Source organism: Triturus cristatus, chromosome 11 (genome assembly GCF_964204655.1).
Source record: "Triturus cristatus chromosome 11, aTriCri1.1, whole genome shotgun sequence".
Taxonomy (NCBI): Eukaryota; Metazoa; Chordata; class Amphibia; order Caudata; family Salamandridae; genus Triturus; species Triturus cristatus.
In genome coordinates, this window is record NC_140594.1 from 489284106 (window position 1) to 489572463 (window position 288358).

Genomic DNA, 288358 nt, shown 5'->3' on the forward strand with positions numbered 1-288358 from the left:
GTTCTGGGGGCTCCCACGTTGGATCTGTCGGGATGCTATCTTGTGGGGACCTCTTGAAGAGTAGGTGAGATGGGGCGCATTTGGTCGCGCTATGGGGCGTCTGTCGGTAGGCACCAAGGAATTGGTCAAGTGCTGCTTCTGCATCTTCCCCTTGGTCCACAGCAATGCGCAGCGCTCGGTTTAGTGTTCGCATCAGACGCTCCACCTCCCCATTGGCTTGAGGCCACAAAGGGGTGATTTTCCGGTGATGAATCGCTTTACTCTCCAGGTATTCCTGGAATTCCTGGCCCTGGAATGGGGGGCCATTGTCCGATCTGATCTCCTCGGGCAGTGCGAATGTCTTGTCCTAGACTCTCTTTACGTGTGTGAATGCCGTCGACACCACCACCTCCACGATAGGGAACTTCGAGAAGGAGTCGACCATTACCAGCATGTTACGTCCATCGGGAAAACTTCTGAAATCAAGGCTGATCTTGGCCCAAGGGGTGTTGCTGGGTTCTTCGGTGATCACCGGTGCCCGCGCCGGGTCTACTCCTATGATGGTGCAGGCCTGTCACCATTTCCTCCACCTTGTTCCTCAGCCTGGCTTTTGCCTTTGCCATCCCCTGGTGTTCAACGTGCGCCAGCAGGATGATCCGTCTCTGCAGCCTTTTCGGAATCACAAGCACATGTCCTCTCAGGATGACTCCCTGCTCACCCACACTAAGCTTGTGGAGCAGCAGCCAGATTTGTTGCCGGGCGTTGATGTCTTCTGCTCTGAGATCTTGGGTCCCATCCATGAAATGCGCCCAGCTATTGTTCAACAGCGTGGTCTTCACCCGGGACAGTGTCTCGTCTTCATCCGTGGCACAGCCAATTTCCTCGAGCGTCATGGCTGTGGGACACGCCTCTTGCGAGACCATCTTTACAAATGCCTCTGAGTATGATGCATCTGCTGATGAACTTTGAGGTGGCATGGACTCTGGGTGGCGTGAGAGACAGTCCACCGGGTTGTGAGCCCCAGGGTGAAAAATGACCTTGAAATTGTATGATTGCAGCTGCACCGCCCATCGCTCTATCCTCGGGGGCGCCAGCCTGGATGATCCTGCAAAGAGAGGGAATAAGGGTTTGTGGTCGGTTACAACTTGGAACTCTTGGCTGCACAGGTATAAGTGAAAATGTTGACACGGCCATTTTATCGCTAAGGCCTCCCTCTCGATTTGGGCATACCTTGTCTCAGTGTCTGTGAGTCCACCGGGTTGTGAGCCCCAGGGTGAAAAATGACCTTGAAATTGTATGATTGCAGCTGCACCACCCATCGCTCTATCCTCGGGGGCGCCAGCCTGGACGATCTTGCAAAGAACGGGAATAAGGGTTTGTGGTCGGGTACAACTTGGAACTCTTGGCTGCACAGGTATAAGTGAAAATGTTGACATGGCCATTTTATCACTAGGGCCTCCCTCTCGATTTGGGCATACCTTGTCTCAGTGTCTGTGAGGGAGCTACTGGCGTATGCTACAGGTCTCCAGGCTTCTGGGCTGTTTTCCTGAAGAAGGACTGCTCAAAGGTCAGCTGGGCTGGCATCAACGATTAGTTCAGTTTGCCGCCCTGGATGAAAGTAAGCCATTACCATCTAGTCCAGCAGTGCTGTCTTGATGCTATTGCACGCTGTATTAGTCTATTCCCACTTGTGGTCATTGCGTGTGAGAGTACGGAGTGGTTCTGACAGGGCAGCGAGGTTTGGAAGGAATCTTCCACAGTATGTGGCCATGCCAAGAAAACTTCGCACCTCTGTGGGATTCTTCGGGGTGCTGGCTGCTCGGATGGCTGTGACTTTCTTGGGGTCCCCCTGTAATCCTTCTCTGATGAAGGTGTACCTGAAGAAATCAACGGATTCCTGGTAAAATGAACACTTGCACTTGTGAAGAGTAAGCCCGCAGTCTCCGAGTCTCTGAAGGGTGGCCCAGAGGTGAGTGTGGTGATCTTCTAGGGTGTTCGAGAACACCAGGATGTCACCACTAAGGTTCATCACGCCCTGCAGACCCGACAGTGCTTCCCTGATGGCATTTTGGAAGACCTCGGCTGCCGACGACACCCCAAAGCTGAGTCTCTTGTACCTCCGGAGGCCAACGTGCGTCGAGAATGTAGTGATGTATCTACTTTCGGGTTCGAGCTCTAACTGATGGTATCCTGCATTCAAGTCCAGTTTTGAGAACCACTTGGCTCCATTCAGGTCTGCTACTATGTCGTCCATAGTGGGCGTAATATGGTGTTCTCTCGGAGGAGCCTTCATGGACCGACCGCTATGGCTCACCTTGGCGAAGTGATTGATTTCGCCGCAGCGGGAGCATGTCTTCCCTCTCGCCCTGCACACAGCCGTCACTGAGTAATCATCACCACAGTAGCCACAGGGCCCACCGGTCCGCGTTCTCTGCACTTGGTGAGCTGTGTTGGGGTGCCGTTGGATTGCTTCGATCTTCTCTTCCTTGATGGGTACATGCCTGGATGCATTTTGCGTTGCGATGGGTGTGTGTAGAGCAGCTTCCATTTCTTCAGCCCGAACATCCAACAGCTCGTGCGACCGGGCCAAGATGAGGATCTCATCCAGAGAATTACCGGGTTGATGAAGGATCAGCTTCAGCAGGAGTTTGGAGCGGCATCCCTGGATGATTTGGCTGCGTATCTCTTCCCTATGATCCGGGAAGGCGCACGTGCTTGCCAGCTGGCGCAGCCGTGCATAAAACATGTCGACGTACTCCGTGTCCGACTGCGACGCCCGTCTGAACTTGAACCTCTTGAAGTCGGAGTTAAGTTGGGGGTCAAAATGCCTGTTGAGCACGGCAACTGCCGCCTCATAGTCGTCATCATTACCCGTGTTGGGGAGCGTTTCGAAGAGGTCGTAGATTTCTGAGCCTCCGTAGTAGATGAGTAGCAACCTTTTCACGGTACCATCGGTCTCCCTGGTGCCTTTGAAGTAATGATTGAGCTGTCTGACCCACGCCTTCCATCGTGGGACCACTGTGGCAGGGTCTAAAGTTACGCTGAAAGGTGGCAGCAGGGCAACAGCCGTGTGACTGTGCCCTGGGGGTGGTGCATTGACACCCCTGTCTTGATTGTCTCCTCCGGCCTGCTGGCCGGCAGCACTGTTCGGAGCTGGGTCACTCATGATGATTGCACACCAGTGCGCGGGTGCAGTGGCGCCGCCTTGGTGTCAGGAGTCTGTGAACAGGCTTGCGCACCAGCACATGGCCACGTGCGGCTGACTGGTCTTTGGGCCTTGTTGGCGCAAGCAAGGTGGCTTCGCTCCCTTGCGTAGAGTGTCGCAGATGGTGTCCTCCTGGTGCGCTGGTGAAGGAACCCAGGTGACGAGAGACCCCTGTGAGAGCTTGTGGGCAGTGCTGTGGTCCCTGTAAGACTATTGCCTCTTTTTGTTTCTTTATGTGGCACAATATTCCCTCTTCAATTAGGTCCCGTTTGTCTGTGCAGGTGCAGGCAACATACGGGGCAGCTGTGGGGACTTGTGGCCTGACTCCAGATGAGGTGCAGGGCCTGGGCAGGGGCTGCAGGGATTTCAGAGGGCCTGGGCACTTGCGTGCGTGTGGATGGTGGCAGAAACCCCCAGAGAGACGTCCTGTACCGATGCTTCAGGTGCTATAAGCAGGGGGGGCTGCAGTACCGCAACGTTCCACCACGGGAAGGACTCTGTCGAGTCAGGCCACCCACCGCAGAGGCATCTTGCTACAACACGCACAACCAGCTGAACACGCTCCCGTGGTTCGGGGAGACACGTGGGCGGGTGCAAGGGGTAGTGGCAGGGTGTGCGAACCGATCCACGTGGGCTTCAGTAGCGGCTGCCGCAGATGGCGATGCCTGGAGGTGCAGGGCAGGATCTCCTCCACACGCAGGAGTGGAGCGTCGCGGGTGGGCTCCGCAAGCTCCCAGCTGACCAGTTACCTGGAGGCGGTGCACATGTGCAGTGTGACTGGCCTCGTCATCAATGTAGCGCTGCGGAGCCACATGAGGTGAAGGCTGCAACAGCGCTGAAATAAGGTACGCCACACAGTTATTGGGTTACTGGCCGGAAGACCCCGAGCGGTCTCCTGACGTTTATTTATTCCCTCTGGTCGAGCCCACCCCGAGGGGTGTTTGGATGCGTGTTGAGTGACACATTGTTGAGGAGAGCCCGGGTGGCTCTCAACAAGTATGTATCTCTGCCGACAGTGGGGTTGGGTGACGGATGTCAATTTGGACATCTGAACCACTTGACTGGGTTGAGAGGGTTCTTCAGCCATTGGCGCAAGCAGGCAGTGCTACCTCACTTCCTGCCAAACCACCCCACCCCTGTTGGCCGTGCATGCACCGCACGGAGAGTGAACAACCAGCAGAGAGTACGAGCGCCAGCTCATTACCCGACACATTGCTGAGAGCACAAGAGAGGAGCGTCCTTTAAAAAAATGGTCATGTTGTGCTCATGTAACAGAGTACAGTAATTGAAATAAGTAATAATTGAACCCATTTAAACAAATTTGTACAAAATAGGCTTCAGCCTGGAAAGAGGTCGAAAAATACAGTAAAGGAAGTACCATGCTGAAACAAGGGAAAGTGAGCTCAAAGACATCCACGGAAGACTAGAAGCATGCACCTCAACTGCGTGCTTTTTTTGGGGGGGCGTCACAAGCTGCAGCCTCCATCACGAGTGAGAGGAGGGGCTCCCTCTTTGCAGGACTGTGGAAGGAGGAAACGGCCCCCGCCCATCAGGCCAGTCATGTCAAAGTAGTAAATTTGCACTGTCCCCTCTCACAAGAGTTCAAACCATAACAAGCAGCGTGCATGTCCCTGCTCGCTCCCTGGGCAATACTCCATGGGAGTGAACTCACAATAAAAGGTGAATCATGCATCCACCATTAGCCATTTGCAGAATAGAATTTTTAATTAACATACACAGAAGCCAATCCAAAGCATTGGAGGAGTCAAATCCCACGAAGTACAGACAACAGATCGCCTAACAGCGCAAGAGCTTTTCGGATCGACCTAATGAAAAAGCAAACATTGACAGAGTGGCACAATAACACAGAAATGCTCACAGTGAGATCAGATATCAAGGTACAGACAGACCAACCATCATAGAGAGCCTCATGTAAGCAGATTAATACAGATACAGGATGCCTTGACACATACAGATTATTAGCTAAACAGGCACTGATGCACTCATTCACCTCATTCACAGGCACCTACAATCCCAACAACACAAAGAGCACACCTTCATTAAGGAAAAGCAAGGCCATCTCCATTATTACCCTATTTGGGTTAGGGATGAATTTAACATAGCTACGTAATCCCTCAGAGGGATGGGATCAGGTTCTCTGCCAGTCATTTGTGATATGCAACCAAAACACTGTGCCCTGTAGACCACCACTGGCATGCACAGCCATTCCATATGCAGGAAGTCTGAATGCACTTCGCAGTATCGAAGGCACTTATGTGATCTGATCGAGTCTATATTAGCTTGTTTTTCTGGAGTAGAATATGCCTGACATAAATATTTACAGTGTAATAGTTTATGTTGTTGTTTAGAAGAGGCACGTTTAGTCTGCATGCAGCAGTATTCCCAAATCTTATTTGTGAGTTTGACAATTGACACAGAGAGCCATCTCCCATGCAAATCAGTACTGCATTGTGCCCTCAGTTTTTAGTTCAGAGAGTGTAGCTAGAAACCCACCTAAGGGCATTCTGGGATTTTACAATTTAGGTTTATAGTGTAAGCTCCTTTGGCTTGGCTGGGAACCCAGGCATCCTTTCACAGGCAGTGTGCCTCAGACCGTAGTATATGAAAATTGATAACTTGACATCTTACCTACCTTTTGAAACAGTTCTAACAGTGAACTCGCCCTAAATATGTAGGTGTACCAAGTCAATCAACCCCACCTTAGCTAGCAAATTTAACAAACAGTACACTCACTCATCAAGGGGGGTGAGGGGTTGTTAGCTAGTGGTAATGCAATGACTATAAGAAGGGGACTCCTACTCTTCTCCCTATACAGTCCCGTACCCAACAGTTCACAGTGACTGTGGGGATTTCCCTCCCAAGTTGGTGCAAACTCGTGGGCATTTGGGAGTTCAGTGGAGTGCCATTGGTCTGCTCCCTTACCGGGACAAGGTACAGGATTCAGTGATTGGAATAATGCCGTCAATGGAGAGAATGTCCCTGTGCTGCAACATAATACATTTTCAAATCTGGTACTTGGAAGGCCCCCTTCTTATATGGTTGGTCCAGGACCTCCCACCTGACTCTGGGCTGCTTCTCTACCCATACTATTCAGATGAGGTGTGATTTCAATGTGTGAAAAAAGCCTCTATTTAATGGAATTGAGATGTTCATGAACCAGTAGCATAACCTGGCGAGTATGACCATCTTGATAAGTGCTATTTAGCTGGCCAGGGACAAAGGCAGAGTTTATCAGCTGTGTCAATCCCACATTGGCAGGGCATAGTTTAATCAGAGAACTTCTCCTGCATCTTAGTGCAGCTCCACCTTCAGGTATCTCACAGGGTCTGCAGTCCTGTTAACCAGGAACTCCCATACAGGATCTTTTGTTTTTGGGGTGAATGGAAACAGTTTAGTCTGATCCCAGATGTTTTTATTTAGGAGAACCTCCCAAACGTTATCACCTCCTTGATCAAAGGCAACAGGTTTTCCCCAGGATCTCTAAGAAACAGCAGAACGGTGTCAATGTACATGGTGAGGAATATCCACCCCATATCAACTGCCAGGCTCCTGTGTATGTGATATCCCTGCAGATGTCTTGCAGGTGGGTCGATCACCAGTATAAATACACAAAGGGGAAAGTGGACAACCCTGCCTCGTTCCTCTGGCTACATCAAAGGTTTGTGACTTCCATCCATTTGCATGAACCTTTGCCACAGGCTGCATGTAAGGCATCATCAGGAGTTTAAGGAAGGACCTTGTTATACAATATCTTGCTAATGCGATCGATATAAACAACCATTCTAGGTAATCAAATGCTTTTTGCGCATCCAAAAGGACCGCAGCTGCCACCCTTTTAGGGACAGTGTATAAGTTTCTAGCAGTGCTTCCTCTGCACGGGAAGGAATGCATGACATGGAGCTTTTCTTTCTGTGCAGGAACATGCACTGGCAGCCATGCAGCGGCTCACACTGAGCATTCAAACAGCGCCACTGTGATATCGCCACACCACCCGCCCACCAGACCACAAAACTACTTGTAATCTGGTGGGCAGATGGCAGCGAGTCCTAGCAGTGTGGGGGTGCAGTGGTGGAGTGCCACCCGCTCCTGCACTGCCAAAAGTTGTAATCAGGCCTTAGCCAATTTGGTGCCCCCAGCCTTTCTCTGATCAGTTGACAGGGTGTATTTGGCAGTTGGGCATTGTGTATTTTGCCTAGATAGCTACACACAATGGGAGCTTCGGTGTGACTAAATGGGCCATCACTGGCAGGATGGGCGGGAGCTGGGCACAGTCTCACTTACACTTGAATAGTCTCTTCCCTGCCTCCACACAAAGGGCTGCATACCCTCATGTAGTTAGCCTGGAGCCAGAGCAGGAAGGTCAGGCCATCTGTGCTGTTCAAAGGCATGGCTCTAAAAGCTACTCCCCTTTTCGAAGGCACAACTGTGAATAACAGAAGGACCTCAGAAACCACGACATCAGTACACTTCTGGGCCTATGGATACTCTGCCAGGAAGAAGGACTGCTGTGCCACTGAATGACTGCCACTCTGCTGGACTGTGCTCTGTTGGACCCCTGCTTTGCGGTGTTGATCTGCTGCCTGTTGCCCTCTTGCCTTGGTGAGCACTGGACCTGCATCTCTTGAACCCAGAACCCAGAGTGACTCCAATGGCTAGTTGGCTGGCTTCCTGATCTGAAGCGTCAGGGACATAACAGGCTTCCAACCATATTGCACTTGCACCTGCACCTGGGCTCTGCCATCTGTTACTCTGCTCGGCCAAGTGGTGCCTCCCCATTGCTGGACCCTTGGAAGTGGGCCTTAAGGTACTTACCAGCGGAACTGAGGTATCTTTTCTGCTGAGTGGCGCTTACACGTCAGAACCAATGTATTGTCACTGCTGTGTGGATTAGGCCCATTGCAAAGACTGACATCTGCGACTACAGTTCTTGGAACCGATGCCTCACCCTGGAGGCGCGGTGCATTCACAGCCCAGTTTCTTGCACTTCTCGTTGACGGCAGCCTCGGCAATGATGTCACACTCTGCAATACAGCCTCGCAGCTCCTCAAAACAAACACATCACTATCTGCTCACCACATCCCTGACACCGGACTTCGCATCACAAGCACCGTCAGCAGGATTCTCGATGATGATGCAACAGGACCTCACACCACAACCTCTCTGCATCCCAGGACTGACGCAATGCTTTGGCTGTGCAGGACATCTTGGACCCTCATCAATACAACGCTCTGCAACCAGGATTTGAGGTGCTCTGTTCAAAGGGTCTAACTGGGTGCCTGTAGACAGACCACGCTCCATCATGGTAGGCCTGAACTTGTGATTTTGTCCTGGTCGGGGGCTACTGATAATATTTTTGTCATTCTGGTCTTTCTTTATTTTTTCAAAATTGCTCTGTTTTTCTTAATCTTTTGTGGGCTCCTTTTGTGTTGTGTTTTCACAGTTTTACTGTTTGAAGTTTACACAAATTCTTTATGCATTGCCTGTAAGTTAATCCTGGCACCTCTATGCCAAGCTACCAAGGTGGTAAGCACAGGTTCATTTGCGGTTTGCTTGTACCTCACTCTGATAAGGATTGTGGTTGCTGTTGGTTGATCAGATCTTACAACCCAGTCAACCCACAACACAATTCCTTGATACAAGCATACCATATACTAAGGACTTACAGGTATGTTCGCCATTTCCAATTGGGTACAGCCCATTTGAAGTGCATTTTAGGGTCAGGACATCGGCACTGAGGTCTGGTTGGCAGGCCTCAGTGCACTCTTAGAGTCAGAAAACCCGCACCATCAGTCCAAAAACCTGGGCGTGACCATACAGAAAGAGGCAATTCCTTAGAGAGACCTTGCAGCTATGAATTTTATTGGTGTGTGGAAAGTCTTGTGTCATTTTTTCACCACTGTCACAAGTGTATAGTTAATAGTAACATCACTCTTTTCATAGTTCCTGTCATTGACGCTGTGCATTGGATGTTTAAAGCCTATGGTCTTTGGCAGGTGACCTGCTATCAATACTGACTTTTCAGAACAGGAACTGATATAATAAAGGCTGTCACCCATGCAGTTTATTTTATAAATATGATAGTAAATATTGGCTAAGATTTGTATGAGCTAGCTATTTCACTAATCACTTGAAATATTCAAACACGAGGCAAGATGGCGTCTGAGTAAAAGCCACTGCTTACCTCTCTCCCCTTCAGTGATCAAAAGAGTCTGTCTGGTGGTCGCGAGTATGCACTGGGGGCAGAGCAGTGCCAGTGGCGGGCATGGTGTCCTTCGTGGACCCCCGGTGACATTTCTCCAAGTCAGGCACATACGTGGGGCGAAGAGGAACTTCTTTGGAGGACGCTGGGAGGCTCTAACGTGGCTTCTGCTGATGGCCATGGCTGGGCACGCCTTATTACAGATGTGGTTGCTTGGAAATGGCAACACACTCCCAAACGAATCTCTGCCAGAGACAGAGTCAGTTTAATGGCTACCCGAGGGAAGAGAAAACAGTGATCTACTGAAGTGGGTAATGCGCAACCCTATATTTCAAATATCTTTTCACCCGTATGTACGGGGTGGGGAGAAAACCCCAGGGCCAAAGAGCCAAAATGATCCTGGTAACAGCGAAATGAATGGGGCAAGAAGCAGTTCAATACAGAACCCAGATGTGGAGACAACACCCCCGGAACAAAGTGAAAATGTGGTAATCCCGTGAGGGGGAAATACAACTCCTTGGCAGGAGAATTGCGATAACACCATCATAGAGGCATCGGCACATGGATCATTTGTAAGCCCGGGTGAAATAACGCTAATGGAGAATAGTAGACACCCGGCGGTGGATTTGGGCATGTCAAGCGCAACCAATAGTGTACAAGGCTGTAGTTCAACAGCTCTGGCAAACACGAATGAGCATCATTCTCCTACTGAGGCAGGCGGCTTATCCCAGATGGGCCGGGGGGAAAATTATTTTTTCTGATGGGAGAGCCAGAGGTTTCAGATGCCAGCCTATGTATTAGTAGCGATGATGATGGTAGGGGCTCATCTTCAGGGAGTAGCAGCCCTACAGAGAAAATCATGACTACTAAGAAAAAATCAAAACAGGCATCTGGGAAAAAGGCTTGTATGAAGAACCCAAGGGAGCAAGTGATAGTAGAGGAACTTGTTTGGGACTATTCTGCAACACAAATGCTTTCCCCGGAGGTTACAAACGAAGAAAAGAGGCAGTCTATGGCTAATGCTGGTAGGCACAAATATCATACCATGGGAGGGAATCCAGCTTAACACTCATTAGCGTTGATCTTGCAGTCCTTACAAACCTCTCAGGATGATGTTAAATCCAACAATCAACAGGCATGGCTAGCCACAAAGAAACTTTAAGGCTTAGTATGGAAAGTGGGAAAGATGTGCGCTGACATCGCTGAATGATTGAATATGGTAGAGTCGCGTACGGAAATACTCGAAAACACAGTCAAAACTTTGAAGGCACAGACCTCATCACAGGGCAGTACCCTGACGGATGTTATGTGCAAGCTTGAGGACTATGAGAATCGGCAATGCTGGAACAATATGAGGCTGTCAGGGGTCCCGGAGAACTGTAAGGGCAACGATTTGAGAAAGTTCGTAATAAACATGTTACGGGACTCCTTACCAGAGCTTTCAACATGGGATTGGGACAAAGAAGTCCAAGGGGCTCACAGATTACCTTTTTCACCATTGAGGCATTCCTCTGGAGAAAAGAAGCTACCCTGTGCCATAGTGATCTATTTTGGCAACTTTTTGCTTCAACAGGCAGTGTATGATCTGGCAAGACCCAACGCTAAAAGGAGCTTTGAAAAAGTCTCCTTCTTTGCCTAACCAGATTTTGCACATGTCACGGTGGAAAGGAGATGGCAGCTCAGGCAAAATAATAACCCCATTTCAAGCTGCAGGTATTAGGGGGGAAACACTGTGGTACTCCCTGAATCATAACAAACAGGCCAAACAATCTTTGCAAGCTCTGCAGGATAATTTGGGGGTGGCAGAAGAGGATTTGATTTGGGCAGTCCCAGAAGGTCAGGCTGTAGAGACCGCACAGCGACAGGTAGCAATTGCCAAGGCAGCTATTACCAACATATTTATGGACAAATCTGTGAGTAAGGCTGTATCTCAGAAAGAAATGATATATGAGCTCAACGAGCAGATTGGTCACCATCTGGCTGTTTGCACTAGACAACAAGCTACATCCAATATAATTAGAGAAATCATCGACCCGGGGATCAGCCAGACCACCAACCCAGAGTTGATAAGGGATGCATTCGGGAGGTTTTATCGCTCCCTACATACAGCAAACAAATATGAGTGATCAGGGAGCTATCGAAGGGTACCTAGACCCCCTAGTATTTACAAAATTTGAGAAAGAGGACCGGGAAAGCCTGGATAGCCCACCATGCTGGGCGGAAATATGGTTGACCTTGAACATTCTGGCACAGGGGAAAGCGGCAGGAACCGATGGCATCCCAACTGAGTTTTACACCACCTTTGCAAAACAAATGAGAAATATACTTAATGAACTGATTATTTATATATTCAATGGCTGGCGACCCCCTGATTCATCGTCACGAGCAAAAATCATAGTTTTCTTAAACAAAAATAAGCCCCATGCACAATTAGGATCTTTGTGCCCTATTAACTTAATAAATGGTGATTCAAAGATCTATTCGAAACTGCTAGCAAGTAGATTAGCACCTATAATACACAAAATTATTTTGGGGAGGCAGTATGGGTTTATCTCTGGGTAGTCCACAATAGACCATATTTAGAAAGTCATTACATTATTTGACATCACTACTGTTGCACTAGACCCAATGGCTCTGGTTCTATTGGACGCAGAAAAGGCTTTCGATAGGGTCTCCTGGCAGTATTTATGGACTGTCCTGTCAAAGGTTGGGATTGGGGATGGCTTCATCAAGGCGAATAAAAAATTATATGTCAAACCTACAGCAGTGGTAATGGTAAATGCATACTTTCAAAACAGTTTCCAATCTCCTGTGGCACAAGGCAGGGCTGCCCCTGTTCCCCTCTTTTATTTGTGATCTGTATTGATCCATTTATTCATAGATTAGAAAATAATGGATCACTAGCACAATATGGTCTCAGAAATGGGCTACCAAGTCCTTCACCTATGCAGACGATATTGCTGTCGTGACGGCAGACCCAAACTCAGCCATAATGGCAATTGAAGAAGAAGCAGAACGGTTCGGACAGGTTTTAGGATATGCACCTAATCAGGATAAGACCCAGGTGTTCCTCAATTATAAAATTAAGATGACGGATAAACAAGTGGTAGAAAAAGCCACATGCTTAGGTATATGTATATCCTCTAGGTTAGATGAAGTGGTTAAGGAGAATTTGGAACCCTTAATGGGTAGTATCAAAAAGGATCTCCAACGACTAAACAATCAACATTTATCTATTGGAGGAAGGTGTAATGTCATACAAATGTTCTTCTTTTCAAAACATTTATATCTTTTCAGAGCTATCTGCCTGGAATTCACTCTGCGGTGTTTTAAAACAATAGAGCAGATATTCTCCTGATTTATCTGGGCCTACTCACGACCACGTCGGGCGATTAGATTTCTTACCCTACCTAGGGATAGGGGGGCTGGGTAGATTATTGGGCTACTACACTAATATATAGCTGAGAGCTACTGCAGACCGAAACAGATAACATACGGACTGATAAAATCCCCTCTCCCTTTGAACTTATGTTGGGAAAGAGACTAGCGGTTGTTTTTGGCATCAGTTACATGACAGTTATTACAAAAAAGTTCGGTTTAAAACCCCCTTTAATCCTTTTAAGGTATGGAGCACCATACGGAGAGAATTGAGAGTTGGAAAATTGTTATTTTATACACCCTTAGATAATAATCTTACACTCCTGGAGGTCTTTAGAGACGCCTGTATGGAAGTGGAAGAGAGCCAGAATCAATCGGATTTACTGCTTTTTTTCCCCTGCTGGTATTCGATCTTTCGAAAAACTAAAAGAAAGCTTTACTTTGGATTGGCAATTTTTTTTTATGTTTCTCCAGATTAGAGATTTCCTTGTACGGAAAAGAGGGGGTCGGGCTAAATTTGAGAAAGTGGAAATCATTGAAAGTATAAACCAAGACAAAGTAAGCTCTAACGGGGAGATAGTTGGGGTGTCAGATGGGACCTTCTTGTATGCGTATAAGTTATCACAGTCTGTTCTAATGTCTACTATGCTTCAGGCACAGTTTTATAAAACTTGTTTTTTTTGTATTATACTCCTGACAAAATTGCCAAATGGGGAGGGTGAAAGGAATCGTTTTGTCCCTGCTGTACACTTTATAATGCAGATAGTGTTCATATTTTTGCATCATATAATGTTTTGCAAAAATTAATCAAAGATATAGCGAAGTTTTTATCGGAAGTTTTAATAATGGAAATAAGTTTGACTGACAATATATCTTTGCTAGGGACTTCGGAGTCTAATCTTTTAGGAATCGGGCATGAATTAATTTTTAGCTCTATGGCAGTTTTAAGAATGTGCATTGTGGCCGCCTGGCTGGATCCCAAATCACCAGTTTTCCAACAGTGGTTTGCCAGATTGTTAGCAATTTATAATTTAGAAATAGCCATATATAAGCGAAAAGGGAGTAATCAGCACAGAAAAGACATGAAAATTTGTGATCCCTTACGTGCTTGGATTCAAACCCAAAGTGAGGAAGGAAGTTAGCATAAGCAGACCTACTCTGTATTATTCGCACATGTCACTTTATGATTGGTTTATCGGTGTTATTGTAGTTATTTTTCACCAATTGGATTACTCGTACTGTAGTAATTGATGAGATCAATTTTCTGTATATTTTATGAAATTATGTAATGAATTTTGAGACGTATTTCATTGTTGTATTAAAATCTTACCTGTCTGAGTGGGAGGTGGTTGGGGGGGATCGATGAGGTTTAAAATTAAAAATGAATGAAAATTGTTTTAAAAAATTGAAATAATCAAACACTGCCAAAAACAGATATGATTTTAATATTTCCAGATTGTCTACAGTGCATATATTAGATCAGACCTAAAACATGCTTCAAAGCCCTGTATCTTTAATCCAAGCACACAAAACTGAAGGAAACAAAAGAAAGAAGAAACAATATTTTAGTAATATCTCTAACAAAAAAACTCAAGCAGAATAATCTTAGACTAGTCTTTCATTCTGCTACCTTGTAGAATGTTAGCTTGTTTTAGCCCCATCGGAAAGACATAACAAGCTTTGGCATAGCAAATAGGTCTCGCCTTTGGGACCTTATAAGTGTTTAGCCAGAGATATTGGCAATGTTTTTAAGGTATGTTGTAGAGCAATGTAGCTGCTGTGTTCAATACTGTAAATTTTGTGTGCAAGTTGTGCTTAGTGTAGTGACATTAGTGCAGTGGTATGGTGTGGAATGTAGTGGTGAGTTGTGATATGATGTGTGTTGGTGGTATGAATGTGTGTAGTGTTTTTTGCTTGTGTGTATGTTGGTGGTATATGTAAGTTTACACCCCTCCAAAAGACAATTGTAATGATATTAATGATGTGTGTAGTGTGATGCAGTTAATGTCTTTTGTAAGCTTTTTAAAATCAAATACATTGTTTTGTTAGTTGTGTGTAATTTTTCTATATGGCTATGTAAAGGCTTTGGAGCTGGGAAATGAAGGTTCAAGCCTCGGAGTCGCGTCCACATCATGTGTTTCTTGGCAAATCACTTAATCTCCCTGTGCCTACCAAAACAAAATGAATGTGTCCTTGTGAAACGTAACCAGTGTTCATATAAAGCGCATGAATACCTTAAGAAAGTATCCCTAACCACTAGATTTCGGAATATCAAGTTTAATATTTTGCACAGGGTGTACCTTATACCCTTCAAGATCGGGCGGATACCATCGGCCAGCCCTAAGAGCAGAAGACAAACCGCCAGCTTGCAACATATGCAACATATGCTCAGGAGCTGCCCTGTGCTGCACATTGTTGAGAACACGGGGAGCAATAAACTACATCATATCACAGGGAGGATGGCACGGGAGCATCGAGAGGTGCCTGCTGGGTATACACGCACCAGCCAAGACATATAAGGTGGCTACGTAGTTCGCTGAAATGAGTGAACGTTTAGTGGCTGAAGAATAAGTAATACTGTCTCCACGAGAGAAAATGTAAACTGTACAAAAACGAAAATTCCAATAAACGTATTTATAAAAAAATCACCAACCGCCCTAAACGTGTCTCTTTTGACTCGATATTCTGCCAGGGAAGGGAGGTAGTTCAAAGGCCTGCCGAAGGGAAGATATGAAGCTCATCCAGGGAGGCAGGCTTCCACTTACCAGAAGAACGCTACACAAACACCTTAGATCGACTGCTGTCCCCGAGAAGAAGAATATTGGAACGGATGCTGCTAACCCCGTGCATTAGGTGCCCTTCGAGGATCATGGGCATAAAACTAAATGTTAGAAAGATAAGGCTGTTTGCACAAATCTACACCTGCGGTGGATGTGGCACAGCAGTGTATTTCTCTTGAGGGTGCTAGTACAGATTTCCAACACGCTTGTCCCGATTAACAAACAAGTGCGAGGTGAAAATTGAAATGCACCCATTGTGTGTGTTCCTTCCCGCATGCAAGGCCGGTTTATATTTTGCTGCATTTACCTGGCGAAGAGTTGTGTGTTCAGCCCAATGTCAACAGCAGTCCCCGAATGGTACTTATCATTGTTTCTAAACTAGGAAGCTAGGGCCAGTCTGATACGGTTTTGAAGGAAGCCTGACGCCTGACGCTCGCAAGTGAACAACCCCGCACCAAAGGAACACAGAGAGACGTTCAGAGCAATCAGTGTGTCCCTGGCAGAAAAACGTACTCCGCTCAGATTGTTCATGAATGTTCTAAAATGTATTTGCACTTCATAAACAACTGGGGGCAGAGATGGTGTCTTGCTGCTGTTTGTCTCTGAGTGCCTTGTGGGAGCAGATGATGAAAGCCTGCAAGTGCATGGGACATGTTCTGTCGGTGAGTCACGCTCCGACTGCAGACCCTGCTGCTGACAGCACAAGGTAGCTGAGCACCATGGATATAACTCAGCTTGAAGAGGAGTACCTCTGCATAAAACAACAAGCGAGACTCGCACAGCATTTCCCTTACGGTAGCGAGCAGGGGCACCATCTGATTTCAAGATAATTACAAACAGATGGTGCCAAAGCTCGCTCCCGCAAGAAAATGCCGGGATTGGTGCGTGCATGCGCGCACAGTCTTCACCTTTCAAGCAGTGCACTCATGCTTGTGGTGTGCCGCTGCTCGCTCCCGCAATGTGGATGCCGCCACAAGCACGAGTGAAGTCCTTGAAAAGTGAAGACCGATGGCTAAAGGCCCTCCTAGTCAGCGTATGCGCGCAGCCTAGGCGAGACCTAAAAATGACTAATTTTCTCTCACTTTCCTTTCTTTGAATGGTATTTTAGTTTGTTGTTGTGCAGGTCAAGAACTTCCCGGCCCATCTCCCTGCTCCCGTTCCCGGCGAAGGTCATCGAGAAAATCGTCAACATGCAACTGACCCGCCACCTCGAAGACAACAACATCCTGGACCCGTCCCAATCCGGATTCAGACGAAACCACAGCACCGAGACTGCCCTCATCACCGCCACAGACGACATCAGGCACCAATTAGACAACGGCGAAACACCAGCCCTCCTCTTCCTTTACCTCTCGGCCACCTTCGACACGGTCTGCCATCGCACTCTAAAAACACGCCTCCAAGAAGCCGGTATCCAAGAGAAGGCCCTCGACTGGTCCACATCCTTCCTCTCCGGCAGATCCCAGAGCGTCCGCCTCCCACCCTTTCGATCCGAAGCCACCAACATCATCTGCGGCGTCCCCCAGTGCTCCTCCCTCAGCCCAACGCTGTTCAACATCTACATGGCCCCCCTTGCACAAGTGGCCCGCCACCACAACCTCAACATCATCTCCTCCACCGAAGACACTCAGCTCATCCTCTCCCTCACCAAGGACCCACGCACCTCCAAAACCAACATCCACGACGGAATGAAGGCCATCGCCGACTGGATGAGGAGCAGCTGGCTGACACTGAACTCGGACAAGACGGAGGTCCTCATCCTCGGACCCAACCCCTAGGCCTCGGACAACTCCTGGTGGCCGACCACTCTGGGGACAGCACCGACACCCACCGACCACGCACGCAATCTAGGATTCATCCTCGACTCCTCCCTCTCCATGTCCAAACAGATCAACGCCGTCTCCTCCTCCTGCTACAACACCCTCCGCATGCTTCGCAGCATCTATAAGTGGATCCCGACTGAAACAAGAAGAACGGTGACACAGGCCCTCGTCAGCAGCAGGCTGGACTACGGCAACGCACTCTACACCGGAATCCCAGCCAAACACCTACAAAGACTACAGCACATCCAAAATGCCTCCGCCCGACTGATCGTCAACGTCCCCCGCCGCAGCCACATCACCCCCCACCTGACAAACCTATACTCGCTCTCCGTCGACAAGAGGATCACCTTCAAACTCCTCACCCACGCACACAAAGCACTCCACGACTCCGGACCAGCCTACCTGAACAGCAGTCTCAGCTTCCTCACCCCCACCCACCAGCTCCGCTCCGCCAGCCTCGCCCTCGCCGCCGTCCCCCGCATCCAACGAACAACCTCCGGCGGCAGATCCTTCTCCTACCTCGCCACCAAGACCTGGAACACCCTACCTACCCACCTATGGCAGACCGAAGATCCACTCGCCTTCAGAAGACTCCTCAAGACCTGGCTCTTCGAGCAGTAGCGAAACTCCCCCCCCCCCCCTCTCAGCGCCTTGAAACCCTCACGGGTGAGTAGCGCGCTTTACAAATACTATGATTGATTGATTGATTACACAGATGAGGGCTGTTTACCTTATGGTGGGGTTTACCTGTTATTATAAGTTTAAACCTGAAACAGGACAGCCTAGTTATATTCTGTGTGAGAAAGTCATCACTGGCAATTTTCGTTCCATGTTTTGTCATGAAACTCCCCCCTATATACTGATGTTCACAAAACGTATCAAACCTCTGGTGGCTGTTCAACAAGAGGAAATTTTAATGCCCTTTCCCTTACTTGGTAGACCCACTGGTTCACTCACCATCCCAGTTGGGAGTGGTGGTTTGGGATTTTGGTGGAGTTGTTTTTTGTCTGAAGGGTGGCTTTTTTCTTGGGAGTGCTGGTTTGGGTAATGGAGGGGATGGATTGGGGCGTGGGAGTTTGTCCCTTGGTTTTACAAGGTAGGGTTTTGTGGCTCAAAGGCATGAGGCCAAGTGAAAAGAAGTATGTAAAGGCGAACAGCTGTGTAGTGTTGATGGACTATCCTATTCAATTAATAAAAAGTTGGTTATAAAAAAAAGAAGTATGTAAGACGGGTACTGGATTTGGGATAGTCGTAAGTGTATTGGCCTTGGGAGGTAGAGGGAGTGGAATTGTCATGTGTGGGTGGTACTGTTGTTGGTGCAGGTGTATGTTGTGTGGGTGAGGGTATGGGTGTGTGTTCTTGTCTGGAGTATGAGGGGATGGGCAGGGTATGGTGGATGTTGTGGATAGCTCTGTGTGTGCAGGTGTGCTGTCTGGGGCAATGCTGGGTATGGTGGATAGCTGTGTGTGTATGGGTGGGCTGCCTGGGGCAATGCTGTCTGTGGTGGATGGCTCTGTTTGTGTGGTCTGGAGCAATGCTGGGTGTGGCTCTTTGTGTGCAAGTGTGCTGTCTGGGACAATTCTGGGTGTGTTGGATGGATCTGTTTGTGTAGGTATGCTGCCAGGGACAATGCTGGGTGTGGTGGATGGCTCTGTATCTGTAGTTGTGCTGTCTGGGACAATGTTGGGTGTGGTAGATGGCTCTGTGTGAGCGGGTGTGCTCTCTGGGGCAATGCTGGGTATGTTGGATAGCTCTGTGTGTGCTGTCTGGGGCAACTTTGGGTATGGTGGATGGCTCTGTGTGTGCGGGTGTGATATCTGGGGCAATGCTTGGTATGGTGGATGGCTCTGTGCATGCAAGTGTGCGGTCTGGGGCAATGCTGGATGTTGTTGATGGCTCTGTGTGTGTAGGTCTGCTGTCTGGAGCAGTGCTGGTAGTAGTGGATGGCGCTGTGTGTGCAGGTGGGCTGTCAGCGGCAATGCTGGATGTGGTGGATGAGGCTGTTGGTGTGGGTGTGCTGTCAATGGGAATGCTGGGGGGTTTGGTGAGGGTGGTGAGTGAGTGATGGGTGGATGCGTGCCTGTGGGTGGATGCGTGCCTGTGACAACTGTGGCATTTATTTTTGTGTCCGGTGCTTGTGTCTTTTGGTGTGGATGCATGCAAATGTGTGAATGTGCTTGGGATAGTATATAGAATGGGGAATGTGAATGGAGCAGAGGAAAGAGGGGTTGCAGAAGACTGGGGTGTTTTTTTTATGCTAATGTGCTGTGCCTATTGTCTTTATGACAAGGAACTTAACAGAGTCCAGCCCACTAGCAACTTATAGTTTTATGCAGAAACATGACTGAATATAGTGATAAATCATGACTTATGTAGTAGTGGATGACAATTGTTTGAACAAGGACAGTAGTGTCCATTTTGTCAGGGATGATGTACATGTGAAATAGCATATAGTGCACTTTTTATGCAGTACGTCACCTTGGTAACTGGGGAATATAAAGTGAACCAGCATAACAGACAACACTGGTGCCATAGGTATTAGAATGTACATGTTGTCATGTGTACTTTTCCTGTTGTATAGTCATGTGCACTACAGTTGCAAACATGATTTACATGTTGCATACATGATTTACATGTCTCAATTTGTTCATGGTTGATTCCATCTCAAATGGGTGTTTAGACCAATCTGTATTGCAACTATGCTACTGCACATATTACATGCTTATGACAGTATGACTTGTCTATCATTCCATTTACATGTCTTATTAGGTATATAATCATTTGTTTGTTGCAGAGGCTTATGTGGAATCTGTGTTACTAATTATAACTTAGGACCTATTTGAATCAAGCAGGTTACTAAGACCCAAATATACAAGCTGTTAAGGTATTCTACTAGTTAAAGATGGAGGGCCCGATTCACAGAACTAACTTAAGACAAAATCCTAAACTTAGTACCATTTTCGTATTCACAGAAGGCACTTACTCATTTTCGTATTCACAGAAGACACTTACTCATTTCGGTATTCACAGAAGTTAGGAGTCCTAACTTTAGAACTCCTAAATGCCTTCTGTGAATACCGAAAGTCTTAAAGTTAGGATTTTTCTCAGTTTAGGAGTAGTAAAGTTAGGACTCCTAACTTTAGGACTCCTAAATGCCTTCTGTGAGTACCTAAAGTCTTAAAATTAGCAGTTTTCTCAGTTTAGTAGTAGTAAAGTTAGGACTCCTAACTTTAGGACTCCTAAATGCCTTCTTTGAATACCAAAAGTCTTAAAAATTAGGATTTTTCTCAGTTTAGTAGTCCTAAAGTTCGGACTCCTAACTTTAGGACTCCTAAATGCCTTCTGTGAATACCGAAAGTCTTAAAATTAGGATTTTTCTCCGTTTAAGAGTCCTAACTCTAGGACTCCTAGCTTTACTACTACTAAACTGAGAAAAATCCTAATTTTAAGACTTTCAGTATTCACAGAAGGCATTTAGGAGTCCTAAAGTTAGGACTCCTAACTTTACTATTACTAAACTGAGAAAAATCCTAATTTTAAGACTTTCGGTATTCACAGAAGGCATTTAGGAGTCCTAAAGTTAGGACTCCTAACTTCTGTGAATACCGAAATGAGTAAGTGCCTTCTGTGAATACCAAAATGAGTAAGTGCCTTCTGTGAATACCAAAATGGTAGTAAGTTTAGGATTTTGTCTTAAGTTAGTTCTGTGAATCGGGCCCATGGATCCTACAACTTCAGTCATGCAATTGGAGATGTTTGTGGGTATGACTTCACTATGAGAATGTGTTGAGATTTGGACTTGGATTCATGCATGTGCTCATGCTCATTAGTCCGCAAACATACAGGAACTTGTAGGTTAAGTCTTCTGAATGCTTGATAAAGGTTATGTGATCAAAGCTGTTAGTCAGCTGTGTCCTGGCATATGCTATAAACCTATTTTGTTTTGCATTTCAGCATCATCCCAGGCAGGCTGAATAGACACAACATCAGTGGAGTAGCGGCTGACCACAGTTCTTTTGGTCAAGATACATCAGAGACCAATGGAGTCAGTGGCCCAGAGGATGAGGAGGGTGACTCGGAGGACGCAAGTTCAACTTGCGGTGGCTGACCCAGCAGGAAAAGTGCCACCATCTTCATTGTCCACCACCCCAAGGTCACTTTCCACCCCTCTGCTGCTCCCCACCCAGTTGTCTGGTCCTGCTCCCATCATAGGATAGTGCTCGCCTTCATGCCAGGCACCTCTGACCCTATCCCAGCTCCCCCATGCTGCACCTGAGTGAGGAGGCTATTGACCTCATGAGGGCCATCTCTGTAGGTGAGATGGCACTACTGAGTGCCATCCAGGGGCTAGGCAGCCATCTCTGACACATGGTGGCCTACCTAGAATACATCCATTTTGCCCAGTCTGCCATACAGAGATCCTTTCAAGCTCTGGTCCCCTCCCTCATGGCAGCCTTTCACCCACTGACAGCTCTTGCTCTGAAAATGTAGAATTTATTTAGTGACACACTGAAATGGTGAAGGGACTAACACAACAACGTTAAAAGATACACAGGAGACAGCATAAAATGAATGGAGCAAGTAAAGTATGTGAAATGTGACCAGTGAGGGGAAGAAATAGTCTGCCTTCTCTCTGTCACAAACAACCTTACAGACTGATGTCTTGATGTGGAGTGGATCATGTTTTGGAGTAGGGAGTGTTTATATTGTGCTATTGAAGTGTCTCCAGTTAGCCAAAGATCACCAGGTGTTAAATAACAAACGTCTCCTACTATAGGAGCCTAAAACAAAGAATAAACAAATAATATCAGCTCTATGTCAGCACATAAGATTAATAGAATTTATTATAGGTCCACAAGATAATGACAATACGTGCATCACAGAGACAGTCAAGATAGCCACTGAGTTTCCAAAGAGGTGACGTTTCGGACAGCTTTTATTGGTACAAACCACAAAAGGAAAGAGCGTCATAATGCATGTAACACAAATTAAGCATTGGATACTTATCCAATGAGAGGAGGCCTAAGCTGCGTTATACTTTTTATAGTCCGAGCTAAACTGTTGCTGACCACGTGTCCTGAGTATGTGACAACTGGGGCTTTCCATTCTAATGAAATGTATTAGCCTTAGTACTTTTCCATAGAAATAATTGCAATATCTAGCACATAGCCAGGTTATTTCTAAATATGATGTCTTGAAACACTTGCAGCTCGGCTAGCATTCTGCGCTGTTTTGATGTAGTTTGTGTGCAAACCATGCGTTACCAGAACAGCTTTACTTCTGAGCCATGGAAAGGTACAAGTATTTGTCTGATAATTCTATACCAACTTCGCGAGGGCCTGAAAAATCTGACATCTGGTACCAACTAAGAAAATATGGTTTCCACATTACTATATAGAACTTGTAAGGCAACAGTACCTTAGTAGAACTAAGGAAAAAGAGCACAAGATTGCCCTATTAAGAAGAAGGAGAGCTAGACTTAGAATAAAATTAAAAAGAGAAAAAGAAGACTCTCTCTGGATTAGGTTAAGAGAGGCATCGGCCTTTAATAATTCTAGAGAATTTTGGTCCCTAATAGGGAAAGGATGTGGGGTAAGAACTTCCCCTATCCCTATCTCTATTGCTGAAGATGTCTGGACATCATTTATACTTAGTTTGTACGCCCCTAACAGTGTAGAGGGTGACAGCTGGGGTCCAGCCCTGAATAGTCAGCCTAATATAGAGCTTCCGACTGAGAAAACCATTGCTTCAGTGATAAAGAGTATGAGTGCTTCTGGAGCTATGGGTCCGGATGAGCTGCCCATGTCTATAATAAAACAAGACGTTACTTCCTGGAGTAGGATTCTCCTTCCAGTATTTCATGCCTGCTTTCTCTCGAGATCAGTCCCTAATTCTTGGAGGGGAAGTATATTAATCCCGATATTTAAAAAGGGAGAGAGGGATAATCCGGGGAATTATCGTCTAATAGCTCTATTGGACTCTATAGGGAAAATTTTTGCTAAATGTCTTTTGATTTTAATTTCTGAATGGATGGAACTAAATGATATTTTACCCTTGGAACAAACTGGTTTCCGTAAAGAGCATGGTACACTTGATAATCTAACAGCATTACAGGTGATTGTAGATAAATACGTACGTGTTCGTGGTGGTGGAATATATCAATATATGCGGCATTCATTGATTTCTCCACAGCGTTCGATAAGGTGGACCGTCCAACGCTGTGGAGAAAGCTCGCTACTTTAGGCATGCCGTTACAGTTACTTGAACTTGTAAAATCCCTTCACTCGAACACGTGGTGTAAGGTACTACAAGGCGGAGAAAGAGGTTTGTCTCAACCTATTCCTTCCCCTAATGGGCTGAAACAAGGGTGCATACTGGCCCCTATATTGTTTTCCCTTTATACAGCAGACCTTCCTTCTACCATCTCAGGTTGCGACGGGATAGCCCCGATAATTGGAGGATCATCAGTATCAATGCTAATGTACGCAGATGATATCCTCATATTAGACTTAACCCCGAAGGGCTTATCTAACCGCTTACATGCATTAAATCAATTCGCAGTAGCAAACTACATGAAGATTAACGCTTCGAAAAGTAAAATTATGTGCATTTTTGGAAAGAAAAAATGTAGGTCTGAAAATTATAGATGGGCCATAGGTGGTCACAGTTTAGAGGTGGTTAAAACCTATACCTTCTTAGGTAAAATAATCTCTGCAAACCTCAGTGAGAAACTCCATACAGACCATAATGCGCGTAAAGCATTGGCTCATGGTATGGGGCTTTGCTCCTTGTATAAGGCTACAGGGAAGAGATATTTTACATTATTTTTGGATGTATTTAGAGCAAAGATTCCAGCAACCCTACTGTATGGCTTAGAATTAGTGGAGTTAAAACATTGGGGATTTTTACATAGAATGGAAGGAAAGATATTAAGAAGAATTACTTCTATTAGCACAGCTTGTTCTATATCCTCATGTAGACTGGAATTCGGACTCCGAAGTTGTTGGGTACAGGGGTTGATGGCCCTTGTAAGGTGGGTAGCTTGCTTAGCTAGAGGTAAAAAGAATTCCTTACGGGAAGCCATTAAAAATGAGCTTCTGGGCAATTTTAACGAGTTTTCCCTGTTAGTAAAAAACTTTAGAAAAGCAGTAACTCTGTTAGAGCTGGATGTAAGCACTTTATTTTTACTTACTCCCTCTGAACTAAAGTTTAAATTAAAAAGTGCATCTTGGGAACTCAGTTATAAATTGGATATGAGTACCCAACAAGGAAAAACGGAAAGGCAACTTCTTTTAAACTCATACTTACCAAAGCTGGCACAACAATACCTCACATGGAATATCCCCCACAGAGTCCGTAGGTTATGGTACCTTTTAAGACATGATTTGCTCCCACTAAATACCCTCTTAGCTAAATGGTACGGTGTATCATCGATGTGTAATCTTTGTCATAATGCGGTACAGGATTGTAATCACGTATTGTTTATTTGTCCCGCTTTACGCTCATTGCGTTACAAATGGTTGAAACCTATCTGTTTACAATTAGGAATTTTAAATGTAAATACCTTCTTCCATGCACTTTATCGTCCGCCAAATGAAATGTTCTGTTTTAAAGTTTTTAACTTTCTTAAAGGCTTTTTAGATATTTATTGAATGATATATAGAGAAATATTAGACAATTGTTTGACCAGTGAATACGATGTATTACTTTCTCATCTGTCCTCTTGTGATTTTATTGTAAGTATTGTTGTATAATTGTGTGTTTATTTTATGTGGCCCTCTTCAGAGAGCCAAAACATAATAAACTTAAACTGCAGTGTTTACTATATAGAAATACATTTTTACAAAGGGATTTAACACTAAAAGGGATCACTTAAGTATTCCCACTCCAACATAGACATTTTGAGAAAGGTGTTGGACACTAAAAGGGTTACACTTACTAATCCCACTCCAACGTAAACCTATTTGAAGGTGGTGTTGGAAACTGAAGAGGTCAGATTTATTATACCAACTCCAATCTAAACCTATTTCGGTAAGCTGTTGGACACTGAATTGGTGACATTTACTACTCCTACTCCAATCTAAACATTTTTGGGGAAGGTGTTTGGCACTGAAGTGGAAAGAGTTACCATTCTCACTTCAACATAAACTTATTTGGGGCAGGTGTTGGATGCTGAAGGGGTCAGATTTACTATCCTCAATTCAATCTAAAGCAGTTTGAGAAAGATGTTGGACACTAAAAAGATAATACACACAATCAATACTCTATAGCAGCGCATACACTTTCTGTATAACATAAAATAAAATAAAAATAGTTAGAAAACACCATAACCAAAACTAAAATTCTATAGATTTAAAATAAAATAGTATTATTTAGAGTGCTATGTTGTAATTTAAAATAATAATATATTACTGTTATTTTATTAAAATTCATAAATCAGTGGAACTCATATTTGATCTTCACTCCTTCTCTCAAGGATCTAATTTTCCTCATAATTTTCTGCTGGTGTCCCCACATCTGTAATCATCATTACCATCTGATGTAAAGATAGGAAGCCATAATAGACCTGCTGCTAATTCTAGGACTTTTTCTCCTCTGACGGCTTCAGAAGGGTGTGAAATTTTCATTCCCCTACAGCTGTTATCTTGGAATTTCGCAGGTATTTGTGACAAAATCATCGATCCTTTCGGAGGCAATTTTATTGAATAATTTGCTGCAGGAATCCTAGTCCTTAGAACCAATATTTAGATCAGATTATTCCAATTATAGTAGTGAGGCAATTCCGTCCAAAGCTGGATCCGCTTTTCATGGTATTTTAGTTTGGGTCAAAAACGCTTTAAATTTAACCATCAAGCAACTTACAGTAGGTAGCCTTGAAATTATTTACCTAATTTTACAGGGGATTAATGGCCTAGTGGTGAATTTGTGTAATATGTATAATCGATCTTTGCCAGAGAGTAAAAAGTCCTCAACACCAGTTATCCAACAGACCAGTTAATTCTCCACTTTTGATAGCTGGTGACTTCAACGTAACATATAAACTGCTTGACTGTATGGAAACTATTGCAGATTTGGAAGATGAGGCAATAGGTGTATAAAAACTTGACGCCGACCCAATAAAAAAACACTGGTCGACTGCTGCTATCTAGCTGGTGTCTATAACTCTCTCATATGGCTCAGACACTGACAGAGCTTGTACTTTCTCTAGAGAGGGAGTAACTGAAGAATTGATTATATCATATTGGACACAAAACTAGGGCCTATAATGGTTGACATTGATGTGATTCAAAGAGTAGATAGTGACCACAATAAGTTAAAATTATCACTGAAGGGCAATATGTTTTCTGACTTTGTTACAAACCCCGAGCTTTCTGGGTCATTTCCATCCCTTAGGAATAACAGAAGATCTGTTAAATGGGCCAAACTGTCATCGCCAATGTATTATCCCAAATGTATAATCTATTCATTACCTTGTTGGGCCCTTTTGCTGCTTCCCCCTCTAATAAGATTGCTATCCCCAAACTCCACTCCACTTTGTTTAGTGCTTTGAAGCATTTTTTCACTAATGTGGTTCAAGACTCCAAACCTCTTCCAACTAAGACTAATCCCTGGTTTTCGAGGGATCACCGCAATGCAAAATCTTCTTTAGCCCACTCTATAAACGACAAGAATGTCTGCATCCAGTTATAAGAAAATTCTATCTTACTTTTAAGCAGTATTGGACCGATGCAAATAGGCTCAATCTTGAGGTTGCATCAAAATGTAGAGACATTGCGTTTTGGAAAATCATAGCCCATGGCAGTTTATTGAACAATAGCAGTCAAGATCATTTTATTCAACCTCAATTAAGCATAAAACTTTTAGTTGACCTTTATTCCACATACAATCAGAGTTCTGTGCCATCTCTAAGCATAGCCCCAGCTCTCATTGAGGGTAACTTCTTGCAAAATAATAGTTAGCCCCTGGACCCAAATTCAGAGACCATGTCTTTCTCACTGGAAGAAATGAACAGAGCTGGAAGAGCGCTTGGACCCAATCACGTACCGGGGGAGGGTCTGTACCATTCAGAGTCATATAGTAGGGGTCCTTACAACAACCTCCTGTTTAAATAGATCTTGGCTTGCAACAGGTTACTTGACTCCTGGGGTCATATTAAAATAAGTGCTCCAGGGGCGCAACGGGCATTTGTGCCCCCTTTGCGCGCCCCAGGGGCACTTTGGTATTATAGAAGGCGGTGCAGACTTTTGTTTGTCCCCTTCTATAATAATGATAGCCCTGGCGCACTGAAAGCACCAGCCCTACCTTCACAGGGTGTTCCCTCATTTGCATAGGGGCGTGCCCTATGCAAATGAGGAAATTCCTTTGACTCCGCGCCTGTGCCATATTACAGACGTGGGCGCAGAATTAAAATAGCCCTCAGGAAGCGCACTGACAGTGCGCTATTTAAAGGCTGACGAACTGTCATTGCACCCCCTGACAGCAGCCCTCTGCAGTGGGTAAAGGGGGTCCCATGGACATCTCCTTGCAGGTGGGCGCAGTCACTGACTGCACCTACCTTCAAGGGGATTTCTAATCCTCTTTGAAAGTACAGGTGGGGGCCGCCTGCACTATGAAGACACAGAGCGGCTTCTCCGTGTTTTCACATGAAAGCGCGTGTTCACAGCTGCCCTGGTGGCAGCGCATGCAACATAATAGGGTGTATTGTGATTGTTTGCACCCAACGCACCTTTAAAAAGGTGTGCCGGGCCCAAACAATCACAATGCATAATATGACCCCTGGTGTGAATAAAAGGTCACACAAAAATAGACTGGTCAAGGTTGTTTTGTTGATTCCAGGCCAGAGATCCCCCTCTGTCTGGTCTCATTGCCTCAGAGACCAACAGCAATTTAGGAAGTGGAGGGATAAGTGGGTTTCACTAGCACAGGAGGAAACTTAATCTGACAAAGGGAATATGCTGGTAGCTTCCTTCCTCCATCAACTACAACTGGTTTCAGGGAGGTGGGCTTAGATAGCAATCTGTGTAAGGCAATTATAAGCATCAGTAAACCACACATACAGTGCTTCCATAAATGATGAAAGCTAGAGACCACTCTTTGGGGATCTGGACAGCCAATGGCCAATCTTCCCACAGCGATGCAGGTTAAAGGTCTTGTGCTTATGCACTATTATTCTGCTGCAGCTAGGACCAGTCACAGTATGGTCTGGGTTGGTCAGCCAGTAGCAAATCTCACTCAGAATGGATACAATTTAGATATTCCCTGGTCATTAAAATCCCACCAATCAGAGAAGCCAAAGAATGGAGAATTTGTAATGAATACACATTACTGTTTAGTTTAGGCAAATAATCACACTCATTTACTCCCTCAACCGCAACATCTCATGATGATTATTCAGAGAAAGCTAACAATGTTTGTATATTACAATCTTTTTTAAAACCACCAGTGCCACAACAGCTGTGTAGAGTTGGAACAATCATGTCATTGTGTTATACCCTGAGTTTTACATTAATTGTAATTAGCCTAGGTCTTCCTAGCTGCTCAGCCAGAGTGAGAGATGGTAACGGAATGTTGGTGTGACTGTGATGAATGGAATGTCTGTGTGTTGTGTGTAAGTTAATTTTGGCGACGAGCGGACCTGGACCCAAGCGCACACAAGGACTGAACAGAAACCCAGAGACTACAAAGAAACCATTGTAACCAGCGCAACTACAAAAATAAAAAAGAAAGAAAAATACATGGAACAGAATGGAGTAAAAGGCAAGCCGGCCCCACCAGTGTCCTGTCAACGGACAGCCCAACTGATGCTACAGCCTGGAATTACTCCTCTGCACAAAGATTCAGTGAGTTGGAGGTGAAGTTAAACTTCGACCAGATGTAGGTGATCCAGCCACAGTGCTTTAAACAGAAGTGAGTTGGAGGAGTAGTTACACTACAGCCTCATCTGGTGTTCCAGCCACATCATTTCACATGGACCACAGTATCTTCAAAGAAAACACACGTTAAGTGAAGAAACCTTTTGAAATTCTTGGTATGTGCTTTCTTCATGAAGTCACAAATGATTGCGTGAAGTGTCTGCACAGAAGGAAAGCTTGGAACAGCCTGTCATTTGTGGCATGATTTAAGCTCAATCTATGTGAGTATTGCATGGACCACACATCATTGCCACTGTGTGTACGTCCAGGTGGCCACACAGGAGCGGTGTGGTTGTGATCCTTTATGACACTTCGAGCCTGCGTGATCGGACTGTTTGTGCTGAGGGCCGTTTTACATGCTTGTGTAGCGCATTGTTTTTTAAAGCGTGTGTGAAGATTTCTAGTCACATGTTGTTCTGGTGATTTTGTCTTTTGAAATATATACGGCGCACTCATAACCCTCTAATAATTGCTGCAAGCCGTTTTCTTAAATTTCAAATTCAAAAAGCATGGCGCGTGCAACTCACCTTTGTCGCGGTGTTGCGCGTGTCTCCAGTGTGATCTTCTGTGACGTCCTAGGGACTTCGGAGCTGCATGCTGCTTCTGGATGCTTCATTGCAGCAACGTGCAGTGAGCCATCCGGCATGACGCCGATAACGTGCCGCCATCTTGTGGGTGGTGGATGCATCCCATTTCCTTAGTCTTCGAAGTCACAACGTGATGTCACTTATATGCATTTTGCCAACAATGCTGTTTCACGCTAGTTTAAATAAAGTTTCTACTTCGTGACAGAGTTCGGCCAAATGAAGGGAACGCATTTTTTTTTCCTGCCTGCTAGTACTGCATGAACGATCATCGAGGAGGCATTCCTTGGGTAAGGCTTTCCATTTCATGTATGTCGGAAAGTAGTTTCATTTGAAGTGTTTGAAGGTGTTGGTTAAAAAAGGAAAAAAAAATGAGACGTTTTCAAGAGACTAGTCTTCGACGCTGTGACTTTGGTGGACAATCTATATTACTTCTGGCTGTCATATTTGTGCTTATTCCTGTTGCACCTGTTGGGATGTTTTACATTCTCAAAACAAGATGTGACTATTTCGAGGGATTTGTCAACGATTCTGTGTAATTGGGAAAAAAGCCTGGATTAGTGTAACGTCAAACGTCATTATAGCAAGGTCTAGTGCAGCATGGGAGTGTTCTTGTTTTTCTTTCCACTTCACTCCACACTCACTGCTGCCCGACATCAATTGGGTGTTCACATGTTAAGCACTCATTTTGGAGTTAATTGTTCTTTTTGTCGGCCATACATTTACTGGGTTTTATTGCTCGGGTTAGGTATCACCTACCGGTGTGTCGCATAAGGGCACATGAGTTTTTATGAGGGGCATGTTCTTATATTTTGATGTTGTATTTAAAAGATATTGTGTATTACACTTGCTTTGGGTTTGGTGATATGCAGAATTACAGCTCGGGTGAGAGATCGCTCACCGGCGTGGGGCACAGGTCACTAGTGTTCTACAGTATATGTAACATTTACAGCAATTTTATGTCGTGATTCCACAGTTTTAAGCTGTTTATGGTTGGGACATCGTAGTCTCCGGGTGGGTGGACATCACAGTTTCTCCCTTACATGAGGGTGGTTCTGGTCATGGTGGGTGGTTCCCATCTTCTTGTGTTGTGTGTGTATATCGTTTTACATTGCACGTTGGTCTGATGTGTTGGTAAGTCGTCTTGCGCTGCACGTCTTGTTTGTGTGTATGTGTGTAAGTCGCCCTGCGCCTCACATGTTGTCCTGTGTAAGTCGCCCTGCACTTCAGATGTTGTATGTGTGTAAGTCGCCCTGCGCCTCACATGTTGTCCTGTGTAAGTCGCCTTGCGCTTCAGTTGTTGTGTGTAAGTCGCCCTGCGCATCACATGTTGTCCTGTGTAAGTCGCCCTGCGCTTCAGATGTTGTTGTGTGTAAGTCACCTTGTGCATCACGTGTTGTCCTGTGTAAGTCGCCCTGCGCTTCAGATGTGGTCGTGTGTAAGTCGCCCTGCGCCTCACTGTGTGTACCCTCTATGTGGTCCATATTGTGGTACACGTGTATTTGTAGTGTCGGTTCACCCTTGTTGTCTGTTTCTGGTCTTGGGTGTTTGTCGTGGGGTGTGTTCACCTTTCACTACATGGATTTCAAATGTTCAGGGGGAAGGATGGGGTTATTGCTAGTTTAAGTTGCTCGACATTTTAAAGTCTTTCCCAAAGTATGCAGTGTTATTCTGCCTTGTAACAATGGTGTGTGATTTAGTATCTATAGGATTTAATAATCTTCATGAGGGAGGATGGGGAATTTTGATGCATGTATTTTTATATGTCGTATTTTGCCCATCTTTTCTTTATTTGCATTGTTCTCACTGTAGTGATGTTTTACTTTTAAGTGCATTCTTTAGGTATGAACATTACTGCTTATTTTGTGCATAGTTTTCTGTTCTGGTATTGTAATCTTTGTTTTCACCCTGAGTTTTACATTAATTGTAATTAGCCTAGGTCTTCCTAGCTGCTCAGCCACAGTGAGAGATTGTAACGGAATGTTGGTGTGACTGTGATTAATGGAATGCCTGGGTGCCTGTGTGGATGAGTGATGACAGTTGGAGATGGGCTGAGCAGCTAGGCAGGCTGCTCCAGGTGGGGCTGTACTAGGGGCTGTAATAAGAGCCTACGTAGGGACTGGTGTAGGAGCTGGTACATGGCTGAACCTAGTCTGATGTTACCTGGAACTGGAACCAATAAAGAAGACTTAAAAACCTACAACATGGCTACCAGTGTCTTCATGTAAGAGCACATTGTCAGTCTATGAGACACAGAAACGTGCCTGTTAAAAGACTGCATGCATCTTATGCATAAATTAAAGAGGGGCTCAACTTCAGCGCACCAATTTGGCTCTGTAGTCAGGCAGTATGAAGCCAGTTCTACACAGTTTGTTGAGAAACTAGAAAGCATTTAACAAGAAGATAAATCAACCGCGTTAGCAGGTCTATAAAGGCCGTGTATAAATGATGTCTATTAAGAATGACATATTTAAAAATGGATTATACAGACTAGATCTTTGATCCGCCCCTCCTGACACATGTTTTTAAAGGAATTATATTTGAATGATGATGTCATTTATCAACCACGCTGTCATTTAGTCACATTTTGTTTTTCTTGCTGAACATATCTGTTAAGGCATCTGATAAAAACATTGTCTGACATTTGGCTATGGTTAGACCTGACACCCTTGGGTGGAAGTCCCTTGAAAGATTTGCCTTCACCCCTCATGTTTTCTGAACCCGGGTTTGTTGGCTTCTAGGAATTTGAAATAGTGCTAAAGTGCATGTGCTCTCTCCTTTAAATATCCGATGCGGCAGGATTGCCGCTGTACTGCTAACTGCTAATTTGTTTCAATTTGTGATTTAAAAATAAGGCTAATTTGTATTAATTCGTAATTTTAAAATAAGGCTGCAACTATTTCTTTTACTTACTGTACTTTGCACTTTACAATTGGATCTTCACTGTCTACTGCCCGCACCCCGGTCTGTCACAGCAAGTGCCGATTGTACGGAGGGTGATTCTGGGCCTTCACGTTCTTCTCACACTTCCGGGGACATTGGTACTTCCGTGTGGTGAACGGGCTAGTTGTTCCCGCTGCACACCCTACTTAAACTAGGGCCAGAACGGACACGGAAAACGATGCGGTAGGATTGCCGCTGTGCTGCTAACTGCTAATTTGTTTCAATTCGTGATTTTAAAATAAGGCTCATTTGTTTTAAATCGTGATTTTAAAATAAGGCTGCAACTATTTTTTTACTTACTGCACTTTGCACTTTACAATTGGGTCTTCACTGTCTCCTGCCCGCACCCCGGTCCGTCACGGCAAGTGCAGATTGTACGGAGGGTGATTCTTGGCCTTCAAGTTCTTCTCACAATTCCGGCGACATTGGTACTTCCGGGTGGTGAGCGGGCTAGTTGGTCTCGCTGCACACCCTACTTAAACTAGGGCCAGAATGGACGCGGAGTTTGATGCGGTAGGATTGCCGCTGTGCTGCTAACTGCTAATTTGTTTCAATTTGTGATTTTAAAATAAGGCTAATTTGTTTTAATTTGTGATTTTAAAATAAGGCTGCAACTATTTCTTTTACTTACTGCACTTTGCATTTTACAATCGGGTCTTCACTGTCTCCTGCCCGCACCCCGGTCCGTCACGGCAAGTGCCGATTGTACGGAGGGTGATTCTGGGCCTTCATGTTCTTCTCACACTTCCAGGGAGGGGAACAACCTTTACAACGCAACTTTTACAACGCACTACCTTTACAACTCATTTTTTACAACGCATAATCCATTACAACGCATGACATTACAACGCATGACACTACAACGCATTTTTAAAAACTACCTTTACAACGCATTCCATTACAACGCATACTACCATTACAACGCATACCATTACAACGCATAATATTACACTACACTATCCAACACTTACCCTACTGTTGCACCCCCTGGAGTTAGAATAGTAATTTTTACCCCTATACTATCCAACACTTACCCTACTGTTGCACCCCCTGGAGTTAGAATAGTAATTTTTACCCCTATACTATCCAACACTTACCCTACTGTTGCACCCACTGGAGTTAGAATAGTAATTTTTACCCCTATACTATCCAACACTTACCCCACTGTTGCACCCCCTGGAGTTAGAATAGTAATTTTTACCCCTATACTATCCAACACTTACCCTACTGTTGCACCCCCTGGAGTTAGAATAGCAATTTTTACCCCTATACTATCCAACACTTACCCTACTGTTGCACCCCCTGGAGTTAGAATAGTAATTTTTACCCCTATACTATCCAACACTTACCCTACTGTTGCACCCCCTGGAGTTAGAAAAGTAACTTTTACCCCTATACTATCTAATACTTACCTTAAATGCAATTTAATATTATGCGTTGTAATGGTATGCGTTGTAAAGGTATTATGCGTTGTAATGGAAATGCGTTGTAAAGGTAGTTTTTAAAAATGCGTTGTAGTGTCATGCGTTGTAATGTCATGCGTTGTAATGGATTATGCGTTGTAAAAAATGCGTTGTAAGTGCATGCGTTGTAAAAGTGTGCGTTGTAACGTCATACATCCTTCCAGGGACATTGGTACTTCCGGGTGGTGAGAGGGCTAGTTGTTCCCGCTGCACACCCCATTTAAACCAGTGCCAGAACGGACGCACAGCGCACACGTGCAGCGGGCGCACCAAAGGCATGCCCGTCTGCGCCTGTCCGCGCCTGGCCTGGGCCTACGGCCAGAACTCCTGCACTCCTTCCGGGCTAATCAACAGACATAACATATACTCGCAATGAGCTATATAGGCTCATGGTTAATAGAGGGTGTCCGCTCTTGGACATGCAGACAGAGACTAAGCAGTGTGGAAATTGCAAGTTGACGGTCTGCCATACGAAAATTAATGCGCTAAAACCTAAGTGTAGCCCCCTAGGTAAGAAGGCCACTGAAGTCATTAAGGCGATGCTCCTCAATGCACGATCATTAGTGAAATATTACACGGAGGTGGCTGAATTGATTGAGTCACACAAAATTGACCTGGCATTCATAACCGAGACCTGGGCAGATGGGGCCTCAGAAGTGGACATCGCATTAGCACTCCCAGTAGGCTTTTCTGTCATTCGAGCAGAGAGAACATGGAAGAGGGGAGGGGGGCTGGTGATTATTTTTAGAGAAGAGCTGCAAGTAAGGGGGTCTGCTGCAGGAAGTTCCCATGATTGTGAATTACTATCCTTTCAGGTCTCACTGGACAATAATTATACGCTAATAGGTCAACTGCTTTACAGACCACCAAGGGCACAGATTCCTCTGCTGGATATACTTAGTCCTATTTTAGAATCCAGTCTGGATCGCCCGGACTTCACGATTCTTGGAGACTTCAATTATTACCTAGAAAAACCTGCAGACAACAACACTGCCTCACTGGTCAATGCAATGACCAGTCTCGCTCTAGATCATATTGTCAAACAGGATGCACATGTGGCCGGGCACACGTTGGATGGGATTTTCTACTCCAATACCAACATTAAAATCGTCAAAATAATACCCGTCCCTTGGTCAGACCACAAAGCCATCCTGTTCACTGTTCAGGGGCAGCTAACTCATACAAATGAGCATAGGCTAGTCACCTATCATGATAGGGCCAATATTGATGCCCCTAGGCTTCAGGAATTACTAGCTAGGAATAAACCGGAATTAGTGCCAAACAGCAATGTGGACATGGATAGGCTCAGCTCTTGGATCAAGTCAGCGGTCAATATCCAGCCCCTACGAAAAGCTTTATATCCAGGAGGAAATATTCGTCAGAACCATGGTTCACGGAAAAACTTAGGGCACAAAAACAAACGTGTAGAAGGGCCGAAAGGGAGTCGATAACCAACTATGACCAAGATATAAAAAGGGAATGTGCACAGACACTGCGGAATACAAAAAACTGCTTATAGGGGAAAAAAGCAATTACAATACAAAAAAATAAGCAAGGCCAAGAACTCTTGCAGGGAGCTTTTGGCTACAGTTAAAAATCTTTTGAATCTCCCCGGCGTAACACAGATAGAAAGTAGCACAGAACTCAGTAATACACTTGGTCAATTCTTTGTAGACAAAGTTACTTTAGTGTATGAATCTTTTAAGAGTAATAATAACATCAATGACTCAGCGAAATACTCCAAGCAAGGTAGGGATATTTCAACTCTCAAAACTGGGTTTTGCTTCCTACCTCCCTCAATAGAACAAATCAACCTGGCGTTAAAGAATATTAGGTCCGGTGACCCAACGGACCCTTGTCCACCTAAGGTAATGCACATATTCTCAGAAATACTAAGTGAACAACTAAATCTTGTGTTCACAGAAATAATTCAGTCCAGCTACTTTCCAGATACGTGGAAAACAGCATCAGTTCTCCCACTTAAAAAAAAAGCTAGCTTGGATCCAAAATAACCCAGCAGCTATTGTCCAATTTCAAGAATTCCATTCCCAGCTAAAGTTTTTGAAAAACTGTTCAATAATCAATTGACAGAATTTATCACTTCTAAAAAAAATTTGGACCAATCACAATATGGATTCAGGGAGGAGCATGGAACAGAAACTGCATTGGTTATGGCAGCAGAGGGACTCAGGAGTATATTAGATGCGGGAGGGAAGGCCGCCCTGATTCTATTTGATCTCTTGGTGGCTTTCGACACTGTGAACCACGAGATACTTTACGCTCGTCTAGCAGAATTGGGGCTCCAAGATTCTGCACTCACGTTGATGGCACCCTTCTTAGGGGACAGGTCCTTCCCCGTCAAACTGGGAGAATTTACATCCAAACCCTTTAAATCACCTTGTGGAGTGCCTCAGGGCTTCTCCCTGAGCCCCACGCTCTTTAATGTTAATGTTGCTCCCTTGGCAGAGATTATCAGGCAGTATGGGTTTCTACCGGTATCATATGCTGATGATACCCAAATAGTGGTGTCAGTCGCAGGTAATGTGGAGGAAACAGCTGAGCGATTTAATGAATGTATGACGCAGGTTGATCAATGGATGCAGCTAAACTGCTTGAAGTTGAATGGTGATAAAACCGAGGTTATGTTGCTGGGATCAGAGGCAGACTTTTGGTCTTCCAAATGGTGGCCGACCAGTCTGGGCGACTGCCCAAAACCAGTCGGCAAGGTTAAAAATCTGGGAGTCATATTTGACAATAAACTGACTTTTAACGCCCAGATAAACAACCTCTCCTCAACCATCTGGTATATTTTAAAAATGATTAGAAGAGTATGCCCATTTATTCCCCTCGACTCACACAAAACGTTGGTTATGGCACTGGTCCTGTGCAGGTTGGATTACAGCAACGCCGTGTATGCAGGGTTCCAAGTCCAACATTTATCATAACTCCAGCATCTGCAGAATGCTGCAGCAAGGTCGGTGCTTGACATTCCCAGATCTGAGGCAGTTGGACACAGATTGAGAGCCCTCCACTGGTTACCCATGGAAAAAAGAATCATGTTTAAATCACTGTGCTTGGCCAACAAATCCCTGCATGGGTCAGGACCACAGTTCTTGAGAACACACTTGAAATGGTATGTGCCGGCTAGAAGTCTGAGATCTTCCAACACAAAACCTCTGCAAGTTCCTAAGTTTTATCACGTGAGGGAGAAGCTTTCTGTTGTGGCCTGCCAAAAACTGGAACCTCCTCCCTATCGCGATAAAAAGCAGGCCTTCGCTTCTGCATTTCAGAAAAGCCAGAAAAACCTGGCTTTTCACCTATTAAGGCAGCACACTAACCTGTTGGTAATCCTCCGTGTATCAGACTTAGCGCCAAGACACATCCGGGCAATCACGCACTTTATACTATATTTCTAAATCAAATCAAATCAAATCTGGCAAAATTTGGCTTACACCCAATTAGCACATTTTATGTACTTATAAGTCCCTAGTAATGTGGTACTACAGGTATTCAGAGCCTGTACATTAAATGCTGCTAATGGGCCTTCAGCACTTATTGTGCCAACTACTAAGTAGCCCTTTATACATATATCAGGCCTGCTAGTGCAACCAGTGTGTGCAGTTTTAAACTGCCAATTTGCGTTGGCAGAATAGACATTTTGCCAAGCCTAAAACTCCCTTTTTAATACTTATAAGTGCACCATGGGGTAGACCTAAACAGCCCATAGAGCAGGGTGAAGTGCATTTAAAACGTTGGACATGTGCTTTTCAATTTAGCACCCCTGGAAGTGAAAAACTCACAATTTGTTATTCACTACTGTGAATTCTACCTCTTCCATAGGACAACATTGAGTTACCTTATTATATTTAATAAGGGATAACTTTTGTTTGAGAGCAGGTACGAGTATCGTGTTTGGTGTCAGCAGTGTTTGTAATGGCATGAATAGCGGCAGAATGGACTCTGAGACACTGAATCACACATTTAAAAAATGAGAAAGAAGGCATTCATAATTGAAAGAATAGACATTGTACAATGCCAACAACTGCTTTAACACTCTGAAGAAAATCTGTGCCAAGCTAATAATTTCAGATACATCTAGCGTTCTTCATCTTTTCAAAAAGCTCATATGCAATACATAACGGGATTGAAGGCACCCATCATTGAAAAAATAGATGCACTGAAGTGCCTACAACTGCATTGGAAAGATCTAAGAGTAGACTCACACAACTCACACTGTATTTGGCGACCAGCGATTCCACAATGCCCTGTGTTTTGATCCAAATAGAACAGGTAAAAACAAAGAAAGATATGGGCATAAAGGACTTTGTTACAGAACGATATTTAAATAATTTGCCAACAGTTCTGAGTCCAGAAGTGAACCTCTAATGAACATTCAGTTAAAAAAGCATCAGCTGCTTGATATCTAGGGAGTGTGCCTATGTGAAAGAGAATTAAAGGCTGACAGGGAATGATTGGTGAAAAATAAATTGAATGGTCAGATCCCTGTGCTAGACCTCAAACTAAAAGAAAGGTCAAGTTAACACTCCTAGGTTATAAGCTAAATCAGAAGGGGCTGAGTAAGTACCCTAGTCAACATATATGTTAATTAATCAGGGCCCACGGTTTATCTTTGGTATCATATGCCGATGACACACAGATTGTTATTTCCTTTTCCTCAAGTGTAGATACCGCGGCGGTGAGATTCCACCGATGTCTTGAGCATATCATGGAATGGATGCAAAGGAATTACCTCAAATTAAACACTCACAAAACGGAGGTCTTGGAGTTTGGAAATTGACCTCATATTTGGAATTAGTCCTGGTGGCCGGCGGTTGCAAGGGCTTGCCTGGACCTAGTGGTTAAAGTAAGGAATTCACTATTTCTGTGTTATGCCCAGCTAAACTTATCAGGGTAGAATAACCTGGTGACATCATTTGCTTCTTTCTACTAAAAATACTGTGTAAAATCCTACCTTTTTGTCCTTGAGACTTAAGAAAAATGGTTGTAGTTGCTCTAATCCTCTTTCTATTTGACTAATGTTACACACTTTACTTAGGCGCTGACAAACGTCAACTGACAAAACTGAAATCACAGCAAATTGCTGCGGCGGGAATTCTGCTCAACATTTCTAAATACCACCACATTTCTAGCAGCATCAGGAAGCTTCATTGGCTTCCAGTCAGGCAACGCATTGTGTTTAAGGTGCTATGCATGGTGCATAAAGCACTCTATGGTGGAGGGCCATTGGACTTTCAGAAACTCTTTCAGTGGTACTCCCCCCGTCTGAATCTTAGATCGGCCAATAAAGCATTGGTTCGGGTTCCTAAAATCAATAGGGCAAGATGGGAGGCAGATGCCTTACATATCGAGCCTCAAAGCTATGGAATGAGCTACTGACTCATATTAGAGCAACAGTGGTCTCATTCAGTTAGGATAGGTATAATATCACAATTAATACAATCAGAAATTGGAATTATCCATGTAGTCACTGCAGAAGATAAATTCAATTTATTAAATATAATTTAGAAGCACGTAATAAGCAAGAGGATGAGTGAGCAAACCGTGACAAGGTAAAATGGAAATCAGCCGATTTCCTTACCACAGGCAGGTGACTTTAAAAGGTGACTTTTTAGTGTGTAAAGAAATGCAAATACAAAAAAGACAAATTAACATCTCATACTCAACAATAAAATACAAAATATAGTATAGAGTTAGAGACGTGAGTCGATGACGTTTCGATCCCCATGAGAGTAGTGGGATCTCTTCAGGACAAAACGGTGACAAGAATGCCTGGGAAGTTAGCCTGGGTAGGTGTAGGTGAAGAGGTAAGAAAGGGTAGGGGAAAGAAAAGGGTGGGAGGGAAGAGGAAGAGTAGGGTAACATTAGTTGGGTTCAAGAGCAGTTAAGTACAAATAGGCACACAAAAGAAAATATTCACAAAAGTAAAAACAGGTTTGGGAGAATTAAAGGTAGAAATCTCCAGAAGCTTCTTCCATTTCAAAACTAGCAACAGACATAAATATGATAAGCTCAGTTTCACACTTAAGATCATTTCTGGACCAGTGGATGACTCAAAGAATAACTACTCTGCTGTCTTGCTGCTGGAAAGACTACCCTGCTGCCCGTTGGCAATAAGGGCTGTCTGTGCTGAAGTGAGTCCTGAACCCCAAGAGGTCCCTCTCAGGCCCTAGATCATTGACTGCCGTCAGAATGTACTCCTCCTAGCCTAACTGTGTGTTTCCCCAGAACTGAGGAAGCATGATGTAAATCAACGCAGCGCAATGGAGGACCTCGCAGCCCCTGACCGATGTTCTCATCTGAACCAAAGCAATACTTTTAGCTGTTTTTACAGCAGCTGGGTTAATAATTATGTTTCAGTGCTATTTGCATGGCTACTGGACAAATTGTGCATACTGTCGACCTATGATGGCACAACTGTTACAATTTGTGGCAGGCTGCTCCTTAATGAAAATGGTCTTTTGTACACCAATTATGTTTTTATTGTTTTGGATTTACCACTGAAAGGGTGTCCACCATCTTGGAATAGCAATTTTATTTTTAAAAGGCTGCCCCACCATAACACATGCATGCATTATGTGTCATCATCCGGCAGCCAGCATTCAGCCATGAGGCATCTTTGCACTTGTTTGCTGCCAATGTTATTCAGTATTGGCAGTAAACGTTTATTTCTCTCTTTTTGCAGATGATAAGCAGCATCAGAAAAATTAATTGACAAAGTCAGTATGTCTGCATTGGCAAATCCAAAAGGCTAGACTGATTGGTTTAGCCAAAGCTTGTTCTTTTTTTATTTCAGTGAGATTGTTTGTTGATTTTGTACTGAATGGAAACAGAAGTTTATAATCAAGTAATGGAGGACACATTGGAATTCTAGCCGTGGCACATCTAGGATCTGATGCTTACGAGGCAGATATGAACAAGACTAATTGCAAAGGCAATTCACCACACACTACTTCCCAAATATTCAGCAAGCAAATGAAGTTGATGTAAATTAGGATAAGGTTGTGGGCACAGTAGTCTGAACAAGGTCGAAGCTGACTCCCAAACAGGCACATGCATCAAGCACAAAACCGGTCGCAAACGGGCAGATTCTCAGAATCTGCCCCTTTGCGACCGGTATTTTTGCATTTGGGATGCATCATCCCAAATGCACAAATCGCTATTTCAGGAATCTCAAAATAGCGATTCCTTAAATAGCGATAGCATTTAAGGAATCCCTAATTGAGATTCCTTAAATGCAATGCATTACAGTTTTAAAAATAGCGATTTCGCTATTAGCGTGAGCACATTACCATGAAGCTGGACTTCATGGTAATTTGCGAAAACTTAGAAAAATTCACTTATTTGCATTTTTCTAAGTTTCATGTTGCGCACACACATGCCCTTAGAGCATGTGTGTATGCTACATATGTGCAGAGTTAACATACATGGGGGCAATAGGGTGTCATTTTGACACCCTTGCACCATCGAAATTGCGGGAGCAATTTGCGAGTACCTACTGGTACTCGCAAATTGCTCCCGCAATCTCTAATTCATTCCTATGGGCCTGGAGGCCCATAGGATTAAATGGGAAGACATTCCTTAATTGCGACTCGCATTAAGGAATTTGTGGGAATCGCTATTTCTTTAGCGATTCCTACATGCATAGGGTTTTGCTATTCCTTAATTGCGATTCCTTAATAATCGCAATTAAGGAATCGCAAAACCCTATGATGATGCATGTGCCTGATAGTCTTTTTCTTCAAGTTTCCTGCACACATAGCCTTGTTACTGAATCTTTACTGTGAAAATAAATCTCACAATGTGCATTAACACATATAAAATAATCCACTTATAATACATTTATTCTTATTATCAAAGCTGCAAGATACACTCCTGTATAAAAGATGAAAACTCGAAACATGCTTTACATAAGCTCTCTTATAGTGATAATTGTCATGTTGGGAAAATGTAAAATGATCATAAATTGTATTGTTGCAGAGGAGGGTAAAATGCACGTTTTTCCCTTTGAAAATATAACAGCAGTTTGAAAGAACAATTCATATCCATGACCTTAGCTAGAGGCGCTGGCTCTATTGATGGAAAAAGCATTTTGATGGTATCTACCATAAGATGTATTATGTCTTTTCGCCCTGTTCTTCTCGGTTTTCATTTCTGATTAGAGAGTGAGTAGTGCGCCTCTTACATAGGAAACAAACCTGCGGAAATGATTTAATAGGCTCCAAATGTGGCCATGAACTTCATTGTTACTATTACATGGTTACGCATGTTAATACATTCAATAAGTATTTACATATTATATGTCTTTAATATTGAAAACGCCATCAATCACATTTCAAAGATTTCTTAATGAATGAGGGCCACAGAAAATGTAAAAGGCAGAAAACACATTGGTGGGCGGAATTTGCGAAAGTGCCTTTCTCAAAATATCGCGAAACGGTAAAAAAAAAAACTCCGCGATCACGTCAAATTTCGCGTGATCGCGGAGATTTTGTGCTGATTAATGCGTTACTGAATTTGACCTTCAACTCGGACACCTGCTTTATTTATATCTGTAAGACTTACAGATATAAATAAAGCAGGTGCCCGAGTTGAAGGTCAAATGCTATAAGTGCTTCCTGTTGGGGTCTAATTTTTGTGACAGGAGCATGGTGCCAGAATGAATCCTGCCCTGCATATTTATTCGAGAAGATGCCACCGTTTTGTGCAATACCTCTATTCAACTGTGCGGGGTGGGCGATAATTTTCGTTCCCTCGCGGATCGCGGAAGTTTCGACATTGTCGCGTTCCACGCGGAATGCGAAAATGTCGATTTTTCGCAATTTCCGCAAGCAGAACGGAAATTGTCGCTCACCCTTAAAACACCCCCAGAAGTGCAAGCTGCCGGCAGAATGTTGACTGCCACTATATTGTCATGATAAGCATATACAGGTATGTATAGATATACACAATTTAACTCCAAGTCTATTCACCTTCACAACATCTAAGCATATTTAGAGAAAATGTGTTAAACGTAACATTTTGAGAGAAGGTTGACCGAGGAAGGACCTCCTCCTCACACGCACTGTGGTGATGCACCCACAAAACTCTAAATCATCAACCTAGTGTTTTCTTTTCTGAGGGATAAGGCTTTACTGTTAAATAAAGGGGTGAGGGGCTACTTATATTGGAGGAATTTATAGGGTGGGATTTGTCAAACATAATGCTCCTGTTTCTAAGCTACCACACAGATGATTGACAAGCGAATGAAAACTGAAAAGTTGTTGTGATATGCAATCATTATGTACGACAACAATAGAGTTGTAGCTTAGGTTTTCCGATCAGGTGTAATTTATTCTAAATGGAGCAAAACACAAATTTGGAGACAGAAGTGAAAAGACAAGTAGGCCATTGACATAAGCAAGTTTGTGGTAAAAGGGGATAAAGCGATGTTATTGATGGAGTGAAGATGACTAATGATAGTATAAGTGCTACGTTTTTAAAGAATTATGAAGAACAGTACTCTTCCGAGAGCAAAGTGACTGTAGCTGCTATAGACAGCCTTCTTAATAGACCAAATTTGCCCATGCTGTACGAGAATAATAGTAGGATGGTAAGTGCGGGTACCTTTCCAGCACTTCTATCAAAATGTTCCCAATGCACAGATAGCTTTCTCCCAGTGCATTAGTGATATTTTCACATTTTGTCTGTTTGAGAGCACCATGGTTTCATGGTAGTCTTCCTCAGGAAGGAGACTGGTGACTAGGCCATTAGACAGCTAAGCAAAATTGGGTGGGCAGTCCAATGTCATTCCTGTTGGTCTCTTAAATGCCAAATGAGTGCTCCAGGTAATAGAACTAGTTGGAGCTCTATCATTACAAATTCCACCCATTTCTACACGACAGATGTCACATAGCCATTTCCAAAATGAAATGAGGCCAGCAGTGATAAACACACTGGAAAAGTGCCTATTAAACTGGCCTTGTAGTAATACACTAAGGTGTTCTTTTTACAGATAGATATTGAGAAATTATGTATCATATGTTTCTCTTTTTGACTATGTATTTCTTCTCTTTTCACTGTATGAGCTATAACCTTTCCATTCTATGCAAGTAATCACATCATTTCAGCATTGTTAGACTTGGGGGTTTCTAGTTGGCGCTGGTATGCACTTGTGACAAATAGGGACCTCCTCCTCTAGTCAGGGTAAAGGGGTACACTCCTAAAATAACCCTTGCTCACCCCCTTGGTAGCTTGGCACGTGCAGACAGGCTTATCTCAGAGGCAGAGTGTAAAGCATTCGTGAAAATATACAGTAACCAAGTGACAACACTGCAAATGGACACCACACAGGTTTTATATCAAAAATAAGTATTCTTTATATAGTTTTACCACAAGACCGTTAAACGACAACAACACACAATACTGTTTCTTTAGATGGTAGAATTTTGCTTAGTTCTCTTAAGTTCTTAAATGCGACACTTTAAGTCAATGTACCTTTTAGATGCGACACGCAGGGCAACGAAAGTGTTGCAACGATGTTGATGCGATGAAGTTTTTGGTACAAAGAAAAAAAACGTGAAGATCTTCAAGATGCGTTACGCTTCTCCGATGTTGCGAGAAGACTCGACTCAATGAAACACTTTACGTGCTGCGACGACAGCGGCCTTGGCAGCGACACTCTTCTCCGACGTTGCGAGACGCTTCCGCTCGACACCCCTTTACGCGATGCGACGACAGCAGCTCCAATGGCGGCACACTTCTCCGTAATGCGAGGCGCTTTTCTTGATGCGGTGCAATGCGGCAGCTACGATGGCTGTGATGGCGACACGCTTCTTCGGCGTTGCGAGACACTTCTTGGAGGATGCGAGACGCTTCCGCTCAATGCGATGCTGCAGCAGCGACACACTTTACAAGATGCAACGACAACAGCTCCTTCTTGAGTCGCGCTTCTAGCTCCTTGCGACACGCAGTCCCTCAGAAGGCCCAACTACAGCAGCAGGCACTTCCGGAGAACTCTGGGGAGCTGGGGGGTGAAGTCTGTTGTTCCTGAGACTTTAGCAGGAGGCAAGCGCTTTTCCAAGCCCTTGGAGATCCTTCACAAGTTGAGCAAAAGTACACACAAAGTTCCTTTCTCCTCTCTTTGGCAGTAAGGCAACCACTGCAGGCCAATCCCCCAGGTTCAGGGATAGTTTCCTCCTCAGCTTCTTCTGGTTCCTCCCTCAGCAGAGGTTCTTCTTGTTTTCCCAAAGTGATCTAAATTCTTGGGATGAGGGTCCCAATACTTATACCCCAAAATCCTATGTCATCTGAGGGCAGAGGGGCCTTTGCCCAGTCCAAACCAGTTCTGGAGCACTCTGTTTACATGACTCCTTCTTTCCTTTCACAGTACAGGGCAGAAACATCAGACGCCCCACAGGAGGTGGAGCCAGCATTGTGGAGGGAAAGCACAGCCCTGGAGCACTTTGTTGACATGATTCCTTCTCTCCTTTCACAGTGCAGGGCAGAGACATCAGACGCACCACAGGGGGTGGAGCCAGCACTGTGGGGGGCAGGCACTGTCCTATTCAGGTCCCAGGTGCAACTCCTCCCTCTCATTTATATGCAGATCTCTCTATTCACCACTGGGTGGACTCACCCTGTCTCCTGGAATCCCCCAGCCCTGTCACTCAAACTCCAGACAGGGAATACACAACCTAGCAGAGGCAGGTTTGAATGGTTAGACAAGAAAATACCTACTTTCTAAAAGTGGTATTTTCAAACACAGAAGGTTAAAACCAACTTCACAAAAAGATGTATTTTATCATTCTGAGTTCAGGCATACTAAATTCGAATTTCTATTGTGTTCCCTGAGACAGTTAGGATTATAAGATGTAATAATCAAACTGCCCATTCTGGTCTATGGAGAACAGGTAGCCTTGCAATAGTGAAAAACGAAAATGGCTGTAATTCACTATTAGGACATGCCACACACACCAGGGCATCTCCTACCTTATACTTACAATGCACCCTGCCCATGGGCCTACCATAGGGGTGTCTGATATGAAGAAAAGGGAAGGATTAGGGACTGGCAAGTGGGTGCACTTGCCCAGTCAGCATGACAGTACCAGACTGCACGCAACCTCTGCATTGGCAGGCCTTAGACACACTTTTACAGGCTGCTTCTGTGGGTGGCACAACCAGTGCTGCAAGCCCACCAGCACCATCTGGATTTACAAGCCCTGGGCACTCCTGGTGCACTGTACTAGGGTCTGACAGGTAAACCAAACCAACCAATCATGGAATCACTAATTTGTACAATAATTTACAATAGGGAGAGCATATGCACTTTAGCACTGATCAGCAGTGGTAAAGTGCCCAGAGTCATAAAACAGCCAACAACAGGTCAGAAAAAATATAGGAGGAAGGCAAAATGTTCAGGGATGACCCTGCAAAAAGGGCCAAGTCCAACAAGCATGTAAATGGGCTATCAATTCACATATGTCCTAACATTATACAAGCACAATATCCATCATAGTCTTTATATATTCATCTTTTTGCAAATCCGATACCAGGCACTAGAAACACCATAAGAAAAAACGGTCAGGAAACTTCATGGTGTATTAAAGACCAGAACAAGACAAGAGTGTCAGAATACACATGAAATTATTTGAGACAACTGAACTGGCCTACCAACCAGTGCAGTCCGGTAAAGGGAAGCTACCAGGCACAATTATCACACAGAACTCTAAACCCCAGGCATTTACAGTTAAGCCCACTGAATGTATTTACCTTTTCTCCACTACGTTCCTACTAACTGATCTTTCAAAATATATTACAGTGATAGAGAGAATTCAACCTTATGCATAATAATGGTTCAACAATCCATTTTAAAATAAATCTACATTTGTTTATTCGTGTCTAGTCTAGGCATTTATGCATCTTGTGTAGTATCCTATATTTTGCATTATGATTGTTTATGTGAAGTGTCTGAACATACGTCATTATGTCATGTCATGTAATTGAGACTTTGCTTGCGTATCCTAAGCAGTAGCGAGCCGTTGCCTGCCAAAGTGGGGGGCCAGAGGGGGCCAGAGGAGGGAGGGGAAAGGAGGTTGTTGGGTACAATAAATAAATAAACGTAGCTGATCGCCGCGGTTGTCTCCTGCTGCATCGCGCTCCTCCGTCTTTGGGAACACTCTCCCAGAATGCAATGCGGCCAACCCTGATGCTGCATGAAAGCAATGTGGGGATTGGCCTAAGCACTAGCAACTTGTGATCCCAGGCAGGCTCGGAGCCTGTGCCTGCTCTCTCCAGCCCCAGCAACATAGCTGGGGCTGGAGAGAGCTTCATTGTGCATGAGGCTTTGGCCATCCAGAGACAGCCGGCCAAACCCTTAAGGGCAGTGAAAGGATTGCCCACCACTCCCCCACCAGCAGTCTCATCCCCTTTGACTCACCCCAAAGACTTGTCAGAGTCTGGTCCAGGGGATTAAAATAAAACGATAATAAAACCGGTATAAAACCTGTTTTATTATCGTTTTATTTGCTGGTGGTGGCGACCCTCCGCTCTAATGGAGCAGGCGCCGCTGATCCTAACTCGTATAGCGGGAGCACATGAAGAACGCAAACAAAGTGTTTGATAGCAGCTGTTGTTCTCATCAAGCTCGATTTAGAATTTGATTTTGTGTAAAGTGCACCCTTACACCAAAAATGGATGCAAGGATGCACTTCATGCTAAAACAAGTGCAGACTTGCAGAGCAGACATTTTGGACCTGATCACAAGTATAGGCACTATTTTTCACACCTGGTAAATAACAATACGCCAGGGTTTGGTATTTATTTGGTACATAAATAACACGTATTATGTGGGTTTTGTTGTTTAACACACCAACATCTGCGTGATATAGTATTTACCATGTGGTTTTCCCCTCGTAAATATCAGCAGGTTTGAACTGTCAAAATTTAACCAAGGTTCGGGTATTTAATTATTGGATACATTAAATGGCACTCAACTTGCAATTCCAACCCATGCATAAACAGGGGTTTACATTTGAGTCGATAAAAAAAGACTGATTTGTAATCAGGACCACCAATTAATTATATACGTCATGAATGTTATGTATTTTAGAGACAATGGGCTTTAATCAGCTCTTTACATGTTCTCCTAGAATTTACCATCTGTGTATGGTGATGACTGACAATCATTTAAAAAAACTAACTCCTGCATTAGACTTCATACAATGAAAGAAGTCCTAGCCATTCCCTCCTGCTGTGTTGACATAGCGTGATGTTGAGCATTGTATAGTTTTGCCAAAAGTGCTCCTTCTTGCTAGCAGAAGCATGTTTGGTGAATATTGCCTACTGCAAAGAGGCTAAACTCTGAATTGGGAAAACTGAATGTTGTTGGGCCAGCGAGTCTGCCTTTGTCATCCAATTTGCTTGCCCGCAGGCCCACCCAAATTAAAATTAGGCTCTTCATCTCCCGACTATTTTTGCTTACTGGACTGTCATTGTATTTTCTTTTTTCCATAGTTATTATTTATCATTGTCAAAATATGTTTCTCACTTATTGCCTCATTTATGCATCCCACTCCCTTTCAAATGCCCCTTCTTCACACAACATACAGCACCATCCCTGCATATGGGAATCAATCTTGTCACATTTGGTATCCAACTGCTTTTAGACAATCTGCATCAACTCTAGTGCCTTTTTTAATGTTTGGAAATCTTAGAAACATAAGAGTACCGAATACATAATTAGAAAACCTGATTATATAATTAGTATAATTTATGTGGTATTGTACATGATTAGTGTGGTTTCAAACTCCATCAGATGTAACCAATATATTACCCCCCTTGAGTTTTCTTAGTATAAGTGTTCATGAGTCTTCAATTCAAGACACTGTCTCATTATTCCAGATTGTTTTCACTTTTGGTGGTGCCTGTGATACAGCGCAAAAACTCTAGTAACGGGGAAACAACCTGCACCGATACCCTCCCTGCGTCACAGACCCAACATCACACTAACTCATTCACACATGCACTCATTGGTGGGGCCCATAACACCAACACTCACACGTTACTTCCACACCGGTCTGCACACATACAGGAGGGATGAATGATTCAAGCACCGGACATGTGGGGAAATACCTTATAAATAGGGAAGGAAAAGTCATTTACAAAATATACATTAACGCCGTTTCGCCTACAGATCCTTATTCCTAAAACATCAAGGCACTCCTCCAACTTCGGTCTAATGGACCAAATTAGTTGGATTGGTTGATGGTGATTTAGAACCAGCTAAAACACATATTTTTCAAACCACAGAATCTATCTCTTGAATGAAACTCACAACACCTGAATTCTTGTTAATCAATAATTGTTTATCTAAATTTTCTTAATGTTATTAATTTGCATTTGTCTCGTAAAAGTTTTAGAAAGTTGATATCAAAGTTTTAGTAAGTCGCAGAACATCATATTTACCTAATCTGGCTTTTAGGAGTCCTCTAATTCATTGGCTCTGCATTAAATTTGTCATGAATCGTCCGAAAGCAAGCCAAAGCTCAAAGTTCTCTGCTCAGCACGCTACAGTCCCAAATATCGGCAAAGGACCGGAGACGTGCAAGCATCTATCATTGCCCGTAGATTTCGGAAAAGTTTGCAGTCATCAGATGATCGGGCAGCAAGGATTCAGGAAAACGCGGAAAATAGGAAGCAAAAGGCGATGCGACAAACGTCGTGTTGTGCTAACGATGTAACGTGGTAACGATGAAACACGTGTTTTTTTCTCTATTCTGCCACTACTTTTATAACACAATGAAGCTAAGATGATACAATTTAATAATTTAGGACAGTTGTGATTGGCTGGTTGAGATCGTCCAATGTCAGTTTAAGTTTTTAGTTCAGTTCGAGGGGTGATGTCATGAGATAGTCCCAAAGTCAGCTTGTTCCGGTTTATTGTAAGGTCGATTGTTCTCTAGTCTTTGGCTGTTGTCCCACTCTGTCCTTGTTCGGGTACATGGTGTATAGAGGTCGTGATGAGGTTTAGGAGATTTCTCACGCATGTGCAGCTCACTCCGTGCCTCGTGGGACAGTGGCCACTTCGTCGTGTGGTGTCAGCGGCCATTTTGGATTTAGGCCCAAATGCTAATTTAAGCGAAACAAACACAAAAATGTAATTAATACATAGAAATAATGAATCTAATGTTAACCCCTTACTAATCCCTCTATGTGCTTGTATTTATCTAGCGTATAGCAACATTTAAAGCCATTATATTCACCCTTTCGGTCCTCCTCTTGGGCAACATTACAAAAGCAACATATATCATGCAGTATTCTATTTACCACATATACTACTGTTAATAGGCGTACAGATTTTAGTTATATAGGTTATTTTGGCCATGCAAATGCAAATCTCACGTGTAATTTCGATAATAATAATGTTGGTTAATAAACATGTAAACTCATTTAATAATATTATAGTTAATAGATTATTTAATTCGTATTTTCTTGCAGAATAGAGGAGGTATACAAAATTTTGCACTACCCGCTCCATTACCTGCAAGAAGGTATGCACACCACATGACTTTAACCCCTTCGATGCGGCGCCGATTCCCGCTCAGCGCTGACCGTTTCTTGCGCGGGCGTGGTCATGATGGAACGGTTCCGTCATGAGCACAGCTCAACCGACGCTCATGACGGAACCGTTCCGTCATGAGCACCGAAGGGGTTAACAGATTGATTAGGTGTTGTATTCTTCACTTTCAATTCACGTTTGCATGGCAGAATGGAATCTAAGTAACATGTGGTGACTGGATGTTTGGAAGATTTCATTTTACTTTTAGTTCTGTGAAAAGGAAATCTGTGAGCCCATTCAATTTCTTTTGGCAAGTTCCACTAAGGGAAAATCTGAGAGAATAAATCAGAAATACATTTCTCAACAGTGTATTCTGCCATCGCCTCTTTAATTCCCCGAATTAATTCCCAAGTTATGTGACCAATTAGGATTCTCTATGTCCTCTAGTTTTATAAGGATATCTGACAAATGTGCAGACTACTTTTGAAGCTTCTGATGGATTGCCATAATTAAATCTTTATTCTTTACTACGCCAATTTCCGTCAGAGCAACCCTTTAAAAAGAATCATTTTCTTTTCACTATTTTAAGCAATATAACTTGTATGTTTCCCTGGCAGTTACAAGACTGTCTGCAAAGTTCTCTTACTGGAGCTTTTTCACCAAGTTATTTATGACAGCCATGCTTTGTTCTTCTATCAATGCCTGGTTTCTCCTCGGTGTCACAATCATTTCAGCAAGCAAGCCACATTGTTCATATTTGTTCTGAAAAGAAGAGCTTGTACATCAGTGCCCAGTATGCTATGTCACATGCAATAGTTCTATCATTACATTATTCATAATAGTGAAGGAGCATCACAGCTAACACAATAAATACTGTTGGCCTGTTTGGTAGAAGTGTTCCTCATGACATCAAACAAAATGATGTATATCTGGAGTTATGGCTGCCATGTGTCTGCTCAGAACAAATATGTGACGTTGCAACCCATACGTTTACAATCCATGCCTTTATAACGCAGTCGTTACAATGACCGCGTTGTTACCACACGTGCTATTACATCACAAGTAATATCAACGACTTGCTGTAAGGGCTTAGGAGTAGTATTAATCACTATTCCTGCTCCAGTTTGTGCTCCAGTTTGTGCAACAGCAGGGAAGGTGTTGGATTTAAAATCCAACACATTCCCTGGTGTTGCACAGCCCCTACAGCAAGTCATTGATACGACTTGCGATGTAATGGCACACGTGGTAACAACGTTGAAACGACCGCGTTGTAAAGTTACTGCGTTGTGGAGACAGCGTTGTTAATGCTGTTTCCCGCTCAGAACAGTCCATTGGTTGTGAGCAGGAATAAGGTAAGATCCTTTCCAACAAAGCACATCTTCATACACATTATACAAAATTTACACTTTGAAGAAGTCTTCTTGTGTGTTGGACATGGGTCACCCATAATGTTGATGGAAAAAATCATTTCTGTAAGAAAACATTTGTCATGTAACATGTGAAAAATCTGATAAGAACTTACCCCCTTGTTGCTGCTGTTGGGCCCTCAACTGCGCATCAAGCTCCAGATAAGCCACTGCAAGAATGTGGACCACTTGGAGGGTCAGGATGCAGCACACATGACTCCCATGTTGGAAGGACTACCCAAGCTGACTTTCAGGTCCAGAGTCATAGGTCCTCCCACCTTCCGGGAGATGGCCTTCCATATGTCCTGCTTCTGATGGGTGTTTGCCTGTATGGATATAAGAAATTTAAAAAAAAACAATGGTTTTATGACTTTTTGTTTGTCTTTATTGATGTAACAAATTGTTTCTACATCAATCACTAGCATTACTCATAAGTTACCATAAAACATGTGTATTGTCACATGCTGGCCAAAATCAGTATCCTAATACACATGTTTGTAGTGACCCTCATTCCATGTCATGGTCTGAACTCACCAATCCAGGCCTACAACATTATCTAGCCCAGTGGGCTCCTACATATTCTGTGATGTGACCTTCTACTGATCAGAGCAAAAGATTGCTAATTACTGAAGTCTAAACACATATAATTATGGCACAGTGAATAGTGGCCTCTGTGAGTAAGGGCCCTGCAGTTTGAACATGACACACTTTTAAATGGGAGTAAAATGAAATTAAGTGTTAGCTCAAGTAGTTAGGGAACTCTCCCTTTCAACTGTCATCCATAAACATTTATTCCGGGGCATATTGTTAAGCATACCTCAAAAGCTGACCTGGCAAGGGTATATTTTTGTGACAGCTGTAACTCAGTGCTTCAGTTGTTTGCCCCTGTGACTCAGCCCCAGCCTAGCCCATTATACTGTTTGAGCATTGCTCATTGTCAGGCCTTGTTATCTACAGCCTAATGATCATGATGACACATGAACCCAGCCTTCCCTTAACTTTTACATGAAAGAATGACCTTGCGCCCATCTAATAAATGACATCAAGGCTGCGTGCTACTATGAAGAGGGTCTGGGAGCTATTGCTACCACCCATTTAATTGTTTGGAGAGCCCTGACATAGGCTGAGTGATTTGTGGGACCGAAAATAATGCTAACATTTTTATTTTGTTTGCACAGGAATTTTTTTACATACATTTGTAAAGAACATATACTATGTTTTCTGATTTACATGATTTGAGTTTTCAACCTAGCATATGTAACTCAAACATATGCATAGATACATCTCTCCATATATACCAAATAGAAGCTAGGGCTTTAAACACACAACAAATATTAATGTTGCCATTTTTAGGTCGAGCATTTGAGAGCTCTTGTATATATTTTAGTATATACTCATATGTGTATGAACTTTGTGGGCTCTGGAGATCAGCCCTAGGACTTGTCTGCTTCTGCTTAGGGACTTTTTTTTCTGTTCAACTGCCTCTATTTCACTGTCTTAACAGAAAACTACCAGCAGAGGTCAGTAAAATACCAGAATTGCTTTCTGCTTGTTCAACTGCCTCTATTTAACTGTCGTGATAGAAAACGAGAAAAAGAGGTCAGTAAAATACCAGAATTGCTTTCTGCTGAGGGACTTTATTTTTTTATTTAACTCTCTTGATAGAAAATGACCAGCAGAGGTCAGTTAAAATACAAGAATCACTTTTGCATTCTCTAGATTCCAGTCCATAGAAATTGTCTTCCACAAGCACCCGTAGACAATAATATTCTTCTCTTGTATTTTCAGTGATATGACCACTGAAGGCTGTGATTTTATACAAAAAATAGAGCTTTGGACTAAACTATTTCCCGCTGAAAGGCAATATTTCTCTCCATGTGTTCCCACTGTGTGTGTCACGCAGTTTGGTGCATAGTTTCCCTCCATGTTAAAGAACAGTAGATGTTTCAGCACCCAGGCTAATTTGCTGCATAGCTAAATACATATAAGGTCCCAAAGGCGAGACCGATTGCATTGCAAATGCTTGTTTAATATTGTTAAGTGCTCATAAATCCCCAACATCATTTTGTTCTGTAACCAACAAAATATATGACAATTCACATCACTAACTACACTTCACTCAGGAACTCAAAGGGACATTATAGCCTGGTTTAAAAGAAAAAAAGCAGTTAGACAGATTCCTATAAACATTTCAGACATGTGCCTGTTCCTCTGATGAGCCATAGAGCTGGCCATACAGGGAGAGGGTTTCTGTGCCAGCAAATCTAGATCCACAGGTGAGAGGGCAGTGGCCCTCTCACCTGCTTGGCCTGGCGATGTTGCTCCCAGAGGCAACAAACAGCAGCAAACTTGGAGGATGTCTTAATGGCAGCAGTGTTAGAAGGCAAGTGAGCTTTGTTTACATCCGGTGCATACATGTATGTGGTCATTAGCATAGACAGACAAAGCCATTGGCCTTTGTATGTTACTTTCACTAGTGCTAGCCTATGGCTGTGTCAGTTATGGAATTTACCACCCACTATGCGGTGAACTTCCACGCACTTGTCTGATTCCAACTGTCCTATCAGAGAGGTCAAGAACCCATCATTTTAGAAGATCAAAATAGTGTGTTTGTGACTGTTAAGTGAGTCACCACCACTCAAAATGGGAGAACGTTTGTGTAGATATCCAAACTTTGATGGACACTCATTCTTTTACAAATAAACTTTTATATGCAGTGTGTTACTGTGCTGGAAAGCATGTTCTTTACACCTCCGTTAATGGTATTTTTGGAGGAAAATTGAAAAAAACTATAAATGAGTAAATAATACATTTGAAATGTATTATTTTCAATTTCTTGGGCAGATATGCATACATAGATAAGTGTTCAAGGGTTGACTGGTAACATGTGGTTCTCATTTCAACTTTGTTGTTACCCCCCCCGGACGAAGGGCAAATGCACCCCGAAATGTATTGGGGCGGTAATCTTCCACATTGAATTATTATGAGGAATTTTGAACCTCACAGTGTCTATGAGCACAGCTAATTTGGCACTCGATGAACCTTTATAAAAATGATAAGCATGAAATGTCTGGTTGGAAAGATATGGATTACTACTGATTACATATGGAATCAATTGGAAAATAAAAGGTTGATAATGACTCCATGTTATTGAATTGTTTGAATACATTTGCACCGTATTGCATCCTGTGTTGGGGAACCTCACAAGACTCCTGCTGTTTATTATTTATTCATGCGCAAGGACGGAGAACGTTCTACAGTTGCACACACCAAACATGGCTTTGAGCAGCAAGAAAGTTTTAAGGAGATGTGTTGTTGGTGTGCATTCTACCTATTTTGAATGGAACAGTATTTGGTGGAATGTCACAACCAACTTTCAGTAGTGTGCTGCAAGAAGTTCTATCTTCCTTAATGAGACACATTAACAGCTTCAACCAGTTTTCTCAGTATGCGTTGTAAAGGTAGTATGCGATGTAATGGAATGCGTTGTAAAGGTAGTTTTTAAAAATGCGTTGTAGTGTCATGCGATGCAATGCAATGCGTTGTAAAAATTGCGTTGTAAGTGTAGCGCGTTGTAATAGTTGCGTTGTAAAGGTTGTTCACCCTATGGGGCATATGTACAAGGAGTTAACGCCGCCGTAGCATCACATTTTCGATGTTACAGCGGCTTTTCTTTTATCGCCGTATTTACAAGTTGCTGCTAACCGCAGTTAGTGGCAGTTTTCCGGTGTAAATGTGCATTTTTCGGATTGCCAGTTCTGTTAGCGGGACTTAACGAAAATGAGATGCAAGGTAGGCGTTCCCGTTCAAAAACAGTTGCTCAACCCACTTTGCGATATTTACCAGGAATTCCTTCTACGGTGCAGATGCAAAAAACTACCTCTAACTCCAGTTAAAGGCAGTTTTTTAAGACCAGAAAATAGCTGGTCTTAAAAATGGTGCAAACATTTGGGGCCTCATTTCAGAGGGTTGTGGTGCTGGACAGCGCTGCAATGAATGTTGCTGTGCTGCCCTGCAACAAAACTACAGGGCAGGAATGCCCACCATCAACACGTTAGGGTGCATTCCTGGGTCTCATTCATGAAAAGTGTTGCATTGCTGCGACAAAACAGCATTGCAACACTTTTCCTTACGCCCTGTCTTGCGACACCATGGATGTGCTGTATTTACTGTACAGTGCTCCATGTCACAATTAATTACTGAAGTCCTGACATGTCTGTCAGCACAAAAGTCATGCATTGCTGAGGTTGTGTCACAAGCATGACGCAACTCCAGCAATGCATGGGGCCAGCCTTTCACTGTGGCACTGCGTCACCCATACACCTGCCATGAGGCAGGTATAAGGTACTGACACAGTGGTGTCCCACAATTATTGTAGTGAAATCTGATGGATTTCACTGCACTACTCCTATGAGGCTTTGTTGCATGGAAACATCCACTCTGCATACATTATACCTGATGCAGGTATAATGTGGCACAAGGCTTCCCAAGGTCACGCATATGCCTAGATGCGTCACTTTGCAAACATGGCGCAACGTGGTGCAAGAATCATGCTGCAAGTACGTCAAGAAAATGATGCACCAAAGGGGCTCATGAATAATCTCCCCTGTCTTTTTACCCTCAGCTGCCGCACAATGGCTGCCATGCGCCAACGAAGGCATCCTTGCACCAGGGTGGCCAGCACAAATCTGAAATCTAAAGAGGCTCGGCAGGAACCACTGAACCCGTGGCCCTGACGGCGACAAAGCACAATAAGCTGGCATCGGAGGCCGCCACTTTGGCATCGGTGTGGTGTGACCACACCAGAAAACACTCCGTCAATGCAGATGGCAAGCCAGCCTGCATGCATCTAAATACTGCGGGCAAAAGACCATCAACTTGGCGGAGTATCTGGGACCTCCATTCCGGTGGGATGGTGGTAAGACCGTGAAAATTTAAAATAGGCCCTTTTTCTCTTTTGTAGACTGGCTGAGATAAAAAGCATTAGCCTTGTCCTGTGCTTAAAAAATCTGCTAGAAAAATATAATTTTATGTTCAGCAGATTTATAGTAGCGATGCTTTAGTAGAGTACAGCATTGACACTCCGTTGATTCTCCATATAAAAGAGGTGCTCTTTTTCTGAAAAAACAATCTCAACAGAAACTATGACATACAGTATAGAACTTGTTTATTTTGTTTATTTCTCAACAGAAGCTTAGTTCCATCATATTAATTCAAGGTGGTGCCTTCAATGCACACATTAGGGCAAAGATAATTTACTGAGTAAAAGCGTAAATAAACTAAGACTTAGAGAATTAACAAATTCAGCAAATTAATTTAAGAAAGGATCTAGTTTTTCCCTTATCCGTCAAGCTAGGGAACTGCATTTTTAAAAATAAAATTGGATAAAGGTTTAATCTAATACTAAATCTAAACATTATTGATAAATAAAAATAGAAATAATGTAAATATGTTGGATATCTGGTAGAAAAATGTAGAATTTAGGTAAAAAAATTAGAGGGCTCAATATTTATTACTAGGTTGTAAAACATGGATTACAATAAAATGTTAATGGAATCAAATAATAGAATTTGTTTTTTCCTACTTTCAATCAATGGTTGCATCAAGATGACCTGGAAACATGAAAGGAAAATTGAAGAATTTCAGAAAAGCTTTGAGATGCTTATAATCACAAATAGTTCTAATGGTGTATTTATAAAATGACAAGGCTGTATAAGCATATGTGTTGTAAACACTCATCACAGTAATTGATACATCTAAGAAATTGAAAAAAGATTGCATAAACCACAGGTCTATTTGATTTTGAATGTTGATGTGAAAATTCGACCAGACTTTTAACAATAGGATCCGACATGTTTGATGTTTGATTTAGTAGGAACTAAAACTTATTTATTAAATTTTGATACAGAAGTTCTTATATTTGCAGTATCTTACATATATTTGCCACTCAAAGAAAAGCTAAAGACTATGGTTTAAGTCTCTATTTAAATGGTAGAAAATAATTTGACTTGTGAATTTGAAAATCTTACTTAGCATTGGTGGAATAGGAGCCCTGGATATATCACATGACATGCTCAGTAGTACACTTGGAAACGTACGCCATGCATGGCCTTCCAGGAATTCTAATGGAATATTTGTGAATAGAAAAGTAAGCATAAATATATGTTTAGGTGAAGATGTAAATCTTTCTCATACTTTTATGTTTTTTCAATAAAAGGCCTCTTTATATTTAGAGATTAGATATTGGATAAGTTAGAAGGAAAAATACAGTCTCTATAGACAATCTCAAGAAAAAAACTTCAGTTTTAAAACTTTTACAGACCTATATCAAAAACGTTTTCAAGTAAAATGGTTTAAATTAAGAAAATGCTGAGAATAATTGAGAAAAGGAATATATATAGAATTTCAGAAAAATCAAAATGTTATCCTTGCGTTTGTATCGACAAATGTTGTACAAAATAAATGCTAAACTTCAGTAAGAAGTGTTGGGATTTATTAACAGTTCTTAATGCACATGTTTTTGGAAAACACCACTGTTCACATTTTTGGGAATTATATTTTCAGAGAATAAAATGAGTTATGCTGCAAAACGTTCCGCAGTTAAAAAGACTCATAATCCTTTAATAACTCCTCTTGGACTTCTTTCAGGTTCATGAAAGAAGCTTTGAGATTTGGGCGCTAACGGAGGGTAAAAGAAGATCTCACAAAGCATTGGAAATCAATCCAAAAACCCACTGAAGATGAATGGATGGTTGATATGTACAAACTAATTAACCATGAAAAGTGGTGCTAAGATAAAAATGGTAACAGTAGCTTTCTGGGATGCCACAAACTTAGGGGGTAACTAAAAAGGAAGCAGAGAGGACACCCTGACACCTCAGCCCAGTCTTTGAAAAACTAAATATTTTGGCAATTTAAATACCAGATCCTTGTGGGTTTTGAGAGTCAGCTGAACTGGTGTCTGTGGACTAGAATAGGTATCTAAATGCTGAATGGTACTGTCTGACGTACTGCTGGTTGTGTTTGGAGGGGAGCTTTGATAACCAACTAAGGGTTTCATGTAGTGACTTAATGGTCTTTTGATGACCTCCTGAGAATTTCTAAGGGTATTCTTAGGGTGTCCAAGGGCTGCCCAGTGTTCTATGATGGCCGATTAGGAGGTCTGTCATGAATTCTAAAGGCATGCTGGAGGAGTCTGAGGGTGCACCAAAGGTCGCCGGGAGCACACCTGGGTAGCAGTCGTTTGTGTTTGATTACAGGCTGGAGGAGTGCTGGGAGTGTATGAAGGCAAAATAGAGGTGTCTAAGGAGGCAGAATGACAGCCTGTTAGAAGTCTCTGAGTGTATGTGAGGGCTTTATGAGGGTGCGCTGGATGTTTTAACGAAGAGTTGAATGCAATAGCTGAATGAGGTTCTTCAAAGGTCTTATCAGAATGTCTAAAGGCAGGCTGTTGGTATCTGAATGATCTTTGGTGGGCTCTAATGACCAGCTGGTGGTGTCTGAAGAAGGGCAATGGTGTCTGAATGCTACATCGATCCTACAGTATTTGATTTTATGCTGAGGATCACTCATGACCAGTTCATGCACTTTGAAGGTATGCCAGAGGTGTTTGAGATTGGGCCGGTGGTTTGAATGCAGAGTAATGAACTAGCTAAGAGCCTCTGATGGGGTTTCTGGTGATATCTGAGGGCTTGCAAAGTGTATCTATGGGATATTTTTAGGTGGTATTACCTAAGAAACAATCAGGTAGGGGTTGGCTGAAAGTCCACTGAGAGTCTGTATGCTGAATCAGGTTGCCAGAATGTCATTTAAAGATCTCCAAGAGCCATATGGTGGTGTCTAAATACTAGTTGTGGTTGTGTGAATGTGGATAGCGGAGTGGCTGGGGTGCAGGGCTTAATTTGTGCCGGTGCTTGCCGGTGCTTAGCACCGGCACTTAATTGACAGGGCCGGGTCTACGCATCTCGCCAGCCCGTGCGTCATTGATGTTTTTTAAAATATACTAGTACTCTGTGTACTCAGTCTCAGCGTGTTCAGAACTTCAATCATGCAGCCTGCAGGTCACAGGAGCACTGGTAATGGTTTCGGCTGTGTGTGAGATCGACTAACACACACTTCTCTTAATTTAGGTGCTGCCTGCCGCGCACGGTGCCGTCAGAGAGAGAGAGAATAAATTATTGGTGGCGGCGTGGCGTGTGCTTGTGATTATGGCGGCAGTGGCCGTAGCCTGGTTACTTACTTGTTATTCACACAGTGGGCCGTGCGTGCACTGCACACAGTTGACTGTGCGTACGCCGTGCGTGTCACACACACTAATTTATTGGGGCGCCACGGGTGGGCTGGATTTTTGGGTCGGTTCTGAACTTGTTCTGATAGGGGGGTAGGGGCCGCTGTACGCGCAGCGCATGGCAGCTTTTTGTCACATGACCACGCGCTCCACCACCGCCACGCCCCAGCATAACCACCACAGCCCACTGCTAACAGGTCCAGGACACTGCTGTCTGGAGGTTCCGCATATTGCTGGGTAACAAAGCAGCAGCAGTGCACCAGGCCGCCTAATCTAAAATCAGTTATTCACTGACTGAGCCGGACGGTCCGTACCGCCCACCACGAGTAACGGTAAGATTGAAGGAAGTTATTAAAACAGTGAGTGAGAGAGTTAGTTATATATGTGAACTACTGTACTGACTGAGTGAGCTAAGCTAAGCGGTGGGCTAATGCTAAGCCAACTGAAGTATTAACTACTTAGCAAATACCGTCAGACAGTCAGTACTACTGAATACTGTGAGTGCAAAAACCAACGCACGTATTTTTATTTGGTAGTGACGGTGTGTGACTTGAGTGAGGGTCCGGTTGTAAGATCACCGGCGTGGGGGGAGAGGCAGCTCCAATAATACTGATTATACTAGGAATATGCAAAATTGTGCAATTCACTGAAGGGCAGGCCCACCGGCCATAGTGATAGTCGTGTTGGCGCCGCAGTACTGTACTGGCCTGTGCACAGTGCACAGGCTGCAGGTTAAGAAGAAGATAAACTAACTAGGCCCAGGTTGCTCCCCTAGCCTACCCACCCAGCGGCTTCGCTGACTATTTGTCTTGTCCAAACATGGCGGCCGGTGCACGCAGCCGATCCCGATGCTGGTAATGGTTTCACTTTCTTTTTCGGGTGTGGTGTGTGGAGTTGTTGTTGCAAGACGCAACGGGTGTGATATTGCAAATTACAATCTATTACTTTTTAAATTGATTCCCGCGGGTTCAGGGCTCATTCATTGTTCCTGTTGATGATGGTATGAAGTTAATGCTCTGTAAGCCTGGGCCATCGCAGTTGCCTGCCCTCATTTGCACAAGGTTTGCATTATTATTACAGACCGGATTCTGAGTCATATGGTGTAGTCAGGGGTGGGGAGATATTAGGGTGTTATGGAGTCCATCTTTAGCTGGGGTAAAAATAAATGTCTAATTCAATGTACTGAGTGGCGGCATGTATAATTTTAGACAGTATGTTTTGAATTGTTTTACAATTGCTCGCATGACGCCCACTTTTTGGATGTGTTTACCTTTGCCCAGTGAAAGATATAGTAACGGACGGGCCCCGCTCTCTGAGTAACGGTAACCCCGGCCCGGGCTACACTCTGTCAGCTGTCACTTGACTCAGCAGCACACACAGAGAGGGGCAGGAGGCGGCGGAGATTGAGAGGGTCTGGAGGAGCCCGGCTCATGAGGGGTGAGGGAACAGCTGAACCGTCCCCAGGTTCGCAGGGTCATAGGTTGTCGGGCGGGGCTCCTGCCTGAAGCCGGCTCTCCTTACTGTCCTTTCCACCCCTATAGTAGGTATCCATGCGGAGGCCTCACTCTTCACGTAAAACTAATTTTTCACTCAGTGTCTCAGACCTTTGTTCTGCTGTCACCTCACAACAACATTCCTCCGTCACAGTGCAGTTCAAGGGGATGGAATGAAACCAGACACCACCCACCCACCTCAACAGCCCCAGCTCACTCCAGGCCCAAACATAGCTCACAGGGGCGGCTGCGAGAGCATTGGTGGCCCGGGGTCAACAGACCTGTGTTCGTGTGGAGGGCGAGGGATGTCTTTTATGGTCCATGCTATGCTTTTGGGCGCTGGGTTCAAATACGGTAAGGAGGAAGTGGGTGGAGCCAGAGAAAAGTAGGTGTGGCCTCCGACAAAGATTTGAGCACCTGCACTTCATATTTTACAAAGTAAGCACTGCTGGGGTGTCTACTCTAATCCCAAACAGTGGCATTTGGAAATTGGCTGACCATTATGGCCATACTGCAGATCTCTAAGAGTTGGTCTGGAGTGTCCGTGGGTGGTCAGAGATATTTGAGAATTGTTAGACAGGAAATTGAGTGGACACAAAAAGGACCAGCGATCTTATATGTCATCTGCCATGTGTATAATGGTCCAGAATTGATAATTATGCAGTGATTGCTGCATTGTTTGTGGCACTAAGTGAGAAAGACTAAGGTTTATGTATTACATTTTTCCTGTCTCTGGTTTTTTGTCCATACCTGCTCTTTGTAACTCTGTCTCATTTCTTTCCACTGATCAAATTGTTAATGTTACAGACTGACCCCTCATTTGAATGTATATTCCTTTAGTCTCAAAATCAGATTCCACCCCTTGAAAAAGTGTAATATATTCCCTAAAATTCCAGCTGCGATCATGATAAAACGAAGAAATGCAAAGTAATACTTTTGAATGGCTGGCGGTTTAAGGAGCAAACCCTGGACCGGAATCAAGCATCCTAGGACCGGTTTCTGGCTATCAGCCGTCATCAGCCAGGATAGTTTGACTCCAGTGATGTAGTGAGCACGGGTCCCACGTCTGGGAATACCCATCCCACTTAGGGCGAAAAGCGTTACAACAAACAAATGATGGACGGAATGCTGACAATGCAGACATTCTCCCCCAGTCAAGAGATCTGGGTTAAATCCATCGTTCTTTTGCCCACTACACCACCCCAGTTTAGACATGGCCATATGCAAATCAGTCTTGACCCTGTGCCTCATGAGAACAGTCCAGCCCGAACTGCCAAGCCATGTCTTCCCTGGACCGGAATCAAGCATCCTAGGACCGGTTTCGGGCTATCAGCCGTCATCAGCCAGGATAGCTTGACTCTAGTGATGTTGTGAGCAAGGGTCCCACGGAGATGATAGGCAGGTGTCAACTCTTTCTTTTATCGATTCTTAGCATACTATTTTAAGATAAAAAACAATATGCAAAGGTATACATTTGAATATTTTAAAAGGGCTCTCGTGTTTTAATGGCACTGTGTATATTATTCGATAGCATTTACTATAGCTGGAATTGGAAAGCAGCTGCTTATTGGAAAATCTGGGTCAGATTTATGTTTCCTGGCGCATCCCTGCAAATCAGCAGGGATGCGCCAGGAAAGATGCGTCACGCAAGTTTACCCTTGCGCCACCACAGATACGCCGCATTTACAAACAGATGCATGACGCATCTGATGGCGTAAGGCCGGCGCATTGCTGGAGTCGTGTCGCAAGCACGACGCAACTCCTGCAATGTTTAGGGGCTGCCCATACCTAACATGCTGCGTCATGCCTTACGCCAGCTTCAAGCAGGCGCAGGGTTTTGACGCAGCAGCCTTCTCCGAGGCTTTTTCCGATGGAACGCCCACCCTGCATACATTAAACCTGATGCAGGTTTAATGTGGCGCAGGGCTTTACACCGTGACGCATCTCCATAGATGCGTCTCGATGTAAATAGGGCGCAACGTGGCGCAGGGTTTACGCCGCCGCTGCGTCACAAAAGTGACGCAACGGCGGCGTAAAAGTGGCGCAAGTCGAACATAAATCTGCCCCTCTGTATTTAAGTATTGTAATGAAAGGGTCAGGAGAAGCAGATTAGTGAAATACACTGCAACAATTACACTGGGAAAAATGTTAAAAAGCAGGTTTTAGGGAAGATAAAATAGAGCAGGACAACAGACCATATCCTGAAGAGACTTTAGAAAATGTGGATCAAAAAATGTGTTTTTCAAAATGAGCATGCCAGTGAACATATACAAATGTGCTCCGTGTAATTTAAGAGTCCAGTCACAGCAACAGTACAAAAAAAGTGTATTTAGATAAACCAAACAAGCCATGAGACAAAATGCATCCAAATCGATTACGCTGAAACTAAACTACAGAATCTGTCTGTTTGCTGCTCCATAACAATTACTGTTTGCACACATTTACTCAAATGAATTATTTATTTGAAAGATTCCAAGAGGGACAATCAATAACAATCAATTTGAGACAGCTCTCTTTCTTTAGAAAAGCAGATGCCCAGATTTATTATCATTTTACACCCTATGTAAATTAGCCATTTTATCCTACCATGTCCTGCCCAATGTAAGTGTGCACATATATGCTGCTTGTCACCACATTGGAAACAAATTCTGATGATTATGTCTGCCATCCATGTGAACCACTCATGCAGAAGCGGCTGCTACCGGACCCGGGTGGTGCGGCGGGGGACAAAAAAAAATAAACAAAAAACCCCACTTACCTGAAACAGCGGCCACTTCTCTTTTGTCCTCCATCAAGCCTACATCTTCCTGCACTCCTGGCTAGCAGCAGGAAGCACCCGCCCTCCCAGCTTCCTCATAGCCAATGTTGCAATGCAGCGTTGTGATTGGTCTGAACGCCTTGGATCGGCGCTCAGATGAGGACTGGGAGGGTTTGCATGTTCTTTACCAAGCTGTGTAAACCACTCCTTTCCCTACTCTGCCAGCCCCACCTCGTCCGAGAACCACTGAAGTATATAGGAAAAATAAAATGGTAATAACAATAGGTATTACCATTTTATTATTCCTTGTGTTCAGTGGGGTGACGCTGCACTCATGTCCACAACAGCATCAGGCCATTTTATATAATTCATCCCAGTATCTGGTAACTCCAGAATCAACCCTACCAAAAAACTGCTTTAGAATGTTTCTAGTGATGTGTTTGTTCACTGAAAATATGTTTAATAAATGCATTACAGAATATTATTCTGCTCCAAATTAGTAGGGGTCTCGTCTATTATACTGGCATGTCTCTGTTTTCGCTGCAGTTTTCTAATGTGTCTATTAGTATATATTAAGAATATTACACATTCATTACCATTTCTGAAGATATCTAGTGATACATGATGTGGTATGTTTACTTCCTGACTACATGATTTCTTGCACAATATAACATGTGTGTTGGGAAAACCATGTAAGAGTACCCTCTATAATACTTGCACATTACTTAGATAAGGGATTTAAATACGTTGCCCATTTCATTGTTTTTCTTGTACATAGTTAGACGTTTAAAACACTGATTGATATTCATACAGATTATGGTATCAATATAAATGTGATGTAGCGGAAACTACATTTTATTTGTAGGGGTGCATTATGATCACACATGTACAGCGCACCCGCATATAATCCTTTGTCGTGTTGACATGGAGTGTTTGGATCTTGAAATGTAATAACGTGAAACATGATGTATTTAAGCCATTGAATAGTAACCTGAAGAATTAACGTAGAAAGTAAATGTAAGTAGCAGAAACCATTAACGTGAAGAACTTGTGTTGTGCAACTGATAATCATTAAATTAATATATGTGTTTATTAATGTATCATTTTCCATGTAGGTAGGAAAAACATGTCTTAATTTCTTCTGCAATTCGTTAAGCTCATATGCGATTTTCTTGTGTTAGCTGAATTTGTAGGCCTGAAATACAATTTTCCTAGAAGCTCTGACTTTAGAATTGGCAGTTTGAATTTCATGTGTGCGCTGGATTTCATTCTGTCTCATGTTTTGTGATGCAGGTGGAAGAAGTTCCCTGGTTAGCTGGAATAATGTCTTTGTTTTATTAGTCAGGCAAGGAGAAAAGGGATAAATCATAAACTCAAGCCGATAAAAATTACCAGTGAGATCATGTTCAGAGCGAATGGCGTGACCTGCAAGGACTTTTGGGAAAAATACCTGTAATAATGCAATGTTATAATACTTCTTCTTTGCCTTCCGAGAGAGAGCATCTTAGAACAGGCTCTGTCTCTATCTTTATGCTATTGGACCCATTGATGTTGGAGATACTCCTTAGGAAGTCTCCATATGCTGACGCTTTTTATTACTTTCCCTAAAGATGCTTAAGTTGGGATGTCTTGTTACTGTTAGTGTAGGGATATATTGATGTTTTATTTTCATAAACCCTTGATGCAGGGAAATTCTGACTCAAGCTATCAGACCCTCTGCATCTTATTCCTTGAATTAATTGTTTTGTGCATGTTGTAGCACCCAAAATGTGTTCGCAGATTTTGCGTTATGCTGATTCCCATGTAATTTTACACTCTCATTTTGAGCTGTCTCTATGTCCAGTTATTTTTGTCTAACCAACCTAAAGTAGTTGTCTGTGGTTATTATTTGTCCAGAGAAACTCCTGTTGATTCAAGTGGCATTAATAATTAGTTTGTACCCTGTACACTTACATGCTGCTAAAAAGAACCATCAGATTGTGATTCTAGAGTAGGTCCAGAACGTATTGGCCCGGCCCATTTAAAAGGAAGGAGCCATACTTCTGCCATCTGGCTTAGAAACACATTTAAAAGGTAAACTCATGCTCTTTTAGGAGTAGATATACATTATGAGGGAAAGGCTAATTCTATTATAGCAATTTGAAATCTGCACCCACAGATTGACTAACTCACACAGTTAAAAATGTACCATAGTTTACAAGTTGCAAAATGTATGATTGTATTGCTGCTAAGCCTTGTCAGTTCTAGCTTTCTAGGAATTACCCTGAGAAAGTTTTGTGAAATCGCAATGCACAAAATAAATACACAAAATACACATATGCAAATTTTTGCAGGAAGTTAAAAACAATGAAGTACCCATTCCACTGCTAACATTTCTCTTTTTCATTTCAGCACTGGAAAAATATTTTCCCCCATGTGGAAATTCTTTCCTTATACCTCCACCAATTGTGGAGGTAATTTCCTTCTACTTCCCAATCTAGAAAGGCACTACTCCTTCCCTTGATAGTACTAAGTCTCCAACCAAAGAGACATTACATTATCCCTCCTACCCATTGTGCAAGATTTACTTATATGAAAAACCTCCATGTGAGTAAATCGCTTAGGGGTGAAAAATGTATTTTTGGTCATTTTGACAATATATGCAAAATTAGACTTACATATTGAAATAGATTTGCGGTTCAGGTCTGTGTCTTTCATCAGGTAGAGGTCTTTATGCAAACTCTGACAAATCTGTCTTAAATCTCCATAAAAAAGTAGCATTAGGTTGGCTTTCATTCCAATAACCCCTTCTTTAGGGTGAAGTAATTCTGCATCATCAGATTCTCTGCTAACTGCTATACAACTTATCCCTGTTAGCTCTTGCATTTATGTGGATTACTGTGTTTTATTGATTTACCGTGATATGGATGATTGAGTCTTCTTGATAATTACCTTCTGTATGGGTTTCAGGTTTTCTGAATAGTTTGCCAAGGCATTTATATTTCATATTCAAGCTTAAACGGTGCTGAGCTTGAGTTTTTCTTTAACAATTGAGTGCAGAAATCCATGGTACTAATTGGTCATGAGATTTAGGAACCAATACTGAAATACTTAATGTATAACAAAGAGTTTAATGAAATTGGATATGATCTCCCTTCATGGTATGTGCCAGTTTGGAAATTGAAACTAATGAAGAAAGTACTGCACAAAAACCAAAACAGTCCTCACTGCTTCATTTTGTGGTAATAGTTTCTAAAATGTTTAATATGGAAAGACTGACATTTTTGTGATAGACTGAGATTTCTACGGGCAGTTGGAAGTAAGCAACACTGCAGGTTACTATACATCACATGTACCATTTATAACAAAATAGCCATTGTGCTGATTTTTTCTCTCTTTATGAATAATTACATGTAAAAAAATTCCATAGTATATGAGAAAAATATTACGCAGTGGATTAGTAATGTGATGTTAGAAGTGTCATCCCTAGTGTGGTCTTTCCCCCTAACGTTTTGCCTTTACTCTCCTATTTTTCTGAATTCGTTTTTGTTGGCTTTAGAAGTCCTTGCACTTTCCCACAGCTAACAAGTGCTAAAGTGGTTGTGCTCACTCCCTAAAACATGGTAAAAGTTGTTTACACCTGCTTGGCATATTACATTTACTTACACATCTCTATACCATATACCCAGGGCCTGTAAACTAAATGCTTCTAGTGGGCCTGCAATACTTTACTGCCACCCACTTAGGTAGCCCTATAAAATTTGTCTCAGGCCTGTCATAGCAGCCTGCCTGCAGTTTAAACTTCCAATTCCACTTGCCAATATAACCTAATTGCCAAGTCTAAAACTCCCTCTTTATTACGTATAAGCCACCCCTAAGGTAGGCTCTAAATAGCCCACAGTGCAGGGTGCATTGTAATAATACATTTGGACATACACTTTTAAGTTTCACATGTCCTGGTAGTGGAAGACTCCCATAGTATGACATTGGGTTATAAAATTACATGCACTTTTGATTAGAAGCTGGTAGGTAATTCATGTTTTGTATCTGAGGAACTGTAATTTTAAATCCTGTTAAATGGTAAAGCCACATTTTAAGTCACAATTCCAAAAATGCCACTTCCAGAAAGTTATCATTTTCTTCACCAACCATTTGGTGTTGCATCCTGTTCCTGGGTCTCATAACTAGCTGTGAGTGGAAGATGGCCTTTCTATATTCCACTCAGACAGCCACACAATAAAGGGAATAAGTACATCTGAATGGACCATCACTTTCAGGATGGGGGGGACGAAGCTGTGCACAGCCCTACTTACACATCAATAGGTTGGGATCTGCTCACATGTAAATAACTTCACACGAGCCTTTGTGTCTGTAGCCAGGATGCAGCCAGGAGAAGGAAGAAGGAAATTCCAAACACTTCTGTGGGGGGAAGCCTTCGTAATTTTCTCCCACTTCAAAGAAGGCACAAGGGATAAAAAGGAGATTCTCAGACCCATCTTCAGTACACTACAGGACCTGTGGATACTACAGAAGAAGGACAGCCTGCTACCCTGTTGCCTGAGGCCTGTTCTGCTGGATGAGAAGGAAGACTGAACCTGAACCTTCATTCCTGGCTGAAGTGGCTCAAAGGGTCAGCTGAATGACCTCCTGTTAGAGCTACATGGACATAACAAGCTCCAGATACCTTCTTGCATCTGTTCCCATGAGGCACAGGGTCAAGACTGATTTGCTTGTGGCTGGGTCTGAAATGGGGTGGCGAAGTGAGCTAAAGAATGATGATTGATTCATCCCAGATCTTTGACTGGGGACGAGTGCCTGAAAAGTTTCAGCACTCTGTCCGTTATCTGCTTGTATTTGCTATGTTGGCCCTAAGTTGGCAAGGTATGTCCAGACATGAGTCATGTGCTCAATCTGCCACTGGATTCAAGCTAGCCTGGCTGATGAGGGGTGTTATCCCGAAACCCATCCTATTATGCTTGTTCCTGGTCCAGGGAAGACCTGGCTTGGCAGTTCGGGTTGGACTGTTCCCATGAGGCACAGGGTTAAGACTGATTTGTATATGGCTGGGTCTGAACTGGGGTGACAAAGTGAGCTAAAGAAGGATGATGGATTCAACCGAGATCTGTGACTGGGGGTGAGTGCCAGAAAAGTTTCAATACTCCGTCCATCATCTTCTTGTGTTCTCTTTGTTCTCCCTAAGTTGGCAGGTTGTTCCCAGACGTGGGTCCCTTGCTCACTTTGCCACTGGATTTAAGCTAGCTTGGCTGATGATGGGTGTTGTCCCAAAACCGGTCCCAGGATGCTTGTTTACGGTCCAGTGAAGACCTGGCTTGGCAGTTCGAGCTGGACTGTTCCCATGAGGCACAGGTTCAAGACTGATTTGCATATGGCTGGGTCTGAACAGAGGTGGCGAAGTGAGATAAAGAACAATGATGGATTCAACCCAGATCTGTGACTTAGGGTGAGTGCCTGAAAGGTTTCAGTGTTCTGTCCATCATTTCCTTGTGTTCGCTTTGTTCACCCTAAGTTGGCAGTGTATGCCCAGACGTGTGTCCCTTGCTCAGTTTGCCACTGGATTCAAGCTAGCTTGGCTGATAAGGGGTGTTACCACAAAACCGTCCCAGGATGCTTGTTTCTGGTCCAGGGAATGGCTGGCTTGGCAGTTTGGGCTGGACTGTTTTCATGAGGCACAGGGTCAAAACTGATTTGCATAGGCCTGGGTCTGAACTGGGGTGGCGAAGTGAGCTAAAAACGACAATGAATTCAACCCAAATCTGTGACTGGAGGTGAGTGCCTGAAAAGTTTCAGCACTCCGTCCATCATCTACTTGTGTGAACTTTACACATTAACACCCTCTGGAAGACACTTACAGCCTTTTTTAACAGGTTTTGTATGAGAGCTCTTGCACATCACAACATAAAAGATGACATCAACTTATGCACCCTTTTAAAGTACCACATAGGCAACACTAAACTGCCTTGGTGTGATTACTTATGTAAACTTTAGTGAATGAGGCCCTAAGAATTGTAAAGGTTATGGGGCCTTTTTACAAACTGCATTATTTAGTATGTTTTGTAGTACTAAACTTTTACTTCTCTGCCTCTCCTATTATTACTTTGCAGAGATCTCTGGCTCGAGTGCAGAGTAGCTGCACATGTAAGTATACGTTTTAGTAGTAAATGTGGAAGGGACAGAGAGGGGTAGCTGGAAAATGGGGTATACTTATAATTTTAGTGAGAACGAAATAGGGAGAAGTAAGGAGGGGTTAAGAAATGATAAGTGAAGGGTCAAAGAAGGAACGGGAACCCACCCACGAAACAGTAAGCCCATTCCTAGTCACAAACTGCACTTCCAAAGTCACTACAGCCAAAAAGGGACCAAAAAAGTGTAGTATATTACTTCAGCTCCGATCTGAACGAAACATGGCCAACCACCGGTACTGCAACACCCTTACATAAAAACAAATGTAAGTTATGGACTTGAGAAAACAAAACCAGAATAATAATGTTACATTAGATTAAATTAATTCAAGTATTTAAAATATAAATAAATATAATTTAGTGGCATAAAAATACTTCACAGTTTTAATGCAATTATAAAATAGTATTTTTACTTTAGATGGGAATAAACGTTTTTATTTAAACTTGAGAAAAATAATTCTAATATAATTGAATGTATTCTTAAATAAGCAATTTTTAAATAAAAATGTACTAAATAGTACTGTAACATTTTTTCCCTAATGCTAGATTTTAAATAAATATATACATAAAATTACTTTTCAAATATATGCAACTTAAAAAAATGTAACAGACTTTTTCCAAGTTGAATAAACTTTTTTACTTTTCCCTTTACGATAGGGAGACTCCACAGTTAGGGTGTTTTTCCGCTACAGCAATTTAACACTGATTTTGATATCTCCAGTAGGGGCTATCGTTTCTGACATTTTATACAATGTACACACAAATATTAGAAAAAAATGACACATTTTTAAATGTTTGGCAGCATAATTTATTGCAGATTATGATCTGTGATTGTAGATGATTTGGCCTTGTAGAGTAAGAAGGTAAAATAGAAAAGTATATATTTTTGGCAACATGATTTACATGTGCTTATTTTAATGAAAGTAAAAAGCATGTGCAGTAAGAAAATTGTGAATTCTTCTGAAAAATCCATTACTTTGCGGTAACTGAACATTTTGTAAAAATTCAACTGAAAATAACGGTAGTAATTTCTGCACAATTGTGTAGCAAATATGCTCCTCAATTATATCACTCGTTATTCAGCAATTTTCACGTTAACCATTTATACTTGCATTTTGTACCCATACAGACTCATAAGGTGAAAATGTACCATAATTCATATTCATATTAGTTATTCCATTGAACATTCTTGACACTGCCTTCTACGTGCTGAAGGATGGTACACTGTGTATGGAAGTTCGGATTGCAAAGTACCTTAAACCATTCACTAACTCACAAATGTGCGCTCTTTTATCACTTTCACTAACCACCTACACACACATTCACTTACTCAGTCACACACTCTCATTCAGCCACTCGCACACTCATTTACTCACAAGCGTCCTCACTTGCTCACTCACATTCTTATTCACACATTAACTCATCCACTCACCCATCCACAGTCTCACTCCAACTCTCATTTCAAACTCATGTTCACTAATTCATCTATTCACTCACTCACTCACATAGTCACTCCCTCATTCACCCTTTTTGCTTACTCAATTGAACACCCTCTAGCTCACACTTGTTCAAGCTTTCACTCATTCACCTACCTACCCACTCGGCCACTCACTCTCTCTCACTCATTTGCTCTCTTGCTCACTCACTCGCTAGCTCAATAACCAATATTGCTTATAAAGTTTAAACTTAAACTAGTGTACTCTTAAAGGGAAAATACAGCAAAAGAGGAGACACAATGAAGTAATTTAATACATGCATTGGTGCTTCCTTAAATACTGAGGCATAAACATCATTAGATTTAAAGACAGTAGAAGTGTAGCTGAGCTTGTTGTCTGCAAACTGAATTTCTTACAACTTCTGGAAAAGATTCTCGCTTAATAAAATGTGTTCTCAAAATAAGGATAATTTTGAAACAAACTTTTTTTCTTATTAGTATTACATTATAGGGTAAAGTGGTAAAAGTATACTTTAAAGCTGGGCATTGACATAAGTATTCTAACGGAACAGCCAGTCTGTCTCTCTTTTACTGGGAAAAATGATGTTGAAAATAGCTCGTGGGTACTAGATCAGTTAAGCTGGGGCCAAGTCTTGTGTCTTGCCAAGATTAAATTGTTAAAGACAGGTCTGCATTTTTCAGTTCCTGGTTGAATGAAAGCTGCTTTATTTCAAAATGATGAAGCGTGTGTTGGCATTTTTTATTTTATAACTAACTTATGGAAAGGAATGTTTCATTTAAAAAGATTTGTGTCTTCAGAGAGTTGAAAATGGTTTTATGAGTTTGGGTTTAAAAATGCTTTTACCTATCATTCATAGTTTAACTATCATTGTGCGAGCATTACCCTGTCGACCTCTGTAACAGCAAGGGGGAAAATGTTCCATGCAGTGGTTTAAATGGAAATATAAATGTGCAGGTACTAAGGCCCTAATTACAATGACGATGGGATGTGGCCATCCTTGACAGTCCAACCGCCCAATTACGATCTGTGTGGTGAGACCACCACAAGACCACCACCACTGCTGACGTTTCTGCTACTGTGGTGAAAGAGAGGCAGAGGCAGCCCATGGAGGAGGTCCCTCCAAGCTTCGCACTGGCCCAATCAGAGTCTGCCTTTATGCTGACCTTTTCCTTGTTGGGACAGTGCCATGCGAGAGTCGGTGGAAAGTCAGGTAATGAGGTGAATAACTGGCTTGACGGAGAATGTGCCTTTGTGAAACATGACGGGTGCTCATGTTTTGCCCTCCAATGTCTTCGAATCGGGTGCACACACTGTTTCTCTCGCACAGTGTAATGGATGGATGCAGTGCACCTGACTGACTAGAGGCAATGTAGTTCTTCAGACGTTAAAACAGTTGATGTGCAGTTGTTTGTATCCCATCTCATGTTAATGTTTTCTGAAAGTGAAATCCTCCAAAAACATGAAGGATATGGGCCTGATTATGACTTTGGCAGTGTGGGAGGGAGCTGCCGTGCAACCACCTCAGTCCTACACCACCAAAGTTGTCTGCTCACCATCCGCCAAATTTGGAGTTTCCTCCTGGTTTAGAGGGCCGTGCTTTGGCGGTTCCGCAGCTGTGCCTTGCTTAGGCTCAATGTGAGCCTTAGCAAGGCAGCGCAGTATAAGCACCAAAGCCCGTTCCTGCACAACATGGACTGGTGCATTCCATGCCATACTGGAACTGGGCTGCATGCACAAAGGGTGGCACAACATGCCCCTAAGCATGCACCCCATGGCCCTGAGGCAACAGGAGACCCAGCAGGGCCCCCTTAGTTTACTCACCGCCGCAGTTTTCATGGTGGGATCACCACTATGAAAACTGTGGCTTAAGAGGAAACTCGGAATATGCTTAGTGGTGCCACAGCAGCTCCACCAGCATATTGCTGAGCCAGACTGTCAAGCCACTGCTGACGGATTACAGATCTCTTGCGTTTGTGGCAGTGGGACCACTGCTCTTGTACTGCGGTGGTCAGGCCACCAATCAGGCAGTTCCTGCCAAGCTGCCACAAACTCATAATCAGCCCCTATGTCATTGAGAAATATAATCATCCACACTCTCTGGGCTTTCAATATGACAGGCAGTAGTCGCTTGATTAAACACTGTGGGGCAGAAAAATGACGACACCAGAAACAGATAAACTTCCAACCTGATCATCCTACTTGAGGTTCAGGAATCAATGATGAAGTCCAAGGATAGAAACTATCAAAGATATGTCACTGAAATCTAGACTTGCCAAATCATCTAAATTCTTAAGGACACCTTGGAGCAGGTGAAACCTCTCTATATTTAAGTTTTGATAGTCAAGCCATCCATTGAAACCTTTTGGGCTGAAAACAAGGTGAAGACATTTGCCTTTCTACTATATCAAAAAGAAGTTGCTTACAAAGCCTTAGATTTAGAACAATGATCTGAGCAAATATCTTTTTCTCACCAGGTCCTTCTTCTCTTGAGAGATAAGGGGCCTGCTTATGAGTTTGGTGGTGTGAGAGCAGGCTACCATACCACATCACTTCTCCCACACTGCCAAACAGGACCGCTGCCCACCCGCCTGCCAGATTATGAGTATTTTTGTGGGCAGGCAGGCAGTGTTGCAGTCCTACAGTGGTCCAGTACAAAGGCTCATACCTGAGTCTTAGAACTGCACAGCCACGGGACTGCCAATGCGTGTTTCTGCACAGCATGGATTGTGCACTCCATGCCGTGCAGTAACAGGGGTACATGCACATAGGGACACAGGGAGGGACAACATGTGCCCCCACCTGAATCCACCCTCAATGCACAGGGGCAAAGGGGGCCCCCTTTGTTTCCTCACCAACAGCAGTTTCATGGCGTGAAAACAGCCATAAAACTGCTGGCAGTGAAGAAACTCATAATATAGTTGACGGTGCCTCAGAAGTACCACCAGATGTATTGCGCCCTCAAGACTGCTGTGCCACCACCTGGGATTGCAGATCCCTGTCAGTTGCAGCAGTTCTCTGGAGGTCCTACCGCAGTACTCACAATACAGTGGTCAGACCGCTGGTGAGGTGGTCCCCGACTGCTTCTGCTCCTCCACCACAAGTTTAGCGGTCCCATGGACCGTCAAACTAGTAATTAGGCCTCATAATGTCTCAAAACTTATCTAGTTCTTTTGTATTACAGCACAGTTGTGTGAAGGTCAGTCAGAAACCTTTCAAGATTTCCCTGTAATTGTCTGCTTGTTCAGCCAAAATCCTGTATTTCTGTTCCCCACATCTACATGGAAAGGGGAAGATTCACCTTACGCATCTGAAAATTATACACATTATCCCAGTCAGGCTTTGGGGGTCTCACTGAAATATAGGCATCTAGTTTTTCCACTAGCCCCACTGGTTGACGTTTTCCCTTTTGTGTCAACATTTCTGGAAGCCCTGCAATTGACTATGACTGGATGAGTAACCCCTACCGTGGCTAGCCTTTCCAAAGACCCTTTCTATGAAGACTATTCTCATCAAGGTTTGAGGCTTATCAAGGGCCTTGAAGGTAATGACAAACATTCCCTTTTCTTTATAAAGGCTTCCCAAGGAAGCACCACTGGACAACTGGGAAAGCTTCGGTCTCAGCCAACATACCCAATTGTGGGGTCAGCCGTCATTAAAAGACCCCAATCTGGATTCCTATAATGACACACGTTTGTCCTGCCCGAAACTCAGAAATTGTTTAACTTTTTTTAGCATCCTTGTGCAAAAATAACCATTTTAAGATCAACATCTGAGGTATGTATCTCCTGGCCCACATTCATTTGGTCTTAGAGATTATTCTCTGAGACATGTGTGCTCTTCTCAGACTAAAGGCCTTCACAGTCTATTCTGAACATAATTGGGCACCCTTGAAGAGGAAATCCATTGGGATATCGGAGATGTCTTATTCAATCTAGGTCTAAATGACTGCTGAGACAGCGAGCTTCTTTTGAATATTGGTGGGAGGAACTCGTTGAGTTTTACTTCGCAGATTTCCATGGAGTTACTCAAAAACTCAGCTAGATTCAACGAAGCTCTGCGAGCCGCTGAATACCAGTCTGTCGCACTGCTCGTGCTAATTTTTAGTACCCATAGCTTGTCCAACACTGTAAAATCAGCTTCAACATCACCACACAGCTCACCAAAGGGACTACTTCTTAATACTGCTTGAGTAGATTTTCTATTCGAACAACAGATTTCGCAACATGAGCAGCTACTTTCACAAAGGGACCTGCCGCAACGGCCCATATTGCGAATTCTCTCAGATAGGTGGTCTAGCACTCATTTCTTTTCAATTGGACTTGCTAACTTAATGTTGGTGAGCTGCATATGAGAAAAACTCTGCCACGTGGTGGTTTGCAGAGTAGTGGCCAAAGTCCGTACTCCAAGTGTAGCGTGGACTGAGAAAAACTTTGCAAATTCCACCAGCAGAGCAGAGTTTACTGCCCACGCCTAACTTTGAGGTTGGATGATTCAGGATTGCTTGCCATCTTGTTTAGACTTCTCTTTTTGGGTCTGATAGATGGATACCAATGGAAGGAATGTTCATAGCATAAGCTTTGGCCACCAAATAAGTCACCATCCTACATATTATCCCTTTCCCACATTCTAGGATATCCATATACTCAAAGTCTAACCCCTGACTTGACACCTTGATAGCAGTGTGTTCTGAGAAACCTGCATCTGGGTTTTGGGCCAGAGGAGGTCTTCACAAACCTTTGCCAAGAAGGCCTTGTGCAAATTGTCAAAGGTATCTGATTTAATTGAAGCTACTTCTAGACTGGCTGTTGTGTCTGGAGTCCAATATTTGCTTGGTGAGAGAATGGATATCATTCAAAGATGGTGGTCCTGGCTGTTGTTATACTCAATATAGGTACCCTATATAGGCGCAGGCAACATTGCAACCTTTCACCTATATCCTTCTCTACATTACATACATAACGGTTCATAGGGACTGACCTTTTACCTAGATAAGACACTGCATTCAGAACACAGGGTTTTCCCTAGTTTGAATCTCATACATTATGCACGAGGCTTCTTGGAAGCACAGAGGGACTAAGAGCAGGACTGACATCTCCTGTATAATATCTCTGTATAAAGTTCAGGCCCGACATCATCCTTTAGGCCAACACAGTAACACAGCAAGGTAGGACTCCTGAGGAGACCTTTGGGTATATATACATCATGTCTTTCTTAGGAGGATAGAGGAGACCAAGACTTCCCAGCTGACACACTGACCAGAGACGCTGAGATTCCGGCATGAAGATACTCCAGCACAGAGTGGTCTAACATCTCTTGCGGGGTGTCCAACTGGAGACCAGGACTGGGCCTCATATTCTCTCATTCTCAGGTAATGGGGTGGACTAGACCCTAGAGGGATTCTTGGCATAACACATACATAGATGCTAGGTACATTTAGGTACATCTAGTTAGGGAGACATCGTAGGAGTACGCACTTTTTATAATGTGTTTTATATAAGGCTGGGCGTAGTGGGCGTAGTGAGGCTACGCGGAGCATCACGGAGTGGGAGCAAATCCACGCCCACCCACACACTCTGCATAGCCCCACTACACGCCACCCGCCTCCCTCCCGCCCGCCCGCTTTTAAAATACATTAAGAATAATGTTAAACTTTTAAAAAACAAGGTTTAAGTAAATTAAATAACTTACCTGAGCTGAGCTGCGGCGTCCCGGGGCTCCCTCTTCCTTCTCTCGCCGAAGATTTCCTCACAAATGCGGGTGGCAGGGAGGCGGGTGGCGGGCAACTCGCTCTGCCGTGGGTGTGCGTAGCTTGCATGCCCTACGCCTACTTTGCGGATCGCGAAGTAGGCAAAGCTACGCACACTCCGCGGCAAGAGCGTAGCACTGCGCCCAGGGTTAGTTTGATATACTTGTATGTATTTATGATTGTTGCAAGATGGTAGAGCTATACCATCCATTTACTTTCTTAGTGCTTCTAATCATATATCTCTGCTACTGTCTAATGGTTGTTGCAGCGCATCTATTCTACACTAGAATAACAACTATTCAATAAATCCTTATTGACAAACGCCCAGTATGTTTATGCTATGTATCTCTGAGACAAACTAAGTGAGCACGAGTGACTGAGCGAAAAGTAGTATATTGTTTCCACGATTCTGAGGGATCAGGGTTGTCAAGTTCTGAGGTTGCCAAGAACTATTCTCTCCCCTGCTAGGAGGAGATTCTAGTGGCACTGTGAGCTAGATGATACAGACAGGCTAAATTATCCGGTGGGGGTGCACAGAATCAGTCTGCCACCAGTCCCAGAGTTTATGTTAACCAAACACGCAGATCCTGTATAGGTTATCAAGGAACTACATGACATGGCACCGCCATCGCTGGTTGGGTACTTATTTAACAGTAGAATCAGAGTAGTTCAGTCATGCTATTCTCAGAGACCCCTACTCACAAAACACCAGAGACGTCTGGAGTGGGTGGGCACAAACTCCACCACAGCTGAGTAGGTAAAAATCCTATTATTATTCAAGCTTAAAGGACACATTGTTCCTAAAATTATGCAAGAACACCTTATATTGGTTCCCTTGAAAGGTTATTTAGTGTTCTAAAAGCAATGACTAACCAGGAGTTAGACCCAATGCAACAAGCACTGCCCCTCTCTAAGGAGGTAGACGCAGATGCAATACCTATTGCACCGAATTTTAGGAATACAGTCACCCTGAGACTGCTAGAGCAAGGTTTATCAGCTGGGGGGGCTTAGTAGTTTTCGTGATTGAGGCGTACAAATGAAACAGAACAGAGGTATTTTATTCATGGGTTACATTTCCAGCATCAAATGCAAGAACAAAAACATTTCACTCGTACACAGAAGGAGATGCACCCGCGAAATATTGTCCGTTTGAGGACATTGAGGTTCCACTCATGTACCAGGAACACTTATACTGGTTTAAAGGCGCCCTACCCCACATAAGAAGAAGAGTAAGACTCGGCCCGCTCGGAACAGAAGGGGCAACATGGCCATTATTAGCGGCCTACACACCACATCCTGACATTGAAACTATGCCACCAGGAGACTTACTCATACAACACAATGATTTAATTAAAATCTATAGAAACTTGACGCAATTCATCATGAGGACACTTACAGTCCAACCAGCAATAGTTGCAACAAATAGAGCTCAAGCTCAGGGTACAGCAACTAAAATCACACCACAAACATTACACGCGGTAATCGGCAAATTGCCCATGAAACGTGAACAAATGCCATTCTGGGTAGCGCAGAAAATAACTCAGCTAGAGGCAGTATTCCCGAATACTACCCAGTATGAAAAACACAGAATGCTAACAATCTGCTTGACAATGGGGATAACACCACAAGTAGAAGACTGTGCCACTTGGGAACTGTCTTTGCTGCCATTTATACCAGAACACATGATATGCCGTCATTGCCAGTAGTACCAGACGTAATGAGACAAATACAAAACGAGTACAGAGCAGAGCCTGCCCTGAACTTAGGGATGAAGTTACTAGGTAACTATGCCCAAGTATCAGCCATAATACTACTAATATCAAAGGGGTAGCAGCTTCAGTGGCAATCTGCCAACACCTAGGGGAGTTCAGTCCTTTAGAACAGGAACACAACCTACCCAAAATAATTGATACTGCATATGCAGAATTAGGCAAAAACAGTTTGGGTTGGAAAGCTTTGAAACCACAATTGATGGGCAGTCCTGAAAAGGACACTTCCAAGCAGATACCTGGGACAATAAAAAACAACAACATTTTAAAGGAAATAGATCTCAATACAGAGGTAGTTCTCCTCCGCAGGAGCCCTCGGAAAAGAGCTACAACCTTAGGAATAGGGATAATATTAGGGAACCTTCCAGGTATCAGGATACTGATACACGTTCCTCTTGTTCCTTTCAGGTTTCATCGAAAAACTCAGAGAGGGAAGGACGGTCAGACAGACAAGAAGAACGTACAAAGTCCAGAGATGAGCAGCACGCTCAAGATTACACTTCTAAAAAAGAAGAAAAACCAAAGCAAAAGCCACAGTTCAAAAAGAAGAAAGTTGCAGGTCTAAAGATCAGACATGCCCAGAATTCTGAGGACTCGACTACTGAACAGGAAATGGGCTCTGACAATGCTAGACAGTGCGGCAGAAGTAACAATAGCTCTCCAGAACCTGATGGAATTTCTGGTGACAGCGGACTTGAATGATACTAGGGTAAGTGTCCCACATAAGTTGTATGAAATAACACTCCAAATAGAAGGGTCGGATAGTTAGAGGTCTCTTTTGGGAGAACCTGACGTTTGGCTATGACATTTGGTTAGCTGAACGAGATTGGCCGCAAGCATTCATCATGGATTGCCCTAAAGGAGAAACGGTAATTCTCCTGGCATTCTCAGACCATATTCCCAGGCACATACAACACACTTATGCGCGGGAGTGGGAGGTAGCCCAGGCTCCGGCATTATATATAAAAACCACATAATTCCTTTAAAAAATACTCCCAACTGCACAGAGGCAGTATCCAATAAAGCAAGAAGCTAAAAAACAGGTCACCGAGAGCCTAGATCAACTTGAATACCAAGAAGTGATCGAAAATTGCACCTCATCAATGAATAATCCTTTATTTCCTGCATCAAAAGCTGACAATTCATATGGTTTAGTTTTAGATTATAGACATTTAAACATTTGCAATACAAAATGCACAGTGCTGCATTAATGAATAAAATTGTGCAGAAAAAATATAAAACAACACTAAATATCTTGAATGGATTTTTCTGCCAAAATATAGCACCTGAAAGCAAGTATCTAACAGCATTTTCAGTGCTAGGGTCCCAGACGCAATTTTATTGACTCCCCCAGGGGTATAAGAACAGCCCGGGGTTGTTTTTGGCCAGGGTAACCGAGTTACTTCAAAATTTGGATGAAGAGGCATTGTCCTATGTGGATGATATTTAGCTAATGGACGATGACCTAGAGGAGCACTTGAACAGAGTAAATACCATAATATTGGGTTTTGCATCTAAGAGCTACAAATTCAACTTTAAAAAGTCAAAAATTGCCCACCTCAGTGTCCTGTTTTTAGGATATGAGCTTTCAAGTGAAGGGAAAAGCCTGGCAGCCAAATCTTTTGAGAAGTGTTCACTGCTCCAAACTCCAAAATCATAAAAAAATTTACAGTCAATCCTGGGATTCCTAACTTTTGGTAGAACATACACTTTGGATTACGCAGAAAGAGTGAAACCTTTCTACGACTTAATAAAACCTGATTTTTCAGTAAGACAATGGACACAGAAACACACAGATACACTTTGTTCCTTAGTCCACAAAAGCAGGAAGGTGCACTCTATCACGAGTAATGCAAGAACCACCACCTGTAGTAGAAAAAGTTTCTTCTTTATTCGTAATCTTGTTTAAAAGACAGGCACACAGCCAACGCGTTTCGTTTCCCTGTGCCTTGGGAACTTCGTCAGGGCTGAAATAATTACAGAAACACCCACATAAATATACACATATAAAATACATATATAAGATACATATATAAATCACAATCTACAACGTATAAACATCACTAACAATTATGTATAAAATATAAAACGACATTCTTAAAAGACAATGGCAGACTCAGAAGTTGTATAGAAGACACAAACAGCAAACAACAAATCCCAAAAATAAATCAAAACCACAAACAAAGTTTTTGCCATTTCAATGAGATACATGTCTGTTCGCAGTGGCACCACAAGAAAAAAATATATGACATAACCAGTATACGATCATAAATATTATAGACTACTTGCAATAATGCACAGTGATTATACACAGATCACATTGTCGAAAACGGAAAACAGAATAAATGCAAGATAATTCAGAATAATAAATGAACAAACGTAACAGAAGAATGAGAAAAGTGGATAAACAGGAGAAAGCGGAAAAAAAGGGGGGAGGGGGAGGAGAAGGGAAAAGGGGGAAAGGGAGAGAAATAACCACAATTGGACCACAAAGAACTGGAAACACAAAGAGCTTGTTGTGACCAGCCTCTCCAATGAGACACGTGAATCCACAAAGTCCTCAAAGACAAAACCAGGGAGGGGGCCACAGTGTCGTGCAATAAAAAAGTTAAACGTCACGAGCAATGGAAGCACCAAACGCGATTAAACCATCCGATGAAGCTGACATGATAGCTTCAAAACACTTACAGACACGTGTAAACGTACGCAACCTGGTGATCCATATAGTTGCGGGTCAATCTGGGTACACCTATCTGACATGTAATGAAGTTGAAACAATACCAATTGCATACAAATCACATTTGTACACAAACACTGATATGCGCTTTGCAGCTACAGAAAAAACTTCTAACAGCAGTACAGATGCTGTAGTGAGCGAAAGAGCACTGGCTCAGGGGAAACGGATAATAGTAGTGACTCAAGTTCCAGCCTTAGAGGATGCGACAAACGCGAGCTTTCCTAACACTAAAGCCTTATTTCCGAGATGGACACAATGGGCTAATTCTCTCACTGCACAGATGTAGAATATAGGTACAACCCAAATCTAAAGACACACGCATTTCTGCAATACGAACAAGAATATCCTCTACTGAAAGAAATTATGAGCCCGATTCACAGAACTAACTTAAGACAAAATCCTAAACTTACTACTTTTGGTATTCACAGATGGCATTTAGTAGTAGTAAAGTTAGGATTTTGTCTTAAGTTTGACTTAAGACAAACTTAAGTCAGACTTAAGACAGACTTAAGACAAACTTAAGACAGAATTAAGACAGACTTAAGTTAGGATTTTGTCTTAAGTCTGTCTTAAGTCTGTCTTAAGTCTGTCTTAAATCTGTCTTAAGTTTGTCTTAAGTCTGTCTTAAGTCTGTCTTAAGTTTGTCTTAAGTTTGTCTTAAGTCAAACTTAAGACAAATTCCTAACTTTACTACTACTAAATGCCTTCTGTGAATACCAAAAGTAAAGTAGTAAGTTTAGGAACTTGTCTTAAGTTAGTTCTGTGAATCGGCTCCTATGCCTCTAGATCAGTATGAATATAAAATTTACACTGACAGATCTGCTCAACCGGCCATAGGAAGTAAGCAACAATATAGCACGGCAGGTCGCATGCAGGATGAAAAGTTCTACCCAAGTTGCACAAAAACGCAATAGCTAGGAGACTGCACTGCCCAGCTGGCAGAATTAAAAGCCTTGATACTGGCACTGGTAAATATGGTTGAAGAATTCCCCACACTAATGTGCAATTCATTCTACTGTGTAGAGTCATACAATGAATATTTTCAGCACTGAGTTCAAAATGGGTTCAAAGACTCAAAAGGTGGCACAATTAAGAATAACATGCTGTGGGAACAAGTAGTGGAGTTGAAAACCGAACTACAGAGAGCTCACGTGATACATACACTGCGTCATCAGTGTGATGGCATTCAAGTTGAAGGGAATTCAGTGGCTGATGAAGCCGCAAAGGGGGCTATACGCATGGCTTCCATAGCTGCAATCACTCATTCTAAAATGAGAAGAGACAGTGAGATTATGGTGGCTATCATTGCTTCACGCAAAAACAGCAGAGCATTAACAAAAACATTTCCACTCAAGTACTCCTACAAGTTAGATGCCAATAACATTCCATTTGCTCAAATTTCTGGAGTGGGAGACAAAGTAATTCCAAACATGGATCGTAGGTTAGGTTTAATACTACCGGCACACAAAGGAATAGGATCTGCACATACAGGAGTTACGGCGACTGTTTCTTTGTTGAAACAACACTATTGGTGGCCTGGTTTAGGAAAGCATACTAAAGACTATGTCTTGAAATGCGACATCTGCCAGCAGATGAAAGGTTCCACCATAACACGTCCAGGGCAGACACCTTTGTTAATAACTGACAAACCACTAGCGTGTGTTTATCTGGACCACTGCAGCCCCTTACAAAGAGATGGGGCTTACAGGTATACCATGTTTGCAGTGGATTCCTGCTCAAGATTCCTATGGGTGTGGCCCCAATGCTCAGCTGATGCTCGAAATGTTATTAAAGGTTTGCGAGTCTTTATAGGGACATACGCAATTGGCACATTATATTCTGACCAGGACCATGAGTTTAGCTCTTGGGCTTACAAGGAGGCCATGCGAGGATTGGGTGTAGCATTGCGGTACTCCTCTCCATACCATCCCGAGTGAAATGCAGTCATGGAGAGGAAAAACCGAGACTTCAAGCAGTCTTTAACAGCTGGAGTATTAGGCATGGGTGAGAGCTGGGTAAAAAATCTGTATGGAGTACACGAGCTTTGAAAAATATGTCAAGAAGTTCTCTAGGGGGGGGCTCACTCCATATGAGGTCTTATTTGGGACAAGAATGTGGGTACCTGATCTTGATTGTGAAGGTGCAGTGGCGGATGAAAAACCTTTTGACATCCATGATTGTTTGGCTGTTTTACAGGATCTAAATGAATCCAGGACACAACAAAGTAATGTCCACATGAAGCAGACCGCCACTGGGGAAGTCAAATCAGTCACGGCAAGACCTGTCTGATCCCGAAAGTCAGGGATCTGGTCAGAGAGGAAATAGCGGACAAGAAAAAATTTGGACCATCATATAGAAAGTCTGTACCGGTCCTAGCCATTGAAGGAACAAGAACTGTACTTCTACCACCTTTTGCCGGAAACAAGGAGAACAGATTTGTCTCGATTGACCTAATCAAACCACACTATGTGGCCGATACTGAGTAGTAGGCCATGTGGGCTCCAAAGAAACAAACGCCCTCCTCTCGCTACAATTCAAGAAGTTCAAATGGAAAGAATCATCACGTTTGAAGAGTCCCCTGTACGGAATGATGGACTATGCAATAATGCTATGGAACCTGAAGTTCAACTTCAAAATCAAACTCAAAATGAAAGACAAATTGCTATAAGACCAAATACAGACGTCTACATCAACACACCTCGACAAGAACAAACTACGATTTCAACAAATCCTGATGCAATTCCAACAATTGATCGAACTGCTTCTGTCTACTTCATAAACTTTGATACGTTTTCTTTGTATCCAAGTGAACCTGAAATGATGCCAGCCCAAAAATCACGCAAGCAGCAAGTTAAAGACTTTCTGAACTTTCTTAAAAAGCTTTACCTGGGGTAATCATCAGGATACTTTTCTTTCTTTTCTGGTTAGGCTTAGTAATAGGTTATAGCATGCTTATTAATGGAAAATACCTTTGACAAAGCTCTGCAGCCCAAAAGGTGAATTTACTTTTAAAATCACACCAATCATCTCATCGAAAACAAAGAGACTTGTCATCAGTGAACATTACAGCAGATCCTATACCTGATGGTATAGTTTGGGACAAGGTTGATTTTGATATATTTGGTCAAACAGAACTTTTAAAAATTCCACATTTATTTAAAATCTCATTAAGTGATATCATTACCTCAAGTACATTTTCTTATGGTTGGGATTTTGAGACTGTAAATAACATGTTGTCTGATTTAGAAAAATCTGCTGCATTTTCTAATAGTGAAACATTGGAAAGCCCATCAGATTTCAAAACCATGTATTGTTATCAACATTATGGTCATCATTTTTTGCATAAATCTGCTAATCCTAGAAATGTGTTCACTTACCACCAGATGGAACATTGTCCAACATTACCGAAAGGCAGTTCAAAAGCATTTACACAAAAGTTCCCATATTTTTCAGGGTTTAATATATCTGATCCAGCCTCATATTATTATTAGGTTGCACCAACATCAGCACAGAAAAATATGTTAACAAACACCAAACAGATATACTCTGCATCCTTTATTGCCCAGTTGTCAGAATAAGGTTACGACTCATGGAAAAACATCAGTCTGGGGTATCAGAGAATGGCAAGTTCAGGTAATGGAAGCTTTATTTAGTGCATGCCTCATCCCTCAACAGGTCATGTTTTTGAACGAGACAGTGCAACAGACGTCTTGCCTTGGACTAGCCAAGAACAAAGACTTGAACACACCTCGGTTGCCATCTCCATCACACACAGAGGGTAACAAAGCGGATTACATTAGATGACATCATACAATACAATAGATGAGACCCGGATTGGAAGAAATGGTTGATTTGGCCCACAGACACCAATAGTTGTAAGGCAAGTTTCATGGGTAAAACCGAAGGGTTTAGTATCCATAGGCCAGATCCACATTATGTACAGAGAGAACACTCAGGGGTAGTGACATCCTATAGTGTTGAGAAGTTGTGCCTTGATTGGCTAAAATCCTCAACACCCACAGAGGTGAAAAAACACTTATCCTTTCTGTCACAAGATGTGGATCTTAGGGATTTTTTACTAGGTCCCAGGAAACCACGTCAGAAACGTTTCTTATATGCTGGCATTTATGCTGCCTACAATGAAATATGAAAAATATCCCAACAAGAGGCTGCAGAGAGATTACGTGAAATAGACCGTACAAATCTAGAAAAATCTCTAGCAGTGGTAGACAATGGGTTAACTACATTGACCGCCAGGATATATTCCTTAGGCAACATTGTATCTTCTGTGATAGACATACTAGAACAAGATTTGGCCATATTACAACACGGGCAATCTCAATTCTATTCTATTATGTTGTTAAGCTGGACGCTACAATCTTTGCGTGCAGGCTAAGTGCCTTGGCTTTTTATCAACAGCACGTCTCTGTTTTCTGAATAAAATCCAACAGATAAACAGGTAGAAATGGCACAAAGGGGAGTGAAATATACAATGCTGGGTATCGAAAAACTGGATAGGTTACCATTTACAATAGCAGAATCACCGTCCACAGAATTGCTAATCCATGACCACATAACTCTACCGGTCACTACCTTTCAGTTTCAGTATTGCCTTGAACAAAAGCAGGCAGGCAGATATGAAAAAATGGGTAAGGAATACATTAAGGAATCATGGGAATTACCATACAGATTTCGATGCCGGAGTGGGAATAGAGAAGTGTTTCTAAGCGGTACAAACTGTGAGAACGCTTTTAGTGGATCACTCATATGTCAGGATATAATGCTGCACAGGCTTGTAATGGTTCTGTAGCGAACTTGTCCTGTCATATTAGGGGTGCCCCAGCTGCAGTGATTACTACAGCATTCTGGCTACTTTCAAATGGGAGTTACTTGATGCTGAACAGTCAAGGCTGCTGTGGAATGCTCCCGGGCATCGTACATCTAGTCACCGTGAGCTCCAGGGTTACTTGTTGTATGCAAGTATTGCTTCCACCGACACATTTAGTCAGGGAAGCGCTGTTATGGCCTTCACTGAATGTTTCTTTAATACGGTTTGATACTCTAAGCAGAATGAAAGCAATGCTTTTACAGAAGTCTGTGCCCTTAACCTCCGCTCCTGAGACTTTTGATCTCCAGATTGGCAAAGTCTTCAGCGGAGATACAGGCGCTTATTCATATGAACTGCCCTTATCATTTCTCAGAAATGGCAAATCGTATCTTCAATGTGTCTGATATGAGTGGCATTGTTCACCTATTTAAGACCATAGGTTCTGGACTTAAAAGCACCTTTCAGATGGTACTTGGAGTTATACCAAACTTCATTCACTCCGTATTCGGAAGCATCTTTGGAGGACTTCCGCTGATCCAGTTTTGAATAGCAGGTGTCCTGATTGTCTTCTATCTGCTACGCAATGGACGTCCCACTCACCAAGGAGATGGAAAAAGCACTCCTGGAGCATAAATACCGTGACCGCATGGTACAACATCCAGGAATGCCTCGCCTAAGAGAACTAAGTGCCTCTTTGTTCTTGTCATTTCGACCAGTCTAGATGGACTGCAACTTACCTGTCCTCCGATGCCTGTTTTGCGGAGAAGTATGCGTGTTAGACCTTTGTTTGACACTCCCATCATGTGCGTAACGGACGTGAATGCATTACTGGACCCGATAACGGCCCATGTTCTGCAGTGTCCCCAGCGTATTCCTATGTTGATGGTGGCATTCCTTGAGCCACTGCAGGTAGTAAATGCACCTGTTGATATGGACACCGGCTCCTCCTCTGACACCCAGGCTTTGAACGGTGCATTGGCTGCCCCAGCCCCAGCTGCAGACAGCGTGGAACATCATCTGTGCTCAATTGACATACTTTATGAGGTGCTACAGGGGCCGTCTACTGCAGAAGAAAGCAAAAAAAATGTTGCAACCACCAGCCAGGACACATAAACATTTGACTCATTTTGGCTCCTATGGACACTTTAGAGCTATGACAAACATTTTTAAGATTTTAGAAATGTTTAGACGTTTTAAACATTTTTAGCAAAATAAATGTTTTTAAACTTTGTGCGTACCAATATCTAGTTAGGATGGTAGTACAGTAATAGGTTACATATGTCATCTAGTGGGAAGAGGAGTGGGTGTTATATTCCATATTGGGACCCTACATTACATACATAACGGTTCATAGGGACTGACCTTTTACCTAGATACAATACTGCATTCAGAACGCGTTTTTTCCCTGGTTAAAACTCATACATTATGCATGAGGCTTCTTGGAAGCACAGAAGGTCTAACAGCAGGACTGACATCTCCTGTATAATATCACTGTATAAGGTTCAGGCCTGGTGTCATCCGACATAGTAACACAGCAAGGTAGGACCCCTGGGGAGACCTATGGGTATATATATATCATGTCTTGCTTAGGAAGATAGAGGAGACGGAGACTTTCCGGCTGACACACTGATCAGAGACACTGAGGTTCCGGCATGCAGATACTCCAGCTCGCAGTGGTCTAACATCCTTCGCAGAGTGTCCAACTGGAGACCAGGACGGGGTCCCCATATTCTCTCATTCTCAGGTAATGGGGTGGACTAGCTCCTAGAGGGATTCTTGGCATAACACCTACATCGATGCTAGGTACATTTAGGTACATCTAGTTATGGAGACATCGTAGGAGTATGCACTTTTTATCATTTGTTTTATATACTTGTATGTATTCATGATTGGTGCAAGATGGTAGAGCTATACCATCCATTTACTTTCTTAGTGCTTCTAATCATATATCTCTGCTACTGTCTAATGGTTGTTGCAGCTCATCTATTCTACACTAGAATAACAACTGTTCAATAAATCCTTATTGACAAACACCCAGTATGTTTATTCTGTGTATCTCTGAGACAAACTAAGTGAGCACGAGTGACTGAGTGAAAAGTAGTATATTGTTTCCATAATTCTGAGGGCTCAGGGTTGTCATGTTCTGAGGTTGCCAAGAACTATTCTCTCCCCACTAAGAGGAGATTCTAGTGGCACTGTGAGCTAGCTGATACAGACAGACTAACATTTTGGGTGGGGGTGCACAGAATCCGCCTGCCACCTGTCTCACAGGATATTTTATCCAAACGCGCAGATCCTGTATAGGTTATTTAGGAACTACAAAACACGGTTTTAGTTGCCAGTATGGAATAAACTTTATCCCATTGTAGCATTTGGTACTTGGTGACATGAGATGTGACTACAAAACTACATGGGATATTTGGACAGAAAATCAAATAAAAGTTTCATGAATATTGTGCTGCCAAAAGTATTGTGTACATGAATGTTGAAGGTAAGTATATAATTTGAGTGTTGTTTTTTTAATATGATTGTAAAATATATTATTTACTAAAATATCATTGTATACAATGTTGTTTTTACAATATTTTTTTATTAGTTGTTTGATAGTTTTGGTAGCTTAATTTATATTTTTATTTTAATGTTAAAATATTTGATGTAAGTTACACTTATAAAAAAGCATTGTAATGTTTATTCAATTTAATTTTAAGATGTATGTATTATTACATTTTTAAATAAAAATTTAATAAAATTATGTTTGCTTAAATAATGTTTTTCTTTTGCATATTACTTACATTTTGTATTTATTAATTTAAAAATTGTGAAATGTTAAATAAAAATATATAGGGAGAGAATTTTTTTTTTTATATTTGAACATTAATTTAAGCTCAGTTATTATTTATTTATAATTATGGTTCGGTTTTGTTATTTTACACATGTGTTTTGTTTATGATATGTAAAATGGTAATATTTGAATAAAAACATTATTGTATTAGTTTAATATTCAGTTAATTGTTTTCAATAGTAACTTTACTTTTTAAATGACAAATTCTTAAATGAAAATGTTAGTTTATTATTTGTTTTCATAACAAGTTATTGTATTAATTGGGTGTTAAGTTCATATGGCAATATGCTGGGAATTGATTTTGCTATATTTGTTATTAGATTTAGTTTTTATTTAATTAGTTACTTTAAGTCATTTTTCATTATATTTTGAAAAGGAAGGTTTAACACATAATTTTCACAAACATTTGTAGAATAATTATGTATTTTTCTTAAAAATAAATAATTTGTAATATTTGATTTTATTATGTTTTATAGATGTACTTAAAATATATATAATTTGTCTGCTTATGTTTGTATATATTTTTTATTTTTTAATTGAAATATGCTATTTCAACTTTGTTGCTAAGATGTATTGTTTTTTAATTTCAATTTAAAAATTAAAATTTAATGAAAAAGATAAAAAAAATGTAGGTCTTGTGATGATTATATTGTTAGTAAAGTTGTAGAAATGTAAAATCTTGTATCTTACACTTATTTCATTTGTTCAATTTATATAACTATGTATGATTTTTATTTTTATTTTTTATTGTCATTGTATATTTTTGTAATTTTTGCCTTTTATTCTGTTGTTAAATATTGTTTATATTTTATAAATGTTGTATTTTATAATGTTTGCATTTTTCAGTATTTATGTAAATAGTAAATATGTATTGTAAGATATATGTATTTTGGTTTGCTATTTATGATTTTTACAAACAATGTATTGTCTTGTACAAATAGTAAATGCTAGCCCTATAGTGTTCAAAATCTTTCAAAAATTGGTGCATACAGGTGTGGAAATAGTAAGCTGAACCCCTTTAATATCCTACAGTATTATAGTAAATTGAACTCCTTTACTGTCCTAAACCTTCACAAAATGTAATCCCTATACTGTCCCACTTGTTGTCTTAGATGGTTTAGATTGAACAAGGAGGAGGAGATCACACCTCTTTAGTGTCAACACCTTCCCTTAATCTTCCCCAAATTCTTTAGATTGAAGTGGGAATAGTTCATCTGAACCCTTTCGTGTCCAATATCTTCTCCAAAATGGTATAAATTGAAGTGAAAATTGTTGATTTAACTTCTTTAGTGTCAAACATGGTCTCCAACCTCATACAGATAGGAGTGAAAGTAATGCATTTAAACCCTTTATTGTCCAACATCATTTAGAAAATGGTATTGATTGGAGTGGTAAAAATAAATGTAACCTCTTTTGTGTCAAATACTTCCTCCAAAATAATATAGATTGGAATGGGATTAATAAATCTAACCCCTTTAATGTTTAAACACCTTCCCCAAAATGTTTTTGTTCAGAGTGGAAATACTAAATAATACCTTTTTAGTATTAAGAATCCTTCTCAAAATGGTGTGTAATTTATATTTTTGTCTAGCGGCTAGTTTTTTAAAATAGCCAACACCTGTCAAGGTTTTTATACATTTTTTATTTTCGTATTTTATTTGTTATATTTAGGTGCCGATTCCGATCCGTTAAAAATAATTTGCGTACGACCCGTATCCGTATTTTTTTACGTACGAGTCATAGAAGTACCGTACAAACGGGCAAGTACGATTCGTCCGTGAAAAATAACTACGAATAGCATCGGGAAAAGTCTACGAGAGTGCGTCGGAAACTTTTTACATCCGAATATCGTCGGGAAAAGTGTACAAGAGTGAGCCGGACATTTTTACGTGCAAATCGTAAAACCCAAGTCCGAGCGTGCAAGTACGAACCCGACCGTCTGTCCGAATACACAATCGCACGTAAAAAGGCCCGTACGGAGCCAACGCAGTAGCACACATGTACACGGGTAAACTCATGCCCGTGTACGAGCCGTACAGCCCCCCCACCCCCAAATATGTCAGGACCGTACACCACCCTGTCCGCACTGTACTCCAGCCCCGCAACTGTATGCGCCGCACCTCCCATATACGCGCCGTACCCCCCATGTACGCGCCTTAACCCCCTGTCCGCACTGTACCCCAGCCCCGCACCTGTACGCACCGTACCCCCCATGTACACGCCGTATCCCCCCCATGTAGGCGCATCACTACCGCATGTACAAGCCGTACCTCCGCATGTACGCGCCGCGCCCCAGGGCTGCTCGTGTACGCACCGTACCCCCACCGCTTGTACGCGCCTTACCCCCCATGTACGCGCCGTACCTCCGCATGTACGCGCCGTACCCCAGGGCTGCACCTGTACGCACCGTACCCCCACCGCATGTATGCGCCCTCCCCCCATGTACGCATCCCCCCCATGTACGTGCCTTCCCCCATGTACACACCGTACCTCTGCATGTACGCGCCGTACCCCAGGGCCACACATGTATGCACCGAACCCCCACCGCATGTACGCGCCGCACTCCAACACCGTACCCCAGCACCCTCACCCAGCATTGCATATGTACGGATCGTACCTACGGGAAAAAGACTCTTACAGAACCAGGACACTGTAAAACAGCACAAGGAGGGTCAATTTGACTCGCACAACACCATAAAACACGTCTACATGACAAAATACATCTCAATGACTGACCTTGCACATCCAAACAGGCAAACAGAGGCCCCAAATCACAACCACCTCTTATAACACACCCACCAAAATTTAAACACAGCCACACCCAAAAATGGACCAATAAAAAGGGCCACACACACAACCCATGAGCCTTTGCAACAGACCCACTGCTGCCAGACCCCACTGAGAAACAACTCCACTGAGAAACAACCCCACATCATTCATACCTCCACTACACCTTCACTCACACACCTTCACACAACCTCCTCCACAAACATCTCCCTCTTCACATTCACACACACACCGTCACATTCACACCCACACACCCACAACCATCCACACCCACACCCCACACCATGCCCACAGACAAGAATCCAAAGTTCACAATGGCGGAGCTGGACCTCCTTGTCAATGAAGTCATCAGAGTCGAGCCACAGCTGTTTGGAACATTGGTCAGACAGACCAGCATAGCTGAAAAATCTGCCATGTGGCAGAGGATTGTCGATAAGGTGAATGCTGTTGCGCCCATTCGAAGGACCAGGCATGAATGCCAAGCCAGGTGGTACGATCTGCGCAGGGCGGTCAAGAGGAAAATGAATGACGAATATACCCAGACTAACATCACTGGAGGTGGGCCGCCCCGCAGACCCGTACACTACCATCCCTGGGAGGAGAAGGTGATGGCCCTGCTACCGCCGGTGGGAGTACACGGAGTCGAAGGAGTCGCAGAGCCTGGTGAGTACACAAACAACTTACGTAACATGGGGGCAATGGGGTCCACACCACATATACACCAAATGCACGCAACTTCCCCCAAGCACTCACCGCAAACAACCACACTCAAAAACCATGCTCATGGCACTAACGTCTCCATGCACCCTTCACAAATCAAGGCAAGGCCATGTCCAAGGCTACAACAACCACAAACACAAGACTGGATGTCCGGGAGGCTGGGTGGGTGGGCCCCACACAACACATTGTGAAAATGAGACACAGACACCAATGCCCTCAGCCCATATGGCATAGGTACATACCCATGCACAATGCACAGGGACTGGCAAAGTACTGACAAGGTAGATGACACTTGGCCCTGCTGTATGCAGTACAAGGCCCTCCTGGGACCACTGTACACTCAAACACCAACTCCACAAACACAGGTATCTAGCACAGGAACTCACACTCACTGTCATGCCAGCATGCACCATGAGGGGACAGACACATCACCTGGGAGACCAAATGACAACTCACACTACACACAACAGCAGGCCCGGTCACAACCCCCCCTAACACAAGCACACACCCCTCGGCCAGGCAACGGATTTACACACTCCCACAATGGACATGTGACACAACAAGACCGATCCAGAGCCAAATAAGCATCAGAGCCAACAATCTACAGGTCAAACACTCAGGAGAACATCCTAATCTGTCCCCCGCAACGTACCCATCCCCAAGTGGACATTGAGAGGAATGCTAGGCACATCCAACTACCTGGAGGAACTATGTCAACTTGAATATGTATGAAACATAGATGTCACATGAAACACCATTAACATTGTCTCTCTCTCTTGGGTAGGGCTAGATAGTATAAAAATAGTAGAAGGACTCCGTTCTCGAGATACCATGCCACTTGATGCCTGAGGCTTGAGCCGGGCAGATGCTTTTACTTGATTCTTAAATATTCTTGTGTGATATTACTCCCTCTGTGTCCTACCCCCCCCTGCACAGCGCGCGGATTTATCGCAGCGCGTGTCTCCACCAATTGAGGGTGGAGGCATAGATTTGTTTAATATTTTAAAAATTACCTCCTGCACCCCCCCGATTTCCGCGCTGCACGGACAGCACCTCAGCCTCCCCCCAGAGCAACCGGCCAGTTCAGGGCGGTCTTGCCGGGACACGGAAGGAATACGGCGGCGGCCATTTTGGGTAGGGCTAGATAGTATAAAAATAGTAGAAGGACTCCGTTCTCGAGATACCATGCCACTTGATGCCTGAGGCTTGAGCCGGGCAGATGCTTTTACTTGATTCTTAAATATTCTTGTGTGATATTACTCCCTCTGTGTCCTACCCCCCCCCTGCACAGCGCGCGGATTTATCGCAGCGCGTGTCTCCACCAATTGAGGGTGGAGGCATAGATTCGTTTAATATTTTAAAAATTACCTCCTGCACCCCCCCGAATTCTGCGCTGCACGGACAGCACCTCAGCCTCCCCCCAGAGCAACCGGCCAGTTCAGGGCGGTCTTGCCGGGACACGGAAGGAATACGGCGGCGGCCATTTTGGGTAGGGCTAGATAGTATAAAAATAGTAGAAGGACTCCGTTCTCGAGATACCATGCCACTTGATGCCTGAGGCTTGAGCCGGGCAGATGCTTTTACTTGATTCTTAAATATTCTAGTGTGATATTACTCCCTCTGTGTCCTACCCCCCCCTGCACAGCGCGCGGATTTATCGCAGCGCGTGTCTCCACCAATTGAGGGTGGAGGCATAGATTCGTTTAATATTTTAAAAATTACCTCCTGCACCCCCCCCCCGAATTCCGCGCTGCACGGACAGCACCTCAGCCTCCCCCCAGAGCAACTGGCCAGTTCAGGGCGGTCTTGCCGGGACACGGAAGGAATACGGCGGCGGCCATTTTGGGTAGGGCTAGATAGTATAAAAATAGTAGAAGGACTCCGTTCTCGAGATACCATGCCACTTGATGCCTGAGGCTTGAGCCGGGCAGATGCTTTTACTTGATTCTTAAATATTCTTGTGTGATATTACTCCCTCTGTGTCCTACCCCCCCTGCACAGCGCGCGGATTTATCGCAGCGCGTGTCTCCACCAATTGAGGGTGGAGGCATAGATTCGTTTAATATTTTAAAAATTACCTCCTGCACCCCCCCGAATTCCGCGCTGCACGGACAGCACCTCAGCCTCCCCCCAGAGCAACCGGCCAGTTCAGGGCGGTCTTGCCGGGACACGGAAGGAATACGGCGGCGGCCATTTTGGGTAGGGCTAGATAGTATATAAATAGACGGCTATGACTCCGCGCAGCGGACGCGCTCAGCGGGCACGCCGCATTCACGCCGGAGTCAAGCCAGAGTCCAGCCTGTCTGCGCCCGTCCGCGCACAGGCCGGGCACAGGGCCAGGGACCCTGTGAAAAATGTCATACCCAGGTGCTATGATAGACAAGATCTGCTTGCCTTACAAACAAAGCCCTGCTGTGGCTTAAATAAACTCGACAGGCCCAGTGAGCTGCCAGGCCTGTCGCCACACTTTTCTGTGGTCCCAAGTTTCGGCCTTCTCAACACCCCAGGATAGCTTTAAAGCAGCCCTAATAAATGCCAGATCTGTACCGAAGCATGCCCAGCATATCCAGGACTTATTGATAGAAGACAATTTAGATTGTCTCTTCATTACGGAGACATGGCTTAAACCCTGGTGCACCCCTGATGTGGTTCACACCCTGCCTCCTGGATATGAAATACAAAGAGTAGATAGAGAGAATGAACAATGCGGGGGAGGAGTGGCCATTATATATAGGGACTCCCTCAGCTGCTCGACGATACCACTGCAAGAGCTAACAGATGCAGAAGGGATGGGTTTCATAATTAAAATTAATGATAACTTCTCCTTCTCGGGGGCTTTGATCTATCGCCCACCAGGACCCTGTGCTGGCTTCCTGGGTAACATCGGAGAGGTGCTCAGCCCATTGATACTTAGATATTCTAATTTCACTCTGATGGGTGACATAAACATCCACCTAGAGTCCACAACCGATGCACCTGCTGCCTCCTATCGGGAAACCATGGAGGTTTTGGGCCTCACTATTCGAGACACCCTAGCCACCCATGAGGCAGGGCATACAATAGACTGCATTGCCACTAACCTAGACACTTTGACAACTAACCCCCTTAGACCCCAAATTTGGACTGACCATATGCTGATTCCTTTTATGCGTCCCCTTATGTCCTACCGAGAAAACGATCATAAAAAGTAACACAGCAAGGTCACAAGGGATGAATGGAAAACGATACTGTCCCACCCAGAACTTATAACTATAGCCAGGAACTGTAGACCCCAGCTGGTAGTACCTGTAAATCCCATCAGTTTCAGAACATGGATGAATGATCTGAAAGGTACAGTTGGGCAGGGAAAAAACAGAACGAGGCAGGGTAGAAAGAAAACATCTGCACCCTGGTTCGATCGAGATCTCAAAGATAAACAAGGGGAGCTTAGAAGAGCTGAACGAAGCTGGCGGAAATACTACTCTAGCCTAGAACGTAGCAAATACAAAAGGATAAAAAATGCCTATCAAGCGCTAATTAAACAGGCTAAAAAAAGGTACTTCTCGTTGGCAATAGAAACAGCCAGCAGCAAACAAAAGGAAATATTTAAAATTGTAAACGGCTTTAATAAGCCTAAATGTTTAGCGCAGGATATCCCGCCCTCGCAGGCACTCTGTGACAAGATCGCAGATTTCTTTGAGGGAAAAGTACAGGGGCTGACGAAGGACTTCGATGTCCCTATATTAGAGCCAAGAACAGAGGATGATATAGTGAGGCAAGGAGCCACGCAGTTGACAACTTTCCTTCCAGTTAGCCTGGAGGATACCAAAAGAGGAATTCTGGCAACAAAATCCGGATCCCCCTTCGATCCATGCCCAGTTAGACTTTTACACCTCATTGTGGACATTGCCAATCCAATAATAAATGCCATTGTCAACACCTCACTGTCCACAGCCAAAGTCCCCCCAGAGTGGAAACTGGCAGCGGTGAAACCACTGCAAAAAAAACAACTCCCTGACCCCACCACATTGTCGAACCTACGACCCATCTCACTACTTCCGGCTCTGTGCAAAGTCACAGAGTCAATTGTAAATAAACAACTTACTCGTTTCTTGGAAGATAGTGATGTATGGCACCCCAACCAGGCAGGTTTCAGGGCCCAACATTCCACCGAATCGGCCCTCCTGTTCGCTACAGAAACTATCCGCTCAGCCCTAGACCAAGGCAAGAAGGCCGTCCTGACTTTATTAGACCTATCGGCGGCCTTCGACACGGTCTCACATGCCATCCTATTAGACCGGTTAATAACATCTGGTGTCACAGGGACAGTGCTTGAGTGGATAAGAAACTTTTTAAGTGACAGGAGGCAAGTGGTGACCCTGGGGGAATTCTGCTCCAGTGAAAAAGCGCTGTTGACGGGAGTTCCGCAGGGTTCGAGCCTGAGCCCGACCCTGTTTAATGTTTATACTGCACCCCTGATAAAACTGATATCGTCATTTGGCATAGACGCTATAGCCTATGCCGATGACACACAACTTATCCTGGTAATGGATAAGGATAACCAAGCCTGGGAGGATAAGCTCAAAGGTTGCCTAACGGCCACCTTTGAATGGATGCGCCTAAATCACCTGAAATGCAACACAGGTAAAACAGAGATCATGCCTATAGGCCCAAAAAATGAGTTCACCCCACGATTATGGTGGCCAGAAAAAGCTGAAATACCACCTCATACAACCAACTCGGCCCGTAATCTGGGGGTGCATTTTGACTCTGACCTGTCTTTTAGACAACAAGCAGCTAGAGTGGCAGGCATGTGCTTTGGGGTAATAAAGGGACTGAGAAAGTTCTTTGATCTTTTGCCCCTTGAAGCAAGGAAAACAGTTACGGTTGCACTTGTAACATCGCGCATCGATTACTGCAACAGCCTCTATGCTGGTACAAATAAAGTTGTCACACACAAACTTCAGATGGTGCAACATGCAGCAGCGAGGCTGGTTCTAAAATGGCCGAAAAGATCATCTGCAACCAAAGCCCTCAAGGCATTACATTGGCTGCCCATTACAAAAAGGGTTTTGTTTAAAGTACTGTTAATTACTTTTAGAGCTGTTCACAACCTAGGCCCGTCCTATCTGAAAAAAAAATTCAGCAGATACTGTCCAACCAGAGCACTGCGTTCTTCAACGGCCAACCTGCTTACCGTCCCGAGTTTCAGACTCAAAACTCGAGGGGGCAAATCCCTGGCGGTACTGGGAGCAAAAGCATGGAATACTCTTCCCCCCCAGTTGAGATTACTGGATAAAGAAATAGACTTCCGTAAACATCTAAAAACCTGGATCTTTAATCTCCAAGATATAACTGCCAGAAGCCTAGTGTAATTCGGGTTGTCGGTCAAGTAAGCATAGGGACTACCTAACAGCTGGTGGTCCTTTCTGGGCGCCTAGATGCTCCTTGGAGCGATTGCCGCGCGATACAAATTGGCACTTACATTACATTACAGGGCAACGTCGTCGATCTCCCCCCAACACTGGGGGGGAAGAATCACAGTCCCAGGCTCCGCGTGAAGACGATCACACCGGCAGCGACGACTCTCACCACTCTGTGGATAACCCCTACCAACCTGGACCCTCTGGTGCCCAAGCCCCTGCAGCACCTGCGTCAGGTACATCTGTGCCAACCACCACCCCCATTCCTGCCACATCCCAGGACACACCCAGGAGCCCTGCTCACACTGAACAACAGAGCCAGTCTGACCAGGAGGGACAAGGTTCTCCGGGCACCCAGGAGGAGGCGGGCAACCCTGCAAATGCCATCCCTCAGGGGTCCCGTAGACCTGATGTGCCCACAAGGGCAGGCCAGGCTCAAGTGGGCAGGGGTGGTGGGAGTGGAGGCAGGCGGAGGCGCGAACCTGACCAGCCAGCTCAGGACACTGGTATGTCACACATACGCAACATCCTGGACTCACACCGGCGTGACACCAGAGGCATCAACCAGGTCGTGTCAAGACTCTCCGAGATGCAGGGGACCCTCGATGAGATTAAGAACCTGCAGGTCGAGCATCATGCCAGTCATCAACAACACCAAGGACGGATGGAGGCAAGACTGGCTGAGCTCCTGGCGGTGCACAGGGACGTGAGCCAATCACTCCGTCAGATCGCCCAAAGCATGGCCAACCCTCCCTGTGCCACCAGGCGTAGACCAGCACCAGACACAGGGAGGGAGGAGGAGGAGGAGGATTCATCTGACGGAGTGTCCCTAGCATCGTCAAGGCCTGCATCTGAGGGTCCCCGGAGGAAGGTGGGTCGTCCACGGAAAAGACCATGAGAGTCAGCGGACCATCCCCATCTCCCAGGTCACCTGGCCTGGCACCTGGCCCTCTGGCGCAACAGCAGCACCTCATCCAATGACATTCTCTGCCACATGGACTTGCTGGTCACAGTCTGACCAATGATGACCAACACTGTGGTGTGGACTCTGATGACTTCCAATGCCAAGGATACCATCTCCCCCTGTGAACTTTGGATTCTATTCCCCCGGTACAGCACCTAATTGCATCTACCAAACCACTTACCCCACCGCAAATAAAAATTTCACTTTGGACAAGAGACGTTCCTGTCATTTTGCATTATTCAACGACATATGTGTGTGGAAATGTCAAACTATGCCTGAGTGTTGAACCAACTCAAGCCATCCATATCCTGGGATCAGAGTCTGGTACAGGACACACATGGGTCACAAGGAATCATTCAATGTAGGCATGGAGCACAACACTCACCTGTGATGGCCTCTGGCTGCTGAGGGGGGGCTTGCTAAACTGTGAGGAGAGGCCTATTTGGGAGATCCTCATCAAGGCATAGAGGTCATGGCTCATGTGGAGGTTCCCGGGGAGGGAGTCCCAGGTATGTGTGGCCAGGTGGGAGAACAATGTCCTGTATGCTGGAGTATGGTGGATGTGAAGAACGGTGGCCAGGGCAAGGTTGGATGCACGGAGATGGCCCGACTGGATCTAGGATGACAGACGTACAAGGTTGGTTGGGGTCGGGGTTGTGGACTGCCTCCTTAGTGTGGGTGGGGAGTGTGGAGGTCACCCTGCAGCAGACAGTGATCCATTGCAGCTATCCATGGTAGACGGTGAGGTGGCTGGGGCGCATGGTGTTGAATCTGAGGTGTGCAGATGCCCCCTGGAAGTGGACCAGTTTCCTGGGAGTTTGGATGTACTTGCTCCGTAGAGGGCAGGGCAGTATTTGACATGGATGTTGTCATGGACCTGGGGGATGGTCTGTCTTTTCTTGGAGTGGATCTATCTGTGGATCATGTGAATAATGCAGAGGGTGTTGCAGCATGAGGTACAGATGCTGTGGACTAGCATGGCATATGTGAGCTAGCCAAACATGATGCACACCATCTTGTGTGTGTGGCCACTGGGTGCTTGTGCAGGGCTCTTGCGGGTGGGACACAGGCACTTGACCCAGCTGGAAGGAGACAATCCTCAGATGTTCACCTCAGTCCTGTACAAGTCCAGCCTCAGGTGGCCCGTGTGCAGCCATTCATCAATAGATCTCATGCATACTTGAATGATGGAACTGCCAATGTCTGTGTCTTTGTTGAGGGTGAGGAGCACCTGGCTGTCAATGGCATACGAGCTGATGATGAGGTGCTGTGTGCATGTGATGGTGGAGAGGGGGGTCCTGGACACTCTGTAGATTGACATGCTGAGAGATGATACCTGTGCCATGTCCCAGACGATGACACCATACTACATGCTGAAGCCTTGAGTCCCACTCCCATGCCCTTGCTGGGCTACAGAGCCTGTGGGGAGTATTAGGGAGATGACCTAGTTGGTGTGACAGGGCCTGGAAGGTGGGGCAGCGCAGTGTAGGCATTTGGAGTTGCACACTCAGCATGCAAAGGTGTCGTGTGTGTGCCCAGGGTATGTCTGACAGCAGGCGTTAGATGTGCGGATGGACATAGCTCGGAGTGTGGCTGATACATCAGACTGTAGTGTGATGTGGGTTATGCAAGGACAGGATAGTGGTGCAATGTGCACCTTGCATGTGCTGATGGTCCAGCCTTTGGCACCGCGTGGCAGCAACAGTGGCATAGACAAGCTGAGGACAGCAAAATGAATGGGTGGAGGGAGGAACCGAGGAGCATCCTGGAGGCGTGTGTGTTGCCAAATCTGGATACTCAGTTGGCCCTTGCTGCAGGGGCCGCAGCAGCAGGCGGCATCTCCTTGCAAAATGACAGAATTTGCACACATAGACTAGGATGTCAGAAGGACAACTGCAACAGGCGCATGTGTAAAGTAGGGAGTGTCTAGTGTCACATGGCACACCCAGAGACAATGCATGCACAATCACCAAAAAAGCATGACACCGGATCAGGAAACTGAAGGCCGACCTGCGCACAGGAGACACACCCTCAGCAGCTGTTGATGGCTGCTGAGGGTGTGGACCAACATGCCAAAAAACATACACGACCATGTACTTCATGCCCAATAGGGAGCCTAACCCATGAGCAACTGAATGCATGTTGCTAAACTACACATGGACTCCTATGCATAATCTTCCACAACTATGCCAGATATGCCGCATGCAAAGGGCCAAGAGACCTGCATTGACAGAGATGAGGCACCTTTGAGTGTGACGAACACCTTTATTACTCAGCCTCACACTAAGGGAAATGCATCAATTGGAACAGACTCACAGGTCATTTGGCTGACCATGTGTGACCTACACTGGACACCCCCTTCAACACACAGATGTGTAAATCCTACTGAGCTGGCACACAAGTGAAGGGGTTGAGCCTAACACCCCTTGCTGCACACGGAGAGTCTACAATTCCCCATTGAGCCTCATATGGGGATGTCCCACACTATGTCCACCATTAGCATCCCGTATGTTCCTGAGGGACGTTATACACACATTGATGCCTTCATCAGAATCCACAAACCATTACAGATGACTGTCAGGAAGGGTGACCATCAATTCATGGGAGCCATGAAACATGTCATGTGGCCCATGGTGAGTCGACATGTATGCATGGTAACACAACATGCACAGGAGCAGTCCCCACATATCAGAAACACGTACCACCCACAAAATGCCTTGCTGCACTCCTTACCCCAAATGACTTTTCACCATGTCTGTGCATGTAACTCTGATCCAGCACACGTTGCAATACTCATGAGGAATAGCAGGAGGGCAATGATGACATGAGCAGACGACAGCCGCAAGACCCTGGGGAGGACAGACACACAACAAGTCAGCGAAGAGCTAGTAATCCTCAGACATGTACATGTACTCTACATGAATGATGTTGTCACCATGCCCTTAATAAATTTAGTGTCCCAGCTAATATGTGTGGAATGACATCATCACTTGAATGACACATCAGAACACACCTCCAAGTCACTTAGCACACAGTCAGCTCGACACACACATTGCAACACATGCCACACAAGGCTCAAAGCGTGCACACTCAGACACAGGGACTCACCATCATGAGAAGAAGTTGCGGATAAGCTGACTCCGGATGTCCTCATCCTCATCCTCACTTGCCCCGTGCCCGAGCCCTTCATCCTCCACGGGTGGATGATCCTGCTCATCCGGATCAAGGATGAGTGGCACGGCCTTCTCCACTGCCATGTTGTGCAGCATGCAGCACACAATGAAGATTTTGCAGACCTTCACCGGGGCATTTGGGAGGGTGCCGCCGGTCTTGTGGAGGCACCGGAATCTGCTTTTCAGGAGTCCAATCGTCCTCTCAATCACGCGCCTCGTCTGCCCATGGGTGTCGTTGTACCGGTGTTCTGCGGCTGTTCTGGGGTTGCGGAGAGGCGTCATCAGCCATGGCATGTTGGGATAGCCAGAGTCCCCTACATGGAAACATCATGTGAAGAGGTGGGTCAGGAGATGCCGTAAGATACAAAGATAGTGCTGAACACAGGACTAACAGAGTATACCCACCAACAAGACATGCTCGTTCCACGTGCAGCTGCAGCATCATTTCTGGCACCCTGCTACGCCTCATGATGTATGCATCGTGTGCGGACCCTAGAAAACGTGCACAGACATGGGAAATCAGCATGTTAGCAAGACACACCACAAGGGCATTAATGGAGTGGTAATGTTTTCTGTTTCTATAGGCTACCTCCTGTGCCTGTGGTGGTACCAAAGCCACATGTGTCCCATCAATGGACCCAATTACATGAGGCATCCCTCCCAGGGCATAGAATTCACCCTTGACACCTGTCAACTGCTCACAAGTGGGAAAATGGATGAATTCATCCAGGTGCACCAACATGGCTTCTATAACATCATGAAGGACACGGCTGAACATTGTCTGGGACATGCAACCGACATCAGCTATGGTCAATTGAAACGTGCCGGTGGCAAAAATATTTAGGGCTGCCATCACCTTCATCTTGGGGGTCAGAGCTGTAGGATACCTGTGTTGTGGTTGGCGGTATGGTGCAAGCCGGCGGGTCAAGTCCTCTATCAACTCTTGCAAGAAGCGGTATCTGCGTATGCAGTCATGTTCACTCATGGCATCCAGGTCTGGAATTCGTCTGGGGAGTAGCGGTGCCCTGCAGAGATTTGGAAGGAATAACGAAGAGTGAGTACATTACCACACCAATGTCACTGAGGTGAGCACATGTTCAACAGCTAATACACATCTGCTTAATACAGAGTCTGTGCTGTGCAATACATCCAGGCCACGTGGGCCAGCCAGGTGAAACTCCTACAAAGAGCCAGCCACAATAGTTGCATGGCAATGTTGACGTGACATGCCATGAAAATAGCTGTTGGCCAGTGTAAGTGACAAGCCAGACACATTACATGAGTGACAGACATCCACATATCAGCATTTGAAGGATGTCATCTCATACAGACAGCTGGCGGGAGTCTAGGCGCACAGGTCACATGTTATCTGGAAATGGACAGATGATACACATTTCCATTAAGGGGTCCATGTCAAAAACTGATGACACAGACATTGAGAGAACGCAGATATTGCCTCATGTCAGGAAGTCATCTTCGAACCATCATGACACATGTAACGTGTGAGTCCACATGTGGCATGGTGTGCGTATATGTGTGTCATGCACATATGCACACAGACACATGTTCGATGATGCAGCAGCAGATGGAGTTGACGGAACACCAACGGAAAGCTCATGGGAACACATGACACACACATGACATAGTCACATCGTGGCACACTGGGAGTCACATGTGAGGTGTAATTATCCGTATACCTGGCATCAGGGAACAGTTGCAGGTGTTGCTGACTGTGCCATACCAGTGATGCAGTGCTTGACACGTGTGTCGTATATGCACACATGTGCAAAGTGTGAAGGGGAAGTGTGCCACGTAGTGCCCCATCACACATGACATGTGTAAACAGCTCATCACACATCCATTGTGCCACAACATGAGGAGACATGTGCCTGACACACCTAGGCCCTGCACATGAAGGACTGCACTGACAATGACTTGATGTACAGCCTTGTGCGAGTCTGACACCTCCATTCCTTTTGTGTGCGCCTCCTATCACCAGTGTAAGCAGTGAAACGCAGTACACACGCTCTGAGGGCGTGTGTAGGGCCCGTACTCACGCTTGAGTACCTGCCGTACACGCGTGAGTACGTGCCGTATCACTAGGCCCTACGGTACCCCCAACTATAGTGATAGGCACGTACTCACGCGTGTACGGCCCGTACACGCGTGAGTACGTGCCATATCACTAGGCCCTACGGTACCCCAAACTATAGTGATAGGCACGTACCCACGCGTTTACGGGCCGTACACGCGTGAGTACGTGCCTATCACTAGGCCCTACGGTAACACGACTATAGTGATAGGCACGTACTCACGCGTGTATGGCCCGTACACGCGTGAGTATGTGACGTATCAGTAGGCCCTATGGTACCCCCAACTATAGTGATAGGAACGTACTCACGCGTGTACGGGCCGTAAACTCGTGAGTACGTGCTTATCACTAGGACCTACGGTAACACGACTATAGTGATAGGCACGTACTCACGCGTGTACGGCCCGTACACGCGTGAGTACGTGCCGTATCACTAGGCCCTACGGTACCCCCAACTATAGTGATAGGCACGTACTCATGCGTGTACGGGCCGTACACGCGTGAGTACATCCCGTATCACTGTAGTGATGGTGCCCTAGGGGTACATGTGAAAAGCGCCGTCCCTGTGTGGGGATTTAAGAATTACAATCGGGACACATGAGGGACAAGTATTAGGGCCTAAATGCATGCTGGTTGTCATGGATACCGAGTTTCAAGTTCAAAATTTTACATCATGTGCTCTGGAAAAATCAGTTGGCCACATTTAACATTGTTGCAAAGTGGTTGTAAACTTGACATGATGCTGCAAAATCGAAAGATGCAAAGGCTGTCACTGGTGTATGTTTAAAGGGATTGGAGGAAACGTAGGATGCAAATGAGTCAGACCAATCACTCTGTACTCCTGTAAATGAAATAGGCCAGCAAGGCAGATATAAGGCAGGCAGAACCCATGAGAGGGCACTTGCCTGCACAACATGTCAGTCGATACCACTGCTGCTGTACTGTCTTCCTCTGGCACCATGTCAAGGACTGTGGAGAGGGCCCAGCCTTTCACCCAGGAGGAGAACGAGGCCCTGCTGGATGTGATCCTCCCACAGTACCCCATGCTGTATGGTCGACCAGGGGAGCAGGTGAGTGCTGACTCCAGTACCTTTGCCTGTGCACCTTTATTGTGTCTGTCACTTCTGGCATTGTGGCCAGGTGTGACAGACATGCAATGTTGGGTGGAGTGGGTCCCGGGGGGGGGGTGGGGGGGGGATGGCTTATGTCTCTCATGCAGGGCTTGATGTAGTTCATGTGTGCACTCCTCACTTGCATTGTGCTTACTGTGACATTCACTGCATAGTGCATGGCACATTCCGCCAGTCAAATCCTCTTGGGCATTCTTGTTCTATTGTCCTGCGGTGATTCAGTGGTCACCCCGGTGTGACAGGTAACTGCACCCACAGATGTGTGTGAGAGTTGAGTGGAGCTGTGGTGAGAGTGGTGAGAGTGTCCAAATGATGTGTACGCCCCCGGACATTGATGTGTGTGAATGTTTCTTGTCATGTGGATGAGTGTCTATGTGGAGTGTTGCACCACAGCTGCATGGAGGAGGCAACTGCTCAATCCATCTGATGTGTGAAGTAAGCCATGCTGTGTGTCTAACTTGCTGAGCTAGCCCCACACCTGTGACTACCCCCTGGCAAGTGGCACATGTGCAGAGTGAGGTTTGCATCCGCGGTTGCCAATGGCAGGTGATTGATGTGTGCCTGTGTGTGTCTGTGTACTCTGCTGAGGTTTCGTCAGTGGCCTGGGGCACGTGACTGCTTTGCGGTGCTGTCCATCAGCCTTGTGTTACTTGGGATGCAAAGTGTGTGCCATGATCATGGATTGGTTCGCACCCCTCATGCCACCTGTGTACTTACTATGCCATGTAGTGCATCACTACAGTGGAAAAAGTCCCTATGACTAAGGTGCTATTACTTGCCAGCATACTATGCCCTGTTCAACAAATCTAAGATGTTCAAATGTGTGTCTCTGTGACATGGTGCAGGTGTAGTGATGTTGTCCCACTTTGTCATCCACACAGGTATCCCCCTACCACAAGGGGAAGATCTGGAAGGATGCCGTCAAGGCCGTGCAATCGGCGGAGGGTCGCAGTCGGCGCCTGCCACAAGTGAGGAAGAGATGGCAGGACATCCGGTGCTGGACCCGGAGGATCGCCCGGGTCATGCTGAAGGAGGAGGCTCCTCGCAAGCATGGCGGGCGCCGGCGCCTGACCCACCAGATGCGGCGTGTCCTGGCGGTGGACTTCCCTGACCTGGATAGGCGGATACAGGAGTTACAGCAGCAGGAAGGGGGTAGGTACATGTGTGTTTGTTGTGTCTCGCCAGCTTTTGGAGCTGCTCAGTCGCCTGGATACACTGCCAGGCTATATATGTGCAGTGCATATCCTGTACCCCAAAGTCAACCTGTGCTGTTCTTCCTCCCTTCCCCTCCTTGACATGTGTTACCTGGTCTGTGTGTTATCACTATTGCACATGGTCATCTAGGCTGCCAGTTTATCAAGGTGCACACTGCTTTCAGCATCATGTGTGGGGGTGGTCTGCCTGTGGCCTGTCCTGTACAGTCATTTGGGGGTGCACATTTGTTGCCACTGATGCTGAGTCCCAACATAGGAGTGTGAGGGTTCAAATGAACAGACTTGCTGCATGCATTACCAATGTTGTGGCCTCAGAGATGATGTGCATGAGTGGGATATATGCATAGTGCCGGGACGGTTGCTCCTGTAACAGTCAGCTCATTCCAGGACCATGGAGCAGTGTGCACACTACAGTCCCTTGACACAGCCTGCCCTCCTACTCATGTGTGTCATCCAACACTGTGCACATTCACTGTGGGTTCATCATGGCTCTGCCTCTGTGGCATTGCTCCCTGGCCTAGGTAGTAGTTTTCACATGTGTGATACATTTTCCGACTTGACAGGGATACACCAGTTTGCTTGTGCATACTCACACTGGGCAGTGCCTGTGTGGCTATTCACAACAATCTGTTGATGTTTGTTTGTGACCAATATGTTTTGCCAGCCCTACAAGGTGATGTCGTGTTAATGAAGCTAGTTTTCAAGCACAGTTATTGTAACCCTGAATAAGAGGTTTCACTTCTTTATCAGTATCAGTCACATTGACTCAGGTATGGGTGGCTGTGTGCGGGAGGGGCGTACATGTGCAACCCTGATGTTTCATTGCCAGTTCCGACTCGTGTGTGATGATTCGCAGTACAGAAAGTCATCGTGCAGTGCCCCCGTGATGTTGGCCAGTGCTTGATGTTGGTGCTTCATTGCCTGTGTCAGTTCTTGACAATCATGTATCCTGCTTGGACATTTTTGGCACCTGTGTGTGGTTCAGATGCTACACAGTTGTGACTTTGTGTGCTGACATCTGTGGGTACATTCTGCCTTGCCATGAGGGGGAACCCACAGTACAGCTAGGCTTTTTTGCTAAACAATTGAAGGCCCATTAGCTTATGCATTGTCCTGGGTGTGGACATGTGTGCCACTCCAGATGACAGCCAGTAGGTCATATGTGTAGCCAACTGTGTGATCAGGTGACGGATAGCCATGTGACAAATGACTTTATTCAAGTTGTTACTCAGAGAAAATGTCCATTGGCACTCACTACACCTGTCAACATGTCTCAATGTTTCATATGCTTGACCTTGTTGTTTGGTTGTGAAGGACAATGATGTGCCTGCATGACAGATGTCTCCCAAGGAAGTGCACAAGACACCACCTTTACACTTTCCAGGGACACGCTGGCACATTTTAAAGTAAGGCACAGTTTGAACCACACTTGTTTGGAGTTCATACATATACATGTTCCCACAGTGTGCTAGCATTTGGGTTAGTACTTGGTTGTTGCTGATACCAACTTACGAGTGTCAAGTCATCCAGACCACCCTGGTGCCATGTATATGTACTTACTGCTACACCATTTCTGCCTAACAGTGGCTGATTTGAATGAGTCTGGCAGCTCAGACAATGACTGTGTACATGTAGTTTGGTGTGCACCTCCTTGTGTGACTTCTGCTATACAGACACATGTGTGTTGTGTTCACAGAGTGCCACATTCACACATGCTAGACTTGTCCATTTTGTAAAGGGTTGTGATTCTCCAGGAGTCACAATGTATTTCTTTGGGGTGTCAAAAGTACTCACAGGTCTCTGAGTGTGGGGACACCTTCTGCATTGGCATGTGGTATTTGGCCTTGGGTGCTACAATACTGTTTGTTTCACAGTGAACAAGAGGTGGCATGCATTCATAGTCTTGCTGTGCTCAACTGATCCCAGACACTAGCTTCTCATGATCTTGTGATTTCAAGTTATTTGCTGTTGTGTCCTAATTTTCATTGTTTGCAAGTGGCATGGCGCGTCAACCAACTGGGGAGTGCAGGGCTTACATATGTGGGGAGTATCCTAGATGTTACTCATGATGCCTTTCCTGATATGCACTGTTGCCTATTTTGTTTGGACTCATGTGTCAGATGTATACAGGTGACTGATTTTTTCCTGTCTCTTCACCTTGCCCACAGCATCATCGGAGGACACCGAGGGAGACACCGGCACGGACGTGGAGGAGCGATCGAGCAGTGGTGCCACCACTGCTGTGGAGTCGGTGGAATCTAGTGGCACGGAGGGCGAGGGGAGTGAGGCGGAGGACCTGCCCAGTACCAACACAGACTACGAGGCAGACGGGTCAGAGGATGAGGTCACAGAGGGGGCGGAGGCTGCTCCCACAGCTGAAAGCAGCAGTACATCTCTCGCCGCCCCCTCCATTCCCATCACCGCCCTCCCACTTGCTCGGGTCCCTTCTGTCTGTGCTAGGCCACACCGTGTCTCCTTCGTGCCAGGCACCGCACCCCCGCCCCTGTCCCCCCTGCTGCCCTCACTGCCGAGTCTGTGGACATTCAGCGGCAGTTGCAAGTTGGGCAGACATTGATCCTGACTGTCCTCCATGGCCACACCAGACTGCTGACCCAGATGGTGTCGTACATGGAGGGCATGTCATCAGCGATGTCTGACCAACGGATGTTGCTGAGGTCCCTGGACTCGTCACTGACGGCAGTAGTGAGTCACCTGCAGCGCTACCCCCCCTACCCCCGGCCCATCCACAAGTCCAACACCCATGCCTGTCCCAAGCACACCAAGACATCCACACACACACACCCCACCAGACAGAAGCAGCACACCACCACGTAAGGGCAAGCGCACACCTCCTGACACGCACACTCAGGGGGTAGCAGGCACACCCACTGGGTCTGGGGCACACAGGCAGGCACGCAGCCACAGTCCTCGTCCACATGACTCACTCCCCAGTCCCTCCGATGTCACTCCCCTTGGCTCCCCTGCCCCAGATTCGGAGAAGGAGGCCTACTTTGCTGGGCTGGGCCTCAGCCCCACTAGTTCACCTGGATGCAAACGGTCACGGCACTCCACCGGTAGGGGAGTTAAGTCCCCCAGCCCATCCACCACCTCCCCCAGTAGCGCTGCAACCCATCCCTCCGACCCCCTGCCCTCCTTGGGGCCTGTTGTTTCTCCGGGTGCAGGGGAGACGCTTGAAGAACTGGCAGAAGTGTGCAGCGCCGAGCTCGCCTCCACCTTTGGCGCTGCCCCACCCTCTGTGGTGGAGTCGTCCGTCCCTGCACCCACCACACCTACCCTTCCCCCTCCTGTCCCTGCGGTGCCTGGTCCTTCCCCACATGATGCCCCCCCCCAGTCGACGACACAGTCTTGTGATGTGCAGGCAAGCTAGGGGAGACGCATGGCCATGTGTCCCCCCCAAGGACTGATGATATGGACTGGCCATTGGCCTTTGTGAATAGTCTCGTTTACACATTATTATTTTCAAGCTGAATAAAGCATTTTCTTTTTTGTTTGAAAAGTCTTGCATTTCAGGTATTGATGTTGATGCTGATGCTACAGGAGTTGGGGTTGTGGGCATGTGTTATGTTTCAGGGAAATGTTGTAGTCTGCTGCTCATGGGGTGGAACCTGGTATCTGCGTGCCATCACAAGATCTCTGCAAAGATTCTTTGTCATGTATGCTCTTTGTGTTTGGAGACATTGTCCCAAGGGGTGTTCCTTCCTCTGTGGCACCTGACATCTCCCCTGCAGAGAGTTGCACAATTGTTGTGTTGCCCTGTGTCTACATGTCCTTTGTTGGTGATGGATCCCTTCAACTCTGGCCATGCCTGCTCAGCAATGTGTCCGGCTGCATCGTCTGTGCCATCCTTGGTACTCACTGTACCTTTGTATAGAGTATTTTGCCATGCCTTCATGGATAAATGGTCCCTTTTCCGCACAATGCATGTGTGTAATCCCAGCCTAGTACACATATGGTACTTGTTCTGCTGGGTATTTGAAAACCTGACTCACAATTGTGGCCATTGTATCTGTGGGAACTCCACCCTATTCCTTCCATGACAGACAACATCTTGGTGGCTAGCCCAGCACCTGAACATTCCTATCAGTCCTGGGATGTGCGTGACAGTGTGTGTTCTCTTTGGCTCTCTTAGTTTGTTAGGCAGTGACATGACTATACAGTCTTGTGGCATGATCTCAGTGTGTGTATTGTGCTGCATCTGCCAGGGGTGGGTATGCATGTGTTATTTGTCCTCACACCCACATGGGGTGTGTCATGCAGTGGGGGAAAGACCTCCTTCCTCCTGGGAGTGGGACACTGCTGTCAGTGATGTGTTGTTATGGCACTACCATCATTGTCCTAAGTTAGGGATACGTACATTCACCCATGGAGCTGTGGTCATCTGATATTGATGTACACCCCCCCCCTGTCTCTGTCCATATGTCTGGGCACTGCTGGGAGTGATAGGTACCCACCCCTCATATGTCTGGGCACTGCTGGGAGTGATAGGCACCCACCCCTCATATGTCTGGGCACTGCTGGGAGTCCTCTGCACCCACCCCTCATATGTCTGTCCACTGCTGGGAGTCATAGGCACCCACCCCTCATACGTCTGGGCACTGCTGGGAGTCCTCTGCACCCACCCCTTATATGTCTGGGCACTGCTGGGAGTGATAGGCAACCACCCCTCATATGTCTGGGCACTGCTGGGAGTCCTCTGCACCCACCCCTCATATGTCTGTCCACTGCTGGGAGTGATAAGCACCCACCCCTCATATGTCTGGGCACTAATGGGAGTCCTCTGCACCCACCCCTCATATGTCTGGGCCTGCTGGGAGTGATAGGCACCCACCCTTCATATGTCTGGGCACTGCTGGGAGTCCTCTGCACCCACCCCTCATATGTCTGTCCACTGCTGGGAGTGATAGGCACCCACCCCTCATATGTCTGGGCACTGCTGGGAGTGCTAGGCACCCACCCCTCATATGTCTGGGCACTGCTGGGAGTCCTCTGCACCCACCCCTCATATGTCTGGGCACTGCTGGGAGTCCTTTGCACCCACCCACCCACTTGCGCCCTTGCTGTGGTACACTGCTGTCCTGGGCATACACCACCCACAATTTACAGCTGATGTGCTGAACCAAGCCGTACACCTACATCCGTGGCGTGTGTACGCCTTGTATCCATCATGTAATGGGGCTGTAGGGGTACGCGTGGTACGGCCCGTACCCACGCCCTCAGAGCGTGGGTACGGTCCGTACCACCATAGTTGTGGTGATGTAGGGGTATGGACCGTACCCACGCTTTGGGGGCGTGGGTACGGTCTGTACCACCATTGTAGTGGTGATGTAGGGGTACGCGTGTACAGACTGTACCCACGCTCTGGGGGCATGGGTATGGTCCGTACACGTGTACCCCTACATCACCACTACAATGGTGGTACGGCCCGTACCCACGCTCTGGAGAGCGTGGGTATGGGCCGTACCACCATTGTGGTGGTGACGTAGGGGTACGCGTGGTACGGCCCATACCCACGCTCTGGGGAGCGTGGGTACGGCCCGTACCACCATTGTAGTGGTGATGTAGGGGTACGCGTGTACGGACCGTACCTATGCTCTGGGGCATGGGTACGGTCCGTACACGCGTACCCCTACATCACCACTACAATGGTGGTACGGGCCGTACCCACGCTCTGGGGGGCGTGGGTACGGGTAGTACCCCCATAGTGGCGGTGACGTAGGGGTACGCATGTATGGGCCGTACCCACGCTCTGGGGGGCGTGGGTACGGTCCATACCACCATTGTAGTGGTGATGTAGGGGTACGCGTGTACAGACCGTACCCACGCTCTGGGGGCGTGGGTACGGTCCGTACACGTGTACCCCTACATCACCACTACAATGGTGGTACGGCCCGTACCCACGCTCTGGAGAGCATGGGTACAGGCCGTACCACCATTGTGGCGGTGACGTAGGGGTACGCATGGTACGGCCCGTACCCACGCTATGGGGAGCGTGTGTATGGCCCGTACCACCATTGTAGTGGGGATGTAGGGGCACGCGTGTACAGACTGCACCCACACTCTGGGGGCGTGGGTACGGTCCGTACACGCGTACCCCTACATCAGCACTACAATGGTGGTACGGGCCGTACCCACGCTCTGGGGGGCGTGGGTACGGGCCGCACCACCATAGTGGCGGTGACGTAGGGGTATGTGTGTACGGGCCGTACCCACGCTCTGGGGGGCGTGGGTACGGTCCGTACCACCATTGTAGTGGTGATGTGGGGGTACGCGTGTACGGACCGTACCCACGCTCTGGGGGCATGGGTACGGTCTGTACACGGGTACCCCTACATCACCACTACAATGGTGGTACGGGCCGTACCCACGCTCTGGGGGGCATGGGTATGGGCCGTACCACCATTGTGGTGGTGACGTAGGGGTACGCGTGTACGGGCCGTACCCACGCTCTGGGGGGCGTGGGTACGGTCCGTACCACCATTGTAGTGGTGATGTAGGGGTACGCGTGTACGGACCGTACCCATGCTCTGGGGGTGTGGGTACAGTCCGTACACGCGTACCCTTACATCACCACTACAATGGTGGTATGGGCCGTACCCACGCTCTGGGGGGCATGGGTACGGTCCGTACCCACGCTCTGAGGGGCGTGGGTACATCCCTTACCACCATTGTGGTGGTGACGGGTACGTGTCCACATCCACTTCCGTTGTGGTGGGACGTGGGATTGGTGGACACGCCCCCCGAAGTGACCAGACCATGGAGGTAATTAATGTGCAGGATGTATTAGTATTTTGTGGGATGTGGGTTATGTTTCCTGACCCTTGCACCCCCCCCCTTAGCCCCTGAGGGTTGTTCTGACCTTCTGCGGCGTCTGTGTCGGTTTCTGAACACGAGGTCGTAGGCTATGAGGGCCGGGATGACGCGTAGGTTGGGGTCCATCGCTGTCCGTCGCGTACCGGTGCTCCTTGTTCGCGTCGTCCTCAATTTCCCGGCAGTTTTTGGCTCCTGTAAAAAATGCTACGTGCGGAGTGACGTCGGCACGAATCGTACTTGCTGGTAGCGTAAAACGCTGCCTGACTCCGTCCGGACGTCGCATATGCGCCGTCCAGATTCAGATTTGTATGTATTTTTTTGCCGGTCGCTGTTTTTTACGACTCGTATGGAAATGGTATTTCTGTGCGAATTGTACTTGCGAGTTTGTAAGGTGTTTTTCCCGGGTACGAGTCAGACGGAAAAAACGCTCCGTACGACCATTTGTACACGAGTTTTACCGGATCGGACTCGGCACCTTAATGTACATGTTTAGTGTTTATTTTTCATACAGTTTTTTTACACAGTTTGAACACAAGACAGTACATATTTATTTCAAACACATATTTTTAAAGACTACTTTGTATTTGTTCTTTTTTATAATACTCTTTTGTATATTTAAATATATATATTAATTAGCACTATTTATTATACATTTATATCATTATTGTACCAATTAATTTATCCTTTGCGTATATATTATGTATATTTGTTTTGAAAACAGTTTTATATAATTTTTATATACTTTTATTACTCACATAAACAGCCATTTTTACCATTGCCTCTATTTTGCATAGTCATTTTGAGGTGGATTTTGTTCCTGTCGGTTGCTGTAGAGTGGTTCTGTTTGATGGACATGGGGAGATCTTTTTTAAGTTTCTCTTTAGAGTTTTAGGGGCATAGGGTATGTGGGTAGATGTAGTTAGTGTGAGGTACTCTGTTTTTGGTATGGTTCTTTAGTGCTAGTTTTTGTTGTGCTGTTATGGAGTGTAATGCAAAAGTCGTATGTGCACTTTTCTAGTAGAATTAGTAGTATGTTATAGTACATAAAGTTAGAGGTTGTACTTTATTTTTGGCGTCGTAATGTTATGCTTCTGTTGTATTTGGCCTGTATGTATTGTGTGGGTGGGTATGTTATTTTTTTTTACAGGTCTGGTGGTCGGAGTGCATCGTTTGAGCACATTTTTTTAATGTTTTGTTTTTAAAGGAAATTATTTTGGTTCTATTTGAACCAACATTATTTTTTTAATTTCTTTTTGTCTTTCCTTATGCGGTTTTTACTTTCAATGGAGATTTCATTTTTGCATTTTTTGGGTTAGTATTTAGTTTTTTACTTTTTTGTGGATAGAATTTGTGGGAGATGGAGGTGGATCAAAACTTCAGCCACACAAATTTGAGTACAATATTGTTTGTTAATGAGTGGGAGATGCTGTATTTTAATATGCTTATGTATTTTGATTTTACTGCAACTTAAAAGTTTTATTTTGTATGTTTGTGTTTTAATTACGGACCTGCTTTGTTTACTTTTAATACTGTTTCTTTTTGGGTTTCATATGAATATTTTTAATTAAATGTTATGATAATTTATTTTATTTACCGGTCTTGTTTTGCAGTTTATTAATATATATTTCTCTGCCTAATTTATAAAACTATTTTTGTGATATCTATTTCAAAATGTGTTTATGTAATATTGGTTTTAGTTTTTGTTGTACTTTAAGCCAGGACTGACTTAAATAATATTTGGCAAAGCTGGTAAAACTGAGGAATTACATTTTTGCTGAGTTAAGCATCAGTTAGTTTGTTAACAACCAGGATTGGATGTTTTAATGTCAGGCTTTGAGTGACTGTATGTCAATGGTTGAGGAGATTTTGAGGTAGGTTTGGTGTTGACAGCAGACTGGTGGATTTTTATTTTACTGTTTGCAAATGTGACTTTCAAGTCTTCGATATAAAGGTTTAAGTGAATGGGTGACAGGTTGGAACCCTGGGGGACATTACACGCAAGGGATCTGGTAGTTCTTACCTTACCAAGTTGATGTTGATTATTGAGGTAGGATGTATTCCATTGAAGGATTGTGCCAGTGTTTCCCAGGTTAGATTTCAAGGTTTTGATCAATGCTGGATTTCTGCTAACTGTTCTGAAAGCAGTAGAGAAGTTCAGCAGGAATAGGGGGCAATGGTTGTCATTGAGCAAGACGGTATATTCTACTGCTTGTAGTAGTCTTAAAGTAGGTTATTCTTGTTGAGGTGCTCCAGTAGCTGGGTGGCAAATGCTTTCTCTATGATATTTTTAATAAATGGCAGGTAGACTATAGAATGGAAGTTGCCAAGGTCAGCTGGATCAAATGTAGGCTTTTTAAGCAGGGGGCAGATCTGTCTTGTATTGAAGTTGTTCGGGAAGGCAGCCTGGATTAAGGAGACATTAACCATGTGGAGAAGGGGTATGAGTGCTTCTCCTTGAAGACACTTGATGATAGAGTAGGGAAGCTCATCACTTTTGTAGGAGGTGGTTTTTAGTGAGTTCAGAGAGGTCTCTGTGGGAGTTTGTATTGAAGGATGACTAGATAGTGGACTGACAGCTGGGTACAAGTGATGGTGTGGATGTTGATAATCAACTAGTGATATTAGATCTGATTTTGCTATTTAAACATGAAGAAGATGTTGACAGCATTGTATCTATTTGCTGAAGAGTTCTGAGATGTATTGGCACCCTGTTTGACAGTCTCTAAAAGGAGATTGATTCTTTTGATTGAATCATTGATGGGGGACTTTGAGTAGGTGACTGTAGCTATAATAATAATGGAATGATAGTTAGCTCAGAGTGCTTTCTTAAGCATAAAGTTCTCCTGTAATTTCTTTTCCTATGTTCATATGGTGTACTTGTTCTTTGATGTTCCTGGGTGTACCATTGTGTTGAAGACTTAGGCTTGAAGGAGGGAGTTTTCAGAGAAGGATAGCATGTATCATGATACTTCAGAATGGTGTTGTAGATATTGAGAAGGCTGTTGAGATCATTTGAAGGTTGAAGTGCTTTGATAGGTTGATTAGTTATTTTTGGAGGTCTTCTATATGGATGTGATTGAAGGAGTGGAAAGTCATTTTCTCCTTGTTATGCTGACTTTCATATGGGTAAATGTAATGTGTGAGGGCAAAGGTGATGGCAAGATGATCAGTCCAGTCCAGACATATGGGGGCTGACAGTGGATATTGAGGGACATAGAGTAGATTAAGTCTATTGTGCTGCCTTTGGAGTAAGTTGGCTAGTGATGTGTTGTTTTGTTTCTAGGGTGTTGGGTAGAGAGTCAAGGGCTTCCATGATGGTTCTCGTATTGGAAATACTAGGCAGACTTAAGTCTCCGAAGAAGGTGGACTGGGAGTGTTGGCTGGAGAGAGAAGTGATGTGGTACAAAATGTGAGATGAGAGAAGGCTATTTTGTAGGCTCACAGAAAAAACTTGCAAGAGAGGAGTTCAAAAGACTTAGGTGTGGTCATACTGAAAATGGTTTAAGGCTACGTTGACTTGTATATGACTGAGAATCGCTCTCTATCTAGTCATGTGTGTCTATGTGAACCAGGCTTTTGTGATGAAAAAAGCATGCAGGCTGTGGTGTGAGATGAGGTCAGCAATGTCAGGAGCATGACTTATTGCTGAGTGAGTGTTAATGAGCTTGAGTTGAAGATGGTGTGAAGTGAGTGGTTAGTATACTCTAGTAAGTGGTATGTAGGTAAGGGTATTTGTGTTAGATGTACGAGTATGTAAGTGTATTTGCTTGGTCTTGGTGTGAGAGTGGGAATGGCATGTCCAGTGCCCGCCTTAGGCCAGTGCAATAGGTGCAGCCTCACCTTGTGCTGAGCTGGGGGGCTGTGTTTAGAAATGACTTATGTATTTAGAAGAGCCTCCTGCAGAGATCCTTGGGTGTCCAGTAGTTTCAGGCACCAATAAAATGTCAAGATAACTTCATTTTAATTAATGTTCCTGCTGGAGGGAGATGAGTTTTGTTTAGTGGCGGTTTCATCATATAGTAGCGCAGAGGATTAATATGCCTGCTGCAAACAACATGTACCATGCAGATTACAGAACTGCAAGTTATGAGGATAGCTCAGTGGGTTACTCCTTCTGTCAAAGAGATTTTTTATTTATTTAGTATTTTATAGAGCGCAAACGTGACCTGTTAGGGTATCAGAGTGTTTCACAGAGATATAGAGCTTTGAATAGAATGAGAGCAAACAATCATATCTAACACCTGAGAGAGATGATACAAACCAAAGCAGGAGTAGAGCAAATGTGCATACACCAACCTCTGCCCTCTAAGGTTACAATGAAGGTCAAATTTTGCAATAGCCTAAACACCATACACGATACAGGCCGCATAATACAATTACAATTGGGCAACAGCCAAGGAAGATCAAAGATACTTTTGTTACTTGCAATTCACCAAGTTACAATCCTAATGCAGCACAGTGACCTATAACTGTCATCAAAGAGCTGCATGCAAACTGCATGGTATAGGTTAGAATAATATGTTTTCCCCTGAGTCTTTCATTAGCCTAATGTTACCTGGGGGCAAAACTAAATTGCTTTTAGTACAGCCAACCCCAACCTCTGTGGTACGTGTTAAATCATGATATTTGGCTACTCTAGACCAAATTCTCTTAAAATATACTATGGGTTACGTGATTCCTACACCTTGTAATCCACATTGTCCTATGCAACATTTGCTATACACTGATTAGCTCATGTATGACTCATTATCAAGGTCTATGTTTATTTTAGTGGGGAAAACTGTTCAACCATCCAATAATATTGGTGTCAGTTTGGTGCCATTATGGTAAGGTCAGTATCACGGCTGCATAGATTCTAGAAAGCATTACAAACCCAAACACCAGTCCCCTTCAAACCGATCTTTAATTTAGCAGAATGTTTGACCCAAGCAGCAACTATGTTCAAACAAATGACACCTCTTTAAACATAACTGATCCCTCAAAACCCTCAAAACTTGAAATTTTATCCTCAGAGAGGTGAACCTAGATTTCAACTCATGCCTCTAAGAAAAACTGTTACAGGGAAAAAAACCAACTAAAAGCAAATCTTATCTTATAATCATCATTAAAAGATTCAAAACAAATTGAAAACGAGTATTTTTCTAGTATGCTTCCATATCCAGCAGTCTCTTGGTTGAGGATATCTGAATGTTTTCCAACCTTTTCGATTATATTTTTAGACACCCAAATGTTGCTATTTTGCCATGAATCAATAACTGTTCTTTATTAATATGTCATCAATGTTTAGTTCTTAATGTATTGCATTCCAATTTCCCAGGTACATGCAATGGAAATAGAGTAATAAAGTGTTAATACATAAGTAAAATGAAAAATAAGCATATTAAACATACTAAGTTTAATAGTCAAATGGTATTGTAGATATTTTATGGTAGCTCTCCTTGTGCAAGAGTACCTAAAAGGGTTGTTATAATCAAATTAATTTGTAGAGCACATTTGGCCTTGTACAAAATAGTATTTAGTGTCAAAATTCTTTAGTCGATTGGCTTGGATGATGTTATAACATTGTGATATATTATTCCTGTCTTTAGATTTTCTAAACAGATCAATAATATTATAACCCTCTTCATGCATGACAATAATGGCAAATGAACAGAAGTGAGGCAGCGGACCTCCGACAACCCCACCTAACCTGTGTCCAAAAAAAAGTAAGTAATAAAGTATTTTTTCTATGCGTGTACACAGTTTCAACACCTGTTGATAAGGTGCAGCCCAAAAAACAAGGACATTAAAAATAGAAAAACACAGTGAAGGTACACCACCCTTTGGTAACAATATGTATAAAAAGTCCAAAGGAATTCTCAATTGAGTGCATTTTGTTTTTTTATTCTTGTTTTGCTCGTATATTCTTACAAGAGGTATATATGTCACCAATTATGCAACAGAAACAGCCAACTTGTTTCGTCCATACAATGGACTTCTTCAGGGCAAAATGGTGTTTTGAGGTAAAGTCATTAACCAATACAGTAGTATAAAACCATAGGAATAGAGCTTCAACAATCAAATTCAATAGAATTGTTAGATATGAACAAATGGGGTCAGTCCACCCCAAATGAATGAATTGATGCTGCAATTTCTTCAGTAAAATATGGAGTAGCAGATTCTTACATGGTTATAGTGTCTTCCAAAAAGGATATTGTCTACAAAAAAAGGTGCCTCCGTGGGGTGGATTGATCCTATTGGTTGAGCGGAAGCCCTTTTGTTCAGGCACAGCACGCCCAGATGGCAGTGTTTCGAACCGGCCATCTGGTCGCACCAAACCTCAGCAATGCTTTACCAGATCGCCGTGCTGCCCTGGATGTCCCATTGAGGATATTATAAGAAGGTGAGGGGATTTGTAGTTGGGGTTTTGAAAGGAAATTAACTAAGGTGCAAGCTTTGCTTTATTGTTTTTCAATTATGGTACTTAAAAGTATGAATTGTCAAATTACACCTAGTGACGTGAATTATGAGCATGACATGTTTACTGGACCATGGGCTTTCAATAGACTCAAATTTGACTACTCATCCAAATATAAATTGGTCCTTCAAAATGTATCAATAATTCAGTACATCTAAAGATGAGCCACACTCATCAATCCACTTTTCATATGCCAATCAAGACAGTTATATGACATCTCATGTAATGTTGGTATCAAACAATTAACCAAAGGTATATAGCAACTGGGGTACAGGTGACAGACCTAAGTCAACGTGCCAAATCTTGCATCTACCAATTCCACGCAGCCTCTCTTCTTGCCAAGAGCCTTAAATATTGCCCTCATAGAAAGTTAAGCATAGAGAGTCATTCCAAAATAGACCATATCAGTTTTCAAATACAAGTATTGTTTTTTATTTAATGTATTTTCTGCTTTCTGATTTTACTGATAGAGTTACATAAATATGTGTCCTTATTTTAATCTAAAGACAGCAAATATCTATTCATAAATGACTATCAAGTGTCTACTTCATGAACAAGAGCTCCTCACCTTGTTGGCAATTGTTGAATAGTGAATGATGTAACGAGATTGTGTGACTTTTTTGTAAATTGATATCGTCCTCTAGTTCATAGATTTAGGCTTCTAAGAGATCTCAACATTCATCTCAACCAAAAATCCGTACCTCACTTCGGTGCTCATTCAAAGAGGTGTGAAAATGTCAATGTCATATTACCGTGGCTGGAACTCTATTCTATTGCATTTATTCTATTTTTGCCGTGATTTTGTGCCTCTCTGATGTTCACAGACATTCTGTACAATGCGCCCTATTGCCTCTACATTTTATAACACTTAGCACATTTCTCTATTCTGCTATATACTGTGTACAATGCAGTGTCATCATTGTGACTCCCACTGACACTCACAATGCTTACCTACCTGTTGGGTTTGTTATGCAATATTAAACTAATTTAAATAAAAAAAAATTAACCTAAACAGTTAGATCTTACCACAGAAAATGACACATTCACAAATAGAACAAGGAACATCAATTACAAGTCTGAATGAAAAGAAGGAAATGCTGTGAATGTTGTAAAGATGGGGAAATTACCAATTTTATTTTGGAAACCCCTGAAAGAACTGAACAACAACATATCTCCTGCTTTTTGGAAGCAAAAGGAAGGAAATAAGCAAGAGCACGCCATGGCATTATTTAAATGAAAAAAATACTGCTTTGATACAAACACAGAGATAAAATCTCTTAATTGGTTCCAAGCACAGATGTATTAAAATGCTTTTATCCTGCCAGAATCTTGGAAGCCACGGTGGAAAATGAACTATGAACAACCAGTCTAGGTGGATTCTGGCATTATTGAGAGAAATAAGCGTTGTAATTAACTATTCATCCTAATTCAGTTGTTGACATAGGAGTGGGAGTCCAGACGTTGTGAAAGCTGCAGGAAAGTACCAATGCACATAAATTAAATTCTGATCCGAGAAACACGTGTTATTATACTCGTGGTTACAGAAATTATAATAAATGTTGGGACTATACTGTAGTGAGGAGCAAACTCATAAAATTCAATAAATGCAGGACAGGACAACCTTGTTCATTAAGCTGGTCTGCAAATCAGGAGAGGACGAAGCATCGAACTTTCAGAAGGAACAGCAGTAGAGGCCGGTGGCATGCACCATGCGGCGTTTGAGCATCATCCGAACAGCCCTGAGGGCACGTAAAAAAGCTGCTCAATGCAAGGCATGGCAGGATGTGACCCCGTAAGTGAGCCAGATGCAAAGTCAACCGAGTAAAGCAGCTGACCATCTCATGGCGCTGAAGTGGCTGGCTTGGAAGCCTGTGTGGCTTGTGTCTGTAACGTTCCCCCACCCCATATTTTTGTTCACCCTACCCTGCCCCGCCCAGTTTGCTGCAGAAGAGCCGGGTACCATCCCTGGGGCAGTTAGGAGAAATAAGGTGGTGCATTTTCGGCTACACTTCATAGCCCTCATAGCCGCCTAATTCCATTGCCCCCCAATTAGCATCTCATGCCCCACGCCTCATTATGAGCCTGACTCTTTGCTGTCTCTCAGAACCAGACAATGAGCCTGAGAGCAACACTTGCGGTTGGTGCGGTAAGTGCGGGGGCATACGTTGGAAGGCAGGGGGTTGGTTCTAGAGTCAGAGCTTGGGAGAGGCTTAAAGAGGTTGGTAGCAGCAGAGGCTGGTGTTAGTGCGTGGAATAGTCAGCACTGACAATTGAGGGCCTATTGTGATTTAGTTGAGGCACAGCTGAGGCCTTAGTACAAGTGTCCTGTTAGGGATAGTTCTAGTCCTATCCCTAAAAGGACACTTAAGGTAATCTAGTCAGGCATAGAAATAAAACAACAAAGATGCAAGCAGCCAGGAACTTCTGTGTGCTAAGCAGAAGTGACATAACAGAGCCTATGACATACACGCTATAAAAGACATGCCATACCCTAAATCAGGCTAGGTGTGTCAACCAGAACACAAATCAAAATCAAAAGCAAAGCCAAAAGGTGCAAACAAGGGTGTGGGGAAGGCAAAGGGGGGCCTTTTGAAAGAGGGACCCAAAGGACCACAAGAGGTTTCTTCATGACATCAAGGAGAATAAGGTCTGCCCCAGCTGGGGCACTGAGAATAAGACAAAAAAACTTCAAGCCAGGGTCAGCCACGATTCAAACTTCAGAAAATCAATGTAATTGTGCCATGAAGCGTTCCTCCAGCCCCTACTATAGCAAGCCCAGATGCACTGCTTCCAATTTCTATAGTTACAGGTGATAGTCTAGCTAGGGACCCTCAGACCCAATGGAAGCAACAGAAACTGCAGGTTCAGAGGGGACAACCATACCAGTGGGATGAACAAGAGTAACTTGGAATAGGTAATCAGCAGCATCACCCAAATGTTGTACATCACTCAAGATATGCTCAGCAACTCATAAAGAATACAGTGAGCATCGTAACATGATTAGCACGAGTCTATCTCTACCATGACCACTGTGTGACGCACAATCAATCCAGTTCAGGTAATGAACAGTTAAGCCCATCAAAACCATGAGGTCCACCAAGACTACACTACTCTCGCAAGCCTGACTGTACACCTGTTAGTGTTGAGCACTTCACTCTAGGAATTCAATGCCTGCATGAAAGCAAATGGTGCAATAAGGTCTCTAACACCTCTAATAAACCTTCTGCAAGCAAGCAGAAAACCGTTTCCAACTCTGTAAACCACTGTGCCTATACTGAAAATGTGGAGGCTACTTGAGATTTTAGATTTAATGGCCACAGGTCTGCACCTGACATGGTATCAAGCGGGTAGCAAGCACTCATAAAGGCCCTAAAACTCAAGTGAAAGAGAACAGAAACAATTCCAAGTGCTGGGCTACTGTTCTGGATGCACTACATGCAACTGTTGATGTTATGAACTGTCACTCATCCAAACACCATTGCAGCATTTATCTCGGGAATCCACACCAAGTTTAAAGCTCTGAACAGCTTTATATCTAAGGTGCATAAAGTTCCTGATGTAAATAATATTGCCTGTCTCTACACCCAAATCTTGGAACATTGAGAACACTGCCTTACTTCCTAAACAGTTTAGTTGAGGAGATGAAGAAACATTTCAGACAACCGGAAGTGTCACACACCATCAAGGAATACACTAGTATAATAGAAGACTTAGCACCCCAGTACAGTAACAAGGAGCATGTAACTCCAGAAAACAATCCACACATGCGAAATAACTACCTAGGTGGAAGTAACTTTGCGCTGTGTGAGTGTATCACCCGCTTAAACCAAGCCTCATAGAGTCAAGACTGACCCGTTTAGGTCTAGAGACATCACAGAAACCTACTTGAATTCAGTGATTCCCCCATCCATCGGAAGCACAAGAGTATGTTCAGAAAGGAACATCTCACCAGTCTCCACTAATGGCCCCCTGCCAAGAGAACCATGCATGAGGATAGTGGTATTCAAACATATCAACAAGGGGCCTTACCACAAAGTGAAACATGTGCAATTGCTCCACTTAACATCCAAGCCTAGGTCCCCCAACGATCAGGGACAATAATGGAAGGAGGTACACAACACTACCGAAAAGCCTATGAGGCCATTAGGGCAGATGACTAATAGAGAATGTAAAAGGTTTCACAAAAGAAGGAAAGCTGACCCAGAATAGTTGCTCAAGCAGACAAGTCAAATAAAAGGCAACAATTCCCAAAATTTACCAAAACCCAGGCTTGGCGGAATGAGCCAGGCAAGCCAGGAATAGCCTCTCTCCCAAATAATTAGGAAGAAGGTTAGGCAGCAGGGAGTGATCAAGTCTCAATAAACCATTTGGTGGACCAAGGCAGCCCTCCAAAATGTCAAAACATCTGACCACCCCACCGACTGCAAACTCGGTTCCAAAGGCACAGTTACAAAGCAAACATACATCAAATGAAATCACAAACACATGCACAGATCCCCCAATGTGCATACCACTATGGGACACAGTGAAACCAGCCTCACAACACCCAAACCAAAGAACTTATCAGCTTACAATGAAGTAAACACTGATCTTACACAGGCCCAATGGACTACACTCAAAAGACCACTGAGCATGTCAGCAGTCAACAAACTACTGTTCATCCCTCAAGACATATCTAGGGGTCCATATGATGTCCTAAATTGTGGAAATTTGATTAAACTATTTAAGAAAAATAAGAATTTAGAAAATCTGGAATTCTCAGATATTTTATCCATATCCTTCTTAAAACTAATTTGAGCTCAAGTCACAGAACAATCTTTGATATCCTTCCTAACCTCTGAATTAGCACAAAAGGTGTTTGGCAAGAAAGAAACATTCTGGGACTGGGAAATTAAAATCTCACCCTACCAAGTACTGTCCAAATAAATTCAGGGAGACCTCCTCAGCAGCCAACATCACACACACGATATACTTCTGGCAATGAATGAATAAGGAGAACAATAACGCAAGACGAACAGGCTGAGAAGAAGACCCTAACCTATCTTCCATCCTCAATTTTGAGGCCTCCCATTGGCACAACAAGCAAATGTCACAAGAAACATGAAGGGCCTCCTAGCATGATCATCTGCTGCACGGCAGACTGGTTTTTGCTTCCCTCGACGCTGGCAGGAAATAAGGTGTTATGACTAGAGAACTCAATTCCATCACTTTGAGTAACCACTCAGGCAACAAGTGTCTTCAACATAACTGGCCTTCCCCCAGCTCCAATTTATATCTGCTCATCCAGATGCAGTTAGGAACCTTAGCAACTTCCACATCATTCATCGACAAGAGACCTGGGCAGAACACTCAGTGCCCCTGATGGGGGATCTGGAATATAAAAGGACAGCATTAAGAACAAGCCCTATGTTAGACCACAAGATGGCCTCACAATATACATCTCAGAGCAATTTAATATAAAGGTAGAGCAGATTTCCACTCTGAGAATTGGCTTCAGGCTGTTAAAATCGAAAATTGGATATGTGGGACAATTCAACCACTGATTTTACTGTACTCATATATCAATCCCACATTCAAGGAAAAACTCGGCAGCTACAATAAAAATGGAAACAGTGCTCAACAACCTGATGAAGGACCATGATACACATTATATGTTAATGTCAAGGGATTTGAACTCAAACTTGTTTCCCCCATATAAGACAGAAAAAAACATAACATCTCAAAACAATCATTCCAATTCCTGGTCAGAATTTTTTGTGTGCTGCTTGAATCGGAATCAAATGTCATGATGATCCTGGTGTTGTTGGTATCATCATGCGCGCATGCTAGACCGCTTCAGAGCCAGGGGCTATCCCAACTGGGTTTTGCGTAGAGCTAAAGGAAGAGCAGATGGGGTTAGCAGAGATTCAACTATTATAGCCAAATCTCCTGTAACGAATGATGATTACACCAACAACACCAGGATCATCATGACATTCAATTCCAATTCGAGCAGCATACAAAAAATTCTGACAAGGAATTGGGAGATCCTTAATAATGATACCATCATTGGCGATACTATTCCCAATAGACCGAGTAGTACCTATAGGAAGGTAGAAACATCAGAGACCAATTAATACACAGTGATGTTACTTTTTATCCCAAGAAACAAGAACATGGTCTCCAGGGATTTTTCCCTTGTGGCCATTGTAAGGCAAGCAGAAATAGCACTTTCTGCAAGAGGGCCAACTGTAATGGGATATTTAAAGAGATTAACCAATTCCTTACTTGTAGTTCCACCTTTGTCATTTATGTGATTGAATGCCCGTGCAAGTTATGGCACATTGGCAGCACCACTCTTATGGCCAAGAAGTGTATACTAGAACATTGCCGGGCAATCACACACATTGATGAAAAATACCCAGTAGCCCGCCATTTCAGGGACAAGCATTTTTCACACCCTGGACTCCTTAGATTCTTCATTCTTGAACAAATTCTCAACAGCCCCAGGGATGGCAATCGAGTTCTTAAACTCAGACAAAGGGAGTCGAAATACATTGTGGATTTTCAGACAAAAATTCCTGGTGGGCTGAACCAAGACGAAGAATTAGAGATTCATCTTAAGGAATCACTGTAAATGGGTATAATCTGTACAATTATTAATTTTGTCTCTGTGCATATATGTTTTGATATGCTGTGTATAGAATTTGTATTCTAATCTCAGTCTCTCTATCATTCTATTTTATCCATAATCCATCTGTGCATTGGAAAGGGGAATGTTGCACTATTTTAATGATGCAAGATACTATGTGATAGTTATTTTTGTTTTCTTTCTTTTATTCACTCACAGGAGGAAAGGAAGGGACCCAGACACCGGCACTCACTAAATCACGGGCAACCTACCCTTTTCCCCTTCCATCACTAAGTTTGGTCGTCTGATGGGTACAGTATGAGAATGTATAGGACTTAACTGCGGTCTTATTTTGGCTGTCTTTTGTCTGTCTGTTTTTCCCTCATTGAGTCTAAGGGCACTTGCCCCAACAACAACTACATGTCATTGTTGTACTATTACTCTGCGTTGGCATGATATTTAGTTTAACAACCCATTTTTCCGCGCACTTGCGTTTGATCTATGACAGTTGGAACTTTGGGAACCTGCAATTAGGCTCCATGACGCAGGGCGGGTGTACAGGCGTTGGCAGTTGAGATGTATGATATTGAGCATCATTGACTGTCATGCGAGGGTCATACAGTTCCCAATGCACTATCAACGACTCGTTACAGTATGTGATGTGAGAATATAGTATACACTGACAATGCTGTATCGAATAACATATTACATGTGGATATGATGTATTGTTCATACGATTAAGTATATTTTACATTGAATCTGATACCATACTCACTGACAACATACCCTTCCAAGATGTCCGCCATGTATTTGACAATGTAGTCTGTCATTTTTATTTTGTCCTTTGTCGCTTTTCAATATTGCAAAATTTATCAGTCACCCTCTTATGTGCACTAATGTTATGTAAACAAGGCTTTGCAACGAGCTGAAACGCGTTGTAAGATTAAACACCTCTTTTGAAGTGATTTGAATTGGAGTCCTTTGGTTACTGAGAGCGCATTGATTTGGAAACTTTTGGTGTTATTCACCGGCCGGCGTATTCTGCCAGCATATGCGCCACCTCTCTCAGGTCCCCTGCGTCCGGAAGGAGCGCTGTTTTGGAAAGATGTATATATATATATACATATATATATAGTCGATAGTTATAGTTAGGACCGTGTTTCCATAGGAAATCTGAAAATTCTATTTTGAATAACTTTGGCGCCGGTTGACGAATCCTCGCGAATTTTTCAAAATAGGTGGGGCGCTCCGCTCCGCTCCTACCCTGAAAGTCTTGGCGTGATTAGTCAAGAAAAAAAAGGGGGGTTCCAAAACGCGTTTTCCCCATGCATTTTTCCATAGGGACCTTTAGTCCAAGGTACAGCCCGAACGGCTCAACAGAATTATTTGAAATTTGGCAAAGAGAAAGTTCTCAGGTCAGGGATGTGCCTTTTGAAAATCTGTTCTGTAGTTCCTGAGAATATTTCAGTTGAAAGTACATATATATCTATAAGCGTGCACCATGCGCGTACGGTAAGCATACCGTACGCGCATGCTGCCGTGCGCGAGCGTAATTCTGATTGGTGGTTACATGACAGTAAACATTCCAGTCAGTGGAAATCAGGAAGTGTCGGCCGCCATTTTGTGTGTCTCACACTAAAAAACAAAGATGGAGAACGTGAAAAGGGGGCAAGGTAGAGAGTTGCAGACCCCGTAGCTTTTGTCAGGGGGTCCAAAAAGGACCCAGAAGTGTGAAAAAGACATTTTTAATTTTTTTTTTTTTTAAATCGCGGGGTACGCGTACCGTGCGCGTACGGTAAGCGTACGGCGGAAAAAAAAATAAAAAAAATAGAAATAAAAATCAAAATGAAAAGTTTGGATGTTGGTTGGCTCTAAAAAGAGCCGTTGTGTTCATTGAGTGTTTTTTTGTACCTACAAGTAAGTACCGATGCAGAGTCTAAAGTTCAAGAGGAAGACTCTGTTCCCTTCATCATTGAAATGTACACCGTCTCCTCTATAAATGTCTTGCATGTTATAACGCAAGTTGTTGTGGTCTATAGAACCCATACCATAGTCTCTGAGGAAAGCAGACACAGACTTATTGACGTGCTTTCTTGCTTTGTCAATCTGCGGACAAAATTGGTTGGACCAGTTCCACTTTTGCCTTAGGCATATATTAGAATATACAAAGGCAGTTTGTGGAAAGAGTGACATCAATTGCACAAAGGTGTCTTTAATAAGCATTTCCAGACCTACCCCAGTTAACCCCTTCAGCGCGGCGCGGATTTCCGCGCCACGCTGAAGGTTCCGTGCGCGGGCGGGGCCATGACGGAACGGTTCCGTCATGCGCACAGCCCAACCGACGTGCATGACAGAACCGTTCCGTCATGCGCGTCGAAGGGGTTAAAGTGCCTAGGTCATTTCCACCACAGTGCACAATAATAAGGTTAGGCTGTGGGAGATGTAGAAAGGTTTTCACCAAAGGCATTCATTGGTGCCACTTTAACCCTCTCTGACCAATCCATTTAATGTCTACATTTGGCAAAGCAAGGTCTTTCACAATACCTCTTTTTTCTGCAAACTTTTCACTCCAGAAGACATAGCTGTGACCTACAATCCACACTGTGAACATCTTTCAAGGAGATCTGGATGCACTCAGAAGGTGTCTTTCAGTAGAATGGCAATATGAAAAGAAAGATAGATGTAAAATGGAGGCTAACATACTTTAAAAAAAAAAAAAGAACTGATTGGCTGATTCAAACCATTTTACAGTTAAAACTAGGCTGTATGTTTAGATTTTTACAAGCATGTTTTGTATTGGTTCAGAAAAATGTGTTCACACAGAACATTACTTTGGATTTGCTGTTAGGTTTGAAAAGTCAAGCACTCTTGCTCTTTGGATTAGAAACATTGTGTGCTGAACTTCTGACCTCTCTGCTCACACCAGTGTTCCATGATCTGTTGCTATGGTAGCAGTCAGAAGTCATGTTGGGGGAAGGGATCATTTGGAAAGGGATGAAATTTGCAACCAATAGAAATGTGTGTTTCCATTTGAAAAAATTGTGGGAAGGACTGTGATTTGGAGTTAACATGTATATGTGTGGAAAAAGAGAGGGAAACATTGCCATTAACTGGTTCTGGTGAGAGGAGAGAGGTGTACAGCTCAGAGATTCTGGCTCTGATAATCTGCTGTTTGAGTGCCACATTTATTTCTGAACTAACTACTTTTAAAGGTGAGTTATGAATTTGAGAGGGAATATATGTGGAGCATTTTGATATTATTAATAGAAATGTGATTCTTCTTTTAAAGTTGTTTTTCACATTTTGTGTTTTGGGAGATATTTAACTGTCTTGGAGTTGTGAGATATTATTGAGTATGTCTTCACCATAAGTTAAGGTGTACTGGTATCACCCAGGAATACTGTTTTCTGCCTAGAATCACACCATGAGACAGTGTGCACACAGGAATTGTTATCAGAGATTTAATTTGTGTTGCTCTTGCTCTGTTAGCCTTGCACTCGCAGGAAAGGAGCAGCTTGATTTTTGGAACTGTGATGGTTTGTATTCAGCATACAAAAGCTGTTTGGGCATGTGCTATTTTCTGAAAAATAAAATGAAAATGTGTGAGACTGTTACAGTAATTATCACTTGCTCTACCTCAGTAGTAAGTGTGCTTTCAAATTGCAAATCAAATTTCGTTTTCTGCCTAGAATCACACATGAGTCTGTGCGCACACAGGAATTGCTGTCAGAGATTCAATTCATGTTACTCTGGTTCTTTCAGAATTGCATTCGTAGGAAAGGAGCAGCATGTTTTATTGAACTGTGATGGCTAGCATTGAGCCCAAATTAATATGTCACAAATGAGAGGGCAATGCAAACACATTTGACATCAACATGGTAGATTTTCCTTACACTCCTGCAATGGGTCAAGTAGTTTGTACATGTTCAGAAGTCAAATTAACCCTTACCACACATGTAGTGTTACATACATGTCTCCAATGTTTATGCAGTTGCGCAAGGATCAATGCAGATCTCTTTTGCACTTGACAGTAGACAGTCTCCAGAAGCACACTCTTAGCAGAGAGCAAGCTGTTTCTCATGTACAGTGAAGCTTACTATTCAGTGCTGTGTGGTGTTTCAGATAGCAGTGAGTAACGCTAATACATTGAACCTCACCAAGGCTCATTTCCTTTGCTAGAGTGTAGTACGTCATTCAGGTTGCACATGTTCATGGTCAAAAAGCAGTTTGGGCATGTGCTCTTTTTTGTTTCTGAAAAAAATAATGAAAATGTGTCAGACTGTTAGAGTAATTATCACTTGCTCTACCACAGTAGTAAGTGTGCTTTCAAATTGCAAATCAAATTTTGTTTTCTGCCTAGAATCACACCATAAGTCTGTGCGCACACAGGAATTGTTGTCAGAGATCAAATTCGTGGTACTCTGGTTCTTTTAGAATTGCATTCGTAAGGAAAGGGGCAGCTTTAATTCGTGTTGGTTTTATTGTGTTTTTCACTTGTAGGAAAGGGGGAGATAGTATTATAAGATTTGAAAAGCACAAAAAAAATATAGTAATAAATTTAAATTACATAAATGCATTTTTTTTAAGTTTCTTTAAGGTATTGCTGAACAACAGTGAAATAAGTTAAAGATGCCTATAAAATCAAGGAAGAGAAAAGAACAGTAAAAACATTTATATTTGAAGACAACTGGAGGACCCAAATTAGTTGAAGATCCTCATGTTGGAAAAAAGAAAAAGTCTTCTGGTAAGCAAACCAAGGATTTTTAAAAAAATATCTTCAAAAAAAGAACAAATTTGAAAAATGTCCACACTGCAAATAGAGTTTCAAGTAGAAAAGAACAGGACAAAAGTGAGAAATTAGAAAATGCTAATGTACAATTAGAAGCAATAAAGATTGACTTAAAAAGAAAAACAGCATTTAAAGACATTCGTAGAAAAATGTTTCAGAGAAGAGTGATGTCCAATTTGCTAAAGGATGTGAAGAAATATAAGAAGAAAGCGAAATTTTATAAGCGAAAAAAAGTTATTGAATCAATTGTAGCTAAGGCTTTAGAGTTAAAAAGAAAACTATTCATTTTAATTTTGAACAGGATCCGTACATTAGATAAAATGGTCAATGTAATGAAGTCACAAAGCAAAACGAAAAGAGTAGTGAAAAGAAATAACTTTTGTAAAGTGTTTTTAGGAGAATGGATGCATGGTTCAAGTATGAACCATTTTTTAATGAAGAGAGTTATCTTCAAAGTAATAGTTTGCTGCATGCAGTTGACACAAGTGGCCGAGCTTATGAAGTGAAAGATGGTTGTGTAATGGAAAAGGAGAAAATGGTTCCAAGAAATGAGGAAGAAGTGATAGCTGATGAGGTTATGGGGAGACTTCCTAAAGCCCCAGTGTACACTTGGAATTGTAGTAGTATTTGTGCTGTACGACAGGAATCTATTGATAAATTACGTGAATTTCTAAGAGAATATAGTAAAAAAAGTGTTAAACAGAAGATTAAGGTGCTTCAAAGACTAGATCCATGTAGAGTGAGAGAGAATACTGGTTTGCAAGGACATTCTCTGGCTTGTCTTTCTAGGAAAGTTTGCCAAAGTGTTTTTCACCATTTTAGGATGCTGGCGGTTCATCATACTGAAATGAGAAAGTTTGTGAGAAGATTGTATTTTGCTAAAAGTCCAGCACTAAAGTTAAATGAGTTGAATAGGGCTCTGTTCCGTGGATCTGTATCAGATGTAGAGAAGGTTACTGATGAAATTCAGTTTTGTTACTTTGGTCCGGAACAAGAAAGTGCAGATAATGACACAGTAATTGAAGAAAATGTGGAAGAAATGTAGAACCTACTATTAGTAAAAATTTTGAAGATCAAATGACAAAATTTACTATCATCTCTAATGAAAGACCAAATATTACTTGTATATGTTGCCGGAGAAGCCATTATAAAAAACAAACAAGGTATGTTGATCTCTATAAAAAAAGTGAAAAAGAAAATAATACTAAGTGGTTGGATTTTGCTACATATTTATTTCTGGAAAATTGTTTTGATTTGGGTGAATATCACCGTATTTGTAAATACTGTTATAACAAGTTAGAAGAAAATAAAATGCCAGCAAGAGCTATACATAATAATTTAGAATTGGTTGAAATTCCTGCAGAACTTAGTGATTTAAATACGTATGAGTCTATACTCATTCAATGTGTCCATCCGTTCCAGACTATATTTCGTATGGAGCCCAAAACAGGCAAATTCCTCCTTCGGATTTACAAAGAGGTTTAAAAGGAAGAGCTGTCTATTTGCCATTGGATTTGAAAAAAAATATGGAAACTATTGATGCAGATACATTGGAAACTGAACCATTAATTATTTTGGTTAATGGAGTACCAACAAAGAACAAGAAAATTTGGCAGGAGCTGGTAGATGTACGAAAAGTACAAAGAGCAAATTTATATTTGAAAAGAAATAACAAATGGTATGAAACAATTTATATGGATGAAGATGAAGAAGTATTACTACCAGACTCAGGAATACCAGCTGGGCAAATTGAAAAAGTGGATAAGTCAAAAGAAGAAGAAATTTATGAACATTTCAGCATACATCCTCTTCATTCAAAAGAAGTTATGGCAAACACTATTGATCTGTTTCAGATGAAGAAAGCACAAGGAACTCCAGTGAGTGTATGGGAGGACAGCTTGGAAGCTCGTTGTTTTCCCCAGCTGTTTCCTACAGGAAAAGGTGGACGATATGATGAACGTCCAGTACAGATTCCTGCTTCTGAGTATCGGACTACAAGATTATATGCAGAAGATCCCAGATTTCGTCAAAATATTCCTTATTTGTTCCATCTTTTATTTGAAAGTGACTTGTCAGCACTATCTTATGCAGTAAATCACATTTTGAAAACTGGATTACATCTACGTAATGTGTCTGCAAAGGATTTTATGAACAAAGTGCAACAGCGAGATGATCATTTGGAATCTCAATTGATTAATCTAATGGCTTGTCAGCATGGGACAAATGAATATTGGTACTGACGCCATGGAGAATTGAAGTGTATGTCACGGAATTTAGGAACTCCTACATGGTTTCTCACCCTAAGCTGTGCTGAGTACGCTTGGGATGATCTTCTGGATTTTGTTCGAGAGGCAAATTCAAATATTGAAAACATCCAATACAAGACAGCAGGAGAATTGTGCTCATTAGATCCGGTTAATATTTGCAGATATTTCAATCATAGATTTGAGGCTATGATGTCCTTCATTTGCAATGAAAAAAACCCACCTCTTGGAGAAGTTGTGGATTTCTTTTGGAGAAAAGAGTACCAAGCAAGAGGTGCTCCTCATATTCATATGCTGTTGTGGATCAAGGATGCCCCAAAATTTGGAACAGATTCTGATGATGCAGTTTTAAGTTTCATTGAAGGATATGCAACATGTGCTATACCTAAAAGCACAGAAGAGAAACACTTAAAAGAGCAAGTTTTACGTTTCCAAAGTCATCGGTGTGGAAAATACTGTCGACGAAAGAGTAAAGAAAAATTCTACACAAAATGTCGATTTGGATTTCCACGACCTGTTCTTTCAAAAGGAAGAGTCAACAGTTTTATGTCAGCTGTGCGACATACTATTACAAGAAAATCGCCTAAAAATACCTACAACCTAAGAAGAAAAGAAGAGTCAAAATATATAAATGACTACAACCCAGTCATTTTATCCATGTGGAATGCTAACATGGATATTCAGTATGTAGCTGACAATTCTATTGCTGTTGCTCGGTATGTCACATCTTACATCACTAAATCTGAGAAAACGGAATTGAAAGAAATGTGGAAAGAGATTTCTCACGAGAAGACTGTCAGTAAGATGCTATACAGTTTCAGTTTAAAGATGTTATCGCATCGAGAAATTGGATCCTACGAATGCTCAGATAAGTTATCATCTGCAAGTCTGTACTCCAAATCCAGAAGAATAATTTGGGTAAGTTTAGGCCTTGCAGGAATGCGAAATCGGGTACTGAAATCTGTTGGAGAATTGAATATTTGGCAGATAACGACCCGGAAAGTACAGATATTTTGAAATCAAATATGTTGGACACATATTACCCAAAAAGAAGTCGTCATCTTGAGAACATGTGTCTCTATGAAGTGCTGCAGAACTACATTTTTACACGGAAAGCCACAGAAGACATCAACAATGGAAAATATAAAGTCATTGGTGAGGAAGGATGTTTGGTGAAGCAAACAAAAGGAAGCTTGATTAATCACAGGAAGCTGAGTTGCGACACTCCTGACAAAAAGGAATTTTACTACTTAGCACTTTTACAGCTGTTTAAACCATGGCGTTCAGAGGATGAATTACTTGGATCATTTTCACAGCTATGAAGATTCCTTTAATGCATGTAAAGATACGATTGAATGCAGTACTTTCACAAATTATGTGCAAATGTTAAATGAAGAAATTGAACAGGAAGCTACAATTGCAGCTGAAGTAGCTAGAGACAGTTCTCAAGACAGCCAAAGTTCTGGAACACTCTGTCAAGATCCCATAGGACAACCAATCGTAGAAAATGAAGCTGCAATAGCCATGACTGAAGTGGAAACAGCTATGAATCAAGCTCAGGAAGATTTAGTAGACTTACCAAATTTGGAACAGCAACTGAATGAAGAACAAAAACAAATTTATGAAGAAGTCACAAAAAAAATTGATCATGGATTACTACATGAAAAGAAAGAGTGCTCATGCGCATCATTTGAACCAATCAGGATGTATGTGAGTGGACAAGCTGGAACTGGAAAAAGTTTCTTAATTAAAGTCATCCGAAGCTACCTACAGCAAAAAACAGATTCAACTTTGTCTTGTGTTGTTACTGCTCCAACTGGGTTAGCAGCATATAACATAAAAGGAATTACCTTAAATCGCTTGCTAATGTTACCAGTGGAGCATGAGAACAAAATAGAATATCACAAGTTAACAGGAGAAGCATGCTTCGAAGTTTCAAGAGTGTTGAAGAAGATGCAAGTTCTCATTATTGATGAGGTAAGCATGGTATCAAACTTAATGCTTGCCTTTGTGCATTTAAGAATGCAGCAAATTCTAAAGAGAGACTATGACGTGTTATTTGGAGGAAAACATGTTATAGTTTTTGGGGATCTTCTGCAGCTCACTCCAGTTAAAGGACAACCAGTGTTTAATACTGTGACACATGAAGACACAAAGAAGTCATTAGGAAGTATTGGTAATGCGAATATTTGGTCATTCTTTGAGTACAAAGAACTCACTACCAATATGAGGCAAGCAAACGATGAAGATTATGCAAGTATTCTGAAAGATATCAGAATTGGACTACTCACAGAAGTTGGCAGAGAAGCATTACAGAGTCGGTTGCTACATAATTTATTTCCAAATGAAGAAATAGTTGCAGAGAAAATATACCAGAACATTGCTGAAAAAAATACTGTAATCTGCTTAATGCCAACACTACGTGAATGCTCGATATTGAAATGAGGAACTTTTGAAATTAGAAAAGGAAGAGATTAAGAAAATGGAAGCAGTGGACAAAATTCAGCATGAAGGAATTACTATTACATTAACAGGCAAACTGAAAAATAAATTGGATTCTCTAGAGAAGAATATTTCGAAAACAGCTGGATTAGAAAAAAATCTTTATGTTTGTATGAACTGTCGAGTATTTTTAAGAAGAAATTTGGATGTAGAAAAAGGTTTAGTGAATGGAGCTATGGGTAAAGTTGTGGGTTTTGTGAAATACCAGAAAAAAGATGGAATAGAATTTTTAAAAATAAAATTTGATCAGATTGAAGAGGTTAAAGACATTTGTCGTTGTTCAGTTCGTTTCTTGCTTGTGAAAGACTTATATGTACGTAGGAAGCAGTTTCCATTTTCTCTAGCATATGCTGTAACTATTCACAAATCTCAAGGATTAACTGTAGATAGTGCTTTTGTAAACATTGGTTCAACTGTGTTCAAAGAAGGTATGGCATATGTTGCTTTGTCACGAGTGAAAACATTATCTGGTCTATTCATGATAGACTTTGATGACTCAAAAGTTAGTGCTGATGCAAACTGTGTAAAGGAATATAATAGATTAAGAAGAAGCTATGCTCCTCATTTAGGTCAGTATCCTGTGTTTGAAAAACGTGTTGTTTGTCGGAAAAGGAGAATTGAGAATATCTGTAATGAGGATGTACAGAAGAGAAAACAAAAGGAGAGTGATGTGACTGCAAGCAAAAAGAAAAAGGACAGTGTTGAAGAGGTTGTTGGTTGTCATTTTGAAAATAGCTCTGGTGTCAACTGCTACGCTAATGTAGTGCTGAATGTTGTATTTTATCTTGAAAGTTTGCAAGAGCAGATAATACTAAATCATGAAAAAAGATTCTGTTCTCTGCTGAGTTTTCTTTTTGAGAAGCTGAGTAACAATAAAACTAAAATAGAAAGTGCTTTTGATGTTAGAAAACTTTTAGATGTATGTTCAAGAAGTACACAGTTTACTCAAAATGTCCAGCAAGATGCACAGGAATTCTTGATGTATATTCTTATGGTACTGGAAGAAGAAGGGGTAGAAATTGAAAATATGTTTGGTCTGTCTTATAAATGGGAACATAGTTGTGAAAACTGTTTCAACACATGCAGCTCTAATGTTGATTCTGAAAGGTTCATATATTTAACATTACCAGAGAGTCAATCAGTCACTTTTAGTAAATTAGTTAAAGATGCCAATCACAGCATGGAATGTTCTAAATGTAAATCAGACATGTTTTCAACGTTATGTTTAAAGAAATATGGACAGTATGTAATTTTAATGATGCAACTTTGTAGAGCTGATGGAACAAAATTGGACACTTCTATAAAGAAGTTTGTAGGAAAACAATTATCAATATCAGGAAAAACTTTTGTTGCAGTTGCAATAATTTTCCATGATGGACCTACGATAACTTCTGGTCATTACACAGTTTATCTTAAATGTGAAAAAGGCTGGACACTATGGAATGATTCTCAATTGATTTTCAAGCAATGTTTGCCTGCAGAATTACAAAATTCGTATTTATTTTTTCTAAAACCAAAATATTAGATACAAATTGCAACATCTGAACAAATCATTTTTTGCGATTTTATTGGATTACCATTGGATATTTCATCAAAAAAGAATTTAAAAATTACCATTTGGCCTCATGGAAAGGTAAATATTTCTCTTGTGGACTTCTTTGATAGATATTATTTGGGTGTATGAGCTTAAGCAACAAGATTTACAGACGTTACTTATTACAAATAGTAATTGTTGCTAGATGATATTTTTATTATATATATTATATTTCTATCAAGGTATGTTTTACTGAGAAGAGATTCAGGGCTTTTTTTAAACAATCTTTCAGATTGTTAATTTTTTTGCCCGCTGTTAAGTGATGAATGCAATTGGTTTCACAATTTGCAGTGAAATTCAATATATTCTGAAAACAGCAAAAAAAGGGCAAAACATGTCTTTGTTAAATATGAAAATATGTGTAATGTATTGTAAAATGTATTGTTAAATATTAATACTTTTTTTCTTTTGTTACAGATTGAGAAAGACATTTTATGAAAATTAATCCTTTTTTCTAGCAATTTAAAAAAAACATTTAATGAAAATTAAGTTGGGTAAGTTTGAAATATCTGTATTTATCACACATTTACTTTCGTAGTTCCTTGTTTTCAGTTCTCCTCACTCTGCTTTTGTCATTTCTCTTGTGGTCCCTCAAGTACATTGAAGGGTGTAATGCATATATATTTTTTTTTTTGTAAAAAAAAGGTGCGCGTACCGTACGCGCACGGTAAATTTTTAAAAAAGAAAAACAGATGAAATAAATAAAAAAAAAAATTGTGAGGTAGGGTGGCTCTTAAAAGAGCCCTTGTGTTAATACAGGGACAGAGGAAAGAAAGAATGGGAATATTAGAAGGAACCGCACTTGTGCTGCTCAATCTTATTATCTATTACAGGAATACTAGATTCCCCCACAGCAATAAGAGAGTAACAAGTGATGCACCTTATTTGTACCCTCTGAAACCGAGGGTAGATGTCCAGAGGAGCAGAAGAGGGTGATGCTCCCACCGCAGAGGAAGTGCTCAGCTGAGCTGCCGAAGATGTACTCGGCTGAGCTTCTGCGGATGTGCTCGGGTGACTTACTGGAGGGTTTGCTTCAGTATGTCGAGCAAAAGTCCTGGGATGTACATCCCTAATGTGTCTCAACATAGTGTGATTACCAAAGGAATACTTCTTCCTTGGATTACCTCTAGATAACATACGCTCACAAAGTGAGCAGGTGACTAATGGAGCATTTACCTTTTTCTGCCCCTCAGGAAATGTGAAATACTCCCAAACAAAAGAATTCTTCTGTTTCCTCCTTCTCTGTCTAATGATGCTGCTGCCCTGCTCACTCTCAGAAGAGGATTGCTGCTCTGCCATTGTATCCCAAAGACAATTCAGCTCCTTCTCCTAAGGAATCACAAGCAGTAATGAGGGGAATGGGTGTGGTGTTGGAAGTTTCTGGAAATGAAACAAGTTTAAACCAATGAAAAGTGTTGTTTCTGGATCACATGACCTACCGTGCACGCTCCATACGCTTACCGTATGCGTACGGTAAAAGTACGCATGCGCGTACGTAAGACACGCGCACACGCGCATGCGCATTAGAGGCACGCGCGCATGCGCGCGCACACGTACGGCGGTTCCGCGTAACGTGTGCGCTCGCGTGCGCGTAGGGAGCAAGCGCTTACGCATCGCACGCGAATTACGGACACCTACGTAAATCGCGTATGCATGCGCACACGGAGCATAAACATTACGTACGCGCACCGTACATAAAACGTACCGTGCGCATACGGTAAGCTTACCGTACGCGCACGGTAAAAAATCCTAAAAAAAAAGGTTTGTAGAAGATATTAACTATTTTATTCAACTATATCTAAGCATTTTTTTAAAAAAAGGTGAACCTTTCTATATTGCAGGATACAGTAAATCAATGATTATAAACATAGGTAGCAAATTGTTTTAAAAAAAAAAAGAAAAAGAAAAAAAAAGGATTTAAAAAACCTTACAAATTCACTTAAAAAACCATAGGTTTCACACACGTTATAGTTAGGAATTAGCATTTTAAAAACCTTTGAAATTCACTGAAAAAACCATAGGTTTCACACACGTTATAGTTAGGAATTAGCATTTTAAAAACCTTGCAAATTCAATGAAAAAACCATAGGTTTCACACATGTTATAGTTAGCTGGACATTTCACTTGTACAAAACCATTGAAATTCCCCCGTTATAGTTAGTTCAGCTAACTATAACTCGCGCGCCCGCAATCCACTGCTGATGACGTCACATATTACATCACTCATGACATGGTCAGTGACATCACTCATGACATCACTGATGACATCTCAAATGACATCACTGATGACATCACTGATGACATCATCCATTGAGTATGTGTTTCTGAAAAATTTTAATATGTTTAATATATAGAGGGAAAGGCCTGTAGAAGAATGAGTGGGTGTACAAGTGTGTAAATCGATGATTTTCTGTGGTGCGTAACATGATTCTATAAGTGAGCCATTAAATCTATCTTACTGCAGACTAGTGACTAAACTGTGTAAATGTTTGCATGTGTCTGTATGTTGGTGTATAAATGGCTGCATGGTTTTGTGAATAGCTATATGAGTGTCTATATGAGTTATTGAATGCTTGTCTGAGTATCTGTATCGGTTCCTGAGTGTTTGTGTGGGTAGGGTGTGTGTGAGTCTATGCATAGATGTGTGAGTGGGTGATTCTATGGGAACGGCTGAACAGAATTACTTGAAATTTGGCAAAGAGGTAGTCCTCAGGTCAGGCGTGTGCCTTTTGCTTAAATGGTGTAAATCCATTCAGTAGTTCCTGAGAAAATCAAAAGTAAAATCACATATATATCTGGGCGGAGCCTAACCACACATCTCATCGTGAGATCTGATTGGCTGTCAGCACTTCATCCAAGAAGTGTTGGCAGCCATCTTGGGACCAATATGCAGTTAATAGAAGTCATGTGAGAATGAAGTCTGACATTCTCAGTAAAACATGTACATCAAACAAGGGCAGAGACTGTCAGTTGATTCCTTTGTTTTCTACTGCAGCTTCCCAGAGTGTTCTAAAGAACAACTAGAGCGCTAACGGTCCTACTTATGACAAACGTATGGCACACCTGAAGCCATCTTGGTTGGAATAAAGTGGTAATTCTTAAAACATTTAATTTAAAAAGGAACAAAATGAGGGGGTTCATTTTGCCATAGAAAGTATTATTAGTGCTGCAGAAAGAAAAATTAGGGCACATTTTGAGTGACTTCTCAAATTCTCTTCTATTTCATTAAAAAGTTCTGACATGCAGACTGAAACATGCACTTTCAATACCAGCAGCAGACTTCCCTGGTGAGCAGTAGCTTTACTACAGTGATCTAATAAGCAACTAGAGTGCTTACATTCTGAATTTATGGCAAATTTGTGACACATCTGAATGCCTGGGTAGCCGCCCACCTGGGCTGCACAGCAGAGATAATGTCTACGCACTCTGCAGACCTCCTGTGTATACTTCTCAAATGGCCAAATGCTTTTAAATTGGCCATTGTGAATGTGTATTCTCGCCCAGTTGGTTTGAATATGGAATCGCCCACTATAAATGAACTGTCAAATTTTATCAGCTCACTGTCTGGTAACTGTCGCCTTCTTGTGGCGGGAGACGTTAATTGCCAGTTTGAGCCGCTTTTATGAATGAGAGAGGGTGCCCTTATGGGCGAGGATGATTACTGGGAGATTACACCATGTCAATCGCCATGCCCAAAATTGTGGTCTCCTCTGGCGGTTCAGAATATGTCCTCTACATTAAATAATTCTCTGAGGGCCTGTAATGGGCGTACCCAGTCCGTTAGCCCTTCACTGTGCACTTTTAACAGGAAGGGCCAGGAATCGCGTATAGACTACATATTAGTGGAGATGAGCATGTGGTCTAAGGTTCTTGATTTTAGAGTGACTTCAAGGGCCGATAGTGACCACAATGCTCTTTGTCTGGATATGGTGTTCCTGGGCCCCAACACAATTCCCATTTCAGGAATAGATAATTTGGGGGAAGGGATGTTAGTACTATCTAATAACAGGCGAAGGGTAAAATGGGGTAAAATAGTAGATTCAGCAGAGAAAATAGAAAAAATGTATGACTTGGTCCACTCACGATTTATAGAGGTAGATAGCCTAATCAGCCAACCCAAGTCCATAGAATTCAATGAGAAATTAGGTTCTATTCATGCAAACTTAGTTACCGGGCTAGGAGACGTCTTCAACCCCTTGGTAGCCACAAGGAAGAATAGGTCTCCTGTATCAGCTTGGTATAACTCTGCATGTAGAAAAGCCAAGACCGAGTTGATCCTTGCAGTTAAATCTGATAATGAGAAAAATAAAATAGACTTTCTCAGACGACATTATAAAGAAGTTATGGTACATGCAAAGAGAGAATGGGACTGGTATAGGTGGCATAACTTAACACGGGCTCTGGATTCAAGAGACGCACGCAGCTTTTGGTCTCTAATTAATACAGGGTCAGGGGAACCAAAGGCTGCGGTAGAATCAAATATTGATGCCTTAATTTGGGATTCCCATTTTAAGGCTCTTTACTGTGGAGAACCCTGTGTACAAACTGCTACTGGTTCAATAGATTTAAATGTTCAACACGACCCCTTGGAGTTTACTTTGGGTGAAGTGCACAAGGAGATAGGGAGACTCGCGATGGGTAAGGCTCCAGGTTTAGATAGACTTCCTGGGGACCTATTTAAGCACGAACCCGAGATTTGGGCTCCCTACCTACTCATCCTTTTTGATGCAATTGTAAAGGGTATGGAGGTTCCCTGCACTTGGCTGGGGGCGGAGATAGTCCCAATTTTTAAAAAGGGTTCTCCTCTGCTCCCAGCCAACTACAGGCCAATAAGCCTGATCGATGTCCCCCAAAAACTCTTTGCACGCCTTGTATTGGATCATCTTTTGGACTGGATGGAGGAACATAAGGTTCTAAGTCCTCTCCAAGCAGGGTTCAGGAGGAACACATCTACCATGGACCAGGTCTTTAGCCTTATTCTCCTCTATTGGAAAACGGCAAAGATCGAGGGTGGCAGCCTCTACATGGTGTTTGTGGACCTCAGGGCCGCGTTGATTTAGTACCAAGGAGGAAATTGTGGGGGGTTCTCCAGGAGTTGGGTGTTCCACCAAAAATTCTGCATATATTGATAAGGCTCCATGACGGGAATTTTGCTCAGGTCAGATGCGGAAGGAACGGGGCATTGTCATCTAGGTTCCCAGTTGACAGGGGGGTGAGACAGGGTTGTGTCTTAGCACCAACCCTGTTCTGCCTCTATGTCAACGGTGTAATTTCGCATCTTGACAGTCTCCCCAATAATGACACACCAAGGTTGGCGGGCAGGAGGGTACCAGCAATTATGTTTGCTGATGACACCCTCCTGCTCTCCAAATCCCCTATGGGGATACAACGGATATTGGACGGGTTTGGGGACTTTTGCAGATCCAGGGGCCTCGAGATAAATGCCGATAAGACAAAGTATATGATATTTAATCCTTCGGCATCTACACGTTCAAATCCGACCTTGGGGTCTGTAAGGTTGGAAAGGGTCACTACGTTCCAGTATCTCGGGGTAACATTGCATGAAAACCTGTTTTGGGGTCCACAACAAGCAAAATCCCGTTTAAAGCTGTCTCAACTGGTGGGTGACATTTTGAAGGTTTCAAATTCATCTACATTTAAGCCAGTAAGTCCAGCCCTCGAGATTTACAAAACTCAAGCCAGGGCTGCAGCACTCTATGGTGAAGAGCTGTGGGGTCATTCTGCTAGCCCTGAAATCTCTAAGTTGGAATCCAATTTTGTTAGACGGCTGCTGTCACTCCCACAAAGTACCCCACTTTTCCCTCTAAGATTAGATCTGGGACTCCTACCTATAGAAGATGAATTAGCACTGAAACCACTTAGGTTCTGGCATAGGCTATGGACCACTGCGGAATTGTCACACTATAGACAGGAGCTGAAGCAGGTATTGAGTCTCTGCAATGCAGATAAAATACCTTGGTTGGCTTTTGTCAAACGCGAATTTCAATGCCTGGGCTTGTTTGACATGTGGAGTGACCCGGAGAGGGGATGCCCCAAGTTAGTTATCGCGTAGGACCCTGGCAGGGCTCTTCAAAGAGAAGAGCTTGAATTCGGCACTATGTGCCTCTAATATTGGCACCCTTACTGAATCATTCCTGGCTTCCAATAGTTCTTATAAATTTGAGGATTTCATGGATATTGTTTTTCCAATTTTAGCAAGAAAGCTTTTTATTCAATGGAGATATGGTACTCTCCCTTTTAAAGTGTTTACAAGTAAATGGACAGCTTTAGCAGACAAGACCTGTCCAGGATGCAGTTGTAGTACGGAAGATGAAATGCATGTGCTCTTCTTCTGTCCCGCCTACAGTAAACATAGGAAGTACTGGCTGGTTCCGTTATGTAGACATTTAGGTTTTAAAAACTGTTTACAATCGTTTAGAATTTTAAAGACTAGTACTACAAATTCTATTGTGTTTGCAGTAAGCAAGTTCTTGATAGCCATGTGGATGAAAAGGCGTAAATTAATGCTCAGTGAATGCAAACTTGGAAAAATTTTGTGATCATTATTCTTTTAATTGTAAATATGGGTATTATTATTTTTTTTTCTTTTTGTGTAGTTCTAAATTTGCAACTCAATGGTTTTCAGGCGTGTTTATATACTTACTTGTATGCAATGTCAACGGTCTTACTTTTGTATCTTTTATGGCCTATATGGCCGAAATAAAGAACTTTGGATTGGAATGCCTTCTTGATGGAATCAAAGTAAAAAACTGAAAGTATTTCCTACTGAGGAGACTGTAGTAAATGAGGAAATTAGGAAACATCATAACAAATAAGTCTCCCAAAATGGCCACCAGAGACAAAAGAGCCCAAATGTAGCCCAAATATCACCCAGATGTAGCCCAAGTATAGCCCAATGACAGAATGTCCCAGAGTGTTCTAACGAACAACTAGAGCGCCAACAGTCTTACTTATGACAAAAGTATGGCACACCTGAAGCCATCTTGAATGGAATAAAGTGGTAACACTTAAAACATTTAATTTACAAAGGAACACAATGAGGGGATTTATTTTGCCATAGAAATTATGATTAGTGCTGCAGAAAGAAAAATTAGGGCACATTTTGACTTCTCAAATCCTCTTCAATGTCATAAAAAAATTCTGACATGCAGACTGAAACATGCACTTTGGATACCAGCAGCAGTCTTCCCTGGTGAGCAGTAGCTTTACTACAGTGATCTAATGAGCAACTAGAGTGCTAACATTCAGAATTTATGGCAAATGTGTGACACATCTGAATGCCTTCTTGATGGAACCAAAATAAAAAACTGAAAGTATTCCCACTGAGGAGACTGCAGAAAATGAGGAAATTAGGAAACATCATAACAAATAAATCTCCCAAGATGGCCACCAGAGACAAAAGAGCCCAAATGTAGCCCAAATATCACCCAGATGTAGCCCAAGTATAGCCTAATGACAGAATGTCCCAGAGTGTTCTTAAGAACAACTAGAGCGCTTACTGTCTTACTTATGACAAAAGTATGGCACACCTGAAGCCATCTTGATTGGAATAAACTGGTAACACTTAAAACATTTAATTTAAAAAGGAACACAATGAGGGGGTTCATTTTGCCATAGAAATTATGATTAGTGCTGAAGAAAGAAAAATTAGGGCACATTTTGAGTGACTTCTCAAATCCTCTTCTATTTCATTAAAAAATTCTGATATGCAGACTGAAACATGCACTTTTAATACCAGCAGCAGACTTCCGTGGTGAGCAGTAGCTTTACTACAGTGATCTAATGAGCAACTAGAGTGCTAACATTCAGAATTTATGGCACATGTGTGACATATCTGAATACCTTCTTGATGGAATCAAAGTAAAAAACTGAAAGCATTTCCTACTGAGGAGACTGCAGTAAATGAGGAAATTAGGAAACTTCATAACAAATAAATCTCCCAAGATGGCCACCAGACACAAAAGAGCCTAAATGCAGCACAAATATCACCCAGATGTAGCCCACATGTAGCCCAATGACAGAAGTGTGCAAAACACTTATTTTTTGTGTATTTGCAGTTTTATATAGTGCAGACTTGTCGGGTATTGGAATGCTTTACATGAGCATTGGTTACATCACACAAGATCAAATTCATTTTGGTTGTAGACATGGGGAGATTAAGTGATTTGACCACAATCACAGATAGTTGAGCTGAAGCAGAAACTCCAACCTGGTTCCCCAGTTGCAAAGTCTGCAGCTCTGCAAGTAACACCACATCCTCTCGCCAAGGTGCAACATTTAATCAACTGGATAAAAAAACATAAAGATTACAAATAATTTAAAAGTTCTTTGCCGCTATTTGAAAACTCAGAAAATATGTCCTCATTTTAGTTTTTTAGAGCACTAACCATAATTTTGATGCAAATAAGACCCTCTCATATATGTAATTTCTAAAGGAAATACTCTAGGTATTACAGTTTTGATTACATCAAGATGACGTCAGGCGTTCCACACTTTTGTAATAAATATAGAATGTTAGCAATCTAGTTGATCATTGGGATACTGTTGAGAGGCAGAGGCCAGGGGCACGGACTCTGAAAATTGAAGGCAGGTAGGAGAGTGCAGAGGCAACAATTTGACCACACTGGGCAGGCAGGAAGGGCAGTGGCAGCACAACAGACTATGGAGGGCAGTGGAAAGGGGGGCAGGGGCAACAAACCAACAATACAGGACTGGCAAGAGAGGCTGTGGCAATATAATAGACCATTGTGGGCAGAAGGAAGAGGCAGTGGTAGTACAACCATACATGCCAACAGACCCGTTTCAGCCAGGAAACGTCCAATGTTTTTAAGCTCAAATGGGCTTTATTTGATCTGTCTCCTGTCTACAATCTCCTCTTTTTCAATGTAACTCAAAGGGGAAAATCAATACCCCATTTTTTTTTCAAAATCTCCCTCTTACCAAGTTCAAAATGTTCGCAAGTATGGTACATTGAATCATGGTAGGCAGAAGGAATTTGGGTAGGGACATGGACTCGGATAACAGAGGACAGGAGGGACATGGAAAGGTGCACCAAACTGACCCTACAGGGCAGGCATCAGGGTTTGCAGCAGCACAATACACCACACAGCGCATGCGGGACGGGAGTGCAGCACAACAACACATAGAAAGCAATAGGGAGGGGACAGGACCATGCACATGGACAACAGAGAACAGATGGGAAAGAGGCAACGGTAGCTAGCTGACCATAATGGACTGACAGGAGAGAAAGCTGCAGCATAACAGCCAGGAGGGAGGGAATAGGGGGTCTGCACATGGAAACAGAGGGCTGGGGGCAAGGTGGCAGGGCAGGAGCAGCAAGATGACCATGGAGGTCAGGCAGGATGGGCACTAGAAACAAGACACACCATGGAGAGCAACAATGAGACTATGGTGGCATACACACAGACCGTGGAGGGAAGGTGGGAGGGGGTCAGGGGCAGCTAGCTGACCACACAGGTAAGGTGGGAGGGGCCATGGCAGCACAGAAGACCATGCATGGCAAGCGGGAGGGTTAGTGGCAGCACAATGGCATGATGGGCAAGAAGTAGGGTGCAGGGGCATGCACAAAGGACCATGGAGGATAGAAGGGAGGGTCAGGACCTGGGCACAGACAAGAGAGTTCAGGGGAAGGGGCCTCACAACAGAGCGCGCGGGGCAGGCAGGAGGAGCAGTTGCAGCACAACAGATCAGGGAGGGCAGAAGGGTGTGGCAGTAAAATGGACCATGGAGGACAGGAGGAAGGGGATAGGGGCATGACATGTGGACAGGCAGGGTGGAGGTGGCAGGGACAGGTTGCAGTCATCTGACAATGCTAGGCAGGTGGGAGGGGAGTGGCAGCTCAACAGAACACTCAGAGTAGATAGGAGTGGCAGGTCCATGGAACATAGTGGGCAAAAAGGATGGAGCAGGGGCATGCACAAAGACATCGGAGGGCAGGGGGAAGAAGAATAGGGGCAGCAAGCTAAGCACAGAGGCTAAGCAGGAGGTCAATGATGGGCCATAGAACTGGGCAACGGAGGGCAGGAGGAGTGGACTGGTACATCATGCTAAATGGAGGGCAGTGGCAGCACATCAGACCATGCATGGCAGGAGGGAGGAGGCTAGTCCATGGATTCAGACAACAGAGGATAGGGAGGAGGTGGATGGGGCAGCATGCTAACTGTTCAGAGAAGGTGGGTATTAGGAACTTTATTGTTTTTAAAATGTGTGTCTGTGCGAACTACTTAAAATATGAACAAGTATGCAGCATAATCTCACTTTTATTCAGGAAGAAGAGGACGTTTGTGACTCTGACTCCGGGCTCACTTGGCAGAAACACCCCCTGACCCTCCACCCCCATCGCAAAATGCAATGCCCGTGAAAAGGGTAGGTGGACGCAGTGTTATATAGAAAATAGTCCTGAGAGCACGATTGAAAATGAAAACTAGATGTAGTATATGGTATAAACTATGCACCAAAAAGTGTGATATAAGATGAACGGGGGCGTGAAATATAATATGCAATACATTGTGCGCAATGACAGATTCATTGGAGAGCGCGAGATAGCACAGGCACTAGCGCGTGCTATGCGATATGCGCCTTGGAGTGTAATATGCACAGGGCAGTGTTGTGTAACATAACTAGTCTCTAAAGTTGTAATATGAAATATGTGCTGGGGAGTGTAACATTGCATATGCACTGTTACAAAGATATGGATCCCAGATTGTAATATGTATGGCATAGCGCTGTGCGTTATAACATACACATCGAGGAAGGCACGTTAGATGGGGCAATATAACCTGTGCGAAGGCAAGTGTGGCATGACATATTCACGGGGTGGTGTTACAGTGCACATGGGCTAGAGAGTGTCATAGCATACCCACTAGCTGGTGGAATACAACACAGAGGTGTGAGGCAATCGGCAGGCACTCGTGGGTGTAACACAGCATTGGGCTCAGCCAGGAGCATGCTGTGACTCTCAAGTTAGGTTTGTCTCCTTTCCAGAGAGTAAAATAAAAAGTATTACACATCCGGCGGTGGATGTGTTTTTTATTAACCGTGAGGGAGGTTTCTTGAATAGTTTGGTTGAATTTTTGTCGAATCCCCTTTGAATGGCTTGGTGTGCGTGTATATTAAATGTGCCCGTCAATAGCTACCTATGTTTGTATAAATAAACGACAAGGGTGTCTACTTGGAGAGAACCAACCGGCGGGGGCGCCGGGATTAGGCACAGTAGGGCGTCAGACACGTCAGAGCTTCACTAGCGGTGTAAATACATTCCATGTGGATTCATTCTATGCATAGTCGCCTTTTAATGAATATCACACAAATCGTCATGGTGATAGGTACATACGGTTTGTCCAGCATGTCCTAGGTGTTTCTATAAATATATATATTTTTAAAATAATAAAAAACAAAGGCCGGCCCCGGGGGATGGGGTCCCCGGAGCCATAAGTGGCCTGAGGAGAGGGGCAACGCAGCCCCCTCCTAAAGAATTTAAATAAAAAAAGGCCATGACCCGGGGGTTGGGGTCCCCGGGGCCGATTAAGGCCTTGGGAGGGCCAAATTTATTTTTTTCAACAAAGAAAATTAGGGTGCAGGCCCTGGAGGATGGGGTCCCCAGGGCCAGTAAATTAGAAAAAGAACGGGGGCCACACAGCTCTCCTTCTTAAAAAAATAAAATAAATAAAAGATCGGCATCGCGCTGGAGGCCACGCCCCCTCCTTGCAGCACTCTGCAAATGCGCCCCCTGGCCAGTTGTAAGTTAGGGAATTAATTCCCCTTCAATACTGAGGGTCCCTGAGGGCCAACTAGCCCAACAGGTATCTCCAGTGTGCGCCAGGGAGCTGCGTTGCAGACAGGTGTTCTGAGGCCACGCCCCTTTTTACACCTCTATGCAACACAGCTCTGTGGCACTTACTGGAGGTACCTAGTGGGCTAGTTTGACCCTAGGGACCCTTAGGATTCAAGGGGACTTAATCTCTCAACTTAGAACGGCCACAGGGCGCGTTTACACAGTGGTGAAGGGAGGGGACGGGGCCTGAGGTGACGTGTGCAAACACGCCCTGTGGCGCTTTTTAAGTTGGGGAATTAATTCCCTTTCAATCCTGAGGGACCCTGGGGGCCAACTAGCCCACCAGGTGCTTCCAGTAAGTGCCACTGCTCTGCGTTGCAGAGAGGTGGTGCAGGCCGTGCCCCTTTTTACACCTCTCTGCAATGGCGCTTACTGGACGTACCTAGTGGGCTATTTTGCCCCTAGGGATCCTCAGGATTCAAGGGAACTTAATCTCCCAACTTAAAAAACGGCCACAGGGCATGTTTACACAGTGGGGAAGGAAGGGGGCGGCCCTGAGCTGACGTGTGCAAACACACCCTATGGCGCGTTTTAAGTTGGGGAAATAATTCCCCTTCAATCCTGAGGGCCCCTGGGGGCTAACTAGCCCACCAGGTGCTTCCAGTAAGTGCCACTGAGCTGCGTTGCAGAGAGGTGGTCCAGGCCGTGCCACTTTTTACACCTCTCTGCAACGCAGCTCTGTGGCGCATAATGGAGGTACCTAGTGGGCTAGTTGGACCCTAGGGACCCTCAGGATTCAAGGGGACTTAATCTCCCAACTTAAAACGGCCACAGGGCATGTTTACACAGTGGGGAAGTGAGGGGACGGGGCCTGAGGTGACGTGTACAAACACGCCCTGTGGCGTGTTTTAAGATTTAGTTTTAATCCCCTGCCCTATTATATACTAGGGGCTTACAGAGGAGGTCATGCTGATCACAGGGGGATCCCTTCACATAGTGTTCCCTAGTGTATGTAGGTGTTTTCACTGTATTCTGAGTGTCTTTTAACATAGCACTGGCTCTAGGACTGGTTAGTCAGACTCAGTTACCACCAGTATCCGTCTGAAAAAGTTGAGGGTACAGGATGATTTTGCAACAAGGCTTCTTTCTGCTCTTCTGTTTATTCTTTCTGCACGTTATCCTTCTTCCTGCACTTTTCTTCGTCTTTGAGGACTTCTGTTGCTTCTTTCTGCATTTCTTTTTTTTCTTTCTGTGCGTTTTTTCTTCTTTCTTCACATGTCCTATCTCTGTAGGCATAGGTAGAAATTAGCATTTAAAAAACCTTTGAAATTCACTGAAAAAACCATAGGTTTCAGGCACGTTATAGTTAGGAATTAGCATTTAAAAAACCTTAGAAATTCACTGAAAAAACCATAGGTTTCAGGGGCGTTATAGTTAGCTGGACTTTTCACTCGTACAAAACCATTGAAATTCCCCAGTTATAGTTAGTTCAGCTAACTATAACTCGCGCGCCCGCTATGCACTGCTGATGACGTCACATATTACATCACACATGACATGATCAGTGACATCACTCATGACATCACTGATGACATCTCAAATGACATCACTAATGACATCACTGATGACATCATCCTTGTGATAGAGTGGCAGACCTCCTCTTCCCCTAATATAACCTTTGATACACACATTCAAAAATAGAAACTACAATGTTCAACACAATGGACATACCAATACCAGTTACAACAACCTATTCAGTAATTCTAAGATCCACATACACATCCACTCATTCACCAACAGTCCTATACAGTCACTCATACATGTACTCACTCATCATATGTACTCACACACCTATACATCCTGTTACACAATGCCACTCATCCATGGAGTTACTCACACACATAGTCACTCATGCTAATAAAGAATCAAACATCTATTTACTTGCATATACAGTTATACACACACCAACACACTTACTTCTACAGAAACTTACACATACTTAGTCTTTTAAACAATCACTTATAGAAACACATACTTATTCATACAGGAACTCTTTCAATCTCTCACTCTCACATATACTCACTTATATACACCAATAGTCACATATACTAGTTTAAAACATATGTAGTTACTCATAAAGACACTATTGAGACAGTCTATCACTCACTAACACACCCATGCACACACTCATCCACCCAGACAGTCCTGCACACATGCTGTCTTTAACACATACAAACAGTGAGTCACTCATTCATGCACCTATGCACTACGTAATACCCCCCACCGAACCATACAGACACTCAGACACTCATACTGATACTCAAAAAACCAACTAATAACCTATATAGACACTCATGTAGCTACTCACCAACCCATGCAGCCACTTATACACAAAGTGAGAGACTGATACAGATATTTACACATTTAAACATTACTCACTAAGCCATGTATTCACTAAGATACACTTAATCAGTCAGTTATACAATCAATTTTTCAAAAACAAATCATCCATTTAGACACTTATATACCCATTTATTCTTCCATCGACCTTGAGATATATATATATAAAACATATGTAATTTTCAGAAAAATACACATTCACTGGATGATGTCGTCAGTGATGTCATTTGAGATGTCATCAGTGATGTCATGAGTGATGTCACTGACCATGTCATGAGTGATGTAATATGTGACGTCATCAGCAGTGCATTGCGGGCGCGTGAGTTATAGTTAGCTGAACTAACTATAACGGGGGAATTTCAATGGTTTTGTACGAGTGAAAAGTCCAGCTAACTATAACGCCCCTGAAACCTATGGTTTTTTCAGTGAATATATATATATATATATATATAGTCCCGCAAATTCCCGAAAGCTTGGAAGGGCACACTCAGTTCACCCACCATCCGGTCTGTATTTGGGACTCTCCATGGCATCTCGATCACTTCTTTTCACGCCCGACGCGTTTCGAGGCTGGAATGCCTCTTCCTCATGTGCTTGCTTGTTATGCAAATGACTACCAGTAAGGCTCTCTTTTATTTCCATTACCATGCTTTAATTACCCTGTGACCCTAAGTGGGCCTTGCATAGTGCAATGTGCACAATGATGCATGATGGGACATGTGGTCCTCTTTCGGAGCAAGGCAATAATCCCTGAGAGGGTTTCGGTGCAATTTGCATTGATTTAAAAGCTAAATAATGTCCTTGGTAGGATTTGTGATGTCAGGGCGAGTCATTTAACTCCTGGGTTTCCTGTGCTGACGTGATACGGATACAGTTCTGATCAACAGCCTCTTCTCCATTTGGAGATGGTTCTCCTTCCCACGGCAGGATATATATGTATATATTACCTACTGATGGTCGCCAGTAGGTAGTTATAGTGAGGACCTAGTTTCCATAGGAAAAGCATTTTTCGACTTGCCTATAACTTTGGCGTAATTTGATAAATTTTCATAAAACTTTGCCAAAAAAAAGTGCCAAAGTAGGTTCTGCTTGTCATGGAAAGTTTGGGGGTGATCTGTGCAGTGGGGACTGAGGAATAAGGGAAAAAAATAAGGGTGCATTTGTAATGTTAATTCCCATACAAACGCGTTGTTGAACCTACAGCCCGAACTGCTGGGTGGAATTACACCAAATTTGGCAGAAAGGTAGATGTTGATGCTCAGATTGTGCTTTTTGGTATTTAGTGCAAATCCATTCAGAAGTTTTTGAGAAATTAAAGCAAAAAATTATAGTGATATCTCGGGCTGCAGATATTTTGTGGTCATTTCCCAACAATTTTGCGATAAATCACAAATGCAGGCTCCAACGGGAATGCTGTGATTGGCTGGACGTAACCTGAACAAAAAATTGCGGCTGCCATTTTATCGATTAGAAATGGCTCCCGGCCCTGAAAATGTCTGTCAAAGCTATCATAAGTGATCATGGGGGAGGTACTCTGACCTCGTGTTTGAGAAATGGGGGGTGTTAATGTGAACAAGTTATGTTATGTGTCCAAAATTGATTATTTTGAACACGCAATATTCGCAACAATGCCATGATCACCAGTGAGGCCTCCCGTATACCGTTGTGGGGATGTTGTGAATATCACAATTTCCTAGGGAATATTGGTGGAAATATAAAATACGAAGTATCTATATCTAGATACATACCCTAACACCCACTCACATGCCCAATTAGACACTAATGCACCCACTCACAGGCTCACTCAGAGACTCAAGTGTGTACTCAGATAAGAATTATGAAGCTCATGAACCCACTTACAAGCAGGCTCTAGTTCTGTCCAGACTAGACTATGGAAATGCCACACTCACTTGAGTGGCCAAAGCACAAATAGTCCCTATGAGAACCACTTTAAATGCTGCAGCAAGAATGGTCACAAGAGCCAAGAAACAGAACCACATCACCCCTGCGCTGCAAAACCTAATGTGGCTACTAATCGAAGCATGTTGTGGTTACAAAACTGCCTGTCTCACCTATAAAGCCCTACATACTGGCGAACCAGAATATCTTGCAGCCAAACTCACTAAATTAGGACAATTGAGAAACCTAAGAAGCTCCAAAACACTCCTTCTCATCCTCCCCAAAAGACATAAACAAAAAGCCCTTTCCCTCTCTTTTAACGCAATGCCCCTAAAATCTGGAATGCCCTCCCAATACATATCAGAACTAATCACTCCTTCACGAGCTTCAAGAGACAACTAAAAGAATTTCTCCTCAACCGACATCTCTATCTCTCTGGAACTGAATTTTTACTACAAAATATTGAATTGATAACTATGTTAGAATCTGTATTTATTAGTGTACTGTGACTCTTTATGTTTCTGTTGTATATGTTGCTATAAAGCACTCTGATACTCCTTGGGTTGTATCAGCAGCACTATATAAAACTCCTAAAATTAGATAAATAAACAGATGGACTTAGAGACTCATGTTCCTATTCACATATATAGGAAGAGACTTATATACCCACTCACAGACCCACTGAGAGATGTATGCATCAAGTCACAGACCCACTCAGACACTATCACGCTGACTAAAGAGATGCACTGAGACACTTATTGATTGATTGATTGATTGATTGATGTACTTATAGAGCGCAGCTATCACCCTACGGGCATCTTGGCGCTTGCATTGGGAACCCGTCCTGGTTTTTCCCTGTAAGATAACCCGTACTGGGCATCCCCAAGGTGAAAACCAGGCATCCCGCCGCGGGGGGCCGTTGTGGAGATTAAGCAGGCTTGTTGCCCAGAGCTGCATAGTGTGAACTCGTGCTTAGAGTGGGCACCGAAGCGAGAATTATCGAGTCCGTGGACGATTGGGCTCTGGACCCTGCCGCGTCGGGAATCGAACCCAGGTCCCGGGTCTGATCTCTGCTTCAGGGTATGCCTCCTCTAACCAGTGAGCTACACTTCTCCACTAATGTTATGTTTCCACTCACACACCCACTGATAGACAGATCCACTCAGACACTTATGCACCCACTCATAGATCTACTCACAGACTCATGAACCCATTCACATTCCCACTCAGACACTCACACACCCACTCACATACCCACTCAGACACTCACACACCTACTCACATACCCAGTCAAAGACTTGTACACCCACTCACAAACTCACTAAAAGAGTGATGGACCCATTCATATACTACTCAGACAGAGACTTATGCACCCACGTATAGACCTAGTGAAGAACTAATGCAGCCAGTCACAGAACCAAGTGAATCATTAATGCACACTGTTATAGAGATATTGATAGACTTATAAATGCTTTTATAGAGTGAGTTAGATAGTGATTTATCTAGTGTGAAGGTTAGAATTAATTGTATAGTTATAATTTTTGAATGTGGTGGTGGCTTTTGAATTCCTGCTTTTGCTTTGTGTTTTCAAAAAGTCTTCATGGTGATCGCAGGTACCAAAGCCATCGCGACTTCCGGCATAACAGCAGAAGTGGAAAATAGATTTTAGAGATGGTTTTCATAGAAACTCACTAGAAAAACATGAGTTTGAACTCCTAGTGCCAAAAATGCTATAATATGTGTGCATATATGTGTTTTTCGGTCTGTATTAAAGGCGTGATTGTTGCGGTTAACGACTTCGTTGTGACGCCCTAAATACCCATGAAAATGGAAAATAAGTTTTAAGGATGTTTTCTAAAAAAAACTTAGTACAAAAACATGAGTTTAAGCATTTTTTTAAAGAAGAATGTATATAGTAATATGTATAGTGCAATGTTTAGAATGGATTTTTTTGTTATTATTTTTGCATGTACTAGTGGACATTAAATGTCTGCTTTTGTTTTGCAATTTCTCAACTTATTCGCAACCATCACGATGTTGATGGGAAGATTCACAAAAACTACAAAATTATCTTTATAATGAAAATTGAAAAATATTTTGGGCACTAGGGTGGCTCTGACAAGAGCCTTTCTGTTTATTGTGTGTATATGGCAGCTACACAGATGACCTGATGCAGAGTTTCAGGTTACTTAGGAACACCCTGTTGCCTTTCTCTGTAATGTGCACTCCATAATTTCAATAAATTCCATGCATGTCAAAACCCAGGTTGTTATTATGGATTGAGCCCATGTTATGGTCTCTAAGGAAGGCAGAAACAGTTTGATTAACATGTTTCCTGGCTTTCTCAATCTGTGGACAGAATTGATTTGACCTCTTCCATTTCTATCTTTGGCATATATTACAGTTCAAGTTCAAGTTCAAGTTTATTTGTGTGATTAATTAAAATCTTACAAAAAAATGATTAAAATATCCTCCAATATAAAAAACATTAAAACGCTATAATCACAATTGCTATCATGCCTCTAATACAATATCCAATATATATTAAAAAAAAATAGAATAAATTATTATTCCCATAATTTTTTATCCACAGTGCTCAAAAATTTTACAAATGCAGAAATCATGAATATATCTTTAGGGTTTAGACAGTATACCAGACAGTGTGAGGCGAAAAGCGACATCAGTTCTGCAAAGGTATCTTTCATTAGGATGTCCAGCTCTACCCCAGTCAATGTCCCCAGGTCATTGCCACCACAGTGCACAATCATGAAGTGATTAGCTCGGCAATCCACAATGGTTTTAACCAAAGCCAGCAACTGATGAACCTTTAACCCTCTCTGGCCAAACCAAGTAATCTCCACATGTGGCAAACCCAAGTCCCTGTCAATACCTCTCTTTTTTGCAGCCTCTTTACTGCAATATACATAGTTGTGGCCAACAATTCACACTATAAGCATTTTGAAGTGAAGGAGCAATAGCAGTCAGGAGAAGGCTGGTGATGAATTAGGTAGTTTTCCAAATGAAAAGCAGTTAAAATTGAGGTATTTTCATTTTTTTTTTTAAAAAGGATATATTTCATTGGATGCTGTCAGCATGTAAGTGGAAAAAATTAGGTAGTGTGTTGGATGCATTAGTAAGAAGTCTGATCATCGGATGTTGTTTAAAAAAAGTAATGTAACACAGATATGGATATGCTTTTGAATCTGTTGAATAAACCACACCTGCTGTATCTCAGGTGAAAGTAGCATGTTCCTTCCAGAATGTGTTGTGAACTTGTGACCTACTGGTTCCACTGGGTTGCTAGATGCACTAGACTAAGAGTGTATTGGGGAAAGGGTTTTAAAGAGACAGAACATTTTTTAAATGTTGAGGAGTTATGACACAATATAAGTAGTGATAGACTTTAATTCCCAATTCAGGACTCTGTAATAAACTGTTCTACAATATTTACATTTAAAAAACTGAGGCTAAAGGGAAATGGTTACCATATGCTAACCATTCAAAAGTGGAGAGAGCGTAGTCTAAAAATAAAAACATGGTTTCATTTGTTGCCTTTCTCATGATCATAGAGTGGAAATTTGAAGAGGTTGCCATTTTATAGTTGCTTTGTACGAGAGTGGTGTACCATTCTTGGACTTCGTTTTTACAAATCATAACTGTGTAAAAACTATCCAGAAAGAGCTAAATCAACAATATCATCTATGAAATCAATTCACTGGTATGGACATAACTTTTTAATTTAATAAATATTAGAAATGAAGATGTTTATGAGAGTTTGATTAAAAAAGAGTATCACAGTGATATGAAAATACATATATCATATGAACTGTATTTGACAGAGGGTATTTGTTTAAAATGTGATGTTAAAAGTTGCAATGAGCAATGCCTTTTAAAATGGTGAGTATTATAGTGCCAAATAAAAGATAATAAAATGTCATACGCCTTCATATGAATTAAAAAGTAGTAATACTTGTTAGGTATGTATTAGGAAGTGTTTGTCAATGTGGTTTTTAACTTACATGACCGGTTTGGATATGTTTAGATGGTGATATATGGTTTGTGTATGTAATGATGAGACTTGATTTTATTTAAATATGTAGAGAACTATATATTTTCTTTAAAGATGGCATGAAAGTGTATATCTATTTTAAATTCACACATATGTTTACATGATGATCTATGTTCTTTAAGGATGTTGAAAATATTATGTATATGCAAAGGGTGGTTTATTTCTTTAAACGTGCTGTTTAAAATTGGGGAGAGTTAATAGTGCATAATATTCTCTGAGAGTTCTTGTTCTAGCTTCACTTGGTGTGTAACTTTGCTTTGAGAAATGCTGAATATATATGTTTTAAAGACAAAAGAAATATTTGAGAAATGATGTAAGTATGTCATTAAGAAAAGGTTTTGTGCTTTGAAAAAGTGAGAATTGTTGTTTTCACTTTTAGAATCTTACTGATGCATTTGCATGCTGAGTAACAAAGCAATGTATGCTCCTAGACAGCCATGTATTCAATTATATATCAAGTGTGATATGTAGACTTCACTCACACATAACTCAGTAGAAAAGAATACATACACTAAAATAGTTAGTTTAATACTGACAGAATGACTTAAACAATGAGTCACAGATATAGTCATAACTGTTATGCATCTAACAGTGATGGAGGTACTTTCACTGTCAGCCAGGCACTAGTCAGGCACTCAAACAATCACCCAGCCACTACTCTGGCAGTCATCAAATCACTTACACACTATCCACACACTTCTTCAATCCCCCAGACACTACACATGCACTCTTCCAATCATGCAGGCACTAGTTATGTAATCAATGAACTATGCAGGCACTCCCATGCAATTATCCAATCACCCAGGCACTAACCATTCACTTATACGATCATCAAGGCTGCACCTATATAGTCCTTCAAACATCCAGCCACAACCCATGCACTCATCCAAACACCCATTTACAACCCATGCACTCATCGAAATACTTAGACACAACCATGCATTCACCCAATTATGCAGGCAGTGCCACTGCAGTGAACCTATCACCCATCCACTACCTATGCACTCTTTCAATTACTGAGGCAATACTGTTGCACTAATACAATCACCCCAGTAGTACACTTGTTTTCATCCAATCACTTAAACTTTAACAATGGACTTATGCCTTCACATAGACACTATTCATGCACTCATCTAATCAGCCAGGCACTACAGACACACTCATTCAATTATCCAGGCACTACCTATTTACTTTTCCGATCACCCAGGCACTCCCTGTTTACTCAACCAAACACACATGGGCAGCAGCCATGTACGCATCCAATCACTGAAACACTACTCATGCTCTCATCCAATCTGTCAGGTGCTGTGTATGCACTTAAACAATCATGTACGTACTATCCATGCACTCTATAAATCATCTATATACTATGCATGCACTCCTGCAATCATCCAGGCACTAGAGTTGCACTAATTTAATCATCCAACCACTATCTATGAATGTATTGAGTTATTGAAGCTTTAGTCATGCACCTATGTAAGCATTCGGGAACTACTCATGCACTCATCCAAACACTTAGATAGTAGTAATATACTTATGCAAATACGCAGTCAGTAACTACTCAGATATGGAAAGACCCATGAAGTTCCCACATACGCAGGTAATCATCCAGACACTATCTTTGTCCTCAGGAAATCACCTAGGCACTACCTATTCACTCATTCAATCATTAAGGGAGTATTGATGTTCTAAACCACAAACCCAAAAAAAAATCATCATCATCACTTTATTCGGTTATAGAATACAATAACCATCAAAGTACAGTGTTAAAAAAAAGAATATTTTAAAACAGTAATTTCCTGATCAAAGCATAAATGTTGTAGAGATCACATGATCATTGTTTTCCGACATCTAAAAACATTTTTAAGAAATACAGTGACAGAAGCAATGACGAATTCATTCTCTAAAAGTTGCAATGCCAAAAGGGCCGGACGACAACATCTCAAGCCAAAAGTCTTTAAAACTGGGGTAATCCATCTCTTTCTTGGTACATCATAATATTTACAAAATAAAATAATGTGAATAGTGGATTGCATAGAGGTACCGTCGCAGGGGCGTTTACACAAGTGTCTAGTCCAGTCATTCATCATTGGGGAAACTGAGGACTCTGAATATCATATCGAATCTAAAACGGGTCAACAAGAGACGATCAAAATCAGGGTCAGTTAGAGATAGGTATAACTGGATGGTAGGTGACGACAGGGTCAAAAAGTGGGCTTGAACAGTAGGTTTTTCATCTCAATAGCTGTTCTTTTTTCACCCAAGTAATCCATGCAGCAGGCCTTAAGCTCTTTCCTAGAGATAGTGCGCATAGCGCTGGGATCTGTATAGTATTCAGGATATCCTATGTCTGACATGAATTTTTTCACATATTCCAGCCACCTAATGAATTTAGAGCCATCAGACTTCAGTGCGTCAGTCAATAGGTATCGGTTAAATCCAGTTTCATCCGATAGCCAAATTCTGTGCCACAAAAGAACGGGTTGGATTTTAATAGTATCTTCCAAATATGGAATACCCAGTTCCATGTGTACTATATGTGTTGAGATGCTTTGGGGTACTGCTAAGAGAAACTTCAAAAACATGTTTTCCGCAATCTGTATGATCTTTGTATCAGCGTAACCCCATACACCCGCTCCATATGTAGCAATAGGCACACATTTGGCCTTATAAATATGTATGAGTTCATCCGGTGGGCGCCTACCTAGTTTACGGCTGAAGTTTGACAGGGCCGCTAATGCCCTGGCAAACAACAGACGTCTACTCTTAATCCCCTCAGTCCAGCTTCCTGTCCTATCAAATAAGATCCCTAGATAGGAAAATGTTTTTGTATGCTCAATTGGGCTGGCGTTAATATATACGGTCTTTACCCTCTTATTTGTCCCTGCCCCACAGTTCATGGTATATGTCTTTGAGCAATTTTTAGACAGTCCCAAGTTTGAAATAAAACCAGTGAATGAATTAACTACCCTTTGAAGTGCAAGTGGGGTACAGGCCATTAAAACAGCATCATCTGCATACAGAAGTGCCGGGATGGATCGCTTGGCCGCCTTGGGTAAATCCCTACACTCTTTAATTAAAATGGATTCCAAACCGTTTATATATAGAGTAAAAAGAAATGGGGCAAGGACGCAGCCCTGCCTCACCCCTTTCTCAATTCCAAAGTGACTCGTGCATTCTCCATTCCTTCCGTATCTCACCTTAGCCCTAGCTCCAGAGTAGAGTTCCCATAAAAAAGCAATAATTAATAAATCTACACCAAGCCCTTCTAAAATCAACCACAGTTTATCATGCAAAACACAGTCGAAGGCTGCCGTTAAGTCTACAAAGGTCATAAAGAGTCTACCCTTTTTTGCCTTAGTATACTTATCCATCAAGATATGGAGGTTCAATTCCTGTGCAACTGTGCCCAGACCCTCGCGGAACCCATATTGGAGGTCGCTAATAACATCTTGTTCATCGGCCCAGGTCTGTAATCTGTTCAGTAGAACCCGGCCGATGATCTTGGCAGTGGAGTCCAGCAGCGATATTGGACGATAGCAGGCTGGATTCGATCTGTCTCCCTTTTAAAAAATTGGTACGATCAGGGATTCGTACCAGGTTGGTAAAAAGGCGCTATTATTACAAGCATGAGAAACCTGGGTTAAGAGAGGACCCCATAGTGCTGTGTTTGATTTAAAAAGGTCCGCAGGAATACCATCTGGGCCTGGGGCTTTACCAGAAGGGCTAGAATTAATAGCTGCCGTAATCTCATTTAGAGTAAAATTCATTTTAAAATCATGTACTGTGTCAAAGGTATTGGATATGGGACCTTGTTCCTCTAAGGTTAGGTTTTTGTACAAGTTAGAGTAATGTTTTACCCATTCAGGTTCCGAGATGGCAATCTCCATTACTGCCAATTCCTTGTTTGCCATAAAGGGTGAGTTCACCACTTTCCAGAAAACAGAATAACCACGACTATCTGCAGCATCACGTAATGCCCGCCAAGTATTTTGTTTTAAGGTGGACTTAGTATTTCTAAGGACATATTTATAATTACGTCTTGCCTCCCTTATGTGTTCAGTGTTTTTAACTGTTGCGTGGATACAGTTTTTAAGATTAATATACGCTTTTGAGCATTCAGCATTGAACCAGCCTTGTTTTCTTCTCAGGGTCCTGTTGTTTTTAACAAATAGTGACTCTTTTATATATTTTGAAATTGCCAGGAAGTTTTCCCTAATCTCATTGCTGGGTGTAGACTCATCTAGACATGTCAAAAGCATGCTTTTGCAATTAATAGCAATATTTGATATAAGTTCATTAGTGTTTACATTGGCCCATTTTAATGCGAACCCATTTTGTCTAATGCCAGTAATGTGGTCAACATTGTCAGTGGCTATTGATCTAGCATTAGTGCTCTGTTTAAGCATAGTAACATCAACACTGAGGGGGAAATGATCACTTAGGGCTATCTCATGTGTCATAAAATTATTGATGCAGGGGGAGTATCTACATGAGGACAAAATAAAATCAATTGTAGATGTTAAACCTCGCGCATGAAAAGTAGGGGTAAAACGAGTCATGGGGGAACACAGTCTATTAACAAACCCTAAATCAAGAGTGAACATTATATCATTTGGAGCATCCCCGTATGATGTATGCGAGAAGTGAACAAAACTTTCCCCATTTCCGTACGTTAGCCCCCATACATCGTCATCGGTGTGTTTACAGAGAGGAGAGTTAAAATCCCCGCCCCAAATCACAAACACCTCCTTCTTTAATCGGGTAATTAATGTATGCAAAGAGCAGCTCAGTGATCTCAAGGTATCTATAACCACAGCCGGTAACATGTTATTGTAGAAATGTATAATTACTAGGCAGGAAGTACTATCCAGATGAAGGGTCACAATATGATAATGGGGGTCAGTGGATAATAAATCAATTTTTCCGACAGTAAGGTAATTAGAGACGTATGTGCACAGCCCCCCCTTGGCTCTGCCGGATGATGTTGCAGTGGCTGGCGTGTGCAGTGTTTTGTAACCACTGATATGTAGGGGGTCTTTCATCCAAGTTTCCTGTACATTGATTATATTGAAGTTATTAATGAACTCAATCCACAAGGGATTATCTACCTTTGATTTTAGCCCTGCGATGTTCCAAAATAATATTTACACTTTTTAGTGAGTAATATGTAGTCTTTTAGAACTATCTGGTGAATTATATATGCTACCTGTCACACACTCTTTGCATGTACTCAGAAGAATTAGTGAGCTTTATGCTGAGATACAGATTAATGTGCAGATTTTTATATGCACCATTCCCCAAAATTTAAATCTGATGTATCTAAGTAGAAAAGTACTGAGATACTAAATTCACCCATGACACAGTGGTAGAAAGGCACACAAACAGCTCTAATGTTGTGTTTTCGGATTTGCAGGATTGAGACACTGTATGCACTTCTACACTTTGGTTGATGTTTATTTTCAAATTTACTACAGAAGAAATAAACTGGTCTTTTACCATGTATGAGTGAAAACAGATACATGGTGCAGCTGTGACATAAGAGAGGGTGCTATCATGTAAAAAGGTAACTAATCAATACAGTTTTGTGTTTTGATTTGGGTTTGTGGTTGTCTCAGTCACTGTATAGGTGAGTGAGTATATGTATTAGTGTATGTATAAGTAACTGAGTGGGTGTGTGAGTAATTGTATGGGTGCGTTAGTGGCTGTGTGAGTGTCTGATTGGATGAGTGAGTAGGTTTGTAAGTAGGCATATGGTTAATTGATTTACTGTGTCAATAGTTATATGGGTGTATAAGTGGGTGTGTAAATGTGTCTATGTCTATATAACTCCATCTATGACTGGCTGTATTGGTAAGTGAGTAGCTGCAATAATGGCTGTGTATGTGCGTTAGTGGTTGTGTTTGTGGCTTTATGGATGAGTTGATGTGTTACTGGCTGTATGGATGAGTGGCAAGATGTTTGAGTGTTTGTATGGATTCCGTGAATGAGTTTGGTAGTGATTGTGTGGCAGTGGGTGTTTGACCTGTTTTATGGGGGTGAAAGTTGGAGTGTCAGTGTGTCCCTGGATGACATTATCAGTGATGTCATTTGAGATGTCATCAGTGATGTCATCAGTGATGTCACTGGCAATGTCATCTGTGATGTAACATGTAAGGTCAAAATAAGGGTGCATTTGTAATGTAAATGAGTGTGAGAGAGGTTGTATGGGAAAGTATGTGGTTTGGCATGTTGAAGAAATTGTATGTAGTTATATAGCTAAGTTCAACTGTAGATTTAAAACTGCAAAATTTTTTTTTTAACAAACTTTATTGATGACTTTAGCAAATTTGAAATGTATCAGTCATTCTACAGAGACAGTCGTTCACTTTTGTATGGAGAACATTACACACATAGCTTATAATGGCTATGTGCGGCATTTCGTAAACGATAAAAGCGAAGACAATGATCTCCAATAACATCGTTGACATCAAAGTAAGCGATCTGACAATATAAATCGACAATAGGAGACAATTACATTCCAAGCAGCAAGCGAACTTCATTAAACCATCCCCTCCCTCCCTAGCATAAAACTGCAACATAACATAAAAAATGTTTTTGTATTATGTTTAAGTCAGTAGTAAACTAGTTAGTATGTTGGCTAGAGTAAAAGTTAAAATATATTATTTTATTACAGAACAATATCTACATAAATACAAACAGTAAGAATGCCTACACAAGCTCAAAGGAAAAAGCAACAGAAGAAAATACAGTATCTATGCAGAACTGAGACACAAAAGGGGCAAAATGCAGAAAAAGTGGTGAAAGAAAAATGAGCTACTGATAAGAGGACAAAGTCATTTCTTAAAAATATATGAAGACATCTGCAAAGATTACAAAATAATGAAAATAATAAGCAAACTATGAGAAAGAATAAGAGTGGACAAAATGTATATTACAAGACAAAGGGGCACATGCATCAAGCACTATTGCCTTCGCGAATCGGCAGTTTGCGAATGCAAAAAATGCTTTTTGGATGCAGCAAACCCTAATTTGTGATTAGGTAACCTGGACGGGGCGGGTTTAGGGTGTCCCTTCCAAAAACTGAATACTAATGGTATGCATGAATGTTTTTTGACCGTGAATGCGGTCGGAAAACATTTGCATATTACCACCTATTTCAAGTAGGTGGTAACTCAGTCGCAAATGGGAAGGGGTCCCAAAGGGACCCATCCCTTTTTGAATGATTGTAAAATCAATTTCAAGAGCAGGCAGTGGTCCCAAGGACCACTGCCTAGTCTCAAAAAATGAAATGAAAACTTTTAATTTTACTTTTTGTAAAGCATCTTTAAGAAAAACTGGCTGCTTTATAAAAAAAATGGATTGCTTTATTTAAAAGCAATCATGGACTTGGTGGTCTGCTGAAATCAGCAGGCCACCATCCCCATGATTTTTGCAATTCCTAGGGGTCATACATTGTGAGCTACCTCATTAATATTAGTGAGGTAGAATGATTTGCAACTCCCCAAGAAATCGCTATCTGAAACTCTTTGAGTTGGATGCATTGTAAATTGTGATTACCTTATTGCGGTTCTTAGGAATTCGCAATTAGGTATTCGCAATTTAAAGTTTTGATGCATGTAGCCCAAAATGTTTATCTCAATAAGAGAGAGGTACCCTTTTATAAACAAAGATGTAGAGCACCAATTAGACCAAGGTCAAGAAAATAAAACCCCCTCTGGCAGAACTCATTAAATCATCCTCCCATATGTACACATATTAGTACAGTCAATTTCACCAAAACATAAATTCAAATATTGGTGCACAGTGTTGGCCAAAATTATCTTAGCAGTTTAATATATATTCTTTTCTTGAAAACACAGTACAAAAAGTTTCATTACATTAAAAACCAAAATTTATAAAAAATACAGTTAAAAAGAGGTATAAACAAACATACTTCATTTTGAGTTTATACAGAATTCATCAAAAGACAATATTCTATGATCCATAGTCCCTCATTAGACAAACAACACAGCGGTAGAATACAAAGGACAATTTATCATGTCATCAGAGAAATACCAGTCTGTACCAGATCATTTGTTGAATTGGAGTATTTTGTATTTGATTCTCATAAATTAACAAATGTCCCAAAGATCTGGTGTATCAATCTTGTAAAGCATCCACGCTTCTCGGTGGGTTCTAGAATTTGACTACAAGATTCTTCAGGAAAAGCAATAACTCCCAGCCACAATTTGTTCTCTTTATTCTTCACATGTAAAATAACTCCTGGCAGACCTCATAGAAGCTTGACTCATCCAAAGATGGAGAAGAGAGGTCATATGTGTATATATCTATTTATATTCACACCTTCGACTCACTCCACAACAACCTGTATGCAAATCACGGTTGACAACTGTCACACAGATAGTGTGTAGAAGGGTACAGCACCTTCCAATTTGTTAAAATTGCAACTCAGCCAGACCAATTCTAGATGGAGAAAACTCCTCTACCTAAGTTTTCGAAATGCGTTGCTATATTATTAAAATACGTAGATATACACTGGCCACTGTTGTCTAATTATAGAAGCAATTCAACGGGGTTATAGCAACCTCCGTGTTATGCCACAACATGGAGGTTGCTATTCCAGTGATAATAGGTTTTGCAAAATATTTATGCGTTTTAGGTTTTGCAAAATATTTTTGCATTTTGTTTGTATAAATAGGGAGTTGTGTGGTACCACAACATTATTTTCTAAGGTTACCATTGTTATTTCTATATATTTTTGTAGCATTGTACTGGCAATGTCATTTTATTTTAAGTAGCGTGGTAATTGTAATAATTGATGTGATACTCTGTACCCTTTACAAAATATAGAGGCTGATTGCGGTTTACAATTTAGGTGGTTAGAAGTGAAACCAGACGGTCATTCCGACTGGCTTCCTCAGGCTCAGGGAGCCCATGGGGCAGTCAGAGCCCAGCCCGTAATCCATATGGACGGTGTTTTATGCCATCCAGATTGTAATGTACAGTTTCCAGCAGACTTTCCATGCCAGGCTTTCCGACATAGAAACCCTGAAGGAAAGCATGTTTGGGGGCACCTTGCAGGGCCCCTTTCTGTTTGTGGCCTCCGGTTGGGGGCGAGAGGGGATGTTGATCGCTGCACAGTCTGACAGGCACCCTCAGCTGCCTGACACCTGGTGCAGGGGTGAACACACCCTCTCATTTCCCAATGGGAGCTTGTGCTATGGCTGGTTTACAGACGTAACACATACTCCCTTAGAAAAATGTGAGAAAGTGACCGCACCATGTGTGGTCGCATCATAATTGGGCAGTTGGGACCGCTGACCAGAGGTCGGTTGATCCCGTTTCCACAACAGTGTCATAATAAGGCCCTTAGTGTCTTATAGTGTTTTTCATAATTTTACAATTTTATTTTTAGTACCTTGGTAGTCAATTAAAAAAATATATACATCTATAAATGTGTAACTATTTCCCTACCTATTACCACTGCCATAAAGTAGTGATAGGTATTAAAATAATACCAAATCCACACTTACCTACATTACAAGGTGTTACCCAGAACACAGGGAAACTTGAGGTGAAAACAACATAGTTGCCTTTAACTTTTGTAAAGGCAGTCATTAGTCAATTAGCTAATCACTGCGGTACTAACATGGCTACAGATATACCTAACAAAATGCTAAAAACACATGAACTATTTACCTTACTTACCTATTGTACCCCCAAAGAATCACTTGCACACCATAATATATAATCCTTGCAAATGTAATCCAAATCTGACTGACGGTTTTCGCGCTGCGCAAAATACAAACGTCTATAAAAAAATGCATTATATTTGAAGCCCATTTTGGGACCCCCCTTTTTTCTTTGCACTCCCTTCACGAAACCCTTCACAACTTTCAGGACTTGGACAATTAAAAGGGAGCAGCAGGTGTGCAATGTTTTACGACCATTTGTCAAATGGGGGAAAAGTTAATAGGGGGACAGAATAAAAATAAAACTTATCTCTAGTCACCCTAATTAAAATGTGTGTGTGTTTGTGACTTAATTTACAGGAAATTTTACTTTCCTAAACAAATAATAATAAAACCTTAAATTGAGGGGTAACACAGGGTTTCTTCTATCTTTCATTACAGGTTAAAAAAACTGCTTCTCAGTGACAATACTGCTCTCAGAACATAAATCAGAAAGCATTACAAGCTCACCCTTGCAGACCAATCTTCCATGCAAGCATGCATCAATTATTCCTTCCCAGACTATGAAAATAAGAAAATAAACAATGTAAACACAACTTGTTGAAAGCAAAAAGTACAATGAACTGTCCCACTGTGGAAATGTGGATTTTCCTGATCAGTTATGTCCCCTATCTTGGACCCCAACGGTTCTATATGCATGTTACAAGTACATGTATGTTCCCTCCAGTTCCAGTTTCTAAGACGCAAACATATGTGTGTCTTCCGTCGACATGTTCTCTGTCAGATCCGCCATCAATGGGCTGGATATTCGATTCCTAAGTATGAAAGGCCACCGACTTAATATGGCTAAGTTACTCCATTTTTACAGTTCAGGCAAGTAGGCCCGATTCTGTCCTCAAAGCCTTTCCCTGCTCTCTGTCTCTGACAGCTTCAGCTTGAGCTCGCATCTGTATCCATGAACTTTGTCCTACTCCCTGTGCAGCTAACAATGTCTGCCTCGGCCAGTTTTCGCCTGCCTGCCAAGAAGTTGTATTTCACCTTCGAATTATCTATTTTGCTCTTCAGCCGATGCATTCCTGTCTAGTGATTTAGGTAAACATTTCCTTTAGCTCACAAGCAAGGACTCAAACTTTCCGTCCTCCTGCAAGTGATTCATAGCCCTGCTGCCATGGAAAGTTTTCTGCCCCTCGCATCTCATATAGACACTTAGACGCTTGTACACGCACACACAGTTAGTATAGAATAGATTCTGTCCGAGAGTCCTTCCTTGTGGATAACATAGTTCTCCAAACATAGGATGGTAGATATGATTTGGGATTAGGTTGACTTGACCCCCCAGACTTCTCGTCTCCACGTGTAGAGCTAAATGTCAAGTCCCCTTCACCCCCTAGTTGCACGTCAATTACACGTCATGCTGCTGCGCGCGCATCTATGCCAAGTATTATCTTATAGATCCACCTATGTCTGATAATGCAAACCAATCATGTTTCTTTTATTCCTTATTACGCCTAGTTTCGATTACGTACCTGTTTTGTCACTCTTCTTATCAAATGTTACGCCTTCTACATTCGTTTCATTGTAATGCACTTATTATAAAAATACATGTCTGTCAATAAATTATTGTACTTCACTTCCTGAACCCTCGTGGTGATGGAACCTGAAGGCCGCGACTCGAGTCAGCCATTTTGAATGGAATAAAGCCCATTTAGAAAACCTCTTATACCACGGATTCTGCCTCTTGTTATTTTGAGCTATTTTACTTTATTTTAGGATTCCGTATGAAATTCAGTCCGGTATTTTATTTACCACATAATGGCGCCCGAACAGGGACACTTTCTCATCTCACGCGCCGGCGGTGCGTTGCAGGCCCGGTCTCCTGCCACAGCTGGACGGACCATAAACGCGTACCAGCAGGATTTCCTGTAAGCTCCCTCCGGTCAAGCGGGGGCGACTGAGGCTGCGATCAACCCAGACGAGGCGGTGAGAAGTGCGAAGTATCCCGACCAGAGCCTAGCTGAGAGAGCAAGATCCGAGGTATACAGAGGCCCACCAGGTTTTCCGAAATCCCGATGTCCAGAGGGTCCGCTGTCCGCAGTCATCGAGTCCTGTCCATTCTCTGAGGCCTTCCGTTTCAAGGAGCTACTCGGTGAGTACCATCGCCGGGGAGGCGTGTTGACGCGCACATAGGTTGTGCCGGTCAAGACGGATTTGGGTACACAAATCCGGTCTGCACTGTTTAGCAGTGTATATGTACTGTTTAGCAGTATATCAAGTATTCCGAAGTATCCAGTTATTGTCAAGAATTCAGCGTGGTGATTAGTTAGGCAGACTGTCATCATTGTCGATCATTGTTAAAATGTTTAATGTTTAATGTTTAAAGTATTCAGAAATGTCTTGCATATTGTGGTATGAATGATTGTTCATTGTTCACCGTTCATTATTGTGTTTTTTCATATTAAGTAAATTCAAGAGTAAGTATCAGATCAGTTGTAAATATGCCGCTCTTCTCGAAGTTAAGACAGATTACTACCAGAAAAGGGGTGCTTGAAGAAGCAGTTCCTATTCCTCCTAGGGACACTCCAGGGCATTTTATGTACCATAAACATGGCTTAGATGCCATATTGTTTCTTGATCTATGGGTAGATTATACCAAGGGATTACCGGAAAGTCAAAGGTGGCCCATAGCGGGAACCTGGGATGCAGAGTGCATCATGAAAGTGGAGGAAGAGTTATGGAAAAGAAAGGTCAGACAGTCACAGAAAGACGCTGTTGAGTTATGGCGTAAAGAATCTCATAGACGAACAGAAAAAGCACGTAGACAAGAAGAGAGGAGTAAAGAAAGTTCAAATAAAGTTCAAGAAAATCTATTAATTGAGGAAGGTATCCGAGTGAGATCAGAACAAGTAAATAGACAAAGAAATGCTCTTATGAATGGTATGTATCCCCTACTAGCCGAAGGATTACCTAAGGCTGCTCCAGAGATACCAAAAGACTTGCCGCCCCCATTATTTCCAATTAAGGTACATCCAAAGGGGCTTCCCAGAACCGCAGAAGATGTTTTTCTTTCCTCATATCTAGATGACGCAGCTCCCGAGTATGCTAACGCCGCACCACATAGACCGTCTGGCGGAGGGGTTCAACGTCAGGATCAGGTATCTGTCCCCGTGCAACAGCAAGTTCCGACACAAGCGTCGGCAAGCACATCTGTTTCCGCATCTGTCTCCGCAGTCGACTCTACAGGGGTATCGACACCCATAGTTGCTGTGTCACGTTCAACGAACCCATTCACACCCGACGCCCCAGATAGGGCCACGGGAGGTGCTAGCAGTACTTTTACACCACCTAGAATAAATAAACTTGTCTTTCAAGAGTCAGCACATTCACGTACACCTAAATTCGTAAGTGAACGTACGCTTAAGGAACTCCTTGTAAATTGTAGATATGACCCGGTGGTTGGTAAAGAGGACGAAATGGTCCTGGCATCATTACGTATCAGGCGAGCCGCAGAGTATTTAGCGAGGTTACCAGGGATGACTACGCATCTAGACAACATATATCATTTTGTTCAAACAGGACGAGATCCAGGATGTATTAACAGAGCTATGGAATTCCAGAAAGTAGAGATACAGGGGGAACTGTTACGTTTCCTCATAAACTGTATGATCAGAAATCAAGATCGTCCGGGGGTAGACCCGAATGCAATGCTTATTCTTACAAGATGGAGTCAGAATATATCAGAAGGGAGACACGATAAGCAAAATTGTATAATAGCCATGTGCCGAAAAATCCGTAAAGAAATAGAGCGTATTCATGAAGAAAGATTGGGAACAGACGAGTTTGAGCAAGATGAAGTGTCCGAATCAGGGAACTCCGCAAGACAGTTAGAGACCATAGCCTATGTAGGCAGAGGAAGATCCTGTGAAAATACTAGATGTTTTCCTGATCCAATACATTCTGTATGCCCAAAAAACAGCAGAACGTATCCGACGCCTGTAATAAATCTGAAGTCTCCTGAACATTCGTTTCAAGCCGCAGATAAGATACTACGAGAACGAAGGGGTTACCACCTCCTCGATTCCATGGATGAGCAAGAATTAGCCAGATCAGCCGTTCACTGGATTGACAGTCCTGAAAAATACGGTGATGAGACCGTAGCACACACGTTTCTCAATCTCAGTACAGATGAACAACGCTTAGCTGGAATCTATATGATTCAGCAACTCCTCATATTATATAAGTGCCAACATGCTGACCCTGGTCCTTTACCTGATATATTAACGGAACTACTCACAAACAGATGGAGAGGTTCTAGTAACAAACTAATTAAAGAGATATTAGTGTCACGTAAACAGTATGTCCTTTTTGTAAGTCCGGATTCTCTCTCGCTGCCCCACAGAGAAAGAACGCCGTACTATATGGATAGACAAAATCCTTTACGAGAAGTGCACCCAATAAAAGGCGAAGACAATGAGTTTCACCGTGTATTTGTTTACACACCCATATCAAAAATGGAATTATTAGAAATGAAGAAAGTAGTACCTAGTCATGACAAAGACCCAGCGGGTTTCCACCGAGAAATTAAAGACATGTTACTGATGGGAGAGTACACCTTTCCTGATATTATGACGATATTAAAGGTGCTTTTGCCTGCTGGCATTTATGAAAAACTGAAAGAAAAAGAGTGGGAAGTAGGAGACCAAAAGATAGACTGGACAGCATTAGCAGAGGAAGAAAGGGGCCGAACTGCAGGTTCGGGGCTCGGGGATAAAGTTAAACTGTTACCAGGTTTACTAGTACAGGTACTGCCACGTTTATTAACTACAAAAAAGGAAGATTGGGGTGCAATCACAGCCTGCAAACAAAAGCAAGATGAAGACACAAGCGATTATTATGCTCGATTTGAAAAATGTTTTGGTATAAATAGTGGTATAAAAGCAAGTAGTGACTCATATCCACATTTATTTGTGACAAAATTGGTGGAAAATGCATTGCCTCCAGTGAAGAATAGAATATTGAAATTCGAGAGTACCTGGCAAAGTAACACTCCGTCGCAAATGCTACAAATGTTACAGTATCATCACAATAGAATTAGGGATGAACAAGAACATGAGCATAGACGCATGAAGGATACAAAAATGAAAATGCTAGTTTCTCAGACAGTACCAGCAGATGGTCACAAAAAGGGTGTGACTCATTCTGGTGATTCTGCAGTTCCTGTAAAAGGAACCTGCAATTACTGTAAACAACTAGGCCATTATGTACATGATTGTCCAGTCCTGAAACGTAATATAGCTACAGGTATTGCAAAAGAGAGACCACGATTAGTTAGACAAGATCAGAATGAACAAGGACCTATGCAGCATGGACAGTCCATGCCAGTTCAGCAACAGGCAATGCCAGCCTCACAGCAACCCATACAGTTTGTGCCAGCTGCAACACCGTTGCCTGCTCCTGCCACACAAACAACAACACGACAAATGTATCAGACTGCACAGTATGAATACCCTGAATATCAGCATTACGCATGAACCAGCCTAGAGAGGGAAGTTGACTTACCGCTTATCGAGATTCCTGTAGATCAAGAAGGACCTTATGTACATAGTGAATTATTAGGTCAAGATAGAAAATTTTTACTCGATACAGGGGCAAGTCGAACAACTATAAAACGTAGTGAAGTTCCAGGGGCACCCCTCTCAGGCTCTCAAAATGTTTCCCTTGGTTTTTCGGGAAAACCTATTGTTAATGAAGTATCACAGCCTCTACCACTTACGATAGGACCTTTGACACGAACTACAGATTTATTGCTTACTAAATCATGCCCAGAAAATCTGTTAGGAATTAAAACTCTGAAAGCACTGGGAGCCATAATATGTTGTTCTCCAGAAGGAGTAAGGTTGTTTTTACGTGATTTTAAAGGTCACTATGTGTCTAGAGACATGGATCCCCGACTACAGACTTTACCAGTACATCTATGGGCACAAGGCCCTACGGATGTTGGCTGCATGAACATTACACCCTATCGAGTTACATTGAAAGCAGGAGTGGTACTACCACGAATGCGACAATACAAGTTACCGCATGATGCTGTAGTGGCTTTGCTGAAAATCATTGATGAGCTGATTGCCCAGGGAGTAGTTATAGAAACAGACTCCAATATATGTAATTCACCGATAATTCCGATTCTTAAACGAACTGACCCTACTGCCCCACCAGTATACCGATTGGTTATTGATTTGCGTGAACTAAACAAGTGTATTGTACCACAATTCCCTGTGGTCCCTGATATATCATCATTGTTGACAGCAATTGATTCCGAAGCAACATTTTTTACTGTAATCGATCTCAAGAATGCCTTTTTCAGCGTCCCAATAGATCCGGAAAGCCAATACTTGTTCGGATTCAGTTTAAATGGGCGCAGCTTTAAATTCTCACGCGCTCCCCAAGGATTCACAGAAAGCCCCAGCATCTACAGCCAAGCATTGAAACGAGAACTTGACAGTATCCACATGCCAGTCAATACTGCACTGCTTCAATATGTCGATGATCTGCTGATCACCGCGAGAAGCGAGCCAGAATGTGAAAAAGCTTCTCTGACAGTTTTACATTTCCTAGCCGACAAGGGGCACAAGGTGTCCCCTTCTAAGCTGCAATTCTGTGTTCAGCGAGTTATTTATCTTGGTCACTCGCTGTCCAAGGAGGGAAGGCAGCTTACACCAGATCGCATCCAGTTAATTGCTAACATGTCAATACCCCAGACACAAAAGGAGGTGCGAGCTTTCATAGGCCTCACTTCATATTGTAGGCAGTGGATCCCTCAGTACGCATTTCTAGCAAAACCACTCATTCAGTTAACCACACAGGAGGCAGCCACATCGACTGTTCTCCCTTGGACTCAGGAACATACACAAGCTTTTGAAAGCCTAAAGGAAGCTTTATGTCAAGCACCTGTTTTAGCAACACCATGTTATAGCAAACATTTTACACTCTTTGTTACAGAACGCGAAGGTACTGCCTTGTCAGTACTCACTCAGGATCAAGCAGGATCACGCAAGCCATGTGCTTATTTTTCCAGTACATTAGATCCCGTAGCTCAGGCTTTGCCTGCATGCCTGAAATCAGTGGCAGCGACAGCTTTAGCAATCAGACAAAGCGATGCCATAGTATTAGGACACCCATTGACAGTACAAGTACCACATGCAGTAGAGGTTCTTGTGAACCGAACACAAACACAACACTTGACCATAGCAAGACTTACCGGTTATGAACTGACATTGTTTCAACCACACATAGAGATCCGACGGTGTAATACATTGAATCCTGCTACACTATTACCTGTAATTGGAACAGACCCACTAGCTCATGATTGTGTTGAAATCATTGAAATAAAGACGAAACCTAGACAAGACTTGACAGACGTTCCATTGTTAGATCCAGACCTGACGTTGTATGTAGACGGATCGTGCATGAGAACAAGTACAGGAGATTTAGTGGCCGCGTATGCAGTCACAACAGACACTGAAGTTATTGAGACACATTGTATAGATACTCTGTCAGCCCAAGCAGCAGAACTTATTGCTCTAACGCAAGCCTGTATTCAAGCCACAAATAAGAAAGTTAATGTATACACTGACTCACGTTATGCATTCGGAGTTGTACACGACTTCGGCGTGCTGTGGCGAGAGAGAGGTTATTTAACCTCCCATGGTGCCCACATTCAGCACGGACCCCTCATTCATGCTTTGTTAGACGCAATACATCTACCCACTGCTATATCGATTATGAAATGTAAAGCACACACGAAGGTTACTGATACCATTTCTCAAGGCAATGATTTAGCTGACAAAACAGCTAAACAGACTGCTCAGAATCGCACATTAGACATGACAAAGCCAATAGTTCAGACACCAACACAGTGTATGACAATTAAGGATCCCGCACTTGACGTAATTGACATACAGACACATGCCACAGCAGAAGAAATAAAGAAGTGGACTGAACTAGGAGGGATCCAGACAGATCAAGGATGGATGACGAAGGAGAAATCTGTATGGTTTCTTCCTGACTCCATGGTTCAAGCCATTATAGCTACAGTTCACAGTCCAGCACATTTAGGAGAGAAGGCTATGCTAGACAGCATTCAGCACATTTGGTTCAATAAACATTTACGAGCAGCAGCTAAACAAAAAGTTCGTACCTGTATGATATGTTGTCAGTTTAATCCAGGAAAGAGTGTTCCCGTAGAGCAGGGTGGATTTCAGCCTCCTGACCATCCTTTTGAAGTCCTCCAGATGGATTATATTCAGATGGAACGTTGTCGAGGATTCAAATATGTTCTCGTAGTTGTCTGCGCTCTCTCCCGTTGGACAGAGGCGTATCCCGTATCAGATTACACTGCCCCGACTACTGCCAAGCAGCTAATTAGAGAATTCTTCCCACGGTACGGTTTACCACGTGTTGTATATTCAGATAACGGTCAGCCTTTCTCATCCGAATTAATGAAACATGTCTCACTCTTGTTGGGATATCAGTGGAAATTCCACTGTGTCCGACATCCCGAGGCAGCAGGTCTCGTGGAACGACATAATCAACTTTTAAAAATCAGATTGTCTAAAATATGTCAGGAAAAGGGTGTGGACTGGATAGTAGCCTTACCAGTTGCGCTATTTTACATGAGGATGGTAGCACACTCTCGAACAGGGCTATCCCCTTATGAGGTGATCTTTGGTAGACCACCGAATATGTGGGGGACGCCTATACCCCGTAAAATAACTGATGTTGACTGTAATATGCTGACAGATTACCTGGCTTCCTTGATGTCTGCACTACAATCTTGTCGTTCACAGGTAGTCGCAGCTTTTCCTGACAACACCGAGGTGAAACCTCATGACGTAATTCCCGGCGATTATGTTCTCGTCAGGAATTTTGATCGGAAAACCCAACTGGAGCCAAGGTGGAGGCTTCCTAAGTTGGTCCTGCTGACGACCAGAACAGCTGTGAAGATCGAAGGGAGGAAAGGCTGGGTGCACTCCAGCCATATAAAAAAATTTCATGGACTTCCTCCTGACACAAACAGTACTCCCCGTGTGTCTTCCCCCATTGACTCAAAGCTACCTTTGGCTGAGGCCAGTAGCACCGAACTCTATAAACAGAAACTCAGGTCCAGATCTAAACTGTCGGACGATTTGATTGTTTAAGTCCTCTCCAAGGTGAAGCGGTTGAATCTGTCCCGACATGTATCCCTTAGGTCTGAATCATGTAGAGTCCAGAATCATAATGAAACGACATGCTTATTGTAAATCACTGCGTAGCCACTGTATTGTGACTTTATTAATTTTGTTTTTCTTGAGTTTTTTAATAGTTACTGCAAGTATATTGTTGCATATGTATTATCCTGTTTCTAAACGTGCTTTCAATATAACTGATGAACATTCTTTTAGTGACCTACCCCCACATGAGTTGTCCTATAGACTTGCGCTGCGCAATAACACATTCATTAGTATGTTACATCATTCCCATCAGACTAGTAATGCCACCAATTGTTGGGTGTGTGGCCGACTCCCTCCCTATCAGAATACCAAAGGAGTTCTGCCTTTCTTTCCACATCCGTTCACACACAATGGCTCCTGTGGAGCATGGTTTAGTTTATTAAATTCCATAGACCCAGACACAGCAGTTTATCAACAACACTGGATATGGGGAAATCTGAATATAGTTTTATTCAAAGTCTGTCACCCCAATAAGGAGGGTCACCCCAGTAGAACAGGAACTGATTTAGAAAATGAAGTATATAAATTAGGTAATTTTACGCCTAATCTTATGATTTTGAATGTTAAATCCGAAGTTGAACTAATTCTGCCCACTATGTCTGTATTTCCAGTTAAGGGTGAATTATGTGTGAGAAAAGTTGGTTCCATACATATGGGCCATAGCCAATGCGTTACTATAGTAGAATATAGTGATCAAGGTAAATCTTCATTTAGAGCTTCTCGCCATTCTTACTTTATATGTGGTCAGACGGCATATATGCGTCTGCCTCTAGATTGGGATGGTACCTGTTACATAGCATTCCTTTTGCCACCTGTTTTCCTAGCTCCCCCTGATTATTATCGAAATGTTCATTTAGTACACAATAGAGAGCGAAGAGATCTCCCAGTTGTCGATTATACTGAGACAGCATGGGACAAATATGTAGATTTCAATAAAGGTATCTTTCCCTATATAGGTACTATATCAAATAGTAAGCTGATACGCAGACTCACCAAGACTCTTGAAGCTGTAGTAAACGAGACTATAGCCGCCCTAGGCAATCTGACAGAGGAACAATCAGCGATGAGAATTGTTGTTCTCCAGAATCGTCTTGTCCTTGACGTCATCCTGGCCGATAGGGGCGGAGCTTGCAGGGTCATCGGATCCAGCTGCTGCATATTCATACCAGAAAATTCGCCATCTGTATATAAAGCTATAACACGCCTTCATAAGATTGTAAGCCAGATACACGAGAATCCAGGCACTTGGACGTGGTCCGGGTGGTTTTGGAGTGTGATATCAGCCTGGGGATGGAGAGTTCTATCCTTCCTAGGTATTGGCCTTCTTATGCTCTTCAGTTGTTGTTTATGCCTGCAATGTGGACCAGCGATTTGTGGTCTGTGTGCCACATCATGCATTCCATATCACAGTTCTCGTTCAAAATACCGGAAGAAGAAGGAAGAAGAAATGATGCTCCATGAGCAAATCGATGGAATAATGAAGATTGATGTCTCTTGAAGGGCAAGAAGGGGACAAGGAGGGAATGTGGAAATGTGGATTTTCCTGATCAGTTATGTCCCCTATCTTGGACCCCAACGGTTCTATATGCATGTTACAAGTACATGTATGTTCCCTCCAGTTCCAGTTTCTAAGACGCAAACATATGTGTGTCTTCCGTCGACATGTTCTCTGTCAGATCCGCCATCAATGGGCTGGATATTCGATTCCTAAGTATGAAAGGCCACCGACTTAATATGGCTAAGTTACTCCATTTTTACAGTTCAGGCAAGTAGGCCCGATTCTGTCCTCAAAGCCTTTCCCTGCTCTCTGTCTCTGACAGCTTCAGCTTGAGCTCGCATCTGTATCCATGAACTTTGTCCTACTCCCTGTGCAGCTAACAATGTCTGCCTCGGCCAGTTTTCGCCTGCCTGCCAAGAAGTTGTATTTCACCTTCGAATTATCTATTTTGCTCTTCAGCCGATGCATTCCTGTCTAGTGATTTAGGTAAACATTTCCTTTAGCTCACAAGCAAGGACTCAAACTTTCCGTCCTCCTGCAAGTGATTCATAGCCCTGCTGCCATGGAAAGTTTTCTGCCCCTCGCATCTCATATAGACACTTAGACGCTTGTACACGCACACACAGTTAGTATAGAATAGATTCTGTCCGAGAGTCCTTCCTTGTGGATAACATAGTTCTCCAAACATAGGATGGTAGATATGATTTGGGATTAGGTTGACTTGACCCCCCAGACTTCTCGTCTCCACGTGTAGAGCTAAATGTCAAGTCCCCTTCACCCCCTAGTTGCACGTCAATTACACGTCATGCTGCTGCGCGCGCATCTATGCCAAGTATTATCTTATAGATCCACCTATGTCTGATAATGCAAACCAATCATGTTTCTTTTATTCCTTATTACGCCTAGTTTCGATTACGTACCTGTTTTGTCACTCTTCTTATCAAATGTTACGCCTTCTACATTCGTTTCATTGTAATGCACTTATTATAAAAATACATGTCTGTCAATAAATTATTGTACTTCACTTCCTGAACCCTCGTGGTGATGGAACCTGAAGGCCGCGACTCGAGTCAGCCATTTTGAATGGAATAAAGCCCATTTAGAAAACCTCTTATACCACGGATTCTGCCTCTTGTTATTTTGAGCTATTTTACTTTATTTTAGGATTCCGTATGAAATTCAGTCCGGTATTTTATTTACCACACCACACCGCAATATACTTCTCTTTACTTTTCATTCTTGTCACACTACAAAATATTTTTAGAAAATGGGTGCATTTCCTTACGATGCTGCTTTCCAAATAATATTTCACCTTCTGATCTGATAATTCACATTGTTACAGGGATACACCTTTTAAATGTTAGAACATAATCTAGTCCCCTGTAAAAACACACGTCTCAAAACGTACAGCCAAGGCTGCAGTCTCAGGCAAACGATGAATACTAAAAATGAAACTAAGGATGGCCTTAAGAATGCTAAAAACAATTAATAAACCATGTAATAAAAAATATAACATTTATTACATTTAATGTGGTCCTATATTTGCTTGTTATAACCCACTCTGTCTTTGACTTAATGAGTTATGATGTGACTAGACCCCCACAATGTCAATATAGGACCAAACTTCACAGTTCTCTGAAATGTATTCTCCATGTTTATATATTACGCTGTGACAGTAGCCACTGTATAGTTATGGTTCAGTCGTACTTTAAATTGAAAGGCATTGTTTTCATTTATCTACAACTTTTGATACCTATTGACGAATGCTTGCTCAAAAAAGGAATTGCTTAGCGTAATCAGTTAAAGAATTTTAAGTTAAGTAAGATAAGTTATGGCATGCAAATTTTCATGCAGATTGGTGCTGGAAAAGAAAGTTAATGCAATGAAAAAATAGGCCTTTTCTCACTGTAACTGACTACAAACGTTTGCTCATGCTGAGAATCAAAACCGCTGAAAGGAATTTAAAAGCCAAAGAAGCGGAGATAAAAATATCGCCCTATCAACAACAGGGTGCTAACATGCAAAATCACATGTTAGCACCCTTTTTCACTATGCTTCCCTTTGCATCTCTAATGAGATGCAAAGTGGGCGTTCCAAAGCAAAATAATAGGAGAAATGTCGCTAAGCGACATTTCTCCTATTTTCAAGCTTCACACTAACCCTGTTAGAGACAAAAACAGCAGCGCTAACCACGGTTAACGCTGCTTTTTTGCATCTGCTAATTTTCAGATTTAGCAATGTAATCCAATGGGAGGTGGATTACATGGCTAAATCCACCATGGGCTATCAACAAGGATATCCCTATCCTTGTAGTTTTATCGCTGCATTACCAGTGATAACCTCCCAAAATGCCGCTATCGCTGGATTTTTTATCGCCTCGGCGGTTAGCGTTGTTAATAACGCGATAATCAGGCAATGTTATCCAGCGATAGCGGTCGTTAAAAAAAATTAACGCTAAGTGCCCTTAGCGTTAATTTTCCCTGTTCCTTGTTAATATGCCCCTTAGAGATGTAGACATTTAAAAATGTTGCTGAAAAGGTGTTAAAAAATTAATAATGACATGTCTTATGACATTTAAATCTCAGAGAATTTGCAGATCAAATCCATTAATATCTGTGAATCCAAAATTTTAAAAAATGAAAAAGAAATTGATTAGAAGAGGTTGCTGTTTTTACATTGTCCCTTTCAGATCCTCAGTTGTCACCACAACACTAAACATTGCAAAAGAGAACAACGTACAAAGCCTTATTTACTCCAAATGCTGAAATTTTCACTTCATAGCCCCGATATTACCTCCCAATAAGTTTTATCCCCATTAGTCCTTGCATTATCATTTCCCTAGAACAAGCTTGGCAATTTGTACCACCCCCAAGTTCTTTGCCTATCAACCATAATACAGAATTCTGTTTTCCCACATACACTATCAAAATCTCACACTTCACAATGAAAACCCTGCTAAGGTCCCAATCCATCATATGCATACTCTCCTTCCTCACCTTACCATTTAATCATTACTTTCTCTGAAGCATACCTCATCACTGCTTTAAAGTGACTGTTGGGCTGTCTCTTCTAAAAAAATGTTTGATCTCTATCCACTTTTAACTTCTTCCCTACCTCTAAATCACTATTCTTTTCCTGACAGAATGCATGTCTGGTATTCAATAGATTTACCCACAACGTATCGAATTCCTAAACCCCTATTGCCTGCATCATTGAAATATACCCTATCCTATGCAACACATAGACTTGTACATCACATGTCCCCCCGTTTTTATATGCCAGTCTATTAACCATATTAAGCATCTGTGCAAAGTACTTACCAGACTCTTCACTAATCCAGCTAAATAATCCTACTCAAAATCAAGTTGGTTATTGTTCTCCCCACAAATTCTCACCAGATGGTATCATTTAAGGATCTACGTTGGAACATACCATCTTGATACCATAAGCTGTCATCATTTGTGACATCATTTTCTGATTTGTATTCTCACATTAATTATCAAGTATGGAAAACTCTTTTGAGAAACCACAAAATGCATCACCTCCACATCACTTCATCAAGAGATTATAAAAAAATTAACACTATCATAGGAAAAATGAACATTGACAAACAGAGATCAATGCATAGTTAGTTGACATATGAGTAAGTTTCAGCAGCAAGAACACCAGCTTTTCATGCATTGCATCGATTATTATTGGAACTACGACAATCCCTTTTAAAGTTCATATAATCTGAATATGATTTTTTTCTAGAGCACCAATCAAACCTTAAGGTCTTGGTTAAAAAATAAGTGAAAAGTAATTCTGGACATTTTAGAAACTGCAGGAAATGTAAGGACATGTAAAAATAACCTTTTTAGATACAAACATGTTTTCTAACATTTTATCCCAATGATTCAAGATAAAATGAACCCAAATTAACTCATGCATTCGATTCCTTAACACCTGTAGTTCCGTGGTGCTATTGACATGTAAATGTGAGCCCGATATGGACAGACCAGGATTGGGTGTTCAAGTAGGTTCTGGGGTTTAAGGACATCAGTGTGTGCAGCATGTGAAAATCTGGAAAAAATAAAAACAATAGTGGAAAGCAAAACTGATCAACCAGTAATGTGTATTGTCAGCATGATTTTGATTTTGGCAGACAGGTTAAATACCTTTGCCGTGGTGGAATACTTCACTCCTTCCATGGTGAGAGTACTCTGCGTGCCAATTTAGAAATGTCCACCGGCCCAACGGTTCCTGTAAATGCAATGAAAGTTTTGAGGGCTTGGTTAACATGATGGATCTCTACATCAAACTTTACTTTTTTTTTTTTTTTTAAAGTGAATAAGCTCTGCGGACACCTCCCATGTGACAGACACATACTGTGGTACCTGCAGGGCACAAGTCCCAAACAATGAAGTGTGGGGACAAACAAAGTAAGACAAAATGCAATTGACCTCACAAGGCCCCGACGTAGCGTTATAAAGAAGGAAAATCGTGCGACTAACATGATTTGTGCAAATACTGGGACAGACTAACCCATCTGACAGTCTAACAGTGTCAGCATTGACATACAGGGACAGAACAAAGGCAAAAGCATGCCTCCCTTAAGTACCTGTGTAGAGATGGTGAGTTGTTTGCACATGTTCCCCTCTGTGGCATCTACATTCAAATGTAAGGTCCAAGGCGGACCCCAGTCAGCATGTACAAACAAAAGGATGCTGGATAGCCCCTTTACTTAGGCCAGCTGGAGGTGATAAAAGGCACACTCACTGCATGCATGTTGCTGCTGGGAATGACAATGTGCAGGTGTCGCACAACGTTTACCAGTATTTGGACGGTACACCAGGACAAGTTAATCCCTGTGGGGACCCACGTCCTGGCAGGGGGGACGGCATCAAACCCGAGCAAAGAGGGGGGGTGCTGTGTACCTGCGTGTACCCCCGACTCGAGCCATGGGTAAGTGCAAAACAACAACGCCATGTCTTCTTCGTGCGCTACAGCTGCATAATGGAAGCCAGGCTCATGCCAAATGACAAAGTCCACGACAGTCAGATGACAGCCTCCACTTGCCCTGGTCTGTGGCACTTGCCCTGGTCTGTGGTACCAAGCGCAATAGACCGCAGAGGACAGCACAGTCCAAGTCAATGCAGACAGGGCCATAGTCAGAGAGTTGGATGTCACATCTTGTCAGGCAGCATGCAGAAAGCGAGACCATTATTGAATTAGTCACCAACAGTTCCTGTTGCTGTAAAGTCATTACGAATCCAAGAAGGCACAGGCAGCTTCGAAGGCAATCAGTTCCACAAGATGATCCAGTTCATCTTCAGCAAAGAGGACCGCCATCCAAACCAGCACACAGGTGAAGTAGGCATAGTGGAACGTTAGCCTATAACTGATGCCCAGCAAAGCCAGTGGGACACATCCAAAGAGAAGCTGCATGCGGTCACGGTACAGTTGCAACTGACCGGGCTCGGCCAGGCCCACTGGATGGTCAGACATGGCATCAGAGCATCTCAGACCCAGCGCTCAGCTGTACAGCCAAAGTAATGGTCAGTAAGTGTGAAATGCAGTGTGCAAATTGGAGGAGTGACACCCGGTGGTACTTCCTGAAAAGCATAGAAGGAAGGGACAAGGCCAGAGCCCACAAGTCTGATAAAAAGTGTGCAACGGCCTTCTGGATCAGACCTTATCAATACTCTGTGTGTCAGTTCCCTGCAAACATAGTAGGCGAGCTGTGTTCAGCACTGTGTGAATCGCGTCGGACAGTCAAGACACCAGGTATCCGAAGGTCATTGGGCTGGTATGGGAGCGACTACTTGTCTACACAGAGGCTCATTGTGCATGCACACTCATTGAAGTATGCTTTCGCTGTGGGAATTTGAGGCCACAAATGACTATCCACAATCACTTATGGGGGAGTCAGCAGTACATTGGCACAAAAAGGACACTTTGTGCAACTGTTCCCATATTCGTAATGCCTGCCCTGTGCATGCAGGAGAGGCTGTACTGGTCCTCCTCATCTGAACAGACCAGGGAGTATGCATCTGAGGCTTTAGCTTCCGGGGGTGGGGGGGCTGTCTGGGCACGTCCATGGCACGGTCGCCTGCTGTTGCTATTGAGTCACTTTTTGGAGTTAGATCACTTTTGTGAGCATGTTCTCCACACAGTACAACTTAGATGTTCATGTTTGCCACATTTGAATTGAGGTGACATGACTTTTGCCTTTGCATTGGTACGGGTCTCTTTTGTGCTCTGTTTTATTCCCTGCTGCAGGCGGTCCGTTCTTCCTGCTGGGATGCATAGCCAGCAGGCACATCAATGTGAGCATGGTCACACTCCTCACTTCTCACTGGTGGAGTAGTTACGGCATGACGTCATGCTAGGTGAGTGTTGTGGGGAGATGAAATCCTTTGTGGGTTCATTTTGTCTCTGGAAATCACTCCTTTGGAGATTTATGAACAGCAACATCCTTGTGGAGGTCTTTTTTTAACTCCATGCTGTTTGTGAGGGGAGACAGAGATCCGTGTGGGAGTTGTGGTGTTGTGGTCAGGGCTCGACATCCCCTTTCCCAGTGAGATGGCTAGCTACCTGTTGGGAGGCACAATCAACAGAGTTAGCTGCCACATGGCTGTGGGTTTGGGAGGGTGAGCCATGCTGTTTGGGATTGAGGCCAGGGTGCATGAGCTGACCACCTACCTGTGAGGTTGCACTGATTAAGGAAATGGTGTCCTTGTGACTCATTCATATTGTAAGCGTGCATTCCACAGGGATTTGATGTGGGCGGGCGATTGAAGCTCACTTGTTGTGCACAATGGTGCATTGTAGTGTGATGTGATCATTTTGTTGGCACTTACCAGCCTCCATTCACCCCTTCGATTCCTGTGGTACTCTCTGGATGCATTATGGCAGGTGCCTTCTCCTCCCATTCAGTGAAGGTTAGTGGTGGAATGGGAGGGCCACCACCAGTTCTCTGGACCACTGCGTGGTTCCTCTGGGACGATGCTTGACCCGGCCCTTGAGGTCACCCCACCGCTTCCAGTAGTCAAGCACAGTGCCTAAGGTGGCCCCTACAGCATTGACTTTGCTGTGGATCCTTGCCCACATCTGATTTTTGCACGCAAGTGGGGTGTGTTGGGCCAGGTCCCCGCACAAATGTGGTTCTGCCCTGATTGTCCCGTCTGGCATCACTTGGTGATGTTGGGGATTTTCTTGTGGGGCATGGTACAAATGAATGAGGGGTGCAGGGTGCAAGGTAATGGTGGAGAGATGTGATGTGTGTGTTGTGTGCTGGTGTAAGTGGTGTTGTGTGGAGATAGGTGGGTGTGATGTTGTGCACTGTGAGTCAATGGTGTCCTGTCTCTCTGTCTCAGCTTGTGGTGTGCAAAGGCTGCTGGTCCAGGTAAGGGTTGGTTTTGTACTGTGGTATGTGGGTGTGTCCACATGGGTGTTGACCTACAGATGTCTCTTTCATGCTGCGCATGGCTTTCCCTACCAGGAGCAAGTTGGAGTGTGTCATTGTGGCGTGGTTGTTGTGATTGAGGGCGGCAGGGAGTACAGGCACACTTTGGGGTTATTGTGGGATTGGTTCCGCACGCCATTCATTTTGCCTGTCTGCGTGTGAGGCAGTCGGATGGCAGTGCTCGGCCTGCCAGCTCCGCATTCTCATCGTAATTGGCCATGCGGTCATGCAGCGCCAGGAGCTGGCTTTTCGAGCCGTTGTACAGCTTCCTCCATCTGCGGCAGTCGGATTTGCAGCTTTTCTGAACGTGGTGGAGGTTTTTTTGTGAAATCCGTCCATTGCGTCTGATTTTGTGTACATGTTCTGCTTGGGTTTTCGGATCAGATAGAACCCGATCATCAGAGCCTCACTAACCCAGCCAGAACGTTACCCCCTCCCTAGAACCTATTTACAATCCTACAACCACATATATCTATCACCTAACGACAGGGGATTCCTACTATGCATACCAAGATCTCATAAGTGGCGGCCTCGCGGTCCCATACGAACCCAGACCTCTCTGCCCATACGACAGTATCACAAGTGGCGGCCTCGCGGTCCCATACGAACCCAGACCTCTCTACCCAGACGGCAGTCTCAGCACAATCGGCGGCCTCGCGATCCCATACGGATCCAGACCTCTCTGCCAATACGACAGTATCACAAGTGGCGGCCTCGCGGTCCCATACGAACCCAGACCTCTCTACCCAGACGGCAGTCTCAGCACAATCGGCGGCCTCGCGATCCCATACGGATCCAGACCTCTCTGCCCATACGACAGTATCCCAAGTGGCGGCCTCGCGGTCCCATACGAACCCAGACCTCTCTGCCCATACGACAGTATCACAAGTGGCGGCCTCGCGGTCCCATACGAACCCAGACCTCTCTACCCAGACGGCAGTATCAGCACAATCGGCGGCCTCGCGATCCCATACGGATCCAGACCTCTCTGCCCATACGACAGTATCACAAGTGGCAGCCTCGCGGTCCCATACGAACCCAGACCTCTCTACCTAGACGGCAGTCTCATATGACAGTACATCCTATGATCACCATAACATATCACACAAGGATTGCCAGTTCGGGCATAGCCTGTTCTCAGGTTTGAGGGGCTTCTCTTTCCCTTATTCAGTTACCACTTACCTGATCAGGGTTAACATCTGTTCATGTAGCCGCAGCTGACTAGAAGAATAGGCTACCCTCTTATACAAGAACACACAGCATATGTTGATTCACTACAAACTGGATACTTTATTACTCATTACACATACAATCACATAACATTACAATATAACACATAACCTGCAAAGAAAAGTGAAAGATTAAGTTGTACACTCTAATAAGAAAGGGTCGACATCACCTTAGTAGTATGTAGCCTGCACTCAGTGGTCATCTAGGCTCCCTTCTCGTCTGTGCCTCGGCTCGCCTGGAATCACCCTTCTCCGAGTCACTGGGACCTCTTCCTTATCGGCTACTCTCTCCTCTCTGGCTATTCTGTTAGGAAAGCATCTGTCTCTCGGTTCTTCTCCGCCTTCAAGATGGCGTCTGTCTTCCCTGGAATAAGTAGTAGCTCTACTGCTAACGGCTAGATGCCGCCTACGGACTGAACATGTAACTGCCTCAGACTTTCACTAATATAGAGGTGCATTTCCTCATGGAAAATTCCGGCCCGTAACCTGCCGCCCACCAAATTCTTGTACCTCCCCGTACCAAGGACACGTTCCCAGCCGGCCGGCCTGATGTAGTGTCTTCGGCATGAAGAAAAATACAATCCTTCGATAAGGGCCGGCCTGAACTGGTTCTCTCCAAGCGAATAACACCTCATAACTAAAACATAACTCTTGACCTAGAAGAATCCCAAGCTGCCGGAGCAGAAAGAAAGATGGAGTCTCTCCCGTTTGAGGCCTACCAGGCCTGCATTCAGCACGGCTCCATGAAATACCCTCACTACAGGACAGGTTATCCCTAATACTAACGAATCTATCCCCTAGGCTATATGTGCAAGCCCTGATCACTGGGGAAGAGCACAGAATCATGTTGAAGTGTCTAGTAAATAGGCTCCATCCACTACTCTAACCCTTAGGCTTGAATGGTAAGAGACTGAAGTCACATTCAATCACTTGTTAACACAAGAAGGCCAGGAAAATCGAGCAGAACATTTCACCCTTGACTTCAGTCTATTATACATTCATTAAACAGAACTAACATCTGTGGAAGAATAATATGAAACAAAACTAACTGATCTATGTCTAGTACCAGGTGTGCAGAATTGAAGTAGTGAAGGAATACACTGAATAAAGCAACAGATGGAAATCAAAATGGCGATAGTAATCAGAATACCTCCTAATATTTGACGTAACATATGCAAATCAGGTAACCAATTAAAGAGCCAGTCAAACCAGCCCTGGTCAATGTGTTTTCTAACTTCTTCTGTTAAGTCATGTAGCTTATTAATGTGAGTTCGAATGGATTGTGTATGATCAGACAAGTTAAAACAACAAAGACCCTCAAAATCAGAACAATCGTGTCCATGTTTAAGCAAAAGATAATCAATGGCCGCTCGATTTTGCAAGATAGCTCTACGTTCACCCTGGGCGTCTAATAGCATGTCCGACAGGACTGTAGAAGTATTATTAATGGATTTCACCATCCAGCAGGCCATTTTCTCAATAGATTTTGCATTATAAACTGCCAAAGCAGGAACACCAATAATTGAAATAGCCAGGCTAAGGTATTCGGACTTAGAATATAAATGCAAAGATGAGTCACAATCCTCCTGTAACCTCACTGTATCTCGAATCACACGAGAGTTGGCATTCGGATGAGACGAAAACATGAGCAAGCTTAGTCTAGTAATCGCACAAGGGCCTCCAGAAATATTCGCGGGGACATATGGCCAGGAAGTATTACCACATGAGAAAAGCCATCCAGCAGGTAGTAACATCGTACGATAGTGACTGGGGGTAACTACCATACTCTTACAAGTCATGTTGTTCTGAACAGAAGAACATGTTTTCGGTGTCCTCTGAAAGCACAAAGTCCGTTCATGAGTGGTGAATGAGGTGGCACCTTTCAATTTTAAACGCATACATTCCGAAATCGCACTTGGATTACACGTAAGGAAGAAACACAAATCACCTTGTGTGATATTATAAGTAACTATTTGGGACTGGATGGGGGGTAGCGGATCTGACAGTTCAGTACAGAAGGGGCAATTTTGATGGGTAGCGAAATCGCCCAGAAGAACATTGGGGCGAGCGGTTGATATATTGAAAATATGACTCAAAGTCTCCAACGATGCAGGGACAGCAACCAAACAAGTTGCCAAAATGTCGTTTACTGATCTCATCGGTGTCAAGCAGAAATGAGGGGCGCTAGTCACCCGTTTCGCTAGTGAAGTCCAAAAGTTCGATGACGAATCCCACGCAGCAAAGGAACGCGACACTCGGGTTTTCAACTCATCCCGGGTTGATGGGATCCCTCCTCTCTCGTCGCACCAGCCCGAAAACAGTCCGACGCCGACACATCCTGCAGCAACAGTCCAAAGAATGATCTGAAAGAGAATCAAATACAGGCATTATTCATTCTCGTAAGTAACATTTGTCAGCCGGGACTGCTTCCCAGCTATCTTTCCCTGGTCTCATAACTAAAATAGTATTATCTTGACCGGTTGCAATGACCTCTGCTTGTTCAGGGGGATTCTTAGGTGACTGCACCCAAACTCTGGCCCCAGGATTGTCGGTGGAGCCAAAACCCTTCTGGCCTCGTACAGTTAGCAACGTTGGGGCAGTGCCTTTTACCATCTCACCACTGAAGACAGGCATTATTAGCAATTGAGCCACTCGGTCAGTTTTATGTATCAGTAGGTCAACCTCACTGCTATTCAGCAGGAGTACCTTAATCTCTCCCTGATAATCACTATCAATGATTCCTCCAAGCACCTGAATGCCTTTTACAGCCAGCCCCGATCTAGGGGCAATTAATCCGAAATTTCCAGGTGGTATCTGAACACCAACACCTGTCTCAATGATGACTCGATCTTTACTTTTTATAATGGTGTCATCCATGGCATGCAAGTCTAAACCTGCCGACCCTGGGGTCGCTCTGCATGGAGCCAAAGCTCCGGGAGTAATCTCCCAGTACATCACAGTCTCTCTGATCTCGTTAGGTTTAGCGTCAACATTCGGAGGAAACAAACGCATAAGTGGGGATTCAGCATTTAGAAAAGGACGAGTATTCAAAATCAATAGCGCTTGAGGCAAAAAATCTCGCCAATTCTTATACTTGTCATCTGTTAATTTGCGAAGTTGGTCTTTTAGCAGGCCATTCAACCTCTCCACAAGACCCGAGGCCTGTGGATAATAAGGTATATGAAATACCCATTCAATATTGTTTTCCACACAGAATTCCTGTACCAATCTTCCACGAAAATGGGATGCATTATCAGATTGAATTTGGAATGGCACACCATAATACATCATAATCAATTCCAATGTTTTAATAGTATTCAATTGGGTAGCTTGCTTACAGGGAAGGGCCACCAACAGGCCACTGTATGTATCAACAATGGTGCAAACATATTGACAATTCCTACTCATAGGAAGTGGACCAATGTAATCAATCTGCCAAATTTGAGCGGGCAATTTCCCGCGATGTAAATGACCTTTAACAATTTGGGGCACTTTGCGCTGCCTGATATGCTGACAAATGGGACAATGTAGAATAACATTTTTAATGAAATCTAGGGGAATATAAATTCCTCGATCAGCAGCCCACCTGCTAGTGGCTTTCTCTCCAAAGTGTCCTGCTTTCTGGTGGGCCCATTTCGCCAATCCCGCAATATCAGAATCTTGCGTGTCCACCACTGCCTCAGCAATTTTAGATTTTTCATCTGCAATATTATGAAAGAATTTGTCAAGAGAGTCTATCGGGGTATGAGCATCCACATGGAAGATTGTAACAGTACTCTGTGGGAGCATTTCCCAAATCTCCTGCCATAATTCTTTTCCCCATAATTCCTTGGAATGAATTTTCCAACTATGGGAATGTCAAGTCGGTAACCTAACTGCCAATCGATTGGCAGTAGACCAAGAATCGGTAAAAATATGACATGTGCCAGGTAACTCTTGTTTCAGAACTTGATAAACAGCATAGAGTTCAGCAAATTGACTGCTCTTACCCTCACCAGTTGTACTCAGCAATTTTTGTGTGATCGGATTATAGGACACTGCTTTCCAATGCCTTTTCGTCCCTATGAACCTTGCTGAACCATCCGTGAACCAGACATGGTTTCTGTCCTCTGCAGACAAATCATCAAAAGGTTTACCCCACTTAACAGGAGACTCCTGTACTAAGGGTACGGAACATTCATTCTCAGTTTCAGTTGATGGCGCCCGTGCCACCTGCTCATGCAAAGATACAACTCCTTTTTGTCCCACACGTGCCCTGTCTTGTATATACCATCTCCATTTAATCACACTCGCCTCTTGAGCGTGTCCAATTCGGTGAGTTTTCGGCGAACTCATAACCCACTGCATGATAGGAATTTCAGGTCGCAAAACTATATCATGTCCCAAAGTCAATTGCTCGGTATCCACCAGAGCCCAATAACATGCAAGTAGCTGTTTCTCAAAAGGTGGATAACGCTCACCAGCATCAGGTAACTTTTTGGTCCAGAAACCTAACGGTACTCTACTCTTGCCTTGTTTCTGCCACAAACTCCAATTCGCATAAAGGCCTTGTACAGACACATTCAAATCCACATCACCATCACATACAGGCCACAAATCCAGAGCATGCTGAATTGCTTCCTTTGCCAGACTGAACGCATCTTGCTGTGGTTTACCCCATTCAAATGTATTCTTTTTATGAGTGACCTGGTACAAAGGGGCCAATATTTGACTCAAATGAGGAATATGCTGGCGCCAAAATCCAAACAAACCAATGAAGCTTTGGGCTTCTTTCCTATTTCTCGGAACTGCAAAATCAAGAATTTTCTGTTTAACCTGAGGGATCACTTCTCGGTGCCCTTCATGCCAATTAATACCCAAAAATTTTACAGCCTGGGACGGACCTTGTAATTTATCCGGGTTGATTTCCCAACCTTTCTCACGCAAGCACTCAATGACTCTATCCAATTGGGTTTGAACATCCTCTTGTGATTCACCTTGGATCAAAATATCATCAATATAGTGACATATCTGAATTTGTGGATGAACTGGTACCTCAGCCAGATGCTCTGCCACCAGCCGGTGACATATCGTAGGACTATGCACATAGCCCTGAGGAAGACTTCTAAACGTCATTTGACGCCCGTTCCACGTAAAACTGAATTGTTCCTGACACTTAGGGGCAATCGGAATCGAAAAGAAAGCATTAGCAATATCAATGGACGCATACCATGTACCTGGATGTTTTTGGATTCTTTCAATTAGGGTAATAACATCCGGTACTGCAACAGTCAAAGGGGGTGTGTGTCTATTCAATTCTCGATAATCAACAGTCATGCGCCAAGAATTATCACTCTTACGTACAGGCCAAACAGGATTATTCCAAGCAGAAGTAACTGGGGTTATAACTCCTGCATCCACCAACTCCTGAATAGTGGTACTTATCTCTTCATGACCACCTGGAATACGATACTGCTTCTGACGAACCACTTTTGTCGCCTGAGGAACTTTTATGGGGGGCATTCTTAAACGACCAACCCGTACAGGCCTGGACGATATATAATGTTTAGTTCCAAATTGGTAACATCCATCATCTAAGTGCAAAGTCATTCCTTTCAAAATATCAATTCCAATTATGAATTCTAAGAGTGGCACCACTAATACAGAGTATTCTTTTCTAGGAATTCTACCTATTCTCATTTCAAGTAAGGTTTGAACTGCGGGAGTTTCCTTTCCACCTAATCCGGTAATTGTAAAAGGCTGACCTTTAAACTTCTTCGATTTTCCATGAATAAGAGTGGCCTCCGCTCCTGTATCTACCAATGCTCGGGCCCTTTGGATATTACGATGTCTCCAATAAATATCAATATCTACATAGGGTCTATTACCTCTGTGAGCCCATCTGTGTACTGGAGCTTGACCTATTTCCTAGTCCTTTTTATTGTGTTCTGTGTACCAGGATAAATCAGGATAAAGACTCTCACGTTTCCTAGGTATCGATACCTCCTGTTCATATCCATCTCCATTACGAAATGGATTACTGTTCCCTGCATTGTACTGCGGGTTTCGATCGGCCAATATGTGTCGATCCTCTCTCCTTCTCAACTCAGGGGATTGATCCCTATCATCTCTACGTCTGCTGTTAACATAATCATCTCTCCCCCTCTCTCTTTCCCCCTCTCTCTCCCTGTCTCTCTCACGACGGGGGGACAAATCACGCGCATAACGTCGATCATCACGACGATCAGAGCGCCCACGGCGGTCGTCATCACCGCTACCGTCAGAAAAACCACGATCACACTCAGTTGTCCGAACACGCCGGGCACCCTCCTTTCGATCCAAGCCACGTTTGCGAAACATTTCCCACAAACGAGAAGTAGTCTCACCATCAATGTCCTCCTTACGCACACCATCAGCCAGAAGAGCAAGAAACATATCACGTCTAGTAAATTTATTTTCACCAGGAGTATGAGTGTCAGGCCGGGACTGCCGTTCAGGTTTAAACCACTCACCCAACTCACCGAGTTGGCGTACCGATTCCAGCACCACAGATAACATGTTACCAGTCTGATTAATCAATAAAGTCATCATGACCTGCTTATAAGCAACAGGGGAAGAACGAATAATACGATTCCGCACAGAAGATGTCAAGAAAGCATCAAGCAACCGGTCAGCAGTATTCAGAAAAATTGCCGTTTTCATCACCTCCTCTTTGAGACGTTGCGCAGCATCGCGCAAAGTATACCACGGTTTGTCATTCACAGGCCAGTCAGACTCAGTAGGATATTTTTGATTACAACCCTCAGTCGCCAATTGAAGCAAAGAAATTTGACCACCACCATTAAAGTTACGAAAATGATCCTGTACAGTAGAATCCGAACTCAAGGAACAAAACTTCAAACAATCGCCAGTATCCAACATAATGCCAGCAGCGCCCAGTTCATAAAGGCGCACCATCCATGTGAGCAAGGGCTCACCACCTCGCTGCCGAAATCGCTGCAAAATATCACTCATTTCTTGTTGAGTAAAATCCTCCAAAGAGTCTAAAGCAATACCATTCGGAGCACCGGGAGCCTGCTGCACCTTCCGTCGAAAAACTGGATGCGCCGAGACCGCGGGATGAGCATCACAAGGAGCTCGACCAGTACACGTAGCGACATCGCTCGAAGGACGAGCGCAATCACGGGGTGCACCATCAGAGGCGCAAGAAGCAGATTTACAAGCACGGCCGGAGCGAGAGGACTCGCGCTTGGCAGACTCCTCACCCGAGGAAGGAGAATCACTCGAGTTCCAGATATTACCATCCCATTCATCAGGATTCCAATCCAGTCCAGCTTTCGCCACGACCAGACGCACCTTCCGCGTCGAAACCCGACCACGCCGATTCTTGTATTTATAACGAGCAATTCGCACAGCCGCTCCCTCGGCAATAGTTTGGTACGTCTCAAGTTTGTCAGCAAACAACTTATTTTGACACCGTAACAAAGTATGAGCATTCTGAATCTCAACAAAGTTCGCTTGCAAATCCTTATGCAAGTTCTGCAATTTCAACAACCTCTCATGGAGAAGCCTGTACGCAGACAGAACAATCCAACCTCTGCGCCCTAAAACGGGAAGCTCATCACCCTTAGATACCGGCGCCTTCTGTAAGCAAGTAATCACATTAGCCGGCTCCGCCAGCTCCAAAAAAGAATTCCAATTCTCACTCAAACCAGTAGAATCAGCCCACTCACGGGCTAAGGCTTCATAAGGCGTTGAATCCCAACCGGGAATATCAACGGGCAACTTAAAAGCAGATTTCGACTTTCTAGAAAACATTTTTGAAAAGAAAGAAAAAGAGAAAAAAGAAAAAGAAGAAAGAGAAAAGAAAATTATACGCAGGTAGACACAAATAATATACAAACAAAACCACGCACGCGCCAAAGGCAAACACAATACAACCACAATGCACACAGGTTTCGTAAACGGTTTGTGACGCCAAATGTTCTGCTTGGGTTTTCGGATCAGATAGAACCCGATCATCAGAGCCTCACTAACCCAGCCAGAACGTTACCCCCTCCCTAGAACCTATTTACAATCCTACAACCACATATATCTATCACCTAACGACAGGGGATTCCTACTATGCATACCAAGATCTCATAAGTGGCGGCCTCGCGGTCCCATACGAACCCAGACCTCTCTGCCCATACGACAGTATCACAAGTGGCGGCCTCGCGGTCCCATACGAACCCAGACCTCTCTACCCAGACGGCAGTCTCAGCACAATCGGCGGCCTCGCGATCCCATACGGATCCAGACCTCTCTACCCATACGACAGTATCACAAGTGGCGGCCTCGCGGTCCCATACGAACCCAGACCTCTCTACCCAGACGGCAGTCTCAGCACAATCGGCGGCCTCGCGATCCCATACGGGTCCAGACCTCTCTGCCCATACGACAGTATCACAAGTGGCGGCCTCGCGGTCCCATACGAACCCAGACCTCTCTGCCCATACGACAGTATCACAAGTGGCGGCCTCGCGGTCCCATACGAACCCACACCTCTCTACCCAGACGGCAGTATCAGCACAATCGGCGGCCTCGCGATCCCATACGGATCCAGACCTCTCTGCCCATACGACAGTATCACAAGTGGCGGCCTCGCGGTCCCATACGAACCCAGACCTCTCTACCTAGACGGCAGTCTCATATGACAGTACATCCTATGATCACCATAACATATCACACAAGGATTGCCAGTTCGGACATAGCCTGTTCTCAGGTTTGAGGGGCTTCTCTTTCCCTTATTCAGTTACCACTTACCTGATCAGGGTTAACATCTGTTCATGTAGCCGCAGCTGACTAGAAGAATAGGCTACCCTCTTATACAAGAACACACAGCATATGTTGATTCACTACAAACTGGATACTTTATTACTCATTACACATACAATCACATAACATTACAATATAACACATAACCTGCAAAGAAAAGTGAAAGATTAAGTTGTACACTGTAATAAGAAAGGGTCGACATCACCTTAGTAGTATGTAGCCTGCACTCAGTGGTCATCTAGGCTCCCTTCTCGTCTGTGCCTCGGCTCGCCTGGAATCACCCTTCTCCGAGTCACTGGGACCTCTTCCTTATCGGCTACTCTCTCCTCTCTGGCTATTCTGTTAGGAAAGCATCTGTCTCTCGGTTCTTCTCCGCCTTCAAGATGGCGTCTGTCTTCCCTGGAATAAGTAGTAGCTCTACTGCTAACGGCTAGATGCCGCCTACGGACTGAACATGTAACTGCCTCAGACTTTCACTAATATAGAGGTGCATTTCCTCATGGAAAATTCCGGCCCGTAACCTGCCGCCCACCAAATTCTTGTACCTCCCCGTACCAAGGACACGTTCCCAGCCGGCCGGCCTGATGTAGTGTCTTCGGCATGAAGAAAAATACAATCCTTCGATAAGGGCCGGCCTGAACTGGTTCTCTCCAAGCGAATAACACCTCATAACTAAAACATAACTCTTGACCTAGAAGAATCCCAAGCTGCCGGAGCAGAAAGAAAGATGGAGTCTCTCCCGTTTGAGGCCTACCAGGCCTGCATTCAGCACGGCTCCATGAAATACCCTCACTACAGGACAGGTTATCCCTAATACTAACGAATCTATCCCCTAGGCTATATGTGCAAGCCCTGATCTATGGGGAAGAGCACAGAATCATGTCGAAGTGTCTAGTAAATAGGCTCCATCCACTACTCTAACCCTTAGGCTTGAATGGTAAGAGACTGAAGTCACATTCAATCACTTGTTAACACAAGAAGGCCAGGAAAATCGAGCAGAACAGTACATTACATTGTAATTTGACCGACAGAAATGCCGCGGGTCATGAGGGGGGATTTTTCCCGAATTCATGTCGGTCGGAGGGTTTTTCCATGCGTCATCGTAATGGGCCCCTTAATTTGTAAAAAGAAAAACAAAAAAGTGAGGGTGCCCAAAATCACTTTAGGAGTCCACAGCCAGTGCTGACAGATGTCAGGGTAGTAGATATCAAGGGTGCCTACTCTTGTATCTACCTCTTGCCTCTTTCTTCCTCCATCTTACACTTCCTGTCTCAGTTTATATCACTCTTGCAGGTTTTTTTTCAATTCGATTTTCTCCCTTTCATTTTTTGTCTTACTCCCTTTTCACCATTCTCTCTCTTGCTCTTTTCTTTTTTTAGGTTTAGAATGCTTTATTGAGATGAAATACAAAGTAAAATAACAGTATACATCATACAAACAAAGGTCAAATAGTATCATTACCAAAATTGAAATAACAAGTTGGGACTATATTAAGAAGTATATGATCAAAACCAATAGAACCTTCTAAACCTATACTTAGACAAGTGCATTTTAGTATTTTAAAAGGATGGGAGGGGGAAAGAGAAAAGAAAAGAAAGAAGGGAGGGGGAGAAGAGAAAGATAAGGAGAAGTGATAAGCGGCAGCTGACTAGTAATGTAAAAAACCAATAAGAACAAATTGAACATAATATTATTAAGAAGGTTCATGACAGTATACATTCAAAGTAAGTCACATGGGCAACCTGGAAAGAAATGTGGTGAGTGGTGACCAAAGTGAGTCTTTTTTAATCAGTAGGGGTGTAGAGGTGGCATGTGCACGATATAGTCTGTGGTGATGACATAACAGGTGGTGTGAGATTTAAAAAGTGTCCTTCCAATTGGTGGTGATAATCTGGAAAGTAATAGCTATAAACAAATCAATAAATATAACCACACATCTCCACGTATTCCATATAGGAGAGGAGCCACCCAGAAAAATGTGTACAGTATCAAAAGTGAATAAAATCTCATTCAATTTCTTCCAGATGAGTAACCAAAACCTCTTAACCAAAGGGCACAGAAAGAACATATGGCGTAAGTCACTATTACCATGAAGACAGGACCAGCATTTTGTGTCATCTAGTAATTTGAACTTATGAAGATCTGTAGGGGTGAGGTAAAGCCCGCTATAGAAATAGTATAGAGTCTGTGTAATTCTTGCTGATCGTGAGGAGGTGAGAATTTTTGCCCAAATGGAGCCCCAGATCTGAAACGAGAATTCTTGTTCCAGATCTTTTTCCCATAAAAGTTCAATACTGGATTTGGTTCTATGATCAGAGCGGTGAGATACTATCTTATATATATGGGATGCCTTGAGTAGATAAATCTAGCAAAAGAGTGGATGTCTGATTATGTGAGGCTGAGGAAGAGGTTTGGGAGTGGTGATGAGTGATGGATGATCTGGGTGAGAATAATGAGGAGCATGTAAGAGAGATATGTCGTATTTATCCTGGATCTCCATGAAGTCCATGAGAAACCCATTGATCATCAGGTGTTCAAATGTAATAATGCCTTTATCTATCCATTCTTTCCAAAATAGAGCCCTATTTTTAATCTTTAAGTGTTTGTTATACCAAACAGGAGAAAGTATGAAGTTATCCTGAGTGAGATGAACTTTAAGCAGAGAAGTAACAACTGCAGTCGAATGTGTGAAAATGGGCAATGAAAAAACGTCTGGGGGTTGAGATAATCAAGAGGCCACAGCAAAGGAGAATGGTGCATATTGGGATTGTTCCAGTGAACTCCAGGCTGTTAAATGTATATGTGAGGAGTCAGATAAAAGGGTCCAAAGTTTTTTCAGGTTGAATGCAGAGTGATAGCGTCTAATAGTAGGAAAATTAACCCCACCTAAATCTTTGTGCTGCTGAAGTCGGATAAGTGAAATCCTAGTTTTACAGTTATTCCATAGAAATTTGGTCAAGGAGTGATTTATGATATTGAAAAATGAGAGTGGGAGATTGACTGGGAGCATAGAGAGTTAGAAATTGATGATCGGAAGCAGCATCATTTTAATTGTAGCAAGTCTGCCCCACCAAGACAAAAATAGTGGAGACCGACTATCAATGAGTGCCGAAAAATTTTTAAGCATATCTTCAATGTTAATTTTAATAGTTTCTTTGATACTATTAGTGTAGAGGATACCCAAGCATTTAATACTCTTGGGGTTCCATTTGAAACCTGTATCTTGAAACATATGAGAAAAGCAATGTTTATTCAATGGCATAACCTCGGATTTGTTAAGATTAAGTTTATAACCAGAGACTAGAAAATACTCTTTTAGCAAAGAGAAAAACATCGGCAATGAGTTAGTGGGGCTGGAGAGATATATTAAAATATCATCCGCATAAGCAGTAAACTTAATTTCTGTATGTTTAAATTGGAAACCCATATAATTTGGAGAGCGACAAAGTTTTTCAAAAACTGGTTCGAGGGCAAGAATAACTAAAAGAGGGGATAAAGGGCAACCTTGTCTAGTTCCTCTGTGAAGTGGTAAGTATTTGGATTGAAAATCTTTTACCCAAATGGAAGTAGAAGGTGCAGAATATAGTAGCTGGATGTATCTAAGAATGTGGGGGCTAAAGCCATGCCATTTCAATGCTCCAAAAATGAATTCCCAGTTCACCTTATCAAAAGCTTTTTCAGCATCCAACGCGATTGCAGCAATCGATGAATTCACCTTGGAGGCTAAATGGATAATGTTAAGGAGGGTCCTTGAGTTATCTGTAATGGACCGTCCTTCTCTTGCTCTTTTCTTAAAATCTGATATTGAAAAAGAAGTCCTATTGCACAACACAACACAAATTAAGTACTGACCAATGTCTCAAAGATAGACCCAGCTAAACTGTACATTTTTAGAAGTGACCATTGAGGAATGGCCACTCGAAAAGTACAGGGCATTTTACACGTTTTTAATGGAAACATAAGGCAACAATAATTTTCTACATTTTGTGGGGATTTAGGGTGACTGGTAAAATCTCTCACTCTTGTTTCTTTTCTCTCTTTCCTGAATAACGACAATTCACTCAAATATGAGAGGTTTCTGAACCTTAGTTCCTCGTTACCATTTTATTCACTACCAAGGAGCTACAGAACGGTCAAATATTGAAACTACTGAGAGGAGACTTGTGCCTTTCTGTTCCTGCTGCTGCCTTGATGACCTGTGAGTCAAGCAATAGTGAGAACATTGTATGGGGTACCAGTGGACAAGATGGGGTTGGCTGCTGCTGCTCCTGGCAACCCCTGTTTGACATCCATGTCTCTTGCTCTTTGTTATTCGCTCTGACTCTTGCTATGTTCCTCTCTCACACACACTGTCAGTCTTTCGCCATCACATTTACTTCCCTTCTGTCTCAGAGAAATACAAAGAACAATCTTATAAATAAATTATGAATCATAGAGAAATACAGATAGCAATCTTATAATTAAATTATGAATCATTGGCTGAAACTATGTGTTCGAAAGAATTTATTGTGTTTGGACCTTGCAATCTTAATTTAACAGTCTGCTCTGCTCTAACAGGAGTTAAAAATGATGTGATATACTAAAAACACTATGACTATGCATTTATGAACTTTATTAATTATGTTATGTAACTACTGCAATCGAAAAATGATACTCCCTTAGTAAGAGCAGTCAGGATTATTAAGGAAATTGTGTGTGTGTGTGCGTATATATATATATTTTTTTTATGGCCTGCTTCTCCGACAATCGATAAGCGCACCAGCGCACCACCCTGTACGGATCCACAAATCTAGCATACTAAATTATTCAGCAGCAGCTTTTTTCAATTGCTAAATGCATGCTTCTCATTCTTGGGTGTGTTTCTTTCCTGTTTAATAAGTTATTGTTTCTGGGTGTTTAAAGTACCTGCTGTTTACATATTGCCACTCTAGTTACCTTCAGGGTGAATTGTTCTGGGCTGCACTGGACTGCGTAGGTTTACGGGCCCAATGCGATAATTGCTTAACTGCTAATAAATTTGCTTGGCGTGGGATCTGATTTTTTCTTCCCTTCTGGTGCTTTCCTTCCTTCATTTTATTAATTTCTCTTTGCCTCACTGTTGTCAGCTGGGTCACGGGTTTCCCTATGAATTTGAAGTTCTGGCTGGTTTGGCTGGTGTTACCTGTGTCTTCCTTCCTTCCTCATACCTTGAGCTTGTGAGGCAACTATAATTCCATAGCCTCTGTGTCTGTATTCCAGCATTGGAGGTCTGAGTTAAAGTCTAAGGGGCGAACAGGGGTGATAGCTTTCTTTTGGTAAGTCTTGTACATTAATTCTAGGATTCACTGGAACAAAGTACTTTGTGTGCCAACCTGCGATAAGACTTACATGTTACTATGCTGGACATGATTCAAAACCCAAAACAAGGATTAAAGTGGACTCTAATGAGTTGGACGCTACACAGCACAAGAACCTATGATATGAAAAAGAGAACCGTAACGATTAATTAATGAAGACTAATATCCAGTACAGTCCGACAATCTGACAAAAGATAAGAATAAGAAGCAGCACCCAAGCAGGGAAGGAGTGCACTCCTCAAGGAGTATTATGCATTGCCATTTGGGACACATTGACAGTTTGCGCCCGCTTACTACTCCTCGGGGGAACTATGGCACTGCAGAAGAGGCTTCAGACATGTGCAATGCCCCTTTTGTAATATGGATTGATCTAAAAGTGCTCCAGCATGTTGTTGGGGACCCTTGTCCTTATTTGTGTCGGGGCATGGCACCATGTAAATGAGGGAAACCTAAGCATTGGGCCCATGCCATATTGCAGACTTGATTAATCAAACAAGGAGCTCCTGAAAGAGTAACTTGAATACCGTTTTAAACCAATATATGTGGTTGGTATCCAATGAATCCAAGCACTAATAATCATGAAAGGGGCAGTGAAAACTGTCTAATGCCCCCCTCGCCATGGGAGATAACTCCCATGGCAAGGGGGACATTTTTTTTAAATTTCAAAAAGAAAATCCCACTTCACAATTTTCTCCTGAAAGTAAAAATCGTTTGATGGACATCTCCGTCATATTGACGAATCTGTGCATCAAATTTAAAAAAGCACCAACAAGAACCGCTGTGAGGGCAGTTCCTGCCTATGCTTAGGAATTGACCACAGACTTGGAAAGATTACTAAATTTGGCAGCTGGAACTCCCTCAGCCTTACAGTGATTTACTCCGTCTTCCTGATGGACCTAACCGTAGCCCACCAAAATATAAACAGGACTCGTTGTCTTATCTACGAATGGTAACCGGCAGCAGTATTGCATCTTTAAGCCTTTTCAATTATGTGGATGACTTTCAAGGTAGATCAATGAAGGAAACATGATGCTGAATGCAAAAGAGTATTTCCAAGCCACTAGTGTGTATTTTATTTTAAAATGAGGAATCTTATAAAAACTGGCAATTGCCATGTAAAAACTTTTGCATTTTGCATTACTGGTGGTCAACCAATTATGTGGCAGTCTTTGGTTCGTGTGAGGCTTGAACCCAAAGCGCCAGACCTGATATCATGGCAGCCCTGGGTGTATAGCCACAAGTCAGAGTCTAAGAGCACAAACTCGACCTAAAAAAAGTTAATGGCTCACAGTTTTACTACTTGAGGCCACTGTGGAGACTGCTTGTTAGTCATTGTTTTCATATGGTTCAATCTTAGTACTTTCAGCATGGGATTAGTCACCACTTCCAGTCAAAGTACAGAAACTGCATACCCCACCTACTGCCAGATAGGTATTATCAATGCCCTTGTAATTTTATAATGGATCCTAGAGTTACCTGACTTTTAACACCGACACATTACCAACCGCCACAGTCTTACAACCTCTATATCATTACTCCAGTCTACCCTCCCAAAAACAGAGCCTGAGGCACAGGTATGAAGGGGGAAACAGAGGATGAACTGGAAGATGTGAGAGTCACCTCAGATGCTTTGTTTAACCAGGCCTGTCCCTGACCTACCCATCATGATCTCTGAGACTCTGGTGAGGAGTATTACATACGGTTCCTACCCTATCATAAATAGAGAGCTTGACGGGGAAGTGGGAGTGCTTTTCCTGCCACTCTGATTTGTTTGTGGAAAGAGGCGGACGTGTCCTGAGAGGCAGCCACAGTCCGTGCAGGTAACAGGGGTGGGGCGGTGGGGCTGGGTAAGGGGGATTTCGAGGGCCAATGCAGAGGGAAAATTAAATAAATAAATAATTTTCCCTCAGCCCCACTGCTGTTACCTGCACGGATCGTGGCTGCTGAGAGGCATCTTTACCATAAGCGTATGTGTTAGATTCATACAAGAGATTGAGACAGTAGTTGTTAAAGGTGGCCTTGTGGGGAGGGGAATGGTCAAGAAATGAGGGGGACGTGTCATGATAGCCATATTTTTACACATAGAGAATTGTCATTGGTTTTGGGTGCTGCAAATTTTAAGCTTCATTTCATATATTGAATGAAGAGAAATGTTTTGACTGTGGATGAATGGAATGTTTCATAGCATATCGACAAACTAACAAGTGTTAAAATGTGCTGGGTTCGCTCGGGGTCATATTTATTATTGTCATAGAACAGAGCGAAGGGTGATTTAAAGGGTCAAGAATTTATGTATACAAGGATGGTAGCTAGCCAAGTTATTAGCAATGGAGATCTAATGCTTTTAGTGTGTCAGGTTAAAACAGATGGGCTCTCCTGCCTTTAATTGAGACAGAAAACTAACAGTGAAGTTGCCAGGACGAAAGCAATGTTTAGTGGGGTTTCAGTTTCTGCATGCTCTAAATTAAACCCTAGAAGAGGAGGTGAAACTGGTGTATGTGAACTCTGGGACCAGGCACTAAGCTGTAGTTGGAGACCAACAGTGCCAGTCGGCCAGGAAGAGTGCCTCGGTGCTGGTGCTCAAAATTATACTTGACCTTGACAAACCTTCCCCCTCTTCTTAACTTCTCTCCATCCGTAGAGCCAGATGATGCCAAGGTCAAGGTCCTTTGTCTTCTTAAGCTGCTCGAAATACAAATATGAGTTTGCCCTCATGCTTCAAAATGAGCCCAGTGTCAATGGGCTTTTCCATTCAATTATCTCAAGAGCTAAAACACTGGCTATAACTGTAAATCTATCTTTATTGTAAAGTTATTTAAAACTATCACAGTTATAAATAAAATACTGATCTTTGACAATACACATTGTAAAAATGTGTAATTTAGCAACAAATGTAGTGAAACCGAAATCCTAGGTCACAGGCCAGCCTTGATCTTGGGGACAAAGCTAGAAGCTGTGTTCTTGGGTCACATAATTTCTATTAAGTGCATATTGGCTCAGTAACAACTCGAGATTCAATACAAAAATTCTCATAAGGAGATCATAGGATAAGTCTAAAAGGTTTGCATTGAAGCTTCTATAAATCAAAGCATCACAGTTTGCCCGCCTCTGTCCTCATCCCCCATATCCAAGAGTTTCTCAGGCCACAAATGACCACTTGTTAATCACTAGCCATTGAAAGCAGCTGCCATGCCCTAATCATCTTATCTCTGGAGTTCAGCAGCACCTTTTCAGAGGGAATACGCCAATGTCAACTTTCTTGTCATAAAGTCTTTCTCCATTCCTTCTCAAGGTTCATTTCCTCCAAGAGGAAATTCGATTATATATCATTACGTAGACAGCTACACTGACTTCCAATTGAGACAATGATCAGATTAAAAATATAGTAGCTTGCATACAAAGCAATTCACTTAAATAAGTCAAATACTTTGCCAATTTGATAAACATCTGAGGACGTCTATTTTACTCTAGAGGTAAGAACTCTGGAATTGGAAACAGTAACATTCTCTGGGATATTGAATCAGTAGCAATAAACTTATGAACCTTATTTCCCAACCTATTATCTTTCATCAATGTCCCTAAAACACATCCCTTTTGGCTCACCTGAACTGCACTTCTATGTAATTTTGTAGATAATACAATAATTTTAAATGACTGTATTTGCTTTTGTCCTTTTCCTACCCTCAGTTAGACGCATACTTATAGGCGGAGGGGACACTCCCCTCCTTTTTCCAACAAGAAGTGTCTTACAGGCTGGACAATTGTCAGCCTCACAGACACTCTTCAGTCGGGTACCCAGGAGCACAACGCACTAAATACGCGGGCCCTGACTACCTCAGCTGATCTTTACCGGACTGATCATTTCACAACTCTGTGAGCCTGACCTCCTCAGCCTGGCAAAAGTGTCTTGCAGTCCTTTCCGCTCATGATGAGAGGGAGTGTCACTAGTAGTAGTAATTACTTTATTTGTTGATTAATAAAAATCGTTACAATCGGAAATAAAACACAATAGGTTAAAACATTTTTTGCCCATAAAATATGAATACAGCTTTACACTGAAAACTTTAGCAGCAATAATAGAGAGCAGCAATGAATAAAGTGCGTTTGTGCAAATGGCTAGAGGACAATATCCAAACACTATCATTAAAAAATATATAAATATATTCTTTTCTTTTTTCTTCCCCTTAACACGCTTTATCTTCAGTATTAAATTTGATTACCCAATCCTGTAACAGTTTCAAACCTTTAGTAACTATGATGTAAGATTATATACAAAACCTTTAAAACAGAATTTAAAAGCCAATTTTCATTTTCTTTTAATTTTTGCATTCAAGTCAATAACAAATGTTACTGTATTAACGATCAGTATCAATTTTGGTGAATAATTATTTTTCGGCAATGAAAATAAACTTTACAAATTGAGAGATCAAGCGGGGCATAGTCCCAGTAAGAATGTAATAATGGCGTTCCGACATGTTCTCACCCCTAATTCATTAAAAATAGGTCTTAACAAGGTCTTCCACTCTTCTAGAAGTTGGGGGCATGTAGTTACAATATGTATTAAAGTTTCGTCATAGGAGCCACATAACCTACAAAGTTTAGTGGGCCATTTTTTTTCCCATTTCAGTATTCCGCCCTTAGTAGGATATCTCCAAAACCGCAATGCCATACATTTATTCTTTAAGAATGATTTTAAGTGGGTCAACAAGTATAATTGAGGTTCTAATTTAATAAATGAGTTGGTAATTGACCAGGAATGATACTTTTTTCTGAGCTCATCTTTATCTAAAAGACTCAAGAGTAGAGTGACTGATCGATTTATTGTTTGTTTAAAAACAGCTTTGCTCCTAACTTCTTCTTCAAAGGTTGAGCACTCAAAATTATGTAAACTCTCACTTAAAAAGGATCTCCAGCTACTAGTGTGCTCATACCTCGTTATCTCCTGCCAGCACTGATTTGCAAGGGTACCTTGTTCTGAGCGATATATAGAAATTTTAAAAAGGCAGATTGCCTTACCAAAGATTGCCTTTTCAGACCAAATTCTAATCTTACATTAGCATGTCCTATATACCTGGGGATCCTAAAAACTGATTTGTAGACTTTTATTTGTTTGTCATAAAGACTTTTTGCGTCCTTACCACGAAAAATCATTGAGCCGTAAGCCAAAGATGGAATCAGCTTTGCTTTCATGATCTTCAAAAGATGTTCGTGATTTGGACATGACAACTTGTCCCTCAACTTTCTAAAAGCAAATGACAAAGTTGTTGCCTTTGCTTTAAGCAGTAGCGGTCCATGGAGGGAGTGACGCAAAATGCGATGCAGCGCGCGCAACGAAATTCGTTTTATTAATTTAAATGTGTACTTACCTCCGTTCATCCATATTCCGGTGTTTACATTTCACCACCCTGCCCCTCCCCTGCCCTGCCTCACTGCCCACCGTCACTCCCTCCATGGACCGCTACTGGCTTTAAGGTTAATAAAATGCTGTCTAAAAGACATATTATCGTCAAATGTTATTCCTAGATATTTATAAAATTTTACCGTTTCGATATGTAACCCATTACTGTTCCATTCTTTCTTATCTGTTTTGGTTCCATTTATAGTCATTATTTTTGTCTTTTTGGTATTGATTTTCAAACCGTTAAGGGTGATATAATGATTAAAAGAATCAACTAATCTTCTTAAACCCATGACAGAATGACTCAATAATATAGTGTCCTCAGCGTATTGTAAATATTTAATGTCTTTGCCTAACAGGGAAGTTGAGTGAGCATTAACTTCTTTAAAATGTATAGGAAGGTTGACCATAAAAAGATTAAAAAGGCATGGAGCCAGAAAACAACCTTGTTTCAGACCAGTCTTAGTTTCAAGTCGGCGGGTTGTACTTCTGCCATCTCCGACTTTGATCTGAACCCATGTGTTAGGATATAACAATTTAATCACATCAAGCAATTGTTTTGGGATATCCCAGTCCAAACGTTTAGCCCAAAGTAGGTTTCGAGGAACAGAATCAAAGGCAGCTTTAAAATCAACAACACATGTATATAATTTTTGTTTTCTATATTTTGCCCTTTTGCCTAATAGAGTCAGTAAAATCAAGTTTGTGCTGGTCGATTCGCCTCTTCTAAAACCAGTTTAGAAAGCTGGAATAAGATTTTTTCTTGTGGCCCAATCTTCCAGGTCTTCAAGGAGGCAGCTCGCAAAGATTTTTGCCTCCACATCAGTTAGGGCGATTAGTCGGTAATTTAGTCGGTAATTTGCAGGATTGTCTTGCGGACCACTTTCATATATCGGCTGAATCATACTTCCTTACCATGACTCAGGATTTGAACCAGATTTAATAACATCATTAAATAAAATCGTTAAACCCTCTGGCCAATGCTTAAGATTTGATTTAAAAATTGAATTTGGAATCCCGTTGGGGGCCGGCAGCTCCATTCGATCTGATCCTGCTCACTGCCTTTTTAACTTGCTCTACAGGCCATGACTACTTTGCTTGTGGTCCAGTTTGGACATTGTGAGGGACTTGCTCCCCAGGCCCTAACTCCTCATCTTGTAGTTTTGCTTGAGCAATATAATGGACAGAACCGTATTTTCTGCCTTCTTCTCTGCTTGATATTTTTATCTTCTGGCAAGCAATAATGATGTCAGACTGTGGGTCCGAGGGTGCAACGTAAAGATTATAAATGAAGGGTGCCCAAAAAGATTCTTTGATATTAGCGCTGTTCCCTCTTTTGCTACCATTTTCAAGATTGTTAATTATGTCCCAGAACAGTTTTGGTTATTGAGTTTTACATGAGAAATGTAGTTTCGACCATAATTCCTCATAATAGGATTGTTTGGCTTTCCATATTTCATTTTAATATTGTTTTCTGCACTTTATTAATTTAAGGATTTCCAAAATTTTTAGTGCTGCATTCGGTTTTCTGAAAGTCGCCCTACTAGCTCTATTAAGCTCTCTTTTAAGGCGGAGCAGCCGATTAGTATACCATACTGATTTGTTTGTTGTCATGTCTGAGCCTTTTGATGTTATAGATGGGGAAAGACGATCCAAAAGTGAAGCACACAGACAAGGCCAAATATCAACCATGGACTTCCCTTCTTTTTTCTCCTCCAGAACTTTGATGATTAAAAAGTCCAGAACATCTAATATTTCCTTTTGGTTTCTCGGATTCCATACTAGCCTTTTAAGGATAAAGGCTGTTGGTACAATTTTCATTGATCTTGCTTCCGGTAGATAATCCAGTGATAGTGCCAAGGAAATTAATTGTGGATTGTGGTCACTTTCTATCCTTGGTATTACTTGATATTTGTGAAGCGAGTATGTCAGCCCCGCTGAGATGATGGAGTAATCAATGATGGAGAAGTTGCCTGTTTTTTTAAATGTGGGTATTTGACCATCGTCCTGTAATAACACGAGGTTAAATTTTTTGAGCTGAGAACCACACAACTGTGACAGTGCTTTTGTTGGTTTGTTGACGCAGTTTCGATTAAGGGAATGCGTATCAAAATCTTCTGAGATGATTATCATTGCGTCTCGGTGGTCATGATACAGCACTTTTACTATTTCCCATAAGGTAGTGAATTGAGAAACTTTAGCAGAGGTTTTTGGACTTAAGTAAACATTTAGGAGTATTATGGGTTGTTTAAAAGCTAATTTGATACACAAAAGCCATGCCAATTGAAAGTCAATCTCAAAATATTTGACATCCAGACTTAAGGAAACGTAGATGGATAGACCTCCACTTGCACGACCAAAGGCAGCTTTACGGAGAGCAACGTTCGAATACTCATAATAGCCAATAAGGGGTTCCTTTTCCATGTTCTATGTTTTCCGGAACATTAAAACATCAAAATCCCTGAGAAAGCTATTGTGTCTGGATCCTCTATTAGCGTTTTCAGACCATTTGTGTTCCATGAACAAATATTGAAGGGTTTTAAGACTTTGTTAGAGCTCGTTGGGCATCATTCGTGCATGACAGCACTCCCTTTTGTCAGTATTTTAGGGAGCAAACTCCAGTCATCAATGAGAGCTGTATCTTTCTTTAGCTCTTCACATATACGAGTGCCTGATTTACAGCTCGTAATCTTAATCCCGGATGACAGATCTAATTTTGTCAATGGCCCTGAGGCTCCTCTCAAAACCCTCAAATGTCCTCCTAATCTTGATTTAGTAACAGGATCCCTTATAACTGGACTATTAGATGTTAGCGTCGGGATCAACAGAGTAGGATCCTGATTTTCTCTGATTTTCCATATTTTAATGCCCCATTTCTCAAATTGAGTTTTATTTGCTAAGATGTTACTAATTATGTCTTATCGATGCCAGGTTGTGAGAGTTATCTCTTTTTTGGGATTATTATGATCTTGCTTGAACTCAACTGAATCTAAGTCATCTGATGTTAAATCTTTGAATTCAGGAATTGCGTTCAGCAGTTTCAAAATATTACCATGATTCAGAATATCATATGGACCTCTTGTGGTATACTGTGGACAAAATGTTAGTTTCATAGCTCTATCTGAGAATTCATTGGTCTTTAATTTCTCTTTTTTTATATTACCAAATCTGGAATGACCCCTTTCCCGGTCACAGTATCATCCACTATAATATGTTCGGAGGATACTGTATGCTTGATGTTAATTGCGCTATTTTCTGGAAAGGCGACAGTATTAGCAGTTTTCCGTATAACTGCATTTTGCTTTTCACAATGTTGATCAATTCCTCTATGAGCCTGGTCTTGTCCACTCACTTGTGAATTGGATGATGCAGTAATTTGAGACCATATGCTGTCGTGGAACACTTCGGAAGGTGGTCGTATTGAGGCCTGACCAGTTAGGTCAGCTGTAGTCTTGCTCCGGCAGGATTCCAAGGGTCTAAAGATTGGATAAATTTCTTTCGTACTGAGCTCATTTGGCAAGACGTTGATTGTGGATTTTTTTAAGTTTTTTAATTTATTGTGAGCTTTCCCAAATCTTTTTCTTGCCCTTTTGGTTTAACCATCAGTGTTCATATTAGGAATTGGAGTCTGGTTTGAGGTAATTTGGAGGGCAATAACTTCATCTACTGATGTTTGATCCATGGATTCATTTCCTTCAATCACGTCCTGGGATTTCTGTGTCATATTTGATATGGTCTCATCATTCAATGATTGGTTTTTCCTGGCTGCAACATTTCTTTTTGATGGAGCTATATTTCGTTGCTGAGATTTACTTTTATTAGAGCTCAATTTATTTTTTCTTATTGATTTTCTTCTTATCGCAATTTTTGCCTGTAAGTTCCCAGTTTCATCTGAGGATCTCGTACTTGAGGCTTTTGTAACCAAAGGGGAACCATGGTTATGTTCGGTCGAGAGTGTTTTGTTTTGTACCATTCTGTCTGACATCACCTTTACCTCTTGCACCATGGATCTCACAATGGTTGGCAGCTCTGAGATTTTATCAATTAGTTGAGCACAGGTACATGTTAACAATTGATCTTCTTTGTCTGATTATACTTTGGCTACCAGGTTTGATAGGTGAAGAAGTTTAGCATCTATTCTAGCTACGTAGAGGGCCAATGTGTTTAATAAATCCACTTGAATATTCAGCTTATTTGAATGAAAATTAAGTGCGTTGGTAATGTTATCCATTGTGTTAAGTAAACTGCCCCATATTCCACAGTGTGGGCTATTTTGTTTATTTTCGGAGGCACAGGATCTATTCCGAAGGTTTTCGTCATATTTGGCTAGTAATGATAGGTCGGCTGAGCTAAGCGGATTAATCAAAGAGTCTGCTTGCGCAGGTTTACTTTGATCGTTGAAAATGAGCGCATTCTCAACTGTGACTTTGCCTGGGACCAGAGTTGACTTGTTGTCTTTATTAATATTACTAGTTTCCAGAATTAAACTTGATAGGTCCATATTAAATAACTTTTTACTGACATTTGGGCTGGAGGATGCCTCTGGGATCAAGGTTTGACAGCCCCTGGTAGTTTCTGACTTACGTATAGTGAGGGAGGACATAAAGACCTCGTCACTTGAATTTTGGTCCGGACCAGAGGATATATTGATCACGGAGTTAGTTTTGGTTTGACTACGACCTTGAGGTATTAGCTTAATTGTGTCTTTACACCCATCAGATTTTACAGTGGGAGACGTAGAAGCCGTTGGAGCCATGGAAGCATGTGCTTGAGCTTTGACCTCAATCTGGCGAATAGGTTGTGAGGTTATTGTTTAAATTTTCAGAATGGTTGAAGACAGACAGATCCCAGGGTTGTTGCTTACTGAATGAAAATCACTACTGGCTTTCATTGCCTCTGACTCTGACTCTGGGGTAAGTAGGGCATCAACCAACATATGCCCTGAATCAGGGCCTAAGCTGTGCAAGAACACTGTGTTAGACTCAGGTGATTGATCCTCCTTAGCATAAATGGATGCTGACGATTTTCCGTTATCGTTAGCCTTATTTGCAGATTTTTGCTTCTTAAAGAAACCTGTGATAGATGGTTGGCTGTTACAGACTCAACAGTGTCGGACGTCTGCAGGAGAATTTGAAGAAAATACTGCTGAGTTGGCTTGGTTTTGAGGTGTCTCTCCTTTAGGGCTACACTGACCAAGCAGCAGATCATCCCAAATGGTCATACTATCCTCGTTCTTTTGCTGCCGTTTTAATTGGGGTCGTGGCAATGTCCCACGCTGACGACCAGACCTCATTGTGTGGCGTAAGAAAAACCGTATGTCTGGCAGTGTTTCTTTGCTTCTCGCTTCTTTCCTTTGGTCGCAAAGTTTTTAGTATTAAGTATAAAGATCCTTAGCTGGTTGTCGATGGGTGTCGCTGGGTAAAGGTTGTTGACAATTGGGCTTTGGGTGCTCGGTGACCGGTGCTGAGTAAGGCGGGACGCAGGAAGCAGGGTACAAAGCACGATTAATTGGAATCACTGCTCCCCTCTACTCAGCTCAGCTACCCTTTTTTTAACTCAGGGTCTCACCGTTCTCCCCCTCTTTATCCCTCCTTCTCACTGCTCAGTTCTTATGTTCGTATGTTACTGATTTCTGTATGCTGTATACTGTGCTGTATACTGTGTAATAGTGTGTATTAAGCGCCTGCCTTAGGCTAGGCTTACACCACTTTCACCCTTCACCTCTGTTCTCCTATGTTCTCCTCTGCACAAACGTACAGCTCTGCCTCCGCTGCTCTTGTGCTCTGCTGGTGCCAGAGTCAGTGTCAGACCGTGAGGGTCTCAAAAGTGTCAAAAGTCTGCTCAGAATAATCTGGCTTGAATACATGTTGAGAATGGGTTTGGGTCTAGGTTTGCGATCCACTCACCGTTGTCTACACTGTCCACCCGTCCTTACGCCTTGCCTGCTGTTACACGATCCTCTACTTGTGCAGTAGTGAAGCTCCACTCACACACTACAACTCCCATCATGCAACATACTTGTAAGTAGGGTTGTGTACCGCCCCCAGACTCCCTCGAGCGAGCTCATTGGTCAAGGAGCTTGTTTAAACAGAAGTCCCTCCCTGAATCCCTCGCTTGGCTTTCGAAGCTCTTGTGCACTCCACTGGAACCCTGCCTCGCCCTGGAACTCTGAGCTGTACTCGCTGAGTACGGTGGAACCTGCCTTATTGGATTTGATCAAGTTAATACCTGTTCCTGTTACCCTTCTGGAGAACGTCATCCTCATCTAATGAGCATTGGGCGGGTTGCCTTAACCCCGTTACTTTGATGATCTCTACCAATTGCCTGGAATACCTCCCTCATCAACCCGCTCGCCAAGTATTCGTGCTGTATCTTACCTTCCTGCCTGGCGGACACGCTCTCCCTTTCCCAAGCGTAATGGGCACTGCCTACACCCATACTCGAGTCTCTCCACCTGGAAAAGAACCTGCACCTGCACTCGAGTATCTCCACACGGGTACGTGACACGCGTTGTTCTCGTGTTCCTTTTTTTTGTTTACTTTCTTTATTTAAACAACACCGGGACATATCTAACGCTACCGCATAGTTGTATAGCGGTTCGCTGACCACAACAAGGCTTCCCTGAGTTATTGTGCCTCGAGAACATTTGCAGAGTCTTCTTTTAGTTGCTTGGTAACCGCCGGAGAATTCTCTCCTTTTCTGGGGATTTATTGTTTGGATGTGAAAGCCTCAAAACGGACTACAAGGACAAATAAACAGTGAATTTTTTATTTTTTCCTGTTGAATAGCAAAACTTTATTGCATCAGACCCGCTTAAAGGACAAGCCTGTGTTTATGTTCCCTTTTGTTGGAAGCCTCTCTCGGCGTAAAGAACTCACATTAGTAATTCTATGGAGAGAAGTATTGACTGAGCATAAGCCTAATCTCTCCGTTCTATTGAGGAGTCTGTGGAGGTACACAACCATTCTTCTTAAAGAGGTGGTACACAGTCCATTGTTTAACCCTGCCTGAACACAGGAATAATATTTTCTTCTCTTTTCTCTCTGTTTATTGTTTTTGTCTCCTCTGCAGCACTGCTTCTTAGTTCCCTACACCTACCTAGTGAGAGACCGCTGCCTTCCTGGTGGGCTTCCCAGAGGTCCTTTTCGTGTCCTGGTTCTTCCGTAGAGTATTATTCATCTCTCAGTTAGTTATATCTCTGTAGATGGCTATACTCTAGGGGAGAATTGAGATCTTGGTCTTCGCTCCTGTGGATGCTGTCATTCGCCCTTGGCTAATTCAAGTAAGACAAAGTGCAAGAGTGACACCTGCAAGCCTCCAGGCTCCACCGATAGTTTTTTGCCTCTCCCCTCTGCGTGTCACTGCTTGTAACTGCTCAACCACCCACCCATGGAGCACGGGAGCACGGGTCTTGCGGAGCCTCTACCGCCTCAATCCGCTGGTTCACAGCCACCGGCTCACAAGCAGTCCTCAGCCCTCAGCCCCCCGCTGACCACTAATGAGGGCAAGGGGCAGGGCGGGCAAATGCGGCGGAATGAAGCAGGAGTAACCGGGACTGGTAACCGGGACCGTCGGGCATTAGGCACCAGCACCGGGCACCAGGCGTAGCAGGAGCAGGAGTGTAGCAGGAGCAGAAGCGGGAGTGGGAGGTCAGGAGAACGCCTGGTGTCTTCCTCGTCGTTCTCGGGTGCTCTACAACTGCTTCTGTGAAACCACACGCCGGAGTCAGTGTCACTGATTTCCTCAGACATGGGTGCCTTCGTTTTAAGTCCTGATCTGCCCAGGGATGAGTGTCAATCAGAGACACCTCATCACAGAGTGGGGTGAGGTCAGCAGTTTCACTGACCTCATACCACTCTGTGATGAGAGAGGGACTGCTGCCTCTTCTCACCTAAGGTCATTGAGGGAAGGCAGCATTCCCAAGCCTCCTGGGACCTCTCAGGCTTCCATCCAGGAGCCCTGCAGTAAAGGTGAGTTTAATTTTTTTTATGTTTGGTGCATGGATGCGTGTATTTATGAATGTATGCATGTAGGTGTATTTGTGAGTGAGTTTCATGAGTGGGTGCATGTGTGCATGTGTGTGAATGCATGGGTGAGTGTGAATGTGTGCGTGTGTGGCCCTCACCCCTCCCTGCTAAAATTACCGGCTGCCATTGCTAATCCTAAAAATAGTGTTAAATAAATGTATACAGTATAGTTATTCCTTATATATTCCATTCGCTTCAACCATCATCTGTTCTTAAATATTTACTTACTTATCTCTGTCGCTCTTTCTTCTTGTGTTCTTTCTGATCTATTCCAATTCACTTTCCTTCTCGAGTATCTCTTTCTTTCCTTCTTCCACTCTTTCTTTATGTCTTTCAGTAAGGCTCTTTAACATTCTTTCTTTCTCAGTGCCTCTCCCGCTTCCTTTTTTGTTTTCCTCTGACAACTATGCCTTCTACTGTTTAGTTCTTCTTTCTTTATGTCATTTTTTCCTAAATTTTTTTATGTCCTTTATTTCTGCTGGTTTTGGTTTAGTCATTTTTCTTCTTTCTCTTTCTCAAAAGGCGGTGATGTCAGTGTTACTAGAGTAGAAGGGAATCAAAATGGAAACATTTCATAATAATAAAACAAAAACACTGAATTAATTACATTGATATTAAAGTATGCGGGTTTCTTCAAGAGAAATACAAAATTGTGGTTCTAGTGCACGTATATTCATGCTAGAAAGTAAAGAAAACATCAAGTGATTCAGGCAACACATCTGCAAATGAGTTCAGTACAGTGGGTACACTGTCCATAGTAAAACTGCTGGGAGAAAGTTAGGGGTAAAGGATTCGATTGGCATATTTTGAGTTGGATCTCTGAGTCCTAGTTCCAACGTCACCGCAGGCAGAAGGGCAATGTGTTAGCCACCCAAGATGCTTTTCCTGTGCCTCCACTCCAGGATGTGATTAGCACCTGGCACAGTTTGTTCAGTGATATATTGAATGCAGGTTATGCCTTGAAGTCTTCATGAATAAAATATGTTCTGCATGGGTTAGACAACTATAGCCTTTCAGATCTACGGGAATAACATTAAATCTTGTTACCATTGCACTTTCAGGGACTAAGAAGTGGGTCTTTTAGTAAACAAAATATTAATGTGTATTTTTATATTCATCACTTTGAAAAGGTAGATACTTGTGTGCTAAAATAGTAAAGAATTCTTACATAAACGCCCATCATTTTAAAAATGCCTAATTTAATGTTGGCATTTTTTAAAAGATTAAATTAATTATTAAAACGTTACAAACTATTATGGGATTGTTTGGACTGAGTTTCAGCCAGTGTCCTGCAGATATTACCCCAGCAATGCACCATTGCTAGAGGCGATCTGCAGATGAAACGGGATCTATGGGTTGTCTCCATAAATAAACTTCAGGAGGCCATGGGAACATAAGGAGGACAGTGCCCTGACAAACACATTAAAAGGTTAGGGACAGATAGTGGTCGCGTAGGGAATACCCTTGTTGATGGTGAGTGTTGCAGAATTGTAAGGGCAAAAGGACACTCTCTTGATATGGTTGTTAAAAAACAGAAATGTACCAATTGAGAACTACACCAGTTAAAGTGATATCTCTTACGTTGGATATGGTTGGCTAACATGATATAAGAGGACATGATAAGACACCACGTGACATACCTGTGAAAAGCTACTTTATCCGGTAAGACTATGGATGCCTAATTTTGCCCAGATGTCTGAGCAGGACCCATCAATGTACCTCTACTCATTTTCTGTAACACAAGGTCAAGAATTTCATCATCCAAGATCAGCAAAGACCATAGATAAATAATTTCTAAGACGTACACTGATAAACTATACATTCTTATTCCCCTGGCCTATCCATAATTTAGGTAAAAAAGTTATGTTTTCCCTCAATATTGCATGTGAGGACTGGACCATTTAGAGTGATGTGTTGTAAGTTGGTTATGGCTATTTTTCCAACAATGTTTTGACAATGTCAAATGCAACGGACAGATGAAGTAATATCAGTGCATTTACACCTGTCCATGTAGGCACCCACATGCAGATGGTCTAACGTGGCTTCGAACCCAGATTCAGAGTTGAGTTACTTGTGGAAGCTAGACTGAGCATCACTCAGGATATTATCAGTTTCAAGAAAGATGTGAAGCTGTTTCACCTCATGAATGCAATTCTTGAACTTTGTTTGAAGTTGATTGTAATGTAATATAGCGGTATATTGCTGGAGTTGTAGGGTCCACTAATGATTATTTCAAGAGCAGAGAATTGAGCCAGTTCTCAGGTCATCTGGCACTGTGTCTGAAATGGAAGACAAACTTAGGACAGGCAGGAAGAATAGTGAAAAGATTTAACTAATAATGCTATAGGATCAGAAGAAGAACCCAAATTACAATGGACAATGAAGCTACTTAAAATGTCCAGAGACAACAACTGAAATTCTGACCAATATAGTCATTCATTTGCAAGAGAAATGGAGAGTTTGATCCCTTATTATATGACGAGGTGGTAAGAGTGGGCCAGGTGGACAAAGTACCATTGGAAATATCGATGGTACCTCGGCTAAAAATAAACGTATAGAAAAATAGAAGGCTAGTCGGTCATAGAGTATTTTTGAGGTAGTGGGAGCATCTACAGAGAGATTATCTTTAGAGGAAAATTCATTTAGGACTTTAAAAACCACTTTTTGGATTTTGCATTTCTAGTGTAGTAGGAGTACTTTTGGGTAAGATGAATAATGGGTTTGTTGTGCATACAAGCCATATTATATGCTTGTTTCACCACACTTGAATAGTGACTGCACCATAGGCATTTATATTTTTTTGCTTTATTTTTTAGGACTCTCAGCTTCTGTTTGAAGCATGGTGCTCTTTTAGCAAGGGGACAATATTTATTGTGCAGTATGGGGCAATGAAATTTGGACTAGGAATCACTATGCTCTGATAAGGATTTTGAAACATGGGAAACTGATCATGGGTAGCTAAATAGTTCAGTGTCTGCAAAGTTGGATTAAAAGAGGTATGATTGAGAAAATTCCAGTTTTTGGATAGGAGTTTTGCAGGAGGAGTGATTCGAATGGATTTTGCATACAAGATTCTGAATGTAATCAGGTTTTAATCGGATTTTGATCGGAACAAATGGAAGGCATGACCTTATTAGAACCAATTAATGCAAAAAGAGTTACATGCTTTGTGTTTGGGTTCATTGACTGATTAAGGTGACAGTTGCTTAAGTACACCTTTAGGCCATGAATGCCAAGTATTGTAGTCAGCGATGCAGCAAGCGCAAGGTAAGGGGTTTTATTTATTTATTTTATGTTTACTGGCCATCCCCCGAACCCCGCCCACCCCACTGCGCTATCCTGCACGGGTTGCCACTGATAGGGAACCCTGGAGATGTGTGTAAAACACCAGATGCTTTGAGTATTTTCTACTGTCAAACTTCCCAGTGTTTCATCTCTGCCAGAGTTTGCAAGGGGTGACCAACGGCACCCATTTTAGAGACAGGGGAACATTTTTCATTATTGTTCTTTGACCCTGCGAAAGAGAGAGAAAGAAAGGAAAGGAAAAAGAAAGCAGAAGAGAAAGATAGGAAAACAATGACAAGGAGAGAAAGCAGGAAAGAAATGGAAACTGAAGGTAAAGAGACAGGAAGTGTTGATAGTAGGAGAAAGAGGCATGGTGTGGAATTAAGACTAGACAGCCTGTCAGGATTGAACACATATTTTCTGGTTTCACATTGTGTAATTTAGCCACTAGATTGCTATATTTTTCTCTAACCCATTTTAAATCAAAGTTTACTGCTTTGTTGTTAATTTGTTTTTGGTTCATGAGGTTAGAATTTAGGACAGGCAGAAGCCACATCGACTTGAGGGTCCAAAATGACCTCAAGGCGAGCCAAAACCAGGTATCTGACTCGAACATGGCTCAAATATTGAGCGGCTTCTCACCTCTAAACCTGGACTTGGGATGGCAGAGTGAATTATGAAGATGTGTAAAATGCAAAGGCAGGGCAGAGGGCATGTATCTGATTAGACCCATGTCAGTTGCTCACTTAAATTCACTATGCTGCCTGGGCAGCTTGGGCTCTACCAGGTTTCAGAAGCAGCAGTGATTAAGAACTGTCTTTGACATGAGTCCTTATTGGGTCCTGAATCATGTCCTTTTCAGGCAAAAACAATTGTCAAAGTCACATTGACCATACAAAGCCTTGAGATTATCCATAACAACTATGCTGGTCGTGTTTACATTGCAACTTTATCTTACATTCCCTAAAAGTATTTTCCCCTGTATTGTGTTTCTGTAGTTTGTTCATTCAATGTATAATTCATTCATGTGAGCTGAGTCACTTCTAGACACCTAGTTGAGTTCTGGTTTTAGGTGAGTGTTCATGATGGGGCACGGGTGAGAACCCTGGAGATGATCCTGAAAGCAGTGTGAATTTCTCACTGTGCCTTCCAGCGGGTCATAAAGATGTTCAAACTCCATGCACATGCACTCCTTGACATCTCTGCAGAGCACAAAGAGTGATGCTCATATATGTGCCAATTGTAATTGTGATTTTATAGGAAAGTCTGAGAAGGATGTACACAGCTCTCAAAATATTGACAGCATCAAAGAGAAATAAAATGCAGTGCTGAAAGCTGGGTTGGTGAATGGGGTGTTGGTGAAGGGAGGAGATGAAAAGAAGTACATACAGAAGAAGACAATAACAAGACGGTATGAAAAATTATGATGTGTGGCAAATGTAAATGAAGGATCTTAGCACAATGTAGGGCGAAAAGAGGCGAGGTGTGTAGCATAGTCAAAGACAACAGGAAGGGATTGAGGCACCTCCCCTTCCACAGATCTTAGCAATTTTTATTCAGTCTCAAATGTTTGAATTTAAACATTTTCAGCTCTAATTATCCAAAACAAAATCATTGTGTTTATACTGATAACATACACTAGAAAAGCTGATAGTTCATGTCAGTTTTTAACTGTATGTCTGTTGTGTTATATGTTTAAATGCAATAACATAAAAGTCACATGCAGACACCCAAATACTGGCCAGGGGGAATAGTTTGTAAAGAATAGGATTTTAAGTTTCATGTTTTAAGCCATAATCTTATTAACATAGGCGGCGCCTTTTGTAAAGGATTCTTAGTAACACTTCTGGGACAACAATACCACTTTTATAAATCTCCACCTTTTTCATCCCACTTAAAGCAGTGGCTGACCAAGATGATGACTAGAGTTGTGCGATCAATGCACAGCATTGGAGCTTCACATCACTCTCAGGCCCTGGGTGTGGTGCTTGGGCACTTGTGACACAGTGCTTCAGCAACTGAAGTCAGCTCAAAACATCTGTGTCCCTCATTGGAGTACTTGTTTTCCTCTGAGTTTCCTCATGCATATGAGATGTATTACAACTAGGGTCAGCATGCCAAGTCTGGTCTTAAAGCCCCCAACCCTGCACAAACCGTTCCCCTTAGGGGCTGCATGGACTGTCCCCCTTCTGTATCTGCAGCGTGACAGTGGGTCATAGGTCCATTGTTGGTAGTCGTTCCATATCTACTCTGAGAAGAACAATAAAAACAGAACATTTACTGAACGCTCATTAGCATCCCAACAATTAGTTCTTTTGACTATTACTTTTGGGTCATTTCTGAATAATGAATGTTCTGATTATTCGGGCACATTTAACAAACTTTCTCAAGCCACAGTTTCATATGTGACCTAAGAACTAAAACGCACATATCAATAACATGTTATACATCATTCTGAGATGGCTCACTGATATTCTTTCTGTTATGAGCTTCTCTTACAGCCAGCAGTGGTCAAGTTACAGTGTCATATCAAAGACATCAGGTGTTTCAGTATAGAATCTTTAGTTACTGGTTTTGATTTCCAAGTGCACATAGTACAACCAAAAATGACTGTGCAGTATCTGGGTTCTTGAAGACATTCTGTAATGGTGCTTCCCCATCAGAGATTTAACATGCTTTGTTGCTCAGCAGGTAGATGTGCATGCAGTGCATGCAGTAGCCCCTTTTAAAGCTCAGCATGTGTGCAAGGGGGCAGTTCCAAATGCAGCAGCATCAAGATCATATACACACCTTCACCCACATACACATTCATTTAGGCACACATGGACACATGCACATAAAACCCATCCATATATGCACTGCTGTCTGTGTACTGTTTCTATTCTGTTGGGGATGGAAGGTTGTACTGAATTTGCCCCTCTCATGTTCTGCAAGCATATATCACACCCACTGTTGAGAATTGGGTCTGTTGGTGCCAGAAGCTGCACCTGGCTGTGAGTTTTAACCTTGATTGTGAGCATTTAATAGGTGCCCCCATCTTCTTTGACGACCTACAGGAAGGTTTGCTACCTTCCTCATAGAAAAAACTGGACATTTCTATGTATTTTGAAGTTATGGAAGCGCCAGGAAATGGTAATAAAACGGCAATTTATGTAAAACCGTCTTCTTTGACTTTGTTTAATATAGCAATATAGCAATATAGCAATTCTGCCACTGTGTTAATAAAGAGATATTAGGAATCATCTAGACACATTTTGTTATTCCTGCTTTATGTTTATATTTTGAGGTAGAAAATTTAGCATTGCGATGATTTTCATGGTTTGTTTTTATTTATCTGCAGGAACATATTGGCAGCATCAATGGTCACAGCTTCAACCCTTTCACTTAGAGTGGATATTTAATGTACATGCACCAGGGCATTACATGTGATGGTAAACTGCACACGTGAGGTTTAATCATGATGCTTTAGGGGTTAAATCTTTTCTGTACAAATATTATTGTGTGACCTTTGCCCCCACTTGCCCCTTTCCTTTTTGCTGCTCATCTTCTGATGTGCACGGTGCTTCGGTGGTGGTATTAGTTTGGACGCCTGTCATCCTCTTTGTGCTCCTGCAAGGTTCCATCTACCCTGTCTATCATAACAGTCCTTCGGGCCTTTACATTGTAGTGTCCTGTCACATTCCAGTGGGTGAGGAGAGAGCTCCTGGGGCAGTCAATCAGCTAGAAAGCCATCCAGATGGCACAGTGTTTGCTACATCAGTAGTGCAACCAGCTCAAACCACACGTCACACTACATCAGTACACATTAGATGCAACTATTGTGACCTTCATATGCACAATACAGATCAAAGGCATACAGTTGTCCAAGTATTTGCCCCCGTAGAGGCACATCCTTTCAAGTTGTACTGAGAAATGGTATCACATCATCAATCTTCATAGCTATAGTGAAAAGGTTACATTAAACCTACCGAAGCCATAAAGAATGTCAACAAAATTAGCCTAATTAGGAAAGACAGCTCAAAACTTTACAACCTTATGAGACCAAACAATGGAAAACAGTATCTCCTAGTCGAACAAAAAACAAATTGCAATGTCATTCAGCACACAAATCCATGGCTATAATGTATTTACATTTGTGATACCATTTCTGTATGTTATATTAAAAGGGAAAAATAAAGAAATAGGGATCACCAATTACTCGATGTGTAAGTATCCAAGTACACAATGTCCTAGAGGTTCAGTTGCCTTATGGCATTTACGCATTGCTTGGTATTCTGCATCCTTTTGACTATTTCACAGCTTTCACTTGGCCAGCTGGCCTCCCCGATTTCTCTCATGTTCCAAGTGAGGCTGCTGCTGGGCATGGCTAATAAAAGGCCTGATCATGCTGCCCATCATAAACCTGTTTTGGTGAGCTTGAGTAGGGGCCCTATGCTAGCCTGATCTTCCTGTCCTTTCTGCCCTGGATTGCAGTGAGGAGTAACTGGACTAGAGGTGGCAACTCAGTCCAAACTGTCCCATTAAGCCCTATGCTGACTAGCTTTACTTTTCCAAATAACTGTAAACTAGTACCCATGCACCCTGCCCATTACCACCATCCACTGGCTTCAGCCAGCCCTTTTGTTTTTAGTGGGTTAGTCCCCGCTCCTTTTGAGAAATCTCACACTCACACCCCCTGGCCTTATTGATTAAGCTACACCCTTGCACCATCTCTAGGCTAATGCTGTTAGCCTCGATTAGGTGGGCCTCATAAAATTCCGACCCCAGTCCAAACCACTGTTTGTTTGGGGATTGAATTGATAGGGTTGTCTTTAAAATGCCATAGTTGGAATTTTCACCTTATAAGTTTCGGCAGGTCAACCCTGCCAACATTTACCATGTGAATACGCTGAGTAAACACTTGGTGATGCAGATTTTGATGCAGTAAGCACTAAATTAAGCATTTTATGTCACGTTTTCAGGGCACAACTCGTATTTGCCACTATATTTGATCACATCTGACGAAGAACAATGTGCGGGGTAGTGCTATGTTTTGGGAGAGTGACGAAACAATGCAGTTGCATAGTAATTGAGGCCTCCGGGACTGACTTAGATCTTGGCGGAAGGGTTACTCCATCAAAAATGGATATCCCGGCGGCCGAAATTGAAATCCCATAAGATATAATGGGGTTTATATTTTGATGGATGGGATATCTGTCGCCGTTGTGATGCAGTAACTTGTCCGCTGAGATCTAAATCAGGCATTTTGTCTCTTTTTATCCTCTACAATTTCCATTGTTAGAAATAAACTTGAAACCATCCCCTGTAAACCTCCACCATCCATCCTTCTATGTCCCCCCCCACCCCCCCCCCCCTTTCCACTACTCCTATCAGACTCCAGGCCTTCTCCCACTCTACTCTCACTGAGCTCATCCAAACACTTAAATCTGCCAACACATCACATCCAGTGATATCAGACCCCATATAATCAAGCCACTGGCTCTATACTCCAGGTCCTGGCTTGTCTGGCACCGTTCCTTAATCACTCCCTTCGTTCTTTAAAAAAAGCTGTAGACATTATAACATTGCAAAGAGCAATCATAATCAAACTTTTTCCACTGCCAAATTTGAATCTTGTGTTGTTAAATGTATTTATTTTACACTGTATTCCCTCTGACATTTCAGAGGAAGCCAGCCAGAGCATTTTAGGGGAAGATTTCTTGGAGCAATGGTAAATCAACTGTAAAATTACAGTAGTTTTCCATTCCTGACAGCAGAAACTATTTGGCATTGCACTGCCCCAGTTCTTTTAAGTATCTTGTCAGAGGCACTCATGTTATCAGTGGTTATAATTTATTACAGTTTTGATTTATTGTCACATTTTTTCCATGTGCTTCAATTCTACTTTACTTTTCATACTTCATTTCTCATCCTTATTTTAAGGGATATTTGTTGGACTGTCAAAACTCGTTTGAGAATTCCTTCTGTCCTTTTAAGAAACACATTTTAGATCTGTGTCCTCATAGCTTTACTTGTCCACCGTAGCTCATGTTATCAACACTAAAACCTATAAGGAGAAGTGCTTTAGTTCTGTGAGCAGCCAACTTTCCTGGATCAGCCTCCTACATCCATTTCTTGAAGAAAGAATCTTTGTCATTTTTTCAGCACAGTGGTGTATTTGCTTCACAGTTAGCTAGCGGCTATAACTGTGTTTGCCTGTCTGCCTAATGAGTTTCTCCCTGCTCAGTGAATGGAGTGTGAAGTCTCCACTCAGTGGATCTGAAGCACATTTGTACTCCTTAAATTAACTTTCATACTCCTCTTGATGTTTCACCAATGATGATTCTTCACCCAGCACCTACATTTGATGTGTGCTCCTAAAACTGTGTTTGCACATTTGCAAATGCTGCACCATGGGTTGCTAACACCTTATTGTGATATTCACAAAAATGTGATTTTGCTCCTAACAATGATAAAACAATGCAGCTTACTTTACAATAATAGTGATTTTGTACTTTAACGAGAGTTTGAACCTAAAAGTGGTTTTGAACATCAATGCAACATGTATTCTGGAGTGATTTTGCACCTCAATACAGTGTCAACCAAATGTCCTGTCATAACGATGCCCACCTGTAACACCATATCTTACTCCAACATTTCGTTCAGTACTGATTGCATGTGCGCCTAAATATGTCTGTGGACCTTAATGGGATTTTGTACATTAATGTATTTTTGCACCTAAACCTGTTTAAACATGTCTGCTGGTGGTACATAAGGATAGGTAAGTTAGGTGATCCTATACCTAACTGATTTCGCAACTAAAAGTGGTTGTGTACCTGCATTTGTTTTATACTTAAACTTGAGTTAGTTCTACATGTAAAAGTAGGTTTATTCTCTTATTAGTGTTTTACAAAGTGTTGGATTTTCACCTAATAGTGATCTTACACCAAAAGTGATTTTGTACCGAACTGTCATTTATGTTCATCATTATTTTCTGCACTCATGCTTATAATACCTATAGAATGAGTTTGCACCCAATGAGCTATCAAAGAAATGTACTCGTGCAAGATCATATACATCTAACGTGGCATCCTACTATTGCATTTTATCTCTGCTGTGAGTGATTGTGGACTTACGTGGGATGCAATTTTCCTGATGAATTTGGACCAATGGTGATTTTGCACCTAAGCATGTTTTGCTCCTGAATGTGTTTTGCATGCAAATGTATTTTCACACTTGTGTTGATATTGCCCAGATGGTGATTTTGTACTTGAGTTCTTCTGCTTTAATCTCAAATGTGACTCGTGCTTATAAAAGTGTGCTCTCGCTGCAGGAGATGTTGCGCCAGGGTGACAGTATATTAAAAATTAGTTCTTGGACATGAATTAGTTTGTGATCCTAAGTCCCCCGCACTCATGGCTGATATTCCACCACAAGTGATTTTGCAACTAAAAGTGAACTTATGCCGATTGACTTCTTTTTCTTTGAATGTGACATCCAACTACCACATTTTCTCGTTGCACTGAGTGATAAGCCAAGCCAGCAAATTGCATCTGACTCACCCTGAATCTCCTGTTCAAGCATTATGAGTTAAACCTTTTGGTTTGGTGTTAAATTTGGCTCTCAGACCTAAACAAGCATTGGCATAGCCAATAAGTCTCACCTTTGGGACCTTATATGTGTTTAGCCAGCGCGATTGGCTTTGCAAATGTGTTTAAGCTATGTTGTAGAGCATTGTGGTCTGTTACAGTGTTATGGCATGGCAAATAATACATGATGATCAAAACCTCTTCCTTATACAAGGAAAGGGAAAGAGATGGTGACTGGACCTGGCTGCCCCAAGCGATTCATTCCTAATATGATAAGGACAATTATTGGTAATCTTTTTCTAGCAAGTACAAAAACTTCAGTGATGGGTCATCATATAAGGGCAAGTCAGGGAGTTCTTAACCTACCACAAGGCGATGCAGAGGGGGGTGACAGTTGAGATTTTAAATTATTCTTTGCATCATTATCAGTAGAGTTCGTAATAAAATGAAAGGGATGCTTATATTGGGTCCAAATAGAAGTGGCCAACATGGTACGGTCACTTATTTGTATAACATAAAACGTCAATGGCCTTAGCAATAGCATTAAAAGGGGACTAGTGTAGAGGATGATATCTGCAAAAGTCAACATAATATATCTCCAGCAAAGCTGTCTCCTGGGAGGGCAGTCCCAATTTATTTAGCGAGGGAGATATGAGATGCCCAACACTAGAGTCTCCGGAGGGTTTGTCATACTAATCAAGAAGTCAGTCACTTTTCAATTAGGGCTGCCTTGTGGGACTAAAACATATTCGTAGATCTACCCAGAATATTAAAAGCAGGGTATGAACTAGGAAAAGCCAATGTGGTGCCCAATGTGGGTCTGCACCCATGGAGGTTAGAGTACTGTCCATTCCCATCAGGATCAAACATTTCAAGTACTTGGGGATCTCAGTATCACTAGATGGCCAATCATTTCTCAGGAACAGCTTGGAGACTGTATGCGGAAACTGGAGATGAATACCTCACACTGCGTCATGTAAAATGGGCCCATAGTAAACCGGGTTGTTGGAGTCCAGGGTAAGTGTGACAGGAGAGAAACGCTGACCACATCTCAACATAGCTCCAGCACTATTGTGTCTTGCTATGAAGATTTTCTAAATACACTTTCAAAAAGTGAATGCCAAACTATCAGCTGCAATGGTGTTTTTTTCATATTTTGAGGGCCTTCCTTACATATTTAGTATTATTTTAGAGTATCTCCAGAAAACAAAATCTCCATAATCTTTATCAAGCAGAAAAACCACAAAAAAAAAAAACCAACGTTTACAAACAGTTTTCGAAAATATGATAGCTCAAAAGATAAAAGAAACAAACATACCGATACCCCTTCTCAATGTAAATGCACTGACCGTTCCTTTGAAGGATAAACACAATGGCACGAAGGGTGACCTCTAACGGAGCGCTGGCTCCATGACACCGAGCACCCTGTTATGGGACGTCGCACTATGTAATTGTTTTCATGTTACTGAGGCGCAGTTGCAGAAATGCAGGCATGCGCATTATGCATTTGTAAGCAGGGTGGTGACATGAAATATCCACAGTCACACAGTTTCTTGATAAAGTTGCAGAGCAGCTAAGATTTGGGGACCATATTCTGAGGAGTTTTTCCCTGTCCTTCGCAGGCAAAGAAAAATCATTTTTATGCAGTGTGATCCATCATCACGCAACTATTGGGGGAGGGCGTATTGTTCTTAATAAACGCTCTCAGATGTCCAGTAGCAAAAAATAAATTAAGGGCATGGCGCAATAAGGAATTTCCAGCGGAGTGGAAGGCGGTGACTGTGAGCTCCTGAGGCATCTTCCTTCGCCTCAGGCTGTGGCATCTGGGGACCCGGCTGGGCAGTCTCCAGGCCTGCTTCGCTGACAAGCAGCCATGGCTGACCTTATGCCCATCTGTCATTATCTGACTGAAAAAACAGGACACAACCAAATTACTCTCCACCAATAAGCTAAAACAGTTTGTGTTTATCCTCCTCACAGAGGGCGTCACCAGACTACACCGTCGACAGCCGGTGGATATATGGGCTTTAAAAATGGCACTGTTGCATCGACACGCAAGAAACACAGAGGTTCTATCCAACCGTGAAATATAGTTTCTGAGGTCGAAGTCACAAAGGGATGTTGGTTTGGGCTGTGCATTCAGACAGTGGTGTAGTTGGCATTGTTTGTAACGAGGGCAGGGCAGGTGTGACACCTACTGTAGCTGAAAGTGGATGAAACAGACTTTATTTTAACTAAATTAACAGCACAACATATTTGATTAAAACAAAATTCCAACTTCCTCCTCACCTCATTAATGGGGAGGGAGGAGGAGGAGGAAGAGGAGGCAGCTGCAGCCCATGAGAGGGAGTGGAGAGTAGCTGCAAGGGGTGAGAGGTGTTGTTCTGGGAGGCCCAGGAGATTAAGTGAACTAGGAGCAGCAGCAAAGACAGAGGAAAAGATAAAGTAGTGCACTGAAGGAAAATATATATATATATATATATATATATATATATATATATATATATATAACCTACTGGCGGTCGCCAGTGGGTAGTTATAGTTAGGACCTAGTTACTATAGGAAAATGGCAACATTCTATTCGCAATAACTTTGATGCCGATTGATGAATCTTCGTGAAATTTTCAAAACTAAATATTTGTTGAGATCAGCTCCTATGTTGAAAGTTTGGGGGTGATTCGTCAAGGGGGGGCCGACAAAAAAGAAAGGTCCAAAACGTGTTTTATCCATGTTAATTTCCATAGGAAACTTTAGACAAGGCTACAGGTCGAACGGGTGAACGGAATTACCCCAAATTTTGCAGGGAGAAGGGTCTTGGTCTAGAAAGCACACTTTTGTTTATTTGGGGTAAATTCGTTCAGTAGTTTTTGAGAAATATCGAAATATATAGATATCGATATTTGGGAATTCTGCCATCTGGTTGGCTGAGGCGTTATGAGCACGAGCTTGTTGCTGATTGGCTGCGAGCGGTGCGAGCGGTTGCAACTAGGAAGTGTTGGCCACCATTTTGTGATTCTGTTGAAGTGAGTAAGGTGAAAAAAGGGGGGAAAAGGGGGAAATAGGAGGGTAGGAGCACTGTAACCTCTGTGGGGTGTTTAGTGTGTGCTATAGAGGGGGTGCGAAGCGAAGTATTTACCCCTACCAGTGTGTAAATGGTGGGCTATGGAAATTAAGTGAGGTATTGGGTAGAGTCTGATGCTAGTAAGGTGAGCTGCTGCGGGACTCAGGGATTAAAGCGTGAGCCCAAATTGTGTGTCTTATGCTGTGAAGTCATGTGCCGTGGCCGCTGCACTACAGTTGTGGAAGTAGTGTCCGGATGTGTTTATAACTACTAGGACGAACTACTGACCCGCACTGGTATGAAAGTCCTGGGGTACGGAATATAAGTGAGGTATTGTCTAGAGTCTCATATTGCTAAGCTGAGCTGCTGCCGGAGTCGGGGATTAAAGCGTGAGCCCAAACTGGGTGTCATATGCTGTGAAGTCATGTGCTCTGGCCGCTGTGCCACATCTGTGCAAGTAGTGTCAGCATGTAGTTATAGGTACTTGGATGAACTTTTGTTTAGAACATTGTAGCTTGTGTATGGTGCTTAGGTGGTGTTGTATAGGGAGTGACGAAGGTAAATCAATATAGTATTTGTAGAGCGCAAACTGCTCACCCTATGGGTGTGTAGAGCTGGGGATCAAAGCAAGAGGTCTGTGCTGCAAAGTGAGACGGTGTGGCCGCTGTGCCACAGCTGTGTGGAGAATACATTTTGGCAAGGGAGCGGGAGTTGGCGTTATATGGCCCTAAAATAGGGGGCCTAAGTTGTAAGTTATAGGGTGGCTCTAAAAAGAACCCTTGTGGTCATTAGTTGGAGCTACATATAAGTGCGGATGCACAGCTTCAAGTTATTCAAGAAAATTCGATTTCCCTGATCTGTGAAGTGTACTACATCACTTCTGTATATATCCACCATATCAAAACGTATGTTGTTGTTGTATATGGACCCCATTTTGTGGTCTCTGAGGTATGCAGAGACAGCTTTGTTGACTTTTTTCCGAGATTTTTCAATCTGAGGACAAAATTGTTTGGATCATTTCCACTTCTGTCTTTGGGATATATTGGAATATACAAAGACAGTTTGAGGCAAAAGTAACATCAATTGTCCAAAGGTGTCCTTCATAAGCATTTCCAAATCTACCCCAGTCAATGTGCCTAAGTCGTTTCCACCACAGTGCACAATCATGTGGTCAGGGTGCTGGAGATGCAAACAGGTTTTAACCAAAGGCAACAATTGGTGCCACTTCAATCCTCTCTGTCCAAACCATTTAATGTCCATATTTTGTAAACCTAGGTCTAAGTCAATATGTCTCTGTTCTGCATACATCTTTCACCAGAAAACATAGCTATGTCCTACGATTCACACTAGCATTTTGAAGGTATGGCTGAAAGGTATGGAAAGATGTCTGTAGCTCATGCAGTTCCTTCATAGAATAAGAGATATGTTTAAAGGTGGGGAACTAGTTTCTTTTCGCATACAAAACGGTACCTGATTGGGAGATGAAAAGCATTGTTTTTTAAAGGTAGGGTGCACATTTGTTTAGTGGAAAAGTATGTTTGTAATTGGTTAAGAAAAAGCAGTTTGCACGTACATATTGTAGGATAAAATTTGCTCAACTCAACCACACATGCTACTTGCATTTGGAAGGCACTGTTCGAACTTAAAACAATCTTGAACTTTTAACCTGCACGTGCCGTTAAATGTTCAAGAAAATGTTGCAAAAAAATATCGTTAGGTTTAAAAAAAATTATGAACTTTAAAACCTCCACGTGTTGTAGAATGTTCTAGAAAGTGTGTTGATAGAATACGTTGCATTTCTGACTTCGATGTGTACTTGAATATTAAAAAAACTATTTATATGGAAAAGTAGAAAGACAGTAATAGAGAGAATTTTTGGAAGCTAAATTCCAATAGAAGCCCATGTTAACACGAGAACATGGGCTTCTATTTGAATTCTCTACGCCATATTATCAAGCCCATTATCACTGTTTTAGCGGCAGTTTCCTGCCGCTAATGCGGCGATAATTTTAACGCCGTTCCTTGACAATATGGCCCTCAGTATGTAATGTTAGAATGTAGGGCTGTCAAGAGGGGAACCTTGCGGAGTTTGTACACGTTTGCTTTGCTGTCTGCTCCTGTTGGTGGTTGTTTCAGGTGTCTTGTTTTCTTGTAATAAACCTACTTATTGGATTCACTGCTGTCTGCCTCTTCACTACATAAATTTGGCGATGAGTGGGAGAAGGCAAAAAGAAGCCCAGGTTCTGGTCTGAACCTGAGCTTCTATGGGAATTTACAAGGGCATATTATCAATCCCTTATCATCACTTTAGCGACAGTTTCCTGTCGCTAAAGTGGCGATAATATTATCGCTGTTGTTTGATAATATAGTCCTACATTATTAGCTACGGGAAAATCGCTTGCATGCACCTGTGCACCCAGGGTGCTGCACCCCAACCCCTTCCCCCGCACTGTGCTCAATTGTAGGTCTTGCACACCGAGGCTTCACTGCTCACCTGCCACCACTGGTGTGTCCCACGACGTGTTGGTGCAAGCTCCTAGTCCGGGATATGTTTGTACGATAGACCAGGTCTCCTGTCGGGGACGGTGTCTTGATACCACGATGGAAGGTGTCAGAATGCCAGGGCATCATTGTGGGGTCAGCTCCCACTCCGCCCTTCTTGTGGCAATCAATGGAATGTCTGAAAAGGGAGAAATAATTTAATGGTGGAAACGCCTGGAGGTAAATGAAGGTTTATTTCAAGCTTGATAGAAAATAGGAGTTGAGTGCATCCTTCGTTTTTGAAGTACGATTTACCAACTGCTAGTGGTAATCGTGGTTCAAAGAGTAGTTGGAGTGCACGAGAATACACAAGGTTAAATAATAATATGTTATGCCAACGTTCACATACAAAGGAACAGAGTGCATGCTAGAAGCATAATGTGCGCGTGTAATGCAGTGGCGGGAGCCTGTGTGCATGTACACTTAGTAAGGAGCTCACTACAGTGTCCTAAAAGCCAACACAACTTGTCTGTAGGGCAGTGCTGCCCGCTGGCTCAGGCCTACAGTACGTTCCTGCAGGTCCTTAAAAGTAGACTGATGTGACTGAATGAGATCAGAGATCACATCATTACACACGGCAACATCGCTTTTTCGCATGTGCGCACTCAGGGTGATGCACCCTACCCCTCCCACAGAACCGCCCTCAACAGGTGTCTGCAGGGCAGCGCTGCCCGTAGTTTCAGGCCTACCTTTTGGTATAGCAGGTCTTTAAAATGAGACAGAGATGTGACTGAATGAGGTCAAAGATCACATCATAACACATGGCAATATCGCTTATTCGCACGTGCGCAGTCTGGCTGATGCATCCCATCCCTCCCGCAGCACCGCGCTGAAGAGGTGTCTGTAGGGAAGCGCTGCCCGCTGGCTCAGACCTACAGTACAGTCCAGCAGGTCTTTAAAATGAGATAGAGATGTGACTGAATGATGTCAAAGATCACATCATAACACATGGCAATATCGTTTGTTTGGACCTGCGCAGCTAGGCTGAAGCACTCCACCCCTCTCGCCGCAGCGCGCTCAATTGGAGGCCCTGTGCACCCAGGCCACTCTGCTTACCTGCTGTCATTGTTGTGTGAGAAAACACTACGGGCAGCAGTGCTCACAATTTAGATGGAGTGTTGATTGCAGGAGAGTGTACACCTCATGGATCCATTTCGTAGACGACGGGCAGTAGGGCTCACAATTTAGAGGCCGTTTTGATTGCCAGGGTGGAGTACACCTCATGGATCCATTTCTTTTTTTATTGCGCATTGTGATATGCGAGGTGGATGCGGCAAATCATTTGAGGTAGTGTGGAAGAAGAGGGACGTGTGGCGTCGTGGTTATCCGATTTATACGTGCGCAAAGTGGGCTGGGCTTGCGTACACCAGGCCAGCGTAAGGGTGTGAATAATTGTTCCGGGGACTTGTGCGTTGTTCAGTTCCTGCCTGGCCAGGAAGTGTACTTATGTGTGTTTCTTTTGCAGTTTTGACCTTGCAGAGTGTGCAATTTAGATTAGTGTAGCATGTGTCGGGAGGGCGGAATCTATCGTCAATAAGATGGAATGTGATCTAGGATGTGCAGTCTGCCCGTGTCTGATGATGCTCCTTAGAGCCAGCAATACCCAGGCTGAAAGGCAGCACAATAATGTGCAGACACACACCAGGGGCATCGTGTCACACGTATTTGTTTTTTGATGGAACGTTTGAGATGCATGGCAATCACACGTAGAAGGCTAATGTACAGAGCATGAATATTGATCAAGATGATCGTTGCATGTTGTGTGAAGTATATGATATGTGTATAAAGGAAAACACTTTTCAAAAAAGCTTTCTAAGCAGAAGAGGTGTCTCTCATCAAACGCTGTAGAGAGAATAAGTAAAATGGGTGGGGTCGTACAACTGTTACAATGGGAAATGTGATGAATCAATCAAATGCTTTTTTTTAAGGTCACATGGCAATCGCGCACCGAGCGCGCAAGGTGGCCGCACCCGACGCGATTTTGGCAACATTTATTTATCATAATATAAGTTTATTACAGTTAGAAATATATAAATGTTTAGAATAATTTAGATGTTTGCGTGCTCTCACATACTGTTTAAAGTTATTTAGATATACTATTGAGACAAAAAAAAAAGGGAATGGCTTACCCGGCGCGATACTATACATCTGTGACGTAACACAGGGCCTGGCAGCGTGTACTCGCAGAATACTCAACGCGCGGCAGGCGCGACCCCATACGTATATGACGTAACGCGTGGCTTGGTGCTGCATACCCGTCGGATACCAAAGTAGTACCTGGGGTGACTTCATGCGTATATGATGTTACGCGGGACGCGGTGCCACGAACTCATCGGATACGAAATGCGCATCATTTACGAGTTTAGCAATATGGCGGATAGGATTCGTGTGGTGATGGAGCTTGGTATGCTACCGGTATGGGAGTGCAGTTTTCTCCCCCCCAAAAAAAATATACATACTTTTTTGGGAAGATATAAAACAATACATGATTTTTAAAGTTAAAAACAAGAAGTATAATGGAGCTCCAAAATATTTAAAAATATAATAGAAAAAATATAGGTTTTATGAACATTAAAATATGAAATTAACAATTAAAAAACCTTCGAAATTCACTGAAAAAACCATAGGTTTTACAGACGTTATAATTAGGAATTAGCATTTCAAAAACCTTAGAAATTTACTAAGACATCATCCAGTGAATGTGTGTTTCTATAAAATGTAAATATGTTTGATATATATATGCCCATTGCCAAGGTGTATTGAAGAATGAACACATTTACAAGTGCCTAAAGCAATTATATCATATGTATGTGACTGACTGTATAAGTGAGTGATTGAACGTGTCTTACTGAATGCATGGGTTAGTGACTAAACTGTGTAAAAGTCTGTATTAGTCTCTCCATTGGTCTGTAAGAAACTGTATGGATTGCTGAATACCTACATGAGTGTCTATATAGGTTATTGATTTGTTGTCTGAGTATCTGTATGGGTCCCTGAGTGTCTGTGTGGGTGGGTGGGTGTATGAGTCTGTGCATAGATGTCTGAGTGGGTGATTCAGTGGTTGTATGGATTAAAAAGTGCACCTGGAAAGGGCTGTATGGGTGAGTTAGTGTGTCTATGGGTGTGTTGGTGAGTGAATAAATGTCTCAGTGGTATATCTGTGACTAACTACATATGTTTTAAGCCACTATATGTGAGTGTTGGAGTGTATAAATGAGTATACGTGAGACTAAGTTATTTCAAGAGTGGGTGTATAAATAAGTGTCTGTTTCTATCAGTGACTGTATAAGACAGTAAATATGTGTTAGTATCTGTATGAATAAGTGATGTGGTATGTCTAAAAATACCGAACTTGGTGTGTATACATGATTAAATGGGTATGTGATTCATTATTTGCATTACTGACTAGGCGTGTGAGTAACTCTATGGATGAGTGGCAGCGTGTGACTACATGTATAGATGTATGAGTGCATATTATAGTCTTCTATTGATGAGTAACTACATGTTATAGTCTTCTATTGATGAGTAACTACATGTATAAGTGACTGGATGTGTGTGTAGACCTAGGAAATAGTGAGTGCTATGTAGTATACGGCATTCTTCTGTGTATGGTTTCAAAAATGGTAGTCGGCATTTTAGAATGGGTGTATCAAAGTTTATATTAGAGCATCAGTATGTGCATCAGATTGTCACGTGGATGATGTCATGAGTGATGTCATGAGTGATGTAATTTGAGATGTCATCAGTAATGTCATCAGTGATGTCACTGACCATGTCATGAGTGATGTAATATGTGACATCATCAGCAGTGCATTGCGAGCGCGCGAGTCATAGTTAGCTCAACTATCTATAACAGGCGAATTTCTCCGGCTTTATATGAGTCAAATGTTCAACTAACTATAACGCCTCTAAAAACCTAGTTTTTTTGGGTGAATATATATATGTATATATGTGTGTGTGTGTGTGTGTATATATATATATATATATATATATTATATATATATATATATATATATATATATATATATATATATATAAATGTATTATCTACAGGCGGTCGCCAGTAGATAGTTATAGTTACAACCTAGTTTCCATAGGAAATCTCAAAATTCTATTTTGAATAACTTTGGCGCCGGTTGACGAATCCTCGTGAAATTTTCAAAACTAATGGGGCGCTCTGTTCAGCTCCTACCCTGAAAGTCTCGGGGTGATTTGTCAAGCGGGCGCTGAGAAAAAGGGGGGGTCCCAAAACGCGTTTTCCCCATGCATTAGGTAGCCATAAGGTCAAGGAAGTGCCTTTTGCAGGTCTGGTGTAAATCTGTTCAGTATTTCCTGAGAAAATAGCATTTAAAAGCATATCAATATCTATACGCGTGCACCGTGCGCGCACTGTGCGCGCACCCTGCCGTGCGCGAACGCAACTCTGATTGGTTGTTAGATGTCGGTAAACATTCGAATCAGTCGAAACCAGGAAGTGTCGGCCGCCATTTTGTCTCTCGCAGTCTTATGGGGTGAAAAACAAAAGTGGAGGACGTGAAAAGGGGGTAGAGTGGAAAGTTCCTGACCCCATAGCCTTGGTCAGGGGGTCACAGAAGGACCCCCAAGGGAGAAAAAAACAATTTTATTTCTTTTTTTAAATCGCGAGGTGCGCGCACCCTGCGCGCACTGCGAACCGTGGGTGCTCAGTGCGCGAAGCACACCGAGAGCCCACAGAGCGCGCACGGTGCGCGCACGGTGTAAAACCTGAAAAAAAAAATTAAAAAATAAAAACATAACTTAGCATTTAAAAAAACGTACAAATTCACTGAAAAAAACATAGGTTTCACACACGTTATAGTTACGAATTAGCATTTAAAAAACCTTGCAGGCAACTATAACTCACGCGACCGCAATCCTCTGCTGATGACGTCAGATATTACGTCACTGATGACATATGTGTCTTTCTGAAAAATAAATATTTGTAATATATGTATAGCTAAAGATTAATGGAAGAAGACATGGGTAAGTAAGTGTCTAAATACAGTGATGTAATATCTGACGTCATCAGCAGAGGATTGCGGTTGCGTGAGTTATAGTTGCCTGCAGTAACTATAACGGGGGAATTTCATTGGTTTTTTACGAGTTAAATGTCCAGCTAACTATAACATATGTGAAACCTATGGTTTTTTAAGTGAATTTGCAAGGTTTTTTAAATGCTAATTCGTAACTATAACGTGTGTGAAACCTATGGTTTTTTCAGTGAATATATATATTTATATATAATATATATATATATATATATATATATATATATATATATATATATATACAAAAAAACAGGTTCCCATTCGAAATAAGGCCACAGGAAGATGAATATCTTTTACAAGGTTTAATGGCAGCATGCAAGCAAGCAGATGGTTTCACAGAGTCCTGCATCAAACACAATCCATACGTCAGACGCGTTTTGGGAATCTAACAGTCCCTTCTTCTGTGGCATGTTGTCAGCAGAGAATGATAGCGCTTTTGCATAGCGCGCAATTTCTTTTCAACACCTGCCTCAGTGGGTGTGGCCGAATACACGGCCTTCTGGGTGTCGTAGTGCGCTATTAGTCATCCACAGTGAGCCGCTACATTTTCAAAAATAAAACAAGTTCTTTTCCCAGTGGGTAGGTGCGGGAACCTGCTGCCATCTGCCCCGCTTTGTTGCTGTCATTCGTGAATGTGCTGGCACCACCCTGCATTGGTGCCAGCACGTATTCCTTCCTGCCACTCAAACACCAAATCGGCACTTGTAGGATCTGCCTTTAACGCGGTGCCCGAATTTCACGACCGGAGACAGCCATTACAAATCCAACAAAACAGGTTCCCATTCTAAATAAGGCCACAGGAAGATGAATATCTTTCACAAGGTTTAATGGATTGTGTTTGATAGCAGCAGGTTCCAGCTATGAGATTAATCATAGACATACTCTCTCTAATGTAGCATTCAGTGAGGGGGACAAAGTCTTTGATAAAATGGTTGACATATTGGCCCAAAGGCTCCAGAGTAGAGCCGCAACCAGACACAATAGGGCGGCCCAGAGGGTTGTCCAATCTCTTATGAACCTTAGGCAAGGTATAGATCACAGGCGTTCGTGGGAATTTTGTGTTCAGGAATTGATACTCATGTTGGCTGATGAAACCTTGCTGAAGGCCTTCATCGGTGATTTGTTTTATCAGAGTCTGTAGATCCTTTGTTGGGTTTGTAGGTAGCTTACAGTAATGGTTTGTATTGGACAATTGGCGATTGATTTCCTCTCTATAGTTATTGATTTCCGGGAGCACAATGCCGCCACCCTTGTCAGCGGGTTTGATCACTAGGTTATTATTCTCACGTAGGGTGGATACGGCTGACTTTTCTACAACAGAAATATTGTAAGGAGTGTAGTGGTGTGAGTCAGCTAAGCGTGATACTTCTTTAAGAACCAATTTTCCAAAGGTAATGATCTCACTGGGGATCATGCTGGCAAATGGTGAGACACTAGAAGGGGGTCTGAAGGGTGTATTCGACAATTTCATAGGGCTAGGGTTCTGTAGAAAATAAGTGTGCAGTCTTATTTTTCGAAAAAAGCGCAGTTGTTCGGTTTGCAGGTCCAAACAATTCGGGTATGTTGTAGGCACAAAAGAGAGCCCTTTACTGAGAATTGAGATCTCATGGCTGGAGAGTTAGTGGGTATAGAAGTTAAAAATTGGAATAGACATGTTACAGGGACTCAAGTAAGAGTCTGGAGCAGAGTTCACCATTGATAAAACTTCTGCCTGGTCTGACGCTCCCCTGGGGGGTTGTACCATCGTGGTTGTTGCTTGGCGTGTCCTCTCTTTGGGGGATCTGACTGGTCTCTCGTCTCTCCCTAAAAAATGATTGCTTGGCTTTCTTGTGGAGTTGCTAGTTCCCTCTCCTGCGTCAGAGTTGTCAGAGGACTCAGCTGAAGTGTTTGAGAACCCAACTAAGTTATTACGCCTGTTGAGTTCTGGGGGTTATTATAAGACCTGGGGGCATATGTATCAACATCTCCATTTGCGATTCTCAAATAGCGATTTTTAAAGAATCGCTATTTGAGAATTGCTAAACGGGATGTATTTAAACAATCGCAAAACTTTTGCGATTTCTTAAAATTCCTTAATTGCGATTAGCAAATTGCGAAATCGCAATTAAGGAATACCTTCCCATTCATTCCTATGGGCCAGGAGACCCATAGGAATGAATGGGAAGTAATTCTCAAATTGCGATTCGCAATTTGCTAATCGCAATTTGAGAATAATTTCAAAGGTGCAAGGGTGTCATGATGACACCCTGATGCACCCCTGAAATGAGCATGTGTGCGCATATGGCGCGCATACATGCCCTAAGGGCATGTATGTGCGCCACGTGGCACTTTGTAAAATTCAAAACAGTTCATTTTGAAAGGAAATCGCAAATTACCACCAACTAGAAGTTGGTGGTAATTTGCGATTTCTTAAGGATAATTCGCACAACTTGGGTGCGTGTTACATATCATTTAAGAAATCGCATTTTGCGATTTCTTAAATGCTTAAGCAAAATTAAGAAATCGCTAAATTAGCAATTCCTTAATTTTGCGATGAGATATTGGCTCATACATCCTGATTAGCGATTTTTTTATCGCAAACGCTGTTATTTTGCGAATCGCAGCGTTTGCGATTAAAAAATCGTTTGATACATATGCCCCCTGTTTCTGTAAAAGTCTTTAACCAAATAGGTGTATGCATGCTCTTGTGAGAAGGATTTTATATCCTTTTTAACTTTATTAGATTTTTTGTTTTGCTCTAGTCAATGGAATTCTCCTACTGTCTTTTCTACTTTTTCAATTAGTTTTTTGGCCTCTGGTACAGTGTTACTTTCCTGAATTTGTTTCTCAATGTCCTTGATTATGTCAGATAGCTGTTTAAGTTCTTCAGTTGCTATATCGATCCCCAACACCATCCAGTGTCTGGAACATGTGGTGCCAATGTAGCTGAAATTATTGATGTATTTCGGATTATCCGTAAACACACTGGTAATATTTCTGACCTGTAGACTGACTGGAATAGAATTTGATTTAAGGTATTCAGTGAGCATACGTATCATAATGTCAAGGCGAACACATTTTTTCTTTTGTTTTTCAAGATCCTCTGAGAGATTAGTGCTAATACTTCCTGGAGTATCATCTGAACTGGTAAAGAGTGATGGTCCTTCACATGTCTTTTTAATATAATCGTCTGAATATAGCGGGGCGTTGTCAGACATACCAGATCTGTGTGAGTGGTGCTGAAAAGGAAAGAGGGAGAGGTTCTTTGGGGATCGTGATAGAAGAGAGGGCTAACAGAGACAGGAAAATTGACCCACTTTACGAACAGGGAAAATACGGTTTAGACCCTTGCAACCCAGCGGTTGTTCTAAACATAGTCTGCAACAACAAGGGAACCCAAGAGAAGTCGACCAGGGACCTTGGGAGACAATTGTTTTCAACAACAGTGGTCCCCAGAAAGTGAAATGGAAACCAAAGGAATGAATATAGGCTCAATCGTAGCTATATTTAGTGGACTTGTCCAGCCGGACAGAGGTCTGATATTTACTTCTAGGTTTAGGATATAGTCATACAAAACAATACATAAAATGGGACACAATCCTGTGTCCTACTTAGCCAGTAGAGTACATAAACAAGGGAGAAAACGAACAACAGGGGGCTCAGGCGAAGCTTTTCCGGTTTGTTACACAAGGAGGATATACAGTCTTGCAAGAACAAATCACTTCAAAACACCTTTAAAGCGGTATGAACAAAACGTTTTTTGCGTATAAGGTGTATTAGGGTGTCGATGGCGTTTCGATCCGTTTGAAGAATAAGCGGATCACCATCAGGACTTAAATAACATGCCTGTTATATAGAGCCTCATTAGCCTGGGGGAGCAAGGGGGGAAGGAAGATACATAAGCGAAAACAGTTAGGAGGATTACATACAACTAGGAAACTCAATAGTGGCAGCGCAGTGATAAAAGCATGCATTTCAGACTCTTAAAGTTCTGGTTAGCATGCATTAAGATACGAGAGCCACATGGAAAGAGGTTGTGAGTAGTATGGGACGTGAAAAAGGAGCTGGTGTGCTCAAGTGGTATATGGATCATGTATATAATACGGTGTGCAGACAAGGTGTGGTGGTTAACCTTGTAAGGTAAGGCCACGAAGGGGCATTCAGACGAACGGTCAGACAAGTCGTTGCGCCATGTTAATTAGTTAAGTGCACAGACAAGCGTATGCAGGAGTGTCAACCAAGGCGAGTGCAATTGCTGCAAAATAGATTAAAATCATGACACATGCTGAATAGCTAAGCGCACAGACAAGTGTATGCAGCAATGTCACACAAGGCGAGTGCAATCACTGCGAAATAGGTTAAAATTATGACGAGTGAGGGTGGAGGATTGTAGAACATGCTTAGACTGTGGAGATTACTCAATTAGACATTGGAGGCAGCAAGGCTGAGTAGGACCTGCTCACATAATTAGTCAAGCGTTTTAGTGCGATAGTATTGGCGGTGTCTAACCAAGGAGTGTGGAAGGGTAAAATAGTGCGCAGGTAGCATCTAGGCAGGAAACAGTTGAACAATTGTAACGTTCTGACAGTTGCATACATAGGCTCAGTTACATACTAAATAAGGAAACTCAGTACAGTGAAAATTCGAGATGGTGGCAGTGGAATCACTTGGATTAAGGAGAATAGCCAGTTGCATACATAGTCTCAAACACATATTAAATAAAGAACTTCAGTATAGTATAAATTCAAGATGACAACATTAGTAGGATTATGGAGAATAGCCAGTGCATATAGAGTACAATATATAAGTATAAGTGATGGCGTGGTCAGAAGTGATCAGAATTGAGGGGGAGGCGCTAACGTGAGGAGAAAAGCATGCAACAGGGCTCGTAGAGTCATGTCTTACCGCCATTCCAGAATGGGGGAACTTGGGCGGGGAGACGAGGGCTGTTATAATGACGGCTCCCAAAGGAAGGAACTAAGTTTTAACGTGGATCTACATGGTTGAGGGACCGAGTGAAGGGAAAGAAACTCACCATATATGATGAATTCAAACTTGGATACGGGGGGAGTCGCTTTCGCGTACTCTAACGGCTCAGTCACCTAAGGAAGGGAAGGCAAATTACTGTGCAGACAGCAATTGGGAGGTATAAACGGGGGAAGCGGGGCCAGTGCTTACCAGTATGTTGCAGGGAAGATGCTGAATAGCAGGATACTTCCGGCACTAACTCATGTACTTCAACAATCTTTTGAGTGCTACCTATACAGTTTAGTAACTACCTATGCACGCCTCCTATTACCCAGCCAGTCCCATGTCCTTATGCAATCACTCTAGCAAAACCCAAGCACTTATAAATTCACCATGCATTTTCTGTGCAGCACTCTAAGTATCCAGTAACTATCCATGTACTCATGCAATGACACAGGCATTAACATATGCAGTGCTACAATCAAATGTGCACTATCCATGCAGTCCTCTAATCACCTCCACACTACTGATTCACTCCTCCAATTACCCAGGTAGTACACATGCAGTCCAGCAATCACACTGTCACTCTCCGTGCACTCCTCCAATCATCCAGCCAGTAGCATGTCCTTATCTAAAAACTGCACCAAAACCAAAGCACTTATAAATTCACCATGCTGTCAACGTGTGGCACTCCAATCATCCAGCTAGTACCATGTCCTTATCTAATCACTGCGGCAAAACTCAAGCACTTATAAATTCACTGTGCTGTCAACTTGCAGCACTCTAAGTATCCAGTCACTATCCATGTACTTGTACAATGACTCAGGCATTAACACATGCAGTGCTACAATCAAATGTGCAATATCCATGCAGTCCCCTGACCACCTCCACACTAATGATTCACTCCTCCAATTACCCAAGTAGTACCCATGCAGTCCAGCAATCACACTTTCACTCTCCGTGCACTCCTCCAATCATCTCGCCAGTACCATGTCCGTACCATGTTCTTATCTAATCACTGCGCCAACATCCAAGCACTTATAAATACACCATGTTGTCAACTTGCAGCACTCTAAGTATCCAGTCACTATCCATGTACTCGTACAATGACTCAGGCATTAACACATGCAGTGCTACAATCAAATGTGCACTGTCCATGCAGTCCCCTAACCACCTCCACACTACTGATTCACTCCTCCAATTACACAGGTAGTACCCATGCAGTTCAGGAATCACACTGTCACTCTCCGTCCACTCCTCCAATCATCCAGCCAGTACCATGTCCTTATCTAATCACTGCGCCAAAACCCAAGCACTTATAAATTCACCATGCTGTCAACTTCCAGCACTCTAAGTATCCAGTCACTATCCATTTACTTGTACAATGATACAGGCATTAACACATGCAGTGCTACAATCAAATGTGCACTATCCATGCAGTCGCCTGACCACCGCCACACTACTGATTCACTCCTCCGATTACCCAAGTAGTACCCATGCAGCCCAGCAATCACACTGTCACTCTCCATGCACTCCACGAATCATCCAGCCAGTACCATGTCCTTATCTAAAAACTGCACCAAAACCAAAGCACTTAAAAATTCACCATGCTGACAAATTGCAGCACTCTAACTATCCAGTCACTATCCATGTACTTGTACAATGACTCAGGCATTAACACATGCAGTGCTACAATCAAATGTGCACTGCCCATGCAGTCCCCTAACCACCTCCACACTACTGATTCACTCCTCCAATTACACAGGTAGTACCCATGCAGTCCAGCAATCACACTGTCACTCTTCGTCCACTCCTCCAATCATCCAGCCAGTACCATGTCCTTATCTAATCACTGCGCCAAAACCCAAGCACTTATAAATTCACCATGCTGTCAACTTTCAGCACGCTAAGTATCCAGTCACTATCCATGCAGTCCTCTAACCACCTCCACACTTCTCATTCGCTCCTTCAATTCCCCAGATAGTACCCATGCAGTCCAGCAATCACACGCTCACTCTCCGTCCACTACTCCAATCATCCAGCCAGTACCTTTTCCTCATCTAATCGCGGCGCCAAAACCCAACCACTTATAAATTCACCATGCTGTCAACTTGCAGCACTCTAAGTATCCAGTCACTATCCATTTACTTGCACAATGACTCAGGCATTAACACATGCACTATTCATGCAGTCCTCTAACCACCTCCACACTACTGATTCACTCCTTCAATTGCCCAAGTAGTACCCATGCAGTCCAGCAATCACACTATCACTCTCCATGCACTCCTCAAATCATCCAGCCAGTACAATGTCCTTATCTAAAAACTGCACCAAAACCAAAGCACTTATAAATTCACCATGCTGTCAACTTGCAGCATTCTGAGTATCCTGGCCCTATCCATGTACTTGTACAATGACTCAGACATTAACACATGCAGTGCTACAATCAAATGTGCACTATCCATGCAGTCCTCTAACCACCTCCACACTTCTCATCCGCTCCTTCAATTCCCCAGGTAGTACCCATGCAGTTCAGCAAGCACACTCTCACTCTCCGTCCACTCCTCCAATCATCCAGCCAGTACCATGTCCTTATCTAATCAATGTGCCAAAACCAAAGCACTTATAAATTCACCAGGCCTTCAACTTGCAGCACTCTAAGTATCCTGTCACTATCCATGTACTTGTACAATGACTCAGGCATTAACACATGCAATGCTACAATCAAATGTGCACTATCCATGCAGTCCCCTGACCACCTCCACACTACTGATTCACTCCTCCAATTACCCAGGTAGTACCCATGCAGTCCAGCAATCACATTATCACTCTCCGTCCACTCCTCCAATCATCCAGCCAGTACCATGTGCTTATCTAATCACTGCTCCAAAACCCAACCACTTATAAATTCACCATGCTGTCAACTTGCAGCACTCTAAGTATCCAGTCACTATCCATGTACTTGTACAATGACTCAGGCATTAACACATGCAGTGCGACAATCAAATGTGCACTGTCTATGCAGTCCCCTAACCACCTCCATACTACTTATTCACTCTTCCAATTACACAGGTAGTACCCATGCAGTTCAGCAATCACACTCTCACTCTCCGTCCACTCCTCCAATCATCCAGCCAGTACCATGTCCTTATCTAATCAATGCGCCAAAACCAAAGCACTTATAAATTCACCATGCCTTCAACTTGCAGCACTCTAAGTATCCCGTCACTATCCATGTACTTGTACAATGACTCAGGCATTAACACAATGCTACAATCAAATGTGCACTGTCCATGCCGTCCCCTAACCACCTCCACACTACTGATTCACTCCTCCAATTACACAGGTAATCAATCAATCAATCAATCAAACAATTTATAAAGCGCGCTACTCACCAGCAAGGGTGTCAAGGCGCTAGGGGGAGGGGTCCGTTACTGCTCGAAAAGCCAGGTCTTGAGGTGCTTCCTGAAGGAGAGATGGTCCTGGGTCAGCCGTAGGTGGATGGGGAGGGAGTTCCATGTCTTGGCCGCCAAGTAGGAGAAGGATCTTCCTCCGGCGGTGTCTCTGCGAATGCGTGGAGCGGTGGCAAGGGCGAGGCTGGCCGATCGCAGCTGGCGGGTGGGCGTGTAGAAAGTGAGGCGGTTGTTGAGGTACTTGGGGCCCAGGTCGTGGAGAGCCTTGTGTGCGTGGGTAAGGAGTCTGAACGTGATCCTCTTGCTGACGGGGAGCCAGTGCAGGTCTCTCAGGTGGGCGGAGATGTGGTTGTGGCGGGGGATGTCCAGGACGAGACGTGCGGCGGTGTTCTGTATGCGCTGGAGTCTTTTCTGTAGTTTGGCTGTGGATCCCGCATAGAGGGTGCTCCCGTAGTCCAGTCGGCTGGTGACGAGTGCCTGGGTGACCGTCTTCCTGGTTTCGGTGGGGATCCATCGAAAGATCATTCTGGGCATGCGCAGGGTGTTGAAACAGGATGACGAGATGGCGTTGACTTGTTTGGTCATCGAGAGGGAGGAGTCCAGCATGAAGCCCAGGTTTCGTGCGTGGTCCGTTGGCTTGGGGGTGGTGCCCAGGGCAGGGAGCCACCAGGAGTCGTCCCAGGCAGAGGGGGATGATCCCAGGATGAGGACTTCCGTCTTGTCTGAGTTCAATTTCAGGCGGCTCTTCTCCATCCACTCGGCGACGTCTTTCATTCCTTCGTGTAGGCTGGCTCTGGTGGTGGCGGGGTCATTGGTGAGGAAGAGGATCAGCTGGGTGTTATCGGCGTCGGAAATGATGTTAAGGTTGTGTTGGCATGCGATGGCCGCGAGGGGGCTCATGTAGACGTTGAAGAGGGTGGGGCTGAGCGAGGATCCTTGAGGTACACCGCAGATGACTTTGGTGGCTGCAGAACGGAACGGGGGAGGCGGACTCTCTGGGTTCTTCTGGCGAGGAACGAGATGATCCACTCCAGTGCCTTCTCTTGGATTCCGGTGTTGCTGAGGCGCTGTATTAGTGTGCGGTGGCAAACTGTGTCGAACGCTGCAGAGAGGTCCAGGAGGATGAGGGCAGCTGTTTCCCCGTTGTCGAGCAGGGATCTGATGTCGTCGGTGGCTGTGATGAGGGCGGTCTCGGTGCTGTGGTTGGCTCGGAAACCGGACTGTGAGGGGTCAAGGGATCCGTTCGTCTCGAGGAAGGCAGCGAGCTGTTTGTTGACGGTCTTCTTGATGACTTTGGCAGGAGAAGGGAGGAGCGAGATGGGGCGGAAGTTCTTGAGGTCGGTGGGGTCCGCTGTCGGTTTCTTCAGGAGGGCGTTGAGCTCGGCATGCTTCCAGCTCTCTGGGAAGGTGGCGGTGGTGAAGGAAATGTTGATGATGTCCCAGAGTTGGGGTGCGATGATGGAGTCGGCCTTGTTGAAGATGTGGTGGGGGAAGGGGTCGGCAGGGGATCCGAAGTGGATTATGTTCATCGTGCGGGTGGTGTCTTCGGTGCTGACCGGGGTCCAGTTGCAGAGGGTGGTGGTGGGGGGGCATTGGTTCAGTGGTTGGTTGCGTGGTCTGTGCGCCGAAGCTGTTGTGTATGTCAGCGATCTTGCAGTGGAAGAATGAGGCAAGTGAGTCGCAGAGGTCTTGCGAGGGTGTGATGTCGTTGTTTCCGGCGCTGGGGTTGGAGAGCTCTTTGACGATGCTGAAGACTTCCTTGCTGTTGTGGGTGTTGTTGTCCAGTCGTTCTTTGAATGTTGTTCTTTTGGTGGTGCGGATCAGCTGGTGGTGTGTGCGGGTGGCGTTCTTGAGGGCTGTCATGTTTTCTGTAGTCTGGTCGTGGCGCCAGGCTTTTTCGAGGGTGCGGCAGTTTTTCTTGGATGCTTTGAGTTCGTTGGTGAACCACAAGGCTTTCTTGCTGCCGGGTCTGCTGGGTGGGTTCTTCAGAGGTGCGAGGTCGTCGGCACAGTTGGTGAGCCACTGTGTGAAGTTGTGGGCTGCTTCGTTGGGGTCGGTTGCACTAGCGGGAGGGTTCTCGCTGAGGGAGGTGGTGAGTTGGTCGGCGGTGACACAGGTAGTACCCAAGCAGTCCAGCAATCACACTGTCACTCTCCGTCCACTCCTCCAATCATCCATTCAGTACCATGTCCTTATCTAATCACTGCGCCAAAACCCAAGCACTCATAAATTCACCATGCTTTCAGCTTGCAGCACTCTAAGTATACAGCCACTATCCCTGTAATTGTACAATGACTCAGGCATTAACACATGCAGTGCTACAATCAAATGTGCACTGTCCATGCAGTCCCCTAACCACCTCCACACTACTGATTCACTCCTCCAATTACACAGATAGTACCCATGCAGTCCAGCAATCACAATGTCACTCTCCGTGCATTCCTCCAATCATCCAGCCAGTACAATGTCCTTATCTAAAAACTGCACCAAAACCAAAGCACTTATAAATTCACCATGCTGTCAACTTGCAGCACTCTAAGTATCCAGGCCTTATCCATGTACTTGTACAATGACACAGGCATTAACACATGCAGTGCTACAATCAAATGTGCACTATCCATGCAGACCCCTAACTACCTCCACACTGCTGATTCTCTCCTACAATTACCTAGGTAGTACCCATGCAGTCCAGCAATCACACTGTCACTCTGTCCACTTCTCCAGTCATCCAGCCAGTACCATGTCCTTATCTAATCACTGCGTCGATACCCAAGCACTTATAAATTCACCATGCTGTTAACTTGCAGCACTTTAAGTATCCAGCCACTATCCATGTACTTGTACAATGTCTCAGGCATTAACGCAAGCAGTGCTACGATCAAATGTGCACTATCCATGCAGTCCCCTGACCACCTCCACACTACTGATTCACTCCTCCAATTACCCAGGTAGTACCCATGCAGTCCAGCAATCACACTATCACTCTCCGTCCACTCCTCCAATCATCCAGCCAGTACCATGTGCTTATCTAATCACTGCTCCAAAACCCAAGCACTTATAAATTCACAATGCTGTCAACTTCCAGCACTCTAAATATCCAGTCACTATCCATGTACTTGTACAATGACTCAGGCATTAACACATGCAATGCTACAATCAAATATGCACTATCCTGCAGTCCTCTAACCACCTCCACACTACTGATTCAGTCCTCCAATTACCCAGGTAGTACCCATGCAGTCCAGCAATTACACTGTCACACTCCTTGCACTCCTCCAATCATCCAGCCAGTCCCATGCCCTTATCTAATTACAGCGCCAAAACCCAAGCACTTATAAATTCACCATGCTGTCAACTTGCAGCACTCTAAGTATCCGGTCACTATCCATGTAATTGTACAATGACTCAGGCATTAACACTTGCAGTGCTACAATCAAATGTGCACTATCCATGCAGTCCCCTGACTACCTCCACACTACTGATTCACTCCTCCAATTACCCAAGTAGTACACATGCAGTCAAGCAATCACACTGTCACTGTCCGTGCACTTCTCCAATCATCCAGCCAGTACCATGTCCTTATCTAATCACTGCGCTAAAACCCAAGCACTTATACATTCACCATGCTGTCAACTTGCATCACTCTAAGTATCCAGTCATTATCCATGTACCCATGCAAACACCCAGGCACTAACACATGCAGTGCTACAATAACATGTGCACTATCTATGCAGTCCTCTAACCACCTACACACTACTGATTCACTCTTCCAATTACCCAGGTAGTACCCATGCAGTCCAGCAATCACACTGTGACTCCCCCTGCACTCCTCCAATCACCCAAGCACGTATAAATTCACCATGCACTCACATTGCAGTATTGTAATCATCCAGTCAGTACCCATGTACTCATGCAATTACCCAGGCACTTATTCATGCACTTCTACATTGCTTTGAGTGCTATCTATACAGTTTACTAATCTCCCTGTTACTACCAATGCACTCTTCCAGTTACTCAGCCAGTCCCATGTCCTTATCCAATCACTTTGCCAAAACCCAAGCACTTATAAATTCACCATGCATTCTCCTTGCAACACTCTAAGTATCCAGGCACTTCCCATGTGCTCATGCAATGACCTAGACACTAACACATGCAGTGCTACATTAACATGTGCACTATCCATGCAGTCCTCTAACCACTTATACAGTGCTTATTCACATCTTCCTCTTCCCAGGTAGTACCCATGCAGTCCAGCAATTACACTGTCACTGCCCATGCATTTCTCTAGTCACCCAGCTAGTACCATATACTAATCCAATCACTCCGCCAATACCCAAGCACTTATAAATTCACCATACACTCTCCTTGCAGTACTCTAGTCATCCAGTTACTTCCCATGTACTCATGCAATGACCCAGACACTAACACATGCAGTGCTACAATAATATGTTCACTATCCATGCAATCCTCTAACCACTTATACACTGTTTATTCACACCTTCTTTTACCCAGGTAGTACCTGCACAGTCCAGCAATCACACTGTTACTCCCCATACACACCTCCAGTCACCCAACCAATACCATGTACTAATCCAATCACTCCATCAATACCCAAGCACTTATAAATTCACCATACACTCTCCTTGCAGTACTCCAATCATCCAGTCACTACCCATGTTCTCATTCAATGATCCAGGCAGTATCTCATGCACTGTTACAAAACTCCATGCACTTTCCATGCAGACCTCTAACCACCTACACACTACACATTCACTCCTCCAATTACCCAGGTGGTACCCATGCACTCCAGCATCCCCCTCTCATTTCCCATGCACTCCTCCTATCACCCATGTAGCACTATAGACTTATCCAAACACTCCGCCAATACTCAAGCACTTATGATTTCACCATGCATTCTCTTTGCAGTACTCTAATCATCCATTCACTACCCATGTACTCATACAATGACCCAGGCACTAATTCATGCACTGCTACAATCCTCCATACACTACTCATGCTGACCTCTAACCACCTACACAATACTGATTCACTCCTCCAACTACTCAGCTAGTACCTATGCACTACAGCAATCCCCCTGCCACTTCCAATGCACTCCTCCAATCACCAATCCAGCACCATGTACTTATCCAATCACTCCGCCAATACCCAAGCACTTATAAATTCACCATGCACTCTCATTACAGTACTCTAATCATCCAGTCAGTAGCCATGTACTCATTGAATGACCCAGGCAGTAACCATCCACTACTACAATTACTTGTGCACTACACATGCACTCATCTAATCACTTACACACTACTCATGCACTTTTCCAATTACCCTGCTATTATCCATGAACTCATTCAATCACGTTACCACTCTTCAAACATTCATAAAATAACCATGCACTATACTTGCATTTCTCCGATCACCCACATAGTGTCCATACTCTCATGCAATCACTCAGGTAATTTTTCTTTTTTTAAGCAGTAATTGTCGTTCCGTAAGAACCGTTTTTTTTTCTCAGAACAATTATTTTTTTAAATTGTATTTTTTTTTAACCTTTTTTACTTTTTTGGTGTGTTTTTTTATTTTAAAAACAACAGAGCAAAATGAAGATCAGGAAATGATCTCTTGAACAAAAACAAAGGTGCATTATAAAAAAAATTTACATTTGTGCGCTTTAAGAGCAGCAGAGATGACATCAGTGCACTGTTCGCCAACACAGAACTCGGTGGCGCACTTAATGCAACTAACTGCTGCATTTAAAAATTCAGGCATGATGTGAGTCCTTGGTGCAGATGGAATCTGTGTAGAAGTTGATAGTGTACTGGGGTCTTCTTCAGCAGCAGTATTCAATTGTCTCTTTCTTTCCTCTCTTGCAAGGTTTACAGGGTGGATGGTCTCCATATGCTTTTTCATACTACTCGTACCGCAAGAGTACTTTTTATTGGAGCCTCTGGGCAGCGTTCTCTCACAGATAATGCAAGTTACTTTTCTTGCATTCACCTTTTTTTCTCACTCCGGTACGCTAAAAAAGGACCAAACGATGCTTTCCTTTCTTTTCTTCTTCTGCTGCACCATCTGTTCTTCCTCCTCTACTGCAAGTCGATCCACTTCGGCACAACTAGAAGCCATAGTTGTATTCAAAATAAACAACCACACAAAACAGGTATATCAATATAAAGAGAAGCAAGAAACAGGTCTTCTCTCTATCAAGGACAAAAAGTAAGGGAAATATCAGAAGGATGGATCCTCCCTCTTTCACAATGAAATTGATTTCAACCAATCAGATTCATTTTTCCTTTTGCTGACATGAAGTCCCGTAGGGTGCACGCACTCGTCATGCACCCTTCGCGCACCCGTGAAAATCATTTATATCACTATACACTATAAATAACAATTTCTATAAACTTTTAATAAATATATTAGCAAAACTGTTCAGTCTAATATCATATTCAAACTTTCTGTAGTCATTTTTTCAAATTTAAAAATACGCCGAAGTCGCAACTTCAGCACAATCAATGCGTGATCCCGGAAAACGTGCGGAGAGATGTCGCGCACATTAAGCGGCTACACTGCGCATTTCGTAACTTTACTTTTGTCGAAATTATATTGAAAATAATACTTTAAAAATACTATTATCAATAAATTTAGACAAACACTTAAAAGAAAACTTTTATTTATAATTAATTTAAAGATATTTCATACTTTACAAATTACGCTGAAGTCGCGACCCCAGCGCGACTTTTCAAAATGGCTACTGGAATGCGCGCAGCCATCGTGTAGGGTGCGTGAAGGGTGCGCGACTTCTGTATAATATAAAAAAATGAATATAGACTTACAAATTTTCATTTAAAAAACCTTTGAAATTCACTGAAAAAACCATAGGTTTCAGGCACGTTATAGTTAGAAATTAGCATTTAAAAAAACATAGAAATTCACTGAAAAAAAACATAGATTTTAGGCACGTTATAATTAGAAATTAGCATTTGAAAGACCATAGAAATTCACTGAAAAAACCATAGGTTTCAGGAACATTATAGTTAGTTGGACATTACACTCGTACAAAACCATAGAAATTCCAGCATTATACTTAGTTCAGCTAACTATAATTTGCGCCCCCGCAATGCACTGCTGATGATGTCACATATTACATCATTCATGACATGGTCAGTGACATCACTGATGACATCACTGATGACATCTCAGCATACCACAATAGGGTAATGGTTCCTATAATTTGGAAGTAAAAATGGGGAGGCAGAGCCTTCTGAGTTGCAGTGGCAAGGCTCTGGAACAACCTTACCCTCTATCTTACATCCCTGAATATGCATCTCCCTTTTAGGAAAGCTTCAAAAACGCTAATAGTTCACTCTGAGGCGCTTGCTATACTGCATGAGAAAAATGTTGCGGGCAGTCATTACAGTACTGGGGAACTGTGCCTTGTCCTAAACATGTTTAAAAAAATATATAAGGGGGCAGGAAAGAGATACCCTGTGCCTCTTGGACCCATTTGGGAGGACCCAGATTGACCCCATTGGCTCAAAAATGAAAAGAAATCAGCAGAATTTGCTGCAATTCCATGGGACTCTTGCGAGATCTTAAAAAAAAATGGTGAACTGGTCCTCTTTGTTTTAATGATGGGGTGCTCTGGAGAACCCACCACTGGGGCTGAAATTAATATGCATGCGGAGGAGGGATGCATACGCCCCTCCCCTTGCATTTACAGAACCAAGGGAGTCTACCCAAACATTGTATATGGGGAGTTGGGACATATGGCTCTATCCCTGAGCCATCAGAGTCACTAGAGAGGTCACCCGAAGGGCTGAATTTATTGTATATGGGGGGGAATTGCAGACCCCCATATGCATTAGAGGCCCTGGGGATGCATGGTCCCCCCTCCTCTTTCATGAACAATGGCCTTGGGGATGGGGTCCCCAGGTCCTCACAAGGCTCGGGAGGGGGACATGTGGCCCCCATTCCCTTTAAAACAAACAAAAGGGGCCTAATAAGACCAGGAGTAGGGGACTGTGTGGCACCCTCCCCTAACAAAAAAAAGCAGCCCTGGCGATGGGGTCCTCAGGGCCTGATAAGGCTTGGGTAAGGTGGGCACGTGGCCCCCCTACAAATTAATTTAAGTAGTGCCTCTGGGGGATGTGGTCACCATAAGGCTTGGGGAGGGAAGCACATGGATCCTTCCCCTTGAAAAAACATAAGGTCCTTGGGACAAACCCCCGCACGGCGGAGGGTTGGCTTTACATATTGTAATAAAATATTACTTTACATTAAAAAGGGTGCTTGGACAAAATATTGAGTTGGAAATATCAGATGGAGACATATCAGAAAAAAGATTTGTGACTCATCAATATCGTGATGCAGAAACATCGGCAACAAGAATATCAATTTTTTTTAGGCAATTTATATAGTTTTTTAGAAAATTGTTATTGTAAATATTGATTTCAATAATATTGTTGTAAAAAATATAGTTTTTGAATGATCTTTATGTGTGTTAGTTTATATAACAATTTTTGGGTTTATTATTATTTGTATAATTGTCAATAATATTTTTAAATATAGTTTGTAATGTTAAGTGATTTACACTTATTTGTTTAAATAGAATAGTAATTTATATTGTCGTAATTGGTTGCTAGTTTTGTGGGGGTGTAGGGTGGGAAGTGAATGAAGTATAACAAATTATTAATTATGTAATTTGTGTAATTACATTTTTTAAGTTATTTGTCAGGTGTGGGTTGCTGGGTTTGTAGGCTTATAAATTGGGAAATGAATTAACAATTTATCAATAATTATTTAGTTGATTATTATTCATATATATATTTTGTAATAATTCAAATTTTTAAGTTATTTGTTAGTTGTAGGATGTTTAACCAGGAAGTGGTGGCAGCCATCTTGAGGCTCAGCCCGATAGCCAAGAAAAAGAATGGAAAATCACGAGGGGGCAGGGTAGGAATACTCTTAGCACCTAAGTCTGGTGGTGGGATCCCTCAGACAAAATGTTTATTTTCTTCAAATTTTGCCACATATTTGCAGATGATCTACAGATCTGCGGCAAACTCCCAGCTTGCATTTTTATTTCCTTCAGGTGTGCCAGGTTCCAGGGGGAATTGTATTTATTATTATGGGGAAGGGGCACACAAGTCCCTTCCCTAATCTGACTTTGTCCAGGGCCTGGCATTATTAAAAGTGAGAGTCGGCACGCACCACCCTTCTCGGGCTGATTTCATCCCCGGGGACCCCATTTCCTGGGGCTTGGCTAAAGTTGCTAAGGGGGCAGGACATGCAGGCACCCTCTGTGGGCCAAATTAGGCCCCGGGACCATCGTTCCCTGTAACCTGTGTGCATGCACGTGGGCACACTGTGCGTTTCACCAGCGAGCACTGATTCTTGCAAAGCGCCCATGTAATTGATTAACATGCACCAGCCACGACCTTTAAATTTGAGCGCCGTGAAAGGGGTGGTCTTTTCTCAACTTTGAAGTGCAGTGGTATTACGGCACTAGCCCAACTTTCAGGTTACTCTTGCAATGGGCCTGTGGAATGACTCGGGAGTCTAATTCTTCCAGCAATAGGCAGAGTGGAGATGCAGGGGCTCTAAGAAAGGGTGAAAAAACAACAACGCCTCATTAACACGAGAATGGCCTTTTAAAGACCTGTGAAGTACTCAGTGTGGCTGGCAGCTCAAGAATTTTCTGTGTGTGCCCGGGAAGCTGTCTCAGCCCGGGTTGGCACACACGACGGGTGGGTGGATGCGGGGGGGGAGGTGGGGTGGGCTGAAGCCCTTTGAGTCCTATGGGCATTGCGCGCCTGTTCACAATGTAGGATCGAGGCTGCTTTCCACTTACATTTTTGAAAGTGTGCTCTACAAATGCCTCTCTCTGGTCGATGCTGCTAAAAATAAAATAATTACATTGTTACGTTTTTCGATTGGACTGGGAGTTGGTTCCATGTATTGACCAGCACGAAGAGGTTAGTGGATAGTGCTGTTATTCAAAATCTCATGACTGATTTTTTAATTTTTTTTTTGTTTCACATAACACAGGATGGATTAATGCCGTTGCTGTGTGTGTGTTCAATCAGGACCAGCTTTAGGACGTTAGTGCTGGCACTGACCTTGTGAGATGTGTTGGGTGGGGTCACTGTGTTTTTACAATAACTTTTGAGTTTGAAAGCAGGTGCCTCTAGTTTCCTTGGGTGACGATCAGTCTTGAGGCAACATTAAAAATGTCAAGATAATGACAGTAATGAATGCTCCTGCTGGAACTCTCAATGGGTTCATGTGCCTGCTGCAAAGAACGTGTGACTGACATGTACCATGATCACAGAACTGACTGTGAGTGAACAATGAGTGAGTGAACAATGAGTAGACCTATACAAAAATTAATGTATGTCAGAAATAAGCTTTAGAGATGTGAAGGGTACTTTTGGAGGATGGTAGTAAGAGAAATCATGGAGAAGGTGGTCACCCTGGGCGCCAGCAGCGCTAAAGCCTACCTGTTTTTCAGCCTCATCCAGTAGTCCCTGCATTACATAACCCTCCACCATTTGCAGCGGAAGGAATAGCTCTTACCATAGTACAAGTACAAGTACAAGATATTACCAGGGCACTGGAATTATGCTTTATATTTGCATAATTATGGATTTGCCACATAATCCATCATCTGAAACAAATATCTGTAGATTTAAACCAAATAAAAATTGTTTCTAGCTTAAACAAATCAAAAGATCAAAAGTTACTTAAAAAAAGTTGAGGCATATATTTGCGTGCATGGAATGCCCTTCGCAAAGGTTGGCTGTGGCATCTACCAGTCCTAAGGAGGTGAAATATTTGCGCAGAGAGGATTATCATGTATAAAATATTTATAAAAGAATGAAGTGACAAAATGAAAGAATGTGCTTTATTATCCCACATAATTTGCCTATTCTTGTTCCATAATTTAGCCAACACTGCTGCATAATTTGGTGCTTTCCTCTGCTGCAGAATTCCAGGGGCCCTGGGTATCTTTGCTCAGCTTTTGTACAGTACACAATGTGCCATTAGTATATTTCCATTTAATATATACACATTGACAAACGTTCTCTCACACATTTTCACTCACCTTCTACAGTCTTGCACCACATACACACACCTTCAGGTCATATACTGTCGGTGTCTGGGAATTCACCCTGCATTCAGACAACTCACTCCTCATTCTCGCCCTTCACTTTCCTGTTCACCCTGTACTTACAGTGATCACAATGCACTCACACTGTTCACCATGCACTCCCACCATTCACCCGCCCAACCTGCACTCACAGTGATCACTGCACTCACAATACACTTGTGCTGTTCACCCTGTACCTCACCCTGCAGTCACAGGACCACACTACTCTCCCTACACCCATGTGATACTTCACTCACCTGTGCCCCTCACTACTCAACTGCAATCTCACTCAAACAAGCCCATCACTAACCATGCATTCATTCGTCCCACTCTGCACTGACATCGGCACCCAAATTCATATGGTCACCTCACTCACCCTGCAGTCACTCCTCTTACTCTACCTATTCATACACTGTCACTTCACTCACCGTGCATTCACATGGGCATGTCTGCTACCCACACAGCGCAGAGGGTTATGTGCCTTCTACAAAGAACGTGTACCATGCAGATCACAGAACTGAGTGTGAGTAAACTAGGAGCAGCATTATTAAAAAATGAACTGTTTGTCAGAAAGGTGCTAAAGAGAGATGAGGTGCATTGTTGGTGAGTTGTAGTGAGGGAATACATGCAGGAGGAGGAAATGGGGAGGGTTGCCAAAAAAGACGGTTGCACAGTGTGCGACCAGTGCAGGCCCCGCAATTCAGGACTTGTTGCTCCCCTGATAACAGTGTACGTCATGGGTTGCATTTAACATAAATTCTTTCAAAAGGCAAACCATCAGCCCCACATTTAGAAAAGAAAGGCAGCAAGTTTTATATAGTGTGAACTCAACCCAAAAGTATTGGAGTGCTTTAAATGATTTATTTATTTTTGCATGCATGGGGTGATTAATTGATTTGCTGAGAATCACAGGATGTTCATCTGGCCCGAGACTCAAAACCCATCTCCTAAGTTAGCAGCTCCAGCGTTAAGCCACAACCTCTACCACAAAAGCGGAAGCATTTTCAATATTATATGCAACTTTATGCAACAAACAACCAATGACAAAGCCAATAGTCCTGGCTTCTTGTAGGTTTAATGTTACTTGTATTATATATCTGGATGCAATGGCAGAAAAAGCAAAACATCAGTCAGGTGGCACACTATGCTAAACACAGATTTTTAGCCAAATTGCTTTTAAGCCATGCCCTTAATTGCATCGGTCACCCCCTTTGAGAGACCCCCCCCTAGATTTTTCATTCCACTTAAAGCCCTGGTCTACATGTGCGGTCGGGTTCTTGGCGCCCATAGCCTTGGCTCCAGCACACAGAGGCCTTACTCTGCTGTACACAGAGGAAAATAATTAGAGGGAACACTGCCTTGGACCCCATCCCCCAAAGCCCAGCTGGATTAGTGATGGGGAGGGGGCTATGCCGTCCCCTCCCTGGGCTGACTTTGGCCCCAATGCCCCCATTCGTCCAAGTCCTTGTGCAATAACAAAGGGTGGGGGGCCAGCACCACACCCCTCCAGAAGCCATTAAGGGCCCTTGGGATCTCATCCCCCAGGGCTGGCTCCTGCAATGTACCTGAGTGCCCACCCTGGGACATAGCAGGAGCAGTGATGAAGGAAGGGAAACAGATCTGAATATTGCTCCCACCCACAGGGAGAACCATTTTAGCCACTCCTGTGGGTGGGAGCATGCAGGCTCCTGCTGGATGCTGGGAGCCGCTGGGGCTGCAGGGGCATTGGGACCCCCAACCAAGATATGGTGGGTCCCAGGTGGGCACTAGGGCACCCAATATTTGCTGGCCAGGACCCAGGTGATAGTGTCCTCGGGCTGAAATGTGACCGGTGAAGGGGGCTGCATGCCCCTTCCCCCAAAAATGTAATGGTGGGGTCCATAGGACCTAAAATGGCCCAGGGAGGACTAAAATGGCCCCTGTAGGGGGGAATCATACCCCTTCTCCTAATAAAATGTGCTGGGCCCTGAGGAATGGGGTCCCTAAGGCCAAAATTGGCCAACGGTGGGGGACACATGCCCCAAACACCACAAATTATGCCGGGACTCAGGGGATGGGGTCCCCAGGGCAAAAAGAAGCCTGGGCTGGGAAACCCCATGCCCCCTTCCCCTAAAATATGTTCCAGCAGCATTCGGTCCTCAGGATCAGAAACTGCCTGGGTCGAGGGCCTCATGCCCCTTCCCCTTAAAAATACACCTGGCCCTGATGCAGCGCGGAGTGCAAAATCCCTCTCTACTACCACGGACTAAAAAGATCTCACACACACATACTATCAATACATTCGCTGGTGGGGCCCATAACACCAATACACACTCACCATCAGTCCGTGCGAGAGGCGATTATCCTTCTTAGCGCTGAATAATGAGGGAGGAAAATACCACTTTACCTTAATGAGCAATAAACCCACAAACCCTTCTCATACTCATTAGGCCCTAGGTCCTACATTTGGTATTATCCTCATAACCGGGACGGATCTGTTAGTTGTAGTTTAAGTGAAATACTAATACTCTAATTAACCTTTACATTAACACATTTCAATGAATAAACAACCCAACTCATTTCTGTAGAAGTTCAAATCAAAATTTATATTAATATTGCAGATTAAATCATTCATTTGATCAAGTTGCCATTCATATTTACCTATTCTGGCTAAAGTCGTCCTCTATGTCAAATCTGGCAGTCTCGCAAATCTATGCCCATCAATTTAGCAAGTTAAGTTCATCAAGATTTTGGGCATTAATTCAGTCCATCAAAGATCCTGGCTAACAGCTGTCCTGCAGTGTCACCGTCCTCTCCGTCAGCATATCATCAGGAAATCGAAGGAGCGACTCCCGACCTCTCTATTCTACCATAATTTATAGTAAAATCATTGACAATTTGTATCAAAAACGGGTTTTCAAATGTTCTGATTGGTCCATTGGAATCGTCTGACAGGATTCTCATCAACTAAATTCTCTGATGTCATTGTTCTTGAATGATCCGCTTTTTAGTAGCATTATTATTGTTCATTCAGAAAAGCTGGCTCGCATCCCAGAGCAACCCTGAAGGGTACATGTTCATCTGGGGTCAGGTCCAGGCCACTGTGTATCTGTTATCAGCGCAGGCGCACTTCACCCAAGCCCTGTTCAGCGTTGGCAGTCGGGTTAGGCACCAAAGTCAGCCATCTTTCGATAGGCCAAAATGGACAACTTAAGCAAAGAAACACAAAAACGTAATTAATACATAGAAATGACTAATAAAATGTTATTCCCTCGTTAATACCCATATGTGTATGTATTTATCTAGCCAAAAGCAACACTCAATGCGGTTTATACTTACAAAATAAAGCACAAATCACAATTACATCACTAAAGCAGCATATAACATGCAACATTCTATTAATCTATCATTAGTATGCGTACGAAATTTAGTTCACGTAATTAATTAGGTCATGCAGATGCAAATCCCACATGTATCTCGGTCATTAATAAGGTTGGTTAGTTATTTTCACATCACTCCAAACCATTAGTACGATTATAATTAATTAATTAATCTAATTAATAAAATGACATGCAAAATGGGGTGGGTATACAAAATTTTGCATTACCCGCTCCAGCAATCCACCCATTGGTGATTTTATCACCACACCACCCAAAATGTTGTTCTGTCTTTACGGAATCTTTAAAATGTTTTCTTGCTCCTAATCATAGTTCAGTTTCACCTGCTCTTCTCTTTTTATTGATTCATACATACATACATACTCTCCTCCCACTCCTCCAATTCTATTTCTTCAATTTCTCTTTCTTGTTTCTTATCTTTTCCTTTTGAATTTTCTCTTTTTATTCTTTTCTTATTTTTCTTGTTTCTACAGCACATACAACATAATCTTATCATTAAAACTATGCAGATTACACATGTTAATGGAAACAATATTTTACCTATAAGAGTACTACCTATTTTTACTAAGAAATTCTTAATAGCAGCTATTTTCTTTCCAATTCTATCCCGAACACTTTCAACCTCCAGTGGTGCAAGTTCATCATGCAATTCAGTAATATTCTTTGCTTTCGTCAGGAATGTAAGTACAACAATGTTGAACTTTCAGCATTCCACAGACTCCACCCTCTTTTGCTAATAAAATATCAAGGGCAAGTCGATTTTGCATTACCATAGCACGCATGGCAACCATTTCAGTATTAACCAATAAAAATCCTCCAGCAGAGCTTGTTGACAAGCGATCCACTACTGTTGACAATTTTCTAATTTTGTTTGCATTCAGAGTTATTCCCACTGCTGGTATCAATGCCTGAAAAATATCACCTACAATTTCTGACCAAGATTCTCCCTTGGTTCTAGCTAAATGATTACTTGAGCTATGTACACCATCTTCTCCTCTATCCATATGAAAGACTTTTGGAAAGATCAGGCCTACGTAACATGTGCCATACCAATGGTCTGGCATACGATAATATGCCCTGTTCCCACAAATAAAATATAATCCAGGAAAGACTGGATCTCTTCCACCTTTGAATCCCCATCCACCCATGATTCGATATGTATCATGGCACTCACTATTACCTAGAAAATAATTATCATACGCTGTTTGATTCCTTCGAATGCAAAATTTCCCTTTCTGAGGCCAATTTAAAGCTATAGTTGGACTAGCTTCTCCTTTCAAATGTTTTTCTTTCTCTATATCCCAGATTGTTTTCTCCACTTTCCCTTCTGCTGCTTTCTTCTGCATTTTCAATCTCCTTTCCTCAACCATGTCTAGGAATGTATTTTCCTCTTTCTTCAAACTGCATGTTAAATTGTTTCTAAAAATATACTCTAAAGTTAGTTCATTAGTTTCCAAAATGAATTCACCTAATACCTTAGCAGGCTTCACTTTGTTCGATTTATTATAAGAAGGCACTTGCGCAAAAATGTTATCCACATCTGAAAAATAAGATTCTAATTTCCCTGTTTCATAAAACAAACTAGCTATTACACTACATGTTATACCATACGTTGCTGGAAGGTGATGATATGTCACTCCCTCAGAAACAGATGCAGGTAACTGCATACATACGTAGTAGTCCCGTACGTCCATTGTCTTTACATATTCATACAATGATTTTGAAAACACATTATTAGAAAATTCTGTTATTGACCTGTCTTTATGCAAATAATTTTTATCTATTCTAGTTGGAACTACTTTTGGAATCTTCCCTATATTAGTTTTATTCTCACTATGTCCTTCTAAAGTGTCTATAGTAGCCTTAAAGGAAATGACAAGAGCAAGGATGCTCCATAAAAGCATTAATAATCCTGTAAAACAACAACACATTTTACACCATCTTTTCATGAATGTACATCTACCTTTACTACTTTCTATGTTAGCCATCTTGTTAAAACGGACCGTGTCTTTTGACTTAGCCTCTTTTACTTCACAACTAGTTTTTCTAACCTAAGGTTCTAACACCTATTTGGATCTACCAGTCACTATTTTTAATTGAATATCTTGTTTCTTAACTTATTCAGTTTGGCATCTCATCGTTCTTCACTCTCCTCTCGTCTTCCAAATATGGATTTTCCGTTTCTTCTTCTCCTATGTCAGACAAGAGAACCACTTTCAGTACAGTCTCCTCTGGATTTCCTTGACTATCTGCCTCTTCTCCCTGTTCAGGCAGAGCCACATACGTCCATTCTGGTGACTTATACTTCTGGTTAGGTTTCCTTGCTCTTCTACTCTCTTTGTCTTCAGTTAATTCGTCTTCTTTGATTTCTCTTGACTTGTCACTTCATTCACCTGTTCAGCTCTCGGTGAATTTACTCGTGTCAGTCTGTATCTCAGTTTCCTTATTTTATTGGGCCAAACATCATCTCTTGCAACTCTTTTTACTTTACTTCCTTTGTCATTCTTTTCTTTCCTCCAAGCTCTCTTTCTTAGAACTCGACTTTCAGGTATTTCATTTTCACTCTCTTCAGACTCTGTCTCAACTTGCTTTGTCTTTTCAGCGACTTCTTCTTCCACCACTTGTTTTGTTTTCCCTACTTCTGTCCCTCCTCGGGTCTCCAGCACGCAATCTTCCTGCTGGCTACATGTCCCTTCACCTAACTCGTTGTTGCAGTTCCCTACACCTCCTCGGGGGTCCTCCGCAGAAATCTGTCCCTCTCTCTCTGTACCTGTCCCTCGTTCACTTAAATTTGTTACTTCAGGTGGAATTTCTCTCAGTCTCTCATCTGGTACTTCCTTTTCACGAATTTCCTTTGTTGCGTCTTCACTACTTTTTCCTTTTTTCTTCCTGTGTTCCTTCTTGGAACCCTGCGCTTCTTGCTCGTTTCCAGAATCATTAGATTCGGAAATCTGCAATCTTCTTCTCAGAGCGACACTTCTGGGGACTAAAGCTGATCTTTGTTCTGTTTCCCCCCTTTCAGAGTTTCCTCGTGTCTTTGACCCTTCATCATTTGATTCAGTGCTTGATTCTGATTCATCAAAGTATTCTTTCCTGTGCTGTCCACTGGATTTGGAATTCTCAATGTATGACTGGCATGGATCCAGTTTTTCAGTCCAGCACACTTCACAGCTGTGGTCGTGGTCAAAATGACTTGTCGTGGTTTTCCCCACCTTGGAACCAGACAATTTCTTCTTCTATGGACTTTTATCCTTACCCAATCACCTGGGCTCAGATCATGGGCTTGCTTCTTTTCAAGTGTGGTGGCATCTGGTCCAACCTGATGAAACACAGAATGAACTGCGTCAGCCAGGCCTTTTACAGTATTCCAACACCATGTCATCAGAAATTGTCATCAGCTTGTTGACTGGTATGAACACATGTCTCATTGCACGTCCCATGATTATTTCATGAGGACTCAATCCCGTAGTTCTGTCTGGAATGGCCCAGATTGTCATGAGTACAAGAGGCAAGACATCAGGCCATTTCATACCTGTGGACAAACACATTTTCCCTATTCTATTTTTGATAGTACCATTCATCTGTTCAACCACACCAGAAGCCTCTGGTCGGTAGGCACAATGTAGTTTTTGTTGTACATTCAATGCTTCACAAATTAATCCTACAATCTCATTGTGGAAATGTCCTCCTCGGTCTGACTCGATTGTCACTGGGAACCCGAACCTGGGGATGAATTCTCTCAACAGTAGCTTGGCTACTGTCAACCCATCATTTCTTCTTGTTGGGAATGCTTCCACCCACCTGGAGAATAGGCAGACCACTACCAAAACATACCTCAATCTGTTACAGGGAGGCATCTCAATGAAATCTACCTGCATTCTGGTGAAAGGCCCTCCTTCTCGACCTATTGTTTCCAGACTCACTACTGTCTTCCTGCCAGGATTGTACTGCTGACATATTAAGCATCTCTGACAAAGACTTTCTGCCACAAGTCTGAATTATGCATTGTACCAGGTCTGTTTAAATGACCTGATCATAGCATCCCGTCCAATATGTCCCTGGCCATGATACATCCGTGCCATGGTAGACATCATGCTATCAGGCATAACTGGTCTTCCAATTCTATAGACCCACACATGATCCTTTTCCCTTGGGGCACATCCTGCTTTTACCCACTGTCTCTTTTCCTCATCTCCTGCCTCATCCTGCAATTGTTTTACCTCTTCCCAAGTTCCCACAATGTTAGTGAACATCAATGAGCAAGAAGACATTTCTCTTTCCTTAGCCCGATTGACCGAATTCTGATTTCGTGCACAATTCTGCGCCATGTCATTGGCGTACCTGTTCCAGGTGGCAATATAATCACCACCTCGACTATGTGCAGCACATTTTACAACAGACAAATGTTTAGGCAGCTGCATCGCCTCAAGCAATTTTCCAACCACTTCTGCGTCCTTAATGGGAGTTCCACTCGAGGTCAGGAAACCTCTTTGCAGCCATAGTTGAAAAAAAGTCGTGGACAACTCCAAAGAAATACTGGCTGTCAGTTATCACAGTCACTCTCACACTCTTCCCAATCTTGCATGCTCTAGTCAAAGCCACAAGTTCAGCTACCTGGGCTGATTTCACTCCTTTCAAATATGAGGCTTCAATTACTGCTGCAACTGTGCATACTGCATATGCTGCACTCAGCACTCCTTCATCTGTTCTCAAACATGACCCATCAACGAACATCACAAAATCACTTTCTGGCAAAGGTACATCTTTTATATCTGCTCGTGGTTTGGTACAGAAATCAAGTACATCCAGACAATCATGATCAACTTCATCTCTTACCTCCACAATCTCATTATCAGGCAACAATGTTGCTGGATTCACATACACACATCTTGCAAGACTCACATTAGTTGCTCCTAATATGACCTTTTCATACTTAGTCAGCCGACTGTGTGTCATATACTGAGTACGACTCCTTGTCAACAGAATTGCTACATCATGGGGTACAAACACCTTTAATGGATATCCCATCACAATTCCTTCACTCTGCTCCAAACTTCGACATGTTGCAGCCACTGCTTTCAGACATCCAGGTAAACCTACAGCTACTGGATCTAGCATTGATGAAAAATATGCAATTGGTCTTCTCAATTTTCCATGTTTCTGGGTCAACACAGAAAGTGCACATCCATTTCTCTCACTGCAATACAACTCAAATTCTTTCTCATAGTCAGGCATACCCAATGCAGGTGCTTCACACAAACCATCTCTCAATTGTCTAAATGCTGCCAATTCTTCTCTACTTAATTCAAGGAGATCTTTTACATCACTTCTCGTCAATCGCACCAAAGGCTTTGCAATCAAGGAGAAGTTCCCTATCAACTGACGGCAGTACCCTACCATTCCCAAAAACATTCTTACTTCTCTTTGAGTCATGGGAGCTCTCATTCCTTTTATTATTCTGATTCTGTCTATTGTTATTTTCCTTAGTCCTTTCTCAATGTTGTGTCCCAGATACTGCACTTCTTTTTTACAAAACTGTAGTTTTGCAGGTGACACTTTAAGTCCTCCAGCTGCCAAATGATTCAATAAGGCTATTGTATCTACCTCACAGGCTTCACGTGTTTTTGACGCCACCAAAAGGTCGTCAATATATTGTACCAGTACAGAATTTTCTGGCATTTCTAGACTCTCCAAAGATCTTTTTAACAACTGATTGAATATTGAGGGGCTCTCTGTATACCCCTGTGGGATTCGGCAGCATGCCAAAATACTCTCACCAAAACGAAATGCAAACATTTGCTGACTGTCATGGTGCAATGGGATGGAAAAGAAAGCATGACACAGATCAATTACTGTGTACCATTCTGCATCATGGGGAATCTGATATAAAATCACTGATGGATTTGGTACAATGGGACAACATGATACCACAATTTTGTTCACCTTTCTCAAATCTTGCACTATCCTAAATTTTCCATTAGGCTTTTTCAGTCCCATTATTGGTGAATTACATGGACTACTCATTATTTCTCTCAAGATTCCTTGTCTGATCATTTTCTCTATTATAGGAGTTACACCTTCAATTATTTCAGGTGTCAACCTGTACTGTGGAACATTTGGATACGTTACTCCTTCTTTTACAGTTATTTTAACTGGATCTACATTTCTCATTAATCCTACATCTTCTCCAGTGAAATCCCAAACCTCTGCTTTTACCGAGTTTCTCAGTTCTTTTGGTAATTCATCATGGTTGAATACAGCATATGTTTCAGTAACTTCACTTTCTCTGTTAGCTAGGGTCATCTTATACAATACATCATCATCTGGTGTTTCAAAAGCTATTCCATCCGGAGTACAAAATATAGTGCAATTCATTTTGCACAACAGGTCCCTACCTACTAAATTCACAGGACTGGTGTCACACCACAAGGCGGTGCATTTCTGAAAATTTCCCTATGCTGACTTTCACTGGTTCTGTAAGATAGGTCTTAATTTGCCTGTTGGACACACCAACTACTTGGATCATTTCATCCAAGAGAGGAAGATTCTTAACATCAGCTGATCTAACAGTTGATCGAGTAGCACCAGTATCCAATAGGAAAGTAATATGTTCATCTTTAACCCTCCCATCTACAAAAGGTCCTGTCTGGTCTACTTCTAGAGTTGCGCCAAGTACGCACTCTTCTTTCTCCCTTCCGCACCGTCAATAGCTCTCTTCTGCATCACTCTCATCACATTGCAGCCAATACTGCGAGACAGCGCTAGCACGCGGCAGTTTATTTACCTGTTCTTCATTGTAGAATCCCAATTCACTACTATACTTCAGTGTGTTTCTGCTCTGTGGAAAAGGCAGCTTTGGCACCTGATTCTGTGGGGTAACAACTTCCTGCTGTTGCTGCAGTTGACCACTCACCTCATGCTGCACCTGTGGGTTCAATGATGGATTTTCATTGTTAGTACTCGGAGGAAACTTACACTCGGATTTCCAATGCCCTATCCTGCCGCAATTATGACACGGAAATTTCTTCTTAGCTTCTTCAAAGTGCCCTTTGTACTTCCCATTATTAAATTTTGGCTTGGTCCCTGCTTGTTCCACCAATTGTGCTTCCTGTCTCTCCGCTACCTTTACCTGTGCCCACATTGCCTTCTCCTTTAACTTTCGCTGTTTTGCTTCAATTTCATCACTGAAGTATTTGGCATGTCTCAATACTTCATCTATTTTCTTGTTTTACCAATCTACCGTATGCTGTTTAATCATATCACCAATTTCTGGTCGTAAACCATAAACAAATATGTATACAAAATGGCTCAAATCCTTTTCACTCAGATTCTCGTCTCCGCTGAACTGCTTAAAAGCTTGTATTAGCCTCTCATACTATGCATGTACTGACTCTTTACTTTCCTGGTGTGTTCGATCAATTTTTACCCAGTCTGTTTCTTTGGGGGGCACTTTATTTTTCAAAAATACCATAACCTGCTCATACTTCTTCATTACCTCGGGGTCCGGAGCTTCTGTTTTAGGATCCCTAGGATATTCCTTGGTTGGCCAATTTCTCATTAATTTACACTCTGACCATAGATCTGCTGGTACTATTATGTCAAATAGACTATTCAAATCAATCCATAATACCTTTGACAATTTTACAAATCTGTCTACCTGTCTGTACCACTCGACTGGCTTTTCGCGTAGTCGAGGGAAATCATTCGTAAAAGACAAAATATCCTGTCTTGTCCATTGAACATGTACATATCCTCCTCCTGGAATCTCTCTCATAGGGCACTCTGTCACTACCTTCTCCTTTTCTCTTACAGGAAAGGCTGAAAATGTCTTATCTGAGGCATCATCACGTTTTCTATACCACCTGCTTCTCCATTTATCCACATCTCCCCATTTTCTCAGCAAAATGATTATGTTCTTAATTTGACCTATTCGTCCTGTGGTGTTCATATTCTCAATGTCCTTTTCAGTGAATTCTACTCGATAAGGTTTCTGTAAAGCTTTTACCTTTTCCATATCAATCCCCATTTCATTTGCTACTTCTTCTAACCTTTCATGCAAGTTTTTCGCTCTCCAGGTTGCACTTTTGCACAAAAATAATAATTCTTCATCCTGATAGGTTTTCAATTTCTCTGTTGGGATAGTCCCTATGATTAATTCTTCCAATATCATTTGTTACTTGGCCACATCAATAGATTGGGATTCTTTGTCTTTCTTTTGCAAGCTTCTTAACCATTCACTTAACTCGTCTGTTGATGGTCCTACTGGTTTTTCTACACTTCCGTGTCCAAAATCATTTTGTGTTTCTGACACTGTCTCTATCATTGTCATACGTCTCTCTGCACAATTCTGATCTACAAATGGATTATTTGTAAAATTCGGTTCCATTACACTCATAGTATGTCTCCATGGATTCTCATTCTGTCTCACTCTTGGTTTTTCTACAGGGTTACTATTTCTGTAAGGGACTGTCAAACAATGCTCACTGTCTTTCTGTTTTTCAAAAATGGGCATTACTGGACCTATCGTTACTTGAACAGTTACTGCTTCTAGATTCTTGGTCAATTCTCTTATTTTCTCAGTTAATTCCAGAGTTGTTTTTGCTAATTCTGTCAGGCCGAGCACCCGGTAATCACTGACTGTCTAATCTTCCCGCTCCAACAATGCCAAAAAACTACATTTCCCAAGATGCTCAGCCCGAGACACGGACCACGTGATTCTGACGCGGAGCGCATTTCCGTTATCTACAAGGCCGGAAGAACACTCAGTGCTGGTTATTCCCTCAGTCACGGAGTTCCGACGAAGCGACAACCCGACGGCCAGCAGTCTGGATTCCAGTCTATGCACCGTGAGTACTACCCAGCTTCCTCGTTCCTGGTCCTCGTTCCGGAGGTCTGCCTCTCCCGTTCCTCTGTTGGAGAGACCAGCTTGCCGAGTCTCGTGCGGAGGAACGCTAAAGCGTACCTTGGATTCCTGTCACGTTCCTCTGTTGGAGAGACTTCGTTTCCGAGTCTCATGCAGAGGCGCGCCCGTTGTATTATTTGTTCCCCGTTCCTCTGTTGGAGAGACCTCACTGCCGAGTCTCGTGCAGAGGAACGCTAAAGCGTTTTGTTGCACATATCTTGGTTCCTCTGTTGGTGAGATTCACTTTCCGAGTCTCGTGCAGAGGAACGTTCTTTGGGCTATTTACGCTCCTCTGTTGGTGAGAGTGTGTTCGCCTCTCTTGCAGAGGAGCCTCTCCAAGACTCCCCGCTTTCCTCGCTGCCCGCGGCATCCCAGGCCGGAAAAGCATCCCGGAAGGTTCTTTGGGAGATCCCCTGCACGACTGGATACAGTAAGACACTCCCTGGTGGGAGACGCAGATATTTATCAAACTATTCTACTGTGTACTCTGTAGCGGGGATAGAGCAAGAATAGGGCCCTGTATAAACTTGATTACAGAGCAAACTTTGCTGACGCCCACCGTAAGCGCTACTCACTCAGGTAGTGGAAAGACGTATTTCCCTATCGGGTAGTCCCACTATTGCCTTCCCCATTTTGTTTCCTTATGCACCCATATTGTGATGCCCCATCACGGTTGATCAGTTAACACCTCTTTTGTTCATTGTCTATTCTTTGCCTAGGGCGTAGAGAGTTACGGAGTAGAGAAGGTCACTGTGTTGCTCATGAACCCTGGGATCCACAGTCTTCGGGTACGTAGGAGTCTCCCCTATGTTGTTCCGGTATAAAGGGAGTTCATTGAAGGGTGGCTGGTAATCCGTGTAACTTGAATGTTCTCTCTTCTGGTTACATTGCAGGCTAAAACCAGTGTAGTCCTCCGCTTCTCTCTTCAGGCATTCCAGCGTCGTATTTTCTCCTTTTCAGGTAGAGTGTAGACGTAATTCATTACTCACCTGTTAGACCGTGTACACAGCACGAGACTGTTCTTCCTCAACAGATATTGATTGTGTTCATTTCTCTCCTCAGATCTCCTTCCCCGCTGTCCCTACCCTTTCCTTCCCTCACTTGACTATTCCACTAGTCCGCGTTCCTTTGCATTCCGGACTTGGGGCAGTCAAGAGGTGGAACCATTAAGCATCAGCCCAGCTCCGAGGACGCCTGGAAGCCCGGAACCTGACAATTCTACAGAATTTTCTCCATCTGTTCTTCCTTCTGATCTCTTTTCTACTTCCCCGGTAACACTGTTTTTACTCAAGCTTAGGGATTCTGGTTCCGATTTTTATAATTCGCAATGTTTCTCTCATTGGGGCACTTGGAGTTAACATTTCTGGTTCTGATCTATACAGTGGTGGATTTTTATAAAACATATCATCAAGAACATCATCCTCAGACTCATTCGCACCATACCCTCTCGACTCCAAATTATGCCTCTTTTCCGCACACTTTCGACCTTCATTCTCTCCTACAGTTCTTACAGGGAACACACCCTCAGTCATGCTCGCATCTCGCCATCTTTTCATTCGGTCACTATGTGTTTCATGTCCGTATGGTCTTCCGAACCAATACCTATATCCTCTACCACTTCTGTTTCTTTCTCGTTCATGCATTTCGTCTTCCCATTCCGTCAAAGCCTCAAACTGTGTCGGTCTAGGTCTTGGTTCCAAATTCATCATCCTTTCCCTCAAGTTTCTTAAAACAGCCAAATTAAATGAACCATGCTCAGGAAAAGCTAATACTCCGTCGTCCTTGGTGTATCTCACCCAGTTATCCAACCAAATACAAGTATGATACCCATATTTCGCAATCATAAAGGATGCAGGGGTTTTCGTGGAGGAAGTAACTGTCCTTCCCTAGTCTTAACTGGTTTGTCTTTCTTAAACCACTTCTTAATTCTCCCTAACCAGGTCTTCTTCTCCTTCTCTGGAGGGTCGTAATACATTTTCTTGTCTTTCGCGCAACGCTAGTCCCTCTTTACAACTGTACCGCTAATCTATCCAATCACTGCGCGACTTCACACTCACGCACCTATTCAGAGCGTCCACGTCACTGTCACAGTCCTCGAATCCTAGCACGACTCACACTAACGCACCAATAAGGAGTGTCTACGTCACCCTGTTTCTTCTCCAATCCTAGCGCGGCATACACTAACGCACCAATCCGGGGCGTTTCACAGTTCTGACCGACTGTCCAATCCCAGCGCGGTCGTTCTGACGTCAGCAGCCGCTGCGGCAGTTCCTGCTCCTGCTTCTGTCTACCCCTCCTTTCCAAATCCGCTCAGTAAGTTTTTGTTTCAATTTTCTACACTTCTGTTAGTAACAACATAGAAACATCTCCATTGTCCTCTTCGCTAACCAAAGAACAGCAAAATGATCTTTCTCACGAGAATTCCGTCTTTCCCGAGAGCAGCGCTTACCTCTGCCCTACTACGGAATCATAACTTCCGTTGATAAAGTAGCACATCCCTCTACTTCACCCTTCTAACAAGCATTAGCTAATTGTTTCTCTAGTATTTAAGACACATAGTCGGAGACCCAATGCTCCTGAGAAATAAACCTAGAGTTTCGCAATCAACCCAAATGCCTTTGCGTTCACACTCATTCACACCAGAAAATGTAGTACATTCACACAGAATCCTGTCTTTCCCGGGAACAGCGAACAGTCTGTCCTTCTACAGAATTATGACATACGTTAACAAAGCAGCGCTTACCTTTCCTTCTAACTGTCCTTCTAACAAGCTCAGAGAGAACCTATTACCTTTTCAGTGATAAGCGTTACCGGAATGCCAGTTGGATCCCTGGTACCTAAGACCAGAACTTCACAGGTAACCTTCGCTATCATACACACTTCTCTCACACAGAAAACGTCTCTAATGGCAACACACGACGATGTCACCAAATCGAACCCAGACAATGTGCCGTGCAACTTCAATTGTCACACGTTTCCCCTGTGTACCTACAGGGCAACAACAATTCCGTCTTTCCCGAGAGCAGCGCTTACCTCTGCTCTACTACGGAACCGTTACAAACTTCCGACTTCCTACATCCCATAAGCCGTACCACAACATTAAACTCAACGTAACTCAACATAGAGTGTTAGTACATAAATCAATACCAATCAATAACCAAAATAAATAAGCAATGTACAAGCAATAATCACTAAACCAAACAATAACAAACCATCATACTGCTACCAGAAAAACTGATGCAGCGATGAGTGCAAAATCCCTCTCTACTGCCACGGACTAAAAAGATCTCACACACACATAATATCAATACATTCGCTGGTGGGGCCCATAACACCAATACACACTCACCATCAGTCCGTGCGAGAGGCGATTATCCTTCCAAGCGCTGAATAATGAGGGAGGAAAATACCACTTTACCTAACGAGCAATAAACCTACAAACCCTTCTCATACTCATTAGGCCCTAGATCCTACATTTGGTATTACCCTCATAACCGGGACGGATCTGTTAGTTGTAGTTTAAGTGAAATACTAATACTCTAATTAACCTTTACATTAACACATTTCAATGAATAAACAACCCAACTCATTTCTGTAGATGTTCAAATCAAAATGTATATTAATATTGAAGAATTAAATCATTCATTTGATCAAGTTGCCATTCATATTAACCTATTCTGGCTTAAATCGTCCTCTATGTCAAATCTGGCAGTCTCTCAAATCTATGCCCATCAATTTAGCAAGTTAAGTTCATCAAGATTTTGGGCATTAATTCAGTCCGTCAAAGATTCTGGCTAACAGCTGTCTTGCAGTGTCACCGTCCTCTCCGTCAGCATATCATCAGGAAATCGAAGGAGTGACTCCCGACCTCTCTATTCTACCATAATTTATAGTAAAATCATTGACATTTGTATCAAAAACGGGTTTTCAAATGTTCTGATTGGTCCATTGGAATCGTCTGACAGGATTCTCATCAACTAAAGTCTCTGATGTCATTGTTCTTGAATGATCCGGTTTTTAGTAGCATTATTATTGTTCATTCAGAAAAGCTGGCTCGCATCCCAGAGCAACCTTGAAGGGTACAGGTTCATCTGGGGTCAGGTCCAGGCCACTGTGTATCTGTTATCAGCGCAGGCGCACTTCACCCAAGCCCTGTTCAGCGTTGGCAGTCGGGTTGGGCACCAAAGTCAGCCATCTTTCGATAGGCCAAAATGGACAACTTAAGCAAAGAAACACAAAAACGTAATTAATACATAGAAATTATTATTATTATTATTAACGAATTTTGTACCGCGCACGGTTACCCAGAGGCATCCCAGCGCTTATAGAGAATCAGAGCAAGCTGCCTGTGTGAAGCAGAACAGATTTAGAATTATTCTGGAAATAGATAAGTTTTCAAATGTTTCCTGAACCTGAGCAGGTTTGGTTCAGAGCGTAGTGAGAGTGGGAGGGAGTTCCAGGCGTGTGCAGTATGGATGGAAAAGCTCCTGCCACCTGAACGGGCTCTCCTAATTCTCTTTATCTGAAGGAGGTGTTTATTATCGGAGCGTAAGGCTCTGGTGGGCTTATAGGGCCGAATCATGTCCTTCAGAATAGCAGGTCCTTTCCCCTGAATGCTCTTGTGAGCAATACAGAGGGCTTTGAAGGTCACTCTCTCTTTGACCGGGAGCCAATGGAGTGCCTTTAGAGCGGGCCTGGCTGATTGCCTGGCCGGAACGTTCCGCAGCAGCCTGGCTGCCGCGTTCTGCACTTGTTGCAGGATTTTGAACGTTGATTCCGGTGCTCCGAGAAAGAGTGCATTACTGTAGTCCAGGCGTGAGATGATTAGACCTTGGACTAACAGCTTCCGGGAGAGTTCCGGTAAGAGGGGGAGAACCTTACGGGCCGAGCGGAGCAGTCCATAACACACGCCAGCGATCTTCTTGGCGTGTGTCCTAAAGGACAGATCAGGCTCCAGCCAGACCCCCAGGCTCTTAATTTCCTTCTTTGGGTCAGGCGGAGTGCCCATACAGTTGGGCCAGCTGCTCGGCGAGAGGGCGAAGTTTGAGTGGCCCAAGATCATCAGCTCAGTTTTTGAGCCGTTCAATTTGAGCGATGACCTGGTCATCCAGTCAAACACCTCTCTTAAGCATGAATGGAGCGTTTCAGGCTGCAGGCTTCAGAAATGACTAATAAAATGTTATTCCCTCGCTAATACCCATATGTGTATGTATTTATCTAGCCAAAAGCAACACTCAATGCGGTTTATACTTACAAAATAAAGCACGAATCACAATTACATCACTAAAGCAACATATAACATGCAACATTCTATTTATCTATCATTAGTATGTGTACGAAATTTAGTTCATGTAAATAATTAGGCCATGCAGATGCAAATCCCACATGTATTTCGGTCATTAATAAGGTTGGTTAGTTATTTTCACATCACTTTAAACTATTAGTACGATTATAATTAATTAATTAATGTAATTAATAAAATGACATGCAAAATGGGGTGGGTATACAACATTTTGCATTACCCACTCCAGCAGCCCCAGTGGATTGGGTCTTTGGGGCCAAAAGTGGCCCAGGGAGGGCACCCACGGGTCGACTGCCTTTCGAGGGTTGGCCACAGACCCAGGTAGCAGACCAGCCCCCGCAGGAAACCTCCGCTGTGCATGGCCAATAGCTATGTGCAGCGCGGGTTTGGCTGCATGTGAGGGGTTGCTTGCAGGATTTGGCTGCAGCCAGGCTCTGTGCCCAACCCCATGCCATGTGTGGTGGTGGTAGGATTAACGTTTGGAAATTAAATATTACTTTAAGCTAAAAAAAACACTGGAAATGTACTGAAAAAACCCACATTTTACAGTGAATTTATAGTTGGGAAATTGCATTAAAAAACATAGAAATTCCATGAAAAAACAAAACATTATTTTTAGGAATAGAATACAAAAAATATTCACTAAAAACACAAAGATTACAGTGACATTATAGTTAGGTTCAGATTTTACACACACACAACCATAGAAATTCAGCAGTTATAGTTATCTCAAGTAAATCAGTCAGGGGAGGGGGCTGAATGCCCCCCTCTCCCTTTACAATATGGTGGACACCAGGAGATAGGGCCCTGCGGAGGGGGGCTGCATGCCACCCTCTCCCATAAATATGGAGGCGGGCCCTGGATTATTGGGTTACTGGGGCCGAAAACAGCCCAGGGATGGGGGGCCACATACCCCCTCCCTTAAAAAAAATGCATCAGGCCCTGGAGGATGGGGTTCCCAGGGCAAAAATCGCCCCAAGGAGGGGGACACGCAGCCTTCTCCCCAATAATTTGTTCTAGTCCCAGGGGCTGTGTGCACTCCTTCTGATCAAATATAGTGCCAGATCCAGGGGGGGGGGATCCCAAGCGCCAAAAGCAGCCTGCGGAGGAGGCCCACAGGATGGCTGCCTTTGGGGGGTTGGTCACAGACCCTGGCCTATTACTTTTTTTTTTTTAAACTAGAAATTCACTGAAAAAAAGCAAAGGTTACAGGGATTTTGTAGTTAGGGAAGAGCATTAAAAATGCCCTAAGGTTAGGAAATAGAATTTCAGCAGTTATAGTTATCTCAGATAACTATAACTCAGACCCCCACCATGCAATGGGAATTTCCCCACATTTACTTCAATCATGACATTTCTATAACATCATTGATAATATCACTGCAACACTTGCAGCTAAATTATTAATTGAGAAAACTGTGCATGGTAGGGGTGCCAGTTATAGTTACCTTAGGGCCGTGGTACTCATAATACGGCCTGCGGACCGCCAGCAGCCCGGCATGCGATACTTGTGGCCCTCGGACCTTGCAGGTAATATACCCAATGGCCTCCCGACTTTTGTTTAGAGAAAGAGAGTGGAGAGAGAGAGAGTGGAGAGAGAGAGAAAGAGTGGAGTGAGAGTGGAGAGAGAGAGAGTGAAAGAGAGTGGAGAGAGTAAGTGGAGAGAGAGAGTGGAGAGAGTGATTGGAGAAAGAGACGGACTGACTGAGAGACTGACTGAGAGAGACTGAAAGAGACTGACTGACAGAGAGAGAGACTGAAAAATAGACTGACTGACAGAGAGAGACTGACTGCCAGAGAGAGAGAAACTGACTGACTGACAGAGAGAGAGAGAGAGACTGACTGACTGACAGAGAGAGAGAGTGACTGACTGCCTGACTGAGAGAGACTGACTGACTCACTGAGAGAGACTGACTGAGAGAGAGACTAAGAGAGACTGACTGACTGATAGAGAGAGGGAGACACTGACTGAGAGAGAGACTGATTGACTGAGAGAGAGACTGACTGACTGACAGAGAGAGAGTGAGAGAGACTGACTGAGAGAGAGAGCCTGACAGAGAGAGCGACCGACTGACTGACAGAGAGAGAGAGAGAGAGACTGACTGCGAGAGCGAGAGACTGACTGACAGAGAGAGAATGACTGAGAGAGAGATATTGACTGAGAGAGAGAGACTGACAGAGAGAGAGGCTGACTGACTGACAGAGAGAGAGAAACTGACAGAGAGAGAGAGAGACTGACTGACTGAGAGAGACTGACAGAGAGAGAATGGCTGACTGACAGAGAGAGAGACTGACTGACAGAGAGAGAGACTGACTGACTGAGAGAGACTGACTTACAGAGAGAGACTAACAGAGAGAGACACACACTGACTGAGAGAGAGACTGACTGACAGAGAGAGAGACTGACTGACAGAGAGAGACTAACTGATGGAGAGAGGCTGACTGACAGAGAGACAGATTGACTGGCATAGAGACTGACAGAGAGAGACTGACTGACAGAGAGAGAGACTGACTAACTGAAAGAGACTGACTGAGAGCAAATGACTGACAGAGGGAGAGACTGACTGACTGAGAGAGAGACTGCCTGACAGAGAGAGATTGACTGACAGAGAGAGACTGACAAAGAGATAGAGACTGACTGACAGAGAAACAGATTGACTGACAGAGAGACTGACTGACTGACAGAGAGACTGACTGACAGAGTGAGAGTGAGTGACTGAGAGAGAGACTGAGAGAGAGAGACTGACTGAAAGAGAGAGAGAGAGAGAGAGAGAGAGAGAGAGAGAGAGAGAGAGATACTGACAGAGGGACTGACACAGAGAGAGAGAGACTGACTGCAAGAGAGAGACTGACTGAGAGAGACTGACTGACTGACTGAAAGAGACTGACTGACACAGAGAGAGAGAGAGACTGACTACTGACTGACAGAGAGAGAGAGAGAGAGACCGAGGGAGAGAGACTTATTGGCAGAGAGAGACAGACTAACTGACAGAGAGACAGACTGACTGACAGGGAGACAGATTGACTGACAAAGGGAGAATGACTGACTGAGAGAGAGACTGACTTAGAGAGAGACTGACTGAGAGAGAGAGAGACTGACAGAGGGACAGATGGACAGCGAGAGACTAACTGAAAGAGAGAGACTGACTGGGAGGTACTATTTGAGAGAGAGACTGACTGGCTGTGAGAGAGATTGACTGGCTGAGAGAGAGACTGACTGGCAGAGAGGGAGACGGACTGACAGAGAAAGAGAGACTGACTGACGAAGAGAGAGAGACTGACTCAGAGAGAAGAACTGACTGACTGACTGACTGAGAGAGACTGACTAATAGAGAGACTGACTGCCTGACTGTGAGACTGACTGAGAGACTGACTAAGAGAGAGAGAGAGAGACTGAGAGAGACTGAATGACTGACAGAGAAAGGGAGACACTGACGGAGGGAGAGACGGACAGAGAGAGAGAGAGATATGGACTGACTAAGAGAGACAGACTGCCTAAGAGAGAGACTGACTGCCTGACTGAGAGACTGACTGAGCGACTGACTGAGAGAGAGAGAGACTAGGAGTGACTGACTGACTGACAGAGAGAGGGAGACACTGACTGAGAGAGAGACTAACTGACTGAGAGAGAGACTGACTGACTGACAGAGAGAGAAACTGACAGAAACAGAGACTGACTGACAGAGAGAGAGTGACTGATTGTCAGAGAGAGAGAGGCTGACTGAGAGAGAGAGGCTGACAGAGAGAGCGACAGACTGACTGACAGAGAGAGAGAGAGAGACTGACTGAGAGAGACTGACAGAGAGAGAGACTGACTGACTGACAGAGAGAGAAACTGACAGAGAGAGAGAGAGACTGACTGACTGAGAGAGACTGACTGAGAGAGAATGACTGACTGACAGAGAGAGAGACTGACTGACTGACAGAGAGAGAGACTGACTGACTGAGAGAGACTGACTGACAAATAGACTGACTGAGAGAAAGACTGACTGACAGAGAGAGAGAGACTGACTGAGAGAGAGAGAGACTAACTGACAGAGAGAGGCTGACTGACAGAGAGAGCGAGCGAGACTGACTGACAGAGAGACAGATTGACTGGCAGAGAGACTGACTGACTGACACAGAGAGAGAGAGACTGACAGAGAGAGAGACTGACTGGCTGAGAGAGATACTGACTGGCTGAGAGAGAGACTGACTGGCAGAGAGAGAGAGACTGACTGACAGAGAGAGAGAGACTGACTGACAAAGAGACTGACTGAGAGAGAAAGACTGATTGACTGAGAGAGGCTGACTGACTGAGAGAGACCGACTTACAGAGAGAGAGAGAGAGACAGACTGACAGGGAGAGAGAGAGAGATGGGCAGAGCGAGAGAGAGAGACTGACTGACTGAGAGAGACGGACTGACTAGAGAGAGACTGACTGACTGAGAGAGAGAGAGAGAGACTGACTGAGAGAGAGACTGACTGAGAACAAGAGAGAGACTGACTGCCAGAGAGAGCAAGGGAGATGCTGACTGAGAGAGAGAGACTGACTGACTGACTGACAGAGAGTGACTGACTGACTGAGTGAGAGATAGTCTAACTGACTGACTGTCTGAGAGAGAGACTGACAGAGAAAAGAGACTGACAGAGAGAGACTGACTGACAGAGAGAGAGAGAGAGAGAGAGAGAGAGAGAGAGAGACCAGTACATTGTAAAGTCAGTACTTTGTGCCAGAGGGAGGAAACAACAAAAGGTTATTGTAGGGGAGAAGTGAGGGAAAGAGCATGAGCTAGAAAAGGGTACAGCTAACTTAAGAGAAAATATTGGGGAAAGAACAGGACATGCTTTTCCCTGGAGTGGTAAATACAAATGGTGAAGAAATAAAAGAAAAGTTGTTCGCTGATATGAGTATTACAAGGAAACAACTCATTCAATCAGAGTAAAGCCAAATTCCTATAGGAGTGGGACCAGCACACGAATAGAGAGAAAAGACAAAATCAGGATCTACCAATGTAATGAACAAAAAGCCTTGCAGTCATAAGCAGGGGGTTGAACCAAAGCTCAACGCATGTAATTTTGTATGCAAAGCTGTGAAAGACTTCTGAATCTGTCTATAGCAAGCCCACAAAGCTGATCAGAACAGTCAGCTACACTGATAGTGCCTATGGGTAGTAGATCCAGGGTGTGTGATGGCAGTGTGGTAGCATGGATATAAAGGTGTCTGTCTTGTAGGAGAAAGGATGAAGTAAACAGTGAAAGAAGGGATGGTCTTCATCGCCATGACAGTTTGTCGTATTTGTATTGCTTCATCTTGGCTGGATTGCAATCCCCTGTCCTTCCAGCAATGGCAAGGGCGTTTCTTAGAGTCTGAACTATAAGAGCATAAAGTGAGGAAGGCCAGGCGGACGGGGAAGAAAATCTGGGGGGCCCTCTCAGACTAGCCTCAGCGGTCATGGAGTTTGCTCCAGGAATAAAAAGTAAACTCTTGGAGTCCTCTTGACTTTCTTCAGTTTTTGGTCCTTGCCTTTCCGCCATTCCATTTGCAAGACATTGCAGGCTATTGCGGGGTTAGGGGTGGGCCAAAAGTAACCCTGTGATGGAATTGGGGTCAATGTGTGTATGAAGCTATGCAATGCTTCTTAAGATTACCATTGTCTGCTAATAAAAATGTATTATCAAAATGTGCTCTTTGTAGTTACATCTACTTTTGAAATATAGCTTTGTCCTATTGTCTAATGTTTTGAAACGGGGTCGATTTTTTGTACTCTAGCTCCGCCAACACTGACCCCGCCCCCCACAGACCCCACCCCTACCGGTGCGGCCCTTGGCCACAAACCACATTGGAATTTTGGCCCCCGACAGAAAGTTTGTGGGTAACCCTGCCTTAGGTATAGTTACTTGAGAAAACTATAAATGCTGCATTTCTATGGTTTTGTGTATGTAAACAAGATTATGTAAATGTAAGAAAGGCACACTAATTTTAAATATGTTTAGATTATAAGAAGGGGTGCTTCGGAAAGGGGGCTGACTGTCGGGGCAGACCCTAAAGTGAAATTCTAAATAGTGCAAGTACAAGACCTTGCTTCGGAGCAACGTACCCAGCAGCAAAGGCTGAATTTTTTTTTAAACGCTTATTAAATTTTTGGCGATACAATGACGATATCACAATAAAGCTAGTACACTTATATATTCTTCACTCTCAAAACATTACAACATAACTCTTTTAATCAATTGTTGCACTTCACAATAATATTGCCGAGAACTACAAGTATCAGATGTTCAACTGGTTCATATTCGCCCAATGCATTTCGGGCCATTTAGTGGCCCTTCATCAGGGGCATATCTGTAAACAAATCAAACAAAAATTGTTTTACTAACATTTTAAACTGCGGTGTGCGGAATACAACATATACATGATATACATGTTTTTTAGACTCAACATGATCCGTTACATAGGTCATAATGAATGTCCATCTTTCAAAGAAAATGTAAAAGGAGTGAACACTTTAGAAACCAATCACCCAGTGATATAAACTGATCGTGTGCAGAAAGATTCGAAAAACGGAGGTACCTGAACGTCTTGTACTCTCCCTGGCTAAAAATGGAGGAAAAAAGACACTACTGTAACAAAGATTGATCTCCCACCACTCGAAAAAAAAAAAAAAAAAAAGGACGAGCATCTCTCAGACTAACCTGTGGAATGTAACGGATCCACGTTTACACGGACAACCTCACGGGATCAACTATATTATAAAAAAGGAGACACAACATAAACTTACTGGCCGCCCTTTGGAAAAAATTCACAACCCACAACCCTACTCCACAATTCTCAAAACGCGAACCCTCACCTTCTCAGTAAAACTGTCATAACTCCACGTAATCTCCGGTATCAAACTAAACGAGCTTTCCTAAGCTGTGCCCGGTTGTCAGAACGGCATCTGCCTTATACGAAAAAATCACCATAACCAAAGAAAGAGGACTAAACCAATCTGCTGCGAATGTACTCGGCCGCCATATTAGAATAGGAAAACTGTTCTCGTAAACGGGACGAAACGACAAATATGGGAAAACAACCTAAGTTCGACGAAAACAGTAACCTCCTGATCGAAAATATCTCCCTCTGTAAAAGAGATTTAGATAAGTTTCTGCCCGGGACTGGGACCATTTTTTCAATGACTTGAAATTTAAGTTGGGAAATAGAATGTTTGCGCATGTTCCAATGTACTGCTAAACTACTCTTAGGGTTGGTATTACGGATCGTGCTTTTATGTTCAGAAATTCTGATTTTGATCTTCCTTTCTGTTTTCCCTATATAGAGAAGTCCGCATGGACATTTAATAACATAGATGACGTTTATGGAGTCACAAGTGGAATTGTGACGCAATTTTATGGTTTTCCCCGTTGAGGGGTGATGTACTGTGTTCCCTACAATTACATTGTTAGAATGCACGCAATTGGAACATCGTTGCGTGCCTTTAAATTCTGTGATGTTAACCTTGGAAGTGGTAGATAGAATTTCTTTGATGTTCTTTGATCTTTTGTACACAAATAAGGATTTTTCTTTAAAAAGATTTTTGAAATCCTCTTCACCTTGCAGCATGTCCCATCTGTTCATAATTATTTGCTTAATTTGTCTAGAGCTTGTAGAATACTTTGACACAAAGACTTGTCTTGTAGAACATTTTTTAGGTGCAGATTGCAGTAGGCTTTCCCTAGTTCTTTGTCGGGTTTTGGTTATTGCTTCATTCAGAGTCTCTTCAGGATATCCTTTGGATAAATATATCTTCTTCATGCTTTCAATGTTGGTTTGGCACATTTGTTCGGACGAGCAAATTCTTTTGGCACGTAAAAATTGCGAAAAAGGAAGATTCTTCAATACATTTTGTGGATGAAAACTTGTAAATTTCAAGGCGTTGTTCTTATCAGTTAGTTTATGATGAATTTCTGTTTGAATGGTGCCATTTATTGTTTTAATCAATACATCCAAAAAAGATAATGAATGATCACTGATGGTATTTGTGAATTGAATGTGTTCATCTTTTAAGTTGAGTTCAGATATCTTCCTACCCAACATTTCCGAACTGTTTTTCCAAATTAAGAAAATGTTGTCTATGTATCTCACATACAACAGAGTGTTATTCATCCATTCCTCATCGCGATAAATGTACTGGTCTTCAAAATAGGCCATATAGGTATTCGCATAAGCGGGTGCCCCCGCAAAACCCATAGAAGTGCCTTTGAGTTGTAGGTAATACTGGTTATTCCACTCGAAGTAACTATGATGCAAACAGAAATGCAACATTTCCAGTACAAAAATTTTGTCTGCTCTCAAGGTGGTTTGTCTTAATAAAGCCCATTCTACAGCTTCCATCCCTCCTGTGTGAGGGATGGAGGTATATAGGGATTTCACATCCAGGGTGCAAAGTAAGCTTTCGTTGGTGATCTTGACCTTTTGTAATTTTTGTAAAAATTGAGTAGTGTCTTTAATATAGGAGGTCCATTCCTGAACAAAAGGTTGTAAAAAACGGTCAATGTATTTGCCAATAGGTTCGAAAATGGTCCCGCACCCAGTGACTATGGGCCTGAATGGTGGATCATGCAGATCTTTATGGATCTTGGGCAGCATGTTTAATCCAGGTGTACTCGTATTCTCTTGGGTTAGAAACAATCGGGTGTTATCTGAAATCCATCCCATTTCTTTGGCTTTGGTTAGAATGGTGTTTAGAGTGACTGTTAGTTGGTCAATGGGGTCACCATCAAGAAGGAGATACGTGGTGGAGTCTGAGATGTGTTCCATAACTTTTCTGTGGTAAAATGTTTGGTCCATAATTACAATAGCTCCTCCCTTGTCTGCCTTTTTGATGTTTATGTCAGTGTCATTAGCAAGAGATTTTAGAATGGATTGATCAGATTTGGTGAAATTGGTTTTAGTTTGTTTTTTGTTGTTCATCTTGGAGAAATCTTTCTTGACCAAATTTTCAAACGCATCAAGGATTTTGTGAGATACAGGTGCTTGGAACGTGGATTTCCGCCTGAACTCCTCTAATTCTCTTTCAGGGAATGGACCCTCTGTGGTAGCGAATGTAGAGAAAAAATATTTTAATCTTAGAACCCGCATGAACCTGAATAGCGTAATCTCATTTTCCAATGCGTTGGTATGGCATGTGGGAACAAATCCTAATCCTTTGTTCAAAATCCTGGTTTGATGATTCGAAAATTGTTTAGAAGAAATATTGATAATTAAGTTATTTTCTGGCTTCTCAGATTCTGCCTTGATCTTTCTTTTACTTCTCCTGGTTTTCCTACCATTTTTCCTGGAGGTAAACTGCTGTCCGTGGCCTGGGCTAAAAAAGATCTTGATGTTGAAGCATGAGCTTCAGTTGCTTCAGCTAGTTGTCCTGGAGTTTTTTCACGGGGCTTATCCACATTTGGCGGTGGTCTATTAATGTTGGTATCTGTATCAGTGGCCAGACTCTCTTCTGAGGAAACATTGGGATTTTTCTTAAAAAATACTCTCCTTTGAGCATACACTTCCGCCCACGTGTAAACGTCGTTAAGTTTATAATCCAATGTATCCCTCTTGTATTTCCTCAATTTCCCCTCTTGTATTTCCTTGGAGTAGTTTTCCAGTTTCTTGTTCATTTCTTCTAGAACCTTATTCCAATCTTCAGAGTCCATTCTCGCTTCTATGTCTGTTTGTATTGTTTTAATCTCTTCAGTGATCTCTTGAATAATAACTGCTAACTCTTCTATCAATAACAGAATCAGATCTAGTGAACACTTGTTCAACACGGCATACCACCGATCCATGAAGTCTTTCTTTAAATGGAATCTAAAAAGCATGGGCTTAATAGACAGTCTCAATCCTCTGGGTATTCTTTTGGCACGATGGTATTGCACAAGCGTGGAGGCATGGAGACGTTGGTTTAGTTGACGCTTAGTAAGGAATTCCAGTTGTTTCAGTTGTTGCTGTAAAGTGTTCCCCTGCACATTGAACGTCTTTACTTCTTGAATTAAAGAATACATTTCAGTGGCTTGTTCGTTTGTGAATGCCAGAACGCTAGGAAGATATCTGAACTCAACTTAAAAGATGAACACATTCAATTCACAAATACCATCAGTGATCATTCATTATCTTTTTTGGATGTATTGATTAAAACAATAGATGGCACCATTCAAACAGAAATTCATCATAAACCAACTGATAAGAACAACGCCTTGAAATTTACAAGTTTTCATCCACAAAATTTATTGAAGAATCTTCCTTTTTCGCAATTTTCACGTGCCAAAAGAATTTGCTCGTCCGAACAAATGTGCCAAACCAACATTGAAAGCATGAAGAAGAGATATTTATCCAAAGGATATCCTGAAGAGACTCTGAATGAAGCAATAACCAAAACCCGACAAAGAACTAGGGAAAGCCTACTGCAATCTGCACCTAAAAAATGTTCTACCAGACAAGTCTTTGTGTCAAAGTATTCTACAAGCTCTAGACAAATTAAGCAAATAATTATGAACTGATGGGACATGCTGCAAGGTGAAGAGGATTTCATAGATCTTTTTAAAGAAAAACCCTTATTTGCGTACAAAAGATCAAAGAACATCAAAGAAATTCTATCTACCACTTCCAAGGTTAACATCACAGAATTTAAAGGCACGCAACGATGTTCCAATTGCGTGCATTGTAACAATGTAATTGTAGGGAACACAGTACATCACCCCTCAACGGGGGAAACCATAAAATTGCGTCACAATTCCACTTGTGACTCCATAAATGTCATCTATGCTATTAAATGTCCATGCGGACTTCTCTATATAGGGAAAACGGAAAGGAAGATCAAAATCAGAATTTCTGAACATAAAAGCACGATCCGTAATACCAACCCTAAGAGTCGTTTAGCAGTACATTGGAACATGCGCAAACATTCTATTTCCCAACTTAAATTTCAAGTCATTGAAAAAATGGTCCCAGTCCCGGGCAGAAACTTATCTAAATCTCTTTTACAGAGGGAGATATTTTGGATCAGGAGGTTAAACACGCAAGATCCCCATGGGATCAATGAAAAAGCAGACTTAGGATGTTTTTTATAATCCGATGTTTTTGCACGATGGTGGAGACATACCAACTGTAATTTCATGAATGTTCATAATTGTTCTTTTATTTCCTCCTTTTCATGAAAGTCACTCTTGTGGGGCACACTTTGGTTTATTTTATTTCATCTTTTCTTTCTTCCACTTAAACTTGCACTGTTTTCGTCGAACTTAGGTTGTTTTCCCATATTTGTCGTTTCGTCCCGTTTACGAGAACAGTTTTCCTATTCTAATATGGCGGCCGAGTACATTCGCAGCAGATTGGTTTAGTCCTCTTTCTTTGGTTATGGTGATTTTTTCGTATAAGGCAGACGCCGTTCTGACAACCGGGCACAGTTTAGGAAAGCTCGTTTAGTTTGATACCGGAGATTACGTGGAGTTATGACAGTTTTACTGAGAAGGTGAGGGTTCGCGTTTTGAGAATTGTGGAGTAGGGTTGTGGGTTGTGAATTTTTTCCAAAGGGCGGCCAGTAAGTTTATGTTGTGTCTCCTTTTTTATAATATAGTTGATCCCGTGAGGTTGTCCGTGTAAACGTGGATCCGTTACATTCCACAGGTTAGTCTGAGAGATGCTCGTCCTGTTTTATTTATTTTTTCTTCGAGTGGTGGGAGATCAATCTTTGTTACAGTAGTGTCTTTTTTCCTCCATTTTTAGCCAGGGAGAGTACAAGATGTTCAGGTACCTCTATTTTTCGAATCTTTCTGCACGCGATCAGTTTATATCACTGGGTGATTGGTTTCTAAAGTGTTCACTCCTTTTACATTTTCTTTGAAAGATGGACATTCATTATGACCTATGTAACGAATCATGTTGAGTCTAAAAAACATGTATATCATGTATATGTTGTTTCCCGCACACCGCAGTTTAAAATGTTAGTAAAAAAAAATTTTGTTTGATTTGTTTACAGATATTCCCCTGATGAAGGGCCACTAAATGGCCCGAAATGCATTGGGCGAATATGAACCAGTTGAACATCTGATACTTGTAGTTCTCGGCAATATTATTGTGAAGTGCAACAATTGATTAAAAGTGTTATGTTGTAATGTTTTGAGAGTGAAGAATATATAAGTGTACTAGCTTTATTGTGATATCGTCATTGTATCGGCAAAAATTTATTAAGCGTTTAAAAAAAAATTCAGCCTTTGCTGCTAGGTACGTTGCTCCGAAGCAAGATCTTGTACTTGCACTATTTAGAATTTGTGTATGTAAAACCTAATCCTAACTACAAAGTTCTTGTAACCTTTCGTTGTTAATGACTATATATATTAAGCTAACATGGGGGAAAGTAAGCACCAAACTGCATGATACGTCAGGTATGGGAACACATGTAGAGAAATATTTCCTTTCAGCAGGAAATGGTATAGTCCAAAGCTCTGTTTTTAATATAAAAACAGGGCCTTTCGGTGGTCATATCACTGAAAATACAAGATCTGAAAAAAATATTATTTCCTATATACATACCAACATTTTACTTTCAATCAGAGTAGGGTACTTCATTGGGTGAAAAAGCATCAGAGTCAAGGACAATGGTGGCTTCTTTTCCATGTTGTTCAACGTGTGACAACACAACACCCTAACCTTCCCTCTTGGAATCAGTGGTTATTACACTCATGGCATGGAGGTCAAATCCATAAGTGGAAAGGTTTAGTGAACGTCTTCTATAATAGAAACAAAATGTTCCTGAAGTTTATAATTCTACTCAATTGTATGTTTTTTCCTTAATAACTGTCTCAGCCATGAGCTTTACTGGCAAAAATGGCAAAAATGTTTATGAACTTCAAATAAAATTTTGACGGACCCATAAAGGAACTCACATCAACCTTTTAACCTCTTCTATTACACATTTCCTGGGCATAACACCTCTCTCCCTTACCTCCTGCCCAAACAAGTTTAAGTTAGCATGCAAATTACTTAAATGTAAAAAAGAAAACCTCTGGATGCGTATATCGGTTGATCACTACAGGTCACACCAAGCATTTGCAATGCAATAGGAATTTGAGTAATTGCATTGTAAATGTCACGGTCCCTCGGAGGCCTCTCAGGATCGATTAGATGCTCAATGGGGTCCACCTATTGACAACCTCATTTTCCGATATGCTACAACAGCACGGACATTAGAGGGGGTCAATCGGGGGAAGGAAAGGAAGGGAACAGCGGGGAGGGAGATCTGTAAAGGAAACAAAGGATGTTTCTATAATCAGAAGGACGATTGTATCATCATCGGACCCTCTAAGAAAAAATGGGATGCTTGTCTGAATGTTCGTACCATCAATGCATGATACACAGCAGAAACATTACCCGTGCGACTGTGGGCCTCACAAGGGAAGAAGGAATTACTCTTAAGCTCAGCACCTCTCTCTTGTCCCCTGCTAAGACGAAACAATACACACAGAAAAGAAACAATTACGTTGGAGAACGGAAGTCAGGCAGACAAGTTGCTGAATGTTGGAGAATGGCATTAAACCACCTGGCTCTAGTTCATAATGTTATATTTACACCAGCGCGTTCTACCAGCGACACGTGAGATACAGCTGCGAAGTTTATGCAAGTGTTCTGAATATTCTCAGCATGGGCAACCATGAATTTGTCCTGCGCTAGTATTCAACAGCGCCCTACAATGCTACAGAGCGTCTTGTAACTCTTGGCGGTGTTGCTCCAATCCACAACACTCTACAAGCACTAACCAGCGCTAGCGGCGTGAGTCCCAACGCCGAAACACAAGGAAACACAGGTTATGACTCTTGGCGGTGTCACTCAAATCCGCTACAGCAAACAGTCCCAAAGCGGCACTAGCGGCGTGAGGCACAACGCCAATACTATGAACATGGACAAGGAATGACTCTTGGCGGTGTCACCGACACCCTTACCCCCACCAAAGCCAAAATGTGAAGCAGCGAAGCCGTTGAAACATCC